Below are 283,039 nucleotides of genomic sequence, written 5' to 3'. Positions count from 1 at the left end.
ATCTTGATATACTGCAGGTGTATTTAGCGTATATTGTGGTTGGAATGCAGTAATAGCCAAAAAGTACGACTACACAAACAGACAGGTCCGAGATGTATTCCAATCAGTACGGCAAGAACAATATCCATCCATCCATTTTCTACCGCTTATTCCCTTTGGGGTCGCGGGGGGCACTGGAGCCTATCTCAGCTACAATCGGGCGGAAGGCGGGTTACACCCTGGACAAGTCGCCACCTCATCGCAGGGCCAACACAGATAGACAGACAACATTCACACTCACATTCACACACTAGGGCCAATTTAGTGTTGCCAATCAACCTATCCCCAGGTGCATGTCTTTGGAGGTGGGTGGAAGCCGGAGTACCCGGAGGGAACCCACGCAGTCACGGGGAGGACATGCAAACTCCACACAGAAAGATCCCGAGCCCGGGATTGAACCCAAGACTACTCAGGACCTTCGTATTGTGAGGCAGATGCACTAACCCCTCTGCCACCGTGAAGCCCGCAAGAACAATATGTACATCATAATTTGAATAGAATAAGATATAAAGTAGGATATTAGTAGCATAGGCTAATAGGAATAGCCTACACATAGAATTGTATGAATAAAAAAATACAATAGATGGTGATTCTGTGGCCCAAATAGAATATAAAAACAAACAGCATGGGACAGGGGTGTCAAACTCATTTTAGCTCAGTGGCCGCATGGAGGAAAATCTGTGCTCACGCGGGCCGGAAATTATGGCATTAAAACAAAAAAATTAAGACAACTTCAGATTGTTGTCTTTGTCTTACTTTGGCCAAAAATAGAACAAACACATTCTGAAAATATTACAATAAAAATATAGGAAAAAATACCCGGCAGGGATAAAGTTTAAATCCATGAAGGAAAGAAGAAAGTGAATGAATGTTTATAACTGAATGTATTTACATATGCATACAAATTTGTTTTCTTTTGTATTATTTTTTTTAATGAACGTTTATGACAACCTTTTTACAAAACACAATATAGAGTGTGAGATATAACAGGATAGTGCATACATTTGTTTTCAAAACGGTTACAAAAAAGTGGGACCCCAAAAATGTACTGTGGAAACCCATTTTTATGACTTGATAGGGTGTCTGGGACCCCATTTTGAAAATTCCTAGCGCCAACACTTATGGGAGTATTGGTGCATGCAAAACAGCAGCAGGCGGCTGTGGCCTGCGGGCCGGTTCTAATACTAATCAAATACCATCCCGAGGGCCATAGATCATTCATTTGGGCTTTGACTTTGACACCTCTTGCATGGGAAATGTTTTCCTCGTGCAGATAGTATACACATATATATATATATATATATATATTTGTTGCTACTAATCAGTAGAGATGGAAAAAAGGATAGATTCTCCAATGCATTATGATTAGAACGTGGACGATGCTGAATCGATGGACAAATGTCCAAACATCGATTATTTACGCATGTCATAGGTGCTGTTTGAAACTTCCTGACAGTTACATTTTTCAAAGCAAAAAATATAACTAGAACACCACCTGCTATCCAATGTTACTATTAGTGGTTTAACAGAACACCTTTGTTTGACTCTCATATATATTTATTCACAATTACAAGGTTAATGTAATAAAAAATGTATGATTAGATTAGATCCATGAAGGAAAAAAGAAAGTGAATGAATCTTTATAACTGAATATACTTACTGTACATATGTATACAAATTTGTTTTCTTTTGTATTATTTTTTTGAATGAACGTTTATGACAACCTTTTTCCAAAACACAATATAGAATGTGAGATATAACAGGTCAATGCATACATTTGTTTTCAAAACGGTTACAAAAAAGTGGGACCCCAAAAATGTACTGTAGGACCCCATTTTTATGACTTGATAGGGTCCCTGGGGCCCCATTGTGAAAATTTGTGGCGCCACACTCAGTCATGTTGTTGCAGTGTTGGGTTAGTTACTGAAAACCAGTAACTAGTTACAGTTACTTTATTTCAAAAGTAACTCAGTTACTAACTCAGTTACTTACACCAAAAAGTAATGTGTTACTGTGAAAAGTAACTATTTAGTTACTTATTTTTTCTTCTTTTTTTTTTTAAGGCTCCCATTAATGCCCTTTTAGCCTTCATTTCAGTACTGTATTTGCACTGGAGAATAATACAATCTGTTGATCAACTTGACATGCATTTGCATCACTGAACTCTGCTAAGCAATGTGGTCTACATACAACACACAAAGACAAAGATATGTTTCAAAGGGTCAATTTATTTTAGGCCAGAACAAATTGACAAAATTATTTTAAATAGCTGCAACATAACATACATCAGTAACAAACAGCATAATAACAACATAGCTGTAAAGCTGGCTTCACCCAAGGAAGGCACACATGACATACACAAAGCCTAACCAGGCATTTTTTCTCTCTCAAGGAATTCGGAAATAAAATCATGTATCAGGAGATCAACACTGTACTGAGGCCCAGAACACTCTACACATTTCCCCAGTTTTAGTTTAGAGATAAGGAAAGATTGGTCTGGCCCACTAGGATCCCTCTTTATGTTTGTGAACTTTATAGTCTGTACATTTAGAGTGATGTGATAATCAAACACTCTAGATGTCTAGAATGAAAGAGTATAATAAGAGAATTGACAGAGTGTGTATCGTCAGTGCTGAATGATGAGCAGAGGAGTGTTTTCTTTAGCTCGCTTGCCATGTTTATGTACTCACTGTCCAGGTACTTGGAACATGTTTTCCCTGCCATTTGCTGTTTCACGCCGGTATCATGCTAACTAGCTGCCTGAAAGCAGGTGACTCCACTGTAGAAATAGCCTGCATGTCTTCTAGCACATACGCTGCAATGGCTCTATCAATGTTGTCCTGGCTAGCAGTCCCTCCGTTAAAATCCTTAAGTGGAGCTGAAGTGGCATCGGAGTCTGTGTCCCTATTTACTAGCTTCGTCGAAGTATGTTGCTTTTGTAGCTGTTTCAGCAGATTTGAATTGCTGTTTTGGGCAGTATTCCCGGGCACGGTCACCGCTGCTGCTCACTGCCCCCCTCACCTCCCAGGCGGTGGTCAAGGGTGATGGGTTAAATGCAGAGAATACATTCGCCACACCTAGTGTGTGTGTGACAATCATTGGCACTTTAACTTTAACTTTAAGTAGATGGGATCTTTGATCCAAGACACAACTTACATTTTTAACTAAAATGTTATTTTCTTTGTGCTCGACAAAAGAAAAGTAGTGAGAATATTAAGAAACTCGACTTCTGGCTTCGCCATGATGTCTTGTTAGTTGTTATGAGAGTAGCGTATGTGTGTGTGTGTGTGTGGCTCCTTAAGATATGACAGCATGTGAGGTGAGTGACGTCAGTGAGTGAGTGGGCGAGAGAGGTGAGGGAGCGCCAACAGTGAGTGCGTGCAGGTGCTCATAGCTTGGTGGATGGCTGCGTGCAAGACACCAATAAAGTCACAAAGTTGCAACAAACCACCGACCTCGTCATTCAGCCTCGAGTCCGGAGCTGTAAAGACCCACTGCCGGGTAAAGTGAAGGTTTTTAGCCCCGAAGTACATAGGCCCTGGAGGAACGTCTCCCCTGCGCTCTTCGACTACGGTCTGTCTCTTCCTTGTGAGACAGAAGGATGACACCGCAGCGCTCCAATAAAACACACTCAGATCTTCTGTTTCTAGCCGATACTACATAAAAAATAACGTAAAATAACGCAGTAACGCATCATGTAGTAGCGGTAACTGAGTTATTGAATATAAAAAATAACGCGTTAGACTACTAGTTACCGCCGAAAATAACGCCGTTACAGTAACGCGTTACTTTGTAATGCGTTAGTCCCAACACTGTGTTGTTGTTATAAGAGAATATATATATATATATATACATATATATATATATATATATATATATATATATATATATATATATATATATATATATATATATATATATATATTCAATGACAGCTAACACTAGCTACCCAAATTGCTATTATTAGCTAACAACACCTGAAGCTAATTCGCCTGCATGTGTTACGTGCGTACGTAATTATGTCATTGTGTACGAGAAGCCATAAGAGGGCGGGATATACTGTGTAAAATACATTGGTAAAGACATCTGTGTTAATGTTGCTAACAGCTAATCTGACTCTCGCCAGATCCTTGCAGTTCGCTTAGCTCCACACAAGGTTCTGGGACTTCTCAACAGGAGATGTATTTCAGAAGGCGGGCCTTGTAAAAAAATGATTGTATGTGATTGGATAAACCACTTGTCCATTATCTTGAATGACGTGCTACTTCAACCACTCACGTCCAAATCAACCCGTGACACTGATGAGAGCGACGTTCGTTTGTTCCTTCAAAACCGTTCTTTGTTCATCTTTTAAATAATTAATATTCTATGGATGTCGCAAAACAGTTGCAATAGCAGAATCACAAATCAAATGTTTAATTTTCCTGAGGGAACTCTCCTGAAGGAATCAATAAAGTACTATCTATCTATCAATGTCAGCACACGACTCCTCGCAGTGTATTGTATTTTTAGCATTGTTGTTTGAATCAAACAGTCGCTTCGGCGCTACGTCACATCTATGAAATCTCGCCCGGCGATCCTGATTGGTTCATTATTTTTTGCTATCTTGAAGGAGTTTGCAATGCCTTTGAGCCCAGATCCTTGTGTGGAGCTCAGCGAACTACAAACCCTGTTTCCATATGAGTTGGGAAATTGTGTTAGATGTAAATATAAACGGAATACAATGATTTGCAAATCCTTTTCAACCCATATTCAATTGAATGCATTACAAAGACAAGATATTTGATGTTCAAACTCATAAACTTTATTTTTTTGCAAATAATAATTAACTTAGAATTTCATGGCTGCAACACGTGCCAAAGTAGTTGGGAAAGGGCATGTTCACCACTGTGTTACATCACCTTTTCTTTTAACAACACTCAATAAACAATTGGGAACTGAGGAAACTAATTGTTGAAGCTTTGAAAGTGGAATTCTTTCCCATTCTTGTTTTATGTAGAGCTTCAGTCGTTCAACAGTCCGGGGTCTCCGCTGTCGTATTTTACGCTTCATAATGAGCCACAGGGAGACAGGTCTGGACTGCAGGCAGACCAGGAAAGTACCCGCACTCTTTTTTTACAAAGCCACCCTGTTGTAACACGTGCTGAATGTGGCTTGGCATTGTCTTGCTGAAATAAGCAGGGGCGTCCATGAAAAAGACGGCGCTTAGATGGCAGAATATGTTGTTCCAAAACCTGTATGTACCTTTCAGCATTAATGGTGCCTTCACAGATGTGTACGTTACCCATGCCTTGGGCACTAATGCACCCCCATACCATCACAGATACTGGCTTTTGAACTTTGCGTCGATAACAGTCTGGATGGTTCGCTTCCCCTTTGGTCCGGATGACACGATGTCGAATATTTCCAAAAACAATTTGAAATATGGACTCGTCAGACCACAGAACACTTTTCCACTTTGCATGAGTCCATCTTAGATGATCTCGGGCCCAGAGAGGCCGGCGGCGTTTCTGGATGTTGTTGATAAATGGCTTTCGCTTTGCATAGTAGAGCTTTAACTAGCACTTACAGATGTAGCGACAAACTGTATTTAGTGACAGTGGTTTTATGAAGTGTTCCTGAGCCCATGTGGTGATATCCTTTAGAGTTTGATGTCGGTTTTTAATACAGTGCCGTTTGAGGGATCGAAGGTCACGGTGATTCAATGTTGGTTTCCGGCCATGCCGCTTACGTGGAGTGATTTCTCCAGATTCTCTGAACCTTATGATGATATTATTTGATGATAGATGTTGAAATCCCTAAATTTCTTGCAATTGCACTTTGAGAAACGTTGTTCTTAAACTGTTTGACTATTTTCTCACGCAGTTGTGGACAAAGGGGTGTACCTCGACCCATCTTTTCTTGTGAAAGACTGAGCATTTTTTGGGAAGCTGTTTTTATACCCAATCATGGCACCCACCTGTTCCCAATTAGCCTGCACACCTGTGGGATGTTCCAAATAAGTGTTTGATGAGCATTCCTCAACTTATCAGTATTTATTGCCACCTTTCCCAACTTCTTTGTCACGTGTTGCTGGCATCAAATTCTAAAGTTAATAATTATGAGACGAAGAAAGACCGGTGTGTTGTTTCTTTTACTGTTAACAAGCTTACAATGTTATACAGATGTATAGTACAATAACAATTGTATAGACAAATAAAAATACTACTAATAATAATACTAATAATACTATTTAAAATCACGGTGAATAGTGGGGGGGGGCGCAAAATATTTTCTTCTCCCTCGGGTGGGCGTAACAGATATAGTGCCTGGGAAAGTAAGTAGTAATTAATTACTTATACTTTTTTATCGAGCAGTGATTATTAACAATCAAGCATATATGAGCATATGTTTATAATAATAATAATAGACAGTATAATAATTAAATGTGCAGAGATAATGGATTTATAATCGAACCGTAGCCCCTGAATCATAATGAAATCTTAAAGTCACCAAAGATTCCCACCTCTACTAATCCACTTTTCTACTATTTTAAATGCAGATTTAAGTAAAATACTGCCAAAATAAGATTTCACATTTTTTGTGCATTTCTCACTGTAAAAATAAAATCAGTAGATTTTACAGTAAAAAGTTGGTAACTAAGTGCAAAATTTCATTTTAAAAATAACAGTGGTACAGTTTTTAGTGTAAAAACCATATAAAACGTTTTTTACGGTAAAATTCTGGTGACGAAGCTCCCAGTTTTTTACCGTGAAATCTCGAGATTTATTTTTACAGTCCCACGACATATCTTTAAACAATATCTGGCAGATAAAAACACTCGCTGACCTTTCATTTGTGAAGGTAGCTGTGATCATTTCAACACACAATAATGTGTATGCTTTATGTATTATGTAATGTTTATGCTTTTGGAGGGAGGCTGTCATTACTCACACCTTTTTAAAAAAAAGTGCATCAGTTATTGTGCAAGGAAGACAAACACTTGATCTGTCTGAGTAGTAATCCTTTATTCTATCAAAGGACACTTTGGGGAAGTTTTGGATGGATGCAAATACGTAACATTCCGTTCAAGCATCGCCGTGTTTTGTCTATAAAACCCTCATCTGTGCTGCTTTTCTGGTGTTTTGTCTCTGTCTCAGGTTTTTTTAACACCACTTTAGCTGCTTCTCTCAAACTCATGCAAGTTGTTTTCTGCTTGGAAAGTCACCACTTCCTTTGATTGCCTCATTTTCCTTCTACCTTCCAAACATATTTCATTTCATTTTTATTGATCTCCTTCATTGATGTGCATCTTTGATCGATAGACAATTATACCACAATTATTGAATTTTACATTTACTCACCAATGCCTGAGAAGGAGCAGGATGAAGAAAAATCTTATATTTTCCTGCCCCCTTCAACATAATACGTAGTCTTACTTAATGATATCATATAAACCAACAATTACATCCAAATATAACGAAAACAAACAAAAAAACACAAGTGCAAAACTTCATGAAGTACAAACCGAACAAAAAAAAACAAAAGAAGTAATATACACCTCACGGGCTGATACAAAACAAATACAAAACCAGGCAAAAAATAAGTAAAATAATAAATATAAAGCAAAATGTAAACACTTATGGCTGTCCATATGATCTTATTGTTCTGTCTTTATATATTTCTTTCAATTGGAATATATTTTTGCAATCTTTTATCTCATTGTAAAGAGAATTCCATAGTTTAACCCACACCACTGATATGCACATTTGTTTTAAAGTTGTCCTTGAATACTGATGTTGGAAATGACCTTTTCTTCTATGCTCTTCATTCTCAGAAGTGATGACAAACATTTTTTGTAAATTTGCTGGTAATGTTTTACTTTTAGCCTTAAACATGACACATAATGTCTGTAACTTTACTAGCTCCGGTAATTTCAATAAACCCGAATTAATAAATAATATGTTAGTGTGTTTTTAGTAATCTACTTTTTGAATAATCCTTATAGCTCTTTTCTGTAGTTGATACAATGCCTTTATGTTACTCTTACATGTGTTCCCCCACACTTCCACACAGTAGCTGATATATGGCAATATAAGTGCACAATACAATATACGCATTGCCCTATAATCTAACACATATTTTACCTTATTTAATATAAAAATACTCTTAGACATCTTTTTCCGTACATGTGCAGTATGAGATTTCCATGTCAGACCGTCATCCAGTATCACTCCTAAAAATCTAAGTTCATAAACCCTTTCAATATCAATTCCATCTATTGACAGTTTGATTGTTTCCTCCCTTTTCCTCTTACAAAAAATCATAAACTTTGTTTTTTTTACATTTAATGATAATTTATTGACATCAAACCATCTCTTAAGTTTAATCATTTCCTGTTCAATAATGTTTGATAATGCTTTTAAGTCATGCCCCAAACTATAAAGTTGGTGTCGTCCGCAATTAATACAAATGTCAATAATACATAATATACCTCACATATATCATTAATATATCAAATAAACAATTTTGGTCCCAGAACCAAACATTGTGGGATTCTACATTCAATCCTCATTTGTTCAGATGTATTACCCACAAAATCCACAAACTCTTTTCTATTATGTAAATAACTTCTTAGCCAGTCCAAAACTACTCCTCTCACACCAAATGAATACAACTTGGACAATAATATAGAATGATCTATAGTGTCAAATGCTTTTTTAAGATAAAAAAATACCCCTATAGTGCATTTCTTATTATGAAATGAAATGAAATAAGTTTATTTCGGTCATATAATCAACCATCAACCATTAACCATTTTGTGTGACCAGTTTAAAAGTACAGACTATACATATACAGTATAACAATCATACACATTTACACACAAAAGGAAAAGAAAAGAAAAGAAAAAGCCTGACCGAAAAAGGAATAGGCTGAAGCCAAAGCTTATATTTGCCTATCCTATACCTTCACTGAAAATAAGATTACCTGGAACATCAATGTTAAAAAAAAAAAAAAAAATCAATGGAATGAAAGTAATTGTTACTATATTTTATAATTTTCAATTATCTCACCTTTCAATGTTTTCTTAAACCTTAACAAAGAAGTACATGTCTTCAACTCATCACTGAGCTTATTCCACCATTTAACTCCTAAAACTGAAATACATTTGTATTTAATATTCGTTCTTGCTTTACCTATTTCAAAAATCAATACCCCCCGTAAATTATGGGTTTCTCCTCTTAATTGAAATAACCTAAGCATACAAGCTGGAAGGCTGTTGTTCTTTACTCGAAACATAATTTCCATTGTTTTTAAAAACACAATATCTGAAAATTTTAACACATTAGAACTTATAAATAATGGATTGGTATGTTCATAGTAGCACGCTTTGTGTATTATTCTTATTACCCTTTTTTGAAGTTTAATTACTGGGTTATTATCAGTTGCTGTTGCTATATCCTCCATTATATTCATTACAGCTGAAGCAGTGGATCTATTGGTCCATACTGGCTCTCACTCAACAGCATGTTCTTTTCAATAAAATGGTCTAATTTTTTTTACAAATATTTTTTAAATTATTTTAGAAAATTGTGACAGCAGTGACACTGGTCTGTAATTAGTGAATCTATGTTTATCTCCTGTTTTAAAGAGTGGAATTACCTTTGCTACCTTCATTCTATTTGGAAATGTCTCTGTTTGAAAAGAAAGATTAAAAACATAACAAAGAGATTTGATGATACAGCCAATAGTCTTTTTTACAATGATCATGTCTATACCATCACTGTCTGTTGATGTCTTATTTTTCAGTTTTGTTACCACCGATACAATTTCATTTTCACTAACATCTCCTAGAAGCATGGACTGTAGCACTTTGCTTCCCCCTCTCCATCCACTTGGTATATCTTTTTGTTCTCCAATACTCTCTGCCAATTTGGGTCCAACATTCACAAAAAAAGAATTGAATCCGTTTGCCACTTCATTCATATTTGTTATCATCTTATTATCCTCATTGATAAAATGGCTTGGTGGGTTTGTAGGCCCCAATGTTTTTCCTATTACCTTGTTCAGAATATTCCAAGTTCCTTTGATTTTGTTTTTATTTTTTTTCTAGTAAATACTTATAATATTCTCTTTTAGCTTGTCTCATTATTGTTATCAATTTGTTTTTGTAAACCTTATTATTCGTTTCAGCATCCTTTGTTCTTACTTTTATGAAATCTCTATAAAGTTTGTTTTTCTTTTTACAAGCATTCTGTAGTCCCTTTATAATCCAAGGCTTTTTATTGTAGCTGTCTCTTTGTTTCCATACATTCGGACAATGCTTTTCATACAATGATAAATATATATTAAGAAAAGCCTCATATGCAGCATTTGCCTCTCCCACATAAACCTCATTCCAGTCTGCTTCAAATAAGTCCTTCCTAAACTTATTTATTGCCTCTTCAGTCCTTTTCCTTACATACCTATGGGTTTTTTCCTCCCTCTTTCTATCAATTGGACAGTCATAAGTAAGAAAAACACGGGTAAGTGGTCACTTACCGGTATATCATTAATTACTAGTCCACTTGTTATATTATTTTCTATGTCTTTTATAAAGATGTGATCAATTAACGTTGCACAATTTGTCGTTATTCTACTGGGTTTGGTGATCAATGGATAAAGCCCTCTACTATATACCACATCCAAGAAGTCTCTTGTTGATTTATTTCTGGGTGAGCTTAGCAGGTCTATGTTATAGTCACCACACATGACGAATGTTTTCTTTTCCTTACCTTACACAATAATTCTTCCAAACTATCATTAAATGCTTCTACCTTAGACCCAGGTGTCCTATATAAACACGTAACAATAACATTTCTCTTCTTTTCTGTTTCTACCGCCACAGTTACACATTCAAATAAATCATCGATTACCACTGTCATACATTCAACAGGTCTACATTTCTAATCACAGTCAACAAACAGGGCCACACTTCCTCCCTTCTTGTTTCTTCTACTACGGCGATCCTGATTGGTTCATTATTTTTTGCTTTCTGGAAGGAGTTTGCATTGCCCTCGAGCCCAGATCCTTGTGTGGAGCTCAGCGAACTACAAGGATGTTACCTTTATTTTGAAAAGTGTGCTCTGCACAAATAATTACTGTGATCTACCCCCCAGGCGTTGTATGATAGTGCTATAAGACAGTAAACTTGGATTTACGTCAGAGTAGTCAGTGTACAGCTTGTATAACAGTATAGATTTACTTTGCGCTGAAAATGAGGTATAAGAATAAAGATAAACCATTGCCGTTACTGTTTAAGTAGCTGGCAACGCAAGTGAGTAGCAACTTAATTGTGTCTTCTTTACAGTCAAGTCAGTGTAGGGCTGCACAAGTGCTGCTTACAGGGAGAAAATGTGGGTCATGATTCAGGGAAACATGTAGAAAAGGAAGGAAGGAAGGAATATAATTTTTACCATACAGTGATACATCAGGTTTTGTAAGCCCCACTTTTTTGTATGATTTGGTTTGAGATAAAAAAAATGTTTCCAAAAGTTTGCCCCAGATTGTGTATACTGTGTCAGTTATCGTACCGCTAAACTAAACAGTTTGCCTGTGTATCAATTTGGTGCCCAAACAAAGAAACCCGCGTGTTGGTGACTCAGTCTGTGTACGTTTTTGTTAAATACTACTGAAAAATAATCTACTATGACCATAGGGTCAAAGGACGTTGCGAGTACCAGCATTTTCATAAAGAAGGTGAGAAAGGCTATTAAATTCAAGTAAAAACATACAAAGATGGCGTTTATGTGGCTCTTCCCTCCCGTTCTACTGCTCAGCTCATCGTTGTTTTAACCAACCAAGAGTCTTTAACAAAGGTAAATGTTCAAAGCAATATTAATGTCAGGAGCTGCTGGTCTTATACCCCAAGATGCAGAGATGGCAGGCGCAGCGCAGGAAAACATGACATTAATGTCAAAAAACAAATCATGCAACTGGTAAGTAAGTGCACATGCAGGGAAAACAGGAACCAGGAAACAGGCAACAGGAAACAGGAATCAGAAAACAATCATCGAGCCCTGATTCGAGGGCGAGGCAGGCATAAATAGTAGCCTGATTGGCAACTGCAACCAGGTGTGCCAGGCTGCCAATCAGGGACAGGTGAGGGAAACGAGTGCTCAGGGAGACATGCAGGAAATGGAACCAATATAAGAGCGCGGACAGGAAACAAACACAAACTAAGGAAACACAACCAAACGTGAATGTGACAGATCGTCACAGTACCCTCCCCCCCTTTTAGGGACGGCTTTTAGGTTATTTTAGTAAATTCAATTACAAAATGTAAACATGGTAGGCTATAGGCCACTTGGAGCTAGCGGATGCACAACAGCTAAGCACACAATAACAAAAGCTAGAAATACGTAATAATAATTGAACAATATTGCTGTCAAAACAGCACATATAATATATATAATATAAACAAGTATCACATACATATAGTTGCATATTACTTACACATACAAAGTCTCCAAGGCGGAAGCGTATTAGAAAGTATCCAGTAACAAACGTGTCCGCATAATCCGATTTACTGCATCATGATCTCAACTTCATGGATTATTATGGCCACTAGGTGTCATCGAAAAAACAATTACCCCTCAACTTCAACTTATTATAGACAACGTAAATCCATTCCAGAGGGTTAATAATAAATTGATTAGTGTTTTTAATACCAACTATTGTTCTCTTTTATCTATGTATTTATTTACAGACAGACATAGTTTTGTATTTCCTTATTGTTTCTTTTGTTAATATCAGTGTCCATTCTGCAAAAAGGTCATCCCGAGAAGCACACAGTTTATGGACAGGGACCCACAGTTAAAATATACATCATCATATAATAAACAAAATACAATACAATACAATACATTTCCAAATCTACCCACAAAATACCCATTTACAATTTCATTTATAAATTAAAAAGGAATCTTTAAATCCACCAAATCAGTCTCAATATCCTATTATTCAAATTTGATTAAAAGGTTGCATCTTGAAGATCTGCGATTATCTCATCATACATACAGAGGTCAAGACCAAAATTAAATTATTAGTCTCTGTTTGACTAATTTCACTTGATCAAACCATTTCTAACATTCCACACTACAAAATAATAACGTTATGCACTTTGTTTCCTGCTAATATCATATGAGTGTCCGCCAACTCCAGGCTCCAAAACCGGTTTTGTATTGGAAGATGAAAATGTTGTCGGGACACCCCTGGTTGATACTAATTACTAATAACACACATTCATCTTTAAATATATCTATAACATTGTTATATTCTTTTTTTTTTATGTACATAGTCATAGTCAATTATGCCAATTATATGATGATTGGCCACACCCCAACTACCACAAAAGACCGTTTGGAACGGATAACTAATGAAAACCGAGATCCATTGAAAAGATATACGTATATTTCGAGATATCAATCACGAGTATAAACGGCATCGTGTCTTCGGTCTTGTGTCCAGTGTCCAACTGCTGTGAGGGAGACCTTCTCCTGTTGCTGGACTCTTCAGGCAGTGTGGCCAACTACGAGTTCTCACGTCTCCTGAGCTTCTCCGCCGAGCTCCTGCGCCCCTTCTCGCTGGGTCGCGGCCATGTAGGAGTCGGGCTTCTGCAGGTGGGAACCAAGCCAAACCTTGAGTTTGGCCTGGACGTGCACGGCAAACAAGAGAGTCTGCAGAAAGCGATGCTGGGCGTCAAACAGCTGCAGGGGGACACCAACACCGAGGCGGCACTGCAGGTGGCCGAGCAAATCCTGACAGGGTCACGTGTGCCCAAAATTCTCCTCTGGCTGACTGACGGCGTGGAGTTGGGCGAGGTGGATGGGCCCATCGGCCGGCTGAAGGCGCGGGGGGTTTCTGTGTTGATCGTGTCTACGGTGCACGGAAACTTCCAGGTGCTGCAGCGTGCGGTTTCCCCTCCTGTGGAGTCCCACCTGTACTCGGTGGACATTGACAACATGGACATCATCACAGAAGACCTACGGGTAGCCATCGTCAGTACGTGAGCACCTTGCTTTCCAATTCAAGTTTAAAAAAATATTTTTTTCTTTTTACCTTCCAGTTAAAGTTTTCCACTTTTGAAATCATTCTCGTGTCCTTTTTTTTTTGTAGAAATCCTGCGAGCAGAGCGTCTACGGGTGGTCCAGGTCACATCCCACGGCGCCGTGCTGCAGTGGCGTCCTGTTCTAAGCAGACACAATGGTCACTACGAGCTGTGGTACCACGCCAAAGAGAATAAGCGCGCAGAGGCGAGACGCATCCTCCCGGGCGACTCCGGCCGGGTGCAGCTTACCGACCTGCAGCCTGAGACCACATACTCCGCCTTCCTGCGACCGGAGCCTAACCGCGGGCTTTTCAGCACACTCACTGTGAGCTTCACCACGCTTCCCGGTAAGACCATGTAATAAGATTGTAGGACGTATCTACCGAGGGCAAGATCTGCCAATGATTTACTAAAACGCGAGAACACTTGATAGCGCAAAGCTGATATGAGCTCGTGCACTGACGATTGTGTGTCTTAAATGAGCATAAATAGCCAGCGCAATCCATTTAGGCTAAAACTTTTAGCAGTCACTGTTTTGCGCCTATATTAAGCTCATTATGAATATTTGTACAAACTGGCACAGATAACCTTTGGGCAACCATAAAGGGGAACTGCATTTTTGGGGGAATTTTGTGTACTGGTACAGCGGAGAAAGAGACAGCACTGAGACAGGGACGTCTTTTAGCCTTAGGCGTGTTTATTAGCACAAGCATGTGACGTGTGTAAGTAAACCAAATACGTGGTGTGTGACTATGTGATGCGTTTAACTAGTGAGTATTACCGTACAATGTTGAAGGTGCGTGTTGTGAGAGATGCGGAAGTCCAGAAGGGGCAAGGCAGGCTCGGAGGTCCGTGAACATGCAGGAGGTCAAGGGCAGGAGCAAGGCGTCAGAGTCTGTGTCCAAGCGAGAGGTCGAGATCAGGGAAGGCAGCAAGAAGACCAGACGGAATCCGGGGAGACGAGACACACAGCTCGAATCCAGGGAACAAAGAGGAGCTGCGGGATGACGACACAGGACAAGAAGGAGCTAGAGACATGAAAAAGGAGCTAGAGATGTGTGGGCTTACTGTACTATACAGGTAGCTACGTTCTGGCACTGGAACGTAGGACACGCTGGCTTAAGAAGGACGTGGAGGTCTCATCAGCTGCAGGTGTGTTGATTGCCGATTGAGTGGAGGAGAGGAACACCCGTGGGCTCAGAGGAGTGCACAGAAGAATGTGTGGCGGCAGGTGCTTGAGCCGTAACATTTTGCCTATCATTTACAATCCTTTTGTAAGACAAGAACACACATCTTCTTTATTTTAGGATTCTAAGCGTGTGCCATCAGGGCCAGCAAGGCCTTCTCTGCTGGCCTAACATCACCAGAAAACATGATCATAATTAAAGACAAAAGTAATTTTTTATGTACTTTACCTAAATATCTAAAAGTATTCATATTCTCTTCATGTCATATTATGCTCCTTACAGTGCTGTTGTTTATTATCCAATCAGAATTTAGCTAGCTTATGTTGCCATGCTGTACAAAATCTTACAGTACCACGTAAGATATGTTATAATTGCTGAAGTGGGTTTATTGAATGTTAAATGCGTTTTGTACACTGTTGAGGGGTTTCAATGCGGAGTAGTGTGCAAGTGTGTTTCTGTATAGTATCTTCAGCCGTGTCCATGTGGTGAGATCAATTACGGTATTTTGAGAGGTGAAGTCGGACTAAGTAGGACATCACTGAAGACCTAGGTGAGAAACGCACGGCCCACCACTGATTCTAAGGATGATGAAAAATGCTTGCAAGATGCGGCTAAGGGGAGTCACAACTGTAGCCTTCAAAGCCCTCTAAAACCCTCCATCAACCTGTTATGTACATACTGCAATAATGTAGTAACAGAGCCTATTGTAACGCTTACATGGGCTAGGCGGGTTAAAAGTATAAACCGTGTAACAGAAGATGGTTCGTCTAGGAGCCTGAGGTATGAAAGATGACGACAACTAGTTATCTTGCTTTTGACTGCATTAAATGTATTAACACACAAATATAAATGACACAGATGACACAATAGAAAAACAATAAACAAAATAATGCCCAAAACAAAAATACAAGATGCAGTATTTCTGCCTTCTTGGAACCAATTCACAGTTCAGTTCAAAAAGGTACGCAAACGCTTTTGCGTCAGTCCAAAAGTTCAGTTCAAAAACAAAAGTAATCCAAAAAGGTTCGCGGCGGAGGAGAAAAAAATGCTTGTCCTACCGCGTAGGTGTTTAGCTCGCCATTTGTTGAGTTGAGTTTGAAGGTGGATAGTAAGCTCAGGTTGTTTGGGTCAACGGGTATTCCTTCCCGTAAAAAAAAAACCTGACCTAAAAGTCCAAAAAAAACAAAGTGAGTAACCTAGTTACCTCTTCACTAGCAAAGTACATTATGTATGTACTTGAAAGCATAATGTAAGCATTCAATTGTCCCGAATGACTAATTGGTTGTACTAATAAACCAATTGATGACATAATTAACCATGTTGATTAATATACAATCATGAGTCCAATTAAAATGAACATTCATAATACATTTCTAATAATACAGATCATGATTTCTTATCTAAAGTGATAAAACTCAATCATAGATCAATTACAAATTAATTTACAATTTAAATTACAAGTGCACTTATATAACCTAGTTTCATAATACTCATTAGAAACTCAATGTATCATAATTCATATTCAAGTACTTATTCAAATATTCAAAATTGATAAACAATCAAGCAAAGTTAAATTAAAGTGTTGCGCAACAACCTAAATACACGCACCTGCGTTCCATCTGATTCGCATCCACAAAGTGGCAAAAGCATATTAGCAGTTTAAAGCCCTTTGCCACTTTGCTAGACTAAGCTGTTGCCTATAAATCGGCTGGATGATCAGAAGAAAATAAAATATAATTACCTGAGTAATCGAGGCAAAACAACATACCACGCACGCCCCGATAATCGAACATGCCGGTGTTGTACCGAAATCTGTTACCCATCAGAATTTGTGACTCCAGGGGGCGATGTTCCCATGGCGTTTGTTTGATGGTTAAACGGCAAACCCAAAGAGGAGGAGAAGAAGAACGCTTCCGTAAATGGCGTAAACTAGCCTTAATGCTGAAACGTCAGTTGTCAGAATTTCAGCATTAATAAATTACACATATTCTGGAAATCAATGACTTATTTTCATTATAGTATGAGTCCATTGTATCAGCTGTTGATTCTCTCTCACACACATACATTTTCCCAATATAGATAAGGCTATACATGCACATGCGGTTGTTCTGTTTGTTATGCTCCATATTCTTAAACCAGTCACCTAAATTACAATTTCCTGCCCTTTTTACACCCCCCCTCCCTTCATCTCCATTCACTTTTTCTCATTTGGACCCCCAGAATCAGGACGCACTAGGGTTACATTTTCTGATAAACTGTGACTTGGCCGTCAGATTTCGAGACCTTACTGTATGTTCCCTATTCTTAAACCAGTCACCTAAATTACAATTTCCTGCCCTTTTTACACCCCCCCTCCCTTCATCTCCATTCACTTTTTCTCATTTGGACCCCCAGAATCAGGACGCACTAGGGTTACATTTTCTGATACTGTGACTTGGCCGTCAGATTTCGAGACCTTACTGTATGTTCGCTATTCTTAAGCCAGGAACCTCAATTACTATTTCCTGCCCTTTTTACACCCCCCACCCTTCATCTCCATTCACTTTTTCTCATTTAGACCCCCAGAATCAGGACGCACTAGGGTTACATTTTCTGATAAACTGTGACTTGGCCGTCAGATTTCGAGACCTTACTGTATGTTCCCTATTCTTAAACCAGTCACCTAAATTACAATTTCCTGCCCTTTTTACACCCCCCTCCCTTCATCTCCATTCACTTTTTCTTATTTGGGCCCCCATATTCAGGACGCACTAGGGTTACATTTTCCGATAAACTGTGACTTGGCCGTCAGATTTCGAGACCTTACTTCACTGCGTCTTTCAGCATTTATAATACAGATTTTTATTAAAATACATATACCCTAACCATCAAACTAAACTAAGCAGAAACAGAGCTAAACAGAAACCTTTTTTTTTTACAATAAATTTTGGAATTCAAATGCAACATACAATCATAACTTATTTTCTAATACAGAAATTAACATGGTATGTTCCTGGCATGCATCACAACTATATCCCTCCTTCTTGGGGTTTCCCACACACAAGCTGTGGTACCATCGCCCGCACCGCTCACACTGGATCTGAAATTAAAGCATTTGGTCAAGTGTATCAGTTCAATGTAAATCAATATGTAAATTGATTAAATAAATTATATTTATTGATATAAATCAATATCAGTATATCAATATCAATTGGCTTCTTTCAGTGGCTGATGTTAAACAAATGTGGCAAGGGAAAATATTGTTTGTTTTCTTATCAAGATATCTTACCCAGTCAGTGGTATCACTTTTGGGGCTCCCGCCAATCTCCTCCCCTCCGCAGCAGTGGCAGAGCTCACTGAGATCATCTGCAAGAGATTTTCACAAAGAAAACCTGATTTTCTTTGTGACGTACGAAAGGATGTGAAAACACAGCACGCAGATTCTTTCATTTGTAACTTTGAGGGACACCTTGCTAATCCCAGTAGTTTCATTGGAAATTTGTTTTAAAAGTACACACCAGTTTCCTTGAGGAGCGTTTTTGCAACATCCATCCGATATGCCTCCACCGCCTGGTCAGAATTATCGAAAATGGGTGCCTCCTCTGCCAACACCTTTTCAGCATACTAGGATTGAGTGATAGACAAAGTGATGGTGAATTAATACAAGCTCAATTAGTCTGAAAAAATGTATGCCCCTCAATATATATTCTATCTTGTCCCTTATTGATATTTAATAAAGCTTTCTGGAAATGCACGTAAAATCCATTGCAATTGTTTGTCAGATATAGATGATGTATTAAGTAATCATTCAAGCAAATTTGAAATGAACTTACTTTCAATACAAATATCCCACAGGAGGTACTGTCTTTTTGTAGACTGTGAGGCACTGTGTTTGCAGACCACTTTGGTAGTGCAACATTCCTCTGTCTTGACTTTGGTAGTCTCAAATGATTGACCTATAAACAGCGAGGCCTTATCCCTGCCAGAGTTTGAATAGGGCCACCTTTTCATGGGAGATTGCAGTGCTAGCCACCCCACCTGTCGCCAAGGATACATGCTGTGTAATTAAAATGCAAAAGGTGAAGTTCACCTTGATTGGCTTGTACTCTGTGCCTGCCTTTAGGTCAACCCTGCCCTTCTGTTGACAGGATGTGCATTCAGACACCTGAGTATAGAAAACATTGATCAATACAAAATATTTAATGGCTTAAAAGTTATGTCAGTATGGGTATGTGCAGAGTATGTTATTTAATAGTTTGACAAAGGGGAATGGGGTATATAGGCCAAAATGGTAAAGACTCTTTGATATATACTTGGGAATCAAATTGTTTATTTCAGCAATGAAGGCCAAAATATCTGAATTGTTTGACATTCAGAATTTTTTTTAAATTGCTCTATTATTTTTAATGTTTTTATGACAAGCCAGCAGACTGTCCTTCAAAGTGGACAGTCATAAGTGCCCTTCATAAATAAAATGATGGACTGTATTCCATTTATTTCTGACAAGGCAGCAGTACCTTTCAGTAAGACAGGCAAGACATGTTGTAAAGGCAAAAATGAGGAAAAACCAAATCTTACCCATTTTTCAATGTCACACGTCATGGAGGGCCAGTAAAATCTCTTGGAAATTGCATCCCTTGTTTTGATCTGGCCACAATGTGCACCAATGTCACTTGAGTGGAACTCTCTAAATATGGCATCTGCTTCAGCTGCCCCACACACCACTTTAACTTTCAGCTCTTTGGCCGATCCTTTGTGGCGGAGGTAATATAGCTTGCCATCTATGACAAATCAAAGCATTAATTGAAAGCTTATTTCTTACAATGAAAAGTAATACAGTGAAATACAAATATCTCTGATTTGAAATCCAGAGATTGCAGCAATGGTATTTGTTTATTGTAGAAATTTCAATGCTTTACTTGCTGTGCTCGCACCTAACAAAGTGAGCGGCTTAATTCAATACAAATTAAATGAAAAACTCACAAATGGCGTGGGGGCAGTGTATATTCATTCATGAAGGATCTATGTATATTAAGATTTACTCTTAGACTATTAAATTAATAAAATGAAAACATGGCTCCGAGACCGTTTATTTATCAAAAAAACAAAACACATGAGTAAATCCGCGACAAAAAATATCTTATCCATCACACAATCAACTAGGATATGGGCACGGCCTCAAAGGGTCAATATCCGATGAGGCAGAGAACTGCCATCAACCCAAAATATACAGAAAGGGTTTTTTGGAACAAAAAAAGGAAATTAACATTACTTTCACTTTTTCTTCAATTTTCCATGGATTTAGGTTAAAATATGTACAATTTCAGACACCATTTATGCACCTGAGTAAAGTTGCGCCGCATTCTCGTGCTAGGTGAGAGTCCATCTTAAGTATGAAAATCTACAAACACTGAACACTGTTGCCCTCTGTGTTTTAACATTTTGATTTCTATTTACTGTTTTAATTGGTTTCACCCTTAAAATCGTTTTTAATCATATTTATTTTATATTGTTTTTATATTGGTTTTATATGTATTTATTTTTATTTTTTTATTCAGTCATTGGTGGAGCTCAAGATAGTATTTGAATGTTGTTTTTAATATTGTTGTGCAGCACTTAGGAAACATTTTGTTGTTTAAATGTGCTGTATAAATAAAGTGGATTGGATTGGATTGGATTGAATTATGCTGTAGTTAGTATAATGTAAAACTGTAAATTTAGAAAGGGAATGCTCTGTTTTTCTTTAAATACATTAACACCATCACATTTTGTTCTAATAAAACTAAGTCGTTGAACCTCTTGAGACAATTTGGCATTTGTTGGGGTGGTCATCAAGTGCGATGCTAGGTACCATAACTTGCCTTCCACAATGTAGTTTGCCGCTTTTCTTTTCAGGTTGAAGCGCTCGTATTTTTTGGAATTTGGTGGTACTTTCCCTTCGGTAAGGTATTCCAACAATTCTCTATAGGTGCTTGATTCCATGATTTAGATTGGAGTCAAAATCCGCTAATAAATTACAAGGTGGGCTTCAAACTGGATAAAGCCAAATGTTTCAAGTACCTTGGTAAGGCGCCACCTCCTGTTAATAGTGTGAAATGCCATAAATTTACGCCTAATTGGCTGGGCAAAACGCCGACGGGCTTATCGGAAAATGTAACCCTAGTGCGTCCTGATTCTGGGGGTCCAAATGAGAAAAAGTGAATGGAGATGAAGGGAGGGGGGGTGTAAAAAGGGCAGGAAATTGTAATTTAGGTGACTGGTTTAAGAATATGGAACAACCGCATATGTGCATGTATAGCCTTATCTATATTGGAAAATGTATGTGTGTGAGAGAGAATCAACAGCTGATACAATGGACTCATACTATAATGAAAGTAAATCATTGATTTCCAGAATATCCATCCATCCATCCATCTTCTTCCGCTTATCCGAGGTCAGGTCGCGGGGGCAGCAGCTTAAGCAGGGAAGCCCAGACTTCCCTCTCCCCAGCCACTTCGTCCAGCTCTTCCTGTGGGACCCCGAGGCGTTCCCAGGCCAGCCGGGAGACATAGTCTTCCCAACGTGTCCTGGGTCTTCCCCGCGGCCTCCTACCGGTGGGACGTGCCCTAAACACCTCCCTAGGGAGGCGTTCGGGTGGCATCCTGACCAGATGCCCGAACCACCTCATCTGGCTCCTCTCGATGTGGAGGAGCAGCGGCTTTACTTTGAGCTCCTCCCGGATGGCAGAGCTTCTCACCCTATCTCTAAGGGAGAGCCCCGCCACCCGGCGGAGGAAACTCATTTCAGCCGCTTGTACCCGTGATCTTGTCCTTTCGGTCATAACCCAAAGCTCATGACCATAGGTGAGGATGGGAACGTAGATCGACCGGTAAATTGAGAGCTTTGCCTTCCGGCTCAGCTCCTTCTTCACCACAACGGATCGATACAGCGTCCGCATTACTGAAGACGCCGCACCGATCCGCCTGTCGATCTCACGATCCACTCTTCCCCCACTCGTGAACAAGACTCCGAGGTACTTGAACTCCTCCACTTGGGGCAAGATCTCCTCCCCAACCCGGAGATGGCACTCCACCCTTTTCCGGGCGAGAACCATGGACTCGGACTTGGAGGTGCTGATTCTCATCCCAGTCGCTTCACACTCAGCTGCGAACCGATCCAGTGAGAGCTGAAGATCCTGGCCAGATGAAGCCATCAGGACCACATCATCTGCAAAAAGCAGAGACCTAATCCTGCAGCCACCAAACCAGATCCCCTCAACGCCTTGACTGCGCCTAGAATTCTGTCCATAAAAGTTATGAACAGAATCGGTGACAAAGGGCAGCCTTGGCGGAGTCCAACCCTCACTGGAAACGTGTCCGACTTACTACCGGCAATGCGGACCAAGCTCTGGCACTGATCATACAGGGAGCGGACTGCCACAATCAGACAGTCCGATACCCCGTACTCTCTGAGCACTCCCCACAGGACTTCCCGAGGGACACGGTCGAATGCCTTCTCCAAGTCCACAAAACACATGTAGACTGGTTGGGCAAACTCCCATGCACCCTCAAGGACCCTGCCGAGAGTATAGAGCTGGTCCACAGTTCCACGACCAGGACGAAAACCACACTGTTCCTCCTGAATCCGAGGTTCGACTATCCGGCGTAGCCTCCTCTCCAGTACACCTGAATAGACCTTACCGGGAAGGCTGAGGAGTGTGATCCCACGATAGTTAGAACACACCCTCCGGTTCCCCTTCTTAAAGAGAGGAACCACCACCCCGGTCTGCCAATCCAGAGGTACCGCCCCCGATGTCCACGCGATGCTGCAGAGTCTTGTCAACCAAGACAGCCCCACAGCATCCAGAGCCTTAAGGAACTCCGGGCGGATCTCATCTACCCCCGGGGCCTTGCCACCGAGGAGCTTTTTAACTACCTCAGCAACCTCATCATGAGGTTGATTTCCAGAATATGTGTAATTTATTAATGCTGAAATTCTGACAACAATAGTTTACGCCATTTACGCAAGCGTTCTTCTTCGCCTCCTCTTTGGGCTTGCCGTTTAACCATCAAACAAACGCCATGAGAACATCGCCCCCTAGAGTCACAAATTCTGATGGGTAACAGATTTCGGTACAACACCGGCTCTATGGAAGAATGGCAGTGGTTAGTGCCTATGCTAAAACAAATGCTAAAATAATATTGGCGACATGACACATGATTGTGAGTGTGGAATTCCATTGATTATGCCATGGCCAAAGACTCACCTAATTAAGAAGTTTGCAAAGTGTCAGAATGAGAAGATTTTGCAAGTTTCTTCTCAAGCGCGTCTCACAGCACCGCAGCCACAGCAGACGGGAGGGGGTGGTAAAGTGAGCAGCACTTCCTTAAAAGGAAGTGAGCGGCAGGAAGTAACCCTCCACAATAAAAGTCTTTGCACTGTATGCGCATTTTCAATGGGTAATTTAAATATGGGTTACACTTACTTTCGAGTGCTTTCTGTCAGACATTCTCATCTGTTGGCATGGAAAAATTAAACATTACCTAGAGATAGTCCAATTATGAATACACCTGTTTGCCCGCCAAGTGCTTGAGCCGATGGAGAGTCTGCAACCGAAAATCAAATTTGTGGAAATACGGCACCGTTTGATTTTGTGTGAATCGGCACCGACCTATAAAAGGAATAAAATCTGCACCCATCTCTAATTGTGATGTTGAGGTTCAGAATTCTAGTGTTCTTTAATACACCTGAGAGCGAGCGTGATTGGGGGATGATAAGAACGTATTGTTGTGTTGCTGGAGTGACGAATGTGAGCACTGCTGTTAACGCATCAACATTACTGACAAGATGTTACTTGCACCTGTTGCAGAGGGCTGAGTCAGCATTTATTACAACACCGGTGCCATCATTCGGTATGCATTCCTAGTTTTGGCTGCTTCTCTCCCGGTGTGTGACAGGAAGAAAAGCTCTGATATGGGAAGTTGCTTGACGCCACCTGTTGCTTTGCACTTATAAATCTCTCTAGACCACGAATATACACTATTCACCACCCATCCAATTGATCAGAATCAGGTGTCCTAATCACTTGGTCCGGCCACAGGTGTATAAAATCAAGCACTTAGGCATGGAGACTGTTTCTACAAACATTTGTGAAAGAATGGGCCGCTCTCAGGAGCTCAGGGATTTCCAGCGTGGAACTGTCATAGTGCAAGAAATCCAGTCGTGAAATTTCCTTGCTCCTAAATATTCCAAAGTCAACTGTCGGCTTTATTATAAGAAAATGGAAGTTTGGGAACAACAGCAACTCAGCCACAAAGTGGTAGGCCACGTAAACTGACAGAGAGGGGCAGGCAATGCTGAAGAGCATAGTGCAAAGAGGTCGCCGACTTTCTGCACAGTCAGTTGCTACAGAGATCCAAACTTCATGTGACCTTCCAATTAGCCCACGTACAGTACGCAGAGAGCTTCATGGAATGGGTTTCCATGGCCGAGCAGCTGCATCTAAGTCATACATCACCAAGTCCAATGCAAAGCGTGGAATGCAGTGGTGTAAAGCACGTCGCCACTGGACTCCAGAGCAGTGGAGACGCGTTCTCTGGAGTGATGAATCACACTTTTCCGTCTGACAATCTGATGGACCAGTCTGGGTTTGGAGGTTGCCAAGAGAACGCTACATTTCGGACTGCATTGTGCCGAGTGTGAAATTTGTTGGAGGAGAAATTATGGTGTGGGGTTGTTTTTCAGGAGTTGGGCTTGGCCCCTTAGTTCCAGTGAAAGGAACTTTGAATGCTCCAGGATACCAAAACATTTTGGACAATTCCATGCTCCCGACCTTGTGGGAGCAGTTTGGAGCGAGCCCCTTCCTCTTCCAACATGACTGTGCACCAGTGAACAAAGCAAGGTCCATAAAGACATGGATGACAGAGTCTGGTGTGAATGAACTTGACTGGCCTCCACAGAGTCCTGACCTGAACCCGATAGAACACCTTTGGGATTGAATTAGAACTGAGACAGAGAGCCAGGCCTTCTCGACCAACATCAATGTGTGACCTCACCAATGTGCTTTTGAAATAATGGTTGAAATTTCCTATAAACACACTCCGCAACCTTGTGGACAGCCTTCCCAGAAGAGTTGAAGCTGTAATAGCTGCAAAAGGTGGACCGACATCATATTGAACCCTATGGGTTAGGAATGGGATGGGACTCCAAGTTCATATGTGAGTCAAGGCAGGTGGCCAAATACTTTTGGCAATATGGTGATGTTTTACTTTTTTCAAAGGGGGAAAAAAACGGTACTTTGACATCTGCCAGCATTCGCAGCGTTTTTTTGGTTTTATTTTTACTTTCTTTCGTCTCTCACACGCCAGATGTTTTAAGCCCAGCCGTGGTTTCGGTGTCAGACTCAGGACCCCATCAGACCCGAGTCAGCTGGGCTCCCCTGCAGCCAGCTCGAGTCCAGAGGTACACGGTGGAGTACGGAGCCATTCCAAGCGGAGCGGTGAAAAAGGTGATGGTACGAAGCCATCAGAACTCGACCACGCTCATGGGCCTGCAGGCAGGGACTCAGTACTTGGTCACAGTCAGCGCTCTGTACAAGGACGGCAAACAAAGAGCCATGTCCGTGAAAGCATGCACGGAAGAACGTGTGTAATGTCATCATCACTATTACAGTTTCAGCACTGTACAGTTTTTGGAATGACGTCTGTTCTCCGTAAGCAGCAACGGCACCCACTGCCGTCGTCGATCTCCAGCTGACGTCAGTAGACAACGAGGAGGTCCAGGTGGAGTGGAAGGCCCATCAACAGGATGTGAAAGGCTACTGGCTTAACTGGGAGAGAGGGGATGCCATCTTGTCCACGTACCTGCCGCCGTCCTCCCAATCCACGCGACTCGCACACCTGGCGCCCAGCAGCCGAGTGTGCGTGGCTCCGGTGTACAGATGGGGTCGAGGAGAGGGCGTATGCTGCATGAGAAACAAGAAAGGAGGTTAGCAGAACACAATGGTTCCCTTGTTTTAATTTTAGCGTGTTTGGTTATCAGATTTTTCTGGTAGCCACAAGTCAGGAACAGACAATGCTCTTTGTGCTTAATCAGCAATTTTCATTTACATGACATGTTTGCACAATTCAACATTGAATAGAATAGGTTTTTATTGTCGTTGCACATTAAGAACAACAAAATTGTCCGAAAAGGAGAGCTTATTAGAAGAAGCGGAGGTTATTATTTCCATGTCTCAACTATTATTGATAGTTAATTTGCACTGTGTTTAATTAACATGTTGACACTCACAATAAATAATGTGTTTACGTTTTGACACTAAAAAGTGTAAAAGTTTGTTCACTTCCCGTGTTTAGGGCTGGGGTGTCAAACTAATTTTAGACATGAAGAAAAATCTACTCCCAACTGGTAAAACCCCGGCACAATAACTTAAAAATAAAGACAACTTCAGATTGTTTTCTTTGTTTAAAAATAGAACAAGAACATTCTGAAATTGTACAAATCATAATGTTGTTGGGGGTTTCTTTACACTTACATGTTGCGGTTAATAGTATTCTATCTTTATTTGTCGTCATTTATATTTTCTGAATATATTATGTGATAATGTTCATCAGTCAACTCATTGGTTTTAATTGTCAATCCATCAAGATAAAATCAAATTACAGGATGTTATTTATGTAGTTTGAAAATTTTCTTCGACTGATGTACTAACATCTTGTGGTTTATTTTGTACATATGTAGCATCATCTACAAAGATACAAGGAGTTGCTATTGCGACATCCAGTGGACACATTTAGGACAGCTGTTTCTTTCATTCAAAAATGTTTATACTTAGCAAACTCATCCCGCAAGCTGGATAAAACCTGTTCGCGGGCCTGATCCGGCCCTCGGGCCGTACGTTTGTCTCCATGTTTTAACAAGGAGAGAAAATAATAAATTAAATAATATATTATTATGTATTGTGTTATATTCAACTTATGCTCAGACAAAGGAGAAAAGAAAAGAAAAAGTTTTCAAAGAAATAAAAATGTTTAAAAAATATGTCGCTTCATGCCAACTCATTGCTCTGGCGTCTGGTTGATTATGACACCATCTAGTGACTACTTTTAGAAATTACACTCAATGACCCTTTTTGTGTCCCTAAACATGACAAGGCTCCAAATATTAGGAACTATTGAAAATATAAATATTGACTTGAATATGGGATGGGCCTCGTGGCTTGTTTATTTATTTGTCCTACTCGGTGCTAATTTGAAATAATCACCTCATGGAAGTAAATACCAACCTCACATTTTATGATATGCAAATAAATGACATGTTGCCACATTGTGAAGTTGTCAGTGTCCAGCTTGTATCACCTTGTGTACACACTAAGTGAGAAACATTTTTCCGCACTAATGCTCATTAGTTCACTTGAGCACTTTGCAAAAATGTGAGGGTGTATTCACTTTAGTAAAATAACACTTGTGTTATCGTTGACATTTACTAAGGTAATAAAAATAATACGTTTTAAGTGTCAGCGTTTAACAGGCTCCTTGTTTTTTGCAACTGCTTAAAATCGGTTTGCTTTTGTCTTTGTGTTACTCTGTTATTTCTATTACCTGCTTACCTTATCTTACCTCATCTTCTCTTACTTTCTCTTATACTTTCTGATACCTTCTCTTTCCTTCTCTTACATTCTCTGACCTTTCCTTACCTTAATTTACCCTATTTTACCCTTGTTACCTTCTCTTACTTGCTGTTACCTTCTGTTACCTACTTTTACCTTATCTTACCTAATGTGTACCTTCTCTTACCTTCCCTCACTTTTTATTATCTTCTCTTGGGACGGCGTGGCGCAGTGGAAGAGTGGCCGTGCGCGCTCGAGGGTCCCTGGTTCAATCCCCACCTAGTACCAACCTCGTCATGTCCGTTGTGTCCTGAGCAAGACACTTCACCCTTGCTCCTGATGGGTGCTGGTTAGCGCCTTGCATGGCAGCTCCCTCCATCAGTGTGTGAATGTGTGTGTGAATGGGTAAATGTGGAAGTAGTGTCAAAGCGCTTTGAGTACCTTGAAGGTAGAAAAGCGCTATACAAGTACAACCCATTTATCATTATCATTTATCTTACCTTATTTTATTTTTACCTTATCTTATCTTTTATTACTTTGTCTTATTTTCAAATACCTTCTCTTACTTTATTTTACCTTGTCTTACTTTCACCTTGTCACATACTTCGCACCCTAGTGTTATCTAGTTATTATCAGCCCTTGCCTACTTTTACTTTGTTACCTTTTGTTACTTTGTCTTACTTTCTGTTAGCTTCTTTCACCTCCTTCACTTACATTCTCTTGTTTTCTCTTACCCATTTTACCTTCTCTTACTTACTATATAAATTTCTGTTACCTACTTCTTATCCACTTCTTACCTTCTCTTACCTGCTTCTGACTTTCGCTTACCGGTACCTTGTCTTACCTACTTCTTACCTTTCTTACATATTTCTTAATTTCTCTTACCTACTGCTTACTTTGGCGTGCCTTTTATTACCAATCTCTACTGTTCAGTTCAGTTAAGTTCAGTTCAGTTTATTTCAAACATGTACACCAAGGGTCCCCAAAATCCGGCCCTCAGGAAGTCCCAAGTTAAAAAAAAAAATTATTTTTTAATCAGTCCTTTCTAATCCCCCGAGTCAAAAAGTTTGGGGACCCCTGATGTATACAATACGATCACAATATAATGCATCACATATTTCCAGTTGTCGGGGTGGGGAGGGGCGTGGTTGGGGGCGTGGCTAAGAGGGGAGGAGTATATTGACAGCTAGAATTCACCAAGTCAAGTATTTCATATATATATACAGTATATATATATATATATGTATATTAGAGATGCGTGGTTTGCGGACACAACCGCGGAGTCCGCGGATAATCCGCGGGTCGGGCGGGTGAAATTTAAAAAAATTAGATTTTAAATAGATGCGGGCGGGTTGCGGTTAAACCAATTCGGAAATACATATGTTATTGTATAATCTAAGTTTGTGCGCGTGATTGACAGCCTAAGGCTTATGAGGCACATTTTTTATTTATTTTTTTATTTCAACTTAAAAACGTATGCCTAGAACATAGGCTATGTGTTTATCTTTATTTTCCTGCCTGTCGTTGACAATGGAGATTGTCTGATATTTTGTCATGGCTGCAGATCAATCAATAAAGGTTCATCTTTGTCGCAAAATTGTTCACTGCTTCACTGTGCACCCCGCCCTCATCCCTATTTGAGCATTATAACGTTAACAAGTTAATATTCATTGAAATAAATTCAGAACATTTTTTTTACCTAACGAAAATATAGGCCTAGTCTTTCTAAAACATTTTCTTAACTTCTTAAAAGCCTCGTTCTGCTTGCTGGAACTGCGCACACAAAGTGTGAGGAACGCACTCCTGATCTGAGGGCATTGGCAACAATAGTCAACACTTTCTTAATAGAAATGACAATAATATTATAATAATGATAAATAATATTATCACGCATTAATATCTCTTACCCACGAATGCGTGGCCAAGAGATATTAATTTGTGTGTGATGATACCGAGTAGAAGGAGACGGCACTGAGACAGGGAGAGCGTTTAGCCTGGGGCGTATTTATTCAAAAGGGAATTATATATATATCTCTATATAAATATAAATATAATAATAATAATAATAATATATATATATATATATATATATATATATATATATATATATATATATATATATATATATATATATATATATGTATATGTATAATTCATACAATGTATTATCCAATATATTATATGATATTATACTATATATTATATGATATTATATATATCAATATATATATATATCAATATATATATATATATATATATATTGATATATATATATATATATATATATATATATATATATATATATATATATATATATATATATATATATATATATATATATATATATATATATATATATATATATATATATATATATATATATATATATATATATATATATATATATATATATTAGATGTGTATGTAACCAAACAGGAAATGGGTGTCAGACTATGTGTGGAATTTAACTGGAGGGTTTTACCGTAAGTGTTGGAGGTGCGTGTTGAGAGGAGCGGTGCTGTCAGACAAGGGCGAGGCAGGCAGGGTTTGTCCAGGGGCGCAGGGGCGCCGCTAGGGATTTTGGGCCCCATGAAAAGAATCTTTACAGGTCCCCCAACACAGTGTCATTATTTTTTCTGTATTATAATTTCATCATCATTAGGGGCCTCTCTGGGCCCCCCTCCATCATGGGCCCCTAGAATCCGTCTTCTTTACCCCCCCTTTTCGGCGCCCCTGAGGGGCGGAAGCGTGGTCGGGAGGCAGGAGGAGGATCTCTGGTGGCGATTCTTTAAGTAGTCGTCCCTCTCATCAGTGCCGGGTGTGTTGATTGAAGATGGAACGCAGCTGCTTGCAGCAGTGTGAGTGACGCGCGCACAAGCGCGCTTGGAGGTGCGCTCAGCGCGGCTCCCAGATGATTGCGCAATGGTGTGCGTCTGGGCCGTGACAGCGTTGCATGCTTGAATGTCTCTGCTGCAATGGATCAGTCTCCTTTCTTTAACAGGCAAAAGCTTTATAACCTCACTAATGCCTTGCATCGTCTATATTAGATATATAACAACGGGCGGGTGCGGGCGGGTGCGGTTTTGATAAAATGTTGGTTCGGGTGGATGCGGATGGTTGACGACTTTTGTGATGCGGTTGCGGATGAAATAATTGCCTATCCGCGCATCTCTAACATATATATATATATATACTGTATATATATATATATATATATATATATATATATATATATATATATATATATATATATATATATATATATATATATATATATATATATATATATATACTGTATATATATATATATATATAATAAAATATATATATATTTATTATATATATATATATATATATACAGTATATATATATATATATATATATATATATATATATATATATACTGTATATATATATATATAATAAAATATATATATATATATATATATATATATATATATATATATATAGCTAGAATTCACTGAAAGTGAAGTATTTTCCTATATATATATATATATATATATATATATATAACAAATACTTATATATATATATATATATATATATATATAAGAAATACTATATATATATATATATATATATATATATATATATATATATATATATATATATATATATATATATATCAAGAGGGACAGAGACAGCGCACAGTGCATGTGGATCACATGTTACCATGGCGAGAAAACATGGAGAGACTGACAGTTATCTAGTCTCCACCAGTTGCAGAAAATGAGCCATCAGTACAACTGGACAGTGCTGTTTCAGTTCCATCACCAGGACCATCAGTGAGTCAGACACAAACTAGTGTCATCATTGAACCAGATTCAAGGGCTGCTGAGTTGCCATCATCAGAACCCAGATCACCCACAACAAAAACCCCACCAGTGATCCGCTTGTACCCAGAAAGGTTTCGAGTACCACCAAAAAAACTGAATCTCTGAAGACAGTATAAAAATCTGTGTTAAAGATGTACAAATACTGTTTGTATAATAAGCATGTTATTGTTTACAAATGAGGGTTAAGAGTTCAGTACTAAAAAAAAAAAAAGAATGTGGCTTAAGTACAGTTTTTTAATTGAGCTGCTGCATTTTTTGGTTGGGTTACTTTTGAGTATCTTCTACAATTCTAAAAGGGGAGGAATGTAATGGAGTGATCTATGTTTGTCTGTTGCCATCTCCTGGTGAATGTTGGCTATAGCGTACTGGGGTTACTTTTTGGTTGGCCAACGATTTACGTGGTGTTGCGCACCTGACGTCAAGTGTGTGAGTCTGTTCTGAAGTCTACAATAAAGAGACGTACTTCATCCCCTCGCCTGTTTATTGCCTCCAACTCAATATATTACAACAACATTGCTCCATGCGGACCCTCCAGGTCCGCATGGAGCTGGAGGGGGCGTGGCCTCCAGGTCCGCCTGAATTTCGGGAGATTTTCGGGAGAAAATTTGTCCCGGGAGGTTTTCGGGAGAGGCGCTGAATTTCGGGAGTCTCCCGGAAAATCCGGGAGGGTTGGCAAGTATGGTTTATTCCTTGTGTCCGTAAGCTAAGCGTTGCCTTATGCCTTCCCTGTGTGTGCTATTCCGTTAGCTTTTCTTGTGCTAGGCACGCTCTCCTTGTGTTCGCTTGTTTTGTTCGTTTTCTGTTTTCGTTTATGATTTATAAAAATAAATCATTTGTCCTACCTGCACGCTGTCTCTGGAGTTCCTGCTGTCCTCACCGGAAGAACAATCGGCATAATCATGCCTCCTCGCCAGCGCCAGCGTAACATTACATTCACTAACTGTGTTATGAAAAAGACCAGTTAGAATAATAGATAATATATAGAGAGAGAACAAACAATCCCTTTATTTATTCAATCAAAAATATTGAAATTCAACGATTTAGTGCATTTACAAACAGTTAAAATGATGCACAAAGCAAACTATAACCTGCTACCTAAGAATCTGCAACAATTTTTCTCAACAAAAGAGGAGAAATATAAACCTTAGAGAAAAATGTAATTTGAAACATTTGTATATGTAACACTTAAATCTGTTAGCATATACTTTAAGTGTGTGGAATTATTTTAGAACAGTGGTTCTTAACCTTGTTGGAGGTACCGAACCCCAGGAGTTTTATATGTGCATTCACCCAACACTTCTTTAGTGAAAAATAAAAGGTTGTTGTTTTTTTAATTCAAGACAAAGTCTTTTTTTTTTTTTACTGGTGCACAAAATGAACCACAACAAATTACACACCTGCAAATCAGATGGAAAATTGGAGGGAACATTGTTTAGGGGTATCCGTAATACGCCGATAGAAGTTTTTATTTACACGATGAGTGTAAATGTGTGTTTTGACCTCCGCCGAACCCCTGAGGCCGACTCACTGAACCCCTAGGGTTCGATCGAACCCAGGTTAAGAACCACTGTTTTAGAATGTATAATAATAATAATGTATATATAGTAATAATGTATAAACATAATAATATAACTGCAAAATATATATTCTTTATTAATCAAAGGGTCCTGCACATTGATTGTATGGAATCAATACAGTTTATAAGAATAAACTTAAACAAGTAATAAAAGATAAGAATGTAGTTGTTTCCCCATATTTCTACACAATAACTCAGATATGGTAACACTCGTGAGCAGTAGAGAATTTGAAGATATTTTTGGTCCAGATCATATTTTGCTTTATTCATTATTGACATGTTTCTTGCTACTTTATGTTGTATATTTTTTTATATGAGATTTCCAGTTCATTTTATCATCTATTATTACACCCAAAATACCCTTTCAGTGTCTACTCCATCTATTTGTATTGGTGTTTGACTTTCCCTTCTACTGTTTCCAAATAGTATTATTTTAGTCTTACTGAGATTCAAAGGTAGTCTGTTTTGTCAAACCATCTTTTTAATTTGTTCATTTCTTCTGTTATTATTTGTATTATCATCTGTGTGTTCTCTCCTGAACAAAACACTGTTGTATCATCCGCAAATAATACTAACTTTAAGTCCTTTGTAAAGTTACAAATGTGGTTTATATAGAGATTGGACAATTTTGGTCCAAGTATTGATCCCTGAGGTACCCACAAAATATTTTCAGCTCTGTGGAAGTGTGTTTGCCTATATTCACGTATTGCTTCCTGTTGGTTAAGTAGCTTCTTACCCAGTTCAAGACCAACCCTCTGATTCCATACCTTTCTAATTTGTTCATTAAGATATAATGATTGATTGTGTGAAATGCTTTTGTTAAATCCATAAATACTGCAGCAGCATATTTTTTACTATCTATTGCTTTGGTAATCTCTTCCGTTATTTCGATAAATGCCATTAATGTTTAAATGTTTGCTATGTATCCGTATTGGTTGTCTGTGAGTGTTTAATTTTTATTCATGATTTTTTTCCAATCTGTTGAACAGTTTTTCAATAATTTTAGAAAATTGTGGAAGTAGAGAAACAGGTCTGTTGTTTGTCAACTGATGTTTGTCACCAGTCTTATAAATTGGTACGACGTTTGCTATTTTCATTTTATCTGGGAATGTTCCTGTTAGAAATGATAGGTTGCTGATATTCGTTAAAGGTTCTGAAATCTCTTCAGTAACCTTTTTTATCGTTTCCATATTAGTTCCGTTGAGGTCTTGGATTTACAGTTTTTCACAATATTGACTATTTTCTCTTTTGTCACACCTTCGAGGAACATAGAGTTGGGATTTCTGTCCATAGTGTCATTCAAGTCCTCAACTGACTCAGAATCTGGAATATTTTCCTCCAGATTTGGACCAATGTTCACAAAGTACTTATTGAAGCTTTCAGCTACTTTATTCATATTGTCATTTTTTACATTTCCATCTGAGAAGTATTTAGAATAATCCTTCTTGGCACCATTTAAATAACGCTATTCAGGACGCTCCATGTTGCTCTCATATTGTTTTAGTTCCGGTCCAATAATTTACTGTATTATTATTTTCTACATGTCCGTAGTATGCTAGTTAACTTGTTTTTATATGTTTTGTACTTGTTTTCTGCCTCTGTAGATCTTTGTGTTATAAATGTTCTATATAATGTATTCTTCTTGTTGCGTTCATTTTTCAGTCCTTTTGTCATTCATGGTTGATTGTTTTTCTTTTGCTTCTTACTAAGTTGTTTCTATGAACAGTGTCATAAAGCATCGTAAAATGATTAAAAAATTACCATATGCATCATCCACATCATTTTCACTGTAGACATTGTCCCAATTTTGATCCTACAGATCATTTTTGAAAGCTATCTTACTTTGTTCTGTGCATATTCTTCAAAATGCCTTTTAGTCATCAATGTTCCTCTTCTTGTAATTTCCGTCATATATTATAAAAAACTGGCAGATGTTCACTGATGTTTGATATTAGCAGACCACTTGTGGAATTATTATCATAATCATGAGTATAAATATTATCAATAAGTGTGGCGCTGTGTCCTGAGATTCTGCTTGGCCTTGTGATTTTAGGATGTAAACTCAGGATATGTGTCAATAAAGTCATCCAGGGACTTTTGTTTGTTACTGCTCAAGAGATCAATGTTGAAGTCTTCACATAAGAAAGTTATTTTTGACTGATTTCAGTAAAAATTGCCCTAATCCAGTTCTCAAACTGGAATAAAGTATCGATGTTTGATTTAGGTGATCTATATATACAACTGAACAGTACGTTTTTGCTTTTTTCATGACATATTTCAATGGTTATACATTCTAAGATATTATCAATACCTAGTGACATGTTTTTTTACCACTTTGTAGTTTAAGTTCTTTATCACTCCCCCTCCGTTCTTGTTGATTCTGTTGATGTAATTTAGTTTATATCCTTCCAGGTCAAAATCCATTCCTTTTTTAGCATCCATCCATGTTTCTCAGATAGTGATACATTTAAAGGGTTTGTTGAAATGTTCCAAAAAAATGCTTCACATTGTTGTAGTTTGCATCCAAACTTCTGATGTTTAAACGAATAATCGACAGTTTATTGTTGATTTTAATGTTTCCATTATATTGTTCGTCTGTATAACAAAAACATTTATTCCTGGAATAAAAGAAAAAATAGTATCTGGATCTACAAACGTATGTCCTTATCTAATTCCGGACTACTGTGATCTATGCTGCTGAAGGTTTTAAGTTCCATAAATTCCTGTTCACCAATTATTTATGTTGCTCTATGAATGTCCATAAGTGTAGATGAATGTGCACCTGAGTGAAGATCTTCTTGTTCGGTAATCCCTTGGAGTGTTGTAATTTTGTAGTCGAATATCAATGTTTGTTTTCCATCAGACTCTATTATTGTTGTTGTTGTTGTGGTTGCTGGGAGTTGTGATATTCGTCCAGATCCTTGATGTCTTTGACAACTAGGACTCTTGCTTGTGGACCTCCATTCAGCTTTATGTAAATTTTGCAGGTGGCGCTCCAAGTTCCCTGAATTGTCCACCGCTTCCTGAAGTCGCGTGCTTTCTTGGCAATTTCAACATTGTGTTTAGGGAGGTGCTTGTTCATGTACACATTTGCGCCCTTCTGCTTTTTCCCTGTGTCAGCAATGCCATTTTGGATTTCCTGTGGGCGAGCTTAACGATGGTGACTGGCGTGTTGTTGCCTCTTCTATTCATTGCGATGCATGCGTCAATGGTGTCAATATCGACATAACTTGTCTTTGATTGCAGAAAATTGACCACTTGTTGCTCTGTTGAAGCAGCGTCCATGTCATCCGGTTCTCTGTTAACTGCTCTTGCATAGGATCGAGGGTTGATGCGTAGCCCTGCAATGATATTGTCATCCCCTTCCTCTTTGATGTTTCCCAAAACAATGGTATTCCCCAGATTGGTGATATTTTGTTAACTGGTACTGAGCTGTTGTCTTAATACAGCCATCTCCTCCCTGAAGTTCTTTAATTCTGTGTTATCTCCTGTTGGCGCAATGCTTCTATCTCCATTTTAATGTTCTCCACAACACTGCTGTTGTCCCAATGGTTGTTGTCGTGCTGCTTGGCATTGGACTGTTGGCACAATGTTGCATTCTCCTCTTTCAGCTTCTCCACCTCCGGTTTTAATGCTGTGTTGTCTTCACAGAAAACCTTAATTTCTTCTCTGAACTTTCTAAATTCCATCATATCATTACGAGATTATTTTCGGTCTCTGATCATCTGTTCTTGGAGATCTGCGACATGTTTTTGTACACCATTGATAATCTACTCTTGGTGAATGTTGAGATCACTTTGTACTCAATTACATCGTTTTTGTAGACTCCCTATTAACGCTTCTAAGTCCGGTTTCACCTATGGTAACGCTCTATTGCTCCGTTGACGATTTCTTGTCGTGCTCATGGTTGCTTGGCAGCAAAGAACAGTCTTTGGTGTTGTTAGGCTCTAAGGTGTTTTTTTCACGTACCTTGTACCAGCCAGAGCTGTATCAGCCTTTCTTGTATATTACTTGTGTGGTCCACAAGTGTCCGCTAGTGTTACATTATCTGAGTTATTGTTTAGAAATATGGGAAATAATCACAAAAGTACATTACATTCACTAACTGTGTTACAAAAAGACCAGTTAGACTAATAAATAATATAGAGAGAGAGAACAAACAAACCCTTTATTTATTCAATCAAAAATATTGAAATTCAAAGATTTGGTGCATTTACAAACAGCTAAAATGATGCACAAAGCAAACTATAACCTGCTACCCATGAATCTGCAACAATTCTTCTCAACAAGAGAGGAGAAATATAAATCTCAGAGAAAAATCTAACTTGAAACATTTGTATGGAACACTTAAAAATCATTAGCATATCACCGTGTGGAAATATTTTAGAATGGTTTAAGCAAAGAAGTCAAACAATGTACTAATATGATCAAGTTTAAGAGGCTAGAAGAACATGCTGTAACTGCATGTTCTAAATAAACTTCAACCAACCAATCTCTTACCTTCTCTTTCCTTTCCTTACCTTTTATTACTTTCTATTACTTTCTCTTACCTTATCTTACCTCCCTCTTACCTATTTCAATCTATGTCTTACCCTGTCTTATCTTTTCTTCCAAAAATCTTACTTTCTGTTACGTACTTCTGACCTTCACTTACCGTTTCTTACCAATTTATTATCCTTTCCTTTACTTGTCTTACTTTTCTTACCTTCTATTACCTTCTCTTACCTTATCTTACCTCCTTTTCACCTATTTTAATCTATGTATTACCTTGTCTTACCTTTTCTTCCCTAAATCTTACTTTCTGTTACGTACTTCTGATCTTCACTTACCGTTTCTTACCAATTTCTTATAATTTCCTTTAATTATCTTACTTTCCTTACCTTCTATTACCTCCTATTACCTTCTCTTACCTTGTCTTACCTCCTTCTTACCTACTTCAATCTATTTCTTACTATGTCTTACCTATTCATCCATAAATATTACTTTCTGTTACATTCTTCTGACCTTCACTTACCGTTTCTTACCAATTTATTATCCTTTCCTTTCCTTGTCTTACTTTCCTTACCTTCTATTACCTTCTCTTAGCTAATATTACCTCCTTCTTACCTACTTGAATCTATGTCTTACCTTGTCTTACCTTTTCTTCCCTAAATCTTACTTTCTGTTACGTTCTTCTGACCTTCTCTTACCGTTTCTTACCAATTTCTTGTCCTTTCCTTCACTTGTCTTACTTTCCTTACCTTATATTACCTTCTCCTACCTTATCTTACCTCCTTCTTACCTACTTGAATCTATGTCTTACCTTGTCTTACCTTTTCTTCCCTAAATCTTACTTTCTGTTACATTCTTCTGACCTTCACTTACCAGTTCTTACCAATTTATTATCCTTTCCTTTAATTATCTTACATTTCTTACCTTCTATTACCTTATCTTACCTTCTCTTACCTCCTTCTTACCTACTTCAATCTATGTCTTACCTTGTCTGACCTTTTCTTCCCTAAATATTACTTTCTGTTAAGTACATCTGACCTTCACTTACCCTTTATTACCAATGTCTTATCCTTTCCTTTACTTGTCTTACTTTCCTTACCTTATATTACCTTCTATTACATTCTCTTACCTTATCTTACCTCCTTCTTACCTATTTCAATCTATGTCTTACCCTGTCTTATATTTTCTTCCCAAAATCTTACTTTCTGTTACGTACTTCTGACCTTCACTTACCATTTCTTACCAATTTCTTATCCTTTCCTTTAATTATCTTACTTTTCTTACCTTCTATTACCTTCTCTTACCTTATCTTACCTACTTTAATCTATGTCTTACCTTGTCTGACCTTTTCTTCCCTAAATCTTACTTTCTGTTAAGTACATCTGACCTTCACTTACCCTTTATTACCAATGTCTTATCCTTTCCTTTACTTGTCTTACTTCCCTTACCTTCTATTACCTTCTATTACATTCTCTTACCTTATATTACCTCCTTCTTACCTATTTCAATCTATGTCTTACCCTGTCTTATATTTTCTTCCCAAAATCTTACTTTCTGTTACGTACTTCTGACCTTCACTTACCATTTCTTACCAATTTCTTATCCTTTCCTTTAATTATCTTACTTTTCTTACCTTCTATTACCTTATCTTACCTCCTTTTACCTACTTTAATCTATGTCTTACCTTGTCTGACCTTTTCTTCCCTAAATCTTACTTTCTGTTACGTACTTCTGACCTTCACTTACCGTTTCTTACTAATTTCTTATCCTTTCCTTTACTTGTCTTACTTTCCTTACCTTCTATTACTTCCTCTTACCTTATTTTACCTCTTTCTCACCTACTTCAATCTATGTCTTACCTTGTCTTACCTTTTCTTCCCTAAATCGTACTTTCTGTTACGTACTACTTACATTCACTTGCCGTTTCTTACCAATTTTTTATCCTTTGCCTTTATTATCTTACTTTCCTTACCTTTTATTACCTTATCTTACCTTATCGTACCTTCTTCTTATCTACTTCAATCTATGTCTTACCTACTTCTTACCTTCTCTTACCTTTTTGTGCCTAATTATTACATTCTCTTACCTACTTCTTACCTTCTCTTTCCTATTTATTATGCTCTTTTAACTACTTCTCTTACCTACAACTTACCTTCTGTTACATACTTCTTGCCTACTTTGTACCTTCTCTTACCTGCTATTTCTTATCTACTTTTTCAGAATCAGAATCTGAATCAGAAATACTTTAATAATCCGCGAGGTGAAATTAAGATTTGGTCAGGGAGACAGAACAGGATCGCTGACGGGACTGCCAACTTCCGGCGGCCCATACAAAAAAGGTGATAAACAGGTAAACACTGGGGAGGGGGCTGGCGGGGGAAGAGGAAAAATATATATATATTCAGTCTAAGCCTGGGCCCCTGGAGAGTGGGTCCAGACTAAGGCCAAGGGGGAAAAAACTCACAGCCATAGCACACATAAACATGTGTGTAAGAGGGAAACATCAAAGAACACAGAGGAAATTAAAGACATTAAAAGAGCAGAGCTGATGCAACCAACCACTTATACATACAGCCACAAAAGTAAAACAAAAACAACAACGATAAAAACAATAACAACAACAACAAAAAACATATGTACTGTGGTGGCCTCTGCGGTGTTCCACGCCATCGTCTGCTCCGCCATCGTTTTTGCCTTTTCTTAGAGACGTCTTACCTATCTTACTTAACCTTTTGTTTCCTACGTTTCCCCTTCTCTTGTCTAAAATCTTTTGCGGAAGTGACTTACCTTGCAACATGCTTGCACCTCCCTCAGGACGAGGCAGTGACACGAGCAAGTCAAGTTGCAAATGAAGCAGATTTCTGCGAGTGCGGCTGATTAATCACTTGTGGTTGGTCATTAGCGTGCCCAGCTTGAGCTCCCAGGAGAAAAGATATACTCACCCTTCCTAACTAGGAGGGTATTTGTTGTTACCCTGACGGCACAAACAGCATCACCTTCCTCCTCCGGCCCACAGCAGAAATATCAGTTTGCTATGAAGAAAGCTGCAGCATCCTTTGCTTAGCTGAGACAGAACTGTGGTGAAATGATGGACAGCACGATGGAGGAGGAGATGGAGTTGGTGGGGATGGGACTTCGGATCTTGGTGTCCCCCATCCAGATAGTTTTTTACGTCCTCCTGGTAATGCTGGGCACCTTGGGTAATGCCACTGTCATCGGGGTGATCGGCAAGAGCGTGTGCGTGGAGCACGGCCGGGGTCGTAACTCGGACATCATAATCATCAACATGGCCTTGTCCAATCTGCTGGTTTCGGTGATGAGGAACACACTGCTGGTCATCTCGGACACGGGACTGGAGGTGGGCGGACATATTTGCAAATGTGAATCTTTGCGTAATGTGACTGTGTCCTGCTTCCTCCCCAGTTGTATTCATCCAAGGAGTGGTGTCAGTTCCTCATGGGCGTGTGGGTGTGGCTGCGCTCGGTCAACGTGTGGTCGACGCTCTTCCTCAGCGCTTTCCACCTCCAGACCCTAAGGAGGGTGGCTCCCACCATTGGTACCCTGCGAGGACCCCGAGGCGCTTCGAGTACCCTCCTGATCAATCTGGCTTTCATCTGGCTGCTCAACTTTATATACTCTATTCCTGCGTATATCTTCTCCACAAGCGGCAACGTGAACAGCACAGAGGTGAAACGTACATGTTCTTATTTCCTCCCAAAATGTTCATTCATTTTGACACAATGGGAAATCATCAACAATTTATTCCACCAATTCAGTGTATTTTCCTTGTTCCAACACTCTTTAAACACTGATAATACACATATCGGCCCTTTTTTTTTTTACTTTTTTGCAAAGTTTCTTACTCAAAGATGACTAATTTGAGTAACAGGATTGAAAGTGCAGTAACACGAGTGAATTTTAGCTCAGAATTATGTCCACATGGAATTTACGCTTTGACAGTAGAAATATTACAGTGATTCAAAAATATCCAATATAATCAAATATACGGAAAAATAAATGAGTGAACCTACCCTACAGAGAATATGAATGATGCAACTTCAAAAATGTGACTTGTGTAACGTGTTCGACTAACAGGACTGAGTGTTAGGGACGATGTGAATTATTAAAAAAAAATGTTTTATCAATTCAAAGTATAGTTTGGATAGGGACTAACCCAATGTTAAAAAATTACAACATTTGGGATGGATTTATATCATATTGTAGTTATCTATTAAGTGTCAAGGTAAAGTCAAATATTAGGAAGCGGAGACCAGCAATGTTTAAGGTTGTGTAATTGAATCTTATAAATTGTATTAATTAGATATACCATAAGATCAATGTGCAGGACATTTTGATTAATAAACTTAGACTTAGACAAACGTTATTGAACCACAAGGAAAATTGTTCCACACAGTAAGGATGGAAAGGATAATGCAGGTATAAAGTACACAAAAACTGTACCATAGTAGCAATATAACATATATGTAATATTTACATATTATATATACAGTATATAATACATACTGATATATTATATTATTATATTATATTATATTTGTATACAATATATAACAAATCCCAATTATCGTGTGCAATATTACAGTATATGTAACAGCTGCAGCAAAAAAAACAGCGTGGATCCAGCAGAAAATATTCATTATAAACAATGAGAGGTCGCTCACATAGAAGTGGTCAGGTAATAGACAGATATCATCTATGGCTGTATGGCGAGTGGTTATACAGCAATAGTATTTAATATAATAAGATAAAATATAATATATATTTTGCAGTTAGATTATCAGGCATTATACATTTTTAACAGATTTACTAAAATGGCTTAAAATGTACCTCATTAGGCAACCGCCTATATACTGACCATTTTCTCATTTTTTTTTATTTCATTATTTTATTTTCTCAAATTTTCTCCATATTGCATTTTTTTAATTTAAAGCATGTAGCGACCATTTTGTTATTGTCATTATTTTTTTCAATTCTAAAAACCAATCCAATATGCTGAGAAGTAATATATTATTGAATTTAAAAAAGTTGCGTTATTTCTACTTTTTTCTCCTTATGTTACACTTGTTTTTAATAATTGTATTTTTCTTTTGTTGTTTAAATGTAATTTTAGAATGTGCCGCGGGCGAAAATAAGCTGCGAGCAAGGCAACATCAAAAGGCAAAAATGATCCAAGGGTGTGAAAAATGCAGTCAGTAAAGTTGCTTAATTCAACCTATTTTCGTTACGCACATCCAATTGGCATGACATTAAAAACATATTTAGTAAATATTTTGGCTAAACTAAACATACAAAAAGGTAAAATTAAGAATTTCCTATTTTTATTTGCTAGTCTGCTTGCACAGACTTAGAAACAGTACCTAAGAGGGTGGGTGTTAATTAAAAAAATAAGCAGAAACAGCATCATCTAGTGGATATAGTTTGACATTGCGCCTCTACATTGAGCTTTTTGCACTGCACTTTACTCTCCATTCCTTTTCCTCATTTTTCCAGACTTTAATGCTGGTGAGCAGCACAACACGCCCCCTTCTGGGCTGCGTTTGGAACTTCCCGTCCACCTTCAGCGGCCTGTCCTACGCCACCACCTCCATGGTGATCCATGAGACCATCCCCATCATTCTGATGGCCTTCACCAACTTGGGCTCCCTCTACACGCTCTACACGCACGGCAGAGTTCGCAAGTCGGTGCAGGACACCCACGTCATCAAGCGAGTGCCGGCTGAGAGACGAGCAGCCAAGGTGAGAACATTTCGTTTAACGTTTTCTTCGAATGTCCATACATTTGTTCCACTGAAGGCCGTATACTGAAATAGGAAACGAAACAGCGACCGCTTTGATATTATTAACCGTTTTTATTTAAATGGACCGCTCGTGTTGACCCAATGAGTATATAAAAAAGGGGTCCGTTTAAATCAGGAGTGTCAAACTAATTTTAGATCGGGGGCCACATGGAGAAAAATCTACTCCCAAGTGGGCCGGACTGATAAAATCACGGCACAATAACTTAGAAGTAAACACAACTTCAGATTGTTTTCTTTGTTTAAAAATAGAACAATCACATTCTGAAAATGTACAAATCATAACGTTGTTGTATTTTTTTACACTTACATGTTGCGGTTAATAGTATTCTACCTTTATTTGTCCTTATTTATACTTTCTGAATAAATTATGTGATAATGTTCATCAGTCAACTCATTGGTGTTAATTTTCAATCTATCAAGATAAAAAAATTATATCAAAATCAAATTACAGGATGTTATTTATGTAGTTTGCTCATTTTCCTCGACTGGTGCAATAACATCAGGTGGTTTATTGTTTTTTTTACCTATGTAGCATAATCTACAAAGATACAAAAAATTGCTATTGCGACACCTAGTGGACACATTAAGAACAGCAGTTTCTTTCATTCAAAAATTTCCACTAATTTTTATACTTAGCAAACTCATCCCACAGGCCAGATAAAACCTGTTTGCGGGCCATACGTTTGTCACCCCTGGTTTATGTCAACATGAGTTACATTAGTGTTAATGTCATCATGATCACAACAGCAACATAACTACTGTATAGTTACACAGCATTAAAACAAGCACTTCCTGCTCAGTGCAAAATAGGCTTCAAAATAAAAGCATGGCAGTAATACCGGTAACCTTGATTCTACCACAGCAACAAAATAAACCAATTTAATTTATTTCATTTAGCCACCAGAAGAAAGATTTGTGTCTTTGTAGTGAAGTGTATTTCTGGTCTTGTCACCCCCTCCCGGCAGGGTTAGGGTTACACGGCAGTGTGGCTGGATCAAACGAGACGTCGAAGACAAAAAGTTGCTTTATCACAAGCGAGCGTCATTAAACAGGTCTGCAGTACCCGGAGGAGGCTAAGTCAAAAAATGAAGGACTCCTAACCAGGAGAGGCCGAACCACAGTCTTATATCCCTTCTTCCTGCGTCTGGGTGTGTGTTGATTCAGAAGAACACAACTTGACCATGTAAGGAGATGTTCATGAGACAGTGTCTGAAAAACAACTCATTTAAGTCATAACTTAAATGTAGGCTTTGAGCTAGACAGGTAGTCTTTTCTCAAGGATACAGCTATCACTTTTGCATTCCGAAGTCCCAATTAGAGCCTCTTTTCCTACGAGAAGTGATCCAATCCACCTGGGAATATCAAACTAAGGGGCCTTATCTTATTATGTGCTCAAACTGAAATACCACTATTTAATGAAACTTGGTGGTTCACCTTCCCCAAGTTGGATATAAATCTTCACCATAAGCAAACCATGATATGAGTTAATTAATTCACTTCATTAGTAAGGACTTACAACTGATGTACATGCAGCCTTGTTTGATAAAAGTATAAAATATTATATGAATACACAATAATCTTAACAGAGATATGCACAAATTGAGAAAAACCATGTCAACGAACAAAAATCCTTTATTACCTCATCATTTTCATTGTGCCTGCGGACAAAATCACAAATCAATGTTCAAATGTTTCACTTCCGGCAATGCCGACAACCACTTATGTGGACGAAAATCAGCCAATCCAAGGTGAGTTGAGTATTTAGGTAGGTAGGTAGGTAGGTAGGTAGGTCTTTAATGTCATTGCACAAGTACAACAAAACTTTGTTTTCAGCACAAACCCGTTCAAGATTAGACAAATAAACAGTGTACAGGGTTACAGCACTGGAACGCTGATGGGTTGCCAGAAGGCGCCCTGTAAAAGATGAGAAAAAAGTCAACGCTGGGGGAGGATGAGTAAAGAAAATACAATCGAGACTGGGCTTCTAAGGGGGCCCAGTCTGGAGTGGGGAAAAAAACTCCATAGCAAAGCACATATATATATTACAACATACAACTCGAGACTTGCAACAGAAGGGAGGGAGTGGGGGCTACGGTGGTCTATCACCCCTAAGGTATTTGCATATTTTTTGTGGATGCATGTGTGTGTGAAAGCCTGCCGCGTGTCTCTGTTCCGCGGCCTTGGTGTTGTTGCAGCCGGCAGTCAGTCCAAAGAAAACAACAACAGGTGTGTGTCCATGAGAGACAAGAAGGGAGTTTGTTGTGTCTTCGCCTCACTGTCCTTCAGGAGAGTCTCGAAGCCAGGGAAACAATCTAAGTTGGAATGTTTTGTATGCGAGTGAAAATAAAATTTGCTTTTCACTCTAAATTGTCTATGACTGGTCCTCAAATTCATCCTGCAGGAATGTTTTATGTTTTGAAGGAGAACTGAGTGACTCCCCGACCACGCCTACTCTGTTGTGATCGGTCAGGGGGCGAGGGTATAGGCTACACCCCTGCTCCTATCTGCATAAAGACACACCCCCTTCAAATTATCAGTATGCTGTTTTGTTATTGTTTAAATACACAAGAAAAATCTACCAAGGGTACAAAGCAGGTGTCGTAGTTTGTCCTCTAAACGTTGATTGATATCAGGTGCTCACTGTTCCTGTGCAGGTGATCCTCGCCCTTATCATGCTCTTCATTGTGTCATGGGGCACCAGCATTATCTCTGTCAACTACTTCAACTACAACCGCGGCTCGTCGGCAGAGTTCCTCCTGGTCATCGCTCGCTTTGCCAACATCATCTTCATCGCCATGTCGCCCATGGTGCTGGCGGTGGGCCACCGGCGGCTACGTTCCTTCATCCGCTCTGTGCTCTCTCACTGATGCAGGAACGCCAGACACAATATTAGGTACACCAGCCTCGCATCAAGACGATAAACTTCACTGTTTGGAATATTTGGATTATTTAAGCAGCTAATATCTGTACAGTATTACCAATCCTTTTTCTTTTTTTGCAGTGGATTAAGTGTACCTAGTATTGTGATTTCACATCAAATTCAACTCCAATATTGTTGATGTAGTGTAACACATTATTGGCATACACTTGTCTTGTAATTAGTTATTAATAATTCATAAGGTTGTATTAATTATTGAGTAGTAATTATTAACTTAATAATTTTCATAGATAATAATTATTGAGGATTCAAAACATTAATAATGATGGGGTGCTATTATTATTCATAATAACTCATAACATTTGTAATAAACAGTTATTAATCATTCATATCAAATAATCATAGTGCTGCTTAATATATATATATGCATTTCTGTATGATTATTAAGATACCATACTAAATAAAATGATAGTTTAAATCAATTTCATTTTTGCAGCGCTTATCTTGGATTTAAGTGTACCTAATCAGATCAAATTCAACTGAAGAGATTCATTTTGTTGATGCATTGTTAATTTTGGATTGAAAATCAAACAACACATTATTTGCAAACACTAGGTTAAAATTGATTATTAATAATTCATAACATTGTGATAATAATTAAACGTCAATTATTCACCTAATCATTTTCATCAATAGTCATTATTAGTTATTTATGACATTAACGATTGGGTGCTAATATTTTTCTAAATAACTCATAACATTTTATTTGTTATTTATAACTCATAAGAATTTATCATAAAGTGCTTCTTATTATTCCTTTTATTTTCTGTATGGTTATTAATAAGGTAAAATAATGATAATATTAATTAATCTAATGATGATGATTATTTTTATTGTTTTTAATTTATATTTATTAACTTCAGGGATATTTGTGCAGCAAATATATTTCAGATTATTTGCGTTGGAAATCCTAAACGTAATCTATTAGTTAAAATATGTAAGTCGCAACATAGCCTGCTCAGTGGCCTTGTGGTTAGAGTGTCCGCCCTGAGATCAGTAGGTCGTGAGTTCAAACCCTGGCCGAGTTATACCAAAGACTATAAAAATTACACCCATTACCTCCTTGCTTGGCACTCAGCATCAAGGGTTGGAATTGGGGGTTAAATCACCAAAATGGTTCCTGAGCATGGCCAGCGCTGCTGCTCACTGCTCCTATCACCTCCCAGGGGGTGGTACAAGGGGATGGTTCAAATGCAGAGGGTAATTTCACCACACCTAGTGTGTGTATGACTATCAGTGGTATTTTAACTTTAAAGGACTCATTTGAATTAGATTTTTTTCCAATTTATATATTTTTGTCCTGAAAGTTCTGAACTCCGGTTTCCATGCCAGCAGTGTACAGATGTGACATTATTGACTGAATTGTCCCTGTAAAATGGGCAAGGCCCCTGTAAAGGACATAATGAACAAAGATGATTGACTAATAATACTCACCATGCTTTAACTCTCACTTTTGTGAGTTTTCTGCTTGTGAACAACAAAAACCGTTTGTTTTTTCTGCTCCTCAGCCGGTGGCGCTTTAGTGTTGGTGCGGTGCCATTTAAGAAGTCCGGACCAGCTCATCGCCATTCCCACGATCCTCTTCCGCAGCTTTCCGTGCCCCAGGGCAACGACCATTGGACAGAAGCCCACGAACAGCGAGGCAGAGAAGTGGGCCACGGTCAGCAGGCCCTCGGCGTGATGCCCCCTGTCGTGGTTGTAGTAGGTCACAGCGGCCACCTGCAGCACCCAGCATACCACGAAGAGCGACACCATCAACATGATGACGTGCGCCGCCTTTCGCTCGCTGGACACGTGTTTGTCCAGCTCGCCGTGCTCCCCGGCCGCCGTCACCGCTCTGATGTGCTTGGCCAGAGAGTGCAGGGTGGCCAAGTTGGTGAATACCATCAGCACCAATGGCAGCACTTCGTTGAGGGCCAGCGAGGCGGAGGCGAACGCCGCTCCCTGCTGGCTGGAGGGAAACTCCCATATGCAGCCCAGCAGAGGCCGGGTGGTGCAGCTGATCACCATCAGTTCCACGGTGGCGTTGCCATGGACATGGGTGCTGTAGACCAGAGCCGGGACCGAGAAAGCCAGGTTGGCACCCCACACTATCCCCAGGACGATCCACACCCGACGCCTTTCCCGCTGCTGGGCCAGGGGTCCGAAGTTGACTTGATGCCGCCTGAGGGTGGTGCAGTGGAAGACGCTGAGCGTCAAGGTCACCCAGCAGCCCACCGCTCGCCACCACACCCACAGCAGCATGAAGACCCGACACCAACCCGGAGACAGACTCACGTTCAAGCCCAAGTCCGACACAAAGATGGGAACGGTGCGAAACAGCGAGGTGAGAAGGTTGGCCAGCGAAAGGTGCACCAAGATGGTGTCCGAGGGACGGAGTCTCCTCGATGGACTCTGGGTGGAAGCCTGAACCACCTGTGAGGAAGACCAGGGGGAATAAGCACAACCGCTCACCTCAACATGACGCTTTAGTTGGTCTCACCACGTAGATGACCAGGATGTTTCCCAGAATGCCACAAAACACCAGCAGCCCAAACAAAATAGCGTCCACAGTGAGGGCGGCCGACATGGCCTCGCGTGCATGGTGGCGTTGTTGGCTCGCCAGATTCTCTCACGGAGGAAGCTGCCGTGGTTTTATATTCGCACACGCTGCATTAAAGCTTTGCTGACAAGCCTCAAGGTGCATTAGGTTTGGCCGAGGTAGACATTTTCCACCGGCGTCCTCTGCCTCACCGATCAGACGTTTGAACAAGCACTTTAGTTCGCTAGCACATCTCATATCTGATGGCGGCTTAAACGTGATGCTGGGCCAAATGGGACAAAATGAAATAAATACTTACTTTAAATGTGTCATTAAATTTTAATAATCTAAATACATGAATGTATTATAAAAGTGTGTTGTTAATTTATTTAATGTAAAATTACATTTATTTATTTAACAAATTATTGATTTAATTGTTTCACAATTTAATTAACTATTTCTCAGTCAATGGGCGAGGTTACCACTAGGGATGTCCGATAATGGCTTTTTGCCGATATCCGATATTCCGATATTGTCCAACTCTTTAATTACCGAAACCGATATCAACCGATACCGATATCAACCGATATATGCAGTCGTGGAATTAACACATTATTATGCCTAATTTGGACAACCAGGTATGGTGAAGATAAGGTACTTTTTTTTAAATTAATAAAATAAGATAAATAAATTAAAAACATTTTCTTGAATAAAAAAGAAAGTAAAACAATATAAAAACAGTTACATAGAAACTAGTAATTAATGAAAATTAGTAAAATTAACGGTTAAAGGTTAGTGCTATTAGTGGAACAGCAGCACGCACAATCATGTGTGCTTACGGACTGTATCCCTTGCAGACTGTATTGATATATAATGTAGGAACCAGAATATTAATAACAGAAAGAAACAACCCTTTTGTGTGAATGAGTGTAAATGGGGGAGGGAGGTTTTTTGGGTTGGTGCACTAATTGTAAGTGTATCTTGTGTTTTTTATGTTGATTTAATTAAAAAAAACAAAAACAAAAACGATACCGATAATAAGAAATCCGATACCCATAATTTCCGATATTACATTTTAATGCATTTATCAACCGATAATATCGGCAGGCCGATTTTATCGGACATCTCTAGTTACCACAAATCCATAGTCCAATCATTGCAAGTGGAAGTGCCAGCCAACCAATCAGGTGTTATAGCATTGGGTGTTAGGATCATTAAATTATTATAATTGAAATTAAATGCATACATGTGTTATCAAATGTGTCTGTCACGTCTGGGTCGCATGTTTATGCAGGGGTCGTTTCCCCAAGATGCAGATGGACATCAGGAAGCATCGCGCAGGTAAGAAGGATAGTTTATTTAAACAAGCAGGACAAGTACACAAAAAAAGAAACACGTGCGGATGGCTCGAGAAGCTATGGCAATAGACTAGCCAACAAAAGGAGCAAGAAGCAAGGCAAGTATTTATTTAACGTATCTGTCGCGTGTTGCGAACAAGACTGCCAGGAAGAGTGTGGCGCGAGGTAGGAATAAATAGCTCTCTGATTAGTGACCGGGAGCAGGTGAGCGTACCGACCACTTATCAGAGGCAGGCAACAAAGAAAACAAACAAGGGTGCTGAACCAGAAATAACCAACAACTAAGGAATTACTAAACTAAACAACACATGACCCGGGCAACGGATCATGACAGTAACCCCCTAAAGGGACGGATTCCAGACGTCCCAGAAAAACAAAAAACGAAAGTCCAAAGTTACGGGAGGGCAGAGGGAGGAGTAGTTGGTGGGTTGCCTGGCCATATGTCCTCGCAACCAGCGGGGAAGAGTCACATGGCGGTGGCGACAAGTAGACCACCGCCGCGGGCTGGCAAGGCGGGCGACCACGGAACGGCCACATCTGTGGCTGACGAGGTGGCGGACGCAAGAAGCCACGCCGCACCAGCAGCCGCCATCGTCCATGCCCGGGTCCTGGGCCTAGCTGCTGATAGCGCGGAGGGCGTCCATGCAACGTCCACATTCTTGGCCAAAGAGGGCCAATGAGCGCCTGATGGCACCTTGTGCGGCAGGAAAGCTGGCGCTTAGTCCAAGACAAAAGGCGGCGATGAGCCCACTGGAGACGAGTATGGCGGCGTCGTGGGAGGACTCACCGGAGACGAAGATGGCGGCGTCGTGGAAGGACCCGCTGAAGATGAAGATGGCGGCGGCGTGTAAAGACCCGCTGAAGATGATGATGGCTGCGTTTTGGAAAGACCCGCTGAAGATGATGATGTTTGCGTAGTGGAAGGACCCGCTGAAGACAATGATGGCTGTGTCGTGGAAGGACCTGTTGAAGACGATGATGGCGGCGTCCACATGCTGCACAGCAGCAGTGAATGTTTAGCAAGCAGCCCATATTATTATTTCTCATTCTTCAAATGTTATTATGGTTCCTCTATCTTATTCTGCCGCAATTAGTGCGAGACGAACCGACCAAAGAACCTCTACATATGTTGTACCGTTAGAAAGCGTTATGTATAGTTGGGAATGTTTCGTGTTACCATGGCGACGCTATTTAGGAGTAAAAAAAAAAAAAAAAAAAAAGAGGGGCCAATTCAATTGGTACACACCCTTTTAATGGAGGATTGCTTTGAGAAAAACGCAAAAAGAGCATGATTACCTCCTCTTGTAGCTCAGTCATTCTTTCACGTACCTCGGAGCTTAATATCTCAGTTTGTTTACACACTTGTCTACTTTAACCCTGGCTAAAATGTTTTTACAATGTTTGGTTTTGGCTGTATGACCATCGGAAAGAGGCAAGGGCCGCCATAAATTTTAGACTTTCCCCATTAAATTCACTGGTGCACTCCAGCTTCCTCGAGGGTGAGAGAGCGTGAAAACATCACATTCAGTGCTGAGGCTACCACAAATCAATAGTCCAATCATTGTGAGTGGAAGTGCCAGCTAACCAATCAGTTGTTGGGACCCCGCCCACTGACTTTTGACAGCGAGGTTTGACTGATAAAATAAATTTGTGATGCGCCGACAAGGGCCAAATTAACTAAATTAAATAAAGTAATCTTTAAATAATTGCTTTAATGTGCCATTAATTTAATGAATAATTAAATTAATCAATAAATCATGAAATAATAAAATCATCCATTATTTAAATCATGAAATAATAAAATCAACCATTATTTAAATCATGAAATAATAAAATCATCCATCCATCCATCCATTTTCTACCGCGTGTCCCTTTTGGGGTCGCGGGGGGTGCTGGAGCCTATCTCAGCTGTATTCGGGCGGAAGGCGGGGTACACCCTGGACAAGTCGCAACCTCATCACAGGGCCAACACAGATAGACAGACAACATTCACACTCACATTCACACACTAGGGCCAATTTTTTAGTGTTGCCAATCAACCTATCCCCAGGTGCATGTTTTTGGCGGTGGGAGGAAGCCGGAGTACCCGGAGAGAACCCACGCAGTCACAGGGAGAACATGCAAACTCCACACAGAAAGACCCTGAGCCCGGGATTGAACTCAGGACTACTCAGGAACCTTCGTATTGTGAGGCACATGCACTAACCCCTGTTCCACCATATAATAAAATAATCTATTATTTAAATCATGAAATAATAAAATCAACTATTATTTATATCATGAAATAATAAAATCAATAAGTTTAATCAGTTCAGTTCAACTTAATCATTTATACAGCACATTTAAAATACATTTTAAAATTAATTGAATAAATGATTAAATATAATTTATATTAAATTGAATAATGACAAATGTAATAACACATGATGTATGGATTTATTTCCAATTATAAATAATTACTGCCTAAATCGTATAGCATGTGATCATGTTTTTTAACTAATCTTACTCAAATTTGAGACACGTGCTTGTTCGTCTCCTGAAGGCGTATACCAAATTGTGTGCTGATTCGGCTAAACACTCTAAAGTTGTAGAAATGTGTTGAGCTGTGCGAGAAATGTCAAGTTAATCTCACTTATGGTGTTTAATATATAAAAATATGTCAGAAAAATAATAGCACACTTTTTGTGTGCTGCAGTTCAGCAGTGGACGTGTTATCTTATACAAGGGTGTTTTTTCCTTCGAGGGTCACCTACTAAAAATATGAATATATAGCTAAAGGATTATAAAAAAACTCAAATTCAGTATCTTGATAAATGTGAAAAATTATCAAAATGTCGAATATTTACAACACTGTTCTGCTGTGCACTCTTTCTGAGCCTTTAATTGTTCTCTTGGTCTGAATCCTTTATCTGCTCCTTTATATATTAAAAAACAGCCTGCAGGTGACAAAGCGTATCATTATTATGATTTTTTGCATTCAGATTTTAACTTGTTCTACTTTAAATCAATTTCTGCACAAAAGCCTATTTTTTATTCTTATTTGTACTTGCTCCTATTAATTAAGTCTGCACACGTTTCCCCTGTGACCTACTGGGCTGCTGAGGAGCAGTTTTCCATTTATTAGTCAGCAATTATTCCATGCCCCTTGGTGCTAATTGTTAGCTGCCTTTTACCGAGTATCTCTCTGGGGATCAGACAGGAATAAACTGACATACGCGTAAATTAATGTGCCTCGTCACACAGCGCAACATTATTAAACCTAGATTCAATATTGCTGTAGAGTTGTGTGTTTATGCAATAGGTGACTTTTATGTGTCCTTATAGAGCAGAGCTGGGCAAATATTTTGACTCGAGGGCCACATTGAGAGAAAAAAATGTGTCTGGGGGCCCAAGGTGTATGTGTGTATAAATTATATATAAACATTTAGCTGTAAAAATCTGCTATACAGTATGTGTGCTTGGGTCCCTTTTTTTCAGAACACTAATACCAAAAGTCACAATGTCCGTTAGAGTTCTAAAAAAGTTATGACAGACCACCTCAAAAAAACGGAATGGAATTTTACAGTTTTTTTACTGAATGGGACACCCAAAATGTACATTAAAATAAAGTAAGTGGGATTTACAATATTAACTATGAACAATAAAACACTGAATATTAACAACATATGAACACCGCACCTCTTTTACTTCTCAGACCAAACAAAACACAACAAAAATGTAAAAAACAGCAAAATATGAATGCAAAGTGTAATAAACACCTACACTATGATATATTCCATCCATGCATCTTCTTCCGCTTATCCGAGGTCGGGTCGCGGGGGCAGCAGCCAAAGCAGGGAAGCCCAGACTTCCCTCTCCCCAGCCACTTCGTCCAGCTCCTCCCGGGAGATCCCGAGGCGTTCCCAGGCCAGCCAGTGATATATTATCACGTAAAAAATCTGCTTCTGCATCTGTTCCTGACACACAGGTTTCGGGCTGGCTGCTCTGATAACAAACCCAGCCCACTCTGTTTTGTTCCTCATCTGAGCTGCCGTGACGTAGATTACCTTAATAACTCATATATCACCCAAAAGCACAGATTCCTACCATTGAAATACTTTCTATATTTCAAGACTTACAGTAATTTAAAAACAGCACTGCACATCATAATGGCGGCTACAGTTGTGATGTTAAAAAAAATTATGTAGAATGTCCGGCGGAGGGGAACCGGAGGGTGTGTTCTAACTATCGTGGGATCACACTCCTCAGCCTTCCCGGTAAGGTCCATTCAGGTGTACTGGAGAGGAGGCTACGCCGGATAGCCGAACCTCGGATTCAGGAGGAACAGTGTGGTTTTCGTCCTGGTCGTGGAACTGTGGACCAGCTCTATACTCTCGGCAGGGTCCTTGAGGGTGCATGGGAGTTTGCCCAACCAGTCTACATGTGTTTTGTGGACTTGGAGAAGGCATTCGACCGTGTCCCTCGGGAAGTCCTGTGGGGAGTGCTCAGAGAGTATGGGGTATCGGACTGTCTGATTGTGGCAGTCCGCTCCCTGTATGATCAGTGCCAGAGCTTGGTCCGCATTGCCGGTAGTAAGTCGGACACGTTTCCAGTGAGGGTTGGACTCCGCCAAGGCTGCCCTTTGTCACCGATTCTGTTCATAACCTTTATGGACAGAATTTCTAGGCGCAGTCAAGGCGTTGAGGAGATCTGGTTTGGTGGCTGCAGGATTAGGTCTCTGCTTTTTGCAGATGATGTGGTCCTGATGGCTTCATCTGGCCAGGATCTTCAGCTCTCACTGGATCGGTTCGCAGCTGAGTGTGAAGCGACTGGGATGAGAATCAGCACCTCCAAGTCCGAGTCCATGGTTCTCGCCCGGAAAAGGGTGGAGTGCCATCTCCGGGTTGGGGAGGAGATCTTGCCCCAAGTGGAGGAGTTCAAGTACCTCGGAGTCTTGTTCACGAGTGAGGGAAGAGTGAATCGTGAGATCGACAGGCGAATCGGTGCGGCGTCTTCAGTAATGCGGACGCTGTATCGGTCCGTTGTGGTGAAGAAGGAGCTGAGCCGGAAGGCAAAGCTCTCAATTTACCGGTCGATCTACGTTCCCATCCTCACCTATGGTCATGAGCTTTGGGTTATGACCGAAAGGACAAGATCACGGGTACAAGCGGCCGAAATGAGTTTCCTCCGCCGGGTGGCGGGGCTCTCCCTTAGAGATAGGGTGAGAAGCTCTGCCATCCGGGAGGAGCTCAAAGTAAAGCCGCTGCTCCTCCACATCGAGAGGAGCCAGATGAGGTGGTTCGGGCATCTGGTCAGGATGCCACCCGAACGCCTCCCTAGGGAGGTGTTTAGGGCACGTCCGACCGGTAGGAGGCCGCGAGGAAGACCCAGGACACGTTGGGAAGACTATGTCTCCCGGCTGGCCTGGGAACGCCTCGGGGTCCCACAGGAAGAGCTGGACGAAGTGGCTGGGGAGAGGGAAGTCTGGGCTTCCCTGCTTAGGCTGCTGCCCCCGCGACCCGACCTCGGATAAGCGGAAGAAGATGGATGGATGGATGGATGGTCCGGCGGGTCGGATTGAAAATCTTAACGGGCCGCATGTGGCCCGCGGGCCGTATTTTGCCAAGGTCTGCTATAGAGCCTGTTTATAATATGACAAAATACATAATCTCCCTCGCTACAGGTTTTGAATGAAAAAAACACAAGCTTCACTACACATCTTCAACTAATGTTCAGTCAGCTACAGACGTGGTGTATTTGTTTTTCTACAGTGAATAAGCTACAGGAGGGCTGCATTAGACGTCACATCCGTTTTTCGTCTTCGCGGCCTCATTCACACGATTGTCAGGCAGCTTGAGCGTAGCATTACAACAAGTGAGAGTGAGTGTAGAGTTTAATCAGAAAATGCCGTATTGCTGTTATGTTCCTGGGTGTTCCAATCGTTCAAATAGAGAGATAAGAAATAGATTTTATAGAGTCCTGAAAGAAGTGGTTCATAAAGGTAAAAAAGTCAGGAAAAAACAAAAGTATGCGGAAGAAAATGGCTCTTAAAAATATTGCTTTCATCATCTTGTGGAATACAATCCGACCATGCTTGTGTCTGCAGCGATCGCTTTGGAAAATCTTTGTTTGAACATTTGATTTGTTTGAGAAACAATATGTGATGCAATCGAGTTGATTTTGTACTATATTAGTGATGTTTGATAGCAGAATTAAACGTAAGAAAAGGACAAAACATTACATTAGTTTTTTGTTATTTAGTGGTTGCTGTGCCTAAATATAACTACTATAAGACCTGCTTGTGCAAATAAACTAAGTCCTAGTAATTAATATTGTGATTGTTGGTCCAATCCACCATATTTTCGTTGTCGATTTTCATAACAGAAACTAAAGGCTTAGTTGTTGTGCAGGAAAGAAAAGCGCTTTTTTCGACACAGATGATCACATTATAGCGTCTTTGGTGATATTTGTTAGCATCAAGAAAATATCCTTAATAGTATTAATAAACTAGATTACTCAACAGCATATACTGAATCTTGATATCGCTAGTAAACATTACTGAACAACAGGGACATGTAGAGCTAAATAATGAGACAAGATATGAACTTCACACCATAAAAACAACTGCAGACATGAATTGTAGATTAGACTAATATGTGTAGCAGGTAATCAACTTCAAACAAACTTAGTCTTTTTCTCATTGGCGTCACGATCACAACAGCACCGCACTCGTTATGTCAATCAAGTACGTTACAGCTAGCGATACACAAATAAGTCCAACTTTGTCTTTGCTTAATTTGTGGACCCCTCAGATGTAAAGACATGATGTGCCTTCAATCTTTTCTTCTCTAAATACCATAAGTGTCAAATTATTTATCATCACCTCTTGGTGATGATAAATGGTTTAAATATTTAAAAATATATATTTTTGTGTAAAAAGTGTAAAAATCCACTCCATTCCATTTTTTATAATCACTTTTATATTTGCTTCTAAACCTTTCAAAATAAGCCTAAATCTGCATGGATTCAGGTAAATAAACAGTAGCCTTAAAGGGCTTATATCATCGCCTGAAACCCAGAAGTGCCTGCACACTAAAAAATACTGGGTTATTTTGATAACCCAATTTATGAGTTGTGAGTGTTGGGTTACATTTTTGAGTCATTTTTATGAAGAGCAAATTCATTTTTTGGGTTGTAAGGGTATTATTATTTTAACTAAATTTTATTAAGGATTAATCTCATTAACATTATTTACAATCACACATCTATCCATCCATCCATTTTCTACCGCTTATTCCTTTTGGGGTCGCGGGGGGCGGTAGAGCCTATCTCAGCTACAATCGGGCGGAAGGCGGGGTACACCCTGGACAAGTCGCCACCTCATCGCAGGGCCAACACAGATAGACAGACAACATTCACACTCACATCCACACACTAGGGCCAATTTAGTGTTGCCAATCAACCTATCCCCATCTAATGTACATGAAAATATTTCAGCATGCTGTATAGAGGTACGATTGTCTGACTCCCTCAGTTCCTGTTTTGAGCACTCCTGGGTTTGTGTTTTTGTTGCCATGACTGCATATTGTTTTCACCTGCCTTTGATTAGTGTTCGGGACGCTCACCTGCTCCTAGGCAGTAATCAGAGAGCTGTTTATTCCTGTTTTTTGCCACACTCAGTCTGGCTTTTTTATTTGCTTCCACGCAACAGTTTCGACGGCTACTGATTTGATTCCTGAGCTAAGCTTCGCCTTTTTGTTTGCCTGTTTACATGCTAAGCTTTTCTTGTTCGCCATTCCATTAGCTTCCCGTGCTATCGGCACGCTGGAGCTCTTTTGTTTGTATCCCGCATGATTTATGGACAATAAATCATTTCCTTACCTGCACCTTGCCTCTGGAGTCCCATCTGTATCCTGGGAGAACGATCCATGCAGTAAAATGTGACTCTGCCGTGACAATTATGACTAGTGATGGGTTGATGAGGCGTCATGAAGCGTTTCGACACATTGCAAAACTGTATTGATACTGTGTTGATACCGTGTCACTAAATACTGACATCTGCTGGACATTAAAAATCCCTACAGGCAACCTTTGGACCGACTCAACTGACACTGATTATATGACCTAGTATATACAATAATATAAACCAAGTCATTGTATTACATTTAGGATTATTTCATATCTTCATTTAAATAAAAATACATTTTTATCTTTTTTAGATACAGTCAATAAATAATGTGAACATGTATCATAACATGGAAATCTAAGAGAATGTGCTGTGAATGAGGATGCTTGTGGACTGGGAATTTGTTTTTATTTTATTTTTTTACACATTTTTATTTAAAAAAACAGTTTTTCCAACATATTACATTTTAGTCGATTTCTCTTCTTAGTTATTATTTCTCCGGCTGTAGAAAAGACCCGCTGGCAAGGCACAGAGGAGGCGTCAGTGCGACACAGTTCGCGTATCGGTCACGTGACCGATACAGCTCATGATCGGTCACGTGACTTTCTAAAAGCAGTACGCGCACCGACACAGGGTTTTGCTCTATGAGCTCGACGCATGCGCCGATGCATCGGTGTTGCCGGACCCATCACTAACTACGACCATACACGACAATTCTTGTAAAGAAAATGTCACTCATATCTTGCTTCTGAGTATATTTTATATACACTGCTCAAAAAAATTAAAGGAACAGTTTTTTATCAGGGTATGGCATGAATTCAATTGCACTTTTCTGATAAGGTTTTGGTCAGGTACGTGGCAGAGGGGTTGTTAATCAGTTTCAGCTGCATTGGTGTTGATGGAATTAACAACAGGTGCACTAGAGGGGCAACAATGAGATGGCCCCCAAAACAGGACTGGTTTTGCAGGTGGAGGCCATTTCAAGTTCCTCCCTCTTGATATTTTTAAACTGTTTTTCCACAAGTGTTGGCTTTAGCTAGAGTCATTATCACGACTGGGAGCATGAGGCGATTTCTTAACCCTCCTGAAGTTGCGCAGATTGTCCTACTCCTCCGGGCACATCCATGCTTGCTTTTGCAAGAAGATTTGATGTGTCTCCTAGTACAATCTCCAGAGCATGGAGGAGATTCCAGGAGACAGGCAGTTACTCTAGGAGAGCTGGACAGGGCCGTAGACGGTCCTAATCCCATCAACAGGACCGATATCTGCTGCTTTGTGCAAGGAGGAACAGGTTGAGCACTGCCCGAGCCCTACAGAATGACCTCCAGCCGTGGTGTGAATGTCTCTGCCCAAACAGTCAGAAACAGACTTCACGAGGGTGGCCTCAGGGCACGACGTCCTGTAGTGTGCCCTGTGCTCACTGCACAGAACCGTGGCGTACTTGCCAGAATTGGCAAGTACGCCACTGGGGCCCTGTGCTTTACACAGATGAGAGCAGGTTTACCCTGAGCACCTGTGATAGATGTGAAAGGGTCTGGAGAAGCTAAGGAGAGCGCTATGCTGCCTGCAACATCATTCAGCATGACCCGTTCGGTGGTGGGTCAGTGATGGTCTGGGGAGGCATTTCCATGGAGGGACAAACAGACCTCTACAGGCTAGAGAACGGCAGTCTGACTGCCATTAGGTATCGGGATGAAATCCTTGCACCCATGGTCAGACCCTACGCTGGTGTAGTAGGTCCTGGGTTCCTCCTGGTCCACGACAATGCAAGAGTATGCAGACAGTATCTGGAGGATGAAGGAATTGACACAATTGAATGGCCCTCACGATCGCCTGATCTAAACCCGATAGAACACCTCTGGGACATAATGTTTCGGTCCATCAGACGCCGCCAGGTTGCTCCTCAGACTTTACAGGAGCTCACTGATGCCCTTAGACAGATCTGGGAGGACATCCCACAAGACATCATCCGTCGTCTCATTAGGACCATGTCGCGACGTTGTCAAGCATGCATACAAGCACGTGGGGGCCACACAATATATTGAAAATAAATTTGAGTTGCAGAAATTGAATTGGCGACTTGTCCAGGGTGTACCCCGCCTTCCGCCCGATTGTAGCTGAGATAGGCTCCAGCGCCCCCCGCGACCCCAAAGGGAATAAGCGGTAGAAAATGGATGGATGGATGGACGAGCCTGCCACTTAATTTTTTCACTTTGATTTTTGGGGTGTCTATATTCTGAGCCCTCTGTAGGCTGAAAACTTTTATTTCCATCAAAAGATGTGGCATCCTTTGGTTCCTGAGACATTAAACTGTCCATATCAGTATAGATATCCGACATTTTTTTTTTTCACCATTGAAATCGGATGTGTTTTCAAAGTGTTCCTTTAATTTTTTTGAACAATGTATTTCAATCAGTAGTTGGGAAGGAGTAGGACAAACCAGAAGTAAAATTCATCATTTTTAACCAACTATTGGGTCAAGGAGCGCTAAATTGCGCAACCCAATAGTTGGTTTTGCAATAACCCAACATTGTAGTGAGCATTAATTCAGCTTTTGTGTTAAATAAATTCAACCCAATCGTTGGGTTATGACTCAACCAACATTGAGTTAGCATAACTCAACTTTTGGGCTAAATAATTTAACTAGGCTGACCATATTCTGAAATCCCAAAAAGAGGACACATATATGCGTGCCAAGGCGGGCAGCACGCCAAGGCTGGGACTAGGTGAAAATTTGCCAATGATACTCGAACTTGCTTTATAAATAATATATTTATTTAAATGAAGCATTTTTCTCCTCTGTTGACAGCAGTGTTGGCCCTAGGAATATACAAAATGGGGTCCCACAGTAAATTTTTGTGGTCCCACTTTTTTGTAAGCGTTTTGAAAACAAATGATAAATGTATGCATTATCCTGTTATATCTCACATTCTATATTGTGTTTTGGAAAAAGGTTGTCATAATAAACGTTACTTAATTCATTAAAAAAAATAAAATAAAAAAATAAAGAAAACAAATTTGTACACATATGTAAATGTATTCAGTTATAAACATTCATTCACTTTCTTCTTTCCTTCATGGATTTGAACTTTAGCGCTGCTGGTAGATTTTTCTATCTTTTTATTTAATATGTTGTAGGTGTATTTATTTCAGTATAAAAGTGTAAAAAGTGTTTTGCTTCGGTCATGAAATGATGACAAAGGTGTGCTGGAGCTTATCTCAGCTGTATATATTTATATTTGTACCATGAATTGATTAACGTGGACCCTGACTTAAACAAATTGAAATACTATATTATAGCTCGGTTGGTAGAGTGGCCGTGCCAGCAACTTGAGGGTTCCAGGTTCGATGCCCGCTTCCGCCATCCTAGTCACTGCCGTTGTGTCCTTGGGCAAGACACTTTACCCACTTTACTCCCAGTGCCACCCACACTAGAGAAAAGCGCTATATAAATATACTTCACTTCACTATTCGGGTGCTACCATTTAGTGGTCAATTGTACGGATTATGTACTGTACTGTGCAATCTATTAATTATAAAGTTTCAATCAATCAATCAAACCATAAGTGAAAACGACTTTGACACCCCTGTCTTTAATGTGAAACCCAATTTAAAGTGTGAATCATTTACGAGCCGCATTTCCACGCGTGAAGTGTATTTCAGCAAGCCCCCGTTTTGTGAACATTTAAGTGCGTGGGATTGTGACTCAGCCCACGCCGATTGTCGACGAGCACGGCGGTATTTTGCACCGTGCGTGGCGCGCGCGCCTTCCCGCGTGCCCACGCCTACTTCGGACATCGGAGCTGCTACGTCAAGCCCGACAGGAGAGGCGACGGCAGCCCGGCCACCATCACGGAGGAAGTAAGTGATGATTTTGCGTGAAAGACCTGTAATGACGATGAAGATGATGCGTTTAATGGCGGCCGCCGGCGCGCTGTAGAGGTCAAGGATGAGCAGGCGGCCATCGGTGCTCGCCTTGGCGGCACTCCTGCTGAGCATATCCCCGGACAGGACTGACGGCAGTGGCGGATCGGCGGCGGATTCTGGAGCACAGCCCAGGTGGCGCCACGCCAACGGCAGCCATGAAAGCGCCACTCCCGGCTTCTTCACCAGCGCGTCCGAAGAGCCGCCGCCGCTGTGCGCCTACCAGGTGACAGAGGGCGGCGTCGGCGGCCCGCTCTGCTTCCGCCACACGCTGCCGGGCTACACGTGCCAGCGGGCGGACTGCAGGTCGGCGGTGTCCTCGGGCAGCCTCGCGGCTAACATCCTCCTCAACGGCAGCGTGCTGCTCCAGTGGCGCCGAGACGGCGACGTCCCGGGGTCGTCGAGTCTCTTCGCCGGGCGCCGCCACAGACGCCGAGGCTACGAGCTGAGCTGCTGGTGGAACGGCAGCTACACGCAGTTCGAGTGCGCCGGCGTCCACCTGGGCGCGGGCTGCGGCGACTTCCTGCTGACGGAGCTGCACGAGAACATCCCCTACCGCGTGTGCCTGCGGGCCGCGGCCCGGAGGAGCGGCGGGCGCGGGGACTGCGTGGAGTTCGTCCTGCCGCCGTCCGGGATGCAGGATATCGTCATCGCCATGACGACGGTCGGGGGAGCCATTTGCGTGATGTTGGTCATCATCTGCTTGCTGGTGGCGTACATCACGGAGAACATCATGAGCCCCTCCACGCAGCACACCTACTCGTACCGCACGCACTCGCGACACTGAGGTCACGCCATCCAATGTCACCCGTCCATCGAGCGCAACATTAATGTGCCACAGGGGTGTCCAAATTGCGGTCCTGGTGCCATCTTCTGCCCACAATCAGTTTTTTTATTTTATTGGCCCTAACATTTATTATTAGATATTACACCTGTTACATGTTGATGATTTGTTTGCTGCTTAATCATCACGGAGCCATGGCACATATTACGGCAGGGGTCCCCAACCTTTTTTGCACCACAGACCGTTTTAATGTTATGTTATGTTAAGTTATTTTCATTTATTATGCCCCCCCCCCAACCAACGTTCCCTCTAAGGTGCGCGCCTGCGCAATTGCGCACTGCTCAAGCGTCCTCTTCGCACAGCAAATATATAAATAAATAAATAAATGGGTTATACTTGTATAGCGCTTTTCTACCTTCAAGGTACTAAAAGAGCTTTGACAGAATTTCCACATTCACCCATTCACACACACATTCACACACTGATGGCGGGAGCTGCCATGCAAGGCGCTAACCAGCAGCCATCAGGAGCAAGGGGTGAAGTGTCTTGCCCAAGGACACAACAGACATGACTAGAATGGTAGAAGGTGGGGATTGAACTCCAGTAACCAGCAACCCTCCGATTGCTGGCACGGCCACTCTACCAACTTCGCCACGCCGTCCCGCGCACCAAATCAAATCCCATTTGAATTCTAAACAAAATAAACACATTTCCATCCATCCATCTTCTACCGCTTATTCCCTTCGGGGTCGCGGGGGGCACTGGAGCCTATCTCAGCTACAATCGGGCAGAAGGCGGGGTACATTTATTATGTGTAATTTTGCAATGCAACTCTGAGTAACAGTGACAACAAGCGGCCCTAACGGTGTTCGTCAACACCGTTCAAATGAACACCGTTTAATTATTGTAACGTCTATCGAGATGCTTCGAGGACAGGAATTATATCGATCACTTTATTGAGCAAAACTGTTTATATTCGGCCATAACCACACCAAAAACATGAGTAAAAAACTTCTATCTCGAAAAACTAGTCATTTTCTGCCATACAAACCAGGCCAAAACCAACTTCACACATAGCACTAAGCCACTGGTGCGTTTATGGCCACACAAAAAGTCGGACAACTCAAACACCAGACAAAGTTACACTATGACTCCTCAGTCATACGTGTGCTTATTCTACTGTCATTTAGTATTAATGTTAATTTATTTATATTAAACATGGAATGCTGTTACTAGAGAAAGTTACAGGAATGCACACTTCATCCTATGCTTACATTTCATTTTGCAACGTGAGGATGTTTAAGGGGAACTAAATGTGATCTCTGAAAGGCGTACAAATGATTTCCAAAGCAGGACCCCCACCCACACATATTGTACAATATTAATCCATAGTTTATGAAAAACAAGATTTCTTTTATTTTCATTACAAGTGGGCCAAGTCACTAATATTACAAAATAATCTCATGAAAATGACTCCTCTCATTTGAGTGTTATTATAAAAGATTGGTTTGAGACAGGTGTGCTGCTGGTATTGCCACATGTGATGTTGCTCACATGTGCTCCACTGAATGCTCAGGGAGTTTTTGTATTTGCTCAGACACATGAACAATTAGAGGGAACATTGCCCCCAACCAACTGTCACATCAGCCCGGGGCGCAGCCCGAGTAGAGAAGCAAAAAAACAGAAACAGAGACACACAAAGGAATCTAATATAAACATTTAAGACACACAATGAACACATAAATCAATAGTAATCCGCGGTAAAGAGGTGAGTTTTAAGCTGTGCTCTAAAAGAGTCCAGAGTGGTGGCTGACTTGACATTCAGAGTCTACATTCAGAATGTAGGCATCATTTTCTCACTTGTGCCAGATAAATACAGCAAAAATAAGTGCATGAAAACGCCAAATTGTTTCTTTGCAATGAGATCCTTTTACTGTGGTTAGAGTATCCGCTCTGAGATCGGTAGGTCGTGAGTTCAAACCCTGGCAGAGTCATACCAATGACTATAAAAATGGGACCCATTATCTCCCTGCTTGGCACTCAGCATCAAGGGTTGGGATTGGGGGTTAAATCACCAAAAAGGATTCCCGGGCGTGGCCACCGCTGCTGCGCACTGCTCCCCTCACCTCCCAGGGGGTGAACAAGGGGATGGGTCAAATGCAGAGGACAAATTTCACCACACCTAGTGTGTGTGTGACAATCATTGGTACTTTAACTTTTACTTATCTTTCACTTACAATCAACCTGCTGGGGACTGCAGATGGAAATCATCCTTGGGCTACGATCTGTCATATCTCTATTTTATATGTTCATCGGCGTGCATTGTATCATGTCACAAAGTTACAACAAATGGCGACTTCCTATGAGGACTTTTATTGTACATCTATAAACAAGCTTATTGGTGTGTCTAGTGGGACAGGCGAAAGTTAAGTCGGACAAAATGCAGTCGTTTACAAATTATTTACGGCCCCGGTAGCAAATGCGTCACGAACCGGTACCAGTCCCCGGACCGGTGGTTGGAGACCACTGCATTACGGCTCACCATGCACCGACAGAAATGGCTAACTCCTGCCATCTACTGGGAGAGCACTGAATTATTCACGTGGTAGGCTATACCAGGAGCTAGGTAGACTATACCAGGAGCTAGCAGCTACACAACAGCTAAGCCCACAATGGCGCACAAGCAAGGCATATGACAAAAGGGTCTTTAACTGAACAATATTAAAGTCTAGAACAGCACATTTGTCAATATAATATATTATATATACAAGTATTAAATAATTATAGTTGATTAAAAAAAAAAGTATCCAGTAACAAATGTGTCCACATCGTTCAATTTGCTGTGTCATGAGGTTGATTTAATGAATTATCGTGACTAAAATCAAATTATCACCCCATTTAAAAAAACATAATTCTGTCATAAGTGTACTGTTTTTTTATACCCGTAATTTCACTCTAGCATTCCGAACGAGAAAAAAACAATAACAAAAGTACACTATTAGTCAAATAATAATGGTTTTGGCCAATAGTCCAATATCAGTATGTAGTATCGGAAGTGAGTTTTTCTTACATACAAATGCCCATACATCCATCCATCCATTTGAGCAAAACACGGTTAATAGTGCAAAAAACTAATAATGCAAAATTTGAACAATCAGTTTTTTTTAATTGGCCCTAACATTTATTATTAATGAGATGTATATCACAGGTGTTACATGTTGATTTGTTAGCTTAGCACAGTGTTTCTTAATTATCACGGAGCCAAGGCACATATTTGACATCCATTACGACACACCATGCACCGACAGAAATGGCTAACTCCTGCCATCTACTGGGAGAGTACTGAATTATTAACGTGGTAGGCTAGCAGCTACACAACAGCTAAGCACACGATAGCGCACAAGCAAAGCATATGACAAAAGGGTCTTTAACTGAACAATAGTAAAGTCTAGAACAGCACATTTGTCAATATAAACAAGTATTAAATCATTATAGTTGATAAAAAAGTATCCAGTAACAAATGTGTCCACATAGTTCAATTTACTGTGTCATGACGTTGATTTAATAAATTATTGTGGCCAACAGGTGTCACTAAAATCAATTTATCACCCCATTTAAAAAAACATAAGTCTGTCGTAAGGTTACTGTTTTTTTATACCTGCAATTGTTTTTGAGTAATTTCACTTGATCAAGCCGATTTTTTAATATTCCAAACTAGAAAATAACAATAACAAAAGCACACTATGAGTCGAATAATAATGGTTTTGGCCAATAGTCCAATATCGGTATATAGTATCGGAAGTGAGTTCTTCTTACATACAAACGCCCATCTATCCATCCATTTGAGCAAAATACGGTTAATAGTACAAAAAACTAATAATGCAATATTTGAACAACACAATCATTTTTTTTTTTTATTGGCCCTAACATTTGTTATTAATGATATTACATGTTGATGATTTGTTAGCTTAGCACAGTGTTTCTTAATCATCATGGAGCCAAGGCATATATTTGACATCCATTATGGCGCACCATGCACCGACAGAAATGGCTAACTCTACTGGAATAATTATTTACGTGGGTTACTTTCCAAGACCATCTTGCGAGTAGGAGACACAGGTGAGCAATTGAGATGCTAATAAAAAATATCTGGACCATAGTGCAGCACCCCTCCGAAACCTCCTGCTAGCATGATGTCAACATTCCCCTCTGATTTCGGATCAACATTTGCAATTAAATGTCTTGTAATTATTCCATTAGATTTATATCCAGAACACTCCCTTTAATTGCCATAGTTCGCCAATGACGAAGGAAGCTAACAAGCTAAACGCAGATTGTTAAACCCTGCATATGCCTTATCACGCTTATCAAACACGTTTAGGTAATCACCACTAATTTTGGTATTGATCACCAGGTAAAAACTTGACTACTATTGGCAATAAGATTGACTTGAGATGTCATAATTATTGAATGATTTGTGTTAATTTGCCTCTAGTTAGTTGATTATGATTATAATAACACAGGGATTTAAAATCAACATGTTTTATTACATTAATTCAATGATGTATTAGGATGACATTAAGTAAATAAAATGTGTTTTTTGATTCAAAAAAATAGTTTTAAAAGGATGAATTCAAAGGTGCCATATGTAGTATTGTGGCCAGAAATGATACTGCAATCACGGTCAAAATGATGTAGTCCCCTCCCACTCTCCATGACTGAGGTTGCCAGATACGCAGCCGGATCCGAATCCTACAAAGAACTTCTTGCAAGATGGTTTACTAAGTAATTATGCCACATTTTACTCATGTCGATTAGCCAAATGTATTTGTAAAGTTACACAGCAATATTTTAGTCGGGACAGATTGTTGGCATTTCCCTACTAAAATGTCTAGTTGGATCGCACGGACCACCATCGAAATAATAATATATAATAACATAATATATATGGCACAGGCCTACTGTGATGGCAAGCCAAGGCCAACAGTAAAATGATTCGTTCAGCATAACCCTATGTTGCATCCAACCTGACGTACTGCATTCTCTTCCATGTACTCACATCACCATCTTTCAGTGAAGAGTGCTATTCTATGAGCCAACCCACGTTACGCAAAAACCACGTTACGCATAAACCATATAGCCTACTACCATGTCAGTACACAAAGTAAAAAATCATTACATGTAATGCATTATATTGTACCAAGCAAATACGTGTTGGATGCACACACAGTACCAGAAACCGCAAATAGTCGTGCTAATGTTGGAACGCATTTCCTCAGCGTAGCAACATATTGACAACAAAATAGGCACTGACACTACCCATATCCACATAGGTAGTATTTGTCGAAAATATATTTTTCTCTGTCAGTTGGATGACACATTGACATGCAGGCTAACAGGCATATATTTCCTTTGTTAGCTAATATGTCGATGTGTCATTGATCAGGCTAGCATGCTAAGCATTACACAAGGACCTGAGCACCATCACACTAAGCATTCTTTGCATGAACATACTAGCTTTGTTAGACAAGATCATAGACTGTATTGGACAATAAAGTTTACATACACAATGTCCATTTCCATTTATTACAAGTAATAAGAAAACGTAAATGCCTGACTTACTTATCAAGGAGAAAATTATCAAGTTCGGCATCAGATAAAAAAAATCTTCTCTGTCTTCAATCGTCTCCATCTTTCAAAGGCATCACCGATACAAATTCTCGTTTTGTTCCTGGCTTTGTCATGAATAAGTTTAGAATCGTAATGAGGTTTTTTAGATCTACTAAGGTCTGACATGTTTAGTAACTTTACCAGTGGCAGCAGTTGACGAAGATGGCGGTGCGTAACTGGCAACCTGGATGTGACGCACTCACAGACTTTTTAATTGGTTAAACGGTGGAGGGCGGGTCATTGAAATGAAAACATTAACAAGATTTCAGGGCTGTTAATCTAATTTTGAAATGAGCATATCCTGACTGAACTACCGTTATCAGTTATAAAGATATTCGAAATGAACATGATTTATTAATGCCTTTTGACATATCAGGGCCATTTAATGAGGACTTGACATTAAATTATTACATATGGCACCTTTAAATAAAATAATTACTATTACGTTAAACTACAGTGCTGCAATGATGTGGCAACTTGGTGTGCCTGAATGCAGCTGGGATAGGCTCCGGCCACCCCCGCAATCCTGAGAGGGACAATCGGTAGAAAATGGATGGATGAATGGATAAACTACACTGAATTATTTAAGAAAAAAGAATTCAGTGCAAATAATAAAAATGTAAATTAGAGATGTGCCAATCGCTATTGGACAATTTTTGTGAAAAAGTGTAAGATCAGCCATTGCCGATTTATGTCTTTTAATGCCGATCGCAAACACCGATACTGTCTGACACTGACACTATTTACTATTGGTCACCTGGCTGACAAGCTAACAGATAATTATGTATCTCCATACACAGTGTGGAGCCACTCCCCTAAGCTAATAATAATCACATCCATTACAGCAAATAAACTGCATTTTCTAGTTTCTTAAGCATCATTATCAAATACAGTTATCACTGGAGCACGAGGCTAAACAAGTTAACCGCAGACGGCAGGTCAGGAGATGGCATGCCAATAACTAGCTTAAAACAACACCAAGAAAAAGGTGCTTAGTAACCTTAAAGAACTCTCGAAGGGAAAGTGTTACAGCAGAAAGTAAGCAGTTAACAGGAAATTAACTAGTAATTTATTAAGAGCCTAAAGAGAGGATAATAAAACAAATGTTTGTGTCACAGTCAGTACACAATACGTAAATCCATAAATTACCAGAGGTGGTATCAGTATATAAATGTTAAAAAAGTAATTAGATAGCTTTATTTTCTCTATCATGTTGCTGTCGTTATTGTTAATGTTTACAAACTCTGTAAATATTTCCCTGGACACAGGAATAAGGACGAAGTGTAAATATATTGTTACACTGTCAATGGCACTCACCATAAATAAATGGAAAAATTCACAGTTAATACAAGCTCGGTATCAGTATTGGTATCGACCAATCTCACTCGTGGATGATCGGAGTCAGCAGCATTGAACCATGATCGGAACATCAATGTAAATTGCAGTCAGATATTTATGAAAAATAAAGTTAATAGTGAGTGGAGCAGGGAGGGGGAGCAAAGTGTGCCTGAGTAGGCGAGAGAGAGCGATGCGCTATTGGCACTGACAGGCGAGAAGAGACACTGCGGTCACATAAACTCACAGGAAAATCGGGAAATTTGATAAAAGTACAAATGAGAAATCTGATACAATATCAATACTTTTGACATTTCCATAGACACACCCAACCCTAATAATGAAAAACAATCTGTAGAAAAGAGTAAATCGGAGTCGTGGTTTGATTGTCAGACTAACGCTACGAAGACGCGGAAGGAGATTTTTACAACAAAGTTCTAAAGCTTAGTGATATATCAGATATATCAGTTTGTAGTTGGGTTTATTTTTTACCCTTCGCGTTCATATTTCGCTGTGTTTGTTGCATTTTTGTTGCGTTTCGCTTGATTGTAAAATATGTCGATCGAGAGGGGGTGTGACGTTCATATGTTGTCAATATTCAGTGTTTTATCCTTCATAGTTAATATTGTAAATCCCACATTCTTTATTTTCATGTACATTCTGGGTGTCTCATTTAGTAAAAAAACGTAAAATTCCATTCGGTTTTTTAAGGCGATCTGTCATAACGTTTTTAGCATTCAATCAGACAATATTGGGAGTTTTTGTATTAGTGTTCCTAAAAATAGATATACCGGCCCCAAGACACATTTTTTTCTCTAAATTTGACCCCAGAGACAAAATAATTGCCTAGACCTGCTCTAATCCGAGTCTGCATCAGCCACACTGCATGCTTGACTGTTTGAATTCCATGACAATATTATTTTGTATATTGCGATCACCTCACTGCAGGTTTTGAGGCCAGATTCTAACTAAGCTGCAAAGCTTCTGTTCTCCACCTTATACACATTGATACGTACATACATGTATCCCATAGTATCACGTAACTATGAATTATCACCGACAACCTATTTGCAGATTTGATTTTTTTTTTTTTTAATCACAAAACTTTCAGTACAATCAGCGATGCTCTCACATTAGTGGGCCGTGGCACAGTGGTGGAGAATCGCTGGCTTTTCATACATCAGTGGTTTTTTTTAAACTATCGTCCATTGTTGGGCCGCCAAAAAATAACTGAGCTGTGGTCCGTATGGGCCGCAAGGGTATTTAGTTGTAATGCACTTTTCCACCACTTGTCGCAGTAATGACAATACAAACAAACAGAAGAAGTCTCGAGCCAAAGTCATACAGAAATTGTTTCAGCGCAAAAAATATGACAACTTGTTTGTTTTTTTTGCACTTTAATTTTTATACCAGAAACATCTATTTTTTATTTTTTTATTAATGATTTGGTTAGAATGTATTTATTTTAGCACTACATAAGTGTATGTACATTTATTTTTCATCAGTTTTTTTATGAGTCCCCTCTTTTGCGGTATATTTGATTAGTACTTATATTTCAAATCAGCCTGACCTAAGCCTTGATAACAATCTCTGTGATTAACACATGGTTTCATACCATTTGACAAGGTTTATCCTGTTAAATTGTAAGTAGGTTAGATATCATTATTAAATGTGGTTCAAATCAAGAGTATCATTTCTAATTCAGTGTTAATATTTGAGTGGGCCCCAGACTCCTCCGTAGTGGAAAAGTTGGACCCGAGGTCAAAAAGCTTAAGAACCCCTAGCAAAGGGGTCCCCAAATTACGGCCCGCCAGCGTCCAAAATGCGGCCCGCGGGTAGTCCCAAGTAAAAAAAAATATATATTTTCTACCACTTGTTACTCTCGGGGTCTCCTAGCTGCTCAGGCAAATCATATTGTCTAAAAATAAATGTTCCCATCGATAACGTGACATCATCAGGTGCACACTCAGTCAATTAGTGCACCAGGGGAAAAAATGGCGAAATCGTTGGGGAAACGTAAAATAGACTGCGATTGTAGAGTTTTTAAGCATCAGTGGACAGTGTAAGGAAAATGCAGTTTGTCTAATCTGCAATGAGACAGATTATATATACTGTGTATATATATATATATAGTTGAGGTTACTGTGGTTTATCCATTATACAGTGCTCAAAACAGGGGTAGAGCGGAATTTACGTTAGGTCAGGAAAAAACACAGAGGCTATTTCATCCCTACAAGCCTGTTTTGCAGGTTTCCTTGCTCTTCAGGGGATTTCCTGAATATATATAGCCCGGCCCCTGGTCAAATTTCTTTAACCCAATGCTACCCCTGGGTCAAAAAGTTTGGGGACCTCTGCCCTAGCATATATGATATACATTGGATATATTATCTGTAATGTACAAAATGTGCCAAAGTGAAGCCCCCCTCTTTAACTGTTTTGTCTGCTGCAATCACTGAAGAGTTTGGACACCCCTGTTCTATATGGTGGACATCATGTTTCTCCTTCAAGCCTTTTGTGAAGTCTCATGACGTTTGAGGACGTCCATGTTTTGTGCCACTTCAGAGACGTTCCCCTCGAAGAATTTGGCTTTGGAAGCTTTACCGTCCTTTAGTCTTTCTTTGTTGCAGTCAAGGCCAGCCGGCAGCAAACAGCAATATGATTCATGAAAGGCTTTGAAATACAATACAGTACATCCCATTATCTAATGTTTGTGTCCTCACTGTAAAAGACACTCCAGTGAATCACATTCCTCTGTATGAATGGCAATACGATCTCTAAATACTGTACCAAACACCGTGAACTACAATACTTTTGTGTCCTTCTGTCAGACAATAAAGTATCCTGTGATTATTTACTGGTTATTTATTTGTGTCTGCACCAAAGAGATTGGCTGTGTGTTAAACTTCACACTTACAAAACCACACAAAGAAAACCATCATCAGCTGTGTGGCGATACAAAAATATTTGATAAGTCGTCTAATCAGGAGACCGTTTAAAGCAGAGGTCTTTAACGTTGTCCAAACCAAAGACCCCCAAACTGATGGACGCCCTACTTATATTTCTTGTTAAAAAATGTGTTTTTATATTAAACTGGTCATAAAGGTACCTTGTTATTGTGCAATACTAAGATATTCAAGTAATAGTAGTAGTGCCGCTATATTTAACTGACATCTAAAGCGCTAATCGCTAGCTGGCAACTAGCTCGTTATTCGCTAGCAAGCTAGCAACGAGACCGCAAGTCGCTAGCTGGCAACTACCGGTAGTCTGCAAATAAATCACTAGCTGGCAACTGGTGCGCTAATCATAGCTGACAACTAAAGTATTGATCAGTAGCTAGTAGGGTCTTACGGTATACCGGTACTAGTATAGTACCGCGATCGATACTAATGAATCATATTCGGTACTATACCGCCTCTAAAAAGTACCGGTGAATTAATAATCAATTTTTACAGCTTGTCCTTTATAATGTTGACAAAATAATAGAAGGGAAAATGACACAATACGGTTACTGCATATGTCAGCAGACTAATTAGGAGCCTTTGTTTGCTTACCTACAAGACAAGTTGTCTTGTATGTTCACTATTTTATTTAAGGACATAATTGCAGTAACAAACATATGTTTAATGTACCCTAAGATGTGTTGTTAAAATAAAGCCAATAATGCAATTTTTTGTGGTACCCATTATTTATAAAAGTACCGAAAAGTATCGGAATACATTTCGGTACTGGTACCGGTACCGGTATCAAAATATTGGTATCGGGACAACACTAGCAGCTGGCAGCTGGAGCGCTAATCAGATGCTGGCAACTACAGTGCTAATCGCTAGCTATTTTTAATGCAAACATTAATACAATATTATATGTTTTTATTTTAATACTGCAAGGTACTGTCCATGCTAATGCCGTTTATAAATAACACTACAGTGTGTTGGATCAATATTAGTATGGAGTGTTTTCTTGCCCTGATGTGGGATCAGAGTCAAGGATGCCGTTGTGGTTTGTGCAACCCTTTGAGGGATTGGTGATTAAAGGGCTATATAAATAAACTTTGATTGATTGATTGATTGATTGATTGATTGATTGATTGATTGATAATTCATTTTATACATTTTATTTAAGGTAAATAGTGCATTTACGCCACTATTCATAGCATTTTAACCCAATTACAAATGTTTATTTCTAGGCCATGCAAACCCATAGATTGTCTTATTTTAGTTGTCTCGTACTACCAAAGCTGTTTTTGTGATGTATTTGAGTTATAATAGATGTATATAACATATTATAACTGAAATAAATTTGTATTTACTATTTTTTCTTATTTTAAAAGTATAATGTATAATTGTGTCTTTAATAAAAGTGAACTATGTTCCTTATATTAAAAACATGATATATTATCTACCTTTGTCTTAAATAAAAAGTTCTGAAAAAATGTCCTTATTTTATTAGCATTATACTGTCTTCTAGTTAGTTTTACTTGAAATACATCGATTTGTTTTATAAATCCTAATCCATTCTTCCTAAAGTATTATTTAATTTGTATTCCGTATTCCGCTCTCAAAGTTATTATTCGGTTTGGGTTAACCAATTTATATTTCTTCGGAGAATGACATTTGTCAAGTATTCGTTTACAAACTTTTTTTTTTATTTTAAAAAAGTATTTTTTTTGTCAATTTAACTAAAATAAAATTTGACATGCTATTTTGGACCCTGTACTATTAGCTACAATACTAATTAAACAATTTCAATAATTATTTATATCCGTCTCCTCTCTGAGCTGCCACCTTAACGTGGTAGAGGAGTTTGCGTGTCCCAATGATCCTAGGAGCTATGTTGTCCGGGGGCTTCCATGCCCCCTGGTAGGGTCTCCCAAGACAAACAGGTCCTAGGTGAGGGATCAGACAAAGAGCAGCTCGAAGACTTCTATGGAAATGCAAGAACCGAGACTCAGATTTCCCTCGCCCGGACGCGGGTCACCGGGTCCCCCCTCCGGAGCCAGGCCCGGAGTTGGGGCACGATGGCGAGCGCCTGGTGGCCGGGCCTGTCCCCATGGGGCCCGGCCGGGCACAGCCCGAAGAGGCAACGTGGGTCCCCCCTCCAATGGGCTCACCACCCATAGCAGGGGCCATAGAGGTCGGGTGCAATGTGAGCTGGGCGGTAGCCGAAAGCAGGGCACTTGGCGGTCCGATCCTCGGCTACAGAAGCTAGCTCTTGGGACGTGGAACGTCACCTCGCTGGGGGGGAAGGAGCCTGAGCTAGTGCGCGAGGTAGAGAAGTTCCGGTTGGATATAGTCGGACTCACCTCGACGCACAGCAAGGGCTCTGGAACCAGTTCTCTCGAGAGGGGCTGGACTCTCTTCCACTCTGGCGTTGCCAGCAGTGAGAGGCGACGGGCTGGGGTGGCAATTCTTGTTGCCCCCCGGCTCAGAGCCTGCATGTTGGAGTTCAACCCGGTGGACGAGAGGGTAGCTTCCCTCCGCCTTCGGGTGGGGGGACGGGTCCTAACTGTTGTTTGCGCTTACGCGCCAAACGGCAGCTCAGAGTACCCACCCTTTTTGGATTCACTCGAGGGAGTACCTGAGAGTGCTCCCCCGGGTGATTCCCTCGTTCTACTGGGGGACTTCAACGCTCATATTGGCAACGACAGTGAAACCTGGAGAGGCGTGATTGGGAAGAATGGCCGCCCGGATCTGAACCCAAGTGGTGTTTTGTTATTGGACTTTTGTGCCCGTCACGGATTGTCCATAACGAACACCATGTTCAAGCATAAGGGTGTCCATATGTGCACTTGGCACCAGGACACCCTAGGCCGCAGTTCTATGATCGACTTTGTAGTTGTGTCATCGGATTTGCGGCCTCATGTTTTGGACACTCGGGTGAAGAGAGGGGCGGAGCTTTCTACCGATCACCACCTGGTGGTGAGTTGGCTGCGATGGTGGGGGAGGATGCCGGACAGACCTGGCAGGCCCAAACGCATTGTGAGGGTTTGCTGGGAACGTCTGGCAGAGTCTCCTGTCAGAGAGAGTTTCAATTCCCACCTCCGGAAGAACTTTGAACATGTCACGAGGGAGGTGCTGGACATTGAGTCCGATTGGACCATGTTCCGCACCTCTATTGTCGAGGCGGCTGATTGGAGCTGTGGCCGCAAGGTAGTTGGTGCCTGTCGTGGCGGTAATCCAAGAACCCGTTGGTGGACACCGGCGGTGAGGGATGCCGTCAAGCTGAAGAAGGAGTCCTATCGGGTTCTTTTGGCTCATGGGACTCCTGAGGCAGCGGACAGGTACCGACAGGCCAAGCGGTGTGCGGCTTCAACGGTCGCGGAGGCAAAAACTCGGACATGGGAGGAGTTCGGGGAAGCCATGGAAAACGACTTCCGGACGGCTTCGAAGCGATTCTGGACCACCATCCGCCGCCTCAGGAAGGGGAAGCAGTGCACTACCAACACCGTGTATGGTGCGGATGGTGTTCTGCTGACCTCGACTGCGGAAGTTGTGGATCGGTGGAGGGAATACTTCGAAGACCTCCTCAATCCCACCAACACGTCTTCCTATGAGGAAGCAGTGCCTGAGGAATCTGTGGTGGGCTCTCCTATTTCTGGGGCTGAGGTTGCTGAGGTAGTTAAAAAGCTCCTCGGTGGCAAGGCCCCGGGGGTGGATGAGATCCGCCCGGAGTTCCTTAAGGCTCTGGATGCTGTAGGGCTGTCTTGGTTGACAAGACTCTGCAGCATCGCGTGGACATCGGGGGCAGTACCTCTGGATTGGCAGACCGGGGTGGTGGTTCCTCTCTTTAAAAAGGGGAACCGGAGGGTGTGTTCTAACTATCGTGGGATCACACTCCTCAGCCTTCCCGGTAAGGTCTATTCAGGTGTACTGGAGAGGAGGCTACGCCGGATAGTCGAACCTCGGATTCAGGAGGAACAGTGTGGTTTTCGTCCTGGTCGTGGAACTGTGGACCAGCTCTATACTCTCGGCAGGGTCCTTGAGGGTGCATGGGAGTTTGCCCAACCAGTCTACATGTGCTTTGTGGACTTGGAGAAGGCATTCGACCGTGTCCCTCGGGAAGTCCTGTGGGGAGTGCTCAGAGAGTATGGGGTTTCGGACTGTCTGATTGTGGCGGTCCGCTCCCTGTATGATCAGTGTCAGAGCTTGGTTCGCATTGCCGGCAGTAAGTCGGACACGTTTCCGGTGAGGGTTGGACTCCGCCAAGGCTGCCCTTTGTCACCGATTCTGTTCATAACTTTTATGGACAGAATTTCTAGGCGCAGTCAAGGCGTTGAGGGGATCCGGTTTGGTGGCTGCAGGATTAGGTCTCTGCTTTTTGCAGATGATTTGGTCCTGATGGCTTCATCTGGCCAGGATCTTCAGCTCTCACTGGATCGGTTCGCAGCTGAGTGTGAAGCGACTGGGATGAGAATCAGCACCTCCAAGTCCGAGTCCATGGTTCTCGCCCGGAAAAGGGTGGAGTGCCATCTCCGGGTTGGGGAGGAGATCTTGCCCCAAGTGGAGGAGTTCAAGTACCTCGGAGTCTTGTTCACGAGTGAGGGAAGAGTGGATCGTGAGATCGACAGGCGGATCGGTGCGGCGTCTTCAGTAATGCGGACGCTGTATCGATCCGTTGTGGTGAAGAAGGAGCTGAGCCGGAAGGCAAAGCTCTCAATTTACCGGTCGATCTACGTTCCCATCCTCACCTATGGTCATGAGCTTTGGGTTATGACCGAAAGGACAAGATCACGGGTACAAGCGGCCGAAATGAGTTTCCTCCGCCGGGTGGCGGGGCTCTCCCTTAGAGATAGGGTGAGAAGCTCTGCCATCCGGGGGGAGCTCAAAGTAAAGCCGCTGCTCCTCCACATCGAGAGGAGCCAGATGAGGTGGTTCGGGCATCTGGTCAGGATGCCACCCGAGCGCCTCCCTAAGGAGGTGTTTAGGGCATGTCCGACCGGTAGGAGGCCACGAGGAAGACCCAGGACACGTTGGGAAGACTATGTCTCCCGGCTGGCCTGGGAACGCCTCGGGATCCCCCGGGAGGAGCTGGACGAAGTGGCTGGGGAGAGGGAAGTCTGGGCTTCCCTGCTTAGGCTGCTTCCCCCGCGACCCGACCTCGGATAAGCGGAAGAAGATGGATGGATGGATGGATGGATTTATATCCGTCTACTATCAGTCATTACCTTTAACGACATGCAGTCAGAGAACATGCAAAAATATAAATACATACTTCAATTTGGTTGGTGTATTTTGTTCAAAGTTTAATTTCAGTGCCAGCTCTCTTCGCTTCTCCCTACAAATGGCTTACCGTTCAAAAAAACGCACAAATGTAAACACTTTTATTATAGTCTATGTTTTGTTCAATACACATTGTTTTAAGTACAAACTTTAACTTAGAATAGTACCTTCAAATAATGCCTAACATCTGACCTAGAAAAAGTAATTCCATTGTGCCATTTAATGGAGCCAAATTGGTTGCTACTAGTAGATGATGTAAGTTTCGTCAAAGATATTTTGGCTATTTACTATTTTGTATTTTACTTTATTTTCCTGGATATATAATGACCCTAAACTGATGTTATGTTTAATTATATCAAAATAGCAGTAATGTCTAATGTCTAACATGCACGTGTACTAATGTGTGTGTCTGTATATAAATCAGAGTGTGTGTATTCAGATCTGCACACGTGTGTTTTAAGCTATCTGTCTGCATACTTGCCAACCCTCCCGAATTTTCCGGGAGACTTCCGAATTTCAGTGCCTCGCCCAAAATCTCCCGGGACAACCATTCTCCCGAATTTCTCCCGATTTCCAGCCGGACCTGAGTGAGGACAGCCTGTCGTCACGTCCGCTTTTCCGCCATATAAACAGCGTGCCGGCCCAGTCACGTTATAACATCTACGGCTTTTGGAGCTCAGTGCGCAACTGCACACACAACAAGAAGGAAACTATTATATATGTCTCCGTTATCCATAGGTTTATCTATAACCCAAGTAGGCAGGCAGGGAGCTATTGCTCAGCGTGTGTTTATTCCAGCGGCACGTTAATGAACTGACACACAACATCCGGATTCCCATCATGCATTGCTTCAAAACTACGGCAAGTAGTAATGTCCAAAAACATAACAGAGACGAAGCGGAAGAACGAAGAAGAGACAGTCATGGCGACGACGAGTAAGAAGAAGTACGCTTGCAAGTTCCAAAATGATTGGAAACAAGAATTTCAGTTCATACAGGACAGCTCGAAGGGGAAAGGGTATGCTAGGGAGAGATGGAAGATTCCAGACTCTGGTGCATTTGATGAAGGCACTTTTGTGCGTGCCACACAGCAATGCATCATCAGAGAGGGTGTTCAGCATGGTTAGAAAGATAGTGACAGAGAATAGAACGAGGATGGACAATTTAACCCTAAACTTACTCCTTTCCTGCAAATTAAATTTCACAGATGCTGCCCATACCTATGCTCCTTCAAAGGCTGTGCTACTGACTGCAAAGCATTGCACTTTCAAAAACAACAATGAATAGAGTGTTATGTGTGTGTATATGTGTAAATAAATGAACACTGAAATTCAAGTATTTCTTTTATTTATATATATATATATATATATATATATATATATATATATATATATATATATATATATATATATATATATATATATATATATATATATATATATATATGGCAGAGGGGTTAGTGCATCTGCCTCACAATACGAAGGTCCTGAGTAGTCTTGGGTTCAATCCCGGGCTCGGGATCTTTCTGTGTGGAGTTTGCATGTCCTCCCCGTGACTGCGTGGGTTCCCTCCGGGTACTCCGGCTTCCTCCCACCTCCAAAGACATGCACCTGGGGATAAGTTGATTGGCAACACTAAATTGGCCCTAGTGTGTGGATGTGAGTGTGAATGTTGTCTGTCTATCTGCGTTGGCCCTGCGATGAGGTGGCAACTTGTCCAGGGTGTACCCCGCCTTCCGCCCGATTGTAGCTGAGATAGGCTCCAGCGCCCCCCGCGACCCCAAAAGGGAATAAGCGGTAGAAAATGGATGGATGGATGGATATATATATATATATATATATATATATATATATATATATATATATAAGAATATGTATATATAAGAAATACTTGAATTTCAGTGAATTCTAGCTATAAATATACTCCTCACCCTTAACCCCGTTTGCAGTTTGCTGTAGAACAAGTAACTCTGATTGATTGATCAAAATAACCAATCCCTGACCAAGCTATCAATCCACTGTGCCTACATTTAACCAACCACGGAAGACACTAAACAATTCAAAGCAATCAAATAAGGCGGGTCTTGGCATCTCTTTCACGCACCTCAGCTGTACGTTGTTTCTCATTGGTTTAATTTGCACACACGTTGTATTACACGCTCACAAATCTAGATGTGTTCGCTTAAATCGTACACGGCAGAAGTGTCGCAAAAGTCACGTGTAAGTAGACAGCCTGTAGGAGCCTAAATGCTGTTTAAGTTAATTTACATGTTATGGAAGGTGCTTTATGTTTATTCAGCCAAAATGGCACTATTTAATTTATTTGCATAATATGACAATGTATATATTCCATGCTTAAAGTAATTATAAGGCTCATTTTATTTGTAACTATTACACTACAGACCATACTGGGATGCGGAGTGTGAGAGCCTCGACCAGGCCTTTTTGAAGGCCCCGCAGGGCAAAGCATCAGGCACTGCTGCTTCGGCACTGCATGCTCGACTTGATGAAAAGCGAAGAGAGCGTTGGTCAGAGGCTGGCAACACCATCGACTTCACGCACTTCAGCCGGCCGGCATGCAATACAGTCAACAACCTGACTGGCAGATCCAGACGATTGCATCGCCCATGCCCCATCTCTGCGAACTATATTGCATCGCAATTGGTAAAGAATAGGGTCTATGGAACAAAAGATCGCGAATCAGCCAAACTTTTGAATCCAATCCAATCCACTTTATTTATATAGCACATTTAAACAAGAAACATGTTTCCAAAGTGCTGCACAAAAATATTAAAAACAAGATTCAAATATTATCCTTAGCTCCACCAAAGACTGAATGAAAACAAAATAAATGAAATATAAAACCAATATAAAAACAATATAAAAATAAATATGATCAAAAATGATTTTAAAAGGTAAAACCAATTAAAACAATAAATAGAAATAAAAATTTAAAAAAAGCCCACAGAGGACCACACAATTCACGCAGTGTTAAAAGCCAGAGATGAAAAGTGGGTCTTAAGACCAGACTAAAAATCACTCCACAAGGAGGATCAAGGAACAAGGAGGTGGCTGAACTCTGGAGGATCCCTACACACCCTGGTGAAACAATCTCTGAAGATTTTACTCCAGAGGAGTTTGCCAGTGCCCTCCAGTTGCTTAAGTATGGAAAAGTTTCGGGGCCTGATTCAATCTGCAGGAGCTGTTATGAAGTCCTAGCTAAACAAGTCCTTATCTTCCTGCATGTGTTACACCCCTGTAGAGGGGGGAATATTGAACAGAAACACGGACACGATGTTCACTCATTCAGGTCCAGTCTGTAATGGCAATTTTCCAAAAACATACACTTTTAAACAATACTTTTTAAACATTGCACCTTTTTAAACATTATTCTTTTTTAAGCATTACATTTCTGTATTCAAAACATGAAAGAAGTAGAAAAATAAAGCATTGTGCTGGAACTTTAATCTGTACAAATATGTAATATTTTTATCATATTTTTATCAATAGCTAATCAGAGCAGAACTGACACTCCTTTAGTGTAAACACAAATAGAAATGCATAATTATCATCACCAAATATAACTAGTAAAGCATTGACTTTTAACTTTTAACATTTTCCTCTACAAAATAACAACAGCAGAGCAAAATCTTTCATCTCAAAATCTACTCTCATGAAAAAAAAAAGACTACGGTACACAACATAAAAAAATACATCTCTGCATCAAACTAATCTCAACACACACGCGCACACACGCGCACACGCACGCACACGCACACGCACGCAGTCACACGCGGTCATTCACACGCAGGCAGCTTTAAAGCATGTAGGTAAGTACCTTACAGACAGAGAGCAAAAAATACATTTCAAAGTGTTGAATAACCACATTTCTTTACCTGTAGAGGGGGGAATATTGAACAGAAACACGGACACGATGTTCACTCATTCAGGTCCAGTCTGTAATGGACGAATGAAAGAACGTGTCTCCCTCTAATGGGTAAGCCAGGCAAAAGTAGTTGAAACCCGATCAGTGACTAAAACAACAAATAAGCATTTTTAAAACGCAGGTACTAAAGAAAAACAACACAAAGCCAGGAAGTATTTTCCAAACAAACATTAGAATGTTTTTAACACAGATTACTATTTTTTCCATTTGTCTTTTTAGACTCTTCTGCACCAGGCAACAGTAATAGATGGCAGATCACCTTATCACAGTTTCTTTTCCTTCATACCCTTTTTTAAACTTTGTAAAGTAATGAGTTATGATGTTCTTTCTCCCTTTTTTTCTTACTTTTACCAGATACTATAATGAATTAAAGCTTTGTTTTTCTTCCTTCCTGTTTACTGTCTGCATGTTCACATTTACAGCAATTTTATAACTACTACACACTCCCCCTCAATATAGATGTCGTCCTCGACATTCATCGAATAAGGCAGTCACATAGTATACAATTCAGATTCTCAACAGTTCGTGCATAGACAATCGGCCCACCCAAAGTCCTTGCGCTTAACCGGTAACGTCTATTCTAAATCGCAGCTGTTTCAACAGTCCAGGACAAGTGTGCGTGTGTATTAACACTGCTTTCGCAAAAGTCCATGAGTGTAGCAGGATGTGTGTGTTTGTGTGCACTCTGCTTTTGCAAAAGTCCATGAGTGTAGTGGGATGTGTGTATGTTTGTGAGCACTCCGCTTTCGCAAAAGTCCATGAGTGTAGTGGGATGTGTGTATGTTTGTGAGCACTCTGCTTTCGCAAAAGTCCATGTGAGTGTGAATGTGCGTGTCAAAGAGTCCATGAATGTATGTGTATGTATATGGGTGTGATGTGTTCAGTTTCACAAGAGTCCATGTGAGTGGTTACCCGAACAGAAGCACAGGTTGGTAGGTGGGGGCCTGAACAGAATCTGGCCACCGGGTCCCTGGTTGATAGGCTCCGTAATGTTGCATTGGGTACATGGATCTGGCTGGGACATCCATATTGTAGCAGGCTGGATTACCAAACTCATCATAGGTGAATAACTTTGGTGGTCGTCGTTCCCTCCTTGACCGCTCTTGTGCTTGTCTGTTGTCACTGTGGCTTTCATGTGCAGGGAGTGACAGAGGTGGCAGCACAGGGTCATTTCCAAGAATTCCAAGTCCCTCAGATGCCTCATCGCTGTCCAGCAAATCAATCCTGCTGTGATCTTCCTCCGGCTGTAGCAGTCTTTCCTGTTCCTCTCCTTGTTTGTCATGAGTCCTTGTAGGTTCAGTGCCTGCCGACTGGCTAGTATGCTCCTCTTCATTACATGCCTGCGGTTGTGCATCTTGAGGAGGCTGTAGAGGTAGGTAATAAAACCAGTCATCCTCTGAGTCCTCATCACTGTCATCCTCTTGCTGAGTATTGATCGTCCCCTCATTTGTCGTTTTTTTTCTCTGCGGTCTGGCAACTTTTAGGGGAACTTCCAAGGGCAGGTGATAGCACGGTAGCAAGAGATTGCGGTGTAGTATCCTGTTATCTCTCCCTTTTCCTTGTTCCGGTACAACTTCGTAAACTGGAGCATCCTTATTCACCCTACGAACAACCTTGTGGATAATTTCCTCCCAATGGCTGCGTAGCTTGCCAGTTCCTCCTCTTGGGGTCAAGTTCCTGACCAGAACACGGTCTCCTGGTTCCAACTCTGAGCTCCTCACTTTGCGATCATGGTTTCTTTTTCCTCTTTCAGCTGACTTTCTTGCATTGTTCTTTGTAATTTCATAGGCTTCCTGCATCCCTTTTCGCCACTTTCGCATGTACTCTCTGTGGTCAGGTGTACCTGTTGCTGGTCTCAGGTGGAAGAGTATGTCGACAGGTAGTCTTGGCGTCCTCCCAAAAAGAAGATAAAAAGGAGAAAAGCCAGTGACTTCACATATTGTACTATTATATGCAAAAACCAACTTATTCAATGAGTCTTTCCAGCTTGATTTCTCTTTTTCTGTCAGTGTTCTCAGCATCTGTATGAGTGTACAATTAAAACGTTCGACTTGTCCATTTCCTTCAGGGTGGTAGGGCGTTGTTCGTGAACCTAACACTCCAGAGGTCTTTTTCGGCTGTGCTATGAGCTGGTTTTGGAATTCACCACCTTGATCATGATGGATACGTTGAGGGAATCCAAATTTCAGTGCATAATCATTGAAAAGTTTATCTGCCACTGTTTTTGCTGACTTGTTGGTTGTAGCGTACGCTTGGGCAAATCTTGAGAAATGGTCAATAATTACCAAAATGTACTCATACCCGCCTGCACTCTGGTCAACATGTAGAAAATCAATGGAGACTAACTCAAAGGGCTGAGTTGTGACAATGTTGGTTATGGGTGCCTTAATCTCTCGGCTGGGCTTCTTCTTTTTCAAACATGAACAGCTTTGAGCCACATAGTGTTGAATGTCCTGTTGCATATAGGGCCAAAAGAAGCGTTCTCTTACCAGCGAGGTGGTTCGGTCAATCCTTTGGTGCCCCATATCATCATGCAGCTCCTTCAGAACAGTTGCTTTGTACTTTTCTGGCAAAACGAGCTGTGTTCGTGTAGCTGTTTTTCGACGCAGGATGCCGTCATCATCCAAGGTAAGTTTTTCCCATTCATTCATCAGTCTTTTACTCTGCACACTGAATGATCTTAACTGTTTGTTTTCAGTTCTCTTATTTAACTGACGACACTCCATCACTGGGCCGATATTTTTATCTTCCTTCTGAGCATGACAAATCTTCGCTAGCGAGAGAGGCTGATATTCTGGCTTGTTGATGTCTTTACACTGAGCAGACAGAGCCATGGACCACACTGTGTTAGGATTTGGGTCCTCAATTGACTGTACGACTGCTTGTACCGAACGAGATGACATTTCCTCAGTACAGTCTTTAAACATTGTCTCAATATCCAATGGCATCCTCGAGAGTGTGTCGGCATCAACGTTTTCCTTTCCTGGCCGGTATCGAATGGTCAGGTGAAAATCCGCTAATTCAGCAACCCACCTGCATCCAGTTGCATTTAGTTTAGCTGTAGACAAGACATATGTGAGCGGATTATTGTCCGTGTACACAGTGCATGATGAGCTGATCAAATAGTCCCTAAATTTTTCACACACGGCCCACTTAAGGGCAAGGAACTCTAATTTTCCAGAATGAAAATGGTAGTTCTTCTCGGATGTGGTGAGGGCTCTGGACGCATATGCTATTACACGCAGTTTTTCTTCCTGTTCCTGATACAAAACTGCACCCAGGCCCAGGTTGGAAGCGTCTGTGTGTAAAACAAAAGGTTTGTTAAAGTCAGGAAAGGCAAGGATTGGTGGTTCAACTAAGTGGTCCAACAGTTCCTCAAGTAAGTGTTGATGTTTTTCTGTCCATACAATGGGCTGGTTGGATGGCGCGCCATTGTGTTTTCTTTTAAGCTGTCTTGTTCTTTTAGCACGTTCGTCAGTCTTTTGTACATCAGCAGGGGTTCTCATGAGGTCGTAGAGAGGGGCAGCGATTTGAGAAAAATCCCGAGTATACTGACGGTAATAACTCAGGAGACCCATGATAGCTCTTAATTCTCCCACATTGGTTGGTGGCTTGTTTTTTAGGGCTCTGACAGCTATGGTGTCAGCAGGGTCCATTTTGCTACCCTCTGCTGAAATGACCCGCCCAAGATAGCGAACCTCTCGTCGAAACATCTCACATTTGGACGGCTTCAACTTTATACCGTTCTCTCTCAGTCGCCTCAGCACAGTTCTGACATTTTCAACATGGCTTTCAAATGACTGACTGAACACAAGGACATCGTCAAGATATGGTACACAAATGTCATCTCGAACCCCCTCAAGACATTCTTCCATGCACCTCTGGAAGGCAGCCGGTGCATTCATTAGGCCAAAAGGGATTCGAATCCATTCATATAAACCCCAGGGGGTCACAAAAGCAGTGAGGGGGCGACTCTCTTCTGCCATGAACCCCTGGTGATAGGCTTTCCCCTGGTCTAAGAGTGAAAACCAGGAGTTGCCACCCAGGCCATCCATGATGTCCTGCACCCTGGGGATGGGCTGACGGTCTGGTACAGTCTTACGATTTAACTCACGGTAGTCTATACACAGTCGTAAGCTCCCATCCTTTTTTCGGACACACACAATTGGGGACGCGTAGGGGGAGTTTGATTTGCGCACCCAACCTTGTGTGATGAGATCATGTAGGTAGCTTTTCATTTCCTGATACAGTGGTTTTGGTACAGAGAGGTAGGTCTTGGCCACTGGCTCTGTGTCTTTCAGTGAGATGGTGAGCTGCGGATTCTCAATACAGCCGATGTCGTCATCAGAATTTGAGAAGGAGCCTGACTCTTCTTTTAACATTTGTTCCACTATTTCTTTTTCAGGTGAGCTGAGATGATCCAAGTTGACTGGGGGATCCCATTCACCACCAGAAACGTTTTCATTCCTTACTCCCACATTACTCACTGTTACTGGAGGGGTGGTGCAGGGCCGTTCAAAGACTGTCGCTGGATAAACTGCTTGAACTTGCTGTACCGTCCCAATAACAGTTCTGCCAGTGAGCACGATGTCCTGATCTGTTGGATTTTGCACGTCGACAAATATGAATGGTTTTTCAGCCTTCCTCAACATCACAACAGTGTCAGTAAACTCAAGGCCCTCTGGCCATTGTGGATTAACACTAGGCTCAAAGATCAGCGTTGTCTCCTCTTGTAAAGGTGCAGTCAAAACTCGACACTCTACTTTTACAGAGGTGTGTCTGGGGATGTGCACTCGCTCTCTGGTCGTCTTAGCTACATACTCATGAGGTTGCTGCTCAGCAGTAATTTGCTCCAAAAAAACTTCAGCCTGATCCATCCCAAAGCCAGGAAAAGCTGCTTGGACAGTTTTGATTAGCTGCTGTTTATTGGTGGCATTATCCTGCTGCAGTTCAGTAGCGACTATCAGTCCAATCACATTTGAGCCAATGATAGGTTGAGAAAGATTGTTACCTTTAATGATCAGGGTGGGAACAATGACCTCTGCTGTAGGGACTCCATCTGAAGCTAATTTAAATCTCACCTCTATCCATCCTGTGTATGGCATGTCTCCCCCATTAGCTGCAATGAGGTTTAAAGTTTCATCAGCTTCAAGAAGTTCAGAAATGTCCCTTAATGTTACATGTGGTAAGTGCTCTGTTTTCCATTGTTCACTCACTACAGTCACTTGTGAGCCAGAATCCCACAGAGCTCTAACCTGCTGACCTTGAATATGGCAGTCAATTAAATATCTCCTTCCAACTAGTGGAGCGACTTTGACCTGTTTTCTCTTTTGTGGTGTAGTTCGGACTGTATTGCATAAGGTTGTTGTACATTGATTCCTGTGGACTTCCCAATGTTCATGTTGACATGTCTTTGAACAGTATAACACACCTTTACATGTTGCACATTGTCTCAGCCTCACATTTCTTCCATGTACACCACACTTTGCACAAACTTGGGGCACGATTGATGAGACGGTCACTCCCTGCCCCGCTGGGGTGACCCTTGCCCGTTTAAACCACTCCCTCTAAATGGACCTAATCTTCCCATTCTGCAATCAGCTGTGAAGTGTTCACTACTGCCACACTTGAAGCAGTGAATGCAGTCTTCAGTGTTTGTCTGCTGGCAAGCATAACATCTTGCTCTACGGCGTGGTGCAGGTGTGGGCGGAGCATATTGATTGCCAAACCTTTGGTTGAGTTGAGGATAGCAGTGTTGTGCTGCAGGGGCAGGAGTGGCCCAGTGTCTCTGTGGTGGGTGATAGTGAACTGGTGCTGACTGATGTGGAGGGCAGTCTGGTGCAGCTGATGGATCTGGGTGCTGTCTGGGGACGTAAGAGGGCTGCTGCATAGACTCTTTAATGGAAGCCACTTCAGCTTTAAGATCTTTTAAGAGGGACATGTTAACTTTCATCTCCTGCAGTTCTGTGAGAATATCAGTTTGATTCTTATTGTGACTTGACTGGCTTGTTTTTTCCTTCTTTTCAGCTGGAGTGTGGTCAGACTGAGCAGAGTGAACAGCTACAGGTCGCTGTGGTGTTGTCATTTTTTTCTTGTCTTGCCTCTCACTTTCGTAAGCACATGCAATATTCAGTTTCTCAAACAGGAGTTCATCAGAAACACGAGCTTGCTCTAGATATGGCTGGAGATCCCGTTTGATATTATCATTCTGCAAGCCAGTCATAACTGAGTGAAGGAACATGTTCTGCACTAGCACTGGGTCGTACCTTAAACCTGACTCCGCCTCCTGTGAGGCAAACAGAATCTTCTGTCTTAGATCGAGAGCACGGATGAGGAAGTTTTGAGAAGTCTCTTTTGTGCCTTGGACTTCAGATGACAGCTGCTTATATAATTCTGTGGCACTCTTTTCTTGGTAATGACAGCGGAGTATTCTTCTCAAAGTCGGTAACGTGAGGTCACTTTTCCCCTCTAAGTAGCTGCGTAGCTGCATTCCTGGAACAATTGCTCTTATGACAGCATCAACAATTTCAGTCTCTGGGAAACCTTTGAGGAGGCCATGCTCAATATGTCGGGCTAAACTGGAAAATGTGAGGCGGTCTTTTTGTCCTGGTTCTCCAATTTGTCCAGCTATTTTAAATTCTTTGTGCCAGGAGATAGGGGTTTGACCTGGAACTTGTCCTTTTGGCTCTCCTTTTGGTGCTACCTTATTACAGATCAGGTTTGTACTGGCGTCGGCCTCTTCCGCTCAACTATGTGCAAATGGGGTATGGCTTCATCTGCGGCATGTGAGTCTGGTGCACAGGAGCAGACTGCAAACCTCATCAAAACATCCTGTCCCATATACCACCATCCTAATGGGAATCGTGGTCTGGCAGCAGTGGACGAGAGCTTGGTTAGTTGGCTGTTAAACACTTACCCAGCTGGATTGTGGTTACACCTCTAATCAACATCTTTATACAAACGAAGAAGAAGATTGCTGCCTGTCCTTGAGATAAGTTTTAAACCATTCTTGTGCTTGAGCAGATATTTTGAAATGTCTGAGTTTATTTATCAAAACGCTGTAGTCCACAGTATCAAAGGCCTTTTTGAGGTCTCGAAACACCGCACCAACAACGTGACCTTTGTCGACAGCTCTTAATTTGAGCAAGTAACAGTAAGCTATTTCTGTGCTGTAATTTTGCCTGAACCCAAATTGTTGGGGATGGAGCAGTTGGTTTGACTCCAGATGTTCTATTAGTTTTTCTGCAACTACAGTACCTTCTCTAAGATTTTAGACACAACAGGAAGGATAGAGATAGGCCTGTAATTGTTAGGCGAGTCCTTTTCGTCTGTCTTGTGGATCGGTGTTACACCAACAGTTTTCCAGTACTTTCGAAATTTATTAAATCGAATAGAAAGATTTACTAGGTGTGTGATAGGCTCTAACAGAGTATCCTGGTGCTTTTTAAGCAGAGCTGTGCTAAGGTCATGAATGTCTCTTGACATCGAGTTGTTCATGTTTGATATGATTTTATTCACTTCGTCATTGGACACTTCCTTCATGCAAAAATTATCAATATTTTCTAGATGTATGTCCTCTGGATAAAGTACTGTGTTATTAAATGTATGTGATAGTTCATGCACTGAATCAATTAAAAAAAAATTCAGAGCATTAGCCATAGACTCATTGTCATTAATTATGCCTCCTTGGACTTTTAGAGAGTCCGTTTTTTGGTGTTTGTTTTACTTGGATTAGTTAGGCCATTTATATGTTACCAAAGTGTAGAGTTACTTCCCTTTGCCTCTTCACTGTTTTTAGTAAGATAATAAGCGTTGCTTCTTCGTAGCTGACTAATAACTTGATTTGCACCGGGCGACCGGTGCAATGGACGTCGAGTGGATGATGTTGCCTAGCGACAGCATATAGTGGCTACAAAGTGCAAGGCCAAGAACCCAACCCTGTGGAACGCCGCACGTTACCTTAACATACTCCGAGGTCACGTTGTTATGGGAGACGCACTGCATTCTTTCAGTAAGATAGGAATTAAGCCAAGAAAAGGTTAAGTCTGACATACCGATACGTGTTTTGATGTGTTCTAATAGAATGTTATGATCGACAGTATTGAAAGCAGCGCTGAGATCAAGTAGCAACAATATGGATGACGTATCAGCATCCATAGTTAGCAATAGATTATTAGTTAGTTTTGCAAGGGCTGATTCAGTAGAGTGCTTTGCCCTGAAACTGTGATTGTTAGACGCTAAGTGTTCATTTAGCAGCTGTGCAACAATTTTTTTTCAAGGATTTTCGAGATAAAGGTAAGGTTGGACGGTAGTTTAGCAGGAGGTCAGAATCACAGTTAGGTCTTCTGAGCAGAAGATGAATAACCGCTGTTTCGATTGCTAAAGGAACAGTACCAGAGGAAATAGATAAGATAATATTTAGCACTGATGGTCCCACAACCCCAAAAATGGACAAGCTGTAGAAAATGGATGGATGGGATGGGTCCTAATATTACAAACAGCTCCTTAGTAAGTTTCCCAGGAAGTGAGTCAAGTAAACATGTTGTTGGTTTTGTCTCATTTACGAGTCACTGGGTTTATTTTAATGTTTTTTCTTAAAAAAAAACGACCTAAACAACCCCTTTGCAAGGTTTGAGGCACTTAACACCACTCCGGCGAGGAAATCCATCCCTCGCCCTGATGAGCAGCCGCGCAACCTGGACACATCGGACGTCCGGAAAACCCTGAGGAGAGTGAACCCCCGGAAAGCAGCAGGACCTGATGAAATTCCAGACAGGGTGCTTAAGGGATGTGCAGACCAGCTGACTGGGGTTCTCACAGACATCTTCAACACCTCGCTGACCCAGGCTGTGGTACCATTATGTTTTAAGACAGCCACAATCATTCCAGTGCCTAAAAAACCTACAATCTCCTCCCTCAATGATTATCCCCCCGTGGCACTCACCCCCATCATAATGAAGTGCTTCGAGAGGCTGGTAAAGGAATATATTGTCTCCAGACTTCTCCCCACATTTGACCCATACCAGTTTGCTTATCGCCCTAACCGCTCCACAGAGGACGCCATCTCCTCTGCACTCCACCTGAGCTTAGAACATCTGGAAGGAAAGGAACACACGTGCGGATGTTGTTTCTGGACTTCAGCTCGGGGTTCAACACCATCATCCCGCAGCACTTGGTGTGCAAACTGGCCCCCCTTGGATTCAGTACCCCCCTATGCAACTGGCTGCTTGACTTCCTCACAGACAGACCCCAATCTGTGAGAGTGGGCGACGACACCTCCAGTGGCATCTCCCTGAGCACCGGCTCCACCCAGGGCTGCGTCCTCAGTCCGCTGCTGTTCACATTGATGACCCATGACTGCTGCGTCAGGTCCACTACTAACCACATTGTGAAGTATGCGGACGACACGACAGTAGTGGGCCTCATCCGTGACAACAACGACATGGACTACAGGGAGGAGGTGAAACATCAGGTTGACTGTTGCAGAACCAATAACCTGGTCCTGAATGTCGACAAGACCAAGGAGATCATCGTCGACTTCAGGAAGCACCAGTCCAGCCACACTCCACTCTTCATTAACGGCACAGCGGTGGAGATGGTAAGCAGCACCAAGTTCCTGGGGTTGCAGATAACTGACAATATGACCTGGTCCCTACACACCAGAGCTCTTGTAAAAATAGCTCAGCAGCGCAGGCACTTTTTGCATCGGATGAAAAGAGCACAGCTCCCTCCCCCCGTTCTCACCACATTCTACAGAGGCACTATAGAGAGCCTACTGACCAACTGCATCTCTGTCTGGACTGGAGCCTGCAGTGCCTCAGACTGGAAGTCTCTGCAGAGAATGGTGGGGACGGCGGAAAAGATCATCAGGACTCCTCTTCCTCCTATCCAGGAGATCGCAAAAAGCCGCTGCCTGACCAGGGCTCAGAAAATCTGCAGAGACTCCTCCCACCCACACCAAGGACTGTTTTCACTGCTGGACTTAGAAAGAGGTTCCGCAGCCTCTGTAGCAGAACCACCAGGTTCTGTAACAGCTTCTTCCCTCAGGCCATAAGACTCTTGAACGCATTAAAATAATCCCCTCAATTCCCCCCCAAAATGGATTAACTCACTGGAATATAAAGACAATACAACATACATCCATAAACGTGGATGCATATGCAAAAGTGCAATATATTTATCTGTACAGTAATCTATTTATTTGTATCTGCACCTTATTGCTCTTTTATCCTGCACTACCATGAGCTAATGCAACAAAATTCCGTTCTAATCTGTACTGCAAAGTTAAAATTTGAATGACAGTAAAAGGAAGTCTAAGTCTATGTCTAAGTCTAAAAAGAGAGATTATTTTGGAGAGCAATATCCGTAGTAGATACATTCTTATCTGCGTTAATAGAACCTAGTTAGAGTTGGGACGCGTTATCATTAATCTTCTTTCTAATCAGCTAAAAAATGTTGCAAAGAATTGCATAAAGTCATCAGCAGAGTGGGTGGAACTACTGGGAGAAGTCCCTCGTTGGGTTAGCGATGCTACTGCATTGAAGAAATATTTAGGATCATTTTTATTAAGGTGGATGAGATTAGAGTAATAATTACTTTTAGCTAAGGTGCTATCTATCGCTCCATGCTTGATAGAAAACCTCAAGTATAGTCACACGCCATTTGCGTTCTAGCTTTCTACATTGATAGTTTAACCGCTCTGGTTTCTTTTAGGGGCCTTTTTTACCATCAATGGCGTTACGCAGGGCATCATTAAAGTTGTTAGTGAGGTTATCAATAGAACCCACATAATTTGGGAATCCATCATGCTGCCCCACGCTATCTAAAATACAGTATTTTATTTTCCTATATTCAAACACAGTGTTACTGTTCAAACTGTGTGTAATGTGACAGTGGCCAAAAATATTAAATATTATTAAATAAAACCTCTGTCTTGTTTTTAATGAGTACTTAGGCCTACCACGCAATTATGGTGGTACTTGGAGAGACAAGTTTTTTTTAGGTGGTGCTTAGTGAAAAAAGTTTGAGAACCACTGGTCTCATTCATACAATACTCTTACCTCTGTGTTTATAATCTTGGCCGAATAGTACTTTGTTGAATTTCTAAAGAGCTTTCATTGAAATAAGCTTTCATTTACAAAACGTAGCTACCTCCAAAATAGACTGACGTCATATAGGCGTTGCAAGACGTGACTCCACCCACTGCTGACGTCACGAGGGTTATTTTTTCCCCCCAGCGCAAGTTCCGCCATTTTAATTTCCTGCTTTCAAAGGACGGGAGAAATCACTCGAACAGTACTCGAAACGCTCGGCCGTTTAGCGTAACATAGAGGGTGATTTTGTTTTGATTTGATTTTTCAGAAAGGGAACACAAACAACCTACACCGAGTGGTTTTCCGACTATTTAGTGGTTAATTTTCAGCTTGAGAGTCGCAATGCCGAGCCACCCGCTGCGAGTAGCGGTTGTGTGCTCGAGCAACCAGAACCGCAGTATGGAAGCTCACAATATCCTCAGGTAAAGAGGGGCAAGCCGGGGAAAGAAGACGACCAAACGACGACGAAAATGTGCCTTTATCGAGTTGTGTTGTGAAGTGGTTATCAGCAGCCGACATTGCGGACTTGCCGGGCCTCCGCAGTCCCAACAATGGACTCCCTATAAGTGCCGTGTCACGCCGGCTGTAAAACTCTCCGTTAAAACCTTCTCATTTGGACATGGCTCATTCCTTACATGGCCTTTAATGTCAACTCAGTCAATGTTTTCCAAATAGCCGGACATTTAGTTATTTATTTATTTTACTTTTAATCGCCATCTCCGTAGAAGAGCGACCCCTCGGCGGAAAGTTCCGGAAGGGCGGAACTGCAGCCTCGCGACATTTGATGACGTAAAAGAGCGGTGCTGCCCCTTATGGTCACTCATGTTATGACAGTTTATATATTGTTTGTATGAATTGACAGACAGGCAAATGGCATACATTCAGGATAAAATCTACCAAATCGTATTATAAAATGTATCTCCAAAAATCCTACATCAATGCTTCCAAGACTTTAGTGACGTATTACTTGCAGCAGTTTGGAGGAGTGTCAACTAATTTCAATGCTTGTGCTTTCTCCTATCTTGCAGTAAACGTGGATTTGATGTGCGCTCATTTGGGACTGGCACCCACGTGAAGCTACCCGGTCCTGCCCCAGACAAACCCAATGTGTACGACTTCAAAACAACATATGAACAGATGTACAGCGACTTGGTCCGCAAGGACAAGGAACTGTATCCCCAGCTCGCTCTCTCACACACAGACATGCTTACTTTGACACAGGCTGGATAAGTATCAACATGTACATGCATATTTATTAGGAATTAACACGTATGGACATGAGGACAGTGGATGCCAAGAAATTTATATTTTTTTGAGCATATTGTTGCAGGATGATAGTTGTGAAGAAAATGGCAGACAATTAAAATAATGGAGATGTTTCAGAAAGGAGTGACGAGAGTCTATTCCGTTTTTGAGTACAATTGAAGGGTGATAAGAGATTTAAATGGGTAACCAAATGAAACTAAAACAGACCCTGTCTGTTGTATGTGCCGTTTGCATGCTTATCTGTACTTAATAGAAAGTGTAGCACATTGTTTTTATCGAACAAAAACTTCCTTAGGATCTGTAGGAAAAAATAATTGGCGCCTCATAATGCATTTAGAGGGAATCATTTTTTTAAAGAATATTAAGTGAATTCTACTACATAGTTTTTCCAGAAAGCTTTAAGGACTAGGGGGCCGAACATCTCTCCACTATTATTTTGTATATTCCTGAGAACCTACTGTTTTAAGGACTGCCGACTGCAAAAAAGTTGAGACAACCTAATGTGCAAAAAAGTTGAAACAACCTAATGTGCAAAGGTTTTATTCCAGCAATTAAATGAAGAAGGTGAAACTAGTACCGGTATATGACATGGGCTTATAACATGCAACTAAAGATATTTCAGGCTTTATTTTGATGATTATGGTTTAGTTTATGAAATCCTCAAATTGAAAATCTCAGAAAATGTTGTGTTGTCAAAAACTGTTATGATCATAAATACAGGCTTCGCTTATCTCACTTTGCATGTAATGAGTTAGTCACATTAGTTTCACATTTGAAGTTGATTTGCTGACACTAATTAATTTTGCACAATATTCATGTACCTGGTTGATTGGCAACACTAAATTGACCCTAGTGTGTGAATGTTGTCCATCTGTGTTGGCCCCGTGATGAGGTGGCAACTTGTCCAGGGTGTAGCCCGCCCACCGCCCGAATGCAGCTGGGATAGGCTCCCGCACCCCCCGTGACCCCAAAAGGGATAAGCGGTAGAAAATGGATGGATTCTTGACTTTTTTTTTTTTTTTAGTTTGACCTTTATATAACTACTCGTGTGTGTTTAGGAGTCTGCTGCAAAAAATGTTAAGTCTATTCCAAGTGTTTTGAGCTTGTAGGTCTGGTATTATTCCCAGGCCGCCAGTTGAATAGCTCTGCCGTAGACCCTTAGGATTAAACAAATAAGCATGTTCTTCATATGTATAGGTTTAAAAGATACATTTTTTTTTATTGTTTTTTGCACTATACCATACTGTGTGATATGAGGCTGATGTGATTGTACTGGTGTACCTATTGAGGTGTCTACTGTATTCCTAATGGTGCACCAAAATCAAGTCTATTCAGCTCGAGATTAACTGCACAATGGCCTCTTGATGCCTTTTAATTCAAAAATCAATCATTAATATTAGTATAGATATTAGCCTTCACAGAATAAATGTCGATTGCAGCAGGGAGAACAGATTTTATATCCCCAATAATAGTGCTGTGCTTATTAATGCAGTTGTGTCACCTGCATGTGCCCGAAGGCTACCACTAGAGGGTGCTGTTTCTCACTGTACAACCTGCTGCTATGTCAGGACCAAGCATGCAAAATGTACTCTTAATTATTCCTGGAATGTACCAATTTCCACTCCGTGTTCCATTGTCATACATCCCTTGACCCCAACACTTCAGATATACACAGAATGGAATCCTGCACATGCTTGACCGCAACAAGCGAATCAAGTCCAAGCCGGAGCGCTTTCAGAAGTGCAGGGAGAAGTTCGACCTGGTCATCACCTGCGAGGAGCGCGTCTACGACCAAGTGCTGGAGGGTGAGCGAGGCCCATTCCTGTCTGCAGTTTTTTTTTTGCCGCTTTATCATTAGTCTTTTTTCCTTCCGCCCACCAGACCTCAACTCAAGGGAGCAGGAAACCCTGCAGCCTGTACACGTCATCAACGTGGACATTCAGGACAACCACGAGGAAGCAACGCTGGGCGCCTTCCTCATCTGTGAGCTGTGTCAATGTGTGAGTGTCTGCTAGACGGAGAAGGTCCCGCATTTTAAGTACTTTTTATTAGGTACACTCGCACCGTCAACAAAGATAGATTTTTTTGGGTGTAATTTGTAACCAAGTCAATCGGAGGAAAGAATGACCACACCCCACTGCATCATGTGGCTGTTAATGAGATTTGTGGCGCCCCCTATGGGTTGTGCTGCACATGCCAAGTCACTATGGACAATGAGTTGCTGAGTCACACCCTTGTCTCCATAAAGATGTTCTGCTTAATGGGTGTCAAAACATGGATTTAATGATGGCACCACCATGTGGTGAACATGTCAGAAATAATAGCACAGATAATACAGCAGGGAAGCTTGTTCTGTCACATTTTAGGAGTGAAGTGAATTATATATATATAGCGCTTTATCTCTAGGGACTCAAAGTGCTTTTACACAGTGAAACCCATTTTCTACATCTTTAAGCTCCATTTAAACCAGTGTGGGTGGCACTGGGTACAGGTGAGTAAAGTGACTTCCAATGAAAAGCTTAGGACAAATTAAGGCATTGTTTAATATTGTATTTTATTACTTGGACTCATTCACCTGGGGATAGGCCGATTGGCAACACTAAATAGGCCCTAGTGTGTGAATGTTGTCATTCTGTGTTGGCCCTGTGATGAGGTGGAGACTTGTCCAGGGTGTACCCAGCCTTCCACTCGAGTGTGCAGCTGAGATAGTTTCCAGCCACCCCTGCGACCCTGAGAAGCACATGTAGAAAATGAATGGATGGGTTTCACAAAATTAGACAATATCTTGTGCTTTAACATTGCACTTTTTAAATAAATAAATAGTGAAAGTCATGGTAAGTAAAGAGAAAAAATACAATAATGGTAGCACAAAAAGGAAAAAAAAACTACACCCCCATTGCTATACTCTTATGCATATACAGATTTCAGTCATCCTAATGGCATATCATATTTTATCATTTAAATAGAAATGATGTGCTCACATATGCTTATCAAATATATATATGTGTGTGTATATAAAATACACACATATTTTACAGTGTAATGTCATGTATAATAAAGATGTTGACAGTGTCAAGCAAAGCTAAGTATGATCTTTGCCACTCATAATTGTTGGACAGTGCATGTGTACCTAATGAAGTGTCCAGTTGCAGTATAACTCATTTGCTGAGGCAGAAAAATAATGTAAAATCAATCTAAAGCAACCTGGGTTTTTTGTTGTTAATATATATCTGTGTTGCACAGATCCAGCACACGGACGACATGGAGAACGAAATTGACGAGCTGCTGCAAGAGTTTGAGGACAAGAGCAACAGGCCTTTCCTTCACACGGTCTGCTTCTACTGACCTGCAATAAGCACACACGCCTCAAGGTCATAACCACAGCATACACTTGCTCCCACACGACCAGCCAGGATATGGCTAAGGTAAACAATCAATGCAGAGCGCCCTCTGCTGCTGACCCTTAGCCTTTATTCCAAGCCACGCCTCCTCAGGGAGTGCCATGACGTCCTGCCCTGACATTTGACACTCTGATTTGCCCGTAATCATGCTGATCTTATTTGATTTTTATGTTTTTTTTCTGTGTGATATTTCTAAAGGACGTCTTATTTGTTTTGAGGATGGACAATGACTTGAAAGGAATGTTTGTGTTGTGGTTCAAAAAAAGTTGTGATGAGTAACCAAACTTGAAGTTCCAACATCGTCTTTCAGGGCGCTTTTTTTTCTTTTCTATATCTTTCAAGAAAAAGATGTATTGTCAGCTCAGAGTGCCTGATTTGTACATAGAATCTACTAAAAAAAATCTTAAGAATTATTTAAGACTCAATTTATTTCATTTGTGACTCCCATCATGTGGTCTCTTCATTCCTGTTGCATGAATACTTGACTTTGTCAGTTGAAATCTTTAGTCCCACAGTTGAAATGCTTAGAATGTCATTTTCATAACCATCTTATTCCATTCTAATCAATTTGCAGTGCAACTAACATTTTAATTTCCAGACAAATCTTTTATTTCAGTTCCAATATTAAGGCACATTAGTGTTGGCACATGAAGTTATCTTGTGTAACTACAGCGGCTTTCCATCTTTGTTCATCTGAGATTCTACATTTGCGAACAAGCCTAGTCTTTTGAACGGCTCTTTTAAGTGACCGATGAGAACCAATTTGCCTTTTGAGTCATTTGTACATGTAAAATTTCCATCCTGATGTCATAATTGAACATTACCAAGTGTACAACTATGTACAGCCGCAACTTCGTATGATTCTGCTGTTCAATGGAAATGTTTCCCAAAATGTAGGTTATTGTACAACCAAACATAGCCTGTCACAAACTACAGTAAAACCTAGTTGATTGTTAATTGGTTCCGGGCTTGACAATGGTGAATGATTAATTTGTATACCTACATCCTAAGACCTTTTTTAAATACGGGTTTTAACAGAGCTTTTTAGATATGAAATAACACCCACAGTCACCTTTACTCTAGTGTGTTCCAACAGGTGTGCTATTAATCAGTGGCCATAATACTGTCCTTAACATCAAGCTATAATTGTTTTGGTCACATTGGCCAATACTAGTGTTGTACTGATATGTTTGGTACAATTGGCCATTTGTATGCTTAATTTAAGCCAAAAATACATATATGCTTAAATCTGCTATCATGAATACTGTTGTGTGTATATATAAATCTAGCGATAGTGAATAACTTTGTAGTCAGTTTGCAAGCAAACCAAACAAATGAAACCGTTACTTCAATATGATCATCTGGCCTTTTAGGACAGATTTCTAATGAAGTAGCAAGGTTTGATGTGTTGAGGCTTTTTTCCCCCTGGTGAAATATCTGTAGAACTGAGGCAAATAGCATGCAAAATGGTGAAGTCCTGCATGGTTGACACCATGTTTGTTTTCATTGTGAGCTCAGGAAATGTACGACATCCTACAAGTTGGGAGAAATGGAGCTTGATTTGCACACTAACAGCACAGTGTTGGTAATCTCTGCTCATTGGAGATATTTTTTAATGTTGGCGGTAGGATTTCATAATTGCTCATACCATGCACCCCTAGCAACTGTTTCCTTTTATTCCATCTTTACTTGGTATGCAATAAGCCAGTCTCAAAACAGCAATGAATCTCAGTGATGAACAAGTTACATGTTATAAAACAAAACATCAGTTTAATCATTCACGTCTCCATTGTGCACCTTTTATATGCCGTTGTTACAGACGAGGTTAGTTAACTCCCACAAAGTAATCGAAGAACCTGTCAAAGTGAGTCCAACGTGTCTACAAGACGATGACCGACTCGATCAAGATTCTTATCTCTAATTTACGACTCAAACGGGAGTTCCGTCTTTTGGAGAGCTGGCCTTGTCCACACCACCTTTACTGCCAGCAGTGGGCTGGTCGTCTTTGCAATCTGCTCCAGCTGGGGCAGAACTGTGAGGCTGTGCTGTCCTCTCCTGAGCTCCAGCGCACCCCTGGAGAGGCGGCGAGAGGACCTGAGGCGTCTCACCAAAGGGCAGATTGAAGCCTGTTTTTTTGCTGCCGACGCCCCCTGCTGGCGGAGGTGTGAGAGTCTTGGTCTGAGCGTCCTCTTCGGCGTGCAGCCAGTCCATCTTCTGTCGGTGCTGCTTGACAGCGTCATCCACACGAGCATCAATCATGGCCTCCGTCAGAACACCGTCTTCAGAGGAATAAGCTGCTGCCTGTGACAACATATCAAAAAGGTCCGGTTTTTTTTATTTTTTATTACAGCCTCTAACTGGGTTTTAAGATTTCCCAGGTGCCCTGAATGCAGCATAAGGTGACCTTATCTTTTTTTTCATAAACATGTCATGCCTCACATCATTATGAAGGTGGAGTAACAACACTTAAAATGTAATTCAAAAGGTAAGAAAGCTATTTTGTGAATTCAAAAGAGCTTTAAAAATATTAAGATATTCAATATTAGGACTAATGACAGACTGATTAAAAATCTGATAAACAAGGACTTTATTTTGTGGAAAAACTTGACTTTAGAGTAAATTGTTTATTTAATCAGTGAAAAATGTACTTCCCTATTTCATGTTGATGTAATGTTTGGATAATCAGCTGTACTTTATTAATTAAACAATGTATTATATAACTAAAATGTTAAAATTATATAAAATATAACTATTTTTCCAACTAATACATTTAAAAGAGGAATCAACTTTGAAAAAGTAATCAATTAGTAATCATTCATTAGTTACATCAATACCAAATATTAGTATACATCCATTTTCTACCGCTTGTCCCCTTCAGGGTAACGGGGGGCTGGAGCCTATCCCAAGCTGCACTCGGGCGGACGTCAAGGTACACCCTGGACAAGTTGCCACCGGGGGAAGCCGGAGTAGCCGGAGAGAAACCACGCAGTCACGGGGAGAACATGCAAACTTAAAAATAAATCATTAAAATATTTCATTCGGATAGTACCAACAATGTTTATTAGTCCGTATAGAATTGTTCTATGATTCATTAGGAATCTTAAATAGCGTTGCATATTTTGGCCTACTTTTCATTGGTGTAAATAAACGAAAAGGTTTTTCTGTATGCAGCCCACAGTGGTAAACGTGTGGACACTCCTGATATCAACTAAAACTTGACTAAATGCTGAGTTCAATGCCAGGTTAAGGGGACATACGGTACCTGCCAGGCCACGCCCAATTTGGAGATCTCTCTGCCAGACATGCCTTCTGCTCGCTTGGCTATCTCAGAGCACTTTTTACCGTAATCGAACTGCGCCAACTTCATCCTCCTACGGGAAAACAAACATTTTAATAGATAAAACACTCTGCAGTACATGAAGGACACCACTGGGTGAAGCACCAGAGTCGAGGATAAAGAGTATGGCCAACTGATCTTGTGAGTTGACAACTCACGTGACTACAGGGCGACATGCCTACTACTAATGTTGAGCTGATGCTATGTGTTTGCGCTACCTGGTTAGTTTTTCAGGGTGTAAAAATGCCCTGTTGTGCAGCATGGGGCTGCTCCACATTTTGGGTGTAATAATAGATGATAGTGAATCAATATAGTTTGTCTAAGTCTAAAAGCGCAGGCATAGCGCAGTGATTACAAATACACAACACTTGACATACTTTACACTAAAGTCATCATTTCTCTGTGATTTTTGGTCCATAACTAATGAACGTTCTGGAAAAATGAGGGTAACAAGTTACTTTTGCGGTTTTATGTATTTTTTTTGCGGTTTCTTGCGCCATTGGGAGCGTGTAGCCTGCTGGTCAAGGAACACTGCAGGAATGTTGCAGCAGACTGTCAAATACGGTCACAAAATTATAGTTTCACGAAACAAAAGCATGTTTTATTGTAAGTTTATGACACGTATATATATATATATATATATATATATATATATATATACACACACACACATCTATACACATATGTATATATATACAGTTGTGGTCAAAAGTTTACATACACTTGTAAAGAACATAATGTCATGGCTGTCTTGAGTTTCCAATAATTTCTACAACTCTTATTTTTTTGTGATAGAGTGATTGGAGCACATACTTGTTTGTCACAAAAAACATTCATGAAGTTTGATTCTTTTATGAATTTATTATGGGTCTACTTAAAATGTGACCAAATCTGCTGGGTTAAAAGTATACATACAGCAATGTTAATATTTGGTTACATGTTCCTTGGCAAGTTTCACTGCAATAAGGCGCTTTTGGTAGCCATCCACAAGCTTCTGGTTGAATTTTTGACCACTCTTCTTGACAAAAATGGTGCAGTCCAGCTAAATTTGCTGGTTTTCTGACTTGGACTTGTTTCTTCAGCATTGTCCACACGTCAGGACTTTGGGAAGGCCATTCTAAACCCTTAAATCTAGCCTGATTTAACCATTTTTGATGTGTGTTTGGGGTCATTGTCCTGTTGGAACACCCAACTGCGCCCAAGACCCAACCTCCAGGCTGATGATTTTAGGTTGTCCTAAAGAATTTGGAGGTAATTCTCCTTTTTCATTGTCCCATTTACTATCTGTAAAGCATCAGTTCCATTGGCAGCAAAACAGGCCCAGAGCATAATACTTCCCCTACCATGCTTGACGGTAGGCCTTGTGTTCCTGGGATTAAAGGCCTCACCATTTCTCCTCCAAACATATTGCTGGTTATTGTGGCCAAACAGCTCAATTTTTTGTTTCATCTGACCACAGAACTTTCCTCCAGAAGGTCTTATCTTTGTCCATGTGATCAGCAGCAAACTTTAGACGAGCCTTAAAGTGTCACTTCTGGAGCAAGGGCTTCCTTCTTGCATGGTAGCCTCTCAGTCCAAACTCGTTTGACTGTGGACTCTGTGACACCTGTGTTCCAGCAGATTTCAATTCATTGCAAACCTGCTTTTTGGTGGTTCTCGGTTGACTCTTAATCATCCTGACCAATTTTCTCTCAGCAGCAGGTGATAGCTTGCGTTTTCTTCTTGATCGTGGCAGTAACAAAACTGTGCCATGCACTTTATACTTATGAACAATTGTCTGCACAGTTGCTCTTGGGACCTTAAGCTGCTTTGAAATGGCTCCAAGTGACTTTCCTGACTTCCATCCATCCATCTTCTTCCGCTTATCCGAGGTCGGGTCGCGGGGGCAGCAGCCTAAGCAGGGAAGCCCAGACTTTCCTCTCCCCAGCCACTCCGTCCAGCTCTTCCCGGGGGATCCCGAGGCGTTCCCAGGCCAGCCGGGAGACAGTCTTCCCAACGTGTCCTGGGTCTTCCTTGTGGCTTCCTACTGGTCAGGCGTGCCCTAAACACCTACCTAGGGAGGCGTTCGGGTGGCATCTTGACCAGATGCTCGAACCACCTCATCTGGCTCCTCTCGATGTGGAGGAGCAGTTGCTTTACTTTGAGCTCCCCCCGGATGACAGAGCTTCTCACCCTATCTCTAAGGGAGAACCCCGCCACCCGGCGGAGGAAGCTCATTTCGGCCGCTTGTACCCGTGATCTTGTCCTTTCGCTCATGACCATAGGTGACGATGGGAACATAGATCGACCGATAAATTGAGAGCTTTGCCTTCCGGCTCAGCTCCTTCTTCATCACAACGGATCGATACAGCGTCCGCATTACTGAAGACGCCGCACCGATCCGCCTGTCGATCTCACGATCCACTCTTCCCTCACTCGTGAACAAGACTCTGAGGTACTTGAACTCCTCCACTTGGGGCAGGGTCTCCTCCCCAACCCGGAGATGGCACTCCCATCCCTTTCCTGACTTGTTCAAGTCAATGATTCATGAGTTCCTTTGACTTTTTCGTTGTCGCATTTGTAACGCAGTCTAATGACTGCATCACATGAGCCCTATTTAAATGGGCTCAGAGAAGTCAACAGGTGTCGTCAATCATAATCACTCACATGAAGTTAAGAGGCCATGCCAGGAAGCTAATTTGATTTGATTGTAACTTTTCTACATCACCAAAATTGGTCATGTATGTTGCTGTATGTACACTTTTGACACAGCAGATGGTCACATTTTCAGTAGACCCATAATAAATTCATAAAAGAACCAAACTTCATGAATGTTTTTTGTGACCAACAAGTATGTGCTCCAATCACTCTATCACAAAAAAATAAGAACTGTAGAAATTATTGGAAACTCAAGACAGCCATGACACTATGTCCTTCACATGTGTATGTAAACTTTTGACCACGACTGTACATATCACCTCAACTTGGTCATTTAAAAAGTAGCTCGCTTGCTGAAAAAGTGTGGGCACCCCTGGTCCAGACTGCTTGCATGTTTTTTGCAGGTACAGTAAAACAAAATTAAAAAAATAAAAATACAGTTAACAGGAGTAGCAAATTGTAGTTTGTAGATTGTACTCACTGCCTCCCTCCGGTGGCGGGTTCCAGCACATATCTGTCAAAGTACAAGCGCACCAGCCTCTCTCTCTCCTCCAGACCTGGCAGAGCGAAGTTGACTATTTCATCGATTCGGTCATTGATGGCCCAGTCAAACTGCTCGGGTTGGTTACTAGCCAGCACCAGCATGAACCTTTGAGGGGAAGAAAAAACTTTAGAGGCGTGACTAAAACCCAATACCAATGTTCACCCTCATCCACTACCTCTGTACCCTTAAAAATGAAGCAACAAGGGGTAGAGCTTTGTGATCTTCCCTACCACTTGCTACGTCACGGCTTTGTTTACGTTCGGGCATACAAGCGACTACGCAGTTACTTTTGCACATGCGTCCCACCGAGTGTTGTCCCAATAACAAACTGTATATCGAAATGTATTTCGATACTTTTCAAAATAAAATGTCATTATTGCCTTCATTTGAACAGACAAACTTCTGATAAAATGTATGATTACAAACAGCCTGCCTTAATCTAGATGTAGGTAAGAATAGAATAAAAAGCTTTATTAACATTGATTTATGGTTGCCAATTTTGAGCTGTGCTTTAAGACAAATACAATAAAGTACACAGATAAGACATGTGACAGGTAAAACACACATGGTTAAAAAAAATGAAATAGTGGGAATTTGTTTTGATATTACGAAATGCACTTGCACTAGTTTACGCTACGTAGGCGGTTTGGACTGCGCTAATAATTGGTAATGTATCTATATGTGCACATATAGATAATGCTGTATGTGCACAGCAAGGGCGCTGTAACAGTTTTGAGCTGTTAGTGTCTTGTGCACAGCAGGGGAGCTGTTAGCTGTCTACCTGTCACTCTTTAAACTCCTGTATTGAGACATTTGGCGAGGCATGTTTTAAAGCACCACGCTTGTGTTTAAAGCGTCACATTTATCGGTAGTTTAGAAGCCCAAATACCTCCATATTGCGCTTCATGCACCATCTTTATTAACCAGTAGAATTGCCATTCCTCCTCTCCACTTTGTTTATGCTTGTATGCGCTCAGTGTGTGCGCGTTGACACACTCATGCACCCCGGCTCAGCAACGCCACTACCACACAGCAGCATATGTGGATGAAAAACAAGTAATGGCATCTTTCAAAGGCAGTATCCTTAGTACCATGGTAGTTTATTAGTAGCGGTTTAGCGCAGAACCCTAGTCCCACCATTAATAATAATAATAATAATAATAACTGGGATTTATATAGCGCTTTTCTAAGTACCCAAAGTCGCTTTACATGTAGAACCCATCAATCATTCACACCTGGTGGTGGTAAGCTACTTTCATAGCCACAGCTGCCCTGGGGTAGACTGACGGAAGCGTGGCTGCAATTTGCGCCAACGGCCCCTCCGACCACCACCTATCATTCATCATTCAATTCACCGGCGTGAGTGGCACCGGGGGCAAAGGGTGAAGTGTCCCGCCCAAGGACACAACGGCAGCGATTTTTGGATGGTAAGAGGCGGGGAGCGAACCTGCAACCCTCAGGTTTCTGGCATGGTTGCTCTACCCACTACGCCATGCCGCCCCGACACAACAAACGCGGCAGCAATGGAGTTAACGGTTGAGATAGTTTTTTTTATCATTCATCATGCTTCGGTTGATAAATAAACAAAGAACTACACGCAGAAGAAGGCACTATTGACTACTGTTGTCTCTTGTGATTTTTATAAAGGTATGTAACGTTAATGTTTTCAAATTTGCAAGCTTTTCATCAGTATTTTATCCGTACATTAGCCAGCGCGGCTAGCCAGCTAATGCTACAGACCAACGTGTAAAGTTGGGAAATTTTCTTTGACCCTACCTGGGCGAGTAAGCACCTGAAATCCCTCGCTCTGAAGAGCTAGATTCATACCTCCTACCCCTCGTTGTGCCCACTACTCCGATATGTAAAGAGTAATTGGGACAATCATGGGAATGCGCAAAATGTAGGAATAGGGCTAAAAGTAGGGCGAGGGGGGTGTATTAGCGCTGGACCAAAGACTTGCATGTTAGAGAGGCATGTCACCTTTTGCTCTGTTCTCCAGTGCGATACAAGAAAGCGTTCAAAGTGGCTCGGAGGTCTTCACTGATTTTCTCCTGCAAAAATGAAAAGACGACAAGTCGAGTCATTCTCAGTTTGGAAATGCTTCATACAATTATGGTCAGGTAACAAATAGACAAATACACAAATGTTGTAAAATAATGACAACTTACAGTGGATCTCTTGCGAAGGAATGCATCAGCTTCATCAACAAATAACAGCAATCTGTAACAAAGCAAACATTTCTAAGTAATAATTAACACTATTATAATATTTTTTGAATACAATTAATGTATTTTTTTCATTATTGTAATTTAGGAACTTGTTATTACTATTCATTCTTTAAGTGTATTATTTTAAAAATGTATCATACTATGTATTGTTTTATACAATTTGTAAAAAAAATTGTTATGTAGCTTTTTATTATTAAACATTGTTTCAATGTACAATGTTTCAAAGTTAAAAAAGGTTAAGTATTTCTTTATTATTATACTTATTTTGTAAAATATTTCATGTATTTTTATAATTAAAACATATATTTTATTAAATCTGAAAAATATATTTTACTATGTATTTTTCAAAACAATTTATAGAAAACAGTTAAGTAGCATTTTTATAATTTATTTTTTAAACCATTTTCAAAACTTTTTTTTAATTAAAAAGGGTTAAGTATCGTTTTAATATTATAATTTATTTTATACAATTGTTCATGTATTTTTTCATTACAATGTTTATGTGTATAATTAAAAAAATATATTTAGTACTTTTGAAACATTTAGAAACACATTATTAAGTATCTTTTTTATCATTGTAATTTTTAATATGTTTTATCTTTTTTATATTAAAAAGGTCAAGTAGCTTTTTTAATTGCTATTTTTTATATAATTTTCTAAAATGTATTCATTGATTTTTTTAAATTAAAATAAGGTTAAGTTAAGGTTAATATTATACTTATTTTTTTATATAATTACTATGTATTTATACTTTAGTTTTATTTAAAAAAACATTTTTTACATATAACTTGTTTTTAAAATGTATTTTTATATTGTATTCTAAAAATACAGTTTTAAAAAAGGGTAAAGCAGATTACCCGCGTCGGCTCGTGTTGGCCCAGTCAAAGACTTTGTGCATGGCGGTCACGCCATCGCGGCCCATGGGCGCTACATCGCCTCCGGTCATAATGGCGTAGTCCATCCCAGAATGCATTGCCAGCTTCTACTCCAAAAAGACGAGTGTGTCACAGCTGAAGCCCATGGTCCTGCATTACAACGTCAGAAAGTGTTTACCTTGGCAAACAGTGTCTTGCCCGTGCCTGGAGGGCCGTACATCAGGATGTTCCTGTACAGGCCGTTGTTTTGCCTGGTGTTTCTTGTTGCTATGGCAACATCGCGGACGCGTTCCTCCAGGGTAGGCTAGATGTAAAAGAACAAAACACTATTAATACATATTAATACTATACATATGGAATAGTTTGCCACTTACATTAAGAACAACTCCTTCCAGGGCATCTTGTGGTTTGCTCTTCAGCCGTTTTGCCGTCTAAAATGAATCAAATAAGAACACTTAAGTCATTTATTATTAACAATTATAAAAACATACTTATATATTATTCTAAGTATTCTTTGTATAAATAATATTGCTACACTTTGGTGAATAGAAGAAAAATATAGCTTTGAATTAAAATGCATTACCTTGACCGGATGCTTTATTGCTTCCCCCACGGTGAACCTGGACGTCTCTCGCACCAAAGACGGCTTCCCCAACCTGGCCTCGATGTAACGGCCTGCCACTCCGGTGGCACTGCGGGCTGAATACACGCCTACCGCTAAAAGAGTCAGTCCAGCGACCTGGTTGGTACAGGGGGAGATGATCCAATATCACAGGAATGATTCCATGTCACGATATAGTTAAGTTTCAGCAACAGGCAGTTGGTCTGATGAAAGTTATTCAAACTGCACTTTTTGGGGGAATTTTGCCCATCGTTCACCATCATTATGAAAGACATGACGACGGATGTGATTTTTTTCAATGCATTCTAACTCGTAAATAAAAGTCAGCTTCCAACGGAGCTAATGGGAGGTCCTCTATTCCTCCCATAAAAAAAATAAATAAATAACCATCCAAACCCCACCAACAATACTCCATTTACATTTCCTGACATGAATATTAACCAAGTATTAGTGATATTGGTATTATAAGCGCCAACATAGACAAACTATTTATAGCAGCGCTGTGATCACAAGTTTTTGTGCCTATGTTTACATCATCGAGTGGTAAGTTGTTTCCTCACTTCCTTGCTTTTGGAAGTTTATTCTAGATCAAAAATCATTCCTCTCACCTGGATAGTAGAAAGATGAAAACGTATTCCAACATGTTATACTTTGACAGCCAATTTAGAACCGGGAATTGCGGGAACGACACAAAAAAAGGATTACGATTCATTCTTCATCTAAACGGGAATGTAAAAACATCCTATTAGTCAGCATCCTAATGACTGCAGACATTGTACAGTAGGTAAATGATAAATGGGTTGTACTTGTATAGCGCTTTTCTACCTTCAAGGTACTCAAAGCGCTTTGACACTACTTCCACATTTACCCATTCACACACACATTCACACACTGATGGCGGGAGCTGCCATGCAAGGCGCTAACCAGCAGCCATCAGGAGCAAGGGTGAAGTGTCTTGCTCAGGACACAACGGACATGACGAGGTTGGTACTAGGTGGGGATTGAACCAGGGACCCTCGGGTTGCGCACGGCCACTCTCCCACTGCGCCACGCCGTTGATGTTGATGTTTTATTACGTCTGTTGGGTCTCATAAACTCTGCAGTGAGCAGAAAAAAAGCTAAAGTGATGAATTTTTTTAAATGAATGCGCTGCGTATGCTTAAAATGAGCAAAATACGTAAATATTAAATGTATTATAAATGTTCCCGATACGGGCAGCACGGTGGCGGAGGGGTTAGTGCGTCTGCCTCACAATACGAAAATCCTGAGTAAGCCTGGGTTCAATCCCGGGCTCGGGATCTTTCTGTGTGGAGTTTGAATGTTCTCCCCGTGACTGCGTGGGTTCCCACCGGGTACTCCGGCTTCCTCCCACTTCCAAAGACATGCACCTGGGGATAAGTTGATTGGCAACACTAAATTGGCCCTAGTGTGTGAATGTGAGTGTGAATGTTGTCTGTCTATCTGTGTTGGCCCTGCGATGAGGTGGCGACTTGTCCAGGGTGTACCCCGCCTTCCGCCCGATTGTAGCTGAGATAGGCTCCAGAGCCCCCGCGATCCCAAAGGGAATAAGCGGTAGAAAATGGATGGATGGATGGATGTCCCCGATACTACATTACATATATACTTATAGCATTTTTTATAAAGCCTTAATGGAGGTGTTTGGATGTTCCTCTGATTATAATCCCCTCAGCTATCAAGGCAGGAAAAAAAGAGAATGTCAACATAACCATGGAAAACAATCCATCCATCCCTTTTCTACCGCTTGTCCCGTTCGGGGTCAATGTAAACAAAATTCTAAAATCCCATTGAACTCGTAACAGTAACCTCTTTAAATTAAGGTGCAAAAATAAGTATGTAAGAAATGCTTAATAAAGTAATAAAAACAAATTAGTGCAGTTGTGAATATGTAAACATAAAGAAACTTGATAACATGTTTTTGCAGGTTTACTCCCACAAAGTTAACTGGTCTGTATGACATGTGATTTGATCTGTTGTTTTTATTTAAATAAGGAAATAAATGTAAGTTATGCAGCAATTACTATTTAAAAATTATTGGTCTAAATTATTATTTTCAAAGTAGAACATTTGTTATATTTTGTTATGTATTTTCTTCAAACAATCCTGCAATTTAGTTCTTACCTGTTGAATCTGTTCATCCGAATAGGGAACGGACGAGGGTTGGAAAGAAAAGATGACTACAGTCTGTTCTTATCCAAAAAACTGCCACACTGCCGAGGTGACTTTTCCTGTTTCATCCACAATTTCTTCGGTCTCTGCAGCACTAATTTTTAGTTTCTCTTCTCACGCCATGCAGAGAATCAACAGTAAGACCGCAAGATGGCGGCAATAAACTTGATAGTTGATACTGTTACGCGATTGGCTGTCAGCGTGTCACTGACCAATTTCTGCTTTGTTAGGTTACCAGACCACGAGTGCCTTTTGTTCATGCAAGCAATCATGATTCATTCTTTCCGGTTTCTTCCGACCAAACTATATATACAGTATATCGTTTTATCAAACACATTTTTACAGCTATCAATTACGTGTCTATCGCAATATATATTGATATTATTTTATTGTCCCAGCCCTACCATAAAATCAATGTTCCCTGTTTTTAGAGTGCATAACTATAAATGGAAAAATGGTATCACTGATGATTTTACGGTAAATTTCTGGTGATTGAACTGCCAGGTTTTTACAGTAAAATCTACTGACTTTTTTTTTACAGTGTAACCTTGCGGAAATGCCATCAATGATCGTTTGGCCTGAAATAATTCAGTATGAATATGTATTAGAATTGGTAGCCACCCTTTGGCAGGCCAAATTAAATGACACGACGGACCAAGTTTGGCCCGGGGGGCCCACTTTGAGCATTCCTGCTCTGAAAGTATAATGGATCTGCTGAATGTCCGACAATACGTTCCGGGATTGCTCTCATAGAAATAATAAAAACAAAAACTTTTTTTTTTTTTAAATATACACTTTAAAACCCCCAAACTAAAGCAGATACACAGTACTCCATATTTCATGCACACTGGGACTTTAGAGACATGTTTTTGTCAAAGAAGATCAAGAAGCAGACGACTTACTGTAGCAGTGACTTTGTCCCAGTCGGACACAAATGTTCTGAATCCTTCTCCAAACACGGCACCTGCTGTCCTAAAAGCAGTAAATATGGATATTAAAATTAGCATGAGAACATTTACAGATTGTATAGTCGCAGGCGTGCCTAATGTTGTGAACAGCAGCGGATGTGTCTAAACAAGGGCTATTCTACTTAATTGTTCTGGCCTGCCATATTTTCACCAAACTACGCAACAGGGGCGGGACTTCCCCCTTAACTTCATTGTTCTGGCTCTGACAAACTTTAAATTTGAACCAGACCAAAAAACAAATAGAATCATAAAAAACTCAATGAAAACAGAAGCGCTCTGCTGTCTTTAAGGACCTACTGTAAAGGTGTATAGAGGATCTTTGACTAGTGTCATTGGTGTAAGTCCTTAAAGACAGCTCCTGTCTTATGATGTTTGACGTGCTTTTTTTGCATTGCGTCCCTTAAAAACTGCATCACACACACCTGTCAGATCAGGGTTTCCTCTAAACTGCCAAGACACCTGTGGTGGTGGGGGTGTGGTTATGGATGTGGACACCATGACGTCAACGAGTAATTTCATATGATATGATTTTAATTTTTTTTAAATGTTCAAAAAATGCATACATACATTTAAAAACAAATCTGTTATTAATTGTATTAACATGTATTTTTTGGATCGTTTTGCCATTTTTTCAGTTGTTGCTGCTTTTTGTACAATTTAGTTTTTTGAGATTTTTTCAAGTGTTTAGAGATTTTTTTTAAAAATGTTTTAATTAAAAACAACTAACAAATCTTGTATTTTCTTCTGGTGTTATTATAGCCTGTAGTTGTGTTTAAAGACTTTTTACTTCTGGATTATTCATCAGTGGAGCTCACAAACATATCGAACTATTGTGGGCTCCAGACATCATTCTACACGACAAAACTGATGAAAACTTAAAAAATCATGGAGGTATACAACTTCTTTGTAGACTGGGTCAAGGACATTGTATCGAGACTCTCCCGGATAAATATGCATCGTTTTTCCTTGGGTAAGGTTGCATTTCATGATTTAACTTTGTGTCTCCTGTCATGTGTGTTGCCTGCCCCTTGCTGTTGCACGCACCTTTTACAAGTATGTGTTTTTCCCCATCTTTATCAAAATATAACTATAGATGTCAACATTAAACATGTGCTGAAAGCTTCATTTATGAACGTTGCCTTTGGTAAAAGCTGCTCACATTTGATGTATTTTATTTAGACTTGCTGAATTGGTGCTTTACGGAACACTCGTAGCAAAAATGTGTTTTAAGAAATACAAATAATATCAAGATAATACTTAAATGGGAAAAACTAAACATTAAAGTATATCGAACAAACCTTTAACGGGGTGGTCACTGCTAACTTGTGCATTCTTCGGCTCTGCTCCCTTGTACTGAAGTGCATGGTACTTTTGTCGTTGTCTTTCATAAAATCTTGCACTCTTCTGCCATTCTTGATTACCTCTCGAGGAACTCTGAAGAAACGTTTATCCTTTTAGCGATTTAAATGGTTGGTACACCAAAAACAACGCCAGCATAGGGCATTTTTCTACAAGAAAGGCTAAATGGCACCTAGTACTCATTGAGACCAGACGCTGGCTTGACCACCACGTGTATTCAATGAGCCAGACGTGACATTATTTTGAATCCATGTCGTGGAAAGGCTGTGCCCTGAGGCCAAAAAGGTTAAGAACCCCTGCTCTATATGACAGGAGTGCTCTCCTGTCTTTTGCGACCTAATGCAAGAACACTAATCAAAGATCATCCATATGGCTGGAGTGCTTAGGTGCATTTCTGACTCTGCAGTAAAAAGGTAAGGATGTTTTTGAGCTGTCATTTCGGGGCGGGATTTGGTCTAAAGTGTTCCGTCTTACTTGATAGACTCCAAGACCGTCTGTCGGTGCTCAGCGGCCTTCAGGCGGATTTGCTCGCGTATGATGTCTGCGTTCTCTCGCTCCACACGGGCTCGCGCCTTGGACTCAGCCTCGATACGTAGCATCTCATTCTTGTGCCTGAGCTCCATTTCGTGTTCGATGGTCGCTGTTGAGGGAAAGAAGATGTCATGCTTAAATGTCATCCACACAACACCTGCTATTGATGAAGCCGTCACCTTTCCTCATGGCTTCCTGTTTCTGAACGGACTCTTCTTGTTTGCGCAAATTGTCGTCATTCAGCATTTGCTGAGGGGGAAAAACACAAATTTGACATTTGCACAATTCAACATGGCCGAAAAGTGCATTTAATCCTATTACTTTATCATACTTCAGCTATTTGTTTCTTTCCTGTGTTTGATATGGGCGATATGGCCTAAAAACTATATTGCGATATACTTTGCAGCCTCCTGCGATAACATCCATCGATTCATTTCCTACCGCTTGTCCCTCTCGGGGTTGCGAGGGGACTGGAGCCTATCCCAGATGCACTTGGGTGGAAAGCAGAGTACACTGTATATCACCATATATTATTTGGTATATAAATGATAATAGAACAATTTCAAAATAGGTTATTAAGGCTCCTAATTTGGCAGCTGACATATGGAGTAGGGATGTAACGGTAAACCGTATAATGATAAACCGCGGTAAAATTCCAGACGGTTAGTAATACCGTTTACATTTTTAATTGCAGAAAAACCATCATTTATTAATGCGTTTTAGGAAACACTGCTTACTTCCTGTAACAGAGTCCCATCATCACTGGCGCTTGCCCACTAGCGTCGTTTGGCTTGAAAAAACATGGCGGAACACAACGACACAGACTTTGCCACAGAGATTTACCTTCGGAGTAAACTGAGCGGAGCGCTTGGTTTAACTTCGTTTTCCCTCGCTTCATTTCCGTGGAGTCTCGTTGTGCGTTTAACCGCACTGCTGTTTTTAGCCGGGGACACGTATGGACAATATTGGAAATGTATTTGTCCCACAGTTGAAGTATACAGCGAAAGAGAAAACTATTTGATGTTGCTTTCATTTTCTCATTACAGCATCCATCAGCTGCTGCGACAGAGTTAATGACGTGCGGAAACATGCAACAGGCGATGTGTCGGGAACGTTGCCACAATTTGTTTATAAAGTCTTTAGTTTGTTTGCTGGCATGCTCACTCGTCCTTTATTTAACTGCAACCTTTATCTGTGTTCAAATAACCTAAATACTAGCTATAATATTTTGTCATCCCATCAAATTAAACGCAGGCTGTGAAGATTGTGTATTCGACGTGAGAGGTATCACTCTTTTTTATTTTTGTTGGTCAAACTATTGCACTGAATCACTAGGAGGTGTTGTCAGAGAATAACAAAGGTTATTTATTAGACTTTATCTTCATTAGCCAAACTGCTTTGAGTTTTATATTGATATCAAAAAGCAAACATGTTTTTTTACATTACTTGTCATTTTTTATTTACCGTACAAAATTATTACTTTAAAAAACATTCATGTGACATAGCATTTTGATGTTTTATTGTGTATAGTCAATTCCTATATGACATATTTCTGCTCAAACTCTTAATGGATCAGCCCCGATAGAGCATCTACATGTACATATAAATGTACATAACTTTAAAAAAATACCTTCCTCGATCAAAATGTAAAAAAGAGATAAATGCATCACATAATGAGAAAAAGATGACAATACTATTATTGAACAAAAAAACTAATATTTGTCTTTAAATATATGGATAACCTTTATAAATAGCCTTTTTATTAGACATTAGAAATTACACGATGGCGTCGCATTCACACCCCACCCCAACTCTGTTTTACCTAACATAATGAATAATCGTGATTTCAATATTGATCAAAATCATCTTAATTATTATTTTGACCATAATTGTGCAGTCTTATGTATAAGACGGGATCTCATATATGAACACTATTTTTATCTATATGGACAAAAATCGCAGTAACATCTTATGGCCATTGGGTGCCATCTTTCAAAATTCTTACATTGGTTTTTATTTTTGTATCTCTTATGTCCATAAAGTGCTATCTTTCAAAATGTTCACATTTAATTTATTTATTCATGTTGATTTTTTTTCTGTCATATTACTTAGTTTATAATGCTTTTGTTGCTTTCATTTGCAAATTAAATTTCTACTTGAGGTACATTAAACAGTGTTTTTATCTTCAATAATGTTTCTTTTACAAAGGAAATCCTTTTGAATGTTTGTTTGTGTTTTTTTAAATAAAACATGGTTAAAAGATTTCAGTATCAATACTTTTTGAAAATTTGGAGCACATCTAAATATATATACTAATAATATAATATATACTTAAATATATATATATATATATATATATATATATACTCCGAAAAATACGGTAGTTACAGGGGCAGTATTGGTAATACTAATGCTGATACTTCAAATTTTCAAGAGCAATAAATAATTACATTTTAGATCACAATTATAATCAGACAAACACAAGATGGCGATGTAACAATATTAAATAAATGTTTGAATTAATTCATACTATAAGCTATGATTTAAATCACCCTACTGTGTCCAGGGTCTTATTTCCCGGGTTTGTAAACAACTACAAAAACGACAATCGATTTTTTGACAGTACAAAATATCGATCTAACCACTGTAGTATCGACGGAATACCTGACCTGATTCTATACTTGGTATCGTTACTGTCAATATTTGTGTCAATCTGCCCACCTTTGTTTACAATCAAGAATCTATATTAACGGTTAGCATATGCTCCTACAGTGCATGTTTAGCTATTAATGGTCCTGCAGTGATAATAATACTTGTAAGAAACAGTTTATTTGCTGCCATGGAGGCGAGCATTAGTGAGATTAGATTAGTGATTCTAGCTAGCTAGCGAGGACTCTGCAGTACATTCTGGACGCGGTTGTGACATTGTCGCCGTCAAATTTACAAGACACAGCTACACTATATTGCCAAAAGTATTTGGCCAACCATCCAAATGATCAGAATCAGGTGTCCTAATCACTTGGTTCCGGCCACAGGTGTATAAAATCAAGCACTTGGGCATGGAGACTGTTTCTACAAACATTTGTGAAAGAATGGGCTGCTCTCAGGAGCTCAGTGATTTCCAGCATGGAACTGTCATAGGATGCCACCTGTGCAACAAATCCAGTCGTGAAATTTCCTCGCTCCTAAATATTCCAAAGTTAACTGTCTGCTTTATTATAAGAAAATGGAAGAGTTTGGGAACAACAGCAACTCAGCCACGAAGCGGTAGGCCACGTAAACTGACAGAGAGGGGTCAGTGGATGCTGAAGTGCATAGTGCAAAGAGGTTGCGACTTTCTACACAGTCAGTTGCTACAGAGCTACAAACTTCATGTGACCTTCCAATTAGCCCACATACAGTACGCAGAGAGCTTCATGGAATGGGTTTCCATGGCCGAACAGCTGCATCTAAGCCATACATCACCAAGTCCAATGCAAAGCGTCGGATGCAGTGGTGTAAAGCACGTCGCCACTGGACTCCAGAGCAGTGGAGAAGCGTTCTCTGGAGTGATGAATCACGCGTTTCCATCTGACAATCTGATGGACCAGTCTGGGTTTAGAGGTTGCCAGGAGAACGGTACATTTCGGACTGCATTGTGCCGAGTGTGAAATTTGGTGGATGAGAAATTATGGTGTGGGGTTGTTTTTCAGGAGTTGGGCTTGGCCCCTTAGTTCCAGTCAAAGGAACTTTGAATGCTCCAGGATACCAAAACATTTTGGACAATTCCATGCTCCCAACCTTGTGGGAACAGTTAGGAGCGAGCCCCTTCCTCTTCCAACATGACTGTGCAACAGTGCACAAAGCCTGGTCCATAAAGACATGGATGACAGAGTCTGGTGTGGATGAACTTGACTGGCCTGCACAGAGTCCTGACCTGAACCCGATAGAACACCTTTGGGATTAATTAGAACTGAGACTGAGAGCCAGGCCTTCTCGACCAATATCAGTGTGTAAGAATGGCCAAAAATTCCTTTGAACGCACTCCGCAATCTTGTGGACAGCCTTCCCAGAAGAGTTGAAGCTGTAATAGCTGCAAGAGGTGGACCAACATCATATTGAACCCTATGGGTTAGGAATGGGATGGACTTTCAAGTTCATATGTGAGTAAGGCAGGTGGCCAAATACTTTTGGCAATATAGTGAATGTTTCTTTAAAATTAGGGATCGACCGATTATCGGCGCCGATATTTGGCAATTTGACGTATATCGATATCAGCCTTCTTTTATCGGTATCAGCCAATCTTACTAGTACAACAGAAATACATCAGCAGATACAATAAATACACATATGATACCAGTATTTAGTATTAAAAAATAGTAATAAGTAGAGAGTAAGTTAGTACGGTAGTAAAAACCATTGTTTCTGTCTGCTAAGCTGCTGCCGTGCTCAAACGAACCTACCAACCAACCAACCAATATTTAAGAATTCCTCATGAGGGAAGCTTCATAAACTTCCATAAACTGCTATAAAATTGATTAGCTTGCAAGTTGTTGTGATGTAGAAAAATCCCATATTTTACCAATTTTCAGGAGATGTACCATATTTTGAAATGCAAATGTTAATGCTCCTCTTAGACAAACGTAATAAAAGGTGTTTGTGATATCCGCTGATGTTTTTGGTGCTAAATTAAACACAACATGCAGCTTTTACATGACTGGCACTTTACAGTGTTGTGTGCGGAACTGAACGAAGGAACCTACCAATCACGGTGGGGTTTATGGCTCTCGAGGGCAGGACATTGACCGGGCTTGATGCAAGCAGAGAAATATTTCTCACTGAGTGAAAGTTACAGGAGTGTTGCTGTGGAGAATTTTCTTCCGTGTCTGGCTGGCTGCCTCGTTTCTATTGTGCACACGCGGAGATTCTTCCCAGTGCGCTGCATTCACAACACTTCAGGGTTTCCCGCAGTCTTAACAACAAAGAGCCACCGCCTAAACTAAAGTCTTAACAAGCTGATACGCTTAGTTCTGCCTCTGCCTCTGTCAGTACGTCTCTGCAGCACCCAGCATTGTCCCACCCACAGAACCATCTGATTGGTTACACGCAGAGCGGTAACAGCCAATCAGCAGTGCGTATTCAGAGCGCATGTAACAGCCAATCAGCAGTGCGTATTCCGAGCGCATGTAACAGTCAATCAGCAGTGCGTATTCAGAGCGCATGGAGTCAGTGCTCAGGCAGGAAGAGAGGAGAGACGGTGGGGTGAGCAGAAAGGTGTTTAGCAGGTGAGCATAATGCAGCGGACTCTCCCCAAATTATAATAAACACCTCCCAGTCAACTACTAGTAACATCACTATGAGCCCGTTGACGTTCTTGAAACATAAGCGGCAGCTCAGCTCACTCGCAGTCCTTGAGGTGAAAGCTAATTAGCTTTTAGCGTAACGTTAGCTCACTGTGCGGTGTGCGTGCGTGCGTATTACGGACAGCAAAGCCCTGTCTGTCTGAGAGAAAGACAAGCATTATTTACCTATAGTTAACAACTAAGTTATTTTACTTTACCTTTTTCTGTGTTGATTGAGCTGTGTTGAAGCAGCAAAAAACGATATGTTAAATGAAGAGTTTCCTGAAGCTGTCTCTGATAGTTGATATAATAATGTAACTGCATCATAAAGCCTACATGAACTCAATGGTGTTCAGGGATGAATAGTCTCTCCTATTGCTATTGTACTATTTTTTTCAGCTATAGCTACATTAATCATTAGTAATGTCGCAGCTTAGTTTTGAATGACAGGGTCCCTGCTATCACATGTTGATAAAAATATAACATTTACATAATAAAAATCAACTACAGGCTTCCCAAATGCTGTAATAAATTACCGGTAAGCATGATGAGTTGAACATGTCAGCATGTGGCCCCACTTTTAACTCTTTTTTTCAAACCCTTATTGCAAACGCTTACTTACAGTAAGTAATTAATTTGACTTTGTAAGTCATTATTTTGACTTAGTAAGCCTTATTTTGACTAAGTAAATTACTAAGTCATAATAATGACATACTTAGTATCTCAGGTAACTAGGACTGTTTTGTTTTTACATTACGGAAAAAATATTGATATATATATGGTCTATCACCATTCAGCAAATGGAGCGGAAAACACAACCAAAAGTTGTAGGCTTCTTCACGCGACAAAACAGGCCTACTTCACCGCAGTCTTTAGTCTATTGCCCCCCAGGCTGTGGTGGCAGCGACGAGGTGGAGACGTGATGGCGACAGGCCGAGTTACACCGACCCTTACACCCACCCACCACCTTCCCTGGTCTGTCCGCCGGAGAGACACCACCTTAATTAACAAATTTTCTGGGGGAAACACTGCACTTCCAGAAAAATGTTTTTAAACTTGCTACCCAGCGGGACATTCATTACACGTACAGTATATGTCTTGGCTGACTGTGGTGGATCCCAAGAAGCGCCGAGGACAAGAGCGGTGAGTGTGACAAGTCCTTTATTGTCCACACCAGGGGTGCCCATACTTTTTCAGCAGGTGAGCTACTTTTTAAATGACCAAGTCGAGGTGATCTACCTCATATATACATACTAAGGATGTAACGGTACGTGTATTTGTATTGAACCGTTTCGGTACGGGGGTTCCGGTTCGGTTCGGAGGTGTACCGAACGAGTTTCCACACGGACATATTAAGTAGCGTAACGCACGTTGTGTAAACAATGCACACCGAGGCACAACACATGGCATGCTAGCAGCTAACGGGCTACGATAGACTGACCATACGTCCTCTTTTCACCGGACATGTCCTCTTTTGCGGAGCTGTCAGGGCGGAGTTTCTTAAATGCCTCAAATGTCCAGCATTTTGAGTTAGGGTTGCGTGTATTTTCAATGTACGTTCAAGGTTAAGAAGGGGTTAAAAACAAAACAAATTGTGTGCGCAGCAGCATTCGTGAGGGAGGGGCAGAGACAGAGAGAGCGAGAGAGTTATTATAAATGCGCATGCGTCGCCAGGCTCTGCTTTTTATCCATAGATTTATCAGATTTAATTTTTTATTATCTATAGCAGGGGTGTCAAAAGTGTGCCCCGGAGGCCATTTGCGGCCCACAGCTAATGTTTTAAAGGCTCACGGCACATTCTAAAAATACTATTAAAATAAACAAAAACATGACAAAAGTGAAATAAAAAAGCTTAAAGGTTAAATGTAATTTAGAAAAAGTTGCAATGTTGACTAATAAAACAAAGCTGTTATTTTTCTTTCTTTCAAACTGTCATTGCTCAAAACATAATATTGAATCAAAATCAATGTTATTATGAATTATTGACCTATCCAAGGTTCCGATTACTTCACATCAAATATTCCACAAAAAAAAATATTTTTGGTGGAAGATTTTGCAAATTTTGTAAATAAATAACCCAAAAATTGATATTTTGTTGTTTTCTTACTGTACCGAAAATGAACCGAACCGTGACCTCTAAACCGAGGTACGTACCGAACCGAAATGTTTGTGTACTGTTACACCCCTAATATATATATATATATATATATATATACACATACATACATACATACACACACATATACATATATATATATATATATATATATATATATATATATATATATATATATATATATATATATATATATATATATATATATATATATATATATATATATATAAGTGATGTGCAGTCACTAGAGTCACTAGAGGCAGGTGAGGCCCCGCCTCACCTGCCATCATGGAAAGAAAAAAAAATTAAAAAGAAAAAAATATATATTAAATTGTTAAATGTATCCAGTGATTATACTATAAAGTTATTTTCTATTTAACTTCACCAGTTTTAGATTATTTGTATTCAAAATCGCTGAATTTTCACATTTGCCGTTGAAATACCGAGAAGAGACGGTGCGGTGAACAGCAGCCAGTCGAGGCACGTCACTCAGTGCCGCAACATGGACGGACTCGGCTAACTGCTGGCCTGCTGTCCAGTGAGACCGTATTGCTATATGAATTATATTATACATTTCCATAGTTTAGTTAGCTGAGGTATATAATGTACAGTGTATTTTGTCAACAACTGTATGTGTGTAACGTATTTCTTGTGCTGAGCGATCATAAAACGGCTGCAAAAGACGCACTGGCTGAGGCTCGCCTCCTGCACCCCCGCCGTAGAATGCACGGTAATGTTGTGTCGTTCGCGAACGATTCGTTCGAACAAACTAATCTTTTGAGTGAACGTACTGAACCGAATCACTTCATGAACTGATTCGTTCCTTTCTCAGTTCAGTTGAGCTCCGCCGCGACCATGCCAGTATGAGTGGAACTGGCGCATTCTGTGACTCACTGAACCCTCGACGTCGGCGAACGACGCAGCCAGCTACTCATCATGGGGGCGGGAGGAGGGACTGAGCGAACGATTCTTTCAACGCGGATTAACGACATGAATCACTCAGTGAACGACAACGCTCTCGCTCTCTGCTCTGCTTGCCCCAATGCCGCGAGTGATTCTCCTCCCGTCGCGGGGATATGTTTCATGCCATTGGCATACCTGCCAACTTTTGAAATCAGAAAAACCTAGTAGCCAGGGTCCAGGGGCCGCAGGCCCCGGTAGGTCCAGGACAAAGTCCTGGTGGGGGGTTCAGGCGGGCGAAGCCCCCCGACGCAAAATGATTATTAGCATTCAGACAGGTTAAAATGTTGCTAAAACCATCACTTTCCTATCAGTCACAGTGACTTTTCAAAACAAAAATATTACAGCAAAAATCATATGGGTTGATTGACATGTTTATTCTGTAAGCTAACTTCAATAGTTTGAAATTATTTTGACAGTTAATGCCAGTTATCCTGTCAATCTTTCACAAGACTTCAATTTGTTAATTGAAAGTATAAACAGTATAAACACTTTTTACAGTAAACAAATGGTAAAACAGTACTAAACAATTCCATTAAAAAAAAAATTGGTGTCATTATTAACTTTCTGTCCAAGCTTGTATAATCTACTGCCTTGTTCAATTGTAAAAAATATTCTGTGCCTAAAATTCACATTTCTATCACAATTATCATACTGTAAACATGGTAAGATAACTTCATTAAAATTAATAGTCCTGTCAATAGCATGGAATTACAATTCAAATGTAGTTTTTTTGCAAGCCTTTCAAAAGAATTCAAAATATGAAAAATTAATGAAAATTAATTTAAGCCATCAGACACTTGAAAAGTGGCACATCACATCTCTAATGTAATCATTTTAACTTTTCAACAGAAATAGCACTGCAAAAATATTAAGGACATACTTCTGTATTTTGGTACCGGTAGTTATGCTGTCAACATTTAACAAGATTTCTTCAACTTGGACTTGAAAGCATAAATAGTATAAACACTTTTAACAGTATAACAGTACTAAACAATTCCAATAGATAACATTGGTGTCATTACCTTTTTGTGGCTAAAATCCAAATGTATTCTATCAGATTGATCATACTGCAAAAATGATATGGTAACTTTATAAGTTTACTTCATTAAAATGTATTGCCTCCGTAAATACAACTTCGGCATTTATCACATCCAAAGAATCTGTTTGGGCGACGAAAAACGTTGAAAGTTTTCCACTTGTATCGCTAGCAACGGCATTAGACTTGTGTTTTTTTGTCCCAACGTGGTCTTTTACATCGCTAATTCCTCCGTGTCCGACCGAAAAATCTTGTCTGCACAAGGTGCAATTCGCGTAGTTTTCACCCTTTTTGGAACGAATAATTATTCCCGGATAGGCTTTTGAATATTCTTCACGGAATGACTGCAGTTTTCTTTTCGGTTTAAGACTTGTTTGCGATTTTTCTCCGGCTGATTCCATGATCGTTCGCTCGTTTGGAAACAATGGCAACTGGTGCCTCGTGCTTGGCAGCGGTGCTATAAATAGCCTCACGCATGGCATTCGGAATGGCTCGATAGGAAGTTACTGGAAGCAGTGTCGATTGTCATTGTTGTTACGCGATTACGTGAATAAAACTTAAAAAAATATATTTTTTTTTAATTAATGAAAAACCGTATTTTTTATCACTGCAACCGTAACCCGGAATAGGTTGATGAAAACCGTACTAATTACGGGAAAACCGGAGTAGTTGGCAGGTATGCATTGGCATCCGTTCTCCATTCATTCTCCAAGCTAACGGCTAATGTTGACTCAAGCCACATGAAAACAAACACACCCACATTATCTCAACACATAAAGTTATGAGAGTAGAGGAGACAGAAAGAAAGTCAGTGCAGGGCAAGGCTGAGCAGCAGCGACGCGAGGGGGAGGGGCGGGGGGTAAAGTGTAGGGCAGGCTGTTTGAGAAGATTTAAAATAAAAATAATAACTAATGTATGTACATATGCATAGGCTATTATTTATCTTGATTTTTATATTATTTAAGCTATTTATTTTCTTTTTTATTGCATATTTAAGTTGATGTTTCCATTTTTATATTTTTTAAATGTAAGCTACAGAAATTTTAGTTTTAATGTTGGCTTTTCTGGCACTTGGTTTAATATTTGTTTTGTTTTATTTAAGGTAGCCTATTTATTTTCTTTTTGTTTGCACATTTAAGTTAATATTTTCTTTGTTATATTTTTAAACGTAGGCTACAGAACATTTAGTTTTTATGTTGGCATTTCTGGCTCTTAATTTATTTGTTTTATTTTGAAGGTATTTATTTTCTTTTTGTTTGCATATTTAAGTTTACATTTTCTTTGCTACAGAACATTTAGTTTTTATGTTGGCATTTGTTAAGGGTTTCTTAATTTAATATTTGTTTTTGCACTAAACAAACAAGGCCTATTTATTTAACTGTTGATTGCAAGCATTTTAGTAGGCTATAACTATTTTTTTTATTTCCCACTTTTATTTATTTCTTATTTTCATTTCAGTGCAATAAAACATATTTAACAACAGGACTCGCGAACCTACTGACACAGAGAACTGACTGTGTCGCGGAGGAGGACGTCACATTGAGGCTCTCGTTCAGTCACTGTGCGTGTCGTTCATTGGGTGCTGAGGGCTTGTGTCGTTCGCGAACTGACACACACAGAGATCTGCCGCTGGGGAAGCTGTTACTGACTGACTCATGAATCGCCGACCTGCCCACAGAACTGCTGCTGCAGAAGTGATTCGGTGAACAAATTTTTTGAACGAATCAACTTAAGGAACTGATTCTAGTGATTCAGTACAGTCAAAAGAACTGCCGATCCCATCACTAATGCACGGCAACCCCTGACGGGAGTGTTATATCAACTAAAGCCCACACTTAAACTTTCCACGTGCAAGATTGAATCTATTTAAAAAAGTTATTTCATAAGAAGCCAAAAAGTGCAAAAACAATAATGTTTGTGTTGGAGGAGTTGTGAATGACTGCAGGGCCACAACATTAGGTAAACCTGCAGACTGCAGGTGTACCTAATTCACAACTCCTCCAACACGAACATTATTGTTTTTGCACTTTTTGGCTTCTTATTAAATAACTTTTGTAACCTATTTTTATGGGCTTTCCTCTTTGTGATGTTAAGTTCCTGTTATGCGCTGTTATACAGTATATGCCTTGAGCTCTTATTTTGAAGGCGCTAAGAGCGGAAGTGATGTCACGTTGCGGAGGTTTTTGAAAGAAGGTAAATAAAGTGGTCCTCGTGTAAACTGGAGCCTCCGTGTTTGTTATTTTGTAGTTTCATACAGTATAGGCGACATTTATAAACCCTCGGTTACACTTTTTTAAATAGATTCAATCTTGCACGTGGAAAGTTGAAGTGAGGGCTTAAGTTTATATAACACTCCCATCAGGGGGTTCATTAATCCAGCACAACAGCGGCGCATTTATAAGTAAAGGTAAGAAAGACCATATAACGTTTTTTTATTAAATGTGCTTTTTTGTGTGCTACAGTTTGTATGTGTAAAGTTAAAGTAAAGTTAAAGTACCAATGATTGTCACACACACACACTCGGTGTGGTGAAATATGTCCTCTGCATTTGACCCATCCCCTTGTTCACCCCCTGGGAGGTGAGGGGAGCAGTGGGCAGCAACGGCGCCGCGCCCGGGAATTATTTTTGGTGATTTAACCCCCAATTCCAACCCTTGATGCTGAGTGCCAAGCAGGGAAGAATGCTGGTATGAGCTTTTAAACATAACCCGTTAACTGCTGCAAATCAAATGGTGAATAAGATACTCTTTAGGGTTCATATGTTTGTAAATCTGACTGTGATGAAGTCAGTGCCTCACCAGCCATCAACCTCACCGCACGTCACTGATATATATATATATATATAATTTATATATATATATATATATATATATATATATATATATATATATATATATATATATATATATATATATATATATAATTTATATATATATAATTTATATATATATATATATATATATATATATATATATACACACACACACACACACACACACACACAGGTAAAAGCCAGTAAATTAGAATATTTTGAAAAACTTGATTTATTTCAGTAATTGCATTCAAAAGGTGTAACTTGTACATTATATTTATTCATTGCACACAGACTGATGCATTCAAATGTTTATTTCATTTAATTTTGATGATTTGAAGTGGCAACAAATGAAAATCCAAAATTCCGTGTGTCACAAAATTAGAATATTACTTAAGGCTAATACAAAAAAGGGATTTTTAGAAATGTTGGCCAACTGAAAAGTATGAAAATGAAAAATATGAGCATGTACAATACTCAATACTTGGTTGGAGCTCCTTTTGCCTCAATTACTGCGTTAATGCGGCGTGGCATGGAGTCGATGAGTTTCTGGCACTGCTCAGGTGTTATGAGAGCCCAGGTTGCTCTGATAGTGGCCTTCAACTCTTCTGCGTTTTTGGGTCTGGCATTCTGCATCTTCCTTTTCACAATACCCCACAGATTTTCTATGGGGCTAAGGTCAGGGGAGTTGGCGGGCCAATTTAGAACAGAAATACCATGGTCCGTAAACCAGGCACGGGTAGATTTTGCGCTGTGTGCAGGCGCCAAGTCCTGTTGGAACTTGAAATCTCCATCTCCATAGAGCAGGTCAGCAGCAGGAAGCATGAAGTGCTCTAAAACTTGCTGGTAGACGGCTGCGTTGACCCTGGATCTCAGGAAACAGAGTGGACCGACACCAGCAGATGACATGGCACCCCAAACCATCACTGATGGTGGAAACTTTACACTAGACTTCAGGCAACGTGGATCCTGTGCCTCTCCTGAGCAGTGCCAGAAACTCATCGACTCCATGCCACGCCGCATTAACGCAGTAATTGAGGCAAAAGGAGCTCCAACCAAGTATTGAGTATTGTACATGCTCATATTTTTCATTTTCATACTTTTCAGTTGGCCAACATTTCTAAAAATCCCTTTTTTGTATTAGCCTTAAGTAATATTCTAATTTTGTGACACACGGAATTTTGGATTTTCATTTGTTGCCACTTCAAATCATCAAAATTAAATGAAATAAACATTTGAATGCATCAGTCTGTGTGCAATGAATAAATATAATGTACAAGTTACACCTTTTGAATGCAATTACTGAAATAAATCAAGTTTTTCAAAATATTCTAATTTACTGGCTTTTACCTGTATATATATATATATATATATATATATATATATATATATATATATAAAATTTATATTTATTTTGCCATTTTTTTTCACATGTGTACAAAATACATGCATGTTTAACATAGATTCCTTTCTTTCACGAAGACAAGAATATAAGTTGTTGTATTACCTGATTCTGATGACTTGCATTGATTGAAATCGGACAAGATTCACAGTAGTGCTGACAACTTCCACATTTTCAATTTTACGTTGTGGAGGAGAAAAAAAGTCCTCCTTTCTGTCCAATACCAAATTGAAGTGGTTGGTTTTGGCATCTTATTTGTCAAGCTTCCATATACGAAATATGGAAATACATTGACGACAAACTCCGTGGCTTGCTAGCTTGTTTGCGCTAGCTTTCGGAGACTCTTATTTTGTTAGCGCAGGCAGGATGGAGCAGCACTTTTATTGTGAAGACAGGAACTGTGCGGTCAGTCTTTAGGCTTTTGACTGGAGGTACGATTGAAATAAAAATTGTTTCTTGCCTTCCTGACGGTCTTTTTTTCCTTCACACTGAGCTGGCAACAGCTAGCATAATTTCACAAGATCCTCGGGTGACAAAAGTGACGTCATAGTGAAGATTTATGATCACTAATTTTTAGGTCTATTTTTTCAATGCCTGGCTGGCGGTTGACCGGTAGCTCGCGATCAACGTAATGGGCACCCCTGGTCCAAAAAAGGCTCAGGGACAAAATCACAAAACATGATGAGCAGGCAAACCGGAACGGGCAGGAAGGCGCATATTGTTCGTTGGCAATATAAGTCCCCGATAACCCAAAACAATTATAGGGTCACACCGTTATTTGTGGTTCATTATTTTATATTTGCATCACCTTATTTGCATTGCATTTGCGTTCCCTCACACGATGTACACTACATATATTTCTGTTTGATTTAATTTGTCTTTTATTACTACGTTTACAACAGCAGCACGGTGTCATTTCTGCTTCTTTTTCAAGTGATAACACAGCAGATAAGACTCCAGGAGCAGTCGCCTTTTTGCACTCGCTTTCCCAGTACTTTGTACCATCTACAAATGCCATGATGTTCATGTCATAATGAAAGACATGAACATCGAGCGCAAAAAAAAAAAAAAAAGGAGATTGCTACTGGGCTTATTATCCCCCGACCGCCGTGCTGTTGAACAGGAAAACGCGGAAATGACGCACAATGTGGAAAAGACGTTCCCCGTGCGTTGGCAAAACACGACAGTGACACCAAATTACTTTAAACATATTCCACATAACCAAACATTCATTTACTTATTTTCTTATTGATTCTTAATTTGTTTATGTATTTTTTATCTTATTTTGTGTTAACATATACATTTTAAGACATTTGAGAAGATTGGAATTTTTTTCAACTAGGCTTTTTTTGTGGAATACCTGATGCAGCCCAGCCCTACCCGGACTCTGCCTCCAGCAGCCCCCAGGTAAATGAGTTTGAGACTCTGGCCTAAGCAGCCATAGACAAATAGACCGAGGTCTGACTTAATAATGATGGATAAACAAAATTCAGGATAAATTATGTCTGACACTGTGGTTCTTCTTCCATATATACCTTGACACCCTATGCTTATATCGTTTCTTAACCTGGGGCATATTAATACTTTGATTGATGTCTTTGCTCAATATAAACTCCACATACTGATATGCAAATATGGACTCACCTGTTGTCTCAGTTGGTCCTCGTAGCGCTGCCTGGCCAGCTTGTCCTGGTACTGAGCTCTCTGTTGAGAAAGGATGTATTAGCATACATTTCACAATAAAACATAAATGGAGTTTAAAAAAACCTTACAGCTTGATGCTGTTTTGTCTCCTCATTCAGAGTTTTTCTCCTCTCTTCTCCCTGGACTCGTATCTGGTCGCCTTTTAGCTGCTCCACTGCTGCTTCGTACTCCTGTCATGGCGGAAAACAACACAAGTAAGTAAGTAAGTACCGTAAGTACATTTTATTTATAAAGCGCTTTTCACAGATAAAATCACAAAGCGCTGTACAAAACATAGGTGAAGTAAAACAACAATTCAATTAAAACAACAGGGGAAACATCATGAAAAGGATACAAAGTGGATTAAAAATGATAGTTAAAAGGTGCATTAACTAAAAGCTTTACTAAAAAGAGAAGTTTCAAATGTTTCTTAAAAGTGTCAACACAGTCAAGATCACAGAGGGACTGGTGCAAATTGTTCCAGAGTCTGGGAGCTATAGCCTGGAATGCCAGGTCTCCACGAGTTTTAAAACGAGTTTTTGGGATCTTTAGAAGACCCTGGCCTGAAGACCGGAGGCTGCGCCCTGAGGAGTAGGGGCATAGCAAATCAGTAATGTACTGAGGGGCCCCACCATGCAACGCACGGAATGTCAGGAGTAAAATCTTAAACTCAATGCGGAATTTAACTGGAAGCCAATGAAGACTGGATAGAAGTATATTGTGGGAGAATAAAAGCTGAAGGTTTACTGCAGGGGTACTGAGCCTGGGGCTAGGGGAGTACAATGGATGATAGATTTCAGGGGGCGCGAAAGGATCAAATAAAAATGCAATGCAGCACAGTGCTACAGGGGTTAGTGCGTGTGCCTCACAATACGAAGGTCCTGGATTCGATCCTGGGCTCGGGATCTTTCTGTGTGGGGTTTGCATGTTCTCCCCATGACTGCGTGGGTTCCCTCCGGGTACTGCGGCTTCCTCCCACCTCCAAAGACATGCACCCGGGGATAGGTTGATTGGCAACACTAAATTGGCCCTAGTGAGTGAATGTTGTCGGTCTAACTATGTTGGCCCTGCGATGAGGTGGCGACTTGTCCAGGGTGTACCCCGCCTTCCGCCAGAATGCAGCTGGGATAGGCTCCAGCACCCCCCGCGACCCCGAACGGGACCAGCGGTAGAAAATGGACGGATGGATGCGATAAATTATGGTGAAGCAGACCACACGCATATAAGAAACACATATGAATATTACAGTCCCCTTTACTATACCTTAATTTTGCTCTGATGCTCCATCTGCGTGCTCTGCTCCTGCATGCGAGCCAAATCCAGAGCTTCTTTGGCATGTCCTGCATGGACGTGACATGGACACACATAATAATATAGCTCAGCTATGCAACCAAAGACCCTATGCATGCTTTTGCTGATGTGACTTTTATTTTGAAGGGAATGGACCACCTTTGAACCCTGTCGGTCGTTTTGAATGAACAGTGAAATTAGCTGCTTTCAGCAGTTAGCATGTTATATAGTATGAATGTGTTATGACTTGTGCCACTCCAAAAAAGAACATACGTCCGCCCTCTTCTCTGTCTGGACACTTACGGGACTTGTCGAGGTCCTTTGCCGCCTGAGCAGCCCTCTCGAGTCCGGTGGGGTCGAAGTTGCTCCATTTGTCCTTGGGTTTATCACCACCGCCACTGGACCCACCGGCAGGCGGTGGCGGTGGCGGCGGAACAGGCAGACCAGGAGGAGGCTCCGGTTGTCCCCTATTCAGGCCGAAAAGCCACGACATTTTCGGGTCTAAAAAAAGCGTAATGTAAGGAGCAGCGGAGGAGACGCGGGAGGCTGCCGAAGATCTGTCACTGGACTTCCTCCACGCGCGTGCCACTCAGCAGATCTCTGCGCATGTGCACCACGAATGACCGGTAACGCTGAAGAACAACGACGACAATTGGCTCTGAGTTAGTATTCTTTATTTTCATTGGCTAACGCGACTGCGCAGGTCATTCATAGGAACCCCACCCAGTCAGGATACGGTACTTGAGAAGGGACAAAATGCATTCTAGCCTCTTTAAAGGACATGGCGGTATATTGCGTCAGGCTGTCATGCTCTGAAAGTCAAACAACTTTGACTTTGCTGGATGTCCTTGGTTCGTTTTGAAACAGAAATAATTCCATCCATCCTGTTTCTACCGCGTGTCCCTCTCGGGGGTGGCTGGAGCCTATCCCATTATTGTGTTGATTTATGGGTTTTTAAATATAAATTGATAACACAAAGCATCCATTCATTGTCTATACTGCTTGTTCTAATTGCCTTTCAATCTCACTCATATTCATACCATACAAAAAAGCATTTTCAAGTAAATTATTTTAATGCAGCATATGTACCTAATTATGTATTTGATAGGCATTTAACGTGGACACTCGTTTTTGATTATAGTAGAAAACAGACATTTTTGCATGTATCAAAATGTTTATTTAACTTGACATTCAGGGGACAAGCACACAATGAGAAAAAATATTTACAAAGTGTGGGGGGGGGGGCATGACCACTCATTTCTATCAGAAAATATAAGGTATGTTGAATTGACATTGCAATGATACACACACAATACATCAGTCTTTACACTTACATGTTGGTCAAAAGAGTGAGGAAAAAAACAATCTTGTTTTAGCGACCAATAATAATACCACATGACAAAACAAAAATGTACGCAGCGGAGAACAAATGTTAAATAAAAAAATGTACGCGTCCACTCTGTTATTTAATAAACATCTCCACAATCTGAGTCCATTAATGCTGCACGACCACACGGGAGAAGACACCAGGAGGCTCTTTGCCGTCACCCAACGCTGCACAGAAGCCTTCTTTTTGCCGGGCTCTGGCCAGCTTGGCAAGCGAGAGGAACGACCGAGGTTCTGTGACGGCCAGCTCGCTGATAACCTTTCGGTTGAGCTGCACACTGCTCTGTAGGGATAAACATTACCATTAGTGCACAAACTAATTAGAAGTATCCAACACAAGAGGAGTGTGACGGGACTAGCAGGAATGAACTTACCTTTGTTAGGTTGTTCATGAGGACGGGATACTTCATGCCGTGCTCTCGGGATGCTGCTGCTATACGTGTAATCCAAAGCTTGAATATTACAAACAAAAAGCATGGATTATATTAATATTACAAATCAATGTTTTCAGTCACATCTGGTTACCTGTAGCACCATTAATGTGCTTGCATTCATGCGTGTGCATACTCTCAACATCTAGATATTTCTGGGCATACATTTTCTGGATTTTAGCATGTTTTTAGTAGGAAATCCACACAATTCTTTGTACATGAGGCACCGGGTGCATTAAAAAGCAGCGTTACAATACTGTAAGTAGTTGTAATAATATGCTACTTTTACAGTAAAGCCCTTCTTATGAAGGTGAACAGGCAGCACCAAATCTATTTGTGGCTATCCAACTGTATTTGTATGGGAAACACTGACAAGAGAGGTAAATGGGTTTGTAATATTTTGGCCCACTTGTGTGGTTGAATAAGAATGTCAAAATATTGATTGATAGCCTCAAAAAGACCACTCAGTGGCTGTACCATTTTTAACATGACTAATAAATTGATCGATTTAAACTATTATACAAACATCAGGTTCCAATATAGAGATGAGGGTCTTTAAACTGACTTGCTGTTGTACTCGGTCTCAAAGTGTTAACATGTGCTCAATGTTTCTTTACCATTATTGCTATGTTGTCAATTACCATTGTTGGTATTTTGTCCCTTACCATTGTTGGTAAGTTCATTCTTCTTACATTGTTGATACAAATGATTGTTACAGTGTAATAATTATTGTTAACTGTGGTAATGCCACCATGATACAACATTTGTATTATAATCCCTAAACAAAATAACAGTGAAACTCAATGTATTAATCACTGAATGGAGAACTGGGAGTGGGATTAAATAAGTGATCTTCTTCCCACTCCCTTTCAGGCAAAACTGGATCATCATGCTTACATACTGTACATTACCTTTTGCATAATATTAATTTATATTATGTGTTGTCTACCTTGTACTTTTTTTATGTCATTGCCTGAAATAAATGAATAAATGAAAAATGAATATCATACTCACTCCTGGCTGCAGCTTTTATTTATTTTAAAAGCAGGTGGCTTTAGCATGCATTTTTACATCCTATATTTACTGATATAATTTATTTCAATAGAAATCAGTGATCCCCAACCACCGGTCCGTGACACGTTTGCTACCAGGCTGCACAGAGATATTAAATCATTTATAACCGACCGCATTTCCTCATACTTAACTTTCGCCAGTCCCACCAGACACACCAATAAGCTTGATCATAGATGTATTATACAGCTCCTGATACAAAGTCGCCATTTGCTATATTTGTTACATCTTTGTAACATGGGACAATGCACACTAATAAACATATAAAATCTAATAGTGCCAAATCGTAGTCAAAAGCTAGGTTCTGTCTGCAATCCGCAGCAGGTTGATGACCTAAGATCAGGGCAGATCAGGAACAAAGTGACCATAGTAGTTAAAGTGCATAAGGCAGATGGAGAAGTGCGAAATTGTTGCACATAATAATTGTGCTGAAGGAAAAAAATACACACCTCCTTTGGCCTAGTAAGTTTAAGTGCTGGTGTTATTGCACGTAGTCCTATTATACAAGTAGTTAGCAATAACAGATGTATTTACGCATGGAAAATTGGACCAAAAAAAGCTACGTATGAAATATTGCAAATTTTAAAAAAAATCCACAGAAGTATATTGGAACTAATAGCAAGTATTTATAGCTTGATTATATATCCATGCTATTGTCCTTGAATGGGATGTATCACCTATAACCCATCAGATACTAAAGCCAAAAAAAAGCCTAATACGAGCAAAAATGATTAAAAAAAACAAAAGTATATGGAGTGTTGGAGCCAAATTTCCTTATTTAGTTTATATTGTTTTTATTTTTGTTTTCTCTAAATGATTGCTGGCTATCTTGCTCGCGACAAAACACAGGTGTGTTCCTTCATGGATGGGACCGTTGCTATGGTGTGAATGCAATGGTGACCTCATTTAATCTAGGGTACAGGTGGTAGCACTCAGGTGCGATTGTATGGAGGACCCAAACAGTTTTCGACTGTGCCGTGCGTGGTCAGGTCTCGCTGCTGTGACGATGTTCAATTCAAGGTCGGCATACTAACAATGACATTATGTTCTATTGCCTTCATTTGATTTCATTTTCATAGCTTAAAATAAACAAATTGTCATATCCAAACATGTTTCCACAGTGCTGGACATTGAATCATTTGCACGCGTCAAACTAAGTCAACACAGTCGCCCTCAGTATCATCTTAAAAGGTAAAGGCTACACATGGAGAGCTTTTTTGCAAAGGGAAAAGGCCAGGGGCTCCCACTAAATCCACTAATGAGTTTTTTTTCATGTATTCATTTTTCATGCACTGATTTGCTATATTTATCTGCCACACATGTAAGGCTGGTCTGTGAAAATAATGCCAACATTAAACGGTCCCTGGTGCAAAAAAGGTAGATGGCCAAGTAAAATGGGTATAGCGCTTTTCTACCTTCAAGGTACTCAAAGCGCTTTGACAATATTTCCACATTCACCCGCACTTTCACACACTGATGGCGGGAGCTGCCATGCAAGGCCCTAACCACGACCCATCAGGAGCAAGGGTGAAGTGTCTTGCTCAAGGACACAACGGACGTGACAAGGTTGGTAGTAGGTGAGGATCGAACAAGGAACCCTCGGGTTGCTGGCACGGCCCAAGTACAGCAAATGAAGCCTCAGGAAGCTTTGCCCTTGATTAACTAATTTGATGAAAAATTGCCATTATCGCGGTTTTCTCACACAAAATAATGCACTTATAAAGGCCAATCATGAAATATAAATATCTCACCGTTCTAATGTTGCGTTTCTTTAATTTGCGACCTTTAGTCGCGTACACAAACGCCCTCCTCACCGCCCGCACAGCCAGGCTATAACATCGGTTCTTCCTGCCTCTGAAGTGCTGAAAGACACGCAAAAAAACGTGTCATAACGGTCACATATTTCAGTTTTGCAATGATCTTTAAAATCCTAGCGTCATTTCTCAACAATGGTGGATCACATGCTAAGACATGTGTTGTTTTCACGCTCCAGTCCTACTTCCTTACCCGAGCATGCTTGAGGAGTTCTTGGACCTTCCAGTATCTGTCAGGTCCGCGGCTTCTCGCCCAAAGGGTACAAGACAGGAACACCATTTTGGATGTTGCCTCTTGCAGAAGTAGTGGCTGTGACCTTTTGCACCAGCTCCGCTTGAGCTTGTCTGGTCTGTCACGCACGTCAAGCAGAACTCACAGTAGCAGCGGCACATTGGGTGTGCTTGGTTCTTATTACGGGGAATCCGAATCGCGGCTCGTGTAATCATATGTACTCCAAACAGGAACAGAATAAATGTAATAATAATTACAAATATTGGACATAAAATGAATTTGTATTAAATTGTGTCGATAACGTCGTTTTAAACCATAAAATGACTTAGTTTTCTGCAGTGCCTTTGCACCTTTGTGATGCTTTTAAACAAAACAAGCGCTTTCTTCACTGCTGCGACCTCGCCGCGGTGGATGCTGGGACAGACAGGGCGGAAGTGGAGGTCAAGAGTAAAAAAAAAAGGCAACAAATATGTCCGCGGCTTGCCTGACGTCCTTGAGCCGCTGTGGTGTTTCGGCACTCCGCTCCTCAGCTGGCCTGGTGGTATGTTGATATTGATAACTCGACTATCAAGGGGCTTCAAAACAAGATGATTATTTGTGTAACTTCAGCAGTGGTGCCGTCTATACTGTGGAACACCGATTACGTAGTCAGCCTGCTAGGTTAGCACTTAGCTAACTACCAAGGCGTTCATATCTATGTTTAATGTTGTGGCACACTTGTTTTTTTCTTTTCTTTGATTAAAATATGCATGTTATACGTGTAATTGTTACCATACTGTATTGTTATACACACCAAAGCATATCAAACAGTGAAATACAGTGGCTATAGAATGGAAACATGTAAATTACAAGGGATTTTAATGTCAAATGTTGAGACAAATATTAATTATTTCAGCTATTTTTCTCCCAGGAAATTTTTAATTGAAAAGCCAATATCCACCCATTTCCTACCGCTTGTCGCTTTTGGGATCGCGGGGGGGGGGGTGCTGGAAGTCTAAAGTCTATTTCAGGGTAAATCCCACCTAACCTTATCCGTGTCCACACACAACAATGCCACGGTTTAAGACCCCCTCCGTCCGCCGGCGCAACGCAACCTAATACGCATGCGCGGAAAATGTCCACGTCATTGTCACCTCCAGTGTTGCTTTGTGTGCAAGTTCTTAAATTTAACTTATCTGAACAATATCCAGTGTTGTGGTATTTCAATTAACTGTAATCCAGTGTGCTGTGGGGCCCTATTGTAGTGAATCACACCTCAGCCATCATAATCAAATCTTTATTAGACATGTAAACAATGTGATAAAGAACATTTTACATAAATCAAATTAGGGATCTAGATATATGGTCAGGACACTCCTCACTTTTTTGCCTTTACCTTCATTTTCCATTCGTTGTTGGTGACATTATATACTCTGGACCTTGATGTTGAGTCCGTGACATACATGGCGGACAATAACTGATAAAGTCTTTTTTGCCAGTCCAAATGCATTCAATGTTTTCTGTAGTTTTCCCTCAACGGCCTGGTAATACAAAGCACACGCTACCTTTTTTATCACATCCACAGGAGCCCGCATTCTCGTTGACTCTCCTTCGACAAATGGACAAAGTTTTTCACTAAGTAGAATCACAGCTGACCTGGACATTGGAAAGTTCTCTTGCCGTCTGAGAAGTGTTGTATCCGAAAGAGCTGTAATCGCTTTGTCTAAAGATATTCATGTGTGATTTCCACAAGCGTCTGTACAGACGGAAGGAGAAACACGGGCATGTCTGGATGACTCGCCTTCATATTTCCAGTGGTTATCTCCGAGTTACAAAACCGCTTTATTATGAAGCTGGCTGTGGCGCGTTCTTTTTGACGTCACTTCCTGTGTGGGGCGCGGTCTTTCTGGCGTCACTTCCCCTCCAAACTCAGTTTGTAAACAATGAATTAGTTCATACAAAGCTAAGAGCCGGAGATTCAAGAAATACACGGCGCACTTACCCGTGTAAAAAATTGTCTGAGGAGGGGGACCTCAAACAATACTTTAGTGTGGCTAAAACGGGGCTTAGGCTAGATATTTACTCGTTTAAGGGGTTATCCGGCTTAGTGTAAACATAGCCTCAGCTGCATTCCAATATATGACATGGAAATATATATGTTGCAATATTATCAATAAAGTTGCAATATTATCAATAAAGGTGTAGCTAAGAAGACAGCAAATTATAACATTACTGTATAAATGACCAAACTCACCCTGCCATGCAAGTACAGTTGGCTGTGAGGACGTTTCGACCTTTTTGATCCAGGCCTTGTATAAATCCGTCTTTCGTCCTTCTCTTTGGCTGGGCAGGACTATGGAGTTGATCGATAAAGTTTTTTGCATTGAAATCATTTCAGTGCACAAAACTTTTGAGTCTATGTCAAGGCATTTTATACTCTGCACATGACTGAAGGTGACGTAATTATACAGTGACTTTTATGCCTGTACGATTTACTTCGTGTGTATTCAGCTACTCCACCAAATACTTGTATATATCTGGCCAATACCTTTTGTTTTCCATACCGTATATGGAAGTTGGTTGCTATTTGCCAAAGTTTATTTATTGTAGTAATTTTTGCAATCCTTTGGTGCTAATTAGAGATGGGTCGATGAGGCGTCATGAAGCGTTTCGACACATTGCAAAACTGTATTGATACTGTGTCGATACTGTGTTACTAAATACTGACATCTGCTGGACATTAAAAATCCCTACAGGCAACCTATGGACCGACTCAACTGACACTGATTTTATGACCTAGTATATACAATAATATAAACCAAGTCATTGTATTTCATTTAGGATTATTTCATATCTTCATTTAAATAAAAATATATTTTTATCTTTTTTAGATACAGTCAATAAAAAATGTGAACATGTATCAGAACATGGAAATCTAAGAGAACGTGTTGTGAATGAGGATGCTTGTGGACTGGGATTTTTTTTTAAATGTTTACACATTTTTATTTTTAAAAAAAAACGTTTTTCCTACGTATTCAATTTTAGACGATTTCTTTCATTGACTGATTGAGACTTTTATTAGTAGGTTGCACAGTGAAGTACATATTCCGTACAATTGACCACTAAATGGTAGCACCCCAATACGTTTTTCAACTTGTTTAAGTCGGGGTCCACTTAAATTGATTAATGATACAGATATATACTAACATCATAATACAGTCATCACACAAGATAGTCATCAGAGTATATACATTGAATTATTTACATTATTTACAATCCGGGGTGTGGGATATGGGGGGGAGTAGGTTTGGTTGTTATCAACACTTCAGTTGTCTCTTCTTAGTTATTATTTCTCCGTCTGTATCCGCTTACAGGGCACAGAGGAGGCGGGAGTGCGACACAGTTCGCGTATCGGCCACGTGACCAAAACAGCTCATGATTGGTCACGTGACTTTCTAAAAGCGGTACGCGCACCGACACAGGGTTTCGCTCTATGAGCTCGACGCATGCGCCCGATGCATCGGTGTTGCCGGACCCATCACTAGTGCTAATGCTCTTGCGTAGTTTGATTAACTCTCTAAATCCGCCATACTTTTGGGACCAAAATGCTTGCCCATTCACACCCGTCGCATAAACTGCAAACAGAAAAAGGTAAAATTATGTGTGAATGTTGTCTGTCTATATGTGTTGGCCCTGCGATGAGGTGGTTCAGACTGTTTTCTAGGGAAAAATAGCGTCTTACATTTTAGGTCAGTATGGTGTTTCTGTTATAGTCAATATTTGAAGCAAACTGTTAAGAGTCCGACTGTAAGACAACCTTTTTTTTTTTTTCAAACTGCGGGGGAAAAGCGCTTTCTTATATTCAAGTGAGTACGGCTTATATGAACTTATTTGGTGCCAAAGACTGGTTTTAATGTGCAAACTTCTCGATCTGGGGTGCCCAAAGTGGGACCTGCCAAATCCGGCCTGCCGAGTCGTTTCGTTTCGCCAAAGGGTGGCTTCCCAAAATGTAATACATAATAATACTCTTTTTAAGCTTACGCAATCATTGATGTCCCTTTCGCAATGCTAACTAGTTGCCATCGATCAGATGTGATGATCTCCACTACCTTAAATAATGGCGGTATGGGATTAAACTCCTCACTTATTGTGCTGCTTTATGCTTAAAATCACTGGCCATTGGCCCATTTTCTGTTTGGCCCTTGTAGGCAAAAAGTTTGGGGGACCCTGCTCTAGGTCATACATAGTCGGATTCTCAAACCGTGGAAGAGGCCAAGGTTGTTTTATTTCTGTAATTTTCTATAGGCAGCATTTTTTCTAAACATGAAACTCTTCCAGAGTTTGAGAATCCGACCATGTATGTATTTATTTGACTGACTGTTGTTTTATGTTGTGGCAGGCAGTACGGTATGCACAGACAGCAGCTGCTCCAGCAGCACAACCCAGGATTAAGAAGTTCCAGGTGTACAGATGGGACCCAGACACTCCTGGAGACAAACCTCGCATGCAGACCTTTGAGATTGACCTAAACACGTAAGTGACGTCACTTGGCTGAGATGAGCCTGTGACACTTGCTCAACCTGCTTATATTCAGGTTAATATGCATAAACCTCAAGACCACCAAACTGTCCTGTGGGAAAACATTTTTTTACATTTGAGTCAGTACTGCATTTTTTTTTGTATGGACAAAATTGTTCCTAAATATGAAACAATTTGGTGCCACATGCTGGTTTTCATGTATAAACCTTTAGATTGCAAATATGCGACGACACAATATTTGTTTTCTGTGGGGAAAATGGCATCTATTCGATTCAATACAGTATTTCTGTCATTTTCTATGGGGAAATTATTTCTAAATATGAACAAGTTTGGCACCACATGTATAAACCTGTAGATCTCAAACATAAGGCGACACGTCTCTTTTAGAATATAGACTTATATTTGCATCAATATGGTATTTGTTGTTTTCTATTGGGTGAGGTTGTTTGTAAATATGAGCAAATTTGGCACCACCTGCTCAAATATAAGAAGACAATATTAGTTTTGGGGAAAAATACCATCTTGTAATCAAGTCAATATGGTATTTCTATTGTTGTCTATATTCACCCTGAATATAAGACAGACCATCTTTTATTTAACTCTTCTGGAGGAAAGCACTGTCTTGTATTCGTGTCAGTATTGTATAGTTTTTATATTTGTATGGGGTAAATAGTTTTTAAATATGTACATAACTTGGCACCAATTACTGATTTCCCAGAAAAAACCTCTAGAGCTTTTTGCATAAACCTTTAGACCCCAAATATAAGACGACTCATCTTTTTCAGATTTTTTCCTGGGGGCTTTACAGTCTTACATTCGGGTCAGTATAGAGGGACACGTGGTAGAAGATGGATAGATGGATGGTATTTTTTGTTTTCTATTGCGTGAAACTATTTGTAAATATGAACGGATTTGGTTTTCATGTTTAAATCTCGAGATCTCAAATATAAGACGACCCATCCTTTTAAGACTTCTTTATAAGGAAAAAAAAACTATCTTATATTTGGGCCAACATCCATCCATCCATTTCCTACCGCTTGTCTCTCTCGGGGTGGCGAGTGTGTTGGAGCCTATCCCAGCTACACTTGGGTGGAAGGCGGGGTACAACCTGGACAAGTCGATATTGTATTTATATATTCCTCATGTTCCATCTCAGATTTAAAATGGTGGCTAAAGTAAGATAAAAGAAAATGTTATCGTGAACACTGCTAACTTAAGACATGAGTGTCTCTTGGCCTTTTTCTGTTTACACTCTGAGCTTTAAACAAGTAGTTTGTCAGGTAAACACCAGTTTCATAGAGTTTTAGCACAGAATGCTCAGACGGGGTTTCTTCTTTCCAATTATTATCGTTCATCTGCTCTTTCAATCCTCTTGCAATCGCTACCTCTGCACCAAAGGAAGACAAATACCTGAGTCCAAGTCCTTCAAAAGATGTCCTACATCAGGGATGCCCAAACTTTTTGCCTCTAAGGGCCAAAGTGAAAATGTGCCAATGGGCTGTGGGCCAAACACAGCAATTTTAAAGGGGAACTGCCCTTTTTTGGAATTGTGCCTATCGTTCACAATCATTATGAATGACAAAAACACACATCTTTCTTTTTGTACGATTTTAAAGATGATATAAACGCTTGAAAGATACGGCTAATGGGAGTCACCGTTGTAGCCTTTAAAGCCCTCCAGCAACATTTTATATACATAGTGCAAGTCTATTTATGATGTAGTAACAGACCCATTGATATTGATATGTAATATGTTCAATATTTACCGTATTTTAATCATTTCCGGGACTGATTTATTCCGTGCATTGATTTCTGTTTCCAAAGCAGCGCACGTCTGGCAACATGTGTGTTCCTACTTCCGCAATCAAACACTTGTGTTTTCTAATCATGGCAGACTTAGCAACAGACAACAAAGACAACTATTTTTGAACAAATGAGGATTCACAACCTTTTACTTTTGAAGCTAAATATACTGCTGCTTATAGAAGCAAGCACAAAGGAAGAGTGAGACGTTGGAGCAGACGGAAGCCAAGAGAGGGGGATGAAAGCAATTTTGACGCTATAGATATGGAACTCTGAGCCAAGCTATTTCGACATAAATGGATTGCTTACCCAAAATCAACAGGAAACGTCCCCGGCCCGCTGGCCCAGACAAACAACTGTCCATCCAGTGAGTCTCACTTTAATATCGATCATGATACACGCAGCACGCCATGCGTGTTATTACAACTACAGCACATACGCTGTCTGGCTAGCTCAGCTGTGTACAAACAAAACATGATATGTGGGCTAATACTTTACAAATACTGTAATATGATCATGTTTTTTAGTCCCCACAAATTGTTGTTGTATCGCAGTGTTGTGCATTACAAACTCAAATGCGTTTCGTGTTGTTGTAGAAGCTATCTTATCTCTTGCCGTAGTTTGCGGCTAATACCGAAGCACGCTGATGTGTTACTACGAAAGAACAATTGTTTATCAATGTTCACTCTTACAATAACAATGTCGCTACAGCTTGGTTATTATACAGGTCATGGAACGTAAATAAAAAATTGTTGACGTTTTTTTAATGCACTTGTAAAAGTGATACAGAGGTAAAATTGATTGCTTTCATTACCTGCATTGCTAGCCACCTAGAAGGAGACGAGGGAAAAAAACGTTTATCTCCTTGTCTCTCATGATTATGAACGATAGGCAAAATTCCAAAAAAGTGCAGTTCTCCTTTAAATGTACAGCTGCACAAGTGATTAGTTTAATCCCATACTGGCATTTTTTAAGGTAGTGGAAATCATTACGTTTGATAGATGGCAACTTGTTAGCCTTGTGGACATGCAATCAATGGTTGTGTGAGTTCAGAGGGTTATGTATTTATATGCATTTTTGGGAAGCCACCCTTTGGCGGTCCAACGAAACGACTCAGCGGGCCGGGTTTGGCCCGCCGGCCCCACTTTGGGCACCCTTGTCCTACATCATAACATTTCCCTTCTGCAGATGTGGTCCAATGGTCCTTGATGCCCTGATTAAAATAAAAAATGAGATGGACCCCACGCTGACTTTCCGCCGCTCCTGCAGAGAAGGTACACTGAAGGTCTTGAGTTTGACATCAGAGCCAATTTACTCATGTCCTTCTCTTTGTGTCACATCAACAACACGCAGGGATTTGTGGATCCTGCGCCATGAACATCAACGGTGGAAACACGTTGGCCTGCCTCAACAAGATCGACACAAACACCAGCAAAGCCACCAAGATCTACCCGCTTCCACACATGTATGTGGTCAAAGACCTGGTGCCGGTAAGTCACGTCCGCTTTTTTACGAAGTCCTCTTTAGAAGAAGGAGCATCTCAACTGCTTCCACGTTTCATGCAGACGCTTAGAAATGAGCTTGATACTGCCAAAAAACACCCAACTTGTGTAGAAATCAAACTGTTGCCATCATGTATTAACTGCATGTTTTAAGTAGCATTTTAGTCTGACAAGCATAAGAAGAAATTAACTGTTAAAACAAGTATGTAAAAAACTATGGGTGTCCGGTTTCAACTTTTTCACTTCAGATACAATGCCTATATTGGAGCCTTGAGTATTTGCTGATACCGATAGTGACCTGATGTTAGCAGGAATCAGACATATATTTATTTTGTAGTGGGGAACGTTAGCAAAGACTTAGACTTCCTTTTACTGTCATTCAAATTTGAACTTTACAGTATTGATAAGAACGAAATTTCGTTGCATTAGCTCGTTGTAGTGCAGGATAAAAGAGCAGTAAGATAAATAGATTACTGTACAGATAGATATATTGCACTTTTTCATAAGCATCCACATTTATGGATGTATGTTATATTTTCTTTATATTCCAGCCAGTTAATCCGTTTTGGGGGGGAATTGAGGGGAGTATTATGATGCGCTCAAGAGTCTTATGGCCTGATGGAAGAAGCTGTTACAGAACCTGGAGGTTCTGTTATGGAGGCTGCGGAACCTCTTTCTAGAGTCCAGCAGTGAAAACAGTTCTTGGTGGGGGTGGGAGGAGTCTCTGCAGATTGTCTGAGCCCTGGTCAGGCAGCGGCTTTTTGCGATGAGAAAAGGTTTGATCAAGTGCAATTAGTCAAACAGAGAACAACTGTAGGTATGAAAACCAGGGCTGCAACTAACGTTAAGTAACGTTTTTTGGCAGTGAGGTCTGCTATTATCTCATGCGAATTTTATGTGGATGAAGATGAAGATTTTTATTTTCCTCTACTTATTATCCATCACAGCATATTATAGAAACCCTCAGGTCCCAAATATGCTTTTGCTCCACAGGACATGAGCAACTTCTACGCCCAGTACAAGTCCATTGAGCCGTACCTGAAGAAGAAGGACGAGTCCCAGGAGGGCAAGGAGCAGTACTTGCAGTCTGTGGAGGACAGACAGAAACTGGCACGTTGCTGCTTTCATTTCTGCGTTCACGCGGAAACACGTCCCCTGACTCTCTGAATGTCCCCACTTCCTGTTTAGGACGGCCTTTACGAGTGCATCCTGTGCGCCTGCTGCAGCACCAGCTGTCCCAGCTACTGGTGGAACGGAGACAAATACCTGGGACCTGCCGTGCTCATGCAGGTGTGTGTGCTGGAAGCAAAGAAAGAAAAGACAAACGTGTGAACGACGTGTCTGCTTCCTGTTGTCCTCCAGGCGTATCGTTGGATGATCGACTCGCGGGACGAGTTCACGGAGGAGCGTCTGTCCAAGCTGCAGGACCCCTTCTCTCTGTATCGCTGCCACACCATCATGAACTGCACCAAGACCTGTCCCAAAGTAAAAATACCTCCATTTTCTGTCCTTTCGTCCTCACACACGTAAGCTGGAGCCAACACCAGCTGACTGCTAAGACACTGCGTTTACAGTTTAGCTCAAAACATTTTAATTCACTTTTTAAGCTAAAAACAGCACAGTGCTTTTTTCATATATAGCATATTTGACTAGCATTTTTGCAGTAGGTCGTTGAAAATAGCCTAGTGCTCTTAAAATAGAGGTTCTTTGACTCACCCTACAGGAGTAGTAGGTCCTTCAAAAACCGCCCAGAGCTCCTGTCTTATAGGATCTTTGAATAGCATTTTTACAGTCGGCCCTTTAAAACAGCAGCAAGCGCCTATCATTTAGAGCAGGGGTGTCAAACTCATTTTAGTTGGGGGGACCACATGGAGAAAAATCTACTCCCAAGTGGGCCGGACTGATAAAATCACGTCACGATAACTTCTAAATAAAGACAACTTCAGATTGTTTTCTTTGTTTAAAAATAGAACAAGCATATTCTGAAATTGTACAAATCCTAAAGTTGTTGTTGTTGTTTTTTTACACTTACATGTTGCGGTTAATAGTATTCTACCTTTATTAGTCGTTATTTATACTTTCTGAATAAATTATGTGATAATGTTCATCAGTCACTCATTGGTGTTCATTTTCAATCTATCAAGATTAAAAAAATAATATAAAAATCAAATTACAAGATGTTATTTATGTAGTTTGATCGTTTTCCTCATTTGGTGCACTAACATGTGGTTTATTTTTTTTACATGTGGTTTATTTTTTTTACATATGTAGCATAATCTACATAGATACAAATAATTGCTCCTGCGACATCTAGTGGACACATTTAGAACAGCAGTTTCTTTCATTAAAAAATTTCGGCTCATTTTTATACTTACCAAACTCATCCCGTGGGCCGGATAAAACCTGTTCGCAGGCCGTAGTAGGCCCGCGCGCTGTACGTTTGACACCCCTGATTTAGAGCATTTTTTAACAACATTTTTACAGTCAGTCCTTAGAAGCTGCAGCGTGTTTCTGTTGTATAGAGGATACAGCATAGCGCTCTTGAAATAGAGGTTCTTTGACTCACGCTATTGCAGTACTAGGCCTTTAGAAAGAGCACAAAGCTCCTCTCTAACAGAGGATCTTTGACGAGCAGTGGTTTTTTTAAACAGCATAGCACAAAGGGTAAATAGAAGATCTTTGACAAACATTTTTGCAGCAAGTTCTAAATAAAAAGCAGATTTGTCCTGTTGCATGAAGCCTCTTTTAATAGTGCTCTAGTGTGTGCTTAAAAAAAAGGTTCCTGTTATAAAGAAGATCTTTGACTTACATTTTTGCAGTAGGTCCTCAAAGGGGAACTGCACTTTTCTTGAAATGTTGCCTATCGTTCACAATTCTTATGTAAGCATTCATATGTTTTTCTTTTTTATACATTCTAACTAGTAAATAAATGCAAGCAAAAGTCTGCTGACAATTGAGCCTATTAGATTAGCTCTGTTTGCCTATAAAGCGCTTAAAAAGCTTCCAAACACTTCCATCAGCATTTTATATACATGCTGTAAGTATATATGTAATGTAGTAACAGGCACATTCATAATAACATGTTATATTTACGTATTTTGCTCATTTTAAGCATCCGGCGGCGCATTCATTTCACAAACGCATTTCAACGTTCACTTTTTCCTTCCACAACTTCCCTGACTTCATGAAAGCCAACAAACATAATAAAACGTCACTTACTGTACCATATCTGCTGTCACTGGGATGCAGACTGTTATGATGTTGATATATTGCCATTTAGATGAAGAATGACTCACAATTCTCGCAAAGAAAAAAGGGAAGTGGAACCATGCATATTTTTTTGTCTTTCTCGCCATATCCTGGTCTAAATTAGATGCCTAAATTGACCAACTTGTCGTATTATGTCCTCATCTTTTTACTATCAAGGTGAGAGGCATTATTTATGATCTAGAACAGGGGTGTCAAAGTCAAGGCCAGATTCGGCCTGCGAGTGAATTATCTATGACCCCATTAAGTCATAAAAATGGGGTCCCACAGTCAATTTTTGGGGTCCCACTTTTTTGTAAGCGTTTTGAAAACAAATGATAAATGTATGCATTATCCTGTTACATCTCACATTCTATATTGTGTTTTGGAAAAAGTTTGTCATAAACGTTACTTCATTCATAAAAAAACATAATACAAAAGAAAACACATTTTTATGCATATGTAAATGTATTCAGTTATAAAAATTCATTCACTTTCTTCTTTCCTTCATGGATCTAAACTTTACCGCTGCCGGTATTTTTTCTATATTTTTATTGTAATATTTTCAGAAGATGTTTGTTCTATTTTTGGCCAAAGTAAGACAAAGAAAACAATCTGAAGTTGTCTTTATTTTTTAGTTTTAATGCCATGATTTTAATAGTCCGGCCCGTGTGTGCACAGATTTTCCTCCATGCGGCCCCTGAGCTAAAATGAGTTTGACACCCCTGATCTCGAACAAACCTTCACGAGCACCGAGGCGAGAAAGCAGATCACCAGCCGATGACGTCAATTTAGCAGCACAAGGTGCTTGATTAATAAGGTCACAAAATATAAATGGATTATTGTTGGCGTTTTTTTGATAGTTCTTTCGAGGGCTTCATGGGCGAAATAGAGTACCTCTCTTTGATTCCACTGTAAGCTGGCTTTTATTTACATTTATTTTTTAGTTAGAAATGCATTAAGAAAATGTATCTGTCTTCTTGTTTCTCATCATTTTTTTTGCAAAAGTTCTAAAAAGAAAAGTGTATTTCCCCTTTAAAAAGAGTACAGTGCTCCTGTCATATAGAAGAATGTTGACTAGCATTATTGCGGTAGGTCCTTAGAAAGAGCAGAATGCTCCCGTTTAATAAAAGATCTTTGAAAAGCATTTATACAGCTGATCCCTAAGCACTTCTGTCATTAACAGGATATTTGACTGGTATAAGCATGTGCTGTGATGTAACGAGTATTTGACTGGTGTAGAATATGGTTAGTTGTTTTAATTCATGTCTTCAACGTGACGCTTACAGTGTGTGTCGTTCATCCTCACAGGGTCTGAACCCAGGGAAAGCCATAGCACAGATCAAGAAGATGATGGCCACCTACAAGGAGAAGACGGCAGCTGCTGTTTGACATCTATTATAATTACATGATATATTCATTTTAAATCATGAGTATTCAGCTCTGATGGACTTGTCACCTCACACACACTATTGTATACTATGTATGTGTGGAGCACTTGCACATGTACAAAATGAATGGTGTGTAGTGTACCATAACATGTTTTTTTTTTGCAGTGTATTAAAAAGGGTGTTTTCATGTGTAACTGCTGCATGTCTTTCAATTTTCTTTCAATGGATGGGAATTACGTGTATTTAAATTTTCTGTCTGCTTTGCTGAGAATAAATCATTAAAAAGTTCATGTTGAGAATTAAGACGTCACTGAGGTCGCTCTGTTAGCAGTCAAAATGTCCTCTAGGGGGTGCACATGTACCTAAACATACTTTAACTTCCATCCATCCATCCATTTTCTACCGCTTAATCCCTTCGGGGTCGCGGGGGGCGCTGGAGCCTATCTCAGCTACAATCGGGCGGAAGGCGGGGTACACCCTGGACAAGTCGCCACCTCCTCGCAGGGCCAACACAGATAGACAGACAACATTCACACTCGCATTCACACACTAGGGCCAATTTAGTGTTGCCAATCAACCTATCCCCAGGTGCATGTCTTTGGAGGTGGGAGGAAGCCGGAGTACCTGGAGGGAACCCACGCAGTCACGGGGAGAACATGCAAACTCCACACAGAAAGATCCCGAGCCCGGGATTGAACCCAAGACTACTCAGGACCTTCGTATTGTGAGGCAGACGCACTAACCCCTCTTCCACCGTGCTGCCCATACTTTAACTTGTTAAGCAATAATAACATGCTCTAATAATTGGCATTGGCCACAACCCTATTTTTCAATCTTGAATGACATTTCAGAAAAGTATTGGCTCTATCGCTTTTATTGAGTAAGATTAGCTCCCCTTAAACAATAACCAAATGATCAGAAACAGTAATAAAAGTAATAAATGTGACCTTCAATGAAAAGTGTTGGATACTTCTCTTGTTGCCTATTTGTATTCTACTTTATTAAATGTTTGGGAAGAATTATATAAAAACAAAACATGTTTTCTTTTAAATAATATAGAAATTGATTAGAGCTGTTCGTCTATTTATGGAGGGGTTTGGTTAATCACAGAACTGGCATCCAATGTTTTTAAAGAAGTATAGATTTTGAATCGAGAATCGAGTTGGGTTTCAGCCAAAAGCAGGAACCTTGGCGGTCTGATCCTCAACTGCAGAAGTTAGGTCTTGGGACATGAAATGTTACCTTTCTAAGGAGCCTAAGCTTGTGTGCGAGGTTGAGAAGTTTGGGTTAGATGTAGTTGAACTCACCTGGTCGCACAGAAAGGGCTCTGGATTCAGTTCTTTCAACAGGGGCTCGACTCTCTTCCACTCTGGTGTTGCAAGCAGTGGGAGGTGACGGGCTGGGGTGGCAATACTTACCCCAGCTTAGTGCCTGTATGTTAGAGTTCAACCGAGTAGATGAGAGGGTAGTCTCCCTCTGCCTCCAGGTTGGGTGACTGGTCGTGGCTGTTGTTAACATTTCTGCGTCAATCAATAGTTCAGAGTACCCTCCTTTTTTGGATTTTGGGAGTACTCAAAGTGATGCCCCGGGTGATTCCCTTGTTCTGCGGTTCCAGGTCTTGGATACTCTGGTGAAGAGAGGAGTGGAGCTGTCAACCAACGACCACCTTGGAGTTGGCGCCAATGGTGTGTGGTGGTGATGGTTTGGCGTACACTGTCAGAACTAGTTTCAATTCCCAGTGAGCGCTTCGAACATGTTCCGAGGTAGGCACTGGACTTTGTGTTCAAGTGGGCCATGTTGCACTCCTCTATTGTCGTAGCGGCCGATCTGAGCTGTGGCGATTGGTGCCTGTTGTGGAGGAAATGCCGGAACCTGCTGGTGGACATCAACAGTGAAGGATGTCGTCAAGCTGAAGGAGTTCTATGGGGCCTTCTTGGCCTATGAGACTCCAGAGACAGCTGACAAGTACCAACAGGCCAAGTGGTGCGCAGCTTTCATTTGGAACATGGGAGGAGTTTGAGGAAGCCATTGTGAACAACTTTCAGGTAGCTTTGAAGAGATTCTGAACCACCTCGTAATTCGGTAAAGCTCTAGATGCTGTGGGGTTGTCTTGGTTGTCAAAGCATCGGGAGGAGTGCTTCTGGATTGGCAGACCGGCATGGTGGTTGCCCTTTTCCGGAGGGTTTGGTCCAACTATCATGGCATCACACTCCTCACCCTTCTTGGTAAGATCTAATATGGGTACTGGAGAGGAGGCTCCGCCAGCTAGACGGACCTCGGATTCAAGAAGAGACGGCGTGGGGACAGTGTTGTTTGGTTGGTAGAGCGGCCGTGCCAGATTTGAAGAGGTTCTAGACCACCTCGTAATTCGTTTAGGCTCTAGAAGCTGTGGGGTCCTCTTGGTTGTCAAAGCATCGGGAGGATTGCCTCTGGATTGGCAGAATGGCGTTCCCCTTTTCCGGAGGGTTTGTTCCAACTATCATGGCATCACACTTCTCACCCTTCTTGGTTAGGTCTAACATAGGTACTGGAGAGGAGGCTCTGCCAGCTAGACAAATCTTTTGGTAGAGCGGCCGTGCCAGCAAGTTGAGGGTTCCTGGTTCGATCCCCGGCTTCCGCCATCACGTCCGTTGTGTCCTTGAGCAAGGCGCTTCAACCTTTCTCCTGATGGGTCTTGGTTAGGGTCATGCCAGCTCCCGCCATCAGTGTGTGAATGTGTGTATGAATGGGTGAATGTGGAAATAGTGTCAAAGCGCTTTGAGTACCTTAAAGGTAAATAAGTGCTATGCGCCAGGGCTCCGACCCATTTAGCAGTGTGGTTTTCGTCTTGGTCTTGGAACTGTGGACCACCTCCACACTATCAGCAGTGTTATTGTTTTCTCAACCGTGTCCCTCAGGAAGTCCTGTTCTTGAACCGTCTGATCGTGGTAGTCCGCTCCTTGTATGATAGGTGCCATAGCTTGGTCCGCATTGTCGTAAGTAAGTCAGAGCCGTTTCCAGTGAGGTTTGGACTCCGCTGGGGCTTCCCTTTTTCACTATTTCTGCTCATAACTTTTATGGAAATGATTCCTAGGCACGTTGAGGAGATCCGGTTTGATCGCTGCAGGTTTGGGTTTCTGCTTTTTGCAGATTATGTTGTCCTGCTGGCTTCATCTAACCACTATCTTCAAATTTTACTTGATTCATTTGTAGCAAAGTGTGAAGCGACTGGGATGAGAATCTGCACTTCCAATCCTGAATCCATGGTTCCCACCCGGAAAAGGATACAGTGTCATCTCCAGGTCGGGAATGAGATTCTGCTCCAAGGCGAAGCGATCAAGTACTTTGGGATCATGTTCATAAGTGAGGGAAGAATGGACTGAATGATCGGAGGATCGGTGCAGCGTCTACAATGATTCAACCTCTGCATCGGGCCGTCATTGTGAAGAGGGTGCTGAGCCGGATGGCAAAGCTCAATCTACGTCCCTATACCCTCACCTACGGTCATGAGCTTTGGGTTGTGACCAAAAGAACAAGATCGCAGGTACAAGCGGTTGAAATGAGTTTCCTCCATAGGGTGACAAGGCTCTCCGTTAGAGATAGGGTAAAAAGCTCTGTTGCCTCCCTGCTTGGCACTCAGCATCAAGGGTTGGAATTGGGGGTTAAATCACCAAAATGATTCCCGAGCAGTGTTGGGACTAACGCGTTACTAAGTAACGCGTTACTGTAACGCCGTTACTATCGGCGGTAACTAGTAATCTAACGCGTTATTTTTTTATATTCAGTAACTCCGTTACCGTTACTACATGATGCGTTACTGCGTTATTTTGCGTTATTTTCTATGTAGTATCGGCTAGAAACTGAGAAGACCTGAGTGTTGCAGCGCTGCTGAAGAGGCGACAAAAAAGAGGCGTGCCGCGCGCTGTCCGTGTGTACGTGTGTGTGTGTGTGTGTGTGTGTGTGTGTGTGTGTGTGTGAGTGTGTGTGTGTGGGAGGGGGCGTGTCTGTGTCTACTATCAAGACGTCATGGCGAACCCCGAAGCCGAGTTTCTTAAAATGGAGATATTTTCAGTACGTTTCTTTTATCGACCACAAAGAAAAGAACATTTTAGTTGAATGTAAGTTTCAAATATGCTGAAACAGCGACAAAAACAACATGCTTCGACGAAGCTAGTAAAGAGACACAAACTTCACCTCCACGTCCAACAGCGGCTGGATTTTAATGAGGCACTGCACACTGAAGGTACACACACTCTGTCAATTCTCTTATATACTCTTTCATTTTAAACTTTTAGAGTGTTTGATTATCACATCACTCTAAATGTTTAGACTATAAAGTTCACAAACCCAAAGAGGGATACTAGTGGGCCAGGCTAATATTTCCTTTTCTCTAAACTAAGTGGGGAAATGTGTAGAGTGTTCTGGGCTTCAGACATGATTTTATTTCAGAATTCCTTGAGAAAACGCCTGGTTAGGCTTTATGTATGTAGTGTGTGCCTTTCTTGTTTTACAGCTTTGTTGTTATTATGCTGTTTGTTACTTATGTATGTTAAGTTGCAGCTATTTAAAATAGTTTTGTCAATTTGTTCTGGTCTGAAACAAATTGGCCCTTTAAAACATATCTTTGTCTTTGTGTGTTGTATGTAGAGCTGTCATGTCTGTATTATCATGTTTTGTTTTAAGTCATGTTTTGTTTAGTTTCTGTCTTTTTCACTCCCTTGTCTGGTCACCATAGCAACCATTGGTTTTCGCCTGTCACGTCACGCACCTGTTTCACGTTTTGAGTCACGCACCTGCTTTCACTAATCATGTCCATAGTATTTAAGTTCAGTGTTTTTCAGTTTGTCTGTCTGACGACCTCGCACCCCATATATGCTTCTGCACACCCTTATGATCCTTGCTGCTCCTTTTTCATGCCGGTTCCATGCCAAGTAAGTTTTTGTTTCTCAAGCCACAGTTAATGTTTTGTTTAATTGTTCATAGTTTATTCTCCGCCACTGTGCACGCTTTTTGTTTGATCTTTTTTTTGTATTTATAGTTAATAAATAAATCATGTACCTTGGTTCCCGTCTCGCCCGTGCCAACTTTCCGCTGCATCCCGGAAAAGCAAACAACCAAGATCAAGTCTTGACAAGAGCACATTGCTTAGCAGAGTTCAGTGATGCAAATGCATGTCAACTTGATCAACAGATTGTATTATTCTCCAGTGCAATAACAGTACTAAAATGAAGGCTAAAAGGGCATTAAATGGGGCCTTAAAAAAATAAAAATAAAATATATAAGTAACTAAATAGTTACTTTTCACAGTAACGCATTACTTTTTGGTTTAAGTAACTGAGTTAGTAATTGAGCTACTTTTGAAATAAAGTAGCTAGTAACTGTAACTAGTTACTGGTTTTCAGTAACTAACCCAACACTGTTCCTGAGTGCGGCCAACACTGCTGCTCACTGCACCCCTCACCTCCCAGGGGGTGGAACAAGGGGATGGGTCAAATGCAGAGGGTAATTTCACCACACCTAGTGTGCGTGTGACTATCAGTTGTACTTTAACTTTTTTGCTTTGTGTAAAAATGGTAAAATCGAGGAAGGAAATTAATTAAAAAGGCCAGTTGGAAAAAAAGCCCATGATTGTGTTTTTATTTTAATTTACACAAAATTAGAGGCGTCTTCAATGGGAAACCCGATTAAAACCGCTAACTGGTCTTCTTGTGTCAGCGTGAACACTTCAGTGGTCAGACTTACTGACTTGTTATACGGCGAACATGAATCGCAGCCCTGGTGAGGGTGTATATTTTATTTTATTTTTCATTGATTTGCCTGCAATTTGCCAGCTTTTTAATCCCTGGGAATTGTCCCATATTTGGAAAAGTTGCCAAATTATGGTGTGGGTCGGTGTTGTTGGTTCTTTCCGTGGAGCGTTTGTCGCATGAGGGCTCAGAGGCTGGACTGGGGAGGAGACTAAAAGGCAAGCTGGGGGCTGCAAAAGTCCTCCACTCAGTGGGCGTATGAAGGCTGCAGGAAAGTCGCACAATAAAGCAAAGACAGCAAAGTTTGGTAAGTTGTCTTCTTCTCTACAACTTCTACCTTTTTGTGTGTGACGGACAGTAATCTTGTGTCTGGAAACAACAAAGTCGATTGTGCGTGTGGACTTTTGTGAGAGTGTGAAGTCTTTTGCTGAATGATATATGGGAGCTGACATGTGGTCGTGTGTTTTCACTATGGGGGGGGGGGTCAAATTAATCTCTTGCAGCAATGTGGGGGCGGGGGTGGGGGGTAGACAAATGAGGGTCGATGAGTGCAAAAGAAAAACTATTGAATTATTGCCGGATTAAACTAGTAATTAAACAGCATAAAACTGCCTCATATGTAATATACTTTGTGTGTGTGTGTGTGTGTGTGTGTGTGTGTGTGTGTGTGTGTGTGTGTGTGTGTGTGTGTGTGTGTGTGTGTTGAAAGGGACGGAGGAAGGGGGGTTGGGTGGGAGGGGGTGGCGTGGGGGTGCTGGACTAATAGCTCCCAGATGTGTGCTGTGAAACCATATGGCCTTTGGTGCCACTGTGATGCCCCATTGGAATTTATATATGTGTGTGTGTGTGTGTGTGTGTGTGTGTGTGTGTGTGTGTGTGTGTGTGTGTGTGTGTGTGTGTGTGTGTGTGTGTGTGTGTTCTTGTATTTCTACCTTTCTTGAGCAATCATCAAGGAAAAGTACCTTCCATATGAGGACCGGTGAACAAGTTAGGACTGACATCATGGTCCCAATACAGAAAACCATTGCATCTAATAGAGAATGTCTCATTTGCACCCCTGGTGGTGAAATCTATCAAAATGAGGGTGGTCCCAAAAAGGAGGGATTTTTCAAATTGATCGTGTGTCGGTTTCAAAAGTGCTCCCCCTCTGGTCAGCATATGAAATAACACGTGTGTGTAAGAAATTTGAAATGCGCCCCCTTTGGCCAAAATTAATAAAGAAAATAAAATAAATATGTATATAGAGACATACTGTATTAACTTGAAGTAAAGAATGAAGATTAAAACCCCATCCATCCATTTATTTCAAACAAAAAAATCAAAACAAATTTTTTTTACTAAAAGCAGTCTTTTTCTCTCACAATGTGCTGACTTCTTTCTTGTAAAATTGGGAACAATTTCTCATATTCTTTCTGTTTCTGTAATATTGCAATATTTTCTCGTAAAATGTTTACTTTTTTTTATGTATAATTAGTACTTTTTAATGCAAAATGGTGACTTGTCATAATTTTGCCAAGTAAAATTTCGATTATTATTATAATATTGCCAAAATGTTAAAGTTTTCTTATAAAATTGTGACTTTTGTCGAGTAAAATTACAATTGTTTTCCTAAAATTGCCAAAATTTCAAGCTTTTCTTGTAAAATTGCGACTGTTATTGAGTAAAATTACAACTTTTATCATAATATTGCACAAATGTTCAGTTTTTCTGGTCAAATTTGGACTTGCGTCGAGTAAAATTTAGACTTTTATTATAATAATGCCAAAATTCTAAGATTTCTTGTGAAATTACAACTAATTTTTCCAAACAAGCTGTTTTATACTTGAATAGTATGTATATATTATTATGGTCCCAAATACAGAAAACCATTGCATCTAATAGAGAATGTCTCATTTGCACCCCTGGTGGTGAAATCTATTAAAATGAGGGTGGTCCCAAAAAAGGAGGGATTTTTCAAATTGACTGTGCGTTGGTTTTAAAAGTGCTCTCCCTCTGGCCAACATATGTAATAACAAGTGTGTGTAAGAAATTTAAATGCACCCTCTTTGGCCACAATTAATAAAGAAAATAAACTAAATATGTATATAGAGACATACTGTATTAACTTGAAGTAAATAATGAAGATTAAAACCCCATCCATCCATTTATTTCAAACAAAAAAATCAAAACAAAATTTTTTTTACTAAAAGCAATCTTTTTCTCTCACAATGTGCTGACTTCTTTCTTGTAAAATTGGGAACAATTTCTCATATTCTTTCTGTTTCTGTAATATTGCAATATTTTCTCGTAAAATTATTACTTTTTTATGTAAAATTATTACTTTGTAATGCCAAAGGGTGACATTTGTCATAAAATTCTGACTTTTATCACAATATTGCCAATTTTTTGTGGTTCTTGTAAAATAGTGACATTTTTTGAGTAAAATTATGACTTTTGTCATCATTTTGCCAACTAGAATTCCGATGATTATTATAATATTGCCAACAATTTAAAGTTTTTTTAATAAAATTGTGACTTTTGTCGAGTAAAATTACGACTCTTTTCATAAAATTGACAAAATTTTAAGCTTTCCTTGTAAAATTGGGACTGTTGAGTAAAATTACAACTTTTATCATAATATTGCACAAATGCTCAGTTTTTCTGGTCAAATTTTGACTTGCGTTGAGTAAAATTACGACTTTTATTATAATAATGCCAAAATTCTAAGATTTCTTGTGGAATTACAACTAATTTTTTCAAAACAAGCTTTTTTATACTTGAATAGTATGTATATATTATTATGGTCCCAATACGGAAAACTATTGCATCTAATAGAGAATGTCTCATTTGCACCCCTGGTGGTGAAATCTATCCAAATGAGGGTGGTCCCAAAAAGGAGGGATTTTTCCAATTGACTTTGTGTTGGTTTTAAAAGGGGCTTCACGGTCCTGAGTAGTCTTGGGTTCAATCCCGGGCTCGGGATCTTTCTGTGTGGAGTTTGCATGTCCTCCCCGTGACTGCGTGGGTTCCCTCCAGGTACTCCGGCTTCCTCCCACTTCCAAAGACATGCACCTGGGGATAGGTTGATTGGCAACACGAAATTGGCCCTAGTGTGTGGATGTGAGTGTGAATGTTGTCTGTCTATCTGTGTTGGCCCTGCGATGAGGTGGCGACTTGTCCAGGGTGTACCCCGCCTTCCGCCCGATTGTAGCTGAGATAGGCTCCAGCGCCCCCCGCGACCCCAAAGGGAATAAGCGGTAGAAAATGGATGGATGGATGGATGGTTTTAAAAGTGCTCCCCCACTGGTCAACATATGAAATAACAAGTGTGTGGAAACATTTTGAAGTGCCTGGTCAACATATGTAATAAAGTGTGTGTAAGAAATTGAAATGCACCCCCTTTGGCCACAATTAGTAAAGAAAAGAAAATAAATATGTATATAGAGACATACTGTATTAACTTGAAGTAAATAATGAAGATTAAGACCCCATCCATCCATCCATTTTAAACAAAAAAATTAAACAACAACAAAAATTAACTAAAAGCAGTCTTTTTCTCTCACAATGTGCCGACTTCTTTCGTATAAAATTGGGAACAATTTCTCATATTCTTTCTGTTTCTGTAATATTGCAATATTTTCTCATAAAATAATTACTTTTTTATTGTAAAAATTACTACTTTGTAATGCAAAAGGGTGACATTTGTCATATAAAAATATTTTTTTGTTTGTTTTTTATTTTGTTTTTTATGTCATAAAAAAATACAATCATGTGTGCTTACGGACTGTATCCCTGCAGACTGTATTAATATATATTGATGTATAATGTAGGAACCAGAAATATTAATAACAGAAAGAAGCAACCCATTTGTGTTGGTGCACTAATTGTATGTGTATCTTAGGTTTTTTATGTTGATTTAATAAAAAAATTAAAAAAAAATTATTTTTTTTAAATTTATATTTTATTTCTTGTGCGGCCCGGTACCAATCGATCCATGGACCACTGATATAGAGGATCTTTGACTAACGTTTTGGCAGTTGGCGGCAGGCACTTTAAAACAGCATTGCTCTCCTGTCATAGGAGGATCTTTGACTAGCATTTTTACAGGAGACTCTTAAAAGGCAGCACAGTGCTTATGTCTTATAGAGGATCTTTGACCAACATTTTACTGTATTTACTTAAAAACAAAAAAAGCAGCGCACAGCTGTCTTATAAAGTATCTTTGACTAATGTTTTGGCATTAGGTTTCTCAAAACAGCATTGCTCTCTGCCATATAAAGGATCTTTGCATTTTTGGTCATAGATATTTCTAATGAGCAGTGTTCTTGTAATTGAGAGGATCTTTGACTAACATTTTCAGTAGCCCCTTAAAAACAGATGTCTCCCTTTCTCTAGAGAATCTCTGATTAGTATTTTTGCAGTATTCACTTTAAAAAAGTTTTTTTTTTTTTAAAGCAGCGCACTCCTGTCAGTTTTGATGGCAGTAGGCACCTTGAACAGCATTGCATTCTTGTTCTAAAAGGATCTTTGACTAGCGTTTTTGTACTAGATATTTCTAAATAGCACTGACACAGAGCTCCTGTTATATAGAGAATCTTTGGCAAATATGGTTGGCTCTCTAAAACCGAAAGAGAGCTTCTGTCATATAGAGGATCTTTGAATAATATTTTGGCAAAAGGTATACTTAAAAACAGCAGAACTCTCCTGTTCTATAGAGGATCGTTGACCAGCATTTTTGGTCATAGATATTTCTAAATAGCAGTGTTCTTGTTATTGAGAGAATCTTTGACTAACATTTTCAGTAGCCCCTTAAAAACAGAGATTTTCTGATTAGTATTTTTGCAGTATTCACTCTTTTTTTTTTTTTTAAAGCAGCGGACTCCAGTCATATAGAGGATCTTTGACTAGTTTTGATGGCAGTAGGCACCTTAAAACAGCATCGCATTCTTGTCATATAAGGATCTTTGACTAGCGTTTTTGTAGTAGATATTTCTAAATAGCACTGAGCTCCTGTCATATAGAGAATCTTTGGCAAGTATGGTTGGTGTACGTCCCTAAAATAAAAGAAAGCTTCTGTTGTATAGAGGATTTTTGAATAATATTTTGGCAAAAGGTGTACTTAAAAACAACAGAACTCTCCTGACCTATAGAGGATATTTGAAAAACATTCTCTGTAGATCTTTACAATTAGTAGTGTTCCTGTCAAATAGAAGATCTTTAACTAGCGTTTTTGTAGTAGATATTTCTAAATAGCAGAGGTGGGACCAAGTCATTGTTTTGCAAGTCACAAGTAAGTCTCAAGTCTTTGCCCTCAAGTCCGAGTCAAGTCCCGAGTCAAGACAGGCAAGCCCCGAGTCAAGTCCAAAGTCAAGACTGGAAAGTCTCAAGTCAAGTCCTAAGTCCTGCATTTTGAGTTTCGAGTCCTTTCAAGTCCTTTTAACCACAGACTAATATATTAACACAGATTGTGTATGCTTTTCAAACGCTGTATTTATTTATTAAAACAAGTGCATTTTAAATTGCAGGAAAGAAAATTGTGCTGACATTGCACTTCATAATAGTACTATTAACCAGTCATTTTAAACATTAACTCATTCCTTTACAGAACAAACACATTGAAAAATAAAGTGCAAAAGTACTTATTTGTACAAAAGTGTTAACATTGAAAAAACATGACATATACGTGAACATAACAAAAAAGTTGTACTTTTTATATGTCAGGGCCCTATGCTGCATTGCAATTGCAAAAGACCAAATTAGCCAAGAGTCTGTCAGTCATTTGTGCACGATGGGGGCGTAGTATGATGCCACCATGGCTGAAAACTCGCTCCACTGGAGCACTGGAGGCAGGCACTGCCAAGACTCTCATGGCCACTCGGAACAGTGAAGGAAGAGTCTTCATGTTCAATGCCCAGAACAAAAGGGGGGAGAGAGTTGTTTTGGGTTGGTGCACTACTTGTAAGTGTATCTTGTGTTTTTTATGTTGATTTAATTAAAAAAAGAAAGAAAAAAAAAATTATTTCTTGTGCGGCCCGATACCAATCGATCCACGGACCAGTACCGGGCCGCGGCCCGGTGGTTGGGGACCACTGAGGTAAACCAGGCCCGGCCCTAACCAATCTGGCGCCCTAGGCAAGATTTTAGGTGGCGCCCCCCCTCACAAGAAACCGAATAGCTTTATCTTTGACCTTTTTTTTTTTTTTACTTACAACTATACCTAATATATAAAGGGGTGGACAAGTGATTATTACCTGCAGGGCAAACATTAGCTAACCAGAAGGCAATAACAATGTAAACAAAAAACACCTGCTTAAAAGATCTAATACCTGAGGAATGTAAGGTGGGAGTACAGTAATTACCTAACGTTACATTATTATTTTCCATAACAATTTAGCCCCCTCCACAATATTAACCCGACGTTAAAACAGAACTAGCTATTTATTGATTAGCAATTGCCGAATCATGTAACATTAGCTTAATGCTAACAAGCCAGGTTACTATCACATTCTGTAACAGACAAATAATTTCATGTAGGCTAACGTTACCTACCTGCTACCTCTGTCTTTTCTCGTTTCTACTCCTCTTCTTTTCTCTTTTTTCTTCCTTGGGCACCTGACAGTTTTGGCCGTTTTGACATCTTGTGTTGATTTTTTGATGTGGTGACGTCCAAAAAGAGTCATGATACGGTAAGGGAGAGGGGGGGGGGCGTAATGTTGTAACAAATAATATTTCTATTAAATAGGCTTTACTTTGCATTTTAATTAACGTGGGATTATTTTTTGTATTTAGAAATAATAGTACCAACTTTCTTTCTTTTTTTTTTTTTTCTCCAACATTTGTGGCACTGGCGTGGCGCCCCCTGATGGACGGCGCCCTTAGCATTTGCCTATACGGCCTATGCCACGGGCCGGCCCTGAGGTAAACAACCAACAGTATGTCAGAAAGCTAGCTAAAACGGTACACATATTCATAATATAGTATACATTTTAACTGACCTTTATTTTACTATTTTTGTCTTTTTTTAGGTGACTAAAATACGCGGTGCTGCTGACCGCCGTCTAACGTTACGTGTGATATATTGACTAACGTAACCCTGCTTAAAAAAAAATCACTGAACAAAAAGTATGAATAAGGTAGTGAACTGCAACAGATTCCCGTGTTTGCAATAACGTTATAACGTTAGCAGTGAGTTTACAGCCTCACTGATTTAACTACACAGCAAATAAAAGTCACGTTACTTAGCCAATAAACGTTATCTTACATTCAAAACTTACCGTTCTTTGTGCAACTTCAAATGCCGGACGAAGTTGGAAGTTGTTGCCTCTCCATCAGTAATTTTCGAACCGCATGTGTTGCATACTGCAAACCGTTTTGTGTTGACCACCTCGTAATTTTTAAACCCAAACAAAATTATTTTAGGTATCATTTTTTGTTCACTGGCGTGTGGTTTGGACATGTCTTCTTCGTTGGTTGTCCTGCAATTTGATTGGATGAATGCTGTGTGATGAAAACAAAGTAGATCTAATTTGATTGGCTGTTGTACTGAGACCACACCAGCTGACACACGCAACGCTGATAGACAAGTACACAATGAAAAATACGGAGCGCTCCCGAATAACTTTTTCATCTTTGGGTTTTGGGGAAAGTAGCAAGTCATGTCAAGTCATGTCAATTCAAAAGGCTCAAGTCCAAGTGAAGTCACAAGTCATTGATGTTAAAGACTAAGTCGAGTTGCAAGTCTTTTTACATTTTGTCAAGTCGAGTCTAAAGTCATCAAATTCATGACTCGAGTCTGACTCGAGTCCAAGTCATGTGACTCGAGTCCACACCTCTGCTAAATAGCACTGACACAGAGCTCCTGTCATACAGAGAATCTTTGGCAAGTGTGGTTGGTGTACGTCTCTAAAATCGAAAGAGAGCTTCTTTCATATTGAATATCTTTGAATAATATTTTGGCAAAAGGTATACTTAAAAACAGCAGAACTCTCCTGTGCTATAGACGATCTTTGACCAGCATTTTTGGTCATAGATATTTCTAAATATCAATCAATCAATCAATCAATCTTTATTTATATAGCCCTAAATCACAAGTGTCTCAAAGGGCTGCACAAGCCACAACGACATCCAGGGTACAAATAGCAGTGTTCTTATTATTGAGAGGATATTTGACTAACATTTTCAGTAACCCCTTAAAAACAAATGGCTCCTTTTCTCTAGAGAATCTCTGATTAGTATTTTTGTGGTATTCCCTTTTCTTTTCTTTTTTAAACAGCGCACTCCAGTCATATAGAGGATCTTTGACTAGTTTTGATGGCAGTAGGCACCTTAAAACAGCATTGCAAGGATCTTTGACTAGCGTTTTTGTAGTAGATATTTCTAAATAGCACTGACACAGAGCTCCTTTCATTTAGAGAATTGTCCCTAAAACTGAAAGAGAGCTTCTGTCAAATAGAGGATCTTTGAATAATATTTTGGCAAAAGGTATACTTAAAAACAGCAGAACTCTCCTGTCATATAGAGGATCTTTGAATAACATTCTCTGTACTAGATCTTTACAATTACTAGTGTTCCTGTCAAATAGAAGATCTTTGACTAGCGTGTTTGTCGTAGATATTTCTAAATAGCACTGACACAGAGCTCCTGTCATATAGAGAATCTTTGGCAAGTGTGGTTGGTGTACGTCCCTAAAACCGAAAGAGAGCTTCTGTCATATAGAGGATCTTTGAATAATATTTTTTCAAAAGGTATACTTATAAACAGCAGAACTCTCCTGTCCTATAAAGCAGTGGTCCCCAACCACCGGGCCGTGGCCCGGTACCGGTACCGGTCCGTGGATCGATTGGTACCGGGCCGCAAAAGAAATAAAACAAATATAAAAAAAAAACCTCCCTCCCCCATTTACACTCATTCACACTTGTTCGCACAAAAGTGTTGTTTCTTTCTGTTATTAATATTTCTGGTTCCTACATTATATATCAATATAGATAAATACAGTCAGCAGGGATACACACATGAGCACACATGATGGTATTTTTTATGACAAACCCCCCCTCCCCGGTCCGTGGACAAATTTTCAAGCGTTGACCGGTCCACAGTTACAAAAAGGTTGGGGGCCACTGCTGTAGAGGATCTTTGAAAAACATTCTCTGTAGTAGATCTTAACAATTAATAGAAATCCTGTCAAATAGAAGATCTTTGACTAGTGTTTTTGCGCTTGATCCGTAAAAAAATCTTAGTCAATTTTCTTCCGTCCGTCCCTTTCGAGGGGTATTCACTTTTTTTTTTTTTTTTTTTTTAAGCAGGGCACTCTAGTCATATAGAGCAATGGTCCCCAACCACTGGGCCGTGGCCTGGTCCTGGTCCGTGGATCGATTGGTACCGCACCGCACAAGAATAAAAAAAAATAAAAAATAATAATAGCAATATTTTTTTATTAAATCAACATAAAAAACACAAGATACACTTACAATTAGTGCACCAACCCAAAAAACCTCCTTCCCCCATTTACACTCATTCACACAAATGGGTTGTTTCTATCTGTTATTAATATTTCTGGTTCCTACATTATATATCAATATAGATCAATACAGTCTGCAGGGATACAGTCCGTAAGCACACATGATTGTATTTTTTTATGACAAAAAAACCAAACAAAAAATCCCCCCCACCCCCTTTCGGGGGGTATTCCCTTTTTTTTTTTTTTTTAAAGCAGCGCACTCCAGTCATATAGAGGATCTTTGAATAGTTTTGATGGCAGTAGGTACATTGAAACAGCATTGCATTCTTGTCATATAAGGATCTTTGACTGGCGTTTTTGTATTAGATATTTCTAAATAGCACTGACACAAAGCTCCTGTCATATAGAGAATATTTGGTAAGTGTGGTTGGTGTACGTCTCTAAGACCGAAAGAGAGCTTCTGTCATATAAAGGATCTTTGAATAATAGTTAAAAACAGCAGAACTCTCCTGTCCTAAAGAGGATCTTTGAAAAACATTCTCTGTAGTAGATCTTTACAATTAGTACTGTTCCTGTTAAATAGAAGATCTTTGACTAGTGTTTTTGTGCTTGGTCTGTAAAAACAGCTAAATCCATTTTCTTCCGCTTGTCCCTTTTGGGGGATGGGGGGGCAGAAAGGAAATGAGGGATGTGGAGGCAGACGGCGAGATAAAAGAGCATGAAAAAGTGTCGGGTCCGCCAGGTCTTTTGCTGGAATGCAGCTGAAACTGCACAGAGGAGAAGAAGAAAAATGCAGCGATTGTTCTTCGCAAGCACAAACTTTCCACATTCTTGCTGTCATACTTCATTTTTTCCCCCCTTCTTCTTAGCGGGGGCCAGTAAGGGAGTCTGTGTCAGGGGGTTGAGTTGAGACTTAAACCAGTGAGAGAAACGCAAAGAACACATTCTACTTGTACTCACCTTGGTCTTCTTCTTTCCTGGTGTTCACAGTGAGATCGAGTCACTGACTGACCATGAGAGTCCTCCTCTTCATCTGCATGCCAGGTAATAAACTCCCCGATAAAGAGCCTTCATCCTCACTTTACATTTACGTGTTTGCAAGGTGACCAAAGTATTAAAACAGGCCTTGGCAATTATTTTGACTCGCGGGCCAAATTTAGAGAAAAAAAAGTGTCTGGGGGACGGTATATCTATTTTTAGGAACACTAATACTAAAACCTCACAATAATGTCTGATTGAATGCTAAAAACGTTATAACAGACCGCCTTTAAAAACAGAATGGAATTTTAAATGTTTTTACTGAATGAGGCACCCAGAATGTACATGAAAATAAAGAATATGTGATTTACAATAGTAACTATGAATGATAAAACACTGAATATTGACAACACATGAACGTCACACCCCCTCTCCATCCACATATTTTACAACCAAGCGAAACGCAACAAAAATGCAACAAACAGCAAAACATGAATGCGAAGGGTAAAAAAACCCCCACCTACAATCTGATATATCTTATATATCACTAAGCTTTAGAACTTTGTTGTAAAAATCTCCTTCCGCGTCTGTCCCTGACACCCGCATTTCAGGCTGGCCGCTCTGGAAACACTCTGTGGAAACACTCCCCACCCACACTGCTTGGTGCCTCGTCTGAGCTGCTGTGACGTAGATTACCATAGTAACTACGGTAATTAGATTACCATAGTAACTCATTAGATTACCATAGTAACCAGTATATCATGCAAAAGCACAGATTCCGACCATTGAAATACTTTGTATAGTTCAAGACTTACCGTCATTTGAATACATCACCGCACATCATAATGGCAGCTACAGTTTCCATCTTAAAGATCTAAAAAAATTATTTGGGAATGTCCGGCGGGCCAGATTGAAAAGCTTAACGGGCCGCATGTGGCCCCCGGGAGCCTTAATTTGCCCAGTTCTGGTTTAGAAACAGCTCTCAGTGTGAAGCAGTGCAGTAATATACACATATAAACATATTGTTCAATGAATACTGCACCTCAAAACCGATTATTCATTATTATTTCACTGGCTTCTTTAAGTCTGCTTGTAGACCACCACAATGTACCATAGAAGGTAGCGTCTGGATTTTCCTTAAATCATCCGAATAAGCGAGTATTGAAAGCACAGTTACCGTATTTTTTGGACTATAAGGCGTACTTACTTTCACTTTCTCAAAACTCCACAGTGCGCCTTGTAACCCGGTGCGCCTAATGTACGGAATAATTCTGGTTGTGCTTTCCGACCTCAAAGCTATTTTATTTGGTACATGTTGAAATGATAAGTGTGACCAGTAGATGGCAGTCACACATAAGAGATACATGTAGACTGCAATATGATGGCAATATGACTCAAGTAAACAACACCAAAATGTTATATGTTCCATTGAAAATATAGAACATTACACATGGCGCTCAAAAATGTATCAAAATGTTTTAGTACGACTTTGGTAAAGTATGAAGCCGCACGGCTTGATGGATTGTACTGTGCTTCAACATACGAGTATTATTATGGTGTGTGTATAAGGTAAGACATATTATCTGGCGTTTTGTTTCACAATATTATGCAAAAGAAACTTCTCTTACCTTCTGGTACTTGCTGATCTGTATTTGGGATCTGCATAAGTCTTGAAAAATTGCGCGCATCTGCCTTTGTAGTCCGTGGTGACCGCGTAGTCGATAAGCTTCTTCTTTTTCTCTATCTTCTTGTTATGGGACATTCATCCACACTTATATCTGTCAGTAAACTCACCATGAAAGCGCTAAAACATACCAGTGTAGTGAGTTGACATTATTTACTCAAGGAACTTTAGTTATTTGAGAGTTCCGGTCGGACGTATTTTTCACGGGACACATTTCCGGTGTTGTTGTTTCCGGATGAGAAGATGCTGCTCCGTTATTGATTTAAGTAAAGTCTGAATGTCATTAAAACAGTTAGCTCCATCTTTTGACACTTCTTCCACTCCCGTCCTTGCACGCTACACCGCTACAACAAAGATGACAGGGAGAAGACGCTGTCAAAGGTGGGCTAAGTAAATAAGACCGCCCACAAAACGGCGCATCGGGAAGCGACTGTCAGAAAGCGGCTTGAAGATGATCTGTAAAACATCATCTATGCAACATTTTGGCCAAATAACCACCATTACATGTTATGTAGACCACAAGGAAGTGTTTTACATTTAGAAAAAAATACAAATAATTAGAGATGTCCGATAATATCGGCAGTCCGATATTATCGGCCAACAAATGCTTTTAAATGTAATATCGGAAATGATCGGTATTGGTTTAAAAATTATCGGTATCAGTTTCAAAAAGTAAAATTTATGACTTTTTAAAACGCCGCTGTGTACACGGACGTAGGGAGAAGTACAGAGCGCCAATAAACCTTAAAGGCACTGCCTTTGCGTGCCGGCCCAGTCACATAATATATATGGCTTTTCACACACACACAAGTGAATGATATAACATACTTGGTCAACAGCCATACAGGTCACACTGAGGGTGGCCGTATAAACAACTTTAACACTGTTACAAATATGTGCCACACTGTGAACCCACACAAGGTGTTTCGGGCACGTCCGACCGGTAGGAGGCCACGGGGAAGACCCAGGACACGCTGGGAAGACTATCTCTCCCGGCTGGCCTGGGAACGCCTCGGGATCCCCCGGGAGGAGCTGGACGAAGTGGCTGGGGAGAGGGAAGTCTGGGCTTCCCTGCTTAAGCTGCTGCCCCCGCGACCCGATCTCGGATAAGCGGAAGAAGATGGATGGATGGATGGACTGTGAACCCACACCAAACAAGAATGACAAACACATTTCGGGAGAACATCCGCACCGTAACACAACATAAACACAACAGAACAAATACCCAGAACCCCTTACAGCACTAACTCTTTCGGGATGCTACAATATACACCCCCGATACCCCCCCAACCCCGCCCACCTCAACCTCCTCATAGTTTCTCTCAGGGAGAGCATGTCCCAAATTCCAAGCTGCTGTTTTGAGGCATGTTAAAAAAAATAATGCAGTTTGTGACTTCAATAATAAATATGGCAGTGCCATGTTGGCATTTTTTTCCATAACTTGAGTTGATTTATTTTGGAAAACCTTGTTACATTGTTTAATGCATCCAGCGGGGCATCACGACAAAATTAGGCATAATAATGTGTTAATTCCACAACTGTATATATCGGTATCGGTTGATATTGGAATCGGTAATTAAGAGTTGGACAATATCGGATATCGGCAAAAAAGCCATTATCGGGCATCTCTAATAATAATATGACTCCTTTAATGCGCCCTATAATCCGGTGCGCCTTTTGTATGAAAATAAACCTGAATAGACCCGCTCATCGGTAGTGCGCCTTATAATCCGGTGCACCCTACGGTCACGAAAATATGGTACTATTGTTGTGCCACCTAGTGGCGGCTTGATGAATTGCAATTTTTAACAGGTTGAACTACGGTGGTCGACGGGGACAAATGCGCCGCAACGTCCAAACTTATGGAAATAAAACAATTTGCAAATGCGTATCTCAATCTGTGTGTGTGTGTGTGTGTAATCACAATCACGTGTTCTAATTTTTGTGTCTGTATTTAGATGTGTGTGTGTGTGATATTTAGATGTGTGTGTGTGTGTGTGTGTGTGTGTGTGCATGCGTGTGTGTGTACAATTATACTTTCACACAAACGCTGAAATAATCTAAAACCCCAAAAAATTGACAGAATCCAAAATACATGCAAAAAAATGCAACAAATGCCTAAAACACACACGCACACACAAACACGCAAACGCACGCGCACACCCACACACACACACATCCAAACAAACATACGAGATAAATGCTGCAAAACGGAATTTAGCCAGGCTGGAAATTAATTTCCTTTTTTCTTTTGAATAAAAATCCTGTTTTAAATATTAACCCTAATGTCACTGATGTGTGTGAGTGACAGGAAGAAAAGCTGTTTGGTGCCACCTGTTTGTTTGCACGTGTAAATATCTAAATCCGACTTAACGTATGGAAAAATTGAGGAGGTTGATATAATAAGTACATTAAAGATGCTAAAAGTGATACATACATGCTATTTATGCTAAGCTAAGTGAACTAAACAGCCACATCTTAGCTTTGTGTTGTAACAAAGCAAATTAGTGTAATAATAAACATCTCAATAATAATGAAGTATTTGATTTTTATGCAGAGGGTCATTAAAAAACGGAGCAGCAAAAGGATATAAAAGTGAACGACTAATTCAAAGTGCTTATTATTATTCATTCATGTTTCTGTCATCAACAGTTGTGCTCGCCCAGGCTCAGTACCAGGACCCCTTTCCTTTCCTGCGTGAGTGCAATAGGCAGAGAATCATTAACGACATTTTTACATGCATTAAAGATGTGACTCTTTAACCTCTAATTCTTCTTCTCCAGGGGACTATGAGCCAGATTATTTCACAGGTAAAACACATTTAGGTTTATGCATGTACTTTACTGTGATTTTTAAAAAACTTAAAAAATAAAATTAAAAAAAAGGCTCAAATCTCTCCAAAGGTGCCTTCTCGTCACCTTTGTGTTATTTATAAACTTATTTATTATATATATATATATATATATATATATATATATATATACAGTACAGGCCAAAAGTTTGGACACACCTTCTCGTCATTCAATGCGTTTTCTTTATTTTCATGACTATTTACATTGTACATTGTCACTGAAGGCATCATAACTATGAATGAACACATGTGGAGTTATGTGCTTAACAAAAAAAGGTAAAATAACTGAAAACATGTTTTACAATCTAGTTTCTTCAAAATAGCCACCCTTTGCTCTGATTACTTTTTCACACACTCTTGGCATTCTCTCGATGAGCTTCAAGCACACCTGTGAAGTGAAAACCATTTCTTGAAGCTCATTGACAGACTGAAAATAAAATATCAATTCGCACTCTTTAAACTGGTATAGTTACACTTGTTACACTAAAAATAAGTTGTAAACTATTATACATATTAGTGTATAACCACCACATTTATACATTTTCTTTTATCTTAATTGAAACCAATGAGTTGAATGATGAACATTATCACATAATTTATTCAGAAAATATAAATAACGACAAATACATTTTTAACTGCAACATGCAAGTGTAAAAAAACAACAACATTATGATTTGTACATTTTCAGAATGTGCTTGTTCTATTTTTAAACAAAGAAAACAATCTCAAGTTGTCTTTATTTAGTTATCGTGCCGTGATTTTACCAGTCCGGCCCACTTAGGAGTATATTTTTCTCCATGTGGCCCCCGATCTAAAATGAGTTTGACATCCCTGTATTAGAGTTACCTTATAGACATTTTTTTTTTCATTTGAAAATCATTACATCCGTTTTACATAAAAGCAAAGCAGTTTTTTTCAGTGTTTTCTTCCCTTACTGTACCCAAAATTACCTTAAAAACAAGGTAAGTACAAACATTATGTAACCCCCCTTAAGTTATCAAGATCAATATTTTTCAACTTTTTCAACGTACATTGTGCTTTTTCACTTTTTTTTCCCCTACTTTTGCTGATGTTTTTTTGTTTTACTGTTAACTATTGTATTTTCAGAAGGCCGGAAAAAAATAAGCTGCGGGCCTCACTTTGGATACCCCTGTTAGGATTGGCCCGATACCTGATACCAATACCAACCTTCTTATTTCATTATAGCACAGGTGTCAAACTCAAGGCCCGGGCGCCACATCTGGCTCGCCTCATTATTCTCTGTGGCCCGCCATTGCCTGGAAAGAATGTGCATCTACTGTATTTCATCTTTATTGATTAATGTATCTACATTTTGATCAATCTAAATGCAGCTCTTAACTCAATATTACTTGATGCAACAAGCTAGAGTAGGAAAATAATTTACACAGCCCCATTCCTGGGTGGATCTCGGATGAGAGGAAGAGGAAGGGGTTAATCATTTTGCAATGCAGTGTGCTGAAAATGAGGGAAAGCTCCACTCTACATAGCAACTGTGGTCAAAGTTGGAATGGCGGCTAAAGTGGATAGTGCACTCCCGCAATTTGTCACGTTTCATGTGTCAGGTAAATCAAATAGTGCCTTCTCAATTCCGTTCCTACTATATTTCTTGCCTTTGTGTCATTCCAACCCTTTTTCTTTCTTAATTCTACACAAGCTGAAATGAAGTTGTCACTTTGACTTTTGATTCCAAAGCAGGTTTTTCATTAGTTTGTTGGTAAACAACGATAATAATAAAAGGTTTCTTATTGTATCCCATTGGGTTGAGTTTTTTCTTGCCCTGATGTGGGATCTGAGCCGAGGATGTCGTTGTGGCTTGTGCAGCCTTTTGAGACATTTGTGATTAAGGGCTATATAAATAAACTTTGATTGATTGATTGAACAAAATGGAAACAGTGTAATATTATCATGATGCGGCCCTCTAAGGGCTTTGGTATCTGTGATGCGGCCCACGATGAAAATGAGTTTGACGCCCTGGCCTTATAGGAATAGATTTGTAGGCATGTGCTTTGTTTACACCTAATCAAATAAGATCTAGTGTGAGTGTCAATCAAAAGTGAGCATTATTAGAAAATGGTGTGAGAACAAATGTCCTCTGTAGTGGACATTTGTCTTTGGTCAGTTGCTTTTGGCAGATTCACACGTTTAAAAAAAAAAAAATAGCCCTGTTGCGTGAAACCCAAATGTCCACTGCAGAGGACACTGGTTCTTAGAAGGGTATAACCTGATTGACCCTCACAATATTAGTAATAACAATACAGTCATGCTAATAGCATCAAAACCGAGTATTATTATCTTTGTAAAAACTGAATTGGACTTTTCCAGAGTCTGAGAATCCAGATTCTCTTCCCGGAACCTTCCAGCAGCAGGTTCACATTGACCCTGTGATTCGTCCAGAAAAAACAAGTAGGTCCGCTCAACTTCCCTCCAGCTATTACTTTTTTTCTTCTGTTGTTTCCATCTGGATAATGTATCTAAATTTTTTTTTACATCAGACCTCAACTTGGAGCCGGAGCCCACGGAGCCCGGTCCTCTCGGTAAGGAGCGTATGGAGACACCAGGACGGAGGCGATGAAGTAGAAATGATGGAGTGGAAATGTGTGTGTTGCAGATTGCAGAGAGGAGCAGTATCCCTGCACCAGACTCTATTCTGTGCACAAACCATGCAAGCAGTGCCTCAACAGTCTGTGCTTCTACAGGTAGGTTGCACCTGGAAACACTCAAGTGATGTCCTCATCATCTACTTGCTGTTTATGAGCCACAAATCCCATCTGGACATAATAAAGCAATTTGGCCGCAAGGTTCTCACTAAGTACTTACATACGAGCAGACTGGTAGAAGTATTTGTTCCCTGAAAAACAGTCTATAAACAACAGCTCGTCTTTTAGATTTACACACGCACAAACCAATAGCTTATCAAGCGAGGCAGAGCTTTTCTTCCAGTCACTCACACACACCAGTGATTGTGACACAGAGATCGTCTGTAAAATAAAACTTTCTAAAAAGTTGTTCCTAGTGGTGTCCACTTTTTTACTTCTGATACAATATCAATATTGGAGCCTTGAGTATTGGCCGATACCGATATTGATCCGATATGAACACGGATCATATACATACTTTTAATATTTAATAGTGTGGAATGTAAGAAAAGGCTTAATCAAGTGAAATTAGTCAAAGAACTATGTTAGGTATGAACAACAATAACATATTTATTATTAACCTGCTCGAATGGATTTATGCTGTCTTTAAATTGAAGTGGAATTTATTTTTATTTTTTTGGTGACACCGAGTTGTCAAAGTAATTCCTCAAGTTAAGCTCATGACGCAGTTAGCTGATTGATGCAGACCCGTTTGTTACTGGGTACTTTCTAATACACTTCTGCCTTGGAGACTTTGTATGTGTAATTATTTGATACTTGTTTATGTTGACAAATGTGCTGGTTGCTCAATGAAAGACATGTATTACATGTATCTAGCTTGTGTGCTATTGTGTGCTTAGCTGTTGTTTAGCTGCTAGCTCATAGTAGCCTATAGCCTACCATGTTTACATTTTTTAAATGATTGGACTAAAATACAATAAAAGACCAGTTAGCTGAATGATGCAGACCCGTTTGTTACTGGGTACAATCTAACACTCTTCTGCCTTGGAGACTCTGTGTGTGTAAATAATATACAACTATAATTATTTGATACTTGTTTATGTTGACAAATGTGCTGTTTTAGACTGCAATATTGTTCAATGAAAGATATTTGTTACATGTGTCTAACTTGTGTGCTTAGCTGTTGTGTAGCTGCTAGCTCCAAGTAGCCTATAGCCTACCATGTTCACCTTCTGTAAATGACTGGACTAAAATACAAAAAAAGACCAACCTTGTGTGATTATTGGAATATATTTAGAAGTAAACGGGCTGTATTGGAGCTTATATCGAAGATTTTGGATGCAAGCTGATATCATTCAATACTTGTTTTACATCTGATATCTGACAGATATCAGATATCAATTTCAGATCAGGACACCCCTATTTGTTTATACTGACAAATGTTGTGTGCTTAGCTGTTGTGTAGCTACTAGCTCCTAATAGTAATATTGGATTGGGACACCCCTAGTTGTTAGCAAACAACACTGAAGTGAAAACATATAAATGGTCCTGAAAAAGGGGTTGTCTTCTATTTATGTTACTAGAGTGGAACTCGTTTAAGTCGAGGCCCTTTGGACCGGCTGACTGAGGTCCACATAAGCAAAAGCCTTTGCTTGCACATTGATGTTATAATTTATACGTATGCGCAAATCTTCGTTGCGGTGGCTAACAATTTTTTTTAGAAATTGGTACCATTTTGTTAGTTGCTGTGGTAGAATACAGCTAAATACTGCCGTGCTTTTATTTTTAAACTTTATTTGCACTGAACAGGAAGTCACTGTGTTCATGTTTTACTGCTGTGTAATGAGACAGTAGTTTGTGTTGCTGCTTAGCGATACCGATTAAGTAAACCAGAGGTTTCAAAGTCGTTTTCACTAAGGGCCACATCGCAGTTATATTTGGCCCCAGAGGGCCGCTTCTAGCAGTGAATACTATTATTACACAATGCATTTTATTAGTATATTATTTAAAAACTAAAATGTAAAAGAAATATGGTATAATATTATTATAATATATAATATAATATATAATATAATTTCACCTCACAATTTGGGGGTATATTACTGTAAATGAAAAAACAGTTTTGCTGTTTTTATGGTAAAAAAAAAAAAAAAAAAAAGACAGCTCAATTGCCAGAATTTTACTGTAAAATTTACATTAAGTTTTTTTTACTGTCAATAAAAAAACTGTAATTTTACAGTAAAATTTTGGCACATGAGCTGTCTGTTTTTTACCGCACATCAACAACTGTAGATTTTTCGGTGTATTACTGTAAATGCCAAAACGGCACCACAGTTTATTACAGTAAAAAAAGCAGGTTGCTTTTCCATTTAGAGAAAAATGCTGTAAAAACCACAGTAAATTTCACAATTTTACCATGAAATCTATTGCTACTTTTACATTGCACCATTTGATGGATAACTTGCTTTGAAATCGTTATTATTAGTATTTATTTCTAATTAAAACATGGTTTGAATGTTTGATAATACATTTTTGCATAATTAGACAATATTTAAGTTAACATTTGCGACTACATGGAGTACATATATTTTTAAAGAAATAATACATTTAGTAAGAAGTTACAGTACTTTATTGATACATATTATTTGCAGGCTTTCGAGAGCCAAATAAAATGAAGTGGCGGGCCACATCTGGCCCCCGGGCCTTGAGTTTGACACCTGTGAAGTAGACAATAATACAACACACAAACAGACAATTTGGCTTCTACATTTGATGTGGACAAAAGCTTGCATTTCGATACTTGATAAGTTGTTCTACAGTAAGGCATTTTCACTTTTTAAAGACCTCATTTGATACTTTAATGTTGGTCAAAATATGTCAAGTAAAAGAAATAATAAAAAGGCTACATTTTTGCAGGATGCAGAATAACATCAACAACCATAATAATAATAATAATGACAACATATACACACACTGGACACTTTATTAGGAACAGTTTAATAAAACGTACTATCGTTTAGTCTGATATACAGGTTATATATACATTCCACGTTATTTATACTATTATTTTATTATTGAGGGGATGTTTTCACTATTTATTTTACAGAATAAGCTTAACAAAAACTCACTTCACTGTACTACTGTTTTTCAATACAATGTTTGTACATCGTTTTTTAAATGACATACCAGTACAATATATGTATTTCTTGTATTACATTGAATAACTTTTAACTTTTATTTGTATTTATTATTACCATTGTCTTTCTTTGCTGGTCTGTTTTGACTCCTTGTAATGATACTTATAATAATAATGATAACAATATCCTCATCATGCTTACATAAACACAACAAACGTGAGGCTAGAAGCCATCAGGCTGCGTTAAAGCGAGTACAGAGTGTGACTCAACGCTTGTGATTTAGACTTTTGCCTTTTCGTTTGTTTACTGTTGTTGAAATTACAAAGTGTACTTTCCACCATATAAAAAAAAAAAAAAAAGCTTGACGCAACAATTGTTTTTGTGGTCATTTTAGCTAATTGCATGAACATCACTTCTAAAACAATGACACATAAGAACAGCTAGTGCACATAATGTGGTTAATTTCTAAGAGGAAAATGCAGGACAAATGTCATGTGCAAAATATACATTAGTCATTTATGATGGTGTACACTTTGGTCATGAATGCTGTGTTTTTTAAAATGAATATAATAATTGCTTTATGGCTTCACCTTGTTGTGTTGCAGTTTGAGACGGGTGTACGTCATCAACAGGGAGGTGTGTGTGAGGACCGTGTGTGCTCACGAGGAGCTGCTCAGGGGTGAGTTCAACACAATCCTGACATCCTGCAGTGTTTCTGCATCAGAGTTGTAACAGCAAAGCTGACATTAATTCATGCAGTACACAACCCAACCAACAGGTGGCGCTCTGCTACGATTACAAAAACGCTAAAGAAACCCTTAGGGAAATTTTGTGCCGGATACATTTTTTTCGCTATAAACTCTGGCTGTGTTGAAGTAATATCATTAGTGTAATTTTACAATTTGAGGATATTCATTTCTAAAATGTTTTTAGAATTGTCATCTCTATTCCTTTAAATAACGTTAAAAAGGCAACACTACACAGAAACCGACACATTTGTTTCTTGCAACCGAAAATGTCCCGTTGATAATGCTTGTTTGACTACTTTTATTCAACTAACGTTTAACTAATGTTAATATTTTAATTTGGACTACTGGCTTTAAAATAAAACAAACCAATATTTGTCCACCAGGTGGCACTACTTTTTTCCCATTTAAAGCATGCAACAAAATTGACAACTTTTGCCATTTTCTGAAACTGAAATGGTTAAAAAAAAAAAGACATGTGTGTACTTTTATTTGAGCTTTTTTTCAATTAAAAAACTGGAAAGCTTTAAAGAGTTAAAATTCTTAAAATATGATGATTCCTCGCATATTGTAGGCTAATGTAGTTATGTGAGACTGACTTGCTTAAAGTAGGAAAAGTTAATTTACGGTATAATATAATATCTTTACAAATGTTTTAAGTAAGCTTGTTTTTATTATTCATTGTCAAAATATTGTATTACTTATTAAAATACCCACACAAACATATTATATATTATAAAAACGGTGGTCCTGTAAACATGCCTAACCTTAAAAAGTTAAAAACATCAAAAATAACTTTTGCTAAGTCTGTTTCAGGCTGAAAAAGTTTTGAAAGAATCACTGCGAATATGGAAAAACGCATCAAAAATATTGTGGACATTTTTGGGAAGCGGACATTTTTTGTCCTTAGCATGGCATGGGTAATTTACACATCTGTGAAGGCGCCATTAATGCTGAAAGGTACATACAGGTTTTGGAGCAACATATGTTGACATCCAAGCAACGTTTATCATGGACGCCCCTGCTTATTTCAGCAAGACAATGCCAAGCCACGTGTTACAACAGCGTGGCTTCATAGTAAAAGAGTGCGGGTACTAGACTGGCCTGTAGTCCAGACCTGTCTACCATTGAAAATGTGTGGCGCAATATAGAGCCTAAAATACCACAACTTAGGCCCGTTTTTATTATAAACACGGTGGTCTTATAAACATGCCGGACCTTAAAAAGTTAAAAACATAAAATATAATTTTTGATAAGTCTGTTTCAGGCTGAAAACGTTTTGAAAGATTCACCGTGAATATGGAAAAAAGCATCAAAAATATTGTAGACATTTTTTGTCCTTAGGATTCTGGCATGTGAGTTGTTTTTGGTGGCGTTAAGTCAAGCCCATAATGTGTTCTTTGACCGCATTCAGCGGACCTGTGTCGGGACCAGTTCTCCCGCTGTGGCGTGGCGGCGGTGAGTGGCCACTGTGGGTCGGTGGGAGGAAGCTGCGGGAAGAGCTGCGGCGGCGGGTGCTGATGCTGCCGTTGACGATGATGTCCTACAACGTCTTGTACTTGTACATGTATGAGCCCGTGTGTATGTTTGACTATACTACAAAGAAACGTGATGATTGTACAAACCAATGGTGCTATAAACCATCACACTGGTGCTGTGTATTACAGGCCCCCCACTTTGTCACCCTATTAAATGGCTTTGTATTTGTACTGTACTTGTACTATGGTGTCCTTTTCCAAAAAGCAGAAGATAAAGAAGCTTTTTCTACCAAAATGCTTTGATCAGCGCTACTACTGCTTTGTTAAAGTGTTCACTATGAAGACGGAGGTAATAATAAAGTTTTTGTTTTTACTGAAACTTTGTTTTTAATGCACCTGGTCTGCCAGAGAATAAGACGACATAGCAGCTAAATTAAAAAAAATGCATGGGAAAGCCAAATAATACAAAAATATTACTTTACATTCATACCAAAGCACTAAAATGGTGTCTCGTTTACGTAACGTCATATAGAAGTTAGGGTTATATAAACAAGCTTCAGGACATCTTGCCTTCTTGGTGGTCACCTCTCAGCTGGTGGTGGACAAGAAGGAGGAGGGAAGTGAAGGCTGACGTCGTTTCATCTCCTGTTGAAGCTGATCCTTCAACGTGGACACCTGCACGAAGGACACCATCATGAAAATGACGACCATGTCCCTCTGTCTGGTAACGTTAGTAAGTGTAAAAACAGCTTGGAAAACAAAATTGTAATGCAAAAAAATTGTTCATGATACAAATAATAGTTTAATGTTATTTTTGACTAAAATCAACATTTGAATTGAACATTTTAAAGTAAAAAAAAACATTTGATGTACCGGTATGTATAATTTCAGAACTAGTGATGTCAAATTATTAATCGTACTTTTGAATTTGGATTCAATCAATCAATCAATCAATCTTTATTTATATAGCCCTAAATCACAAGTGTCTCAAAGGGCTGCACAAGCCACAACGACATCCTCAGTACAAAGCCCACATTAATTGCGATTACTCACAGTAAATTATTTGCTTACATAAATAAAATGAACCCAATGCAATATTTATTTGTGATTAATCACATGAATTAATGTGTTCAATTTGACAGCCCTAACATAACAATTTTATATGCATGAACAACGGTGGAATGATGCATCAGAGAAAAAAAAAAAAAAAAGATATATATATATTTATATATATATATATATATATATATATATATATATATATATATATATATATATATATATATAACACACCTTTTCATTCAATGGTTTTCTTTATTTTCATGACTATTTACATTGTAGATTGTCACTGAAGACATCAAAACTATGAATGAACACATCTGGAGTTATGTACTTAACAAAAAAAGGTGGAAAAAATGAAAACATATTTTATATTCTAGTTTCTTCAAAATAGCCACCCTTTGCTCTGATTACTTTTTCACACACTCTTGGCATTCTCTCGATGAGCTTCAAGCACACCTGTGAAGTGAAAACCATTTCAGGTGACTACCTCTTGAAGCTCATCGAGAGAATGCCAAGAGTGTGCAAAAAAGTAATCAGAGCAAAGGGTGGTTATTTTGAAGAAACAAGAATATAAAACATGTTTTCAGTTATTTCACCTTTTTGTGTTGAGTACATAATTCCACATGTGTTCATTCATAGTTTTGATGCCTTCAGTGACAATCTACAATGTAAATAGTCATGAAAACAAAGAAAACGCATTGAAATGAGAAGGTGTGTCCAAACTTTTGGCCTGTACTGTATATATAGTTAAACTTATTTACGTTACCAAATTAGTGATCTACTCATCGAACTGGCATTTTTATTGAAAATACTGTATTTGCATATCATTCAATGGCATAAAATATAAAGAAAAGTGTTTTCTATGAGAGATGTTTTATGTAATGCGCGTTAACAAAATAAAATAAACGTCTTGTTCACAGCACCATAGTTGAGACAGCGCCTTTGCTGTTTGCAGCCAAGTACTGCACTGTATTTTGTCACAGTTTACATCTACAAATGAGCTTAGTAAGGTTCTCGTAGGTCATAGGACAATTGTACCTGCTCCTCCAGACCTTTGACCCTGTGCCTGTGAGTGCGCTCCCTGGAGCCCAGAGTCTTCTCCAGGTCCCTGAAGCTGGCTCTCAGCCTCTCGGCCTCCTGCTGAGTGTCATCGCGCTGCCTGGCCAAACTCTCACATACGCTTTGTGACTGTTCCATGTCAGCCATCTGCGTCTACTCATGACACAAACACATACATGCATATTGTATATTATTACGTATACACACTATATATATATTTTATTTTTTAAATACAAATATTTATATATGTATTAGGGTTGTCCCAATACCAATCTTTAGAGTAAAGAATGACTGTACCTGCAGCATGAGGATCTGCTGCTGGGCTTCCTGCAGCTCCTGTTCTGCTGTGTTCAGCGAGCGATCCAGGCGGTTTCTTTCAGCAGAAAGACGCATGCTGCCCTCCTCGCTCTTCAGCTTCTGACGCTCAACCTGATAAAGGAAGACAAGCATTAACACATTTCTCACTGTAGAACCTTCAATCTACTCAACAATGTTTCTTAGGCAAAACCCCTCAACTGATGTCAACATGACACATTAATTCACTGCTGACGATGCTGAACATCTTAGTCAGCCCCCCTTAGGTGTCCCCTTACAATTTTTTTACTCCGATACAATATTGCCGGCTTCACTATTGGCCAATACCGATCCAAATTGATATCAGCACTAATAACACATGCTTTTAACTTATTTTGTAGTGTTTAATGTTAGAAAAGACTTGATCAAGTGAAATGTTGTTGTGATCATGCTGGATGGAAGTGCGTGAGCACAGTCTAGAATGAACTGTATATCATTTATGTGACAAGGCCGAAAGTTGGATGTTGGGGTGATCCCAGGATGCAGAGAACGCAAGCATTGTGCAGGCAGAAGGTCAGTTAATAAGGAAGACAGGCCTAACAGGGACTAAAAGCTGCTCAAAAAGGTTCATTATGTCTTCTTATTCATAAACGTTTTCAAATGTTCTTGTAATCAGACCATATTTTCAGTATATTAGATTAATATACCATATTATTATTATATATGTATATATATTACCATCTAATATACCCAAAAATATGGTCTAATTACAAGAACATTTGAAAAAGTATAGGAACTAAGAGCGCAACGGAGCACTTTGGCATACAATAGTGCTAAAATAAAATTGATTACAACCTAAATAGATAATAGAAATATATATGTTTTTGAAATTAACTGTCAATAAAATTAAAGTGCAAATGAAAGTACAGCTTCACTACTTTAGTCATTATTTTTGCACTAGAGAAACTTCTCTATGACTTTAGTTCCAGACTTCTTCTGTTTGTTTGAGATTGTCATTACTGCCACTAAAGGTAGAAAAGTGTATTACAACTGAGTAGCACTGTGGCCCATTCAGACGACAGTTGAGAAACAGATATTTTTGGTGGCCTTCGAGGGGGCGCTCCCCAGGCCCAAAAATGGGACCCAGCCCTATGGTTAAGAAACACTGCACTAGATAATGAACCAGCAGTGAAGGAGAGAATACAATGAAACTAAATAGAACTCATGAAGAACATGGCAGGACAAGGAACAGAAAGAAAAGGTGCTGCAAAACACGGAGAACGAACAGGAAATACTGATGATTAAATACTTTTGATGCCCCCCCCTAAAATATTTTTCTGCAGCCGGGTCTGTGTTAAAATCACTCTCTAAAATTGCTAATGCTAGCATAAATATGGCAAATACAATTAACATCAATCTAGCGCATTTGTTTTAATGCATTTATAATATGATGGACTGTCACTGGTATGTAGTTATATTGACATACTCTATTTCCGTATGTTCAGTTTTACAGTATAAGACTCTTTAAAAGCTCTCCAATGTTATGACTGAGAATACACTCATTTATACCATGTTTTCACAGTGGGAAAAAATACGTCTTGGCCTTTTAAGTAGAACTTGACGCCTCTCGAACCACTTTTGTTACCAACATTTTAGACATTATCAACTGCGTGTTGAGGTACTATAAAAATGGGACCCATTGCCTCCCTGCTTGGCACTCAGCATCAAGGGTTGGAATTGGGAGTTATATCACCAAATGATTCCCGAGCGCGGCCACCTCCCAGGGGTTGAACATGGCGATGGGTCAAATGTAGAGGATAATTTCACCACACCTAGTGGGGACTTTAACTTAACTATGAGAGAACAGTAAATTTACTCCGTTATACAAGCTGTACACTGACTACTTTACATTCTATCAGAGAAGAGTGAGGTAGTGTTGAGCTTGGACATGACACTTCCTGTTACCTTATCAAGTGTGTTCCTCAAGGCATTCTTATCCTTCTCCAGCCTCACAGCCTGCCTCTCGGCATCCTTCTTCTCCGTCTCCAGCATGGCGACGGCCCTCTGCAGCCCACGAAGGCGCTCCTCCACGGCAGCCCGCTCCGTCTGAGCTGTCTGGGCGCCGCGCTGGGCCTCTGTGAGGCTGGCCGTACGTTGACGCAGAGCCTGCCGCATAACAAGAGACAAGTTGTCGTTGGTAGACAAGAGAGTGTTTTGCCCTGCGGGGCATGTATGGGCTCCACAAATTCTGCCTAGCAACAGTAGGTTATTCAAACTGCGTCACACAAAATTAAAACGTGATATGTTTCGCTATAATCTCCACCTCTTGGGCCTTGGTGACCTCTGTCGCCAGTTCTTCACGTTGCAGCTCGCTGTGATGCAGCTCGCTCTGCACATCGTGCATGCGCTCATTCAGGGCAGCCATGTTGCGTCTCGCTTCGGCCAGCGACCCCCGCGACTCGTCGATTCGCTCCTGATAAAACAAGCACACGTTATTAGCATGTTAGCCTTTTGTGCACGCAGACTTTTCTTTATCGCCTACCTGCAGGTGCTGTTTCTCCTGCTCCGTCATGCTCAAAGTGTTCTGCAGAGAAGTCAGGCGACTCTGAGTGGCGCCGTGAGCGGCCGCCAACTCCTGCAGGCTCTGATTAAGGCAGGTGTTCTTCTCTCGCAGCAGAGCTTCGTTTTCTTCCGCTTTGAGCAGAGCCTGACTCAGACGGTCAACCTCTCGCAGAAGCAGCGACACTCTGGCTTCTCCGTCTGCTACCTGCAATATGGATATGACAAAGATATTAATAACTCTCAGCATTCAATGCATTCAAAGAGGATCTCTGATACTTGTATTATATTTTCTTCCTAAATTATATTTGAACACATTTCCCTTCTTCATCAATTTTTCTATATTCACCATTAATTTATGAATTATGCGCTTCCATAAAAATGATACTCCAATAACGATTTATTCTTTTCATCTTTACTTATTCCAACAAATTATATTTTATATTAACCACCACTTCTATGTATTCGTATTTTATTTAAACTTGTTACATTTTTCTTGAATGAATTAACACAAACTTGCATATTATCTTTTTTTTTTAAATTTAATCATTTCTTCACTATTCATTTACGAACTATGCATAGCTGTCAAAGGTTTTTCTCTGGTATATATATTTTCTTTTCTATTTATATCATATATCTTACTTAATTTATCAATAATTCGATGTATTCGTATGTCATTCAGTCTTATGATATTATTTTTATTTCTCTTTATTTAACATCCATCCATCCATCCATCCATTTTCTACCGCTTGTCCCTTTCGGGGTCGCGGGGGGTGCTGGAGCCTATCTCAGCTGCATTCGGGCGGAAGGCGGGGTACACCCTGGACAAGTCGCCACCTCATCGCATGGCCAACACAAATAGACAGACAACATTCACACTCACATTCACACACTAGGGCCAATTTAGTGTTGCCAATCAACCTATCCCCAGGTGCATGTCTTTGGAGGTGGGAGGAAGCCCACGCAGTCACGGGGAGAACATGCAAACTCCACACAGAAAGATCCCGAGCCCGGGATTGAACTCACGACCTTCGTATTGTGAGGCAAACATATATATATATATATATATATTTTTTTTTTTTAACATTGCACAAGCTACAGTATATACTGTCAGATTACCTCAACCCACTTTTTATTCATATTTTCATAAATATATATATATATTTTTTTTACTTCATCCCTGTTTAATCTATAGCCACCATTTATTTACGAATTAGGCGTTTGTCAAAAGCTTTACTCTAGTATATATTTATTGTTTTCTATCCCTATCATATATCTTACTTAAGTTATCAATAATTCTGAGTATTCTTATATTATTCAGTCTTATAATATTTAAAGACATGCACCTGGGGATAAGTTGATTGGCAACACTAAATTGGCCCTAGTGTGTGAATGTGAGTGTGAATGTTGTCTGTCTATCTGTGTTGGCCCTACGATGAGGTGGCGACTTGTCCAGGGTGTACCCCGCCTTCCGCCCGATTGTAGCTGAGATAGGCTCCAGCGCCCCCCGCGACCCCAAAAGGGAATAAGCGGTAGAAAATGGATGGAAGGATGGATAATATTTATATTTTATTTTACTCATTTTTTTTAAACATTGCCCAAGCTACAGTATATACTGTCAGATTTCCCCTTTTTTACTTTTATTTGCATATACATTTTTTTTAACTTCATCCCATTTATTTATGAAGTATGCATTCCTGCCAAAAGTTTCACTGTAGTATATATTCATTTTATTTATATTGTATATGTCACTTACTTTATTAAAAATTGTATTTATTCTTATTTTATTGAGTCTAATATTTGTATTACTATTTTAACATCTATATTTCTTCCTTATATTTTCCTTTTTTATTTCTAACATGTCCTGTTTCCACCATCAGTGATGGTTTGGGGTGCCATGTCATCTGCTGGTGTCGGTCCACTCTGTTTCCTGAGATCCAGGGTCAACGCAGCCGTCTACCAGCAAGTTTTAGAGCACTTCATGCTTCCTGCTGCTGACCTGCTCTATGGAGATGGAGATTTCCAGTTCCAACAGGACTTGGCGCCAGCACACAGCGCAAAATCTACCCGTGCCTGGTTTACGGACCATGGTATTTCTGTTCTAAATTGGCCCGCCAACTCCCCTGACCTTAGCCCCATAGAAAATCTGTGGGGTATTGTGAAAAGGAAGATGCAGAATGCCAGACCCAAAAACGCAGAAGAGTTGAAGGCCACTATCAGAGCAACCTGGGCTCTCATAACACCTGAGCAGTGCCAGAAACTCATCGACTCCATGCCACGCCGCATTAACGCAGTAATTGAGGCAAAAGGAGCTCCAACCAAGTATTGAGTATTGTACATGCTCATATTTTTCATTTTCATACTTTTCAGTTGGCCAACATTTCTAAAAATCCCTTTTTTGTATTAGCCTTACACAATATTCTAATTTTGTGACACACGGAATTTTGGATTTTCATTTGTTGCCACTTCAAATCAGCAAAATTAAATGAAATAAACAATTGAATGCATCAGTCTGTGTGCAATGAATAAATATAATGTACAAGTTACACCTTTTGAATGCAATTACTGAAATAAATCAAGTTTTTCAAAATATTCTCATTTACTGGCTTTTACCTGTATACATATCTGCTGTACAGGTTTACTTCACAAAAGAGACACGTGGGATACTTATATTGTTGTCTTATTTGTATTTGAATTTAGATTTATTTAATGTTTGGCGCAGCCGGACCGTAGCAGCAGGGGATAGAAAGAAGAAAAAAGAAAGACAGATTGTAGTAATAAGAGAAGGATAAAACAGAGAGACAACAAAAACAAAAACAAAAACAACAGAACAACATCAGCAAATACAATACGTACAAATATGATACGTAAAATGATAGCAAAGAAGCAGTTAGTGAAGTAATAACACAAAAATGACAATGAACATTATTGCACTACAAATGGAACAATACAAATACCCATAGAAATAACATTATTGACAATTAATAATAATAATAATAATAATTACCTCTATTATCAACAATACAATTGTTTCAAACAAAACAATACATGTACTGTATGTAATGAAAACTTGAATTCCAAAAGAAAGCAGATACACTAGGGGAAGAAAGAGAAGCAGACTATATTAACCCTGCTCAGTGGCCTTGTGGTTAGAGTGTCCGCCCTTAGATCGGTAGGTCGTGAGTTCAAACCCCGGCCGAGTCATACCAAAGACTATAAAAATGGGAGCCATTACCTCCCTGCTTGGCACTCAGCATCAAGGGTTGGAATTGGGGGTTAAATCACCAAAAATTATTCCTGGGCGCGGCCACCGCTGCTGCTTACTGCTCCCCTCACCTCCCAAGGGGTGATAAAGGGTGATGGGTCAAATGACAATCATTGGTACTTTAACTTAACTTATAGATTGTTATAGAAATAATAGGTTAAACTTTATCAGTGTGCCGTGTTTTACCCAGTTTCCCCTGTCGGGGACAACGTTAATATATGTTTGTGTATATGTATAACAAGATCTGATAGCTCAGTTACAGTTCATTTTATTACCTATTCTGTGTTATATGTGTTTTATGTTGCACGATTGCACCAAAAAAAATTCCTACTTTGTGAACCCGTTCTCAAACAATGGCAATAAAAACTATTCCATACACTTAGGTAAAACGGAATCCATCCTGTTTGGGTCCCACATCAACCTTAAGAAAGTCAGTGACTTCACTATAAAAGTGGGTGACATTGTTATCACCAGGAAGGATGAGGTCACCTACCTAGGTTCCATTCTAGAGGCTAATCTTTCCTGTGATAAAATGGCAACCAAGGTAATCAAAAAGGTCAACCAACGAACGAGATTTCTCTATAGAATCTCCTCTCTGGTCAACAAACGCACCATGAAGATTCTGGCGGGAACTCTCCTTCAACCCTTTTTCGATTACGCATGCACCTCCTGGTACACCTAGCACCTCCAAAACCCTCAAATCTAGACTCCAAACATCCCAGAACAAGCTAGTCAGATTACTTCTAGACCTCCACCCCAGATCACACCTCACTCCTACCCACTTCTCCAAAGTGGGCTGGCTCAGGGTGGAGGACAGAGTAAAACAACTTGCACTGAGCCTTGTCTATAAAATCCGCTACACCTCCCTGATACCGAAGAATATGTCAAACTACTTCCTTGACATAAATGACCGCCATAACCACAACACCGGGGGGAGCTCCACTAACCACGTTAAACCCAGATTCCGATCTAACAAAGGTCTTAACTCATTCTCTTTCTATGCCACATCAATGTGGAATGCACTCCCAACAGGTGTAAAAGAAAGTGCATCTCTATCCTCCTTCAAAACTGCACTAAAAGAACACCTCCAGGCAACTTCAACCCTAAACTAACACCCTCCCTTCCTCATCATACCTCCTCGGATTGTAAATAATCAAATGTAAACAATCAAATGTAGTCACTTTTTCTTATAATTCTTGATCTCTCCCTCTGTGTCCAATACTTGCTGTACATACTGTATGTACCAAGTCAGACCTACACTGTTCCAATGTCAATTTCTCTGATGATGCAAATGTTGATGACTGAAGTGTTGATACCAACCAAACTTAACCCCCCCCCCCCCCCCCCCCATTCCATATCCCACACGGATTGTAAATAATGTAAATAATTCAATTTATATACTGTGATGATTATCTTGTGTGATGACTGTATTATGAAAATAGTATATATCTGTATCATGAATCAATTTAAGTGGACCCCGACTTAAACAAGTTGAAAAACGTATTCGGGTGTTACCATTTAGTGGTCAATTGTACGGAATATGTACTTCACTGTGCAATCTACTAATTAAAAGTTTCAATCAATCAATCTGATTCTGATTCCGATGTTTGATGAAATGTGATTATATGCATGACGATATGTATGCATACTGTATGTGCTTGTGTATGTAAAGTATGTGTGTATGTATGTTTGTACAGTGAATGTGTGTGTGTGTGTATGTACTGTATGTACTGTATTTGTGTATGTATGTGCTGTACTTGTGTATATATGTGCAAGAGTATGTACCTTATTTAATGTCATTTTTCTTTTCCCCTTTTTTATGAACTCATATTTGTTTTTTTATTATTTTGCCTATTAGTATTTTATTTCAACACCTTTTACGTCTTTTCTTTCTTTAATGTAACTGATCAAGCGTGTCTGAAACAATTATGTATCACATATTATGATTGACACTGTGACAGTACCTGTTTGAGCAGAGTATCATGACGATCATGCGAGGCCTGGCTCTCGACCTCCCGGTCCCCCAGGCTCAGTCTCAGTCTTTGCAGCTCGCCCTCCAGACTCCGCCTGCCTACCTCCACCCTGGTGGCCCGCGTTTCGGCCGACTCCAGTGCCTCCCGCAGGCGCCTCCTCTCAGCTTCCAGACGCACCTCGACAGCTCGCTGCTTGTCAAGTTTATCCTGCGGAAGCAAAGAGTTAAGAGGTTAAAAGAATATTTTCTTGTTAGAAGTTTGTAATGGCATTGGAAGTAAAATACACTAATGCACGGAGAACCCTAAAGCTAGGCAGTTTGTATATTGTTCCCTTTCTGTACTCAGAATTAATCGAACAGTGACCTTAACACCAAGCAATGCACCAAACTGTGATTATGGCGTACTGTTACACCCTGAAATGAGTACAGTGGTACATCGATTTTCACCAAAAGTTTGCCCGGTTTTTGTATGCCATCTGGGTTATTGTATGGTCAAAATCCTACGTTACGTTGTATTTTTTTATTGAGTGCGACACCAAAATAAGCCACCATGGGACAGAAGAAAGTTGAGCGCTGTAGCGTATTGCTGCGGGGTTGTCGAGTCATGACAGTGTGATGTGTCGTGCTATAAAGTGCCGTCTAACGCATACCTGGCCAAATTAAGGCCCGGGGGCCGCATGCGGCCTGTTAAGCTTTTAAATCTGGCCCGCCGGACATTCCCAAATCATTTTTAGATCTTTAAGATTGATACTGTAGCCGCCATTATGATGTGCAAATGACCGTAAGTCTTGAACTATACAAAGTATTTCAATGGTTGGAATATGCGCCTTTGCATGATATACTAGTAACTATGGTAATCTAATTAGTTACTATGGTAATCTAAGTCACAGCAGCTCAGACGAGGCACCAAGCAGTGTGGATGGGGAGCGTTTCCACAGAGTGTCAGCCTGAAATGCGGGTGTCAGGGACAGACGAGGAAGGAGACTTTTCGCTTCATTGTAAAATATGTCAATGGAGAGGGGGTGTGACGTTCATATGTTGTCAATATTTAGTGTTTTATCGTTCATAGTTAATATTGTAAATCCCACATTCTTTATTTTCATGTACATTCTGGGTGTCTCATTTAGTAAAACATTTTTAAATTCCATTACGTTTTTTAAGGCGATCTGTTATAAAGTTTTTAGTATTTAATCAGACATTATTGTGAGGTTTCGTATTAGTGTTCCTAAAAATCAGATATACCGGCCCACAGACAACATTTGTTTTCTCTAAATTTGGCCCCCGAGTCAAAATAATTGCCCAGGCCTGGTCTAGAGTCGAGAGCAGGGGTGGGCAAACCTTTTGCCTCAGGGGCCACATTGGCTTTTGAAATTTGACAGAGGGTCCTGGTGAGCACATGTTGCATTTCAAAGCATATCATATCTGTTGGAACTAAGAGTAGGCTTCTCAGAACATGGGCTATTTTAATCATAATACATCTATTTTCAACAATATCATATCATCAAAGACACATACAGATTGTCTTAAAGGGTTAACACTTTCATTCTCTTTTAGTGGGAGGGGTGTTGTTGATCACCCATTTTTGCCAAAGCGTCAAAGACTAGTATCAGTTTTGTTATGGCAGTTTTCAAAACAGATTTTTGCTGAACTCTGTTTTAATATTTGGCGGGCCGGATTAAAGGGACCAACGGGCCGGATGTGGCCCACGGGCTGTAGTTTTGCCACCACTGGACTAGAGTATTAGTCAGTTATCAGTTGTGTGAGCACACACATTGTCGTTAGTGTTTTCTTGGCTATAACATTAGGGTCAGCACTTTGATAAAGAAAGCGAGAAACACTGTTTAATTCAATAAATAACTTGAAGCAAAATCCGAAGATGACAGCTGTGTGGCTCTGCCCCAACCTCTCTTCTCCGCCAACAAGAGTCTTTAATAAAGGTAAAAGGGATGGTAAATGTTCATTTATTAACATAATTTATCATTGATAAGTCCCCTGCCATTTAGCGGTATTACAAAATATAACTTATTAAGGTAGTGCCAATCGATCCGTATTTGCCGTTGCCGATTAATGCCTTTTAATGGCGACCACAAACGCTGATCCTCTCTGGCTGACACTATTTATTTTAAGTACCTCACTTTACTAGCTAGTAGCTAATTGTGTATTTTCATTCACCGTGTGGAGACACTCCCTTAAATTAATAACTATAATCTTATTACAGAAAATAAACTTTACTTATTAGTATCTTAAATATCATTATCAAGTATTAGGACTATGCTAAACATGTTACACAGAGAGAGCAAGCAGGAGCAGGCATGCTAGCTTATCTAGCAGCTAAGCCAGCTTGAAACAAAAGAAGAAACAAGTACTTAATCAACTTTAAGAAATGTAGATGGAAGAGCTTTACAGCAGAAAGTAAGCAGTTTTAACAGGAAATGAATAAGTAGATTAATAAAAGTTAGAGAGAGGATTATATACCTACCATGAGCTAATGCAACGAAATTTCGTTCTTATCTGTACTGTAAAGTTCAAATTGAATGACAATAAAAAGGAAGTCTAAGTCTAATATATGTATTAAGTATATATGTGTTAGCATTGGCGCAGCCAGAAGGGCGGCTCAATCCATAAATTGATGGTGTGGACACCAAGGGTAATATCAGAATATGATGGATACTAGAGTGATTATATTAATATTTTTTGCAAAAATAATTTTTTGTTGTTGTTGGTAATGTTTACAAATTCGGGGAATATGCCCCTTGACACAGAATGACTTTGAAGGAAAACAGGATTTCATTGAGTAGTAGATAGTAGTTTTTGATTTAATTTAGTTATTGTGTACCATTGACTTTGTTTGTTCCAACAACTGAATGTAATAAAAGAGAATAAGGATCTAGTTTAAATATTGTGCTGATATTTTTAAACAGTCAACAGCATTCACCATAAATAAATAGAAAAACTGACACTTAATACATGTAAATGGTATCAATATTGGTATCCGTCGATCTCACTCATGAATGATCGGAATCGGCATCATAAACGGCAGCATAAATCCCTGATCGGAACATCCCTATCATTTATTCAAATAATCATATTATGGTTCTGTGCATTTGACTACGGCCTATTTAGAAATATGCATGTTTAAACACATGTTATGTATTGTGTCCTAAATTAAGCATATTCAAGCTTTAAAATGGCTACATTCACTTAATATAACAAATGTAAGGTACTGTACTGTATTACACAACATCATTGAACAAGTTACAATATTGTCACAGGTTTGTAGTTGTGTCTAAGGAACAGTGTGTGTATGTGTGCGAGTCTATATCATGGTACAGAATGTCTTTATGTCTTATAAATTACAGTAAACAGTTTTATGAAAATACTGGATGTATAAGTATGTCTGGAAATTCACAAATGGGTCAGGAACCAATAAACCACAATAGACAAGGGACCACTGCATTTAACGTTTTTTTCTGCATGTAAACCTATAATTATTCTTTATAAAATATACTTTGTGTTCATGTGTTTTGGGTATCTGGAACAGATTAATTGGAATTACACGATTTCTATTGCTTCAGTTTTCGTGTGATTCGGTTTTCGTCTGATTTTTTTATTTTTTTATTCGCACAATATAAACAGTACAAAAGGTAACATTGTAAAAAACAAACAAACATGGAGACAAGAAATTAGTAATGAGAAATACGTAACAAGAAATAAGGAATATGTGCAGGTGAGAAAATAAACCCACAAAGGCTTATGCAAGGTTCTCACCTAAAGCAGTAAATTAACAAACAAAATGAAACATGGTATATAGAAAAAATAAGATAACAAGTAGTCTACCTTGTGTGAATTGAGTCTAGGTGTGTGTGGGGGTGTTGGTGTGTATATGTATGTGTGTGAGTGTGTGTGTGTGTGTGTGTGTGTGTGTGTGTGTGTGTGTGGAAGTATAGGGCGACATTATAAGGTAGGAATAGATGTTGATTCATCAGGCTGGCCCTTAATCTATGTTTAAAGTTAGTGAGTGAAGATGAGGAGTTTTCAATACACAGGTGACTATTCCAGAGTAAAGGACCTCTGTGTTTGATGGAAAACTGGCTAAGAGTGATACGGCTAAAGATAGGATGGAGATTATCAGTTTGTCTAGTGTTATGATAATAAACTTGCAAATTGGTGTTAAAATAATATTTGAAAGGTGTAAGAAGCGTATTAAAGTACATTTAGTTTCCTAAACAGGGGAGCAGATGGAGCCAAATAGTTAGAGGAGGTAACTATTCTTAATAATTTATTTTGCATAATGAATAATTTGTAGTAAATTTGATGGATATGTACTAGCCCAGACAATATTGTAATAGATAAGATTTGGATAAATTAAACTGTAATAAAGAGTTAAAAGGGCATGCCTGATGAACCAAACCCCTGATTCTTCTGATGATACCAAGAGATCTTGACACTTTATTGGTTACTGAACCTATGTGTTTGGTAGATGAAACATGACTAATTTCGATTTCCTCCAATAGAAATCTTAGCACTCTGTTTACAGTATGTTTTGTTTTTGCTTGCAAACACAATAAACTTGGATTTTTTTTACATTTAGTGATAGCCTATCAACAAGAAACCATTCAAATAGCACAGCTATACCAGAATTAGCTTCCCTACTGAGGTTTTCAAATGTCTTGTGAGTTAGAATCAAATTTGTATCATCAGCAAACAGAATCGGTGTAAAGGCTGAAGATACAGTAGCCAGGTCATTGATGTAAATGAGAAATAGTAGAGGACCAAGTGTAGACCCCTGAGGAACTCCACATGACATCTTAAGATTAGATGAAGAACAACCATTGACATGCACAAATTGCTCACGGTTATCAACATAACTAGACAGCCATTTAAAAGTAATATTTTGAAAACCATAGGTATGTAATTTATCAAGTAAAATAGTATAATCAACAGTATCAAAAGCTTTAGAAAGATCAAGGAATATGCCAAGAGCAAATTTGTTCTTATTAAGGGCTGTATAGATTACCAACCAGAACCAAGGTACCATCTTAAGTCCTAATATTAACAGTGATTAACTTTTTTCTTTACATTTGTATGATAATAAAAAATATGACTTACAACTTTGTCTGTAAATGTTTGATGCTGGATTAGTTCTATTTTCATGATTTCCGATAAAGTTAGTTTCGATACGCTATACGTAGACATTAAAGAATTAAACATCTTCAGAATCTGTGCATGTTTTACAATTGCATCCCTATTAGAAAATAAGCATAGTTTACATATATAAGATTACTGCTTGAGTCATGAGTTCCGCTCATCATGCAGAAAGATTGTGACATAAGGAGAGCTGGCATGAGACGCCACAAGGAGCGAAAGTCCATCTGCTGTTATTTGAGTCTTTTCCAGTGTTGTTGCGTGTTACATGGTGCTGGTGACACACAATTGTGCGTACCTGCGTGTGTTGCTTCTCCTTCTCGCAGGCCTGCAGCACACGCTCCAGCTCCTTCACCTGCTCTGCGAGCGCTCTCCTCTCTCGGTCACCTCTCCTGGCAGCCTCCTCCTGCTGATGGAGCTGCAGCTGAGTGTGCGTCAGGCGCTCGTCCAGCCCTCGTTTACCTACGAACGCACGGGCGACAACATTTCGCTGATGCACTTGTGAGCAGCAAACGTGACAAAGAGGACACGCACCTTCTTGGTGTTCTTGTACGGTCTTCTGCAGCAGAGTGAGGCGGCTCTGCGCCAAGTCTCCGTCCACCCGCAGCTGGTCTACCTCGTGCTGCAGAGCCCCCATCTGGCGCAGGGCGTCGTCCTTTAAAACAACACATTTTGTATTTCAACAGTGACAAACCCTTCCAATTAAGGTTTGTGCTGTTCTCTGCATTACCCGCTCTCTGTGTGCATCGCGGAGCTCCTGGAGGAAGTCCTTGAGACCACTTCTCAGAGTGTCAGTGTCCAGCTCTGCCTGAGGGGGTGAGAGAGGCAGAGGCGTGTCCCCTCTCTCAGGAGACACAGCTCTGGAGCCCAGAGTGTTGTCAGGGGTGCTGGTGTGGAATTCTGTCAGAGGTAAATATTACTTTTAGATGATGGCTTCTAATGGCGGTGAATCCATCGCAACTGGACTGTTCAAGTTGTCTTATTGGATGTTTCGCTTCTTCGGGCTTCATCAGTTATTGCTCAAAGACAGCTCTAGTCTGAGGGGATGGTACAGGATCCAGAGGCGTATCCTCTAAGGCACAAGTGTCAAACTCAAGGCCCGGGGGCCAGATGTGGCCCGCCACTTCATTTTATTTGGCTGGAAATAGTATGTAAATTAATAAAGTACTCTAACTTTTCTCACTAAATGTATTCTTTCTTTCTATTTTCGGAGAAAAAAAATATATGCACTCCATATATGCAAATTATGTTCATTGAAATATTGGGACAAACGGTAAAAAATGGATGGCTGGATGGATAAATATTGTCTAATTATGCAAAAATATATTATCAAACATTCAAACCATTTATTAAATAGAAATACATACTAATAACAATGATTTCAAAGCAAGTTATCCATCAAATTGTGCAATGTAAAAGTAGCAATAGATTTAATGGTACATTTGTAAAACTTACTGTGGTTTTTACTGCATTTTTCTCCAAATGAAAAAAACAGTACTTCTTTTACTGTAATAAACTGTGGTGCTGTTTTGGCATTTACAGTAATTCACAAAAAAATCTACAGTTGTTGATTTGAAAAAAACACACAAAAAAAACACACTGGCAGCTCAGGTGCCAACATTTTACTGTAAAATTCCTTTTTTTTAATTTACAGTAAAAAACTAATGTGAATTTTACAGTAAAATTCTGGCAACTGAGTTGCCTTTTTTTTTAACCATAAAAACAGCAGTACTGTTTTTCCATTTACAGTAATATACACACATTTTGAGGTGAAATTATTGCAACTTACCATATTTTTTTTACATTTTAGTTTAAAAAAAATCAACTAATAAAACACAGCACGGGCACACAGGGGTTAGTGCATGTGCCTCACAATACGAAGGTCCCGAGTAGTCCTGAGTTAAATCCCGGGCTCTGGATCTTTCTGTGTGGGGTTTGCATGTTCTCCCCATGACTGCGTGGGTTCCCTCCGGGTACTCCGGCTTCCTCCCACCGCCAAAAACATGCACCTGGGGATAGGTTGATTGGCAACACTAAATTGGCCCTAGTGTGTGAATGTTAGTGGGAATGTTGTCTGTCTATCTGTGTTGGCCCTGCGATGAGGTGGCGACTTGTCCAGGGTGAACCCCGCCTTCCGCCCGAATGCAGCTGAGATAGGCTCCAGTACCCCCCGCGACCCGAAAAGAGACAAGCGGTAGAAAAATGGATGGAACTAATAAAACGCTTAAAAAATGGTGTAATAATAGTGTTCACTGTTAGAAGCGGCCCTCTGGGGCCAAACATAACTGCGATGTGGCCCTCAGTGAAAACGACTTTGACACCTCTGCTCTAAGGTAAAGACATGCAATAATGGTTTTGCCTGTTAGTGGTCAAAACCAGGGATTGACAGATTATTGGCGCAGATATTTGCCATTTTTACGTATATTGGTATTAGCCTTTTTCTTTTTACAATGACAACAGAACTACAGTAACAGATACAATATACACACATATACTAGTATTTAGTATTTTAAAAAAATGAGAATTTATCTCTGCTCTGCTGCTTTCAACGACTTTCTGTGTTAGAGCTACACTTCTTGCAGCAGAAATCCATATATGGTGATTTGACACAGCAATTTGCTTCCAATGAGAAAATATTTCACAAAGATATGATAACTAAAACATGTTTTACTATAGTGGAACCTTGACTTCCAAACCCTTCATTGTAGGAACCTTTTGATTCACAAACACACAGACCCAATGATTATGTTTTGTTGTTCAAACGTTATTTCAGTGTAGAAACGTTTCATCCACCCATTGTGTGCCTTGCAGTGCAGCCATTTTGTGCCCAGCAGCACATCCATTGTGGGCAGGCTGATTGATCTCCGGTTCTCATTCAATCAGCACAGTATTGCTGTTGTTAGCTCCAGTGCTAAGTGCTACTTTTTGTCTCTTTAAGTGTTTTTAGCCTTTTTGCAGCATTTTTCTAGTTTTGCTAGCTTAATATGAGTCAAAAGAACACAATGGACAAGCAATATGTGGATTCAAGAAGTATCAGCAGCGCTGTCAACACTGCCTCCAAAAACATTACCCGACAAGGTAAACTGAATTTACTTTTAATCATTGTAGCGATCAGGCTGTTAAAGATAATGAGTTTTATGATTTCAAACAATGAATGCACCACAAGGCTAGTGATTGTGTGTGTGCATGTCGGCAGGAGGACTGCATATTAGGATAGTTCAGCTAGTTGTTGTTTTGGCTTGGTTATTAAATACAAAGTTGATCCATCACCCCTTGTTATTTTTGTTTGATATAGTACTGTATAGCGCTTTGTATTGTGTTCAAAGTGTACTAACTTTTACTTAAATATCGACTTTTGTCGAGGCTGGAACACATTATTTATATCTACATTGTTTTTTATGGAGACATTTTCCTAAATATATGAACTTTTCTATTTATGAACCCCGTTCAAGAACCAATTAAGTTTGTAAATCGAGGTTCCACTGTATAACAAAAGGTAGGATTTTAGTTTGAAAATGTGAATGTATTGCTCGCCACTTACTACATGAACAGTTACCTTTAGGGGGCGACAGAGAAGAGCGTAGGGGTGAAATGCTGTGATGGCGTGACATGGGGCCAGGTGATGCAGAGCTCCCTGCCGGGCTACGCCCCCTGACCCCTCTCGCTCCAATTCCAAGCGTTCTGGTCAGTGTCGACTGGAGGCCACCCAGGCGGAACTCCAGGTCCCTCCTGCAGACCTCGGCCCGCGCCAGCTCGGCCTCGGTGCCTGCCAGGCGGCCCTGCGCCTCGCTCAACTGCAGGCTATACGCACTGGCCGAGTCCTGGGCGGCCTGAGCGCGCAGGGCCAGGTTCTTGGCCTCGTCCTGCAGCTTCTTCTCGCCACCTCGGGCGTCTTGGAGCTGAGCCGTCAGTTCTCTCTCGCAGTGCCTCCAGCCTGACTCGGACTCGGCGAGCTGCTTCTGAAGCAGGGAGAGCTACAAGAAAGGGTTAGGGGTCGCTAAGCAAAAACATCTTCTGCATCCTCACCTCTCTTTTGAGAGAGTCTCCAGCTGCTTCTGCTTCAGTTAACTTCTGCTTGAAGATAAAAAACTCCTTCCCTCTTTCCTGCTCTCTCTGCTCCTCCAGGGACAAGCGAGTCTGCAGCTCGGCCACCTCCCTCTCTTTATGATCCTTCTCTCCATCCAGAACCTTCAGCTGGAATCGTTTGTATTTGTTGTGTGTATTGCTCAAACTGAAAAAAACCCAAAAGGTCTCACCTGTCTGCGCAGCTCCTGGAGCTCTCGTCGGGCCTCCAATCGTGACCTTTCAACCTCCCTTAGGCAGCTGCGCAGCTCTGTCACCTCCTTCTGAGCGCAGGAAAAATTCTCCTGCAGCACAGTCAGCCTCTGCTCCTTCTCCTCGCACTGTCGCTTCACACTGACACACACTAAGTGAGGACATCCTGAGCATGCACCTTCATCGACTGCTCACCTGATCCTCTCCGTCTCTGCCCCTCGAAGACTTTCCCTCAGTTGAGCGTTGGAGAGGCTGAAGGCATCTCTCTCCTTGGAGACGTCACTCAGGCTGCGGCGCACTTCTGTCCCTTCCCTCCGGTAGTTTTCAGCCTCGTCCTGAGCTTGGTTGAGGCGACGCTCTGCCTCCAGCATGTCTCGTCTGAGCTGATCTCGGCTCTCCTCGCTGGCGGCGAGAGAAGCCTTGCACTTGTCCAGCTGAAGAGACGACAAACACAATTTACACCATTAAACAGATGCAATATCTTTATATGTATTTTATGGTATGGACTAGGGGTCCCAAAACTACGGCCCGCGGAAGTCCCGAGTAAAAAAAAAAAGTGTATTTTTTGTTTTGTTTTTTGATTGCTGTTTTTTTTATTTGTCCTTTTTAATCCATTTTCTACAGCTTGTTACTCTCGGTGTCTCCTAGCCGCCACGTTATGTCAGGAAAAAACACAGAGGATATTTCATCCCTACAAGCCTGTTTAGCAATTTTTTAAAATCCCCTGAAGAGCAGGGAAACCTGCGAAACAGGCTTGTAGGGATGAAATAGCGTGTGTGTGTGTATATATATATATATATATATATATATATATATATATATATATATATATATATATATATATATACATCCATCCATTTTCTTCCGCTTATCCGAGGTCGGGTCGCGGGGGCAGCAGCCTAAGCAGGGAAGCCCAGACTTCCCTCTCCCCGGCCACTTCGTCCAGCTCTTCCCGGGGGATCCCCAGGCGTTCCCAGGCCAGCCGGGAGACATAGTCTTCCCAACGTGTCCTGGGTCTTCCCCGTGGCCTCCTACCGGTCGGACGTGCCCTAAACACCTCCCTCGGGAGGCGTTCGGGTGGCATCCTGACCAGATGCCCAAACCACCTCATCTGGCTCCTCTCCATGTGGAGGAGCAGCGGCTTTACTTTGAGCTCCCCCCGGATGGCAGAGCTTCTCACCCTATCTCTAAGGGAGAGCCCCGCCACCCGGCGGAGGAAACTCATTTCGGCCGCTTGTACTCGTGATCTTTTCCTTTCGGTCATAACCCAAAGCCCATGACCAGAGATGAGGATGGGAACGTAGATCGACCGGTAAATTGAGAGCTTTGCCTTCCGGCTCAGCTTCTTCTTTACCACAACGGATTGATACAGCGTCCGCATTACTGAAGACGCCGCACCGATCCGCCTGTCGATCTCACGATCCACTCTTACCTCACTCGTAAACAAGACTCCGAGGTACTTGAACTCCACTTGGGGCAGGGTCTCCTCCGCAACCCGGAGATGGCACTCCACCCTTTTCCGGGCGAGAACCATGGACTTGGACTTGGAGGTGCTGATTCTCATCCCAGTCGCTTCACACTCAGCTGCAAACCGATCCAGTGAGAGCTGAAGATCCTGGCCAGATGAAGCCATCAAGACCACATTATCTGCAAAAAGCAGAGACCTAATCCTGCAGCCACCAAACCGGATCCCCTCAACGCCTTGACTGCGCCTAGAAATTCTGTCCATAAAAGTTATGAACAGAATCGGTGACAAAGGGCAGCCTAGGCGGAGTCCAACCCTCACTGGAAACGTGTCCGACTTACTGTCGGCAATGCGGACCAAGCTCTGACACTGATCATACAGGGAGCGGACCGCCACAATCAGACAGTCCGATACCCCATACTCTCTGAGCACTCCCCACAGGACTTCCCGAGGGACACGGTCGAATGCCTTCTCCAAGTCCACAAAGCACATGTAGACTGGTTGGGCAAACTCCCATGCACCCTCAAGGACCCTGCCGAGAGTATAGAGCTGATCCACAGTTCCACGACCAGGACGAAAACCACACTGTTCCTCCTGAATCCGAGGTTCGACTATCCGGCGTAGCCTCCTCTCCAGTACACCTGAATAGACCTTACCGGGAAGGCTGAGGAGTGTGATCCCACGATAGTTAGAACACACCCTCCGGTTCCCCCTTTTAAAGAGAGGAACCACCACCCCGGTCTGCCAATCCAGAGGGACCGCCCCCGATGTCCATGCGATGCTGCAGAGTCTTGTCAACCAAGACAGCCCCACAGCATCCAGAGCCTTAAGGAACTCTGGGCGGATCTTATCTACCCCGGGGCCTTGCCACCGAGGAGCTTTTTAACTACCTCAGCAACCTCAGCTCCAGAAATAGGAGAGCCCACCACAGATACCCCAGGCACTGCTTCCTCATAGGAAGACGTGTTGGTGGGATTGAGGAAGTCTTCAAAGTATTCCCTCCACCGATCCAATACATCTGCAGTCGAGGTCAGCAGAACACCATCCTCACCATACACGGTGTTGATAGTGCACTGCTTCCCCTTCCTGAGGCGGCAGATGGTGGCCCAGAATCGCTTCGAAGCGATTCTGGACCATGGCTTTTCCATGGCTTCCCCGAACTCCTCCCATGTCCGAGTTTTTCCCTCCGCGACCGCTGAAGCCGCACACCGCTTGGCCTGTCGGTACCTGTCCGCTGCCTCAGGGGTCCTATGAGCTAAAAGAACCCGATAGGACTCCTTCTTCAGCTTGACGGCATCCCTCACCGTCGGTGTCCACCAACAGGTTCTAGGATTACCGCCACGACAGGCACCAACTACCATGTGGCCACAGCTCCAATCAGCCGCCTCGACAATAGAGGCGCGGAACATGGTCCACTCGGACTCAATGTCCAGCACCTCCCTCGTGACATGTTCAAAATTCTTTTGGAGGTGGGAATTGAAACTCTCTCTGACAGGAGACTCTGCCAGACGTTCCCAGCAAACCCTCACAATGCGTTTGGGCCTGCCAGGTCTGTCCGGCATCCTCCCCCACCATCGCAGCCAACTCACCACCAGATGGTGATCGGTAGAAAGCTACGCCCCTCTCTTCACCCGAGTGTCCAAAACATGAGGCCGCAAATCCGATGACACAACTACAAAGTCGATCATGGAACTGCGGCCTAGGGTGTCCTGGTGCCAAGTGCACATATGGACACCCTTATGCTTGAACATGGTGTTCGTCATGGACAATCTGTGACGGGCACAAAAGTCCAATAACAAAACACCACTCGGGTTCAGATCCGGGCGGACATTCTTCCCAATCACGCCTCTCCAGGTTTCACTGTCGTTGCCAACATGAGCGTTGAAGTCCCCCAGTAGAACGAGGGAATCACTCTCAAGTACTCCCTCGAGTGAATCCAAAAAGGGTGGGTACTCTGAGCTGCCGCTTGGCTCGTAAGTGCAAACAGTCAGGACCCGTCCCCCCACCCGAAGGCGGAGGGAAGCTACCCTCTCGTCCACTGGGTTGAACTCCAACGCGCAGGCTCTGAGCCGGTTGGCAACAAGAATTGCCACCCCAGCTCGTCGCCTCTCACTGCTGGCAATGCCAGAGTGGAAGGGAGTCCAGCTCCTCTCGAGAAAACTGGTCCCAGAGCCCTTGCTGTGCGTCGAAGTGAGTCCGACTATATCTAGCCGGAACTTCTCCACCTCGCGCACTAGCTCAGGCTCTTTCCTCCCCAGCGAGGTGACGTTCCACGTCCCACGAGCTAGCTTCTGTAGCCGAGGATCGGACCGCCAAGTGCCCTGCCTTCGGCTGCCGCCTAGCTCACATTGCACCCGACCTCTATGGCCCCTGCTATGGGTGGTGAGCCCACCCATTGGAGGGGGCACACACGTTGCCTCTTCGGGCTTTGCCCGGCCGGGCCCCATGGGGACAGGCCCGGCCACCAGGCGCTCGCCATCGTGCCCCAACTCCGGACCTGGCTCCAGAGGGGGGCCCCGGTGACCCGCGTACGGTCGAGAGAAATCTGAGTCTCGGTTCTTGTATTTCCATTGAAGTCTTCGAGCTGCTCTTTGTCTGATCCCTCACCTAGACCTGTTTGTCTTGGGAGACCCTACCAGGGGGCATGGAAGCCCCCGGACAACATAGCTCCTAGGATCATTGGGACACGCAAACTCCTCTACCACGGTAAGGTGGCAGCTCAGAGAGGAGTATATATATATATATATATATATATATATATATATATATATATATATATATATATATATATATATATATATATGTATATATATATATGTATATATATATATATATATATTAATATATATATATTTATATATATATATATATATAAGAATACATTTATTAAGAAAAGTTACAGTACTTTATTATTTTGCATATTATTTACAGGCTTTCAAGGGCCAAAAATTAATCTGGCCCCCGGGCCTTGAGTTTGACACCTGTGCCTTAGAGGATACGTCTCTGGATCCTGTACCATCCCCTCAGACTAGAGCTGTCTTTGTGCAATAACTAATGATATATTTATATATCAGTGACGTGCGGTCACTGGAGGCCCTGCCTCACCTGCCATCATGGAAAGAAAAAAAATTTAAAAAGAAAAATAATTTATAAAATTGTTATATGTATCCAGTGATTATACTATAAAGTTATTTTCCGTTTAACTTCACCAGTTTTAGATTATTTTTATTCAAAATCGCTGAATTTTCACATTTGCCGTTCAAATACTGAGAAGAAACGGTGCGGTGATCAACAGCCAGTTGAGGCACGTCACTCAATTGTGCCTCACCATAGATTGCGGACTCGGCTAACTGCTGGCCTGCTGTGCAGTGAGACCGTATTGCTATATGAATTATATTATACATTTCCATAGTTTAGTTAGCTGAGGTATATAATGTACAGTGTATTTTGTCAACAACTGTATGTGTGTAACGTATTTCTTGTGCTGAGCAATCATAAAACTGCTGCGAAGACGCACTGTGTGAGGCTCGCGTAATCCCGCCTCCTGGTGCCGGTTATTGCACCTCCGCCGCAGACTGCACCCCCCGACGAGAGCACCACACCAACCAAAGCCCACACCCAAACCCCCACATGCAAGACCGAATCCACCCAAAAAAAGTCACTTAACAAGAAGCCAAAAAGTGCAAAAACAACATTGCTCGCGCCGGAGGAGCCGTGAACGACTGCAGGGACACAACATTAGGTACACCTGCAGACTGCAGCACGGATTTCATATTTCATTCATTCACAACTCCTCCAACACGAACACCACGGTTACCGCACTTATAAGTAAAGGTAAGACCATAATAACGTTTTTTTTATTAAATGTCCTTTTTTGTGTGCTACAGTTTGTATGTGTAAAGTTAAAGTTAAGTTAAAGTACCAAATTTCACCACTAGGTGTGGTGAAATTTGTCCTCTGCATTTGACCCATCCCCTTGCTCACCCCCTGGGATGTGAGGGGAGCAGTGGGCAGCAGCGGCGCCGCGCCCGGGAATAATTGATGGTGATTTAACCCCCAATTCCAACCCTTGATGCTGAGTGCCAAGCAGGGAAGAATGCTGGTATGAGCTTTTAAACATAACCCGTTAACTGCTGCCAATCAAATGGTGAATAAGATACTCTTTAGGGTTCATATGTTTGTAAATCTGACTGTGATGAAGTCAGTGCCTCACCAGTCATGAACCTCACCGCACGTCACTGTTATATACATACACATACATATATACATATATATATATATATATATATATATATATATATATATATATATATATATATATATATATATATATATATTAGGGCTGTGAATCTTTGGGTGTCCCACGATTTGATTCAATATCGATTCTTGGGGTCACGATTTGATTCAAAATCGATTTTTTTCTTCAATTCAACACGATTCTCGATTCAAAAACGATTTTTTTCCCGATTCAAAACGATTCTCTATTCATTCAATACATAGGATTTCAGCAGGATCAACCCCAGTCTGCTGACATGCAAGCAGACTGTCATAATTTATAATTGTAAAGGACAATGTTTTATCAACTGATTGCAATAATGTAAATTTGTTTTAACTATTAAATGAACCAAAAATATGACTTATTTTATCTTTGTTCTTTTTTTTTTTTTTTTTTTTTTTATAAATGTCTAATGGTAATGTTAATGAGGGATTTTTAATCACTGCTATGTTGAAATTGTAACTAATATTGATACTGTTGTTGATAATATTCATTTTTGTTTCACTACTTTTGGTTTGTTCTGTGTCGTGTTTGTGTCTCCTCTCAATTGCTCTGTTTATTGCAGTTCTGAGTGTTGCTGGGTCGGGTTTGGTTTTGGAATTGGATTGCATTGTTATGGTATTGCTGTGCATTGTTTTGTTGGATTGATTAATTAAAAAAAAAAGAAGAAAAAAAAAAGAAAGAAAACATTTAAATAAAGAAATGTAAAAAAATTATCGATTTAAAAAAAAAAGAGAATCGATTCTGAACGTGAGAATCGCGATTCGAATTCGAATCGATTTTTTCCTACACCCCTAATATATATATATACTGTATATATATATATATATATATATATATATATATATATATATATATACACACACACACACACACATATATATAAATATATAAACAGCCCGACCCCCGGCCACATTTTTGTAACCCAATGCGGCCCCCGAGTCAAAAAGTTTGGGGACCCCTGGTATAATAATAATAATAATAATAACTGGGATTTATATAGCGCTTTTCTAAGTGCCCAAAGTCACTTTACATGTAGAACCCATCAATCATTCACACCTGGTGGTGGTAAGCTACTTTCATAGCCACAGCTGCCCTGGGGTAGACTGACGGAAGCGTGGCTGCAATTTGCGCCAAAGGCCCCTCCGACCACCACCTATCATTCATCATTCATCATTCAATTCACCGGTGTGAGTGGCACCGGGGGCAAAGGGTGAAGTGTCCCGCCCAAGGACACAACGGCAGCGATTTTTTTTTTTGGATGGTAAGAGGCGGGGAGCGAACCTGCAACCCTTAGGTTTCTGGCACGGTTGCTCTACCCACTACGCCATGCCGCCCCATGGTATGGACAATGGACATTGACTACAGCGTCACCGACCTCTTTGGCAGCAGCGTCAGCGCGGGACTCAAAGTCACTCAGATTCTCTCGCAGACTGTGAAGTTCCCTTTCGTGAAAAGACGACGCGTCCTCAAGCCGAGAGCGAATCTCCTGCAACTCGCTGGTTAGAGCACCGACTCTGGCCTGCAGAAATAAACAGAAATGAGTAAATATCATCCAGAAAGTAATTATTTATTCTAAGGCGTAAATAAAAGTAACATTAATACATTTTAAAGCCCTTTCAAAATTGTATTTAAGACATTTTATAACATTTTAAGGCCTTAAATGTTTTGATTTTTAACCATGTTATAATGCAGAGGTGTTAAACTTGTTTTTATTGAGGGCCACATCGCAGTAATGGCTGCCTTCTGAGGGCCACTTTTAAAAAAATTATTAAAATTGTGCATGCGGGCAATAAGCTGTGATTAATCAAAATTCAAATGTATCAGATTTTTTTTTAAAACATCATTTGACAGCATTGATATTAATGTGTACCAGTAATCACCTCATATTATTACATCATTGCCTATGCCTATTATTAGATTTTTTCATGTTCAAACTAATGGATACATCATACGTAAAGGTGACAAGCAAATATTCAACTTTTTATTTTTATCTTTACTAACATATTTTTGTAATACACTATATGATACTGTAATATTTGGCATGATTAGATAACAACTTTTAAAAGATACACGTTTTTTCTTGTCAAAATTGAAATAATTATTTGCATTTAGTCAAAAAATTAAGTATTTTATTAACACACATTTTTCTCAGGCTTTCGCGGGCCACATACAATGATGTGGCGGGCCAGATCTGGCCCCCGGGCCTTGAGTTTTATTAAAAAACTATATAAGAAGGTTGCCTTTTTTTTTTTTTACTGCGGAAATTATTTGCTTTTGTAGACCACGCACCTGGTGACTATAGCAGACCGGTGATAATTGGAGCGTTTATGGTAACTTGGGTTTACCTGCTCTTGTTCTTTGCAGAGAGCCGCCGCTCGGGCTTTGCGCTCGAAATCGAGGGCTGCAGCCGCCAGTTCGGCCTGCAGACTGGACACTCTGTCGCACAGCGCCGCTTTTTCAGCCTCCTTCAGAGACAGAGCCTGAAATCATAGTACAAAAAATATTTAAAGTGCATCAATTTGCCTGAAATAAAAATATATATATATATATAAACCCTTAATTAAACTACAAACATTTTTTGACCAACTTGAACCATTTAATTCTGACAAATACAATTAAATGAACTCTACAAAAAATTATAAATTCAAATTGATCAGCAACAACTCAGGAGCACAACATTTGAAACACTTTATCTTACACAACAAAAATGAAAAATAATTAGTGCTTATTTTTTAATCAAAATGAGAAAGTTAGGATTATTGGCTACAATGAGCATGTTTTGTAGTACCCCCCCGGGATCGCACTGCACACCCCCAGGGGGGCCCGATCCACTATTTGAGAAGGACTACCCTAACCTGTTGCTTCTCCGTCTCGGCCTGTAGGAGACTCTGATCTCGATCATGCTGCAGAGTCCTCAGCTGGCTCTGCAGCTCCTCCCTCTCTCTCTGTGCTTTATGCAGCTCATCATCCACCTCATGCCTCAGCTTCCTCAGAGCGCCGCCATGGGATGCTGTGAGACTCTGTCGCAGGACCTCCTGCAGATGGCGCAGGGATTTGAAACACTTGCTGCTCATCTTGTGAGGCGTGTCATTGTTTAAAGGGGCTTTATAAAATGTAGCATGTGCAAGAAGTATCGTGACAACGACCACACCTTTTCCGAGACAAGCTTCTCCACCTCCTCCTGATGTTCGCAGATGGCCTTGCGCAAAACCTGCTGGGCCTCCAGCTGTGCTGCATTCAGGGTCTGAGTCAGCGCTTGTTTCTCCTTATCCACCTGGGTCAATGCGCTCTCAACGTCAGAGCGAGTACGCCGCAGCTCAGCTGAAAAAAAGCATGTTCGAAGAAACGAAAATGGTTTTGGGTTAAGTGCAACTCAAATTGAACTTGTCGTAAAATATGGTCTAAAACCCGGACTAGAAGTGCATCCATCAATTCTACAGCGCATGTCCGCGTTAGGGTTGAAACTAGCAGGTGAGCTGGAGCCTATCCCATACTCACACCTATGGACAATTTAGCATCTACAATCAGCCCAGTGCTTCTCACTGAATGAAAAAAGAAGCAATACTGGAAGTCCTTTGATTCTCAGCCCCCCCGACACCATACCGCGCCCCCACAGTAGGGCCCGCCCCACCATTGGAGAAGCACTGGATTAACATAACATGTCTCAAGCACGGGGAGAACATTCAAACTGCCCACCGAATAACCCGACTGTGTATTCCAAATATCCTAAACAATTCTTCCCCGCTCTTCACCTGTTGCAGTGTCACACTGCACTCTCAGTTTTTGGTTGTCTGATTCCAGCTGCTCCTTGTGGGACTCCACCTGAGCGAACTGCTGCTGCAACTCAAACAAGCTGTTCTCCAGAGACTCGCGTTCGGACCTGCAGTAGATAAAACCCAGACATGTTTTCAAAGAAAAAAAAACGCTAGGGGAAAATAATTTGCATGCGGACTGTAAAGACATGCCTGTAAGCAGCCAGTTCCTCTGACAGCGCGCTGTTATCTCTCTCGGACGCAGTCAGCTGGACAAGAAGTGATGCTTTGTCTCGGGCCAGTTCCGCCCGTGCGCGACTAACCTCCTCCAGGACTGCTTCGTTGCGTTGGCACTCTCCTCTGGCGAGGCTTAACTCGGAACCCAAGGAGGTCACGTCGGCACACAGCTGCCAAGCAAATGAAAGATGACATCATCCTGATGAAGAAGTAGTAGGGAAGTAATGGTACGTGTATTTTCAATGCACCTCATGTAGCGCAGGCCTACTACTGGTGCCTGTCTACAGTGCTAAGGTAATGTAGTACATAAACATTTAGCAACACACCAGCATCTTCACTCCCTAGTTTACATGTATTTATAGATTTATATAACCTTTCTTTATCCAGTGTAAGGCAATTAAGAACATAGCTTTATTTGCAATGTTGACCTAGCTATAATTTACATGTTAGAGATGTTGAAGAGTGATAATAATCTCTCATCTCATTTACCAACAAAACTTGGCTCTATAGATCTCTCAACAGTTTAAAAATGTTCTTAACATGTTCTTAAAATTTACAAATGTTCTTAACGTTCTTAAATTAACACTTTTCAAGCGTAACACATACATGGAGTATATTTGCAACATGAGGACGACAGACAATAAGGAAGCATTTAGGAGTGTTTCTTTCTATAACTATAGTAAACTATTACTATTATTAGTTATAATTAATTAAGCAATATGACCATGAGCTCTGAGTATGTGGTTTTATTGCCATCGAATGTCTACTTTTAAGTCTGTGTGGTATAAAACGAAAAAAACTCAATACAGTATTTGTTTGGATATTCATATTGTAGCAACTACACTATGTTAGGCCTTCTGAGTTCCGATGTTCACCTCGCCAAAAGGGCGCTATTAAAGCTAAAACAGCCACTAGGTGTACCATTTTTCATGTAGATTTAAAAATAATTAGAGCTGTTTACACAAAAGCCACCCAGTTATTTGTGTTGGACTTTGTTTCCTTTCTGTACCCAAAAAGAACTACACTGTGAAATTTAAACAGGGATACGTACCAAACCGAACCATGACTATGGCGTAAAGATACAACCCTAATAAACAGGCTGTGTCTCAATTTGCACATTTTCAATCTTCCACTTTGCATTATGAGTGCATTCACACGTCTCATAACAAGGAAATTGACAGTTTCTACCTGTGGGATTCTCTCTTGCAGCTTGAGCCTCTCCATTCGGAGACTCTGGAGCTCCGCCTCCATCCCCACGCGACTCAGCTCCGTGTCCTGCAGGGACTGGCGCAGCGTGATGCGGGCAGAGTCCAGCTCCATCCGGTCCTGCTCCAACCGCACCAGCTCATCCCTGATGGTCAGCTTCTCCTGCTCGGCCTCGCGTTTCTGAGCATGCAGCAGCGTCTTCTCTTCCTCCAGCTTTTGAAGAGCGGAATGGTGACGTTCTCAGGCGGGAAACAAGAGATGCAAAAAAAAAAAAAAGCGTGAATTACCTGGAGGATGTAGCTGTTCAGGTCCACTTTGTCTTGGGACAGCGCCTCATTCATGCTGCCCATTTTGGCTAAAGAGTCCCTAAGCGCTGCATCCTCAGACTGGAGCTTATTGACCAGCAAAGAAAGTTCTGCATTACTGCTCTCGGCCTGAGGGGTGCAATAATGGAGGGTCACAAGTTCATAAAGTCACTTTATCGACCTGTCCTCTTACCCTGGTAAGTGCTTCAGAAAGTTGGGCTTTCTCCCTCTCCAGCAGCTGCCTCTCAACCTCTCCCTGCTGGTGAGTCTCCCTCACTGCAGACAGCTCGCCACGCTGGACTGAGGCTCGGCTCTCGCTCTGGTCCCAATGCTTCTGGCTTAAAGCATACATGACGCACACTTTACTAAATAAACCATCTTGGTGTGTGACACTGCAGGGGGTTCATGCATGGGACCCTCTTTATGGTGTGTGTGAGCAGCTTACTCACAGTCAATTAGCGTACTTACATCCTCTGAACCTCGGCCTTGGCCCGGTCCCTTTCCTGGATGGCGGCCTCTTTCTCCTCCCTCTGGTGGTCTTTTTCCCGCTGCATGGACGTCAGAGTCAGCTGCAGCTTCTCGCAGTCCATCTGAAGGTTCTGCTTGCCGCTTTGTGCCGCCTGCACGCTCTTTTCCAGGCTGACTTTGTCACTGTGGTAGTAATAGTGTAGAGGTACACAGTGAAGATGACAGTCATAGGGACACATTGAATTATTATTTTACTATTACATTGAATTTAAAATAAATATGTATCAATATTTACTAAATGTTAAATATTATTTAAATTATGTTTTATCAAAAACTAAACTAAGTGAAACAAAATTAAATACAAAACAAAAAAAAAACTATTAAATGAAATATATTGAAATCAAATAAACTAAGTAAAAACTATTAATAAATGTAAATAAAACACATATAAATAAAAACATATAAAATTAAATACATTTAAATCAAATTGAATAAAACTAAGACACAACAGATGCATAGCAAGTTTTAAAATATTTAATAAATCCATCCATCCATCCATCCATCTTCTTCCGCTTATCCGAGGTTGGGTCGCGGGGGCAGCAGCCTAAGCAGGGAAGCCCAGACTTCCCTCTCCCCAGCAACTTCGTCCAGCTCTTCCCGGGGGATCCCGAGGCGTTCCCAGGCCAGCCGGGAGACATAGTCTTCCAAACCTGGGTCTTCCCCGTGGCCTCCTACCGGTCGGACGTGCCCTAAACACCTCCATAGAGAGGCGATCGGGTGGCATCCTGACCAGATGCTCGAACCACCTCATCTGGCTCCTCTCGATGTGGAGGAGCAGCGGCTTTACTTTGAGTTCCCCTCGGATGACAGAGCTTCTCACCCTATCTCTAAGGGAGAGCCCTGCCACCCGGCGGAGGAAACTCATTTCGGCCGCTTGTACCCGTGATCTTGTCCTTTCGGTCATAACCCAAAGCTCATGACCATAGGTGAGGATGGGAACGTAGATCGACCGGTAAATTGAGAGCTTTGCCTTCCGGCTCAGCTCCTTCTTCACCACAATGGATCGATACAGCGTCCGCATTACTGAAGACGCCGCACCGATCCGCCTGTCGATCTCATGATCCACTCTTCCCACACTCGTGAACAAGATTCCGAAGTACTTGAACTCCTCCACTTGGGGCAGGGTCTCCTCTGCAACCCGGAGATGGCACTCCACCCTTTTCCGGGCGAGAACCATGGACCCGAAGAGGTGCTGATTCTTATCCCAGTCGCTTCACACTCAGCTGTGAACCGATCCAGCGAGAGCTGAAGATCCTGGCCAGATGAAGCCATCAGGACCACATCATCTGCAAAAAGCAGAGACCTAATCCTGCAACCACCAAACCGGATCCCCTCAACGCCTTGACTGCGCCTAGAAATTCTGTATTAATTCTATTAAATAAATGTTAATTTAATTCAATAACATTTTTTTTATTAAAGCTAAGTCATATTCTTTATCTAAAAAAAGAAATCATATTAGCATCATACAGTATATCGTAACAGGATTCATTTCTGAAAAAAATTGTACGTCCTATTTTAGTAGCAATAGGATTTTTTTTTTATTTTTTTTTTTAAATCCTGAACCCAGACAGTGATCTGGATCTAATAACTTGTTCCGTATCCCATTCGTGGCACTTGCTGAAAGTTTCATCAAAATCCAACCATAACTTTTTGAGCTAAGTTGCCAACTAACTAACTAACTGACAGACAGACAAACCAAAGTGTGCAGTGACATGAGTAAAGAAGTGTGGACCATCAACTAAGAAACATGTGGATTTCAAAATGTGTCAACCTGGCCAGAGTGTCTCTTTCCTGCCGCAGGCGGTCTTTTTCCCGTTGTGTGGTCTCTCTGTCCCTTTGTGCGGCATCTCGCTCTCTCTGCAGCATCTGATTGCGTTGGGCTGCTTCCCTTTTGGCTAAATCAGCTTCGGCGAGCTGCTTTCGTAAATGCTGTATGGAGGACTGGGCAGACAGCAAACGCCCCCGAGCGTCCTGCCATGCGAACAACACACAGGACACACACAACACGTTATAAAATACTGAAAATGGTCCCATACATCTTTTCAATGTGTGTATTCAAAGCATAGATTCGTAAACACTGAGTAGCCACAACATTAGGTAAATTGTTGCCCAAGCAAAGAAGATAATACGCCTTTTATCAAATAATAAGCAGGGATTTTTGTGGCCCTAAACACGATTTTGTTTCTGGCCCCATTTCCGTCTTTAATATTAAGAGTGCGGGGCTCAGCAACCTGCAGCTCTAGAGCCCCATGCGGCTCTTTAGCGGCGCCCTGGTGGCTCCATGGAGCTTTTTCAAAAATGTATGGAAATGGAAAAAAAAACTTGTTTTTTTTTTTGTTGTAATATTGTTTCTGTGGGAGGACAAACACAATGCAAACCTTCCTAATTGTTATAAAGCCCACTGTTTAATAGGTTTGCGTTTATGCTTCACTGATGAGAGTATTTGGCGAGTGCCGTTTTGTCCTACCAATTTCAGCGGCTCTTGAACTCACCGTTGTGTGGATTGTGACTCAACAGTTTGTTTACATGTATAACTTTCTCCGACGCTGCCACAGACAGACGTGTTTCATGCCACCTCTTCTTTGTCTCATTTTGTCCACCAAATGTTTTATGCTGTGAGTGAATGCACAAAGGTGAGCTTTGTTGATGCTATTGACTTGTTGGAGTGCTAATCAGAAATATTTGTTCAGTGCATGACTGCAAGCTAATCCATGCTAACATGCTATTTAGGCTAGCTGTATGTACATTTTGCATTATTATGCCTTGTTTGTAGGTATATTTAATTTCCTTTACTTATGTCCTCTGTGTATTTAGTTTATTTTTCCATGTTTCACGACACATTATCTGTATGTAATATTGGCTGCATTTCTGATAGTTGTTTGTGCGCCATGTTGTTCAAGACCACAGCAAACGTTACCCAGCTTGCAAAGATTGTAATAAATCCATTAGAAGAAGACAGCCTGCCATTTCCTTTACCTTGGACACACACTTCTATTCCTTTGGTAATTCTAAGCCAGTCATTTCCAGGAGTTTCCAGTCTTAGAAGTTTTACTAATGTTTTCCAATGTTGTAAAAATGTGTAGAATAAATATTTAATTTCAACAATTCTGTCAACGAAGATTTGTGTCACCCTGCAACACAGTCATTTTGATAGTAGGCTAATATAGACACTTACATCATGTGTTGCCATCATTATAACACTTATATAAGTCTTTGAATTTTTTGCGGCTCCAGACCGATTACTTTTTTGTATTTGTGACCCCGAAAGGGACAAGCGGTAGAAAATGGATCCAATGAGTTCAATATGGCTCTTTCAACATTTTGGGTTGCCGACCCCTGTACTAGTGTAACACAGCCTAGTGAGTATTGTGATAGTTGTGGCTCACCACATCGTACTTCAAAGTTTGCAATTTGTAAAGGTGACTATTTGGGTGTTATTTCATGTCTTGAGAGCTTTCTTGATGTTTAAAAAAAGTATTCAGATAATCATAAGCAGAATATTTATGTTCTAGCTATTAATATATTCCATCCATCCATCCATCCATCTTCTTCCGCTTATCCGAGGTCGGGTCGCGGGGGCAGCAGCCTAAGCAGGGAAGCCCAGACTTCCCTCTCCCCAGCCACTTCGTCCAGCTCCTCCCGGGGGATCCCGAGGCGTTCCCAGGCCAGCCGGGAGACATAGTCTTCCCAACGTGTCCTGGGTCTTCCCCGTGGCCTCCTACCGGTCGGACATGCCCTAAACACCTCCTTAGGGAGGCGCTCGGGTGGCATCCTGACCAGATGCCCGAACCACCTCATCTGGCCCCTCTCGATGCGGAGGAGCAGCGGCTTTACTTTGAGCTCCCCCCGGATGACAGAGCTTCTCACCCTATCTCTAAGGGAGAGCCCCGCCACCCGGCGGAGGAAACTCATTTCGGCCGCTTGTACCCGTGATCTTGTCCTTTCGGTCATAACCCAAAGCTCATGACCATAGGTGAGGATGGGAACGTAGATCGACCGGTAAATTGAGAGCTTTGCCTTCCGGCTCAGCTCCTTCTTCACCACAACGGATCTATACAGCGTCCGCATTACTGAAGACGCCGCACCGATCCGCCTGTCGATCTCACGATCCACTCTTCCCTCACTCGTGAACAAGACTCCGAGGTACTTGAACTCCTCCACTTGGGGCAAGATCTCCTCCCCAACCCGGAGATGGCACTCCACCCTTTTCCGGGCGAGAACCATGGACTCGGACTTGGAGTTGCTGATTCTCATCCCAGTCGCTTCACACTCAGCTGCGAACCGATCCAGTGAGAGCTGAAGATCCTGGCCAGATGAAGCCATCAGGACCAAATCATCTGCAAAAAGCAGAGACCTAATCCTGCAGCCACCAAACCGGATCCCCTCAACGCCTTGACTGCGCCTAGAAATTCTGTCCATAAAAGTTATGAACAGAATCGGTGACAAAGGGCAGCCTTGGCGGAGTCCAACCCTCACCGGAAACGTGTCCGACTTACTGCCGGCAATGCGAACCAAGCTCTGACACTGATCATACAGGGAGCGGACCGCCACAATCAGACAGTCCGAAACCCCATACTCTCTGAGCACTCCCCACAGGACTTCCCGAGGGACACGGTCGAATGCCTTCTCCAAGTCCACAAAGCACATGTAGACTGGTTGGGCAAACTCCCATGCACCCTCAAGGACCCTGCCGAGAGTATAGAGCTGGTCCACAGTTCCACGACCAGGACGAAAACCACACTGTTCCTCCTGAATCCGAGGTTCGACTATCCGGCGTAGCCTCCTCTCCAGTACACCTGAATAGACCTTACCGGGAAGGCTGAGGAGTGTGATCCCACGATAGTTAGAACACACCCTCCGGTTCCCCTTTTTAAAGAGAGGAACCACCACCCCGGTCTGCCAATCCAGAGGTACTGCCCCCGATGTCCACGCGATGCTGCAGAGTCTTGTCAACCAAGACAGCCCTACAGCATCCAGAGCCTTAAGGAACTCCGGGCGGATCTCATCCACCCCCGGGGCCTTGCCACCGAGGAGCTTTTTAACTACCTCAGCAACCTCAGCCCCAGAAATAGGAGAGCCCACCACAGATTCCTCAGGCACTGCTTCCTCATAGGAAGACGTGTTGGTGGGATTGAGGAGGTCTTCGAAGTATTCCCTCCACCGATCCACAACTTCCGCAGTCGAGGTCAGCAGAACACCATCCGCACCATACACGGTGTTGGTAGTGCACTGCTTCCCCTTCCTGAGGCGGTGGATGGTGGTCCAGAATCGCTTCGAAGCCGTCCGGAAGTCGTTTTCCATGGCTTCCCCGAACTCCTCCCATGTCCGAGTTTTTGCCTCCGCGACCGCTGAAGCCGCACACCGCTTGGCCTGTCGGTACCTGTCCGCTGCCTCAGGAGTCCCATGAGCCAAAAGAACCCGATAGGACTCCTTCTTCAGCTTGACGGCATCCCTCACCGCCGGTGTCCACCAACGGGTTCTAGGATTACCGCCACGACAGGCACCAACTACCTTGCGGCCACAGCTCCAATCAGCCGCCTCGACAATAGAGGTGCGGAACATGGTCCACTCGGACTCAATGTCCAGCACCTCCCTCGTGACATGTTCAAAGTTCTTCCGGAGGTGGGAATTGAAACTCTCTCTGACAGGAGACTCTGCCAGACGTTCCCAGCAAACCCTCACAATGCGTTTGGGCCTGCCAGGTCTGTCCGGCATCCTCCCCCACCATCGCAGCCAACTCACCACCAGGTGGTGATCGGTAGAAAGCTCCGCCCCTCTCTTCACCCGAGTGTCCAAAACATGAGGCCGCAAATCCGATGACACAACTACAAAGTCGATCATAGAACTGCGGCCTAGGGTGTCCTGGTGCCAAGTGCACATATGGACACCCTTATGCTTGAACATGGTGTTCGTTATGGACAATCCGTGACGGGCACAAAAGTCCAATAACAAAACACCACTTGGGTTCAGATCCGGGCGGCCATTCTTCCCAATCACGCCTCTCCAGGTTTCACTGTCGTTGCCAATATGAGCGTTGAAGTCCCCCAGTAGAATGAGGGAATCACCCGGGGGAGCACTCTCAAGTACTCCCTCGAGTGAATCCAAAAAGGGTGGGTACTCTGAGCTGCTGTTTGGCGCGTAAGCGCAAACAACAGTCAGGACCCGTCCCCCCACCCGAAGGCGGAGGGAAGCTACCCTCTCGTCCACCGGGTTGAACTCCAACATGCAGGCTCTGAGCCGGGGGGCAACAAGAATTGCCACCCCAGCCCGTCGCCTCTCACTGCTGGCAACGCCAGAGTGGAAGAGAGTCCAGCCCCTCTCGAGAGAACTGGTTCCAGAGCCCTTGCTGTGTGTCGAGGTGAGTCCGACTATATCCAACCGGAACTTCTCTACCTCGCGCACTAGCTCAGGCTCCTTCCCCCCCAGCGAGGTGACGTTCCACGTCCCAAGAGCTAGCTTCTGTAGCCGAGGATCGGACCGCCAAGTGCCCTGCCTTCGGCTACCGCCCAGCTCACATTGCACCCGACCTCTATGGCCCCTGCTATGGGTGGTGAGCCCATTGGAGGGGGGACCCACGTTGCCTCTTCGGGCTGTGCCCGGCCGGGCCCCATGGGGACAGGCCCGGCCACCAGGTGCTCGCCATCGTGCCCCAACTCCGGGCCTGGCTCCGGAGGGGGGCCCCGGTGACCCGCGTCCGGGCGAGGGAAATCTGAGTCTCGGTTCTTGCATTTCCATAGAAGTCTTAATATATTCCATTTATAATCAATAATTCATACTTTCCTTTACCACTGCCAGGCCCATAACCAATTTAAAGCGATACACAAGTGTTTACTGTAGTACTTTTGGTGGCCAGAAGTAGATTTAGGTATGGGAGTGTTCAGACACAACCAACACAAATGTGGTTCAAGTTTGTTCATAATTACATTAGAGATGTAATGATATAAAAATTTAATATCACAGTTATTGTGACGAAAATGATCACGATCATCATTATCATTGCGTTATTGTTGAATGGGCTCATAACGTATTTATACATACACCGGAATAACCTAGCCAAGTTGTATTTTTTTATTAAAAAATAACTAATAAATTGACACACACTATACTTTCTTGGCAGAACAAACCTTAAATATTGTTCTGGACTCTTGTGAGTCATATTTTTATTTGAGAGTTCAAATGTTTTTTTGTTTTTTTAATTTGTAAAAGTTTTTAAATGTTTTTTGAATTGATAAAGTCAAATTGAGTGTTCACTTTTCTTCACATTCAATTTAACATCATGCAAGTTAATTTTCTCTTTGTTAATAAAGTTGTAAGAAAAACCAAAAAAACACATCTGTGTCATATTCCTGAGGATAAATTGATCACTCAACTAAGAAAACACAGTCTGTAGGTTTAATGTGAGCAATGAATATCTTAGTTGCTCAGACAGTACTGTGTTTATCATGTTTAGATTGCTGTATGTTGTTTCTTAATGTGGAAAGACATTAATGAGTCTTGTTTTCATGTTAGCATAGCTAGCGAGCTATTGCTAGTCCTGCCAATAGATTACCAAAGTGTGGTTATCAATCAAGGTTTTCGATAATTTTAATTTTAAAACGGTAATACTAACCGTCCAAATTTTTACTGCGGTTATCATCAATACTGTTTATCATTACATTGCTAAAGTGGATATTAAGAAATAATGTAATATTGATATTTGACAAGTTATGTAAAGATTTGTATTTACTATAAATAATGACATATTACCAATGAACAAAAAGACTACATTGTCAACTACATTTCTGTTCAACAGTCATATTTATTTATTCCAAATACTGTGAAAAAAAAACCAAAAATGGTTTGATAGGCCAAATGATGATCCAGTGTCTGATACTTCCCACTGCAATAAAGCCAATTCAAAACTGCTATGCCGCGTCGGGGATAATTGAAAAAGTAAATAAAACACATCAAATGGGCAAAAAATACGAACAAAAAAAAGTTCTTCAGACACTACCCCTTTTGGGAAAACGTTTGTCTACAATATAAACCAAAATAGTACGGTTGTTTAAAAAAAACTGCCATAAATCTGTCAACATGACGATTTTCGAAATGTTGCTAAATTAGAAATGATCTCTATGGGCTGTGGAATGGACACGGTTGCTGCTAAACCAAATAGAACTATTACAAAAGACATTTTGACTCACCGCTGAATAAAAGTTTAGCAGAAACTAAGTATAATTGTATCCATGAGGCAATTCAGACCAAAGTAGAATAGCAGTTTATGGGCCTTGTGGGCTTTTAATCAGTCAGGCCCCTGAATAAAAGTATTCAAAACTCAACGTTATTATTGGGGAAAATGTAGATTTTGTTGACACAGCTCTTACAAAGGATTACATTAGATTGTGCCTAATGTTGTGGCCAGTGAGTGTATGCACCCCACGTCACCTGCAGCTGGAGCGTCTTGTTTGTGACCGCAGAGCGTAGCGCCGACAGCGTGGCCTCCGGGAGAGCAAACAGAGAGGTGAGCCTCGTGGGGGAGGCTGACCTCTGAGAAGCAGCGCTGGGGGACGGGCTGTGGACGAAGGCCAGCAGCGGAGCGGCGGAGTTGTCCTGGTCTGCCTCCGACGACGACTCTGCATCTGATAAAACCGTCTTTAAAAAAAAAAAAGACAGAAGAAGAAGAAGAAGCAGATCAGTGAGATTATGCGTCATCCACACGGTCTGATCAGACGTGTAACCTGAGCTATGTCCCGCAGAGTGTCCAATAGTGTCTCAGTGTGAGCTCTCATCAGCTGCAGGTCGCTCCCGTCATTGCTGCTCTGCTCCTGAAACCCAAAACAGAGAGTTTTTAAATCTATGATTAAAAAATTAAATAATACATGGGAACGGCGTGGCTTGGGTGGTAGAGCGGCTGTGCCAGAAACTTTAGGGTTCCAGCTTCGATCCGAGCTTCCACCATCCAAGTCACGTTTGTTGTGTCCTTGAGCAAGACACTTCACCCTTGCTCCTGATGGGTTGTGGTTAGGGCCTTGCATGGCAGCTCCCGTCATCAGTGTGTGAATGTGAATGTGTGTGTGAATGGGTGAATGTGGAAATAGTGTCAAAGCGCTTTGAGTACCATTTACTATCTACATTTGAAATAAATAAAGTACCGTATTTTCCGGACTATAATGCGCACTTAAAATCCCTTTTTTTCCTCAAAACTCGCCTTATAACCCAGTGCGCCTAATGTAAGGAATAAGTTTAGTTGAGATAACCCACCTCAAAGCTATTTTATTTGGTACATGGTGTAATGATAAGTGTGACCAGTAGATGGCAGTCAAACATAAGAGACAAGTGTAGGCTGCACTATGATGGCAATATGACTCAAGTAAACAACACCAACATTTTATATGTTCCATTGAAAATATAGAACATTACACACGGCGCTCAAAAATCTATCAAAATGTTTTAGTACGACTTTGGTAAGTTATGAAGCCGCACTGCTTGATGTGCTTCAACATAGGAGTATTATTATGGTGTGTCTATAAGGTAAGACATATTATCAGGCGTTTTGTTTCGCAATATTATGCAAAAGCAACTTTTCTTACCTTCTGGTACCTGCTGATCTGTATTTGAGATCTGCATAAATCCTGAAAAATTGCGCGCCTTTGTAGTCCGTGCCGACGCCGTAGTTGATAAGCTTCTTCTTTTTCTCTATCTTCTTCTTATGGGACAGTCATCCTACGCTGTTGCCATTTGTAATATAAAGTAATGAAAAGTTCTTACTTATATCTGTCAGTAAACTCGCTATGAAAGCGCTAAAACATACCGGTATAGTGAGTTTACATTATTCACCCAAGGAACTTTAGTTATTAGAGAGTTCCGGTCGGACGTTTTTTCACGGGACACATTTCTGGTGTTGTTGTTTCCGGATGAGGAGATGCTGCTCCGTTATTAATTTAAGTAAAGTCTGAGTGTCATTAAAACAGTTAGCTCCATCTTTTGACACTTCTTCCAGTCCCGTCCTTGCACGTTACACCGCTACAACAAAGATGACGGGGAGATGACGCTGTCGAAGGTGAGCCACGTAAATAAGACCGCCCACAAAACGGCGCATCCTGAAGCGACTGTCAGAAAGCGGCTTGAAGATGATGTGTAAAACATAATCTATGCAACATTTTGACCAAAGAACTACCATTACATGTTATGTAGACCCCAAGGAAGTGTTTTTTTGGATTTAGAAAACAATTATATTAATATGACTCCTTTGATGCGCCCTATAATCAGGTGCGCCTTATATATTAAAAAAATAGACCATTCATCATGGTATGCCCTATGGCCCGGAAAATACGGTATTTGAATTTAGCACGGGAACTATTTTTCTTTTTTATATAATATTATACATACCTGCATTTTTCGGAGTATAAGTCGCTCCGGAGTATAAGTCGCACCGGCCGAAAATGCATAATAAAGAAGGGAGGGAAAAAACATATATATGTCGCACTGGAGTATAAGTCGCAATTTTTGGGGAAATTTATTTGATAAAACCCAACACCAAGAATAGACATTTGAAAGGCAATTTAAAATACATAAAGAATAGTGAACAACAGGCTGAATAAGTGTACGTTATATGACGCATAAATAACAAACTGAGAACATGCCTGGTATGTTAACGTAACATATATTATGGTAAGAGTCATTCAAATAACTATAATATATAGAACATGCTATAAGTTTACCAAACAATCTGTCACTCCTAATCCCTAAATCCGATGAAATCTTATAAGTCTAGTCTCTTACGTGAATGAGCTAAATACTATTATTTGATATTTTACGGTAATGTGTTAATAATTTCACACATAAGTCACTCCTGAGTATAAGTCGCACTATGAAAAAAACTGCGACTTACGGTTACGGTAATGCATTTGTCAAATATAAGTCTACCTCTTGTTGAATATAATTACATAATGTCCATCATTTGATGTGTCAACAATAACAGTGATTGAAAACTCACCTCCAACCTCCTGGACAGGAGGACAAGTTCTCTCTCTTTCTCCTCAATTTGTCCCTTCAGTCTTTCACCTTCACGCACTGACTCAGACAGCCTGTTGTTGAAACCAACCAACATAATCAGTCGTCAAAGAACAGGTTCTCCATTGTTGGAAGCACTAGAGAGCAGGCCTCTGACCTGACGTTGATCTCGCTTCTCTCTGTGTCTGTTCTCGCCTGAAGGCTCATCATCTCCGACACTCGATCACTGAGTTGCTGCTCCAGTTGGACCCGCAGAGCTTTCTCACGGTCCAGGGCTAGCGCCGTTGTCCCCTCTCGATTGTGCAGCGTCGCGCACAGAGATGTGCACGATACATGAGCGCAGTGTGACGCTCGGGACAGATCGTTACGCATGTCTGACAAGTCTCTGTGGATGCACAAGGCATGGAAGGATTATATGTGGACATGACATATAGGACAGCAAAATGAGCTAATGAACTAACTCATCATCCATCAGCCGACTTGTTCATCCATCCACCCATCCATCCATCTATTAGCATGTCCGTCTATCCATTCATCCATCCATCAGCAAATGCATCAATCAATCCATTAGCAGATAAATCTGACAATCCAACAACACATGTCCGTCCGTCCGTCCGTCCATCAATCAATCAACAAATGTCCATCCATCCATCAGCAGATGCATCCATCAATTCATCAATCCATTCATCAATCCACCCATCAGCAGATACGTCCGACCATTCATCAACATATGTCCATCCATCCATATATTTATCCATCAACACTCGTCCATTTATCCATCAGCAGATACATCCATCCATTCATCAATATATTATCCAATAATTACATGCATTCATCAATCCATTAGCAGATAAGTCTGACAATCCAACAACACATGTCCATCAATTTGTTCATCCATCCATAAACACATGTCCGTCCATCCATCCATCAGCAGATGCATCCATCAATTCATCAATCTATTCACTAATCCACCGATCAGCAGATACGTCTGACCATTCAACAACACATGTCCATCCATCCATATATTTATCCATCAACACCTATCAATCCATCCATCAGCAGATGCATCCATTCATCATCACATGTCCGTCTGTCCGTCCATCCATCCATCCATCCATCCATCAGCAGATACATCCATCCATTCATCAATCTATTCATTAATCCACCGATCAGCAGATACATCCGACCATTCAGCAACACATGTCCATCCATCCATATATTTATCCATCAACACTTGTCAATCCATCCATCAGCAGATGCATCCATTCATCATCACATGTCCGTTCGTCTGTCCGTCCATCCATCAATCCATCAGCAGATACATCCATCCATTAATCAATATATCCATCCATCAACCCATGTCCATCCATTAGCATATGCATCCATCCATCCACACATGTCCTTACATTCATCCATCAACCATCAGCAGATCCAACCCTCTACCATTCATCAGCGCATACATCCAACCAGTAATCTGAGTCAACACATGTCCATCCAACCATCAACACGTCTATTCATCTGTCCATCTCATCTATCCATAAGCAGATCCATTCATCAGCAGATGCATCATCAATCCATTCATCTATCTATCTATCATCAGCAGACCTGTCAATCCATCCTTTATTGAATGCATTCATCCCTCCACACATCCATCTATCCCTTATTACATCAGTGCATCTATCCATCCCTATATCTATCCATCCATCCATCAATACATGCAATCCTCTACATACTCTTTTATCTATTTACACTGAACAAAAATATAAACGCAACACTTTTGTTTTTTCTCAGATTTTTCATGAGTTGAACTCAAAGATCTATATACACAAAAGACCTATTCCTCTCAAATATTGTTCACAAATCTGCCTAAATATGTGTTAGTGACCATTTCTTCTTTGTCAAGATAATCCATCCCACCTCACAGGTGTGGCATATCAAGACGCTGATTAAACGGCGTGATTATTACACGTGTGCCTTAGGCTGCCCACAATAAAAGGCCACTCTGAAATGTGCAGTTTTATCACACAGCACAATGCTACAGATGATCCAAGTTTTGAGGAAGCGTGCAGTTGCCGCGCTGATTGCAGGATTGTCCACCAGAGCTGTTGCCCGTGAATTGAATGTTAATTTCTCTACCATAAGCCGTCTCCAAAGGCGTTTCAGAGAATTTGGAAGAACATCCAACCGGCTTCACAACCGCTGACCACGTGTAACCACACCAACCCAGGACCTCCACATGCAACAGGTGCACCTCCATGATCGTCTGAGAATAGACACCCGGACAGCTGCTGCAACAATTCGTTTGCATTTCTCTACAAACTGTGAGAAACCGTCTCATCTGCATGCTCGTTGTCCTCATCGCGGTCTCAACTTCACTACAGTTCGTCGTTTTAACCGACTTGAGTGGGCAAACGCTCACATTCAATGGCGTCTGGCACGTTGAAGAGGTGTTCTCTTCACGGATGAATCCCGGTTTTCACTGTTCAGGGCAGATGGGTGTGGGAGAACAGTTTGCTGATGTCAACGTTGTGAATCGAGTGGGTGGGGTTATGGTATGGGCAGGCGTATGTTATGGGCAATGAACGCAAGTGCATTTTCCATCCATCCATCCATTTTCTACCGCTTGTGACGCTTGTGGTTGCGGGGGTGGTTGGAGCCTATCCCAGCTGCATTCGGGGGGAAGGCGGTGTACACCCTGCACAAGTCTCCACCTCATCACAGGGCCAACACAGATAGACAACATTCACACTCGCCAAATTAATGTTGCCAATAAACCTATCCCCAGGTGCATGTCTTTGGAGGTGGGAGGAAGCCAGAGTAGCCGAAGGGAACCCAATGGGTCACGGGGAGAACATGCAAACTCCACACAGTAAGACCCCAAGCCTGGGGATCGAACCCACAACCTTCTTATTGTAAGGCACCAGCACTAACCCCTGTCGCACCGTGCTGCCCGCAACTGCATTTTATTGATGGCATTTTGAAAATGCCTAGAGATACCGTGACAAGATTCTCAGGCCCATTGTTGTACCATTCACCCGAGACCATCACCTCAGCATGACATTGCACAGGCCCATGTTGCAAAGATCTGTACACAATTCCAGGAAGCTGAAAACATCCCAGTTCTTGCATGGCCAGCATACTCATCGGACATATAACCCATGCTGTGGATCAGTGTATATGACAGCGTGTTCCAGTTCGCACAGCCATTGAAGAGGAGTGGGCCAACATTCCACAGGCCACAATCAACAACCTGATTAACTCTATACGAAGGAAAAGTGTTGCACTGCTTGAGGCACATGCTGGTCACACCAGATACTGACAGCTTTTCTGACTCTGCAAGACCCCAATAAAACAAAATTTCACATTTCAGAGTGGCCTTTTGTTGTGGGCAGCCTAAGGCACACCTGTGCAATAATCATGCTGTTTAATCAGCATCTTGATATGCCACACCTGTGATGTGTGATGGATTATCTTGGCAAAGAAGACTGATCACTAACACAAATTTAGACATATTTGTGAACAATATTTGAGAGGAATACTTTTGTGTATATAGTAAAAGTTTTAGATCTTTGAGTTCAACTCATGAAAAATGGGAGCAAAAACAAAAGTGTTGCATTTATATGATTGGTCAGTATATCAACCCAACCATCTACCTACAATTAGTCATTAATTAGTTCACCAACAATGCATCCATCAGCGCAAAGTTGAAAGTACCTCTCAGTGGCACTCTTCAGCTCACACACGTGCCTCCGGAAGCCGACCACTTGTCGCCACAGAGCAAGCAGGCGTCCGTGCTCGCTGCTGAAGTAGCTATGGAAAGACTGAGAGATGAAAACTTGACATTTCTCTTGCTTAATTAACGCCGCTAACACGCTTTTTAAGCATCAGCCACCTCTTCCTCTTTCCTCCAGTCAAACTCCTTCTGCTCCAGCTCTTCTCTGGCTTTGGTCCAGTCAACGGTGAGCCTGCGGATGTCCTGACTTAGCGCCTCGTTGGCCAAACCAGCCTGCTCCAGCTGCTCCCTCAGCATGGCGTTCACCGCAGACAAACTGCTGCTCCTGAAAACATGAAGAGGAATGAAATAAATGTCTGACGGGACTTTGAAGTCAACACCTACCTCTGTTGCTCTTCTTCCAGACGGATTAAAGCATCCTCCAGGTTGCTGCTGGATTCGTCTTGATGGTGACCATTTGATGCTTCACTGGAATCCTGATTGAGAAACATGACTACTTGTACCTTCATCTCTAGTGACGACTTTGTGTTTTTGTTAGCGGCTTACACTCAGCCCGGGTTTCTCAAACACTGACGACTTCTGCTGCAGCATCTGCTCCAGATCTCCGCACCTCTTTTTGTACTGCAGCACCTAAAGAAGCAGCGAATTCCTTAGCGTTCAGCTCCGAGACGACTGTGTAACTAAAAAAAAAAAAGTGTACAAACCTTCGCCTGCAACTTCTGCACAAGCTGCGCCTGCCTCTGCTGGCCCTCCTGATATGCGGTGAGCTTTCTCTTATAGGCTGCTTGCTCCTCATCCAGCCGCCTGCGGAGGTCAATGTTCTGCTGAGCCAGGCTGCGAGACTCGGAGGAATCGCGGTCGCCGTCTCCCGAGTCGAAACATAGGGCCTTCTCCAACTGTATGTAGCGAGCAGGAAGTCATCAGACATTTCATTTGGTGCACCTGCACAATCCAATATGATCCAATAGGACTGGGGTCGGCAACCCGCGGCTCTAGAGCCGCATGCGGCTCTTTAGCGCCGCCCTAGTGGCTCCCTGGAGCTTTTTCAAAAATGTATGAAAAATGGAAAAAGATGAGGGGGAAAAAATATATTTTTTGTTTTAATATGGCTTCTGTAGGAGGATAAACATGACACAAACCTCCCTAATTGTTATAAATCACACTGTTAAACATGCTTCACTGATTCAAATATTTGGCGAGCGCCGTTTTGTCCTACTAATTTTGGCGGTCCTTGAACTCACCTTAGTTTGTTTACATGTATAACTTTCTCCGACTATCTAGGGCGTGTTTTATGCCACTTCTTTTTCCGTCTCATTTTGTCCACCAAACTTTTAACGCTGTGCATGAATGCACAAAGGTGAGTTTTGTTATTGACTTGTGTGAAGGGCTAATCAGACATATTTGGTCACTGCATGAATCGGTGCTAACATGTTATTTAGGCTAGCTATATGTACATATTGCATCATTATGCCTCATTTGTAGGTATATTTGAGGTCATTTAGTTTCCTTTAAGTCCTCTTAATTCAATTTACCGGTATATCTCATGACACACCATCTGTATGTAATATGACTTTGGATTTTTTGCGGCTCCAGACAGATTTGTTTTTGTAATTGTGGTCCAATATGGCTCCTTCAACATTTTGGGTTGCCGACCCTTGCAATAGGACCTCCACCAAGCACAACACGTAGTCAACCTCCTCTATATGCCTCCACTTTATGATTAGGATTAGGGATCAGCCATGAGTGAGATTGGCCGATACCAATCACATGTATTAACTGTAATTTCTTTTTTTTTTTTACTTTTGGTGAGTTCTATTGACACTGTACCAATATCAACACAATATCTAAATTACTCCCTTATTCTCTTTTAATACATACACTTGTTTAATCAAACTAAGAGGGCTCCAAAGTGAATAGTACACAATAACTACACAAAAACAAAAAATACTATCTACTACTCATTCAAATCCTCAGGTATTTGCCCTCAAAGTCCTCCTGTGTCCGTAGAATTGGTCATTGAGCTTGTTAACCTTAAAGGGGAACTGCACTTTTTTGGGATTTTTTTGCCCGTTGTTCACAATCATTATGAGAGACATGACAATGTATGTTTTTTTTCTTTCATTCTTTTGAGTAAATAAATGCGATCAAAAGTCATCTTACAATTGAGCAAATGGGAGCTGCTCTATTTAGCCTATAAAGCCATTAAATTACATCCAAATACCTCCCTTGAAGTGTTATATATATCATATAAGTATATATGTAATGTAGTAACAGGCACATTTATAATAACAATTAATATTTACGTATTTTGACCATTTTAAGCTTACGCCGCGGCGCATTAATTTCAAAAACGCATCACGACGTCTGCTTTTTTTTTCTTCATCATGATTACTACTCACTGCAGACTCCAAGAGAGTCAATAATCATAATAAAACAACACTTACTGTGTAATGTCTGCTGTCATTAGGATGCCGACTGCTGGGATGTTCATATATTCCCATTTAGATTAAAAATTACCATAATCCTCACAAAAAACGGGGTGCGCGGGGTTACCAAGCGTCTTTTCGTGTCGTTCTCGCCATTTCCGGGTCCTAAATGGCTGTCATAGTGTCCCAACTTGTCGGAATACGTCCTCAGATATCTTCTGTCCAGGTGAGAAGCATGATTTATGATCTACAATGAACTTCCAGGGAGCAAGGAAACGAAAAAAACACCTCGCCAGTCGACCATGTTGAAATTGTACAAAGGCTTGTGATCACAGCACCGCCATAGTTTTTCTGTGTTAGCGCTTATAATAACAATATCACTAATACTTAATTAATACTCAAATCACAAAATGTAAATGGTGTACTATTGGTGGTTAATGAATGGTTATTTATTGGATTTTATGGGCGGAATAGGGAACCTCCCATTGACTTTGCTGTAAACTGACTTTTAGTTACATGTATTTTGCAAGTGAGAATGCATTAAAGGAAAAAATCCATCCGTCATGTCTTTCATAATGATTGTGAACGATAGGCAAAATTTAAAAAAAAGTGCAGTTCCCTTTTAACAACAACAACTTTTTCTGTGAAAATACCAATATTGCTAATGTTATATTATCCTATCTCTAGACTAATATTAATATTAATAATCTGTTTACTTTCTGCTGTAACGCAGACTCATCTCCACTTCTGAAACTTTACTAAGCACTTATTTATTGTGTTGTTTCAAGCTAGTTTAGCGATTATCATGCCTTCTTGTCTTCTCCTTTTTGTTCTTACTCGGTGTGTAACATGTTTAGCCTCTTCCTCAATTGATATTAATACTTGTAAGAAATTAAGCTTATTTGCTGCAGTAGAGATACTTATTATTTTGATTAACTTAAGGGAGCGGCTCCACACTGTGTATGGACATACATAATGCCTCTGTCAACCGAGGGACCAAAAATAAATACAGTTTTAGCAAGCAGGGATTGGCTTTTGTGACCAGCGTTAAAAGGCATTATTTGGCATTGGCCAATCACGTACTTATTCACGGAAATCGGCCAATACTGATCATAATAGGAATAGCCCTAATTAGGATGTATGAGTTATTCATTAATAAAATAAAGAACCTGTACAACAATTTAATGTGTTCTTCCATGGATTTCTATAAAAAAATATTAGTTTGAATATGGACCAGTGCCATTTTTGTGGCAAGCCCTCTGACAGGGAATGCATTACTCCAGCTGCCTTTTCATCCTGATTGGCACCAAATGCTAATGCTTGCACATACGACAACTCTTGTAATCGAATGTGAAATTTTTGTGGAATCCTGCTGACTAACAAAAACATAGATAAGCAAACAAGACATAACCCTCACGCAGTTCAAGTTTGATTGACATTTAATCAACAGTGTATTTTATTGCAGAATTTAGTCTTACTAGCATGTTTAAGGAGTACTTAATATCTCTAAAGATGCGATGTGTTTGGACCGCTCCCTTTGGTGATGTTTAACTCCAAACTGGATGCCGTGGCCCTCCCACCAAGAGAGACCCTCAGCTAAATGACTTGAAGCCCCTGTTTGCAGTTGCCTGGGGCAACAGACGCCATGGCAACATTCCACTTTAGTTCATTCCAGGCCCCATCACCTGGGTGACCAGTAAATCTCAGACAAAGACCCCAAAAAATACAGAATGTAACATTTAGATTGGTTTGTCTCACCCTCTCGCTGATTGCGCTGTACTTGATGGCCAGCTCATCCCGGTCTGCTCTGCTGTGGGACAACAGGTCCTCCAGCTTGGCCAGCTCTCCCTGCAGGATTCGGTTCTCCTCCTGGAGAGACATGAGCGAGGACATTGCCCCTGGAGCTGTAAGAGACAAGGACATTTTAAGCAACAAAAAAAACCACGCTGTGTATTTAGGGTTTTGAACGCACTGACAGCTTTCGTTAAGGTTCTTGGTTACGATCTCCCGAACTCTGGCCGGTAGACATGTAGGGGGCGCATCCGGCGAGGGTCCCCGCACGGTCAGCCTCTTCTCCTCGGACAAAACACTCTCCTCCAGCCTCTGGTGAGGAAAATGTGAGACGCTGAGATCAGGCAGCAGACGCTGTGCCGTGCAGCTCGGGGCAACACAGAGACAACACAAAAGTGATGATCACAGGGAAACGCAATTAAACGGCAAATAAGCAGACAAATACACATCTGCAGCGTATTAGTCTCACACACACACACACACATACATACACAATGGCATGGGGGGTGGAGGGGTGGTGTCAGGGGGCGCACACCTGTATCACAGACTCCAGTTTGTTGCAGTCGCTTTCCTGATGTTCAGCAGCAGACATATTTGAACCGTCGACAAAATAAAAAACAACAACTTCAGAAGCCGATAATACAACAATGGTGTCGGAGGGAGCTGCAAAGTGTGCGTCCTTGCTCACCTCCTTCACAGATTGAGGGCAGCAGCAGGATTAGCAGGTTTAAAAAGAAAAGAAGCACAGCCCTCCTCCCGCCGCCTCCCCACTTCTACTCCACTCCCACTCTCCCACCAGCCCACTAGACCAGAAGCCGAGCTAAATGCAGAAGCGACACGCTACCTTGAGGAGCGCAGACGACGCATGTTTTCATTTACATTTGCAAGTTTTCGCGTGAAAGTGGTGTAGTACTCAGGTGTGTGCAGTAGATGGCGTTTTAATGAAATACAGTGATTTTTTATAGTTATAAATATTTTGCTATATTTTAAATGTTGAAAATTTTGCATAACAACAATACATAAAAATTTAAATAAGCACAAACTGCCTAACCCACAATACTGCAATGTGTGTACAGTAAATCAGGGATATTCAACTAAATTGCTTTGGGGGCCACAGAAAGAGTTCTTACTGAAATCCGACATAGATTTTGGATCTTACGGGGCAGAGAAGCAATACGGAAACATCAGCATATATGTCTAGAATGTCGCTGATGGAAAGCCAAGCCTGACATTCCTAAAATGGCTGATTACCCACCTGCTCGACTGCGACTCCATGAGCCACCTTTCTACTCAATCAGAGTTGATTGTTTTGGACCTCTACAAGTGAAAATTGGGCGCCGCATAGAGAAAAGATGGGGTATCATCTATAAGTGCATGACAACTCGCTCTGTACACTTGGAACTACTAGAGAGTCTTGATACAGACACCTTCCTGTTATCCTTAAGAAGATTCATCCCCGATGCAGAAAACCCTTTGAACTCCTCATGGACAATGGTACCAACTTTGTTGGTGGAGAACGTGAGTTACGTGAAGCAGTTGCGTCAATGGAACCACAGTTGAGAGAGCAACTTGCAGAGCACCAGATTTCATTCCAATTCAATACTCCAAGCGCACTGCAATTTGTGGGCACATGGGATAGGGAGGTAAAATCCATTAAGACAGCACTCAGAGTTGTTCTCAAAGACCATACAGTCCCTGAACCAGTATAACTGACAACATTGATAAAGGTCGAAGGCGTAATAAATGCTAAACCGCTAGGTTATCTGTCTTCGGACGCCTCAGATCCAGACCCAGTCATGCTCAATCTCCTTCTTATGGGCCATCACGACTCATCTCTACATCCAGCAATTCACAATCCCTGTGGTCTTGGAAGAAGACATTGGAGGCAAATCGCTTCTGGTCGTCTTTCATCCAGCATTACCTGCCAGGGCTTCAAGAACATAGCAAGTGGAGGAACGATGGTAAGACCCTCTTGGCTGGTCAAGTTGTCTTAATAGTGATCCTCAACTCCCCCGAGGATCGTGGCCTGTTGGACGGATTACTCAAGACACATCTTGGAGCAGATGGACGGGTCCAGACGGCCAGAGTTCAAGTGAAGAATCGCACTTACTTTCGCCCAGTCGCCCGACTGATCATGCTTCCACCTCTTGAAACTACTACGAGGAAAACTACCCCATAGACTTTCTTCTAGTTTCAACTGCCATACGAACAGTTGGGGGCGGCTGTGTACGAAAGCTTACTGTGTGCAGTTACCTAGTTATGTAATGTTCCTGTGCCTTTAATTTGGTAATTCAATCTGTGATGTAATTTCTCCCTTCGAACGCGTCTTTGTCAGAATAGCCTGTTTGCAATCAATGGTGGCAGCCAGCTTTGTGTGTGTTGACAACTAAATATCACACACACACACACACACACACACACACACACACACACACACACACACACACACACACACACATACACACACAAATACACACTTGCCCACAAGTGACATCCACCTTCGAGCAATAAAGATGATTAAAGGATTTTCTGGCTGGAATCTGTCCATCGTGTCCCAACTCTTAAGGAACCACTATCCCTTCCTTAAAACAGCACTTTAGTGTTTTTAAGAATCTGCTGCAAAAATGTGAGCTTTACACAAGTTTTTGAACTGAAGTCGAGATCCATGAGTTGAATAGCCCAAATGATGAAAAAGAGAGGACCGAAAATGGAACCTTGAAGAACACCACTAGTAAAACTAAAGAAGTTCAACAAATGACTACTGACGACATATGAAGAAAACTAAATACAGCAACACCTTAGTTACATAAATCACATTACGAAAAACATGTATAACTTCCAAAAAGGAGAGGACCTAAAGGGGTGCCTCGGGAAACGCCTCAGTAAATCACAAGTTAGGACCCCAGTGTTTTCTAGCAAGGTTAGCAAGGATGTTGGAAGCTTTTAAAATAATTCATCTTTTTAATCTAATTTTATTTTATAGGAAAAAGCAATGTGTTAACAACGGTCAAAGTTTCTCTATACAGCAGGAGCACTGTTTTTAGGAATTTGCTGCAAAAATGTTTGTCTCCCAAGTTTTCAACTGAACTCGCGGGCCGATATGGTGTCCTTTCTTGGCCTGATTTGGCCGCCAGGCCCCCAGTTGAATAACCATGAAGCCCATGTTTATTGAGTGATAAATGCAAAGTCGGAATTACATATCAAACATTTTCATAGGTAAAAACCTCGGTAAAGCGGGACAGGATGCTGCCTGAGGATGGAACAGTAACCATGATACTGAAAAGAGCGCTCTGATGGGTTACTCTCGTCTAGCGGCCAATGCTACTGTCATATTCATATTTTTAGTTCATTTATGTTTGGAAATGCTAAATTTAGGTTAAAATGACAAAGAATGTGCTTAAAACATAACATCCGCCATAGAGTAAAGCTGCATACATCGAAGTGCGATGTGGCAATGAATTACTGTATTGTGTAATCTTCTTTTCTGGAGTGCAATAAGTGTGCTAGATGTGTGTGTATTAGTGTTGTCCCGATACCAATATTGTGGTACCGGTACCAAAATTATTTTGATACTTTTCGGTACTTTTCGATACTTTTCTAAATGAAGGGGACCACAAAAATTTTATTTTTGGCTTTATTTTAACAAAAAATCTTACGGTACATTAAACCATACTTGCCAACCTTGAGACCTCCGAATTCGGGGGGGGAGTTGAGGTGCAGACAGCATACCCTTTCCCCTTAGAGCTTTTCTGGATGAAATTAAATTATTTTATCCAATCATTTTGGAACTTGCAAGCGTATTTCTTCTTCTTACTCGTCGTTGCCATGTCTCTTCATCGTTTTTCTGCTTCGTCTCCTTCTTGTTGTGTGTGAAGTTGTGCACTGAGCTCCAAAAGCCGTAGATGTTATTGTAGCGTCCCGGAAGAGTTAGTGCTGCAAGGGATTCTGGGTATTTGTTCTGTTGTGTTTATGTTGTGTTATGGTGCGGATGTTCTCCCGAAATGTGTTTGTCATTCTTGTTTGGTGTGGGTTCACAGTGTGGCGCATATTAGTAACAGTGTTACAGTTGTTTATACGGCCACCCTCAGTGTGACATGTATGGCTGTTGACCAACTATGCCTTGCGTTATCATTAAACCAGTTATAAAATCATACAAACCCTGTTTCCATATGAGTTGGGAAATTGTGTTAGATGTAAATATAAACGGAATACAATGATTTGCAAATCATTTTCAACCCATATTCAGTTGAATATGCTACAAAGACAACATATTTGATGTTCAAACTGATAAACATTTTATTTTTTGCAAATAATCATGAACTTTAGAATTTGATGCCAGCAACACGTGACAAAGAAGTTGGGAAAGGTGGCAATAAATACTGATAAAGTTGAGGAATGCTCATCAAACACTTATTTGGAACATCCCGCAGGTGAACAGGAAAATTGTGAACAGGTGGGTGCCATGATTGGGTATAAAAGTAGATTCCATGAAATGCTCAGTCATTCACAAACAAGGATGGGGTGAGGGTCACCACTTTGTCAACAAATGCGTGAGCAAATTGTTGAACAGTTTAAAAAAAACCTTTCTCAACCAGCTATTGCAAGGAATTTAGGGATTTCACCATCTACGGTCCGTAATATCATCAAAGTGTTCAGAGAATCTGGAGAAATCACTGCACGTAAGCAGCTGAGCCCGTGACCTTCGATCCCTCAGGCTGCACTGCATCAACAAGCGACATCAGTGTGTAAAGGATATAACCACATGGGCTCAGGAACACTTCAGAAACCCACTGTCAGTAACTACAGTTGGTCGCTACATCTGTAAGTGCAAGTTAAAACTCTCCTATGCAAGGCGAAAACCGTTTATCAACAACACCCAGAAACGCAGTGGGCTTCGTTGGGCCTGAGCTCATCTAAGATGGACTGATACAAAGTGGAAAAGTGTTCTGTGGTCTGACGAGTCCACATTTCAAATTTTTTTGGGAAACTGTGGACGTCGTGTTCTCCGGACCAAAGAGGAAAAGAACCATCCGGATTGTTATAGGCGCAAAGTTGAAAAGCCAGCATCTGTGATGGTATGGGGTTGTATTAGTGCCCAAGACATGGGTAACTTACACATCTGTGAAGGCGCCATTAATGCTGAAAGGTACATACAGGTTTTGGAGCAACATATGTTGCCATCCATGCAACGTTACCATGGACGCCCCTGCTTATTTTAGCAAGACAATGCCAAGCCACGTGTTACATCAACGTGGCTTCATAGTAAAAGAGTGCGGGTACTAGACTGCCCTGCCTGTAGTCCAGACCTGTCTCCCATTGAAAATGTGTGGCGCATTATGAAGCCTAAAATACCACAACGGAGACCTCCGGACTGTTGAACAACTTAAGCTGTACATCAAGCAAGAATGGGAAAGAATTTCACCTGAGAAGCATAAAAAATGTATCTCCTCAGTTCCCAAACGTTTACTGAGTGTTGTTAAAAGGAAAGGCCATGTAACACAGTGGTGAACACCCTTTCCCAACTACTTTGGCACGTGTTGCAGCCATGAAATTGTAAGTTAATTATTATTTGCAAAAAAAAATAAAGTTTATGAGTTTGAACATCAAATATGTTGTCTTTGTAGTGCATTCAACTGAATATGGGTTGAAAAGGATTTCCAAATCATTGTATTCCGTTTATATTTACATCAAACACAATTTCCCAACTCACATGGAAACAGGGTTTGTACAACGCGTCCAACGCTACATTATTATGTGACTGGGCCAGTACACTGTTTATATGGAGGAAAAGCGGATGCCTGGAAAGCATGCGGCTGTTAAGGGGTGAAGGTTTCAGGTGAGAGAGGATGTTAAGGGCTGTGTCTTTAAGGCAAGCCCCAAATATTGTTGTCCGGGTGGAAATCGGGAGAAATTCGGGAGAATGGTTGCCCCGGGAGATTTTCGGGAGGGGCACTGAAATTCGGGAGTCTCCCGGGAAAATCGGGAGGGTGTGCAAGTATGCATTAAACATGTTTCTTATTACAAGTTTGTCCTAAAATAAAATAGTGAACATGCATGACAACTTGTCTTTTATTAGTTAGTAAGCAAACAAAGGCTCCTAATTCGTCTGCTGACATATGCAGTAACATATTGTGTCATTTTCCATTCTATTATTTTGTCAAAATTATTAAGGACAAGTGGTAGAAAATTAATTATTAATCTACTTGCTCATTTACTGTTAATATCTGCTTATTTTCTTTTTTAACATGTTATATCTAAACATATGTTAAAATGTATTAATCATTTATTTTGGGGGGGAGTGGTGGACCGATACTTTTCAGAGGCGGTATAGTACCGAATATGATTCATTAGTATCGCGGTACTATACTATACCATACAACCCTAGTGTGTATTATTCTATTTTTCCTACTTATATTGTATTACTTGTCATGTTTACATTTGATCCTGTCTATAATCCATCCTGTTCATGCTATAGGTAAATTTTACACCGTAACCATTTCCCCAATTTGGGATAAATAAACTCTGTCCTATCGGAAGACATGAGGAATGATTTTACAGTGGTCTCAACATTAAAACAAATCAAATAGAACAGTGAGATAGTCAAAGGTGCAAAGCAATATGCACTTTGTGTTGCTGTTGTCATAGTTACCAACAGAGGATCATTGTATCAATACCAAACAGCCCCCCAACCCCCTACTGACCTTAAAGCATGCATATATTTGGCTATCTGTGTTGGTTGTGGACACTTTTATCATCCCTGTGTTTATTTGATCAGCACAATTACATTTAGCTCATAAAGGTGCACATACACCGCTCACATGTCAGCAACTATTTTAATACAGTAAGGGTCTCAAGGGACCTATATAAAAGATATAAATCAGGGGTGTCCAAAGTGAGGCTCATGAGCCATTTGCAGCCCGCTGCACAAGTACTAATAAATATTTAAAAAAACATAAAAAGCGGAATCTGCGATGAGGTGGCAACTTGTCCAGGGTGTACCCTGCCTTTTGCCCGAATGCAGCTGAGATAGGCTCCAGCACCCCTTGCCACCCCCGAGAGGGACAAGCGATAGAAAATGAATGGAAGGGTGGGATAAAAAGCGAAATAAAATAGCCAACAGGTATAATGTATTGAGAAAAAGTTGATATATTAACGCTAATAACACAAACCTAACATGCAGGCATTTTTTTTCTCTACAAAAATCTATACATATGTATAATGTATTTGCTATAAAAAAAATTAATATCAAGATTAACATTACATCCTTTTATTTTTCAGTGTCCTGCCCTAGGTGGAAAATGTTTGCACATCCCCGGTATAAATGCATGATTAAAAAAAATGCAGTGTCCTGCACACTGATCTGATTGCATATTTAATACATTTTAAATATTTTTTTTGGTGGGGGGTGCTTTTCTTGCTTGTCCACTGTATTTAAAATGTGTCATATAATACTACTACTAATAATACATTTCTTTAAAAATGTTTTTTTTACACATTTGTGTTGCTCTTATACCAACTATACTCTATTTCTTAAAAAAATTTATATATATATATCAGGGGTCTGCAACCTTTACTATCAAAAGAGACATTTTGGTGCCTCTTCCACTAACAAAAAATAGTATACGACCGCAAAACGTAACACAACTTATAAGCTTTTAAAAGTTTTCATCTTTTTTATTTTACTAGAAAAAAGCACTTTTTCCATGTGAAATTAAACTTTTTACTTTTCTCTCTTGGCAAGTATTTATGGTTGCACACTAGAGAAGCTGAACTGAACACACACGCAGCTTCCAGTCTCTTTTACTTGCGTTCTTTGCGCCTCAGGATTCAGCCTGTGCACTTTCACAGCCTCACAGACAGTCGGAAATTATAGAACTGTTTTTAAAAATGCAAACTTTTCTCACTCCGGGGTTAGAAAAAAACCTACCCGAACAAGGAGGCAAAAGACCAACATATGGGCCTAGGAGCCACAGGTTTCAGACCCCTGATATATATCCATCCATCCATTTTTCTACTGCCTGTCCTTTTCGGGGTCGCAGAGGGTGCTGGAGCCTATTTCAGCTTCAATCGGGCGGAAGGCGGGGTACACAAGTCGCCATCTCATCGCAGGGCCAACACAGATAGACAGACATTCCCACTCACATTCACACACTATGGCCAATTTAGTCTTGCTAATCAACCTATACCCAGGTGCATGCCTTTGGAGGTGGGAGGAAGCCGGAGTACCTGGAGGGAACCCACGCAGTCACAGGGACAACATGCAAACTCCACACAGAAAGTCAAATCAAATCAAATCAACTTTATTTATAAAGCACATTTAAAATTTACCACAGGGGTAGCCAAAGTGCTGTACAATGAACAGGTTAAAAGATAAAACGAGTACCGAGCAAACACAACACAACACAAACAGAACACGATAAAAAATAAATAATTAAAATAGAATTAATAAAAACATAAAAACAGGATCACAGCAGGTGTATTATGGGGCGCCATTGCAGGATGGATATCACTCAGTGTTAAAAGCCATAGAATAAAAGTATGTTTTTAAGAGAGATTTAAAAACAGGAAGAGAGGAGGCTTGTCTAACACTCAGGGGTAGGTCGTTCCAGAGCTTGGGAGCAGCAACGGCGAAAGCTCTGTCACCTCTAAGCTTCAGCCTTGTGTCAGGGACCGTCAACAGCAGCTGATCGGCTGATCTTAAGTATCGGGTGGGGCAGTAAGGCTGAACGAGGTCGGAGAGATAGGTTGGCGCGAGGTTGTTTAGACATTTAAAAATAAATAAAAGGAGTTTAAAATTGATTCGGTAACGCACAGGGAGCCAGTGAAGGGACGCTAAAATAGGGGTGATGTGCTCACGTCTGCGGGTCTGTGTTAGCAGACGAGCAGCAGAGTTCTGCACGAGCTGCAGGCGGGCGAGGGAGGCCTGGCTAATGCCAACATACAGGGCATTACAATAATCAAGACGAGTCGAGATAAAGGCGTGGATTAATTTCTCAAGATCATGTCCTGATAGAAGCGGTTTCACTTTCGCTATTTGGCGTAATTGATAAAAGCTTTTTTGAACGACGCTGCTGATTTGTTTTTCGAATTTAAAATCTGAGTCAAACTTTACCCCCAGGTTTGTGACAGAGTCGCTGAGATACGGGGTCAGAGTGCCGAGGTCAACGTTGGGGGAGGGAGAGCAACTTGGACCGAACAACATAACTTCTGTTTTGTCTTCATTTAGGCTCAGGAAGTTAGCTGAAAGCCAGACTTTGATGTCGTGCAGGCAGTCAATAAGACGTTGAACCGTGTTATTTTGTGCCATGGGAAAATAAATCTGGCAATCATCGGCATAAAAATGAAATGCAATACTGTACTTCCTAAAAATAGAACCAAGGGGGAGAAGGTAAAGCGCAAATAAAATTGGGGCAAGGATTGAGCCCTGGGGGACCCCATGTGGTAAAGGAGCTGTGGACGACATAAAACTGTCTACTTTTACACAAAAACTCCTGTCGGTTAGGTACGACCGGAACCAGTTGAGGGCGGCGCCCTTCATGCCCACACAGTTCTCAAGACGAGTGATTAAGGTGGCGTGGTCGACGGTGTCGAACGCAGCAGACAGATCTAAAAGCACCAGGACAACATATTTACCAGAATCAGTGGACAGGAGGATATCGTTAAAACCTTTTAGAAGCGCTGACTCTGTGCTGTGGAGGGCTTTAAAACCGGACTGGAACAGCTCAGTGATACCATTATCCTCTAAGAAGGGCAACAACTGACTGTAGACAACCTTCTCTAATATTTTGGAAATGTATGGAAGATTAGAGATAGGTCTGAAGTTAGAGAGGAGAGAGGGGTCGAGGCTGGGTTTTTTAAGTAGAGGTCGTACCACTGCATGTTTAAACTCTACTGGAACTATTCCAGAAGAGAGGCTACTATTGATAATGTTAAGGACACTTGATCCAATAGTAGCAAGTACCTCCTTAAACAGGCGAGGTGGGAGGGCATCTGCAGGAGAACCAGAGGGCTTCATATGACTAACTGTGTCACTTAAAAAAGAAAAGGACACCGGCTCAAACTGATGGAAAACAGAAGAGAAATGCAGGGGAACAGAAGGGTCATATGAAGGCTGAGATAGACTGGCTCTAGTTGACACAATTTTGTCAGTGAAAAAATGGAGACAATTTTCACAGAATTCAAAAGAAGCATCAAAACCAGCAGATTTGGGAGCATCAATGACAGTGTTAATAGTTTTAAACAGAACTCTGGGGTTGTTACAGTTAGAAGATATAATCTGAGATAGATATATATTTATTTCTGCTTTTACAGTCATCTGAAAGGAAAACAGGCTTTCTTTAAAAATGGCAAAGGACACATGCAGCCTGCCTTTTTTCCATTTTCTCTCTGCTCTTCTACATACGCGCCTGGCAGCCCGAGTGACGTCATTCAACCAGGGCTGAGGCGTAGCTTTAGAGCGGCGGCATTTGAAAGGCGCGATCGTGTCTAGTATTTGTAAACAAATAGAGTTGAACCCAGAAACCAACTCTTCAGTATTCAGACACACAGATGCTGAAAGACCCCGAGCCCGAGGCTCGAACCCAGGACCTTCTTATTGTGAGGCCACCGTGCTTCCCCCTTATATATATATATATATATATATATATATATATATATATATATATATATATATATATATATATATATATATATATATATATATATATATAAATAAATATGTCACTGAAGGCATCAAAACTATGACACGTGAAGTGAAAACCATTTCAGGTGACTACCTCTTGAAACCCATCGAGAGAATACCAAGAGTGTGCAAAGCAGTAATCAGAGCAAAGGGTGGTTATTTTGAAGAAACTACAATATAAAACATGTCCACAGTTATTTCACCTTTTTTTGTTAAGTACATAACTCCACACGTGTTCATTCATAGTTTTGAAGCCTTCAGTGACAATCTACAATGTAAACCACATTTAATGAGAAGGTGTGTCCAAACTTTTGGCCTCCACTGTATATCTTGAAGTCATCATCGCTATTTTAAATGAACTTCATAAACATTATATGGATTCACTCGATCACAACTGCACACTGATAGAATCAGACTCTAAATAAGATGGTTTTATCAGCATTTATGTCACTGCATGTTGCACGACCATGTTATTATGCGCATGCCACGATCAGATGAAAATACTTTTCCTTTTTTTGCTTCCTCACGGCCAGAAGCAGACTTAAAGGGGAGCTTCCCTTTTTTGGATTTTTGCTTTTTATTCACAATCCCTATATAAGATAAGAACACATGTTTTTTATGTATTTTAAGTAGTTACACAAGGCATTGTGGTGGCTAAAAATGCAGCTAATGGGAGAACTCTATTGCGCCTGTAAGGCCCTCTAAAAGAAACATCTACAGTATTAACATACTGAGCCGGTGAGCTGCTGCTTCGCCTCTGAGCTGGTGATTGTTCATTCTAGATTATAAACCATGCTTTTCAACTGGACAGTAGAAGGTTGTGGCCATAAACCAAGAAGTTGGTCAACTTTGACTTTCAACTTAGACCCGGGGATGGTTAACCTGACTCTCGCCAGAACCTTGTAGTTTGCTGAGCTCCACACAACGGTCCGGGCTCGAAGGCAATGCAAACTCCTTCCAGATAGCAAAATATAATGAACCAATCAGGATCGCCGGGCGGGATTTCATAGATGTGACGTAGCGCCGAAGGGACTGTTTGATTCAAACAACAATGGCGGCACGGAGCGAGAAGTCGTGTGCTGACATTGATTCTGCTATTGCAACTGTTTTGCGACATCGATCGAATATTAGCTATTTAAAAGATGAACAAAGAACGGTTTTGAAGGCATTTATTGGTGGCAAGGATGTTTTGGCTCTTCTTCCGACCGGGTTCGGATTTCCCAGGGTCGCTCTCATCAGTGTCATGGGTTGATTTGGATGTGAGTAATTTGAAGTAGCACGTCATTCTAGATAACGGACAAGTGGTTTATCCAATCACATACAATGATTTTTTTACAAGACCCCGCCTTCTGAAATACATCTCCTATTGAGAAGTCCCAGATCCTTGTGTGGAGCTCAGCGAACTACAAGGATCTGGCGATAGTCAGGTTAGGGGATGGTGAGAAAGACAGGAAAAAAACGCATGTTTGCTGCCCTTTTTGTTTTGTTTTTTATTCTTTATCTAAACGGGAAAATACGAACATCCCATCAGTCGGCATCCCCGTGAGAGCAGACATTGCACAGTGAGTGATGGTGTTGTTATGTTTGTAGTTTGTATATATCTTGTTTAGCACTGAGCAATAGTCTACTTGCTGGATCTGTTTAGCACACAGCTTCTAAAACTTGTAGCTCATCCTCCTTATGTTCAGGCTCAAAAATATATGAAGTTTACTCATCATATGAGAAAATACATAGTAATTGCTGAACATTTCCCTACCTGTTGCCACACACACACGCACACACGCACACACGCACACACACACACACACACACACACACGCACACACACACACATACAGAGTTTAAATACACACTACTTTTCCAACAAAAGTCCTTTATAGCATAACAAGCAACTGTGTGTTCAAATAGATTACTTCAAATTTATAAAATAATCAACCAAAAAGGTTACATCTATAAGTCGTGTAGCATCAACCCAAGCTAAAGCGATGGCGAATAAAAAAAAAAAGATGACAGCTAACAAAAGCATCGTGGAAGCGCAGGCTCGTCATACTCACTAATGCGCATGTGCGCGCAGTGTAGCTAGCATCATTGTTACTCACCGCTGGAGATTTGCCGTCCTTTAACGCCTTTATAGCCGCGCTTTTATGGTCGCAAGTCGCACCCAGCTAGCGTCGTAACAGATTAGCCTCCGCAGCATCGCCTGCTTCCGAAATTACCCCCAAGCTTTTTCTTCCGGGGTGGGACTTCCAGCACAAAGTCACAGGACACAATCACAGTTCGCGTGGAAGACAGTGATACACAAACTAATGTTGAATAACATTACAATAATTAAGTCTCGTTCGTTGTGTGGGCTGCCTAAAATGATGATATATTGTGTCCTGTAATAAACATGCTGTATGATGTCTATTAGGTGGTAAATGTATGTGGTTTCCTCTCAGATATTAAAATAGAGTCGGGGCCACGCCCCCTTTTTTGGGGGGGTGAAAAACCCTTATTCTCTCTGTGACAGCAAGTCAAAATAATGTTTTGCTTTTTATAATTTAGCCCGTTTAGAAAAATGTTTTCTTTGCTTTGCTCAAGCTGCAGCAGCGTCCCCAAAATGTGTTGTGGCCTCATGGCACATTTTGGGAAATCATAGCAGCAGCACTTTTTGCAAATTTTTCTGCATCAGAAATACAAAACCCAAAACAGTGAGGTTGGCATGTTGTGTAAATCGTAAATAAAAACAGAATACAATGATTTGCAAATTTTTTTCAACTTATATTCAACTGAATAGACTGCAAAGACAAGATAATTAAACTTCGAACTGGTAAACTTTGTTATTTTTTGCAAATATTAGCTCATTTGGATTTTGATGCCTGCAACATGTTTCAAAAAAGCTGGCACAAGTGGCAAAAAAGACTGAGAAAGTTGAGGAATGCTCATCAAACACTTACTTGGAACATCCCACAGGTGAACGGGCTCATTAGGAACAGGTGGGTGCCATGATTGGGTTAAAAGTAGCTTCCATGAAATGCTCAGTCATTCACAAACAAGGATGGGGCGAGGGTCACCACTTTGTCAACAAATGCCTGAGCAAATTGTCCAACAGTTTAAGAAAAACATTTCTCAACGAGCTATTAGAATAAAATAGAATGGACTTTATTGTCATTATATTTGCATATAACGAGATTAAGGACTGCAACTTAAGGTGCGGTAGTTGGAACAAATATGGGATAGAAATAAATTACACAAGAATTGAAATAAACAGACTACTATCCAATAAAAATAATAAGCAATCCTGTACAATATACAAAACACTATACAAATACAAAATACTGTACAATACACAGAACAAGACAAGAGTACCGGAGTAATAAATAACAATCAGTGTCGGATGTATTGCACTCGAAGGGTAATGTTGCACAGTAGGGTATTAGGGTAGGATATTGTATAGATTTTAGATAGATCTTACAAGAAAATTAGGGATTTCCCCATCTACGGTCCGTAATATCATCAAAAGGTTCAGAGAATTTGGAGAAATAAATAAATAAATGATAAATGGGTTGTACTTGTATAGCGCTTTTCTACCTTCAAGGTACTCAAAGCGCTTTGACACTACTTCCACATTTACCCATTCACACACACATTCACACACTGATGGAGGGAGCTGCCATGCAAGGCGCTACCAGCACCCATCAGGAGCAAGGGTGAAGTGTCTTGCTCAGGACACAACGGACATGACGAGGTTGGTACTAGGTGGGGATTGAACAAGCGACCCTCGGGTCGCGCACGGCCACTCTTCCACTGCGCCACGCCGTCCCAAATCACTGCACATACGCGAAAAGGCTGAAAACCAACATTAATTGCCCATGACCTTCGATCCCTCAGGCGGTACTGCATCAAAAACCGACATTTTTCATGGACGCCCCTGCTTATTTCAGCAAGACAATGCCAAGCACGTGTTACAACAGTGTGGCTTCGTAGTAAAAGAGTGCGGGTACTACTCTGGCCTGCTTATAATCCAGACCTGTCTCCCATTGAAAATGTGTGGCGCATTATGAAGTGTAAAATACGACAACGGAGACCCGGGACTGTTGAACAGCTTAAGCTGTACATCAAGCAAGAATGGGAAATAGTTCCACCTGAAAAGCTTCAAAAATGTGTCTCCTCAGTTCCCACACGTTTACTGAGTGTTGTTAAAAGGAAAGGCCATGTAACACAGTGGTAAAAATGCACCTGTGCCAACTTTTTTGCAATGTGTTGCTGCCATTAAATTCTAAGTTAATAATTATTTGCAAAAAAAAATGAAGTTTCTCAGTTTGAACATTATCTTGTTTTTGCAGTCTATTTAACTAAATATAAGTTGAAAATTATTTGCAAATCATTATATTGTTTTTATTTACGATTTACACGTGCCAACTTCACTGGTTTTGGGTTTTGTATGTACTTCATCTTTAAAAACGTTTTTTTTTTGTGATTCAGATTAAAATACCATTAAAGTGCTTTTGCAGTTTATTGGCTTGAAGAAATGGTTTACAAAATTGAACTGCATGACATTTTTTTAATTTTTAAAATAGGTTCTGAATGTTTGTTAGCTAAGAAAAAATAAATATAGTTGTCACCTGCCACATTGCACTTCTAAAGTTTGTGGCTTTACTCTAGCATATTTAAAAATATATATATATTAGATGTAATTTTGGCATAAATGTAGTATTTTTAAATATAAAATGGCTTAAATCAGGGGTGTCAAACTCATTTTAGCTCAGGGGCCGCATGGAGGAAATTATATTCCCACACATGCCGGACTGGTAAAATCATGGCATAAAAATAATCCTCTTGGAAAAACACTTCAAGTTAGTTGAATCTTCTGAGGAAAAAATCTGTGCAGTTTCAAAAACACCATGAAGAACTCGATAAACTTAGACTTTGTCTAAGTGTATTTACAAAGCCATTAAACTTTAAGCACTTCCTGTTTAGCATTGTCATGTTGGCAGTTCACCATTAAAGACATGTTTGGAAAAGCAACCCAGTGTTTCCTCAAACCGCCGCATTGGTGACCCCCACAACTGCCACAACACATTCATTTAGCATCATTCAAATATTTCAATAATAATACGAACAAAACACTTATCAAAATGACACCTTGATAGACAATTTAAAGGTAACTTAACTATAAACTTAACCAATGTGAACATAGTAGATTTAAGCATAAAATAAAATAAAACAAACAACAAATGTAGAGACACACATTTTTACAATGTAGTTCAGGGTGCGCATCGTGCCCTCAACAAATTGCGAGCGCTGCATGGAATTCTAACTACTTCAAAGATGATGGTCATGTTGACTTAAGTCTTTGCATCTTGCCATTTCATTATTTTATCTGTTGAGTGGATCTTTTACAATAAAAGAAAGTGGAGTGCGTCGCTACAGTATTAGTCTGCTGCCAGGTACAACAGGAGCAGCTGATTGCTTGCACCTGCGCTTATTAGAGTAGCAGCAGTCAATCCAGAGGACGCGTAAAATCAGCTGACACGTCATCTTAAACGTGTGATGTGGGTTACACTTCAATTGCTATTGTGACATCCAGTGGACTTATTTAGAACAGTAGTATCTTCCATTAAAATAATTACAGCTCATTTTTAAACTTAGCAAACTCATTTTGCGGGCCGCGAGCCGGATTAAACCCGTTTGTATCAGGCCCGTGGGCCATACGTTTGACAACCCTGGCTTATATTGACTAAAAATAACAATACTACTAAGTAGTATTGGCCAATAAATGCGACCAAACCAATCGGAACGCGTTGTTTATAGCCCTTGATTGGCTGAGCCTGAGGCAGCATTACTATACTTAATTGAAGCGATTGTTGGTGACTATGTGTGTGTCAGTGACGTGCGGTGAGGTTGATGGCTGGTGAGGCACTGACTTCATCACAGTCAGATTTACAAACAAATGAACCCTAAAGAGTATCTTATTTACCATTTGATTGGCAGCAGTTAACGGGTTATGTTTAAAAGCTCATACCAGCATTCTTCCCTGCTTGGCACTCAGCATCAAGGGTTGGAATTGGGGGTTAAATCACCAAAAATGATTCCCGGACGCGGCGCCGCTGCTGCCCACTGCTCCCCTCACCTCCCAGGGACTGATCAAGGGGATGGGTCAAATGCAGACGACAAATTTTATTACACCTAGTGTGTGTGTGTGACAATCATTGGTACTTTAACTTAACTTTAACTTTAAACATACAAACTGTAGCACACAAAAAAGCACATTTAATAAAAAAAAAACGTTATTATGGTCTTACCTTTACTTATAAATGAAGTCCCCAACTAAAGCCCTCACTTAAACTTTCCACGTGCAAGATTGAATCTATTTAAAAAAGTGTAACCGAGGGTTTATAAATGTCGCCTATACTGTATGAAACTACAAAATAACAAACACGGAGGCTCCAGTTTACACGAGGACCACTTTATTTACATTCTTTGAAAAACCTACGCTCCACTCCGTGTCATCACTTCCGCTCTTAGCGCCTTCAAAATAAGAGCTCAAGGCATATACTGTATAACAGCGCATAACAGGAACTTAACATCACAAAGAGAAAAGCCCATGAAAATAGGTTACAGAAGTTATTTAATAAGAAGCCAAAAAGTGCAAAAACAATAATGTTCGTGTTGGAGGAGTTGTGAATTAGGTACACCTGCAGTCTGCAGGTGTACCTAATGTTGTGGCCCTGCAGTCATTCACAACTCCTCCAACACGAACATTATTGTTTTTGCACTTTTTGGCTTCTTATGAAATAACTTTTTTAAATAGAGTCAATCTTGCACGTGGAAAGTTTAAGTGTGGGCTTTAGTTGATATAACAATTCTACAGCGGGGGTGCAGGAGGCGGATTACTGGAGCCTCAGCCAGTGCGTCTTTTGCAGCCGTTTTATGATCGCTCAGCACAAGAAATACGTTACACACATACAGTTGTTGACAAAATACACTGTACATTATATACCTCAGTTAACTAAACTATGGAAATGTATAATATAATTCATATAGCAATACGGTCTCACTGCACAGCAGGCCAGCAGTTAGCCGAGTCCGGAATCCATGTTGAGGCACTGAGTGACGTGCCTCAACTGGCTGCTGATCACCGCACCGTCTCTTCTCAGTATTTGAACGGAAAATGTGAAAATTCAGCGATTTTGAATAAAAATAATCTAAAACTGGTGAAGTTAAATGGAAAATAACTTTATAGTATAATCACTGGATACATATAACAATTTAATTAATTTTTTTTCTTTTTACATTTTTTTTCTTTCCATGATGGCAGGTGAGGCCCCGCCTCTAGTGACTACACGTCACTGGTGTGTGTTATTTAATGTCTAGAGCAGTGGTTCTTAACCTGGGTTCGATCGAACCCGAAGGGTTTCGGTGAATCGGGCTCAGGGGTTCGGCGGAGGTCAAAACACACTCGACTCATCGTGTAAATAAAAACTTCTCCCTATCGGCGTATTACGGATACGACAACAGCAGAAGTCAGACTGATTTGCAGGTGTGTAATTTGTTGTGAGTTTATGCACTGTGTTGGTTTTGTTCTTTGAACAAGGTGATGTTCATGCACAGTTCCTTTTGTGCACCAGTAATAAAACATGGTAACACTTTAGTATGGGGAACATATTCACCATTAATTAGTTGCTTATTAACATGCAAATTAGTAACATATTGGCTCTTAACTAGTCATTATTAAGTACTTATTAATGCCTTATTCGGCATGGCCTTATTATAATCCTAACCCTAAAATAACTCTAAATTAAGTCTTTGTTACTTAGAATATGTTCCCCATACTAAAGTGTTACCAAAAACATATAACTTTGTCTTGAATTTGAATTTTTCACTAAAACAGGGTTCGGTGAATGTGCATATGAAACTGGTGGGGTTCGGTACCTCCAACAAGGTTAAGAACCACTGGTCTGGAGTCTCAAGTGAAACCTGTATATAGCAGGTCATACATAAGTCTTTTATGCTCTAGCTATTAAAACACTCAAGTTATAATTATTAATAATTATTAAATGAATTTACCACGGTCAGGCCCGGAACCAATCAACAGTGATAAATTAGAGATTACTGTACGTTCTTGAAATATTTCACTCTGTGGAGTGATCTAGAATATAATTTTAGAATTGAATTACTGACATCAATCAACTTTTCATACATATACTAATTCATCTAGATGCATTACTAATACTGTACATAGTCATACACACAAGGACGTAATTTGGAGGCGGGCGGGTGGGTAGGAGGGTGTAGACATGTCCCCTGCAGTATTTTAAATGTCAAAAAATGATGTAACACTATTGAATAAAGACAAGTCAAATACTTGGGTCAGGCGGAAACGTCCGCTCAGGCTCATTGATTAGCTTTCTGGCGCTGCCTTTTGTATACGTAACAATTGACCAATCAGCGGTTAGATACGATACAATGTAATGCATCACATATTTACAGTTGTTTCATTACAGCACGTCCAAAAAGAAGTAGGAAGAAGGAGAGCTTATTTAATCCCAACTCTTTTCATATCACAGCAGTTTTATCCAATTTCTTTGTTCTCTGTTTTAAACAGAACAGTGAATAAATAAATAATAAATATACCATAAGTAAGTAAACACATTAAATAATCAGTATCTATTTTTCCTTAAAAGGTTCAAGATATTAATGAAAAATGCTCCTTTTTACTTTATGAACACTTGTAGTTTGAACAGTCTCTTAAACTGAATCAAATTAGTGCTTTGTTTGTTTTCTTTGCTTAATCCATTCCATAAATTAAATCCACATACTGATATGCTAAAGGTCTTAAGTGTCGTACATGCATACAAATGTTTTAATATAGACTTTCCTCTAAGGTTATATTTCGCCTCTTTTGTTAAGAATTGTTGTACATTCTTGGGTTGAAGATTACAGTTTACTTTGTACATAATTTTAGCTGTTTGCAAATGCACCAAGTCGTGGAATTTCAATATTTTTGATTCAATAAATTAAAGGTTTGTATGTTCCCTATAGCCAACATTATGTATTATTCTGACTGATCTTGTTTGAAACACCGTTAGCAGTTGTTTCCCCATAATGCTACAAAATAACTCAGATATGGTAACAGTAGCGAGTAGTACAGAATACGGAGTGATTTTTGGTTCAGAATATATTTTGCTTTATTCATTATTGACAAGTTTCTTGCTACTTTATGTTGTTAATTTTTTACATGAGATTTCCAGTTCATTTTATAGTTTATTACACCGAAAAATGTGTTTTCTTTTACCCTTTCAATATCTACTCCGCCTATATGTAAAATGTCAATTAATAAATAACACGGTGCTTGATCTGAAATTTAACATACCTAGTCCACTAACCAGGTTAGAGTGAACGATCTTGATTTGAAAAAAAGAACAAAGTGAGTTCAATCCCCATGGACGCCATAAATACAAGTTGTAGATATCGTCTTCTTTAGTGTTAATTTTATTTTGCACTAAAAATAATTTGTCATGTATTCTCCAAAACATGCATCTAATCAAATTTAGGTTTGAGCCAAATAGTATTGAAATTGTTTTACCCAGATACAGTGAAAAAAACAAGCATCAAATCCTTCAAACCACATCCCCCGTTCTCAAGCCAACTGTCCCCCCCTGACCCCCACTTTTGAAATTCTAATTTCTTCCATGTATAGACATATGCACGTTTTGAATATGCAGTGTTTTGTGTGCTAGTTTACTGGTAATTAACACCTATTAGATAAATCCAAACAACAAAAAAGAAAAGATTGGAATATATTTTTTATTTACATAGAGGTTTACATTTTATACAATTTTGTTTTTTTTCTGAGAGGCACTTAATAGAATACTCAGTGCAACCTTTGAATACGATTAAGGAACATTTCTTTTTGGTACAAAGGCACACTGAAAACACAATAGACCTCAGAAAAATAAAGAACATACCTGAAAACGTGAAATGCTATCCATTTAATTCATTTGACACCAAAAGCTCTATACAAAAATTTAAAAAGCTTTAAAGGTAAGAAAAAGAAAAAGAAATCCGCTACTTATGAGCTAAGTAAATGCTGGGCCTCCTAAAACAAAACTAACAATGCAAATAGTTATTTAACACAGACAAACTTCAATAGGACAACTTTAAGATGATGGGTGCTGGTGTTGTATTGGCAGGGGGAAGAAAATAAGAAATGTTGAAATCATTCCCATTCAGGGATTCACTGTTACAGTACGAGAAATAAAAGGAGAGGTTTGATTGAAGGCCAAGGTAGGAAGCAACTCCAACCAGCACATGCATCATGGTTGCCTTACTACTAAAATTCCTCCTGCATAGTTGAATGAAAAGAGCTTATTAAGTACAAGCTAAGGTTTATGTGACCCTCACTGCCTGGGTTACATGGGTTATGCGAGTTAGGGAGACGGAGAAGTACCCACTTTCTTCCTTCCCAAACAATCATCTCCGTCCATGGAATGTATGCAACTAAGCGCGTGCACCCGCTTCCCCCCAATGCCCACACTCAACTGAACTGTACCCATCCCGTTTGGACAGCATCTTTACTGGAGCTGTGGAGGAGAAGCAAACAGGATACTTTAAGAAGAAACAGAATGCACACGAAGGAAAGATATAGTGATAAAAATGTAGACAAAAAAATACTAAATACGGTGCTGTGATACTTACTTGGACCCTGCGGATGTGAAATCTCCCCACACGTCAGAGTTGGTGGATCCGTCGTCGAAAAGAGGGACTGAATTATAGAGGATAAAGCATGGGTTGATCGTATATGAGTGTTGAAAAGGAAATTGGCTGCTTTATTTTCATTCATTTTCTATACAGCTTGCGAGTCACGTGCGGTCAAGCGAAGTAAATAAAAACATCAAAAGGGAACCTATGATGATTTTTGTCTTTTCTGACTTATTATTGTTGTTACAATGACGGCTACTTGTGTTAGACAATGCCAAAGCATCAAATCATAATTTTAACGCATTTTGGCAAAACCTTGCACATGGTTTTGGATGCCTCTTTTCACAGTGTTTTGTAATCTGGCCATGTTGTGATGTCATGGCAAGGTGGATGTACTTATTCAGACATTAAGTCAAGCTCTCAGTTCTTAAAGGGGCACTTGATTTTTTGCGGAATTCAGCCTATCATTCACAATCGTTATATAAGACAAGTACACATAGCTTTTTCTTTTTTTTATGCATTATAACTCATAAATAAACAGATCCAGCAAGTAGACTATTGCTCAGTGCTAAACAAGGTATACAATCTACAAACATAACAAAACAATCACTCACTGTACAATCTGCTCTCACAAGGATGCAGACTGATGGGATGTTTATATCTTCCCGTTTAAATAAAGAATAAAAGTGTGCATTTTTTTCCTGTCTTTCTCGCCATCCCCAGGTCTAAGTTGACCAAATTCTTGGTTTATGGCCAAAACCTTCTACTGTCCAGTTGAAAAGCATGGTTTATGATCTAGAATTAACAATCGCCAGCTCAGAGGCGAAGCAGCAGCTCACCGGCTCAGTATGTCAACACTGTAGATGTTTCTTTTAGAGGGCCTTACGGGCGCAATAGAGTTCTCCCATTAGCTGCATTTTTAGCCACTACGTACTTGCCTTGTGTAACGACTTAGAATTCATAAAAAGCTTGTGTTCTTGTCTTATATAGGGATTGTGAATAAAAGGCAAAATTCCAAAAAAAGTGAAGTTCCCCTTTATAAGTCTGCTTCAGGCTGTGAGGAAACAAAAAAAGTTAAAGTATTTTCATTTGATCGTGGCATGCGCATAATAACATGGTCGTGCAACATGCAGTGACATAAATGCTGATAAAACCATCTTTTTTTAGAGTCTTAATCTATCAGAGTGTGCAGGTGTTGTGACCGAGTGAATCCATATAATGTGTAAGAAGTGTATTTTTGACTGTGTCCGGAAAAAAAAAAATAGCGATGATGACTTCAAGATATATATTTAAACAATGTACATTTTCAAAAGATAATTTATGATACTTTTAGAGAGGGTGGGGCGTGGTTTCAATTGTAATCTGGGAACATCTCCAGAGTCGAACATCTTGCAGACAGAACTCAATGAACAGGTTACAAAAGTAACCAGTATCAGTCCTTTGTAAAACAAAAGCCAATCACCTGTGTTTGTGTCTGTTGGTGTGGCTGCCTGTGGGCTTTGAAGCATTGGAATAACGCCTCCCGCCTTCACCCCTGGCGGTGGTGGAAGCAGCCCCCCAGCCACAGGACGGGGCTTTGCAAGAGATGCGTCCTTCTTCTTGATGTTCTGCTACAAAAGAATCACAACATTTGGCAAACCTTAACGTCTGTTTATCTAATTAACTGTGATGCTTGGGGAACATACTGACCCCGATGCTGATCTTGATGGTCTGCCCCTCCTTGAAACTCAGGTCAAGCTTTGGTGCAGCACTCTGGGTTGCCTCCATCTTGGCCAGCTCACCTTCTTGCTTTACCCACCTTCACAAATAAGAGCGTGACGATATAACTCCGTCAAATGCCCTTATGTATTATAGTTCAGAAAAAATCAGACAAAACCCACCATCACAAATACAGTGTGCTGCCTCCGAAACAGTACACTGGCCCCTAACTCTTATATTAGGATGCACAGTTTTTTTCGCCACCTCATAGAATGTTTGCAGACACAAAGAGCATGCAAAAAGTGATCCTCTGAAACAGTGAAGAAATCCCACATGATAGATGTCATGTTTGTTTGTTTACAATGAGCTGGAGAGCAAATTACAGCACGGCACATACAGTATGTGAAAAAAACAAAACTTGATTGCTCACTCTAACCCACCTACAGCACAGTACAGGTAATCTCGCTTCATTTGAGATTTTTTTATATCAGTTATCAGAGCTGTTGTTTTTATCGGATTTATCGGGGTGATGTCATTATTCCTTATATCCTACCGGGGTGGGTGAAATATTTAATATACACCTCTTCTTATATACTTACTTAAAATGGTCTTGTAAAGCTACGTTGAAGTCAAAGGAGTCTCCACGATCGGCAAATCCCAGACCGATAAAAGCATGGCGGCCTTTAAAGAAAACATTTGCGAAAAATTAACATTTTACATCATGTTTGATTAGGATACACATATGTCTTTAGTACAAATTTTGACTTGTAGATTTAGGAAAATTACTTACAAAAGCAATTTTGATAAAGTCTTAACTATGACATTGATAAAGCTCAAGAGTGGACTCTCTATGCTCTTCCTCATTGTTTGGAATGTGCGCTGTAGGATGTTAGACTGCACAGCAGGTCCTTGGTCTACAAACGAGTTCCATTCCTACGACGATGATTTTAGTTGGAAGTTGGAGCTTATACCTAAAATCACTCGCACTGTACACAACACATGGACCTAGAACGTTCAGTAATAAAATCATGCAATACAACATAAAACCATGATAAAAAAAACAACTAAAACAATTCCTTAGTTTTATCCCTGAGGTTGTCTAACAAACTGTAAGGGGGTGTTGAAAGGGAAGGAGAGACAGGCTTATTGGAAGGAATTGTCAATAATCAGACCACTATACTGCTTAGTTATCACTATTCATTGCATAGGAGCAGATCCTTCCACATGTTTAAAAATCCCATCTTCATCCTTCATGATTTTTGCCAGGTTGGACTCGGTGGTGTGCAGCCAATGTTGATATCTACGCTTTTGTACGCACAGGCCCAAATGTGGCCCTGACATCACTTGCACGCACAGTTCGATAAAGTGTAAACAAAGGAAGTTGACCGGATTCCGTAAATGAACAAGGAAGTCACTACTACTACTACAAAATAAATTAAAGTAATATAACGTATGAATGGATATATATGTATATATATAGTGTAATATATTTGGGACAGTACTAATCTTTTAATGGCTGTTAAGTAGAAAAAACACAGACATCAGCGTGGATCTACGTTAGCTTCATTTTTCAACTCACTTACGTGAACAACGTAGGCAAAGTACGTAATATGTAAGCAAATACACACAACATCAATTCCGATCCTTCAACAATCGCCATTTCTTCGGAATCAAAATATAGATTTAAACATTACATATAGCCTAATATTTGGACACTATTGAGAAGTGGCCGTTGAACAAAGACTTTTCGTACCAAAACCAGATGTTGTAATTTAGAATCCACTTCCGCAGGCGGGCTGCATCTTTCGCCTTGCACACAAATGATGTAGCTTGCCCAAAGCTGACAATAATGTCACATACGGGTCGCATTTAGACTGAAGTCATATTTGAAAAGATCGGATTCCAATCGGATTTGGACTACCTTCTGATGTGGACTGAATACGAAGTGAAAAGATCAGATTTGAAGCACTTTGGAGGGTTTGGACTGATCTGTGTCACTTGAGGGCAAAACAATTTAGATTTGGTGTGCAGTGTAAACAGGGCCATATTTTTCCTCCGTTTGCACATAATCATTTTGTACAGTATTGATCATTTATGGGGGTTTGTAGTCACCACAAAACCTTCTAACACAAGGACCACCAGTACTTAATGTTACAAAGTGCAACATTATAAAATGTATATTTGTGATACATGCCGTACATGAAGGTGTCTTACCATTTCCATCCTCTATCCGGATGACGAAATACCTGCTGGAGTCAGTGACTGCTTCAACCGCACTCCCAGGATACTGATCTACTGGAGCTTGGGCAAAAAGCTCTCCTGCAAACACAGACACAGTGGTACCTTAAACTTCAAATGTGCCACAAAAGTCCTACAATTTTGAATAGGACTTTGAAAGAGAATGCAAAGACACATTGTAAAGACGCTCCCAGCAAAGAGCGGTTGACTTCTTGTTACACTTGTGACACTTTGACTAAATTTTTTGTGAGGCCCACTTGTGACATTTATAGCACTCTGCTCTTGATACACTAAACTTACAGGTGAACTGGACTTTTATTTTTATTTATTTTTTTAAGGTTGCTTATTATTCAGAACCACTATGTAAGACAATAACAGTCTCTTTTTTTGTGCATTCTAATTAGTATCACACGGCAAGTACCAGGTGACTAAGAAAGCAGCTAATGGGAATAATCTAATGCGCCCATAAAGCCTCCTTAAAAAACATCCCAAAACTTCTAATAAATACCCCATTTACATGTCGTAACCTGCATATTGACCAAGTGTTAGCGATATTGTTATTATAAGTCCTAATCCGAGGAATTACTTTTAATGGCGCTGTGATCACAGAGAGGTAAATGGCATACGGCTATATACCTACTTAGCCGGTGAGCTGCTGCATTGCCTCTGAGTTGATAAAAGTAAATTCTAGATTATAAATCCTGCCTCTCAATTGTATAGTAGAAGGTTGTGGCCATAAACCGAGAAGTTGGTCATTTTTTGCATTCAACTCAGACACGGAGATGGAGAAATAAAACTAGAAAAAATGCTGGTTTGGGCCAACTTATTTATTTTTTCTTAACTGCATGAGGTTTATGAATAATTTTTCATCTTAACAGGAAAATATAAACATTCTATCAGTCGGCATCGCAGTGAGAGCAGACATTATACAGTAAGTGATTGTTTTATTATGTTAGTAGTTTGTATTTCTTGCTTAGCACTTAGCAATAGTGCTACTTGCTGGATCTGCTTACCACTCAGCTTCTAAAACTTGTAGCTCATCTTTCGTATATTCAGGCTCAAAAATATAAGGTTCTTGATTACCGTTTGTCCCAAAGTAGTCGTCGTTGGCTCTTGTGAAGTCTACCATGATTAGTAGTATTAATTGTTGAAGTAAAAAGCAAACATTTTGATGTCTTCAAAATTATTGCGCTGCTGTATGCTTAAAATGACAAAAATACATCAATATTACATCATTTAATTATGAATGTTCCTGTTTCTACATCAAATATATATATACATCAAGTGTATATATAAAACTTTGGAGCAGGTTTTTGCATGTTTTTGCATAGGCGGAATAGAGCTACTCCCATTACCTCCAATGTTAGCTGCCGTTTTGATTGCATTTAATTAACAGTTAGAATACATAAAAAGAAAAAAAGGTGTGCTTGTCCCACTTAAGGATTGTGAATGATCGGAAAATTAAAAAAAATGTGCAGTTCCCCTCTAAGAAAGCATTTAATTACAAAACCCAAAACCAGTGAAGTTGGCACGTTGCGTAAATCATAAATAAAAACAGATTTGCTTTCAACCTATATTCAAATTAATACACTGCAAATACAAGATACTTAACGTTCAAACTGGTAAACTTTTTTTTTGTTGTTGCAAAAATTAGCTAATTTGGACTTTGATGCCTGCAACATGTTTCAAAAAGGTGGCACAAGTGGCAAAAAAGACTGAGAAAGTTGAAGAATGCTCAGCAAGCACTTATTTGGAACACCCCACATGTGAAAAGACTAATTGGGAACAGGTGGGTGCCATGATTGGGTATAAAAGCAGCTTCCATGAAATGCTCAGTCTTTCACAAACAAGGATGGGGCGAGGGTCACCACTTTGTGAACAAATACGTTAGCAAATCGTCGAACAGTTTAAGAACAACATTTCTCAACGAGCTATTGCAAGGAATTTAGGGATTTCACCATCTACGGTCCGTAATATCATCAAAAGGTTCAGAGAATCTAGAGAAATCAATGCACGTAAGCAGCAAGGCTGCAAGTCAACAATGAATGCCCGATCCCTCAGGCGGTACCGCATCAAAAAATCTGTGTGTAAAGGACATCACCACATGGGCTCAGGAACACTTCAGAAAACCACTGTCAGTAACTAGTTTGTCGCTACATCTGGAAGTACAAGTTAAAACTCTACTATGCAAAGCAAAAAAGCCATATATCAACAACACCCAGAAACGCCGCCGGCTTTGCTGGGCCCGAGCTCATCAAAGATGGACTGATGCAAAGTGGAAAAGTGTTCTGTGGTCTGACGAGTCCACATTTCAAATTGTTTTTGGAAACTATGGAAGTCGTGTCCTCTGGACCAAAGAGGAAAATAACTATCCGGATTGTTAAAGGTGCAAAGTTCAAAAGCCAGGATCTGTGATGGTATGAGGGTGTATTAGTGCCCAAGGCATGGGTAACATACACATCTGTGAAGGCACCATTAATGCTGAAAGGTACTTACAGGTTTTGGAGCAACATATGTTGCCATCCAAGCAAAATCTTTTTCATGGACGCCCGTGCTTATTTCAGCAAGACAATGCCAAGCCACGTGTTTCAACAACGTGGCTTCGTAGTAAAAGAGTGCGGGTACGAGACTGGCCTGCCAGTAGTCCAGACCTGTCTCCCATTGAAAATGTGTAGCGCAATATAAAGCCTAAAATACCACAACAGAGACCCCAGACTGTTGAACAACTTAAGTTGTACATCAAGCAATGGGAAATAATTCCACCTGAAAAACTTTAAAAATTGGTCTCCTCAGTTCCCAAACGTTTACTGATTGTTGTTAAAAGGAAATGCGATTTAACATAGAGGTAAAAGTTCCCCTGTGACAACTTATTTGCAATATGTTGCTGCCATTAAATTCTAAGTTAATGATTATTTGCAAAATAATGTTTGCATAATAATGTGTTTCTCAGTTTGAACATTAAATATCTTGTCTTTGCAGTGTATTCACTTGAATATAAGTTGAAAAAGATTTGCAAATCATTGTATTCTGTTTTATTAACGATTTACACAACGTGCCAACTTCACTGGTTTTGGGTTTTGTATTTCCACAAAAGTATCTTACTTGTACAGTCATTAGGAATATTTATACTACAGTTTTCTCCGACAGTCCAAAAAGTTAGCGAGTTAAAATAAATGTGTACAACACCACTACACAACATTCAACTTTGGTGTCTGTAAAACCCGTTATTGCCCCCTGGGGACAAATCGTTTTTGGAATTGGAAAAACTGTTCAAAATCTGATATAGTTGCACATTTTTTTAACCTGTGATTTTGTCCTCCATCTTGATGAATGCCATCTTGCCCTTGGCCGTGATTTTCATTCTCCCACTCCACGCAGGCTGGTCCAGCTTCCAGTCAGCTGCACTATATAAAGTATATATAGCATATGCAGGACAAAAATGAACATTAAAGTCTTCTCCACTGTATTATGCCAGATAGGCAGTTCCACTTCTCAGATAAACCACTCAGTGGCAACACTCTCCATATCCCTTTTAAGATTTTTAAGTGGCAGCCTTAAAGGATATTCTGGGTTCCAGATTGATAACACTTGCAGGTTCCTAATGGGTGCATGTCTGGTGCCAAGTGATAAAATACTATACAAGGCATTATACAAGCAGAAAAAAACACAGGGGTAGTTTAACATTCTAATTTACAGAAACATGTGAGTTCACAATTTCTCACACTAGCAGTTTCACAACATGAGGAAGTGAAGCTAAAGGTTCCCAAGAATGCAAAACAAAACGAGTAATCTTGTACTTTAGCAAGCAGAATACTAATCCAAATAAAAAGGAAGCTTCAGCATTCGGAGACTAAACACTATTAGAAAAACAGAAGACCGCACCTGATGTAAATATTCATAAATGTTGCTTTGGCATGTAAGATGATGGGTTTGCAAGTAAAAATATATAATAGTGTTATTACGGGTTGCGTTGCACAACTGTTACTGTTTAAAACGTTCTAAGTAAAAGGTCGGACAAAAACTAATGTTTAATAGTCGTCGCGAACTGTGTGTCCGAAAATGTGTCTACTAGCAACTTCAAGCTACCAACCTGACAGTTCCGGACCGCTCCGTGAAAGCTAGCATTTTCTTACCGGTATCCGCGGTTCGACGCACGCGGGGGAATGCGGTAGACGTGGACCTCTGGTTTAACACAAAGAATAGATTCGTAACTGTTATCTTCTGCCATTTTGTCAAGTGTAGCTTGGCAAAACTCCAAAATTCCGACTTCCACTGCACACCTTCTTCTTCTTCTTTTGTTGTTTTACGGCGGCTGAATGACTTAGCTCATTACCGCCCTCCCTTGGATATTAATGGTGACGTTTTGGCCCGCAGACTAAAGTTGGAAATTATAATTGATAAAAATGTCCTAATAAATACATATGCACATTAATATGTACACACTCAGAGTCATTATATATTACTATTACTTATAATAACCAACATTAAACATACTATATTCAATTAATGATTTTGGTTTCCTTCAGGAACTCAAACAAATATTGTGTGATACTATATGTTTTACTTAGAATATTCTTGAATCCAAATGTTTCTCCCATGTCTTCTATTTTTTCTTTAGTCTGTTTCGTTCTCTTTTATATATAGTGCAATTCAAAATGACATGCTCGGGATCTTTCTGTGTGGAGTTTGCATGTCCTCCCCGTGACTGCGTGGGTTCCCTCCGGGTACTCCGGCTTCCTCCCACCTCCAAAGACATGCACCTGGGGATAAGTTGATTGGCAACACTAAATTGGCCCTAGTGTGTGGATGTGAGTGTGAATGTTGTCTGTCTATCTGTGTTGGCCCTGCGATGAGGTGGCGACTTGTCCAGGGTGTACCCCGCCTTCCGCCCGATTGTAGCTGAGATAGGCTCCAGCGCCCCCCGCGACCCCAAAAGGGAATAAGCGGTAGAAAATGGATGGATGGATGTTCTACTGTTTCTGGATTATTACTTTTGTCCAGTGGTAGGCCGTCAGGGCTAGCAATCATGATCATAATTAAAGATAAAAGTAACTTTTAATTTACTTTCCCTAAATATCTAAAATGATTCATTCTCTTCGTGTCATATTATGCTCCTTCCAATGCTGTTGTTTTTAGCTTAGATTTTGTATCCAATCAGAATTCAGTTAGCTTATGTTGCCATGCTGTACGAAATCTGCCCGCCAAAAAACCGAGCGCATAAAAACTGTTATCGCGCGCTGATTCTCCACTTCGTGCGCGCGCGCGACACCCTTTTGCGCGCGCGTGGTGCCTTTTTGCGCGCGCGCGATGCCTTTCTGCGCGCGCGCGACGCCTTTCTGCGCGCTCTCTGTGTACTCCTGGCATCTCTCCTCGCGCTCTCATGTTTCTTTTTGGCACTTTGGGGGCGGGTATGCTTAGACGGCCCCTCCTTTTTGGCACTTTGGGGGCGGGTATGCTTAGACGGCCCCTCCTTTCTGATTGGCTGTGAGCATTTTTCATATGACCAATCATTCTCCAGCGTAGCAACGTTGTAGCCATCTTACCTCGGACATCTAGCCTCAATCATTACATTGATGTCAATGGTACATGTCAGGGCCGGCCCGTGGCATAGGCCGTATAGGCAAATGCTAAGGGCGCCGTCCATCAGGGGGCGCCACGCCAGTTCCACAAATGTTGGAGAAAAAAAAAAAAAAAAGTTGATACTATTATTTCTAAATACAAAAAATAATCCCACGTTAATTAAAATGCAAAGTAAAGCCTATTTAATAGAAACATTATTTGTAACAACATTACGCAGCCCCCCCCCCCCCTCCCCCCGCACGGTGCGCCCCCTCCCTTCCCATATCATGACTCTTTTTGGACGTCACCACATCAAACAATCAACACAAGATGTCAAAACGGCCAAAACTGTCAGGTGCCCAGGGAAGAAAAAAGAGAAAAGAGGAGAAACGAGAAAAGACAGAGGTAGCAGGTATGCCTACATGAAATTATTTGTCTGTTACAGAATGTGATAGTAACCTGGCTTTTTAGCATTAAGCTAATGTTACATGATTCGGCAATTGCTAATCAATAAATAGCTAGTTCTGTTTTAACGTCGGGTTAATATTGTGGAGGGGGCTAAATTGTTATGGAAAATAATAATGTAACGTTAGGTAATTACAGTACTCCCACCTTACATTCCTCAGGGACATTTGTATTAGATCTTTTAAGCAGGTGTTTTTTGTTTACACTGTTATTGCCTTCTGGTTAGCTAATGTTTGCCCTGCAGGTAATAGTCACTTTTCCACCCCTTTATATATTAGGTATAGTTGTAAGTAAAAAAAAAAAAAAAAAAGGTCAAAGACAAAGCTATTCGGTTTCTTGTGAGTATATACACTTCACTGCCGATGTGGGGGGGCGCCACCTAAAATCTTGCCTAGGGCGCCAGATTGGTTAGGGCCGGGCCTGGTACATGTACTAATTAAATAACCATAACTTGCTCGATTTTCGACCAATTTACAAACGGTTTGCCTTGTTACAAATCTTATTACATGTAGATATGACATAGGATGCTGTACCTGTTGAAATTACCTCTTTCGCTTTAAAAAAAAAAAAAGACTTAATTGTGCAACATAGTTGTGTAGGGTCAGTGTTAGTCAGTTCTCTGATTATTTTAAACTGTTTCAGAATACATTATTAAAAGCTATTTTTAACATTTTAAAAACAAAATTCAAAGATTATTTCATAAATTTTATGGCTGAATCAAAAGAAATTCCATAAATTAGAAAACAAATGTTCAAGAAGAAGTGAAAAAATAAAATAATGTTATGGTTGGATGTAATTGCTGGTGGACCAGTTCTGGCTGAAAGATGTGACTATGGTGTTTGTTGTCTTATTACTTATTTGGGTCACATTTTGTATTACCCTGTTTTGTGTTTATGTGGTATGAAATAACCTTCATCAGCGCGGGACATTTTTTTTATCCACTTCTTCCTCCGTAAATCTTGATACATATTGACGATGACCCGCCCTGCTATACTTCTGATTGGCTCTGAGCATTTGTCAGCATTTTTCACCTGACCAATCAGAAAGAAGGGGCCGTCTAAGCATACCCGCCCCCAAAGTGCCAAAAAGAAACATGAGAGCGCGAGGAGAGATGCCAGGAGTACACAGAGAGCGCGCAGAAAGGTGTCGCGCGCGCAGAAAGGCACCGCGCGCGCGCAAAAAAGCACCACGCGCGCGCAAAAGGGTGTCGCGCGCGCACGAAGGGGAGAATCAGCGCGCGATAACAGTTTTTATGCGCTCGGATTTTTGGCACTAATGTTACGCCATACAGAGCCTTCAGAATCAACAATGCGGGCGTCTTTGCACTTTAAGTGAACGGACACATTGAGTTGATAGACAATTGCGATAGCCAAAGAGATCACGAGTTGTTGTCAGTAAGGCCTTCTCGGTGGCTTAACGCTGTGATTGGATACTCACTTGGGAGTCCCAAGTGAGTATCCAATCACAAGTTGCAAAAACAGGAAGGTTTTTTTGTGTGTTTTTTTTTTAAACAACGCTCAATAAACGATTGGGAACTGAGGAAACTAATTGTTGAAACTTTGAAAGTGGAATTCTTTCCCATTCTTGTTTTATGTAGAGCTTCAGTCTTTCAACAGTCCAGGGTCTCCACTGTCGTATTTTACTCTTCATAATGCGCCACACATTTTCGATGGGAGACAGGTCTGGACTGCAGGCGGGCCAGGAAAGTACCCGCACTCTTTTTTCACGAAGCCACTCTGTTGTAACACGTGCTGAATGTGGCTTGGCATTGTCTTGCTGAAATAAGCAGGGGCGTCCATGAAAAAGATGGCGCTTACATGGCAGCATATGTTGTTCTAAAACCTGTATGTACCTTTCAGCATTAATGGTGCCTTCACAGATGTGTAAGTTACCCATGCCTTGGGCACTAATGCACCCCCATACCATCACAGATGCTGGCTTTTGAACTTTGCGTCGATAACAGTCTGGATGGTTCGCTTCCCCTTTGGTCCGGATGACATGATGTCGAATATTTCCAAAAACAATTTGAAATGTGGACTCGTCAAACCACAGAACACTTTTCCACTTTGCATCAGTCCATTTTAGATGATCTCGGGCCCAGGAAAGCCGGCGGCGTTTCTGGATGTTGTTGATTAATGGCTTTCGCTTTGCATAGTAGAGCTTTAACTTGCACTTACATATGTAGCGACAAACTGTGATTAGTGACAGTGGTTTTATGAAGTGTTCCTGAGCCCATGTGGTGATATCCTTTAGAGATTGATGTCGATTTTTGATACAGTGCCGTCTGAGGGATCGAAGGTCACGGTCATTCAATGTTGGTTTCCGGCCATGCCGCTTACGTGGAATGATTTCTCCAGATTCTCTGAACCTTTTGATTATATTATGGACCGTAGATGTTGAAATCCCTAAATGTCTCGCAATTGCACTTTGAGAAACGTTGTTCTTAAACTGTTTGACTATTTGGTCACGCAGTTGTGGACAAAGGGGTGTACCTTGCCCCATCCTTTCTTGTGAAAGACTGAGCATTTTTTGGGAAGCTGTTTTTATACCCAATCATGGCACCGACCTGTTCCCAATTAGCCTGCACACCTGTGGGATGTTCCAAATAAGTGTTTGATGAGCATTCCTCAACTTTCAGTATTTATTGCCACCTTTCCCAACTTCTTTGTTACGTGTTGCTGGCATCAAATTCTAAAGTTAATGATTATTTGCAAAAAAAAAAAGTTTATCAGTTTGAACATCAAATATGTTGTCTTTGTAGCATACTCAACTGAATATGGGTTGAAAATTATTTGCAAATCATTGTATTCCGTTTATATTTACATCTAACACAATTTCCTAACTCATATGGAAACGGGGTTTGTACTTTACAATCAAGCAAAACGCAATAAACACAGCGAAATATGAACGCGAAGGGTAAAAAAACCCCCACCTACAATCTGATACATCTGATATATCACTAAGCTTTAGCACTTTGTTGTAAAAATCTCCTTTCGCGTCTGTCCCTGACTCCCACATTTCAGGCTGACACTCTGTGGAAACACTCCCCACTCACACTGCTTGGTGCCTCGTCTGAGCTGCTGTGACTTAGACTACCATAGTAACTAATTGGATTACCATAGTAACTAGTATATCATGCAAAAGCACAGATTCCAACCATTGAAATACTTTGTATAGTTCAAGACTTACGGTCATTTGGGAATGTCCGGTGGGCCAGATTGAAAAGTTTAACGGGCCACATGCGGCCCACGGGCCTTAATTTGCCCAGGTCTGGTATAGACAGTTCTTCTGAAAGTGGGCCATAATATGTGTGTGATAACAGGATAATAGCGTATATCTTGACACATACAGAGAGATAAATAAACATTCACTTTGGGGAGCATGAAAAAAATCTGTGCCGTAGAAAAATATAATTATGCGCAAGTTCCATACAGCTAGTTTAATGCAGTAATTTGTAAGGTTGTGTGGTGGGCCCCCGGGGCGAATAAAATTCTGTCCCATGGGGGGGCGTGGCAGAAAAAGAACCAGTGTTAAGACCACAGGTTTGCAGGTGCATTTTGGGGGTAGTTTGGGCATTTCAGTTTTTTGTGCAGTTTTAATGCAAGCAGTGCTTTTAATCATGTCTTCATGCCAAAAAACTAAAAAACAAGCTGCAGGATGCAAATGGCTCCACTTTGGACACCCGATTGTACTTCAAATTCTGGACAAAAACCCCCACACATAAATAAGTACAATCAAGCATCACTTGCCAATGTATGATTTTAATGGTGCAGACGTTTCTCATAAAATGTTTATTTCACAAGTTGAAAAAGATAACATGTCATTTCATGGTAGTTTTATTAAAGGGAATTCTATCAGCTTCTCCATGATTGTAATTATGACATCAAACTACTGTCTGAGATGGAAGAAAACTGAGCATCATGAGCAGATCAAATAGTTACACATATTCATGTGAAGTTGACATTCTTAATAATTGAAGTTTATTTACTTAATTCTGCATCCTTGCATTGTATTATTAGTGCTCCTATTCAAAGATGAACGTGTTTACATGCAAGATTTTGTCATGAATATGCTACCCTGAGTTTTTTCCATAGCAATAGAGCTTCCGTAGTATATGCTATAACTTTTTCTCAGGTTTGTGTGTCACTGCCAGCTAAGAACCATGCATGGAGGGGTGGGGTGGTGGTGTCTAGTTAAAATACAAGATACCGAAAAAATTATCTACCAATCATTTGTGGGAAAACTGTACTGTTTATGTACTTTAAAATTTGGTCTCATTCGTGTAGAAATAACTAAAAATAAACAGGGTATGATTGTGACTGACAAACTGGACAATTTATCAGAGCTGCTAGCAGGGCCGCACATGGATACATTTGGGTCCTTAGCATAATTTTATTCAGAGCTTCAAACCCAGTACATCTTTACACAAGACCAGCGCATTAACACAGCGCACCATGGGAGACATTGACAGTACCTACGGAAATTTGCTATTACATCGTTATCAGTGATGGAGCAGGAAGGAGCGATGAAAAATTGCAGAAATATGAAGCTCCCTGTGTATTCAACATTTTACATGCCTCTTCCTGCAAAATATTGGGAGCGGTGGCTCTGGCTACATACTCTCTAAGGCTGATTTTACTGCAATTTAATTACCTCCTCAGGAGGCTATACAAAACCCAAAACCAGTGAAGTCGGCACGTTTTGTAAATGGTAAATTAAAAACAGAATACAATGATTTGCTAATCCTTTTCAACTTATATTCAATTGAATAGACTGCAAAGACCAGATACTTAACGTTCGAACTGGAAAACTTTATTTTTTGCAAATATTAGCTCATTTGGAATTTGATGCCTGCAATTAGTGCCCAAGGTATGTGCAACTTACACATCTGTGAAGGCACCATTAATGCTGAAAGGTACATACAGGTTTTGGAGTTACCATCCAAGCAACGGTATCATGGACGCCCCTGATTATTTCAGCAAGACAATGCCAAGTCACGTATTACAACAGCGTGGCTTCGTAGTAAGAGTGCTGATACTAGACTGGCCTGCCTGCAGTCTAGGATTTGCAAATCATTGTATTATGTTTTTATTTACGATTTACACAACATGCCAACTTCACTGGTTTTGGGTTTTGTACAGTAGCTAGTTTTATTGTTTGTTATCAAGCAACATAACGTATAGGGCGGATTGTGATGAGTTTTAGGAAATGTCCAAAATAACAAATGATTACATTTTGGGGGTGACCTGGATCATCGACATCATGTAGTCAATGCTGTATTGTGAGGAGGCGTGTTGCCTGCTCATTGCACTTGTGTAAGTCTGCGCTCTTCGAGTGTGTACTCTATTTCTTTAAAACACTTTTAGTTTAAAGTAATATTTCCATATGTGCTTCTTAAAAAAAAACATTTGTGTGGCTTTGAAAAACACTTTCATTAGTAACAATAGCATTACCACATGTCCTTTGAGACTTAAGGCAAATGTGGGTCAAAAGTAAGAAAAAAATGTATAAGAAATCACTGCATCATTTTATTTCAGGCTGAATGACAGGCTGATGAGAACACTGATTTGGAAGATTCATAAACTTGTGTTTGGGTTCTGGAAATTAGACAACAGTGTGATATTGTGTATATATTTAACAAAACACCAGAGTTAGATTGGACAATATTCCCAAAGCTACAAAACAAAGATACTTGTTTAAATGGTAAATGATAAATGGGTTGTACTTGTATAGCGCTTTTCTACCTTCAAGGTACTCAAAGCGCTTTGACACTACTTCCACATTTACCCATTCACACACACATTCACACACTGATGGAGGGAGCTGCCATGCAAGGCGCTACCAGCACCCATCAGGAGCAAGGGTGAAGTGTCTTGCTCAGGACACAACGGACATGACGAGGTTGGTACTAGGTGGGGATTGAACCAGGGACCCTCGGGTCGCGCACGGCCACTATTCCACTGCGCCACGCCGTTTCCTATATTATATCCTTTTTTTTGGGGTTGCTTAAGCCAGTGTTTCTTAACCATAGGGCCCATTGTTGGGCCGAAAGCACCCCCTAGAGTAGTGGTTCTCAAACTTTTTTCACCAAGCACCACATCAGAAAACACTGGCTCTCCAAGTACCACCATAATGACCAACATTAAAATATAGTAGCAAACATTGACAAGTATATTTAATAATGTTGGCCACTGTAACATCGCACAGTTTGAACAGTAACAGTGTTTAGTATTTATTTAGTTGAGAAAAGTTTGAGAATCACTACTAGGGGGCCGCCAAAAAATATGTTGTTCAGCTGTAGCGGTACTCACTTGTAATACACTTTTCCACAACTTGTGGCAGTAATGACAATATCTAACAAACAGAAGTCTGGAGTTAAAGAAGTTTCTTAAGACCAAAATAAATAAATAAATAAAATTCAAAAAAATTATGACTAAAGTGGTGAAGCTGTATTTTCATTTGCACTCTTAATTTTATTGACAGCTTATTTAAGAAACACATGCTCGGGGTGGAGTTCTTCCTATGACTGTGCGTGTTCCCTCCTGGTACTCAGGCTTCCTCCCACCTCCAAAGACAGCCACCTTGAGATAGGTTGATTGGCAACACTAAATTGGCCCTAGTGTGTGAATGTTGTCTATTTGTGTTGGCCCTGCGATAAGGTGGCGACTTGTCCAGGGTGTACCCCGCCTACAGCCCGAATGCAGCTGAGATAGGCTCCAGCACCCCTCGCGACCCCAAAAGGGACAAGCTGTAGAAAATGGATGGATGGATGCTCGTGGTCTTTCTGTGTGGAGTTCTCCCTATGACTGTATGTGTTCCCTTCGGGTACTCTGGCTTCCTCCCACCTCCAAAGACATCCACCTTGAGATAGGTTGATTAGCAACACTGAATTGGCTCTTGTGTGTGAATGTAAGTGTGAATGTTGTCTATCTGTGTTGGCCCTGTGATGAGGTGGCGACTTGTCCAGAGTGTACCCTGCCTTCTGCCCGAATGCAGCTGGAATAGGTTCCAGCCACCCCCAAGCGGACAAGCAGTAGTAAATGGATGGATATATTTATTTTAGCACAAAATAATTGTATGTAAAAAAAAATGCATCCCTTTTAATGAGTGCTTTCTTTCGCGGTATATTACATTTGTATTTATTTTCATAATCAGCCTGACATAGCCTTCATTTGACAATGTATATCTTGTTTAACTGTAAGTAGGTTAACTATAGTTATTGCATACGATTAAAATCAAGAGTAAGATTAATAATTCAGTGTTAATATTTGAGAGGGTGCTAGGCCCCTCTGCAGTGGAAAAGTTGGGCCCAGAGGTCAAAAAGGTTAAGAACCCCTGGCTTAGGCAACACGTCACTTTTTTATTCATTCACCAGCCCTGGCATATTGTCATTAAAAGAAAAAGAAAAGAACGAATGACAACTTTATGCTGATAAAGCAAAGACAATGCACTTCAGTTCCGCAATTGGACTTTAAAATAATTTTCAAGTCAGACACATTAATTCCCCGGTTGAAATGCACGCTACATAATTTAGTGTTAATTTGCTAACAAATTGACTAGTTTCACTTTAACCTTCCTCTTAAAGACAAAAAGTACAAACCTTTTGACAATATAAAAGAAACAAAAACCCAGATTTCAACACAGAAAATGGGGCAATTAAAAAAAGGAGGGAGATGTACATTTGTTATTGCTTGAATATTAATGAAACGCTATTCTTCTGAACTTTTATCTTTAGCCACAGGCTGCAGTGACAGATGGCCAGCTGCCTGTGCCCATTAGGCCCAGTTTGGACCTGTGACGCCTCAAAAGGGGACAACAGGATGACTTTCCGTCTATCGCCTTACACTCAAGTTACTCAATCCAAATACCGCCGCCTTACAGGAGGGCGCGCAGCCTCGGCCGACTCCCCTTTTAACTTACGTGTTCAGCGGGAAGCCCGGCTCCTGTTTTCTCTGGGGACGATCCCTGACTCACTTATTCGCCTTGAAGGGACTGGCACCTGATGCCCGGCGCACTCGCCTCTCAACAAGAGTAAGATTCAAAGGGCACCTCGTGGTATAGCAAAGTATCACAGTGTTTTGGGACGTTAGGCCAAAAGCCTCCTTCACAGTGTGGAACAGGCTGTGGGGGATGCGGCACTCATCGTTCCATGGAGGGATAAGACAAGGCAGACGGCAAAGACCAAGCCAGCTGAGCATAGAGCGGGTGAACAAGTTTGTTGTGTATATCTTCATGTTTCAAATGTTACTGCGCCACTCTGCTCTTGATACCGCACACCCCCTTTTTTTAATGCTCTTGGTTTGAACCCTTAAAAAGCAAGCAGATCCCTTTTATCTGCAAAGTCGGAAGCCTGAGCTACCGTCAGGCCCGGTTGGCTGGCGGATCACGTGATCGTTGGGACGAACTGGGTCCGACGCTTGCTGGGCAGTCATACGCACTGACCTAGAGAAATTAAGATAGAGATTAGATCAAAACAGTTGCTAGATGTCTCAAAATGTATTGAGAAGCACACCCACACAAGCAAACACCCTCTCAACAGCCCTGTTCAGAGCAACCTGTTTTGTCTTCCATGCATCCATCAATTTTCTACCGCTTGTCCCAGATAGACAGACAACATTCACACTCACATTCACACACTAGGGCCAATTTAGCGTTGCCAATCAACCTATGCCCAGGTGCATGCGTTTGGAGGTGGGAGGAAGCCAGAGTACCCGGAGGTAACCCACGCAGTCACGGGGAGAACATGCAAACTCCACACAGAAAGATCCCGAGCACGGGATTGAACTCAGGACTACCTTCGTATTGTGAGGCACATGCACTAACCCCTGTTCCACCGTGCTGCCCTGTTTTGTCTTGTCTAATGCAAATGCTGCTCCTCGACTGCAGAAGCAGTTAAGTCATAAGTCTGGCCATTTAAAGGGTGGATAAGAGACAGCTAGTGAGCAATGTTCACCCAGAGAACAACAGCTCGAGTCTTATTTCAACACCAGAAAGAATAGACGGGAATTAGCCCTGAAGTCAAGACTTCACGGACTTCAGCCTTATTTATTTGAATTAGGACAATGCATATTCATTAACATAGAGCAAAAATGTAAATATGTGGGACTTAGCACAATAGCTAACTTTCATCCGCTGTCCTAAGGCAGGTTAATACAGTAAACATTCAACAGGTCTTGATACAAAATAATACATAAATCACAAGACATTACACATTACAAGCATACCATAAGCACAGCCCATGGACCAAAAAATAAAACAAACAACAACAAAAAACAAGTGAATAATTGTGCGTGCATGTCTGATTAGTTTTCAACCACTGTTTCAGTGCAGTTTTAAATGTTAAATAAGTGTCACAGTTTCTGACATGGGCTGACAGCCTGTTCCATGACTGTATGTCTCTGATAGACCTAGGGCTGAAACGACGCGTCGACGTAGTCGACGTCATCGGTTACGTAAATACGTCGAGGACGTTTTTGTTCGTCGACGCGTCGCATATTTACGTCACACTACCGTCATGGCGGAGCGCAAAGCAGACGATGCGAGCGGTGCGAGCGAGGGGAAAAAAGCACGCCAAAAGTCGTCAAAAGTGTGGGAGTATTTCAATAAACGGCCTAAGAAGAAACGCTACTTTTACTCCGCTACTTTTATCTACATTCAGCTCGCTACTCGCTACTAATTTTTATCGATCTGTTAATGCACGCTTTGTTTGTTTTGGTCTGTCAGACAGACCTTCAAAGTGCCTGCCTTACTGGTGACGTTTCACTTCGTTCCACCAATCAGATGCAGTCACTGGTGACGTTGGACCAATCAAACAGAGCCAGGGGTCACATGACCTGACTGGCTCCGAGCTAACTTCGGGTGTTACCATTTAGTGGTCAATTGTACGGAATATGTACTGTACTGTGCAATCTACTAATAAAAGTTCCAATCAATCAATCAAAAGTGTGAAGGAAAAAAGACCCTTTTTTTATTTCAACCGTAAAGACTGACTGCACAGTTCCTGTCTTCACAATAAAAGTCCCGCTCCATCGCGCCTGCGCTTTCAAAATAAGAGTCTCCGAAAGCCAGCGCAAACAAGCTAGCAAGCTACGGAGTTTGCCGCCAATGTATTTCTTGTAAAGGGTATAAAAACGAATATGGAAGGTGGACAAATAAGATGCCAAATAACAACCACTTTCATGTGGTATTAGACAGAAAGGAGGAACTTTTTTTCTCCTCCATTTGAAAACGTGGACATTACCAGCACTGCTTCCTGATTACAATCAATGCAAGTCATCAGAATCAGGTAATACACCAACTTATATTCTTGTCTTCATGAAAGAAAAGAATCTATATGTTAAACATGCATGTATAATTATTAAAACACCTTTAACATGTAAACAAAAACAGCAAAATAAATAAATATAAATTATATACTGTAAATATCAATGTATGTATATATTTATATATATATATATATATATATATATATATATATATATATATATATATATGTGTGTGTGTGTGTGTGTGTATATATATACACACACATATATATATATATATATATATATATATATATATATATATATATATATATATATATATATATATATATATACAGTGGGGCAAAAAAGTATTTAGTCAGCCACCGATTGTACAAGTTCTCCCACTTAAAATGATGACAGAGGTCTGTAATTTTCATCATAGGTACACTTCAACTGTGAGAGACAGAATGTGGAAAAAAAAATCCAAGAATTCACATTGTAGGAATTTTAAAGAATTTAATTGTAAATCATGGTGGAAAATAAGTATTTGGTCACTTCAAACAAGGAAGATCTCTGGCTCTCACAGACCTGTAATTTCTTCTTTAAGAAGCTCTTCTGTCCTCCACTTGTTACCTGTATTAATGGCACCTGTTTGAACTTGTTATCTGTATAAAAGACACCTGTCCACAGCCTCAAACAGTCAGACTCCAAACTCCGCTTTGGCCAAGACCAAAGAGCTGTCAAAGGACACCAGGAAAAGAATTGTAGACCTGCACCAGACTGTGAAGAGTGAATCTACAATAGGCAAGAAGCTTGGTGTGAAAAAATCAACTGTGGGAGCAATTATCAGAAAATGGAAGACATACAAGACCACTGATAATCTCCCTTGATCTGGGGCTCCACGCAAGATCTCATCCCGTGGGTTCAAAATGATCATGAGAACGGTGAGCAAAAATCCCAGAACCACACAGGGGGACCTGGTGAATGACCTGCAGAGAGCTGGGACCAAAGTAACAAAGGTTACCATCAGTAACACACTACGCCGACAGGGAATCAAATCCTGCAGTGCCAGACGTGTCCCCCTGCTTAAGCCAGTGCATGTCCAGGCCCGTCTGAAGTTTGCCAGAGAGCACATGGATGATACAGCAGAGGATTGGGAGAATGTCATGTGGTCAGATGAAACCAAAATAGAACTTTTTGGTATAAACTCAACTCGTCGTGTTTGGAGGAAGAAGAATACTGAGTTGCATCCCAAGAACACCATAACTACTGTGAAGCATGGGGGTGGAAACATCATGCTTTGGGGCTGTTTTTCTGCTAAGGGGACAGGCCGACTGATCCGTGTTAAGGAAAGAATGAATGGGGCCATGTATCGTGAGATTTTGAGCCAAAACCTCCTTCCATCAGTGAGAGCTTTGAAGATGAAACGTGGCTGGGTCTTCCAGCATGACAATGATCCCAAACACACCGCCCGGGCAACGAAGGAGTGGCTCCGTAAGAAGCATTTGAAAGTCCTGGAGTGGCCTAGCCAGTCTCCAGACCTCAACCCCATAGAAAATCTGTGGAGGGAGTTGAAAGTCCGTGTTGCTCGGCGACAGCCCCAAAACATCACTGCTCTCGAGAAGATCTGCATGGAGGAATGGGCCAAAATACCAGCTACTGTGTGTGCAAACCTGGTAAAGACCTATAGTAATCGTTTGACCTCTGTAATATAACCTTTGTTGGCAGTAACAAAGTATTGAGTTGAATTTTTGTTATTGACCAAATACTTATATTCCACCATAATTTACAAATAAATTCTTTAAAAATCCTACAATGTGAATTCCTGGATTTTTTTTTCACATTCTGTCTCTCACAGTTGACGTGTACCTATGATGAAAATTACAGACCTCTGTCATAATTTTAAGTGGGAGAACTTGCACAATTGGTGGCTGACTAAATACTTTTTTGCCCCACTGTATATATATATATATATATATATATATATATATATATATATATATATATATATATATATATATATATATGATATGTGTGTGTATGTTACTCAGTACTTGAGTAGTTTTTTCACAACATACTTTTTACTTTTACTCAAGTAAATATTTGGGTGACTACTCCTTACTTTTACTTGAGTAATAAATCTCTAAAGTAACAGTACTCTTACTTGAGTACAATTTCTGGCTACTCTACCCACCTCTGCTAATAATGTTGTTGTATGCACACTGTGTCGAGCGGAAATGGCCTATCATAGCAGCACAACGGCAGCGTTCTTGCCATCACCATCAACTAGTCAATCGTCCGCGTGAGTATACGTTGTCATCATTACACAAAAACATGAATGTGTCATTTGTATCTGCGTTGTAAATTCATAAACTAAAGCACCGTTTCGCTCTGAGAGGAGCGTTTGGCGTGCCTGTTCAGTGTTTACAAAGACGCGCTCCTCTTTAACGCTAACGTTAATTAGTTGTGCAAATACCTTTTACAACATTAACAATTACGTATACTATGTACAAACGAACAATTAACTTTCACTTTAATCATACTATCATTGTTGTGTTATTAAGCAAAATAAGCAAAAGTTTTACTTTTGTTGAAATGTTTACACTGGGGAGAGGGAAGTCTGGGCTTCCCTGCTTAGGCTGCTGCCCCCGCGACCCGACCTCGGATAAGCGGAAGAAGATGGATGGATGGATGGGTTTACACTGTTGTTACAGAATATTTCGTTTTGCACTTTTTTGTATTGGATGTTTATCTTTATTTTTGCACATTTTAGCAAATAAGCAATACTTTTACTTTTGTTGAAATGTTTACACTGTTGTTACAGAATATTTCCGTTTTGCACTTTTTTGAATTGGATGTTTATCTTTATTTTTGCACATTTTAAAGCAAAATAAGCAATATTTTTACTTTTGAAATGCTTATACTATTGCAGAATATTAAGATTTGCACTGGATGTTTACTTTTATATTTGCACATTAAAAGCAAATAAGCTACTTTTAATTTTGTTAAATGTTTACATTGTTACAGAATATTTTGTCATGTTGTTGTCAATGTTGACTGAGTGGCCATACTTTTTTTTTTGTAAATAAAAGCCATGCCTTTTGAAAAAACTGGCCTACATTTATTTTTTCATCTTCATTTTAAATAAAAAAAATAATCGGTAAAAGGAAAAATAATCTATAGATTAATCGAAAAAACAATCTATAGATTAACCGATTAATCGAAAAAATAATCTATAGATTAATCGATAGAAAAATAATCGTTAGCTGCAGCCTTAGATAGACCCCACCATTTGGCCAAATGTAGTCCTGCGCCTTTGTTCATTGCAGTCCCCTCTGGTCACTGCTCTGGTGTTTACTTGACTGCTATCTTTTTTTTATTAATAAAGTCTATCAAGGGAGGGGGAGCAAGTTTATTTAAAACGCTAAAGATGAGGCAAGCAGCCATGAATATCAGATAATTATCTAAATTCAAAATATTATACTTACTTAAAATGTTACAATAATGATACTTGTTACAATAATTAATACAATAATGAGGCTTTTTGTCTAGAATTTTTAGTGTTCTCTTGATGAGAGACTTTAGTGGCTTCAGGATATTCTGAGGTATGGGACCAAGTGCGTTTGTCTCCATCTCCGGAAATAAATTGAAACGGCAGCAAACAAGACAATGAAGACATCGCCGGCTTAATGCTGTGCTCCATAAGCTTCTTCTTTACAGTTTTACGACAGTTTGCTTCCATATAGGTTGCATTACTGCCATCTTCAGTTTAATTTTATAATTGCATTAGAGTCTCTCCTTGAGTCCAGTGCAGCATAAATTATAGTTAGCTCTCGGTTAACAATGCTAAAAAAAACTTTGTCTGCGTTAGTGCTTATAATAACAACATTACTAAAATTTGGTTAATATTCAGGTCACGAGATGTAAATAGAGTATTGTTTGCAGGTTTTGGATGGTTATTTAGAAATTTTTGTCGGCAAAATAGAGAGCCCTCATTGACTCCGGCGTTGTTAGCAGATTTTTTATTTAGTTATTTATTTACGACTTTGAATGTCATAAAAAAAAGAAAAACATGTGTCCATGTCTTATATAGGGATTGTGAATAATAGACCGCACATCTCAAGAGTGCAGAAGCGTTCCTCCAGTGACGTCAATCTCCGGAAAAAGCTGAAGGTATTCAGAGAGGAATATTCAAAATGGCTGACTGAATTTGTAGCATTTTGTGTTGTTTAGACGGTATTTTCACATACTTTGTGGATTGTAAATACAATTGCATATGGTTTAATGGATACAATGAAACACAACTAAGCATATAAAGTCAACTTGTGTTTCCACTCTAATGGCCCGAATGCAGCTGAGATAGGCTCCAGCACACCCCGCGACCCCAAAGGGGACAATCAGTAGAAAATGGATGGATGGTACTTTAAATATTGGTTTGTTCTGTAACACTTTAAGATGTAGTTAAATTAAGTGTGTAAAAAATAACATCTATAATCATTTCTGGCAGGCGTCCTGCTTAGCGGTCCTTTAACGCACCGTGAAAACATCTCTGTCTCATAATCATCTAAGTGTAGAACGATCACTCTGTTCTAAGAGAGCACAGCTTGTAGGTTCAATTTGCACAATTGAATATCGTATGTTGTTTCTTAATGGGGAAAGACGTTAATGGCTCTTGTTTTCAGGATAGCGAGCTATGGCCGGGAGGTACATTACAAATGATACAAGTATATTTTAGAAAGAGGTATGTATTTGATACTGATATGTGTAATCCTTAATGTGCTTTGTCCCCCTTTCCTTGCCAATCCCGTTTTTCCAAGGATTTTGCTTTCAATGGCAAAATAATCCTCAGCAGTATTGCCAGCAATTGGTCCGTTTGACTCAAGTCTTGGCAACAGTCGGCATCACTCGGGGCAACATGTGTTCATGACAGCAGTGTGGCGGGATGCAATGTACATGATTCTATCAAATGAACAATGCCAGAGAGAAGGATGCCCTTGACAACGATGGAGAACATGTTTCTGCCAAAATACAAACTTTGTGTTAATAGATATGTTCCTAGTTGCAACGGTAAGATTTTTTTTTTTATTAATTATTCATTTGTTATATGAGCTTCCCAGTCACAACTACTTTGTTAAAGCTGCACTGCCACAACACATACAACATCTGAAAGGGTGTTTAGCTATAGTGGCAATATTGTCCGCTGCTACACAGCATCCTATAGTTAACAACTTGGTGTTTCTGCCTTAAAGTTTTAAGGGAACAAAGCTCTTCTTAAAGAAAACACTATGATGAAAAGAAACATTTATTCAAGTTGCTACTGATGTTTAAAATGTCCTCTTAAACCAAGGACTTTATTTTATATTTTGATCTTTTGTGTTTTTGTTATTATCTGAGGATTTGAGCATAGCTAAAGGTTTGTTTTAATGAAGATTGAAGATTATACTTTACTATTCTTCTATCATTTTCAAGGCTTTTTAATATTTTCATGTACATCTATCAATGCATGAAACTTGAAAATTTGCAGAAATGTATTAATGTAAATTTCCAGAAATGTATTAATGTTAAGTATTTATTTCAATAAACAAACCTGACACGCATATTTGGGTTTGACTTTGTCTAAATTCACTTTCCAGAAAAAAAAATTGCGATATACAGCACAGGCTAAAAGTTTGGACACACTTCTCCTCATTTAATGTGTTTTCTTTATTTTCATGACTATTTACATTGTAGATTTTCACTGAAGGCATCAAAACTATGAATGAATACATATGGAGTTACTATACTTAACAAAAAAAGGTGAAATAACTGAAAACATATTTTATATTATCTTCAAAATAGCCACACTTTGCTCTGATTACTGCTTTATACACTCTTGGCATTCTCTCGATGAGCTTCAAGCACACCTGCGAAGTAAAAACCATTTCAGGTGACTACCTCTTGAAGCTCATCGAAAAAATGCCAAGGGTGTGCGAGGCAGTAATCAGAGCAAAGGGTGGCTATTTTGAAGAAACTAGAATATAAAACATGTTTTCAGTTATTTCACCTTTTTAGGTTAAGTACATAACTCCACATGTGTTCATTCATAGTTTTGATGCCTTCAGTGACAATCTACAATGTCATGTCATAGTCATGAAAATAAAGAAAACGCATTGAATGAGAAGGTGTGTCCAAACTTTTGGCCTGTACTGTACATCGTATATCGGTATTCGGCCAAAATTGCTTGTATTCCGACACGTGACTTCTTCGCGGAAGCGAAAACCAGTGGTGGTCAACCGCAAACTCTTTGAGTACATATGAGGCTTAAAGCTTCCTGAAATAAGCAGATAGGAGAAAAACATCTAACTATGCAATAGAATAGATCCCTTTACTTTATAAAAACTAAATTTGTTGAGGAAATTGGTATCAAAACTCTCCCAGATAAATCATGCCTTGTTTTTGCTTGGGTAAGGTTGCATTTCATGATTTAACTTTGTGTCTACTGATGTTTGTTGCTGAGTAGCGCGTTTTCCTCGTCTTTATCAAAATATAACTATGGATGTCAACATTGTGTATGTGCTGAAAGCCTAATGTATGATTGTTGCCTTTGGTAAAAGCTCAAACTCTTTTAGGTTTTGCTCACATTTTCTTCCTTTAAATTTAGACACGCCGAGTTGGTGCTTTTCAAAACACTTACAGCAAAGATGTGTTTAAGAAATACAAACAATATCAAGATAATACTTAAATGGGAAATAATAAATGTTAAAAGTATATTAAACAAAACTTCACCGGAGTCATCACCGTAAACTCTTGCATTCTTTGACTCTACTGTCTTGGACTGTAATGTGAGCTGCATGCTTTTCTCATCGTCGTTTCGTAAAATCTTGCACTCTTCCACCCTTTTTGATTACCTCTCGAGGAACTCTGAAGAAACGTTTATCCTTTTCGCGATTTGAATGATTCATACAGCCGAAAACAACACAAGCATACTGCATACCTGCCAACTTTTGAAATCAGAAAAACCTAGTAGGCAGGGTCCAGGGGCCGCAGACCCCGGTAGGTCCAGGACAAAGTCCTGGTGGGGGGTTCAGGTTCGCCCCCCGACGCAAAATGATTATTAGCATTCAGACAGGTTAAAATGTTGCTAAAACCATCACTTTTCTATCAGTCACAGTGACTTTTCAAAACAAAAATATTACAGCAAAAATCATATGGGTTGATTGACATGTTTATTCTGTAAGCTAACTTCAATAGTTTTAAATTATTTTGACAGTTAATGCCAGTTATCCTGTCAACCTTTCACAAGACTTAAATTTGTTAATTGAAAGTATAAACAGTATAAACACTTTTTACAGTAAACAAATGGTAAAACAGTACTAAACAATTCCATTAAAAAAAAAATTGGTGTCATTATTAACTTTCTGTCCAAGCTTGTATAATCTACTGCCTTGTTCAATTGTAAAAAATATTCTGTGCCTAAAATTCACATTTCTATCACAATTATCATACTGTAAACATGGTAAGCTAACTTCATTAAAATTAATAGTCCTGTCAATAGCATGGAATTACAATTCAATTGTAGTTTTTTTGTAAGCCTTTCAAAAGAATTCAAAATATGAAAAATTAATGAAAATTAATTTAAGCCATCAGACACTTGAAAAGTGGCACATCACATCTCTAATGTAATCATTTTAACTTTTCAACAGAAATAGCACTGCAAAAATATTAAGGACATACTTCTGTATTTTGGTAGTTATGCTGTCAACATTTAACAAGATTTCTTCAACTTGGACTTGAAAGCATAAATAGTACAAACACTTTTAACAGTATAACAGTACTAAACAATTCCAATAGATAACATTGGTGTCATTACTTTTTTGTGGCTAAAATCCGAAAAACGTTGAAAGTTTTCCACTTGTATCGCTAGCAACGGCATTAGACTTGTGTTTTTTTGTCCCAACGTGGTCTTTTACATCGCTAATTCCTCCGTGTCCGATCGAAAAATCTTGTCTGCACAAGGTGCAATTCGCGTAGTTTTCACCCTTTTTGGAACGGATAATTATTCCCGGATAGGCTTTTGAATATTCTTCACGGAATGACTGCAGTTTTCTTTTCGGTTTAAGACTCGTTTGCGATTTTTCTCCGGCTGATTCCATGATCGTTCGCTCGTTTGGAAACAATGACAACAGGTGCCTCGTGCTTGGCAGCGGTGCTATAAATAGCCTCGCGCATGGCATTTGGAATGGCTCGATAGGAAGTTACGGGAAGCAGTGTCGATTGTCATTGTTGTTACGCGATTTCGTGAATAAAACTTTTTTAAATATTTTTTTTAAATTAATGAAAAACCTTATTTTTTATCACTGCAACCGTAACCCGGAATAGTTTGATGAAAACCGTACTAATTACGGGAAAACCGGAGTAGTTGGCAGGTATGATACTGCATTTTTTCTTCGAGAAAGGCGAAATGGCGCCAAGTACCCATTGAGAACAAAGCAAGCTTGACCACACGTATATTTCATAGGCGGCACGTGACGTCAGTAAAATCCAATCAATATCGGGATATAAGTTTTGATCCATATCACCCAGCCCTGTAGCTAGCTGATGCCAGTCAGTCCGGAGTTTATCAAAGTGTGGCTATCAATTATGGTTTTTCGATAATTTTAATGTAAAACGGTAATATTGTCCGGTGTTATCATTAATAGTTTCCTGTTACATCCCTTATACAGAAATATCTTAATTTTACCTGTCTTGGCATGGATTGTCCGGAGGGGTATCCTCTGATGACGCACTACCCAGAATCCTCCGCCGGGCTTCTGCATATTCCGCCTCACGCTGCGCCAAAGACTTCATCTGCTGGGAAGGCCGAGTTGAGGAGGCGGCAATCCCTGCAGTACCGTTGTTTGACGGACGCTTTAAAATTCGAATTTGCGTCGGCGGTACTGAAGGAAGAGATACGTCCTGGATTACAATGGCAGTTCTCACTGGTGAACTTGAACTGGCCTTCCTGCACATATGAGAATTCAGAAAATGAATACATTGAAATAAATGTGTTTTTTTAATGCTTCCATAATTTACTTACTTTGCCTCCTGATTTTTTTTCAGTCGTGCTTCAAGTCTTCTCTCTATTTCCTATGGAGATATGTTGTATTTGTTGCAAGTCTTTAAAGAAAATGCTGCCTTTGCAAATGCTTAGTTTTGAATGACACTGTCAGTGAAGTATTTATTCAAGAAAATGTTTATAATTGTAACTGTAATTTGCAGCACTGCATTGAATTTGTGAGATGTTTCATTCCACCTGTCGACCTTTTATTATTTATTATTAGGCATGGATGGTACTTTTATAGGTTTCGATTGAATTCCGTCTGTACTACTGAGTACGGACTCAAGTAAAATCCAACATTGCCAATTTTCTATACCTGGGTTGCTTGTGACGTCTTGTCCGGTTGCTGAGCTGGTACCAGCTCAAGCACTTGTCAGGCAGACAGACGTATTCATAGAAAACTGCCTCTAGGTAGTGTTGCAATTGTTCATGCCAGCAATGCAAGCATGACTGATAGAAAGCACTCGAAAAAAAGGCTTTTCATGCAAGTTCGATGCTACATTGCATATGCCATATACATGCTACCAATCATCATTAGTCATTTTACAGGGCGATTTAAACACCTCCAAAATTCGCAATCAAAACTGCAACTAAAATGCATGTTACAATCAAACAGCTGTGGTGTAATAAGTTCAACATTTACAGTATAGGACTCAACAAAAGACAAAACTGGCACATTTTACTTAATGCCAATGGACAATGGATTGTTATCGTTATCAGCTCAATGGCAAGCGTTAAATTGAAAATATACATATTTTTAATATAAAACAATTATTTAATTTAAAAATATATTTTTATTTGATTGAAATTAACATGTATTACCACATGAGCACACATAATTGTGTCCGCTAACTTTCTGCAACTCAACGCTAAGAAAACGGAAATGCTGATTATCGGTCCTGCTAGACACCGACACCTATTTGATAATACTACCTTAACATTTGACAACCAAACAATTAAACAAGGCGACTCTGTAAAGAATCTGGGTATTATCTTCGACCCAACTCTCGTTTGAGTGACACATTAAGATTGTTACTAAAACGGCCTTCTTTCATCTCCGTAATATCGCTAAAATTTGTTCCATTTTGTCCACTAGCGACGCTGAGATCATTATTGATGTGTTCGTTACGTCTCGTCTCGATTACTGTAACGTATTGTTTTTGGGCCTCCCTATTTCTAGCATTAAAAGATTACAGTTAGTACAAAATGCGGCTGCTAGACTTTTGACAAGAACACGAAAGTTTGATTATATTACGCCTATACTGGCTCACCTGCACTGGCTTCCTGTGCACTTAAGATGTGACTTTAAGCTTTTACTACTTACGTATAAAATACTACACGGTCTAGCTCCAGCCTATCTTGCTGATTGTATTGTACCATATGTCCCGGCCAGAAATTTGCGTTCAAAGAACTCCGGCTTATTAGTGATTCCCAGAGCCCAAAAAAAGTCTGCGGGCTATAGAGCGTTTTATATTCGGGCTCCAGTACTCTGGAATGCCCTCCCGGTAACAGTTAGAGATGCTACCTCAGTAGAAGCATTTAAGTCCCATCTTAAAACTAATTTGTATACGCTAGCTTTTAAATAGACCCCCCTTTTAGACCAGTTGATCTGCCGTTTCTTTTCTGCTCTGCCACCCTCTCCTTTGTGGAGAGGGGGGGCACAGATTCGGTGACCACAGATGAAGCGCTAGCTGTCCAAAGTTGGGACCCAGGGTGGATCACTCATCTGTTCATCAGTTGGGGACGTGTCTGCGCTGCTGACCTGTCTCCACTAAAGATGATCTCCTGCTGGCCCCACTATGGACTGGACTCTCACACTATTAACTGGATCCACTATGGACTGGACTCTCACAATATTATGCTAGATCCACTCGACGTCCATTGCACCGGGCGCCCAGGGGGGGTCCCCACATCTGCGGTCCCCTCCAAGGTTTCTCATTGTCATCCCATTGGGTTGAGTTTTTTCTTGCCCTGATGTGGGATCTGAGCCGAGGATGTCGTTGTGGCTTGTGCAGCCCTTTGAGACACTCGTGATTTAGGGCTATACAAGTAAACTTTGATTGATTGATTGATTATTACAGAAAATTGGTACTGTATAGTACAGATATCAATAGATACTATAATAGCGACAAATCTAGCGACTCTTCACAGTGTTATTGGAGGCTTTTCTTGTGTCTTGGAGACGAGCAGTGGCAAGTTTTTGACGCCGTAAATCAGCCATATATTAAGTAGTGGTGTACGTTTATATATGGTAATGTCACCGTATATTTCATGTGGTATATACACTGTGCATTGCTAGCAATAGCGCCTGTGTTTCCTCTTCATTCACCGTGTTTGAAGGTTGCAGAAAGAGTGCATATTTTCCCATAAGTTGTTTGTATTCAGATATACTTTATTAATCCCCTTGAGGAAATTCATGTGTCAGACAAGAACAGACAAGGCAAGCTAAAAAAAATAGCTTTCGTTGATGTGGCCATCTTGATTTCCGACCTCGTAACTGAAACGTTCACAACTCGGCTGTGACGTTATTTACGGGTCAGACTTCCAACTTCCAAGGTAACTGGAATGCAGCATTACCAAGTAAGATGTAATTTAAAAAAATGTTTAATCACTTTCACGCTAAAATGAATCACTGCAATGTCCCAATTTTCTGTTCTAATCATTTCAAAATTCTTTTTAAACTCACTTTTTATTTCTCCCACGATGGTATTCCTCTCTTCTACAACGTCCAATGCAATGTATTGTGCAAATTAGGCGATTACGTCATCTAGCGACTTCTCGTGAGTTTTATGACAGCCTATAGCTACTTTCCTTACTCAGGACTTTGCAACATTGAGTGACTTTTTATTTCTCCCACGACAGTATACATCTCTTCTACAGCGTCCAATGCAATATATTACGCAAATTTTGCGATTACGTCATCTAGCGACTTCTCGTGACTTTTACGACAGCCTATAGCTACTTTCCTGACTGAGGAGTTTGCAACATTGAGTGACTTTTTATTTCTCCCACGACGGTATTCCTCTCTTCCACAGCGTACAATGCAATGTATTGTGCAAATTAGGCGATTTCGTCATCTAGCGACTTTTACGACAGTCTATAGCTACTTTCCTTACTGAGGAGTTTGCTACATTGAGTGACGTCACTATAAGGCTGCATTGCTATTTCCGAGGTAAACGAAACAACCCCCATACAATTCTCATAACGCCGTAAATTAATTTGAATTAATTTGTACATAAACCGTGCTGCTGTAGCATGCGATTGACAACACTTCCTCAATAATTGCTATAAAAGCAGCTATAACTAGATATGACCCATATTGTGTCGTGGACAGCCATGTCGCGACAATGCAGTGCATCCTTGTACTTCGACAACAATCACATTCAAATCAAATGATTATTTGAGCCCAATTATATGGAAAGTAAACATTTGCATCGACAACAATTACAAATATGGAGGAAAATCACGTGTCACTTTGACCTGCGTTTGACAGTGCGGCCTGCTAGGGTTGGTTGGAGCCAATGTTAGCTAAATATATCCGAGTGTTTAAAACTATACTGCTGCACTGTTTTTATAAAGTTAAGACTAAAAACCTAAATGACCTGAACTAAATATATGCAGCTAAAAATAAGTAGACATATTTAAGTGTGTATTCCGCTGTGTTGATGTTTCCTACCCCGCTGTCTGCGGCTTCCTCCCAGCTCTCTGCGACCTCCTCATCCTCCATTTTAACGCCCCGTCGCCTGCTTCCTTCTTCGGCTCAACACCAGCTAGCTGCTTCCCATCCACGCAGGTTACGGGCCGGGGAGCAGCGTCTCTTTGCTCGGTCCTGATCCAAGTATTTCGTCCGTTTTCCGGCTGTCTGAAGAGGGGACTTCCCGGCAGAGTACCCTGGCCGCGTGTTAGCCTGCTAGCTTAATCATTCCTTGTTGTTGTGGTGAATGGAAGTGGGCACATCCAAATATCGATACGGAGGTAGTATCGGTATCGGGTCAATCAAAACATGTTTTGATTTAGTTGTAAACTATTTATTTTGCAACATTGACTTTATTCTGCTCAAACAATTGTATACAATAATGTAATGTGAATAGTTTGTTGATATCATTATATGGCTTGTAGTATCGTATTTATTAAATAAGCGCGTTGACATAATATTGTTTTATTTCCGTGTTTTATTTTGATCGTACTCACGATCAACAAATTGAAGGCAAAATAATTCTAAACTTAATTTGCATGCAAAAATAGATCGGTATTGGTGTTTACACGGCAATACTGGCCTTGTACAGTACTGTATTTAGTTGGTATCGGAATTTTCAGTATCGACAAAGTGTCAGCAGCTATTTTTAACAACCTGTGGCACATTCTAAAGATACTATATTAAAAAAATACATGAAGTAGCCCGATTGTAGCTGAGATAGGCTCCAGCGCCCCCCGCTACCCCGAAGGGATTAAGCGGTAGGAAATGGGTGGATGGATGGATGAAGTAGAATACAGATGAAATGCAAAGACAAAAGGTTAATTGCAACGTTGACTCTAATGACACACAGCTGCCATGCAGACTGATCTCTTCTTTAAATCACTCAAAAATAATAATGAATAAAAATCAATGTTGTTATGACTTTTTGACCTGTCAAGGCTCCATTTATTTCAAAACAAAAAATCCACTTAAACATTTTTTGGGGAGAAAATATTGCATTCATTGATTGATTTAAACTTTTATTAGTAGATTGCACAGTACAGTACATATTCCGTACAATTGACCACTAAATGGTAACACCCGAATAAGTTTTTCAACTTGTCCACGTTAATCAATTCATGGCATATTTTTTGTGTTTGCCATTAAAAACAAAAACATGAAAAAATTATAAAACGTATAATCGACGGATAGACCTGAAGTTGATCTAGAGACGTAAGAAAACAAACAAACAAATGTATGACCTATTTTTGGATTATTGGTGGTACTTTTGGATCACCAATAATTTTAGTCAGACTTTTTTTTATTTAAAAAAACTGTCATTGTTCAAAAATAATACTGAATTAAAAGCAATGTTGACCTATTAAGGCCACAACTACTTTACATCAAATATTCCACTTTGAAATGTTTTGAGGAAAATATTGTATATTTAGTTTTTGCCATAAAAACAGGGTTTTGACAAAAAGGGCATAAAACAAATAACTATAAATAAACATAAATAAATAAACTTCATATCGACAAACAGACCTGTAGTTGAGCTATAGCAGGGCTATCCAAACTTTATATATATATATATATTTTTTTTTTTTACCAAGGGCCATGTTACAGAAAGTCAAAGTATGTGGGGGCCATTTTTATATTTTTTTATTTTAAAAAAATTGCTGAAAACTGACATTACATATGTTTAAAGACAAAACTTAGTGTCAGCTTTGTGTTGGTGACAGTGCACTAATTATAGTTATTTCAGGGCTGTCAATAGTGCAGACAGAGGGCTTTGCGGAGAGCAGCTCGGGTTGTTGGCCCCCAACATCCATCCATCCGTTTTCTACCGCTTGTCCCCCTCGGGGTACAGGGGGTGCTTGAGCCTATCTCAGCTGCATTCGGGCGGAAGGCGGGGTACACCCTGGACAAGTCGCCACCTCATTGCAGGGCCAACACAGATAGACAACATTCACTCACATTCACACACTAGGGCCAATTTAACAATATGTTTTATCAGCCCCAGCATATTGTTGGAAAAAACCCAATAAAAATGTAAGAAAAAAGAGCAAAAAGACATAACATAATGAGAAAAAGCTGAAATGTTTATACTAATAACTAATGAAAATGAAAATTTTCACTTTTAACACAATGCTGGCACTAGGTTTTGACATATAATATATGTTTGTAGCATTGAAAAAATACTTTTCAATTGTATGACATTTTTAGCTTTTTTTTAAAAACATATAAAGGGGGCAGCCTAAGCTGCTGCCCCCGCGACCCGACCTCGGATAAGCGGAAGAAAATGGATGGATGGATGGATAAGTAATAATATTATTTATTGTAATTTTTATTAATTTGATCGGTGGTTTGCTGTTAAGTTAAGTATTTTTTATTTAGCCAAAAACATGTTTGGAAAGTATGATAATATACTGTAATTGTTGCAGTAATGGATACTATTAAAGTTTAAAACGTATG

The 283,039-nt window shown here is 40.4% G+C and overlaps 12 protein-coding genes across 17 annotated transcripts in view; 6 read left to right on the top strand and 6 right to left on the bottom strand.

Annotated features, from left to right (window-relative positions):
* LOC133578349 (von Willebrand factor A domain-containing protein 1-like) overlaps window positions 1-27,559 on the top strand; it is a 27,835-nt gene extending 276 nt beyond the window's left edge. The window contains exons 2-5 of the mRNA XM_061932711.2: window positions 13,528-14,061; window positions 14,176-14,454; window positions 25,620-25,895; window positions 25,972-27,559. Coding sequence (XP_061788695.2) covers window positions 13,528-14,061; window positions 14,176-14,454; window positions 25,620-25,895; window positions 25,972-26,243 — 1,361 coding nt within the window. The 3' untranslated portion in view covers window positions 26,244-27,559. The remainder of the gene's footprint in view (window positions 1-13,527; window positions 14,062-14,175; window positions 14,455-25,619; window positions 25,896-25,971) is intronic.
* Window positions 27,560-40,246: 12,687 nt separating this feature from the next.
* Window positions 40,247-48,797, top strand: LOC133578168 (olfactory receptor class A-like protein 4). Its single transcript, XM_061932371.2, has 5 exons — window positions 40,247-41,141; window positions 41,207-41,470; window positions 43,295-43,540; window positions 46,257-46,495; window positions 48,049-48,797. The coding sequence occupies exons 1-4, from the start codon at window positions 40,869-40,871 to the stop codon at window positions 46,467-46,469; spliced, it is 996 nt and encodes a 331-aa protein (XP_061788355.1). The 5' UTR covers window positions 40,247-40,868; the 3' UTR covers window positions 46,470-46,495; window positions 48,049-48,797.
* On the bottom strand, window positions 47,981-49,257 carry ora4 (olfactory receptor class A related 4). The gene is made up of 2 exons (XM_061932305.1): window positions 49,023-49,257; window positions 47,981-48,955 (listed from the first exon to the last, which is right to left on the bottom strand). Exons 1-2 carry the CDS (start codon window positions 49,107-49,109, stop codon window positions 47,981-47,983), a joined length of 1,062 nt encoding a protein of 353 aa, XP_061788289.1. The 5' UTR covers window positions 49,110-49,257.
* Window positions 49,258-62,027: 12,770 nt separating this feature from the next.
* Window positions 62,028-72,855, top strand: fndc10 (fibronectin type III domain containing 10). Its single transcript, XM_061932709.2, has one exon. The coding sequence runs from the start codon at window positions 62,254-62,256 to the stop codon at window positions 63,013-63,015; it is 762 nt and encodes a 253-aa protein (XP_061788693.2). The 5' UTR covers window positions 62,028-62,253; the 3' UTR covers window positions 63,016-72,855.
* Window positions 72,856-93,420: 20,565 nt separating this feature from the next.
* On the top strand, window positions 93,421-98,341 carry ssu72 (SSU72 homolog, RNA polymerase II CTD phosphatase). Its single transcript, XM_061932828.2, has 5 exons — window positions 93,421-93,692; window positions 94,299-94,442; window positions 96,202-96,341; window positions 96,418-96,536; window positions 97,780-98,341. The coding sequence occupies exons 1-5, from the start codon at window positions 93,613-93,615 to the stop codon at window positions 97,879-97,881; spliced, it is 585 nt and encodes a 194-aa protein (XP_061788812.1). The 5' UTR covers window positions 93,421-93,612; the 3' UTR covers window positions 97,882-98,341.
* Window positions 98,342-99,536: 1,195 nt separating this feature from the next.
* atad3 (ATPase family AAA domain containing 3) lies at window positions 99,537-130,474 on the bottom strand. The gene is made up of 16 exons (XM_061932827.2): window positions 130,152-130,474; window positions 129,822-129,898; window positions 128,648-128,749; window positions 128,520-128,579; window positions 113,405-113,474; window positions 113,169-113,334; window positions 111,270-111,339; window positions 108,142-108,297; window positions 107,933-107,989; window positions 107,737-107,862; window positions 107,541-107,665; window positions 106,624-106,675; window positions 106,436-106,506; window positions 104,393-104,560; window positions 101,200-101,308; window positions 99,537-100,238 (listed from the first exon to the last, which is right to left on the bottom strand). The coding sequence occupies exons 1-16, from the start codon at window positions 130,339-130,341 to the stop codon at window positions 99,867-99,869; spliced, it is 1,971 nt and encodes a 656-aa protein (XP_061788811.1). The 5' UTR covers window positions 130,342-130,474; the 3' UTR covers window positions 99,537-99,866.
* A 528-nt stretch (window positions 130,475-131,002) lies between these two features.
* On the bottom strand, window positions 131,003-135,155 carry mrpl20 (mitochondrial ribosomal protein L20). The gene is made up of 4 exons (XM_061932776.2): window positions 134,744-135,155; window positions 134,488-134,598; window positions 131,609-131,686; window positions 131,003-131,517 (listed from the first exon to the last, which is right to left on the bottom strand). Exons 1-4 carry the CDS (start codon window positions 134,828-134,830, stop codon window positions 131,344-131,346), a joined length of 450 nt encoding a protein of 149 aa, XP_061788760.1. The 5' UTR covers window positions 134,831-135,155; the 3' UTR covers window positions 131,003-131,343.
* A 41-nt stretch (window positions 135,156-135,196) lies between these two features.
* sdhb (succinate dehydrogenase complex, subunit B, iron sulfur (Ip)) lies at window positions 135,197-147,436 on the top strand. Its single transcript, XM_061932775.2, has 8 exons — window positions 135,197-135,323; window positions 139,161-139,294; window positions 142,292-142,377; window positions 142,457-142,593; window positions 143,599-143,715; window positions 143,794-143,895; window positions 143,968-144,090; window positions 147,163-147,436. Exons 1-8 carry the CDS (start codon window positions 135,252-135,254, stop codon window positions 147,241-147,243), a joined length of 852 nt encoding a protein of 283 aa, XP_061788759.1. The 5' UTR covers window positions 135,197-135,251; the 3' UTR covers window positions 147,244-147,436.
* Window positions 147,437-152,078: 4,642 nt separating this feature from the next.
* Window positions 152,079-176,275, top strand: mfap2 (microfibril associated protein 2). 3 transcript variants are annotated; one of them, XM_061932411.2, is made up of 9 exons: window positions 152,079-152,152; window positions 163,395-163,448; window positions 167,719-167,763; window positions 167,850-167,876; window positions 170,261-170,341; window positions 170,431-170,472; window positions 170,547-170,634; window positions 174,278-174,351; window positions 175,833-176,275. In XM_061932411.2, exons 2-9 carry the CDS (start codon window positions 163,418-163,420, stop codon window positions 175,937-175,939), a joined length of 495 nt encoding a protein of 164 aa, XP_061788395.1. In that variant the 5' UTR covers window positions 152,079-152,152; window positions 163,395-163,417; the 3' UTR covers window positions 175,940-176,275. The 3 variants fall into 3 exon arrangements, with proteins under 3 accessions (XP_061788395.1, XP_061788394.1, XP_072768745.1); XM_061932410.2 differs by lacking the exon at window positions 152,079-152,152 and adding an exon at window positions 153,063-153,275; XM_072912644.1 differs by lacking the exon at window positions 152,079-152,152 and having other exon boundaries at window positions 163,339-163,448.
* A 146-nt stretch (window positions 176,276-176,421) lies between these two features.
* LOC133578197 (uncharacterized) lies at window positions 176,422-226,926 on the bottom strand. Its single transcript, XM_061932409.2, has 37 exons — window positions 226,777-226,926; window positions 226,427-226,553; window positions 226,209-226,354; window positions 222,729-222,920; window positions 222,571-222,654; window positions 222,409-222,500; window positions 222,184-222,349; window positions 222,006-222,112; window positions 218,449-218,676; window positions 218,275-218,365; window positions 216,017-216,103; window positions 215,724-215,930; window positions 209,071-209,270; window positions 207,240-207,422; window positions 206,965-207,109; window positions 206,754-206,900; window positions 206,449-206,679; window positions 205,237-205,430; window positions 205,024-205,151; window positions 204,423-204,592; window positions 204,127-204,306; window positions 203,617-203,751; window positions 202,647-202,790; window positions 195,723-195,961; window positions 195,509-195,668; window positions 195,279-195,446; window positions 194,809-195,226; window positions 191,983-192,152; window positions 191,787-191,907; window positions 191,551-191,714; window positions 186,100-186,315; window positions 180,854-181,078; window positions 180,635-180,784; window positions 180,277-180,477; window positions 178,315-178,446; window positions 177,997-178,170; window positions 176,422-176,571 (listed from the first exon to the last, which is right to left on the bottom strand). The coding sequence occupies exons 1-37, from the start codon at window positions 226,831-226,833 to the stop codon at window positions 176,485-176,487; spliced, it is 6,066 nt and encodes a 2,021-aa protein (XP_061788393.2). The 5' UTR covers window positions 226,834-226,926; the 3' UTR covers window positions 176,422-176,484.
* Window positions 226,927-246,697: 19,771 nt separating this feature from the next.
* On the bottom strand, window positions 246,698-255,860 carry necap2 (NECAP endocytosis associated 2). 2 transcript variants are annotated; one of them, XM_061932535.1, is made up of 8 exons: window positions 255,675-255,860; window positions 254,845-254,945; window positions 251,518-251,622; window positions 249,903-249,984; window positions 249,295-249,403; window positions 249,068-249,215; window positions 247,603-247,669; window positions 246,698-247,487 (listed from the first exon to the last, which is right to left on the bottom strand). In XM_061932535.1, exons 1-8 carry the CDS (start codon window positions 255,767-255,769, stop codon window positions 247,442-247,444), a joined length of 753 nt encoding a protein of 250 aa, XP_061788519.1. In that variant the 5' UTR covers window positions 255,770-255,860; the 3' UTR covers window positions 246,698-247,441. The 2 variants fall into 2 exon arrangements, with proteins under 2 accessions (XP_061788519.1, XP_061788520.1); XM_061932536.1 differs by having other exon boundaries at window positions 249,068-249,212.
* A 5,446-nt stretch (window positions 255,861-261,306) lies between these two features.
* Window positions 261,307-281,353, bottom strand: LOC133578248 (SUZ RNA-binding domain-containing-like). 3 transcript variants are annotated; one of them, XM_061932521.2, is made up of 5 exons: window positions 280,565-281,353; window positions 276,868-276,917; window positions 276,532-276,792; window positions 268,679-268,811; window positions 268,309-268,607 (listed from the first exon to the last, which is right to left on the bottom strand). In XM_061932521.2, exons 1-4 carry the CDS (start codon window positions 280,613-280,615, stop codon window positions 268,724-268,726), a joined length of 450 nt encoding a protein of 149 aa, XP_061788505.1. In that variant the 5' UTR covers window positions 280,616-281,353; the 3' UTR covers window positions 268,309-268,607; window positions 268,679-268,723. The 3 variants fall into 3 exon arrangements, with proteins under 3 accessions (XP_061788503.1, XP_061788505.1, XP_061788504.1); XM_061932519.2 differs by lacking the exons at window positions 268,309-268,607; window positions 268,679-268,811 and adding an exon at window positions 261,307-266,007 and having other exon boundaries at window positions 280,565-281,336; XM_061932520.2 differs by having other exon boundaries at window positions 268,309-268,811.
* Between the last annotated feature and the right edge of the window lie 1,686 nt (window positions 281,354-283,039).

This window comes from Nerophis lumbriciformis, linkage group LG38 (assembly GCF_033978685.3).
Source record: "Nerophis lumbriciformis linkage group LG38, RoL_Nlum_v2.1, whole genome shotgun sequence".
NCBI lineage: Eukaryota > Metazoa > Chordata > Actinopteri > Syngnathiformes > Syngnathidae > Nerophis > Nerophis lumbriciformis.
The sequence above is the reverse complement of the archived record's forward strand: the minus strand, read 5'-3'. Positions and strand labels throughout refer to the sequence as shown.

Excerpts from the sequence above, each read along its gene's own strand:
- atad3 (XM_061932827.2), bottom strand. The coding sequence starts at position 130,341 with ATGTCGTGGCTTTTCGGCCTGAATAGGGGACAACCGGAGCCTCCTCCT. Across the intron at positions 128,580-128,647 it reads AGACAAAACAGCATCAAGCT|AGAGCTCAGTACCAGGACAA; the intron begins GTAAGGTTTTTT and ends CTTTCTCAACAG. Across the intron at positions 113,335-113,404 it reads ACAGGAAGCCATGAGGAAAG|CGACCATCGAACACGAAATG; the intron begins GTGACGGCTTCA and ends TTCCCTCAACAG.
- LOC133578168 (XM_061932371.2), top strand. The coding sequence starts at position 40,869 with ATGATGGACAGCACGATGGAGGAGGAGATGGAGTTGGTGGGGATGGGA. Across the intron at positions 41,142-41,206 it reads TCTCGGACACGGGACTGGAG|TTGTATTCATCCAAGGAGTG; the intron begins GTGGGCGGACAT and ends CTTCCTCCCCAG. Across the intron at positions 41,471-43,294 it reads GCAACGTGAACAGCACAGAG|ACTTTAATGCTGGTGAGCAG; the intron begins GTGAAACGTACA and ends TCATTTTTCCAG.
- fndc10 (XM_061932709.2), top strand. The coding sequence starts at position 62,254 with ATGAGCAGGCGGCCATCGGTGCTCGCCTTGGCGGCACTCCTGCTGAGC.
- LOC133578197 (XM_061932409.2), bottom strand. The coding sequence starts at position 226,833 with ATGTCTGCTGCTGAACATCAGGAAAGCGACTGCAACAAACTGGAGTCT. Across the intron at positions 206,680-206,753 it reads TGAACAGCTACATCCTCCAG|CTGGAGGAAGAGAAGACGCT; the intron begins GTAATTCACGCT and ends GCTCTTCAAAAG. Across the intron at positions 178,447-180,276 it reads TGAGGAACACACTTGATAAG|GTTGAGCGTCAGAAGCTGAA; the intron begins GTAACAGGAAGT and ends TTCCTTTATCAG.
- LOC133578248 (XM_061932519.2), bottom strand. The coding sequence starts at position 280,615 with ATGGAGGATGAGGAGGTCGCAGAGAGCTGGGAGGAAGCCGCAGACAGC. Across the intron at positions 276,793-276,867 it reads AAAAAAAATCAGGAGGCAAA|GAAGGCCAGTTCAAGTTCAC; the intron begins GTAAGTAAATTA and ends TCATATGTGCAG. Across the intron at positions 266,008-276,531 it reads GACAATCCATGCCAAGACAG|GTCAGTGCGTATGACTGCCC; the intron begins GTAAAATTAAGA and ends TAATTTCTCTAG.
- necap2 (XM_061932535.1), bottom strand. The coding sequence starts at position 255,769 with ATGGCAGAAGATAACAGTTACGAATCTATTCTTTGTGTTAAACCAGAG. Across the intron at positions 249,985-251,517 it reads CCGGATAGAGGATGGAAATG|GCCGCCATGCTTTTATCGGT; the intron begins GTAAGACACCTT and ends TTTTCTTTAAAG. Across the intron at positions 249,216-249,294 it reads CCATCAAGATCAGCATCGGG|CAGAACATCAAGAAGAAGGA; the intron begins GTCAGTATGTTC and ends ATTCTTTTGTAG.
- ssu72 (XM_061932828.2), top strand. The coding sequence starts at position 93,613 with ATGCCGAGCCACCCGCTGCGAGTAGCGGTTGTGTGCTCGAGCAACCAG. Across the intron at positions 93,693-94,298 it reads GAAGCTCACAATATCCTCAG|TAAACGTGGATTTGATGTGC; the intron begins GTAAAGAGGGGC and ends CCTATCTTGCAG. Across the intron at positions 96,342-96,417 it reads CTACGACCAAGTGCTGGAGG|ACCTCAACTCAAGGGAGCAG; the intron begins GTGAGCGAGGCC and ends TCCGCCCACCAG.
- ora4 (XM_061932305.1), bottom strand. The coding sequence starts at position 49,109 with ATGTCGGCCGCCCTCACTGTGGACGCTATTTTGTTTGGGCTGCTGGTG. Across the intron at positions 48,956-49,022 it reads ACATCCTGGTCATCTACGTG|GTGGTTCAGGCTTCCACCCA; the intron begins GTGAGACCAACT and ends TCTTCCTCACAG.
- mrpl20 (XM_061932776.2), bottom strand. The coding sequence starts at position 134,830 with ATGGTGTTCCTGTCTTGTACCCTTTGGGCGAGAAGCCGCGGACCTGAC. Across the intron at positions 134,599-134,743 it reads AACTCCTCAAGCATGCTCGG|CACTTCAGAGGCAGGAAGAA; the intron begins GTAAGGAAGTAG and ends CGTGTCTTTCAG. Across the intron at positions 131,687-134,487 it reads AGAAACGCAACATTAGAACG|CTTTGGATTACACGTATAGC; the intron begins GTGAGATATTTA and ends GTAATATTCAAG.
- sdhb (XM_061932775.2), top strand. The coding sequence starts at position 135,252 with ATGTCCGCGGCTTGCCTGACGTCCTTGAGCCGCTGTGGTGTTTCGGCA. Across the intron at positions 135,324-139,160 it reads GCTCCTCAGCTGGCCTGGTG|GCAGTACGGTATGCACAGAC; the intron begins GTATGTTGATAT and ends ATGTTGTGGCAG. Across the intron at positions 143,716-143,793 it reads TGGAGGACAGACAGAAACTG|GACGGCCTTTACGAGTGCAT; the intron begins GCACGTTGCTGC and ends CTTCCTGTTTAG.
- mfap2 (XM_061932411.2), top strand. The coding sequence starts at position 163,418 with ATGAGAGTCCTCCTCTTCATCTGCATGCCAG. Across the intron at positions 170,473-170,546 it reads CACGGAGCCCGGTCCTCTCG|ATTGCAGAGAGGAGCAGTAT; the intron begins GTAAGGAGCGTA and ends TGTGTGTTGCAG. Across the intron at positions 174,352-175,832 it reads TCACGAGGAGCTGCTCAGGG|CGGACCTGTGTCGGGACCAG; the intron begins GTGAGTTCAACA and ends GACCGCATTCAG.